At 39.6% G+C, this 288358-nt stretch overlaps 2 protein-coding genes across 7 annotated transcripts; both read left to right on the top strand.

Annotated features, from left to right (window-relative positions):
- The first annotated feature begins 46654 nt into the window (after positions 1-46654).
- Positions 46655-219535, top strand: CDC14A (cell division cycle 14A). Of its 6 annotated transcripts, none has more exons than XM_082614086.1 (16): positions 46655-47107; positions 47973-48063; positions 64777-64852; positions 78340-78432; positions 107495-107574; positions 125352-125418; positions 128414-128476; positions 142007-142094; positions 148852-149082; positions 166188-166326; positions 183043-183202; positions 194476-194591; positions 196398-196445; positions 198474-198596; positions 199301-199634; positions 217618-219535. In XM_082614086.1, exons 1-16 carry the CDS (start codon positions 46771-46773, stop codon positions 217645-217647), a joined length of 2076 nt encoding a protein of 691 aa, XP_082470212.1. In that variant the 5' UTR covers positions 46655-46770; the 3' UTR covers positions 217648-219535. The 6 variants fall into 6 exon arrangements, with proteins under 6 accessions (XP_082470212.1, XP_082470215.1, XP_082470211.1 ...); XM_082614089.1 differs by lacking the exon at positions 217618-219535 and adding an exon at positions 70989-71033 and having other exon boundaries at positions 199301-199779; XM_082614090.1 differs by lacking the exon at positions 217618-219535 and adding an exon at positions 70989-71033 and having other exon boundaries at positions 47016-47174; positions 199301-199779.
- Positions 219536-239792: 20257 nt separating this feature from the next.
- Positions 239793-241403, top strand: GPR88 (G protein-coupled receptor 88; the record flags this gene model as incomplete). Its single annotated transcript, XM_082613877.1, has 2 exons — positions 239793-239831; positions 240181-241403. The coding sequence occupies exon 2, from the start codon at positions 240255-240257 to the stop codon at positions 241401-241403; it is 1149 nt and encodes a 382-aa protein (XP_082470003.1). The 5' UTR covers positions 239793-239831; positions 240181-240254.
- Positions 241404-288358: the final 46955 nt, after the last annotated feature.

Below are 288358 nucleotides of genomic sequence, written 5' to 3' on the forward strand. Positions count from 1 at the left end.
ACCCGTGTCCCCTGCATTGGCAGGTGGATTCTTAACCACTGTGCCACCTGGGAGGCCCTAAATCTATTTCTTTTTAAACTTTGGTAGATTACCGCTTAGTAAGAATTATGAGTTACTTCTCTGCTATCTGTTCACCCCTACCATGTGGAGTGTGTTGTAGCTTCTATAATCTATATTATTAATATTTTGTACATAATACACACAATTATATATTTTTAAGCCCCACACTTGATAACCTTTTTGTTATTGATTTCCATTGAGCTTTATCTCATCCCAATAATTAACATTATCTGTCCATAGATACATTATCTAATTTTTTAAAAAACATCAGTCTCATTAAGAGATATATTTCTTTTTTTTTTTTTTCCCCTAATTTTGGCCACAGTGCGTGGCATTCAGGATCTTAGTTCCCCTACCAGGGATCGAACCCATGCGTCCTGCAATGGAAGTGCGGCATCTTAACCACTGCACCGCCAGGGAAGTCCCAAGAGATGTATTTCCATAAATTATACTTTTATATTTAGTGGTATATCAAAACATATGTTTGTTATGCTCCATTGTATAATAATGCTGATATTAATCAAGGCAGAAGAAATTTTAAAAAAATTTAATAGTCTTTTGTTCACTGAAAATTTTAAAACAATGTAAATTAAAATACATATTTTTATTGCAGAGAAATATAACAAGGTGTACTTTTAAGCATAAAAATATAAAATTGTGTGGGAAGGGAATGTATTTTTTTAATGGAGATGGTAGATATTAAACAGCTATGGTTTTTAGAGTCTAGTGGATAAATTTGAGAGTGATGGAATAGTTTTATTTTAAAATGACAATATTTACAACATTGATTACCTTCTTTCCTAGAACTGTTGAAACTTATGATGAAAAATTTTGAATCCCAGATCTGTTTAAACAGTATTTTTTTGTGTGTCTGTGAAGATGTTTCCGGAAGAGATTAGCAGCTGAATTGGTGAACTGAGTAAAGCAGATTGCCCTCCCAAATGTAGGTGTACTTCATATAATCCTTTGAGGGCCTGAATAGAACAAAAAGGTAGAGGAAGGTTGAATTTGCCCTTTGCCTGATTGCTGGAGCTGGGGCATCAATTTTTCCCTGCCCTTTGTGCTCCCGATTCTCAGGCCTTCAGACTCAGACTAGAACCTACACCATTGGCTCTCTGGCTCTCAGGCCTTTGAACAACACTTCTGGCCTTCCTGGGTCCCCAGTTTGCAGATGTGGGACTTCTCAGCCTCCATAATCACATGAGCCAATACCTTGTAAGTCTCTCTCTGTCTGTCTATATGTCTTTCTGTATATCTTTCTCCTACTGGTTCGATTTCTTTCGAGACCCCCTGACTAATACAAGTGATTTTATCAGAGCCTATAGCTTTGAAGGAGGGGCTCTCTGGGACTGATCATATCTCTCAAGGAGGGGTACTCTAGCTGGTTATCAGACCTCAGGAGCATTGTGGTTGGTACTCAGACTTTTAAAGGAGAGGGATGCAACCTGGCAGGTGCTTAGGTGGTTCAGGTGGTCTGGCCCAGCAGGTGAGGGAGCACAGTGGAACTAATAGCCTTACTGCCAAGGGAGCATAGCAGGGTATGTGGCAGGGCCAGCTGAAGAAAGCTTGGTTGGAGCCATAGCTGGCAGCTACTGTTGTTGCTGCTGCTGGAGCATCCCTCACAGGAGCTGAAAGAAGAGTCCTTTCTTCTCTCCTCTTTCCAAGTTCCACCTCGGGCTTCACTTTTGCAGAATCTAACGAGAAACCAATTGGCATGGGAGTCTGGAACTTTTAGTTTATACACCCAAACATCATGAACAGAATCTTTTTTTTTTTTTTAAGATGTTGGGGATAGGAGTTTATTAATTTTTTTTTTTTTTTTTTTTTTTTTTGCTGTGTTGGGTCTTCGTTTCTGTGCAAGGGCTTTCTCTAGTTGTGGCAAGTTGGGACCACTCTTCATCGCAGTGCGCGGGCCTCTATCGCGGCCTCTCTTGTTGCGGAGCACAGGCTCCAGACACGCAGGCTCAGTAGTTGTGGCTCACGGGCCTAGTTGCTCCGCGGCATGTGGGATCCTCCCAGCCCAGGCTCAAACCTGTGTCCCCTGCATTAGCAGGCAGATTCTCAACCACTGCGCCACCAGGGAAGCCCATGAACAGAATCTTGAAAGGTGTGCTTGGAGCTGAGAGACAGTGAATAGCTATAGCAGAATCTATTTTTTTTGGTCGTTCAATATCCATTTACATGTTTCTATCTTACAACAATAACATTCTTTGCTTTTGCTTCACAAGATGCAACTGTCCTTTTCACAAACAAAGGTATTAGCTCGGTGGTTCCGGCTCATGGCATCTCCTGAGGTTGCAATCTAGTCAAGCCACTGGGCAGAGTTACAGTCACCTGAAGGCTTGAGTAGGGTTGAAGGATCCACTTCTAACCTCACTCATAGTTGTTGGCAGGCTTCATTCAGTTCCTTCCAGGCTGATAAACTGTGGGCCTTTCCATAGGGCTTCTCACAGCAAGGCAGCTTGCTTGTTTCCCTAGTGTGAGTGGAGAGAGGGAGAGAGAGACAGACAGGCAGAGACAGATACCTGAAAATGGAAGCCACAGTCTTTTTATAACCTAATCTCAAGTTACATCCCATCATTTTGCATATTCTATTAAGTAGCAAGCTGCTAGTGCAGCTCATACCTAAGAATGGGATTAAGGGCATGAGTAACAGGAGGTGGGGATCATTGGGAACCATTTTAAAGGCTGGCTACAACAGTCATGCTAGCAAAAGCACAGGCCACTGGGGTTTTGGAATAGATAGCTATCCTTTTCAGAAACAGCTCTTGGTTTGCTACTGGATCCTGGTACCAACTGAACTTCTGATCTGGGACATCTAAGAGACCATATGACCTGAGCTTCCTATGATGTACTGGATGTTTTCGCATCCACCAAGATACAAGGTTGGTTGAAGGCATCAGCAATCCAACATCAAGTGGAAATGATATAAATAAGATTAAGTGCAAGCAGCTGCTGAAGACATAAGCATCTGACCGAGGAAGAAAAAAGCTAAAGCCTAGTTTATAGCTGGTTTTCACAGTGTGTTGGCATCAACTGGAAGCAGATGGCTGCAACATTACAACTCCATTCAGGGGTGTCCCTGCAAGACAGTTGTGGTGGAAAATCCTCTCAGTGAGTAGAACTTCGAGCAATACATTTGTCCACTTTGTCTGCATTGAGAGATGGTCAAAAATGCAAATATACTGATTCATGGATAGTGACTGGCAGTTTGTCTAAAAGTTGAGGACTCAGAAAAAAGTTTTGGCAGGTTGGTGACAAAGAAGATGGGGAAAGAGGTATGTGGATGAAACTTTCAGAATGAATATAGAGTGTGAAAAAAATTGGGTCCCATAATACTCAGCAAAGGGCATCCATGTAGAGGAGACTTTCAGTAAACAGGTGGACAAAACGACCTGGTCTGTGAATGACAGGCAGCCTCCTTCTGCAGTTACCTCAGTGCTTGCTCACCAGCCACAGTGGTGGGGGTAAAGGTTATGTGTGGGCCCAACAACATGTACCCACCCCGCTCCCCCAGGGCTGGTGTGGCTGTCCTCATTGCTGAGTGCCTAACCTGCCAACAGCAGAGACTGATGCCCTTTACACAGCCCTTTCCCCAAGAAAGACCAGAAGGATACCTCGTGGCAGGTCGATCACAATGGAGGGGGCCGCAGTTTGTCCTCACTGGAAAGAACTTACTCAGGATATGGGTTTGCCACTCCTGACCACAATGGTTCTGCCAATATGACTATCCTTGTACTAATGGAGATTTGACACAATATTGCTTTTGACTAAGGAGTTCATTTTTAAGTCATCCTTATGTTACAAAAAGGCAGCTTTCTTGGAAGAAAAAAGAGAAGGTAGGAAGGTAATATGTCAAAATGTTATAAGTAACTGTCTAGTGGGAATTGCTGTTTCTTTCCATTTTTCCCTTTTTTCCAAATTAGCATGTATCTAGAGTAATATAGTAAAATAAATTATGAAGGCAATTGAAGATAGTGTTTAAACTGCACTCCTAAAAAAGTTCAGTTTCCTGACTCAGGACTTCCTGGAGGCTACTCTGTTTTTTTTTTTTAATTAATTTTTATTGGAGTACAGTTGCTTTACAATGTTGTGTTAGTTCCTACTGTACAGCAAAACGAATCAGCTCTACATATAAATATATCCCCTCTTTTTTGGATTTCCTTCTCATTTAGGTCACCCCATTGCATTAAGTAGAGCTCCCCTTGCTGTACAGTATGTTCTCATTAGTTATCTATTTTATACATAGTATCAATAGTGTATATGTGTCAATCCCAATCTCCCAATTCCTCCCACCCCCCTTCCCCCTTGGTGTCCATACATTTGTTCTCTATGTCTGTGTCTCTATTTCTGCTTTGCAAATAAGATCATCTGCACCATTTTTCTAGATTCCACATATATGCGTTAATATACGATGTTTGTTTTTCTGACTTCACTCTGTATGACACTCTCTAGGTCCATCCATGTCTCTACAAATGACCCAGTTTTGTTCCTTTTTATGGCTGAGTAATATTCCAAGGCTACTCTGTTTTAATCATGATTTCAGTTCGGTTAATTTTAGGAAAAGACTGTTACAGTCTCAGTCAGTGACATTTCTGTATAATCTCAGAACTTCAGTGTACATAAGCCTCCAGGGAGACATAAATATGAAAACTCCCAGTCCACCTCTCTGTCCTGAAAATACTGACTGGGTGACTCTGGGTGGGATGCAGGAATCTGTATATTTTAAAAAGGAGTCCACCCTTGTTGAGGTGGTCCACATAACATCCTTAAAGGAACACTACTCCAGGAGGCTCCAGGGCTGGGGAAAAGCTAGGAAGAGCTAGAATTCAAATAAGACTCTGGGGAAAAAAACAGGTGTAAGTTGTTATTCTGTTTACAGTAGGATCAGATTCCAGAAATACAAGTAGAAAGACAACCCCAAATCCTTTTTCCTTTGCTTAGCATTGATTCAAAATGTAGCACGTCATTGCACTCACATTACCAATCTAGGTATGCAGAACAGTTCTCTATCTGCATGAGAAAGGCTACACAGCATAATGGGTGCTGGTATCCGATTGCTTTTTCACCACCATATCACAGCTGCCTCCAAAGCCAGTGGAGACATCTGAATTTGAATACGAGCTTCATCATTTATTAGTTGTTGATTTTGGGTGAATTAACTAAGCCCTTGGAACCTTGGATGTTTCATGGGAATAATATTTTTGAGCTCTTACAGAGTATGAGTGCTGTTGAAAGACTTAATCATTGTAGACCTCAGTTCTTTTATAAAACAAAGTGGACTAGAATCTGATATTCTTTCCAGCTCTAAAATTCTTTGTATATTTTACTAGGATCCTATTTTTATTATAAACTAAGTGAAAACATTCAGATACTTGCAGAAAACAAAAAATCACAATGTAGAGATGAAAGCCGTTAAAATAATACTGCTTCCTTGGGCAGATTTTTTTATATTTTTAATAAGCAGTATACTCCTAAATAGAATAATGAAGGATAAGGCAGTGATTGCTTCAGGTGAAATGAGACTACATGGTGAAACCATAGGGTCTCCTGAATTACAGGCAGTCTTTGGACCTGCCCCCTAAGTGCTGCATTATCAGACAAATCCTGTGAATGTCCTCAGTGGACTCTCTATCATGAAAAAGAGTGTCCACTGATGAGAACCTGGAGTTCCATCACACTGATCCTGACGTTACCAGCTCCAAAGTGGAGTATATGGAGAGTAGATGATGCTAAATTCCTAAGGAGCCTTTGAGCTAAAATGGGGCATGGCATCTCATCTCACCTCTGATGTGTCTCAGATTTCCCCCCTCTCTGTCACCACCAGAGAATACAAAGGGGAAAGGTTTTCCTATCAAAGACCAGGATCCTGGAATCCTGCCTTTTCCCCACTTTCTCTCATTTTCCTGGCACCCACCTGTCTACTCCAACACACATTGTCTAGGTTTGTGTAGACAACTGACCTCTGCTGCACAGTGGGGATTCTGAGCACGAGCACTCCCTAGTTGAGAGTTTTTTCTCAAGTGCACTTCATATCATTCAGTTGGTTTACACTGTTACTAAATATCCTAGGTAGGCATACTTGCCAAACAGTCTTGCAGGTTTAAAGTACTAAGCAGATATTCTTGGCATTCCACCTAGCTCTTAGGTCTCTACAGGGACCTCACCACTGGGAGTATAGTTACTCTGATGGCTCTTTCTCCCTTTTCCATACTCTGGGTCCTTCTGTTCCCTGGAGGACTTTCCCTCACCCTGAGAGGGAGCAGGTAGCATCACTGAATCAAGGAGAAACAGAGTAAGTAAATAAACCAGGTTCAAGAAAGCCAGTGAAAAGGCCAAGAGTGAAGCACAATAGAAAACAGAAGGGCTACTCTCAAGTCGCCCTGCGGGAAAAATTTCATGAGAGTCAGGGGTCATGTAGAAGTTATAGGTCAAACCAGGGGAGCACTCAGGAAACCAGAAGCAGATATAGAGCACCGCAAATAAGACCTTGAAACTGAGCTGAGAAAGGAAGCACTATGTAGGGTTCTCTTTTTGCTGTCTTGCTGAATTCTTGTTGCATGACGGATGCAGGTGACTTACTTTCCCAGACAGGCTGGTCCAATGCAGGGTTGAAAAACTCACCTCGCCTTTGATGAAAGAACTTTATTCCATTCGGGGTGTAATCCAGATCTATACTCTGGCTTTTGGTAAAAGTGGCAATGATTTTTCTTTGTCAATTTGGCTGGTGTAGCTTCTCTTCTGCCCCAGAGGTGCTGTTTTTTCTGTCACTCCTGTCTTATCCATAAAGATTCTAGATAATCTATTTTTCCCTGTCTCATTTTTTTGGTTTGTTTTTTTCTATCAGACAGTGATATTCTTTGGATTCTTCCTCTTGAGTTTCTCTCTCTTCTTATTTTCCTCCTTTGTAGATGATCTGCTGTCATATTCACTTTTATACCCTGTGCTTTTTTCTGGCACATATTTTGGTTATTCTCAGAGTTTCCCCACCTTTCTCTTGCAGATATTTTTTAGCTCATCATAACTTCAGTCCCTGTTTCTCCTCATTGTCAATCATCTTAGATAATGTAGAGATTATGTTGTAGGAATTCTCTTGGCTGAAATACATCTTTAGCTTTTTCAGTGTGGCTACCAACTTGATAGAAGTTTTATTGTCTTGCATTGAAACAATGTATATCAAATAGGATGTTTTATACAAGAATTTTAAAAATTTTGTTTTTTCAATTCAGTGATTATTTAAAAATTAATATAAGCATATTCAGGATCATCATAGCAGCCAAATAATGCTATGAAAGTTGAGTATTCACAGTTGCACATATAGACACCAAAGAAAACAGGAGTAGACTTAACATATAAGTGACATGTTTGAACAAAGTGAAGGCTGAATGAGATGAATATTTTTCAGTGATTGAAATACAGAGAACTAGTGGGAGAAGGGAGTCACCACAGCCAAACTAAAGCAAACCTATGCTTTAGCAATTAATACTGTGCCTTGTTTAAACCAAATCACATCATTAATCACCTTAAATTAATGTTATTAATTCACTTTTGGATTAGATTATAATTAATTTGTAAAATTTTAAGACATTTTAGTTGTATAAGAGTTATATGTATAAGGGGCTTACAACTTTTTAATTTGAGGATATTTACATAACAATAAAAACCCCAATTTATCGGGCTTCTGCCAAGATGGAGTAAATTTACCCTTCTGCCTGAGACAATTTAAAAAGTGAAAAAAAATATATGGAACAATAATTTTCAAGATATTAAACATCAGGCAATGAAGGATAGTGTTCTTTGAGAGAGAGAAAACAGAGCCCTGTAATTGCCCCAGCTGACTGCCAAGAGAAAGTTTTCAGGCCATGGCACAGGGAGGGAAAACCCAGGTGGAGCCTGGTGAACTCCCTGATTTGAAGATACTGACTGAGATCTTGAGGTAACCTGGATGGCTAGAGTTTGCAGGACAGAGTACTGGGGAGGAGAGGGAGTGAGCACCACAGAGAAGTCCAAAGACCTGCAGAGGGTTCCCCTCAAATATTCAGCAGGGTACTGAAGAGTGTGTGCACACGAGGAAACTAACTGAGGCCGTGAAAGAGTCACCCAAGAGGATTAGAGGGACTAGCACTTGGTGTTCTCACAGGGCTAAGAAAAGTACCTGTCCACTGCCCATTCCTGCCCTCTCCGCACCTCCTGCCAAATTAGAAAACCTCATAATTCATAGGACATTGTATAGAGAACTCAGAACAGTCATGGCTCAGAAGTGAGGAATCATTAGCCCTAGAATAAATGCTGAATTGGGCGCACCTAACAATCTTGAAAGATCTAAAAGGGCCAACTGTCTCTTACTAACAACTATGGCCCAGAACCAATCTGCAGGCTATTTGCAGGAATACAAAAATATCTAGCTTCTAACAAGGGAAAAAACAATGTTTGGCATCCAATCAAAAATTACCAGGCAATCAATGCTGCAGGAAAATATGAACCATAACTATAGGAAAAATACATCAATAGAAACTCACCCAAAACCGACAAAGATGTAATTATACATGACAACATTAAAATATTATGACTGTATTCCATATGTTCAAAAATCTAGAGGAAAGATTAAATATTGCTAATTAGAGACAAAGAAGATATTTTAAAAGATACAATAGAACTTTGAGAGATGAAAACAATGATATCTGACATGTCACAGACATGCATCCAGTGTAATTCCCCTTATGAAAACTTCAAAAACATGCAAAACTATACATTTATTTTATTGGGGTGCAATAAATACCAAGATAATGCGAAAACTCAATATTTAGAAAAGTAATTGCTCTAGGGGAGGGGGAGGGAGAGACAAACAGACAACAAAAGGCACAAAGCAAGTTTCCAAAGTGCTGGTGATAGTCTATGACTCAAGCTGGTGGTAGGCATGTGGGATGTTATATTGTTCTAAAAAGCACACACATATATGCCATTTTGTATGTATATTTATATTGTACATATGTGTAATATACACATTTCATAACATATTTAATAGAAAAGATTACTCTGGTAGCCATGTGGAAGAAGGGAGATTAACAGAGTCAGGGAGAAAATTAAAGCCACTCATGCAGTAGTGATAAAATGGGAAAGGACAACAAAGCTCACAAGTCTTTTGAAATATAATTTAGGACTTGTTAATTAACTGGATGCTGTAAGTTAAAGGGAAAAAATGAGGTTTTTTTTTCAGTTTCCTAGCTTGTGAGACTTGATTGATTGATTGATTGATTGGCGGCTCCGCGGCAGGTGGGATCTTAGTTCCCCAACCAGGGATTGAACCTGCGCCCCCTGCAGTGGAAGCAAGGAGTCTTACACTGGACCGCTAGGGAAGTCCTGAGACTATAAATTTTTATGAATTAATAGAAAATTTCTGAAAGACTAACTATAAACTGGCAACATTGTTGCTTTCATTGGAGAACAGAATAGTTCCAGTCCCAGGAGGCAGGGTGTCTCTTGAAATCTGAACCTTGTTTGTATATTAATTACACAAAAAATGGAAAGCAAAATTAAAGAGTAGAGACTTTTGTTTAGCTCAGATCTGGCTGCTCTAATTTACTGACGGGAAAATTTTGGTAGTAACAATATGATTATGGAAATGACTTCACCTGTGTTTTGTGATCTGCTGCTAAATTAGGCTAAATAGCAAATCTTTTGTGTTTATCATAGGCTAGGATGGGAGTCAGGGTTGACTGTGCTCTGGTCAAGCGCTGACTCTTGCTGAAGTAAAATGCGGGTCCCAGGGTTGCCCCTTCAGTAGGGCAATGGGCGGGGCTGTCACCATGATTGGCACATTTAGCATAACAGCACAAAGAAACTATAAAATATTCCCAGGTGGATCCTTGTGGCTAGCAGCACCATTTAAAAACTATGAGCTGAGGTTGATCCTTGACACTATCTTTCTGTATCTTTTTCCTGGTCGTGATCCTCTCCTGCATATAATCCTGCACACATGTTAGCTAGTCCTCAATAAGCTGCTAACTTACTGATAAAGTCTTAAGGTATTAACCCCTTGAGGGTTCTGCATTTTTATCAGAAATCCTAAAAATAAAAAACCCCTCAAAACTAAAAAAAAAAGAATGTTGTTGTACACTTTCTAATATTTATGCCTTTTCCTTTATACCATTTGACTAATTACTAAGGCTAATCTTGCCTCTCATTTTATAATGCCATTTACATAATATAAAAATTTTGATCATTGTTCAATTTTTATTCATACTTTACCTCATTTCACAAAATATTTTCAGAGACTTGTAATAAGCACATACCATAAAGTGGTGAGCTACAAATAAATTAAAAATCAGGCTCAGAAAAATAAAAACTAGAGTAGAAAGTCGTGCCCTGGTATATAAGTAGAACACAAATGAACCACTAGAATTGAGTTTCAAGTATGGTCTAGGATTCCTGGCGAAAGTGAAAAAGGAGACGTGATATGTTACTAGTTATTCCCTCCCCCTCCCACTGCCATCCCCCCCAAAGCCCACTATTTCCTTAAGGGAAGTATATAGCTTTTCCTACACATGACCCTAGAAGAAATTTCTCACCTGGGCTATAAGCTTTTATTATCACATTCAAATCCACATACCTTTGCAAAATAAAGACACAAAACCAAAGAGAAAATAAATTTTAGCTGAGCACTGGACAATGAAGGGAAAGTAGGTATAGCTGACATGACTTCAGAGAGCTGTGTATTTGTTTACCAGTTTATACCTCAGTATCAAATAACCAGGGATTTAAGAATCCTCGATCGTGGGCTTCAGAAATATCATGCAATCACCTGGTGCAGTTGGATCATTTTGGGGGTTCATATGAAAATAGTTGAAGTGATGTTCACTTGAAAATTTTGTTTGCTGAACTTTGTGATACATGTCATTATTTTACAGCATATTTAAGTTGTTCTCTACAGAATTAAATACCTTTATTTAACGGGCCACTGGGGAAATAATCGTAGTTTCTAAGGAAAAGTTTTGTTTAGCATGTTTATCACTGACCTGGATGAAGAGAGAATGTATTGATTAAAACTGTTATGAGAAACAGACTCACAGACTTAGAGAACAAACTTATGGTTGCCAGGGGGGAAGGGTGGGAGGGAAAGGATAGGGAGTTGGGATTGACATGTACACACAGCTATATTTAAAATGGATAACCAACAAGGACCTACTGTACAGCACAGGAAACTCTGCTCAATATTCTGTAACAACCTAATTGGGAAAAGAATTTGAAAAAGAATAGATTAAAAAATGAAACAAAACTGTAGTTGACATGAAGCTGGCAGGGTGAATTGGAACCATAGATGACAGAATCTGGGTCTCATTTCATCTTGGGTCCGTAAGTGACCATATCACAAGTTGTCTGAAACATGTTTACATCCAGCCAGAAACAGTTCTGCCTGTCTGTGGGATTTTTCAGACCACTTCTTCTTCTGAGCTGTTCCTTGCTCTGCTCTGTGGCTCTGCTGGCTCAGCCTCTCTCATCCTAGGATTTTCTGCAGGTCTTTTACTCATTGACCTATTTGGACCCACTTCTCCAGCTAAGCCCTTGGTGCTGTCTGCTGGAGATGGGCTGGTGTTCAGCCTTTGGCTCTGTGCCCTGAAGCTCTGTGGCAAGGCTGCCCTTGCCCTCCCCTGCTCCTGCAACCGTGACCTGGCTTGGCCCAGCTTACCATGCTTCCTCATGGTATGGGAGTGTGTCGGGGCATGGTCAGTGTTTATCTCCTTTGTGTGTTGACTGGAGTCAAAAGTGAGGAAACCTAAGTGCTGCTCTGAGTTGTTTAAAAAACAAAAAAGCTCAAGGGTATATTCATTCATTCATTCATCATTCATTCATTCATTGTCCATTGTGTGCTGGGTACTGAGAACACTGAGGTAAAAATGACACGCTGTTCATCTTCACAGAGTTGAATTAATAGCAAAGGAGGAAGTAATTTTAAGGCAGCCTTCTATGTATATGATTTATTTATCATTTAGTTACCTAGTAGACGTAGATGATGGGACATTTAGGCAAGAGTGATAAGACAAAGATGGTAATGTCCTTAACAGCAGCTATTACTTGTTCTACCACAGTGGTTCTCAAACTGAGGTGATTTTCCTTTCCTTTCCTCCCCCAGAGACATTCAGCAATGTCTAGAGACATTATCGGATGTCACAACTGAGGCAGTGTCCCATAGTGGTTAGATGTCAAGAATGCTGCTAAACATCCTACAGTGCTTAGGACAGTCCCCCATAACAGAATTATCGAGTCTAAAATGCCAACAGTACTGAGATTGAGAATCCTTGACTAGTGTATGTGTCGATTGTGTGTTTCTGAGAGAGCAACTATCAGGAAAGCGTTCTTTAGCCTGATATTTATTATCATTAGTTGTAGCTGACATTCGTTGAGGGCTTACCATATGCCAGGCATTTATGGTAAACACTTTAAATGGATTATCCCATTTAATCATCAAAAACGCTATTGAGTAGGTATTATTATGAGCTCTGTTTTACAAATGGAGAAACAGGTTTAGTGGGGTTAAGAAACTTGGCCAAGATCTCATTGCTAACAAGTGGTGGAGGGGGGAGTTGAATCCAGGATGCCTGGCTCTTCACACTTCACCACCACCAACAGTTAGCATCTCTAACTCAGAGGCCAGACCCTCCTTTCAGCTGGGACTTAGCTCCTGAGAAGTTGCTTTAATGACAGGCTGAGCTAGCTCAGTCCTGTATTGGCTATAGGCTTCTATTGGAGGCCTGAGGGGAAAGAGAGGTTAATTTAACAGTATAATTCAAACCAATTTGGGAGAAGGGAATCTAATATTACATTAAACATCAACATCTAGTTTATGATGAATGGTTCTCCCACATGGATGTGCAGCTGGCTCATTAATCTGACCCAATTAAACAGGATCAACCAAAACTGTTAGTCATATCTAATTCAGCAATGATTGTGTTGATACAGAATGAGCCACAGCACTATAAATGGCAGAATGGAAGTAATAGGCTCTGATGCAGTCAGCTTTCATTATCTTACACTTTAGCTTTACTTTTCATTATTTTACACTTCTGCTTTACTAAGAGCTTCTGGGCAGTTTTTGGTAAAATTTTAGGCTCAGACTGCACTTTTTGTCAGTTTGGTGTTTTCCGAGGGCAAAGCAGCAGTCCACTGTCATCCATACCTTTACTTGCATTACAATGCCTGAACACTCCTGGACTGTAATTTGATCTAGTTCCTTAACCTCATAATCTAACTGATAGAAGGTAATCGAACACCACGTCTGCCCATGTGATAGGGCAGAATTCTTCTGTCTTCTCACCTGAGTACAACAGGCTTGTGCCACCCAGAAGAATGAAAAGGTAACTCAGAATATGTGGGGTCCTTATAGCCCAAGCGGATATCCTTGTGAAGAAGAGGAAGTATGGGCCCTACAGATCTCAGGTTAGTGTGAACCGAGTGTGGTTTCGGTCCCAGTAAGTTTCTGAAATGACGCTCTGAGAACAGTATACGTGTGTTTCATTTTGAGGTCCTAGGAATTTTTAGAGAGAGTAACTTCCCTAGAATTCCTATCTGTGAAATCACCTTTGTACTCAGGGCTAGTAGCAGCTTCCAGTGGGCTGAATGTTAAGGATGTTTTCTTCTTTATTATATCTGTAGTATGAACTGTTATCATATAGAGGGGAGGTTGGCAGGTGAAGATTTTTGGTGGGTGAGCACCTTTTTTCTTGCTTGTTATCAAGACTGTTGTATTACCTTTCCCCCATATCATTCAATAGGTCTCATAGACGCTATATCATTAATCACCTCTCAGAATTCCTGGGGCTACTGCCTGGTGGGTTTTTTTTCTCTTGTCCTTTAAATGTTATAGAAAGGTTAAATATCTTAAACTGAATGATAATATAGTAGTGATAATAGCAGCTATCATTTATTGACGGCAATGTGCTAAGCACAGTACTGACTGGCTTGAATGTGCTGTCTCTCTTCATCTGCATTACAGCCCTTTTACTTATTCATCCCCATTTTATAGAGGAGAAAAGTGAAGTTTATATTAAGCAATACAGGTTGGATTAAGTCTGGTAAGAAGGCAGATGGTAAGAAGGCAGCTGGTAAGAAGGCAACTAGGCTGGGATTTGAATGCAGGTCTGCTGGTACCAAGGTTCCTGTGATTAACCACTCTCCTGCACTGGGCACCCTTCTTGGGCTCAGGGTTTAGCTGAAGGATTATAGAGCATAGAGACAATAGAATAAGAAGTGAAAGAATAGAGTGGGGGTAAAGGAGTGGAACTCTCTTCCCGGAGACTGGATATCGGTTTGTTTCTATTTTTCTCAGCCAGGTCCTGCTTCTGTGTTCCACAACAGTTCTAAAAAGTGGCAAAGTGCTCTAGGAAAACTGATGTCACCTTCCAGATGGGTAATACAATACTTCATGAACATTATTTTTAAGGGCACACACTTAATACATTTTCCTAGTGTTACAGATCTCAGGCTTATTTCAGAATTCCCCACCCTACTCTTTTCCCTTTAAGAGGCAAATAGAGGCTTAAATAAGTCTCTTAGTTAAGAAGCTACTACAAGTGTAGTAGTCATTTGCTCAGAGATGTAATATGTTTAGTTATAATTTCTATCCAAAAGTCTGTATGTCTTTAGAAGGACGTTTCCCAATACTTAAGCTTTGCAGTCTTTGCGCAGACCGTAAAACTCTAGGGGAAAATAGGAAATGTAGGCTGTTTTTGAATGTTTTCCAATACTTCTTGATTCTTACCTGCTTTTGACTCAACTGTCATACCTGCAAAATTTTCACCCGATTCATCTGCAAAAGAAGGTTATAGAGTGGGCTTCCCTGGTGGCGCAGTGGTTGAGAGTCCGCCTGCCGATGCAGGGGACACGGGTTCGTGCCCCGGTCCGGGAAGATCCCACATGCCACGGAGCGGCTGGGCCCGTGAGCCGTGGCCGCTGAGCCTGCGCGTCCAGAGCCTGTGCTCCGCAATGGGAGAGGCCACAGCAGTGAGAGGCCCACATACCGCAAAAAAAAAAAAAGAGAAGGTTATAGAGTGGTAGTTAAATAAGCTGGTACTTCACTGTAATGTCTAATGATAGCTAATGTTTATTGAGCACTCAACTATCTGGCCCTGTGCTAAGGCTAGGTACTTTACATCACACTACGTCATTCATCCTCACAACCCAATATATAGGTACCAGTGTCATCCCTTTTACAGATGATAAAACTGAAGTTCAGAGAGGTTTGGAAACTAGCACAGTTAGTGACAGAGCCTAGGCTCAATCATAGGTCTGACTCCAAAGTCAATATTTTCAATTTTGCCTCAGTGGTGTCTGAGTTTCAGACTAATGAGGGTAATATGTGTGAGAGCATTTTTTTCTTTCATTGTCTGCTAAAAATCTGAGTGCTCTATTTTGGAATGCTGACACAGACTTATAGCTTTAAAAACCACTATTAGCCTTATTTACTATAAATGGAAGAACAAGGTGTCAGGAGGCACAGGTTTGTGCTGTAACACTCCCTATGCCTCAGCTGGTGTTAGAAAGTCTCCATTATTTTTCTAGTTTTATATCCCAGAACTTCCTTTCATGTGCCCTTTGCTCCAGTCACATCGGATTACTCATCTTAACCCAGGTATACTTCACCTTTTAATTTTTATTTTATTTTATTTTTTTACAGTTTAATTAATTAATTGATTTTTGGCTGCATTGGGTCTTTGTTGCTTCATGCCGGCTTTCTTTAGCTGCGGCGAGCGGGGGCTACCCTTCGTTGCAGTGTGCGGGCTTCTCACTGTGGTGTCTCCTCTTGTTGCGGAGCACGGGCTCTAGGTGCGTGAGCTTCAGTAGTTCTGGCACGCGAGCTCAGTAGTTGTGGCTCACGGGCTCTAGAGCACAGGCTCAGTAGTTGTGATGCACAGCTTAGTTGCTCCACGGCATGTGGGATCTTCCTGGACCAGGGATTGAACCTGTGTCCCCTGCATTGGCAGGTGGATTCTTATCCACTGCACCACCAGGGAAGTCCCACTTCACCTTTTTAATGTAACAAATTTGTCAAGGATTTAATAGATGCAAGGCACCCCTTAAATATGGGGAAATTTAAAGAAGAATAGACAGTTCATAGTCAAGTGAAATCCAAGGATAAAGCCAGCTCATTTCTTCCATCATGATTGATCCAGTGATGTCCCAAGTCCTCTTCTATTCCTCTCTCCATTCTGCCTTCCACAGGCTGGCTTTATCCTTGGATTTCACTTGGGGGTAAAAAGGGTAGTTACAGCTCTAGACATTATCTTTTCTAGCTATACCATCCACCTGTGGGGAAGGAACAGATTTTTTGAATTTGCTCTGGCAAGGAGTTGGGGACTCATTCCCTTTCTTTGATGCACATTGTGTCCCCTTTTCATCCCCGACTCTGTCACTGTGACCACTATGGGGGACAGAATATGCTGACTGGCTAAGCTGGCTAGAGCCCACCTCTAGAGCTGAGTGGGGAGGCCGAGGTTAATGCTACCACAACCGTGTGTTCGAGTGTGGTTGAGGGATGAATATTTCAAAGGAAAATTAGGGTTTTATTGGAGGAATAAAGTAAAAGTAGATGCTAGGGAGCTGGCCAAGACAAGACTAGCTTTAGCCTGTCTCTTTCAGGTAATTAACCTTCTCTGTTCCCAAGACTGGTCCTGATGGACCACAACTGTAATGGACTGGTTTCTAATATCAGTTGGGCAGTATCCTCCCCCACCCCCATGCTGTTTCATTTCTATATTTCAAGTATTTCAAATATTCACCCCTCTCCAAAAAGTCTCTACCTAGTCCCACTCTTCTGTTAGGTGATCCCAACTTCTAATTCATAAAGAAAAATAGCAGTAATTAGACAAGTATACCATTTTTACCACTTGCCAATCCAATTAATAAATGTAAGTACATTTGCTCTTATTCTTACCTTCTCCCCTCTAATCTTAGAGTTGAGGTTGGCAAACTACAGTGTCTGGGTCTGCCATATGCTTTTGTAAATAGAATTTTACTGGAAGACAACTGTGCCCATTTGTTTATGTATTGTCTATGGCTTTTTTTGCAATCTGAAGGTCAAGTTGAGTAGTTGCACCAGAGACCCTGTGACGCAAAAAGCCTAAAATATTTACTATTTGGCCCTTTAAGATAAAGTTTGCTGATCTCTGTCTTAGAAGATGGGGTGATCCTCACATGATCAAGGCTAATCTTTCTCATTCTTAATCTTGTTCCCTTCAGATCATTTAGGCTTTCCCTCTGCCTCTGCCTCTCCAACTCCATTGGCCCCTTTCCCTCAGTCTATCAGTGTGCTCAAACATACCAGCCTTAAGACAAAACAAAACAAAACAAAATGCAACTTTCCTTTGGTCTTTCAACAATCTCATGACCTTGTCTTATTTCTCATCTTCCCTACTGACTCAAGCTTCTTAAAAGTGTTGCTTTCATGATTGATCTCATATTTCTCAATTTCTAGTCACTCCTCGAACCACTTCTCTCTCTCTATTTCTGCCCTGTAAACCGGTTCATCTGTACCATTTTTCAGACTTGCTTTTGTCCTCACCATTTGCTGTTAGTTAATTACTTAATTAAACCAATCAGTTTAATTAGTTAATTACCCATTTAGTTAATCAATTAGAATATTTGTTGGGTTACCACCATGTGTCAGGTTCTGTACTAGGCTCTGAGGACACCATTCGGTGAACCAAGCTGGCAGAAATTCTTGCCATGAGGAATTTATAATCTGGTTGGGGAGACAGAAAATGAACAAAATAAGTAAGTAAAATATCGAATATTTTAGAAAGTGATAAGTACTATGGAGGAAAATCAATCAGGGAAGGGAGATAGGGAGTGTTGGTTGGGGGTGGGAAGTTCAGATTTTAAAAGAGTAGTCATAGAAGGATTCAATGAGAAGATGACATTTGAGCAAAGACCTAAAGGAGGTGAGTGAGTGAGTGCCTGGCAGAGAGAACAGCAAGGGCAAGAACCCTGAAGTGGGAGTGTGTCTAGAATGTTCAAGGAACTACAAGGACCAATGTGGCTGGCGTGAATAGGAGTAAAGTGCAGAGTGATAGGAGGAGGGGCTGGAGGAATAATGGGAGGCTCTGTCACTTAGAGCCTTACATGCCATTTAAAGGATTCTGGCTTTTACTCTGAATGATTTGGGACATTTTGAGCCAAGAAGTGATATGATCTGACTTAGCATTTTAAAGAAACTTTTGGTTGCTCTGTTAAGACAAGACCATAGTTGACAAGGGCAGAATGAGGGAAGCCAGTTAGGAGACGGTTGAAGTTATTCCCAGATGATGGTGGTTTGGGTGTGTATGGTAGTGAAGAACTGTTCCAGTTCTCAATATAATTTGAGGTAGAGGTGACAAGATTTGCTACAGATTAGATGCAGTATATGACATAGAGAGGTGGGTCAAGGATAAATCCAAGGTTTTAGACTGAGGCACTGGAAAGGTAGAATTGCCATTAATTGAGATGAAGAAACTTGTATGAGGAGCAAGTTTTGGGAGAAAGATCAGGAGTTTGGGACACACTAAGTTTGAGGTGCCTTTTAAATATTCAAGTGAAAATGTCTAGTTGGATGTATAAGTCAGGAGATCAGTGGAGACATCAGGGTTGGAGGTAAACTTGTGAAGGTCAGCACATCAATCAGAGTTAAAGCCAAAAAATGAGCTGAGATTGTAACAGGAGTGGCTGAGATAGAGAAGAGAAGTGTATAGGCTCTGAGCCCTGGGGTACTCCAATTTTAAGAGGTTGAGAAAACGGGGAGGAACAGAGTGCAAAAAAGCAGTAGCCTGTGAGACTGAAGGAGAAGGAGAATCAGGAGTTGTGGTGTCAGGGAAGCCAAGTGAGGAAAGTGATTCGAGGAGGAGGAGGCCGGAAACAATGGGGTTCAGTGTTGCTAGTAGGTCAAGTAAGATGAGGACAGAGAATCGACTGTTTAATTTAGCACTGTGTGTGGGTCATTGGTGACCTTGACAAGAGCAGTTTTGATGGAATAGTGGGGATAGACGCCTGATTGGAGTGTGTTCAAGAGAGAATGAGAGGCAGAATTGACAACAGGGAGGAAAGAAACATTTTGAGGAGATTTGTCATGAAAGGCAGCAGTGAAACAGCCTCTAATGGACAAGTCCAAAGACACTTGTCGTTTCTGAGTTTGTTTACCTGTTGTCTTTGGCTCTATGGACTGTCACCTCCACTGGCTTCTAAGACTTCCATCTGCCAACTTCTGCTTTGTGCTTAAGGAGTCTCTCTGAAACATGTATGCACCAAAGTGTCAGAGAATTAGCGCCCCCAGGAGTAGCCCTCAATCAATGGATGGTGAGAGGTGGTAGACAAATATCAGAGGTCCTTTGCCCTTTGGGTGAGTTGGGGGTACTCTGGGACAGGTGGTTTTACACCCTTATCCAGTACACCGAGTGGTAGATGGCCTTAAAAACATACCCTCTATTGGTTGACTTCCCTTCCCTGCCCACTTCCTCACTCCCCAGATGCAGTTCCTTGCACCTCCCAAATAAATTACTTGTGTTTGAACCCTTGTTTCAGAATCTACTTCTTGGGAAAAATAAACTAAGACACCGCATATATAGATATAATCTAAATAAAGGTCAAATGGTCTCATGTTAATAAATACTGATTTTTGGCTTATAGTTCACATATTTGCAATTAAAAGCCCCTTCTTAACAAGTAGTTTTGGGCAGTGCACCCAGGCATTAGAAAATGGAAAGACTGGGAAAGCCTCCTTTCCCAAATAATCCCTAGGTTTTTCTTTTTCTACCTGTGATAAGAAATATATATTTGGTCTTTTTCTGTTCCTGACACAGAGCCTCTAAAACCCTTGGAATTTCCTGAGTGGAAGGGGTGAAAGGAGCATCTTTTGTTATTTGCAACAAATCTTACCTGAGTTTATGCTAATGAGGTGACTCCTGGTGGGCCCACAGATACCTTCTGGAGGGCATAGGTGTTGGTTACCAGAGGAACGAACCTTGTAATTAGAAGGTTGGAACTTTCAGCCTCACCCCCAGACAGCTGAGAAGGGGAGAGAGACTTGAGACTGAGTTCCCTAATGGCCAATGATTAAAAGAAAGGATTTGGAGAGCTTCAGAGTTGGTGAACACATCAAGGTGCTGGGAGGGTGACATGCCCAGAGAGGAAGGACATGGATGCTCTGAGCCCCTCTCTCCCCCAGATGTTGCCTTATGCATCTCTTCCATTTGGCTTTTCCTGATTTGTATCCTTTGTAATAAACTTGCATTAGTAAATAAAATATTTTCCTTAGTCTTGTGAGCTATTCTAGCAAATTATTGAACCTGAGGAGGGAGTCATGGGAATCCCTGATTTATAGCTGGTTGGTCAGAAATACAGGTGGCAACCTGGGACTTGTGACTGGCATCTGATGTAGGAGCAGTCTTGTGGGACAAAGCTATGGGGTTTGTGCTATCTCTAGGTAGACAGTGTCAGAAGTGAATTGAATTGTAGAACACCTAGTTAACATCCACAGAGAATTGGAGAATTGCTTGGTGTGAAAAAACCCCACATATTTGGTGTCAGAAGTACTGTGAGTAGCAATAGTACAGAACTATCAAAAACTATTTTTAAAAGGTACATTTCCTGCATTTTAAAGGCATTACCACACTATGAGCATTGCCGGATATGGGGATGAGAGTAAAAGTCTGATTTCATGCCAGGTGAATTAATTTTGTATCTGTGGTATCTAATCATGTAAAGTCTAGGAAACTATTAATTAGACAATAATACTCAGTGCTCTTAAGTGATTTTCCTTTTGGAACACTTAATGAATGTTAATTATTCAACCTAGAATCTGTGAAAGACATTATTTTATGGTCAGAGTAGCTTGATTCCTCTTGAGAGCCTGTGATTTTTCCTAATACAGCACACTCAAAAGCTTTTAAAATGTGAGGCTTCTTTATAACTGGAAAAAGGATACTAGACACTTCCCGTTCAACGTAGCTAAAGACTTTCCTTCTCTCTTGTGGAACCTGTAAACGTTATACTTCTAAAACCATCTGAGAGCTTGCCTGTTAAAGTTGTAGAGAATCAGGCAGGAGGAGTTAAGCCCCAATTCTCTTATTACCTCTATCTCTCAATGTCTCAGTTTTGATGTCTTTGGAGGAAAAAAAAAACTATTGAAGTTTTTTCTCATTTTCTTTCAAGAGTACCTATTTCTTTACCCACACCTTAAAGTGTTAATATCCCTCATGGCTAATTCTGGTTTTCTTCAACTATTGTTCCATACACTCTTTCTTTCTTGTTAAATTTAATTTTTATTTTATATTGGGGTATAGTTGATTTCATATACTCTTTCTTGGAGACCATTTTTATTTGAAAAATATGTGTATGAATGTTTACTGTGTGCTGTGCACTATTCTAAGGAAACAAACTGGTTTCATCTTTTAAAAAAATTTAATTAACTTACTTTTTATATATCAGGTTCTTATTAGTTATCTATTTTATACATATTAGTGTATACATGTCAATGCCAATCTCCCAGTTCATCCCACCGCCACCACCCCTGCCATTGCTTTCCCCCCTTGGTGTCCATACGTTTGTTCTCCAAATCTGTGTCTCTATTTCTGCCTTGTAAACCGGTTCATCTGTACCATTTTTCTAGATTCCACATGTATGCATTAATATACAATACTTGTTTTTCTCTTTCTGACTTACTTCACTCTGTATGACAGTCTCTAGGTCCATCCACGTCTCTACAAATGACCCAATTTTGTTCCTTTTTATGGCTGAGTGATATTCCATTGTATATGTATACCACATCTTCTTTATCCATTCGTCTGTTGATGGGCATTTAGGTTGCTTCCATGACCTGGCTATTGTAAATAGTGCTGCAATGAACATTGGGGTGCATGGGTCTTTTTGAATTATGGTTTTCTCTGGGGATATGCCCAGTAGTGGGATTGCTGGGTCATATGGTAATGCTATTTTTAGTTTTTTAAGGAAGTTCTATACTGTTCTCCATAGTGGCTGTATTAATTTACATTCCCACCAACAGTGCAAGAGGGTTCCCTTTTCTCCACACCCTCTCCAGTATTTGTTGTTTGTAGATTTTCTGATGATGCCCATTCTGACTGGTGTGAGGTGATATCTCATTGTAGTTTGATTTGCATTTCTCTAATGATTAAAGATGTTGAGCATCCTTTCATGTGTTTGTTGTCAATCTGTATATCTTCTTTGGAGAAATGTCTATTTAGGTCTTCTGCCCATTTTTGGATTGGGTTGTTTTTTGTTGTTGTTGTTATTGAGCTGCATGAGCTGCTTGTATATTTTGGAGATTAATCCTTTGTCAGTTGCTTCATTTGCAAATATTTTCTCCCATTCTGAGGGTTGTCTTTTCATTTTGTTTATGTTCCCCTTTGCTGTGCAAAGGCTTTTAAGTTTCATTAGGTCCCATTTGTTTATTTTTGTTTTTATTTCCATTCCTCTAAGAGGTGGGTCAAAAAGAATCTTACTGTGATTTATGTCATGGAGTATTCTGCCTATGTTTCGCTATAAGAGTTTTATAGTGTCCACTCTTACATTAAGGTCTCTAATCCATTTGGAGTTTATTTTTGTGTATGGTGTTAGGGAGTGTTCTAATTTCATTCTTTTACATGTAGCTGTCCAGTTTTCTCAGCATCACTTATTGAAGAGGCTGTCTTTTCTCCATTGTATATTCTTGCCTCCTTTATCAAAAATAAGTTGACCATAGGTGTGCAGGTTTATCTCTGGGGTTTCTATCCTGTTCCATTGATCTATATGTCTCTTTTTGTGCCAGTACCATACTGTCTTGATTACTGTAGCTTTCTAGTATTGTCTGAAGTATGGGAGCCTGATTCCTCCAGCTCCGTTTTTCTTTCTCAAGATTGCTTTGGTTATTCGGGGTCTTTTGTGTTTCCATACAAACTGTGAAATTTTTTGTTCTAGTTCTGTGAAAAATGCCATTGATTGTGTGATGGGGATTGCAATGAATCTGTAGATTGCTTTCGGTAGTATAGTCATTTTCACAATGTTGATTCTTCCAATTTAAGCACATGGTATATCTCTCCACCAGTCTGTATCATCCTTCATTTCTTTCATCAGTGTCTTAAAGTTTTCTGTATACAGGTCTTTTGTCTCCTTAGGTAGGTTTATTCCTAGGTATTTTATTTTTTTTGTTGCAATGGTAAATGGGAGTGTTTCCTTAATTTCTCTTTCCGATTTTTCATCATTAGTGTATAGGAATGCAAGAGATTTCTTTGCATTAATTTTGTATCCTGCTACATTACCAGATTCATTGATTAGCTCTAGTAGTTTTCTGGTAGCATCTTTAGGATTCTCTATGTATAGTATCATGTCGTCTGCAAACAGTAACGGCTTTACTTCTTCTTTTCCGATTTGGATTCCTTTTATTTCTTTTTCTTCTCTGATTGCTGTGCCTAAAACTTCCAAAACTATGTTGAATAATAGCGGTGAGAGTGGACAACCTTGTCTTATTCCTGATCTTAGAGGAAATGTTTTGTTTTTCACCATTGAGAACAATGTTGGCTGTGTGTTTGTCATATATGGCCTTTATTATGTTGAGGTAATTTCCCTCTATGCCTACTTTCTGGAGGGTTTTTATCAAAAATGGGTGTTGAATTTTGTCGAAAGCTTTTTCTACATCTATTGAGATGATCATATGGTTTTTCTCCTTCAGTGTGTTAATATGGTTTATCACATTGATTTGTGTATATTGAAGAATCCTTGCATTCTGGGATATACCCCACTTGATCATGGTGTATGATCCTTATAATCCAATCCTGTTGGATTCTGCTTGCTAGTATATTGTTGAGGATTTTTGCACGTATGTTTATCAGTGATATTGGCCTGTAGTTTTCATTTTTTTGTGACATCTTTGTCTGGTTTTGGTATCAGGGTGATGGCGGCCTTGTAGAATGAGTTTGGAAGTGTTCCTCCCTCTGATATATTTTGGAAGAATTTGAGAAGGATAGGTTTTAGCTCTTCCCTACATGTTTGATAGAATTTACCTGTGAAGCTATCTGGTCCTGGGCTTTTGTTTGTTGGAAGATTTTTAATCACAGTCTCAATTTCAGTGCTTTTGTTTGGTCTGTTTATATTTTCTATTTCTTCCTGGTTCAGTCTTGGAAGGTTGTGCTTTTCTAAGAATTTGTCCATTTCTTCCAAGTTGTCCATTCTATTGGCATATATTTGCTTGTAGTAATCTCTCATGATCCTTTGTATTTCTGCAGTGTCAGTTGTTACTTCTCCTTTTTTCATTTCTAATTCTATTGATTTGAGTCTTCTCCCTATTTTTCTTGGCGAGTATGGCTAATGGTTTTTTCAATTTTGTTTATCTTCTCAAAGAACCAGCTTTTAGTTTTATTGATCTTTGCTGTTGTTTCTTTCATTTCTTTTTCATCTATTTCTGATCTGAGCTTTATGATTTCTTTCCTTCTGCTAACTTTGGGTTTTTTTTTTCTTTCTCTAATTGCTTTAGGTGTAAGGTTAGGTTGTTTATTTGAGATGTTTCTTGTTTCTTAAGGTAGGGTTGTATTGCTATAAACTTCCCTCTTAGAACTGCTTTTGCTGCATCCCATAGGTTTTGGGTCCTCGTGTTTTCATTGTCATTTGTTTCTAGGTATTTTTTGATTTCCTGTTTGATTTCCTCAGTGACCTCTTGGCTATTAAGTAGTGTATTGTTTAGCCTCCATGTGTTTGTATTTTTTATGGATTTTTTCCTGTAGTTGATATGTAGTTTCCTAGCGTCATGGTTGGAAAAGATACTTGATATGATTTCAATTTTCTTAAATTTACCAAGGCTTGATTTGTGACCCAAGATATGATCTATCCTGGAGAATATTCCATGAGCACTTGAGAAGAAAGTGTATTCTGTTGTTTTTGGGTGGAATGTCCTATAAATATCAATTAAATCTATCTGGTCTACCATGTCATTTTAAGCTTCTGTTTCCTTATTTATCTTCATTTTGGATGATCTGTCCATTGGTGAAAGTGGGGTGTTAAAATTCCCTACTATGATTGTCTTACTGTCGATTTCCCCTTTTATGGCTGTTAGCATTTGCCTTATGTATTGAGGTGCTCCTATGTTGGGTGCGTAAATATTTACAATTGTTATATCTTCTTGGATTGATTCCTTGATCAGTATATAGCGTCCTTTGTCTCTTGTAATAGTCTTTATTTTAACATCTATTTTCCCTGATATGAGAATTGCTACTCCAACTTTCTTTTGATTTCCGTTTGCCGCATGGAATATCTTTTTCCATCTCCTCACTTTCAGTTTGTATGTGTCCCTAGGTCTGAAGTGGGTCTCTTGTAGACAGCATATATACAGGTCTTGTTTTTGTATCCATTCAGCCAGTCTGTGTCTTTTGGTTGGAGCATTTAATCCATTTACATTTAAGGTAATTATTGATATGTATGTTCCTATTACCATTTTCTTATTTGTTTGGGGTTTGTTTTTGTAGGTCCCTTTCTTCTCTTTTGTTTCCCACTTAGAGAAGTTCCTTTAGCAATTGTTGTAGAGCTGGTTTGGTGGTGCTGAATTCTCTTAACTTTTGTTTGTCTGTAGCTTTTGATTTCTCCCATCGAATCTCAGTGAGATCCTTGCCGGGTAGAGTAATCTTAGTTGTAGCTTCTTCCCTTTTATCACTTTAAATATATTGTGCCACTCCCTTTTGGCTTGTCGAGGTTCTGCTGAGAAATCAGCTGTTAACCTTATGGGAGTTCCCTTGATGTTATTTGTCATTTTTCCCTTGTTGCTTTAAAAAAATTTTTCCTTGTCTTTAATTTCTTTTGATTTGATTACTATGTGTCTTGGCATGTTTCTCCTTGGGTTTATCCTGCCTGGGACTCTCTGTGCTTCCTGGACTTGGGTGGCTATTTCCTTTCCTATGGTAGGGAAGTTTTCGACTATTATCTCCTGAAATATTTTCGCTGGTCCTTTCTCTCTCTTGTCTCCTTCTGGGACCCCTATAATGTGAATGTTCATGCGTTTAATGTTGTCCCAGAGGTCTCTTAGGCTGTCTTCATTTCTTTTCATTCTTTTTTCTTTATTGTGTTCAGCAGCAGTGAATTCCACCATTCTGTCTTTGAGGTCACTTATCCGTTCTTCTGCCTCAGTTATTCTGCTACTGATTCCTTCTAGTGTATTTTTCATTTCAGTTATTGCATTGTTCATCTCTGTTTGTTTGTTCTTCAATTCTTCTAGGTGTTTGTTCTTTAATACTTCTAGGTCTTTGTTGAACATTTCTTGCATCTTCTTGATCTTTGCCTCCATTCTTTTTACAAGGTCCTGGATCATCTTCACTATCATTATTCTGAATTCCTTTTCTGGAAGTTTGCCTATCTCCACTTCATTTAGTTGTTTTTCTGGGGTTTTGGCTTGTTCCTTCATCTGGTACCTAGTTCTCTGTCTTTTCATTTTGTCTATCTTTCTGTGAATGTGGGTTTTGTTCCACAGGCTGCAGGATTGTTGTTCTTCTTGCTTCTGCTGTCTGCCCTCTGGTGGATGAGGCTATCAAAGAGACTTGTGCAAGTTTTCTGATGGGAGGGACTGGTTGTGGGTAGAGTTGGCTGTTACTCTGGTGGGCAGAGCTCAGTAAAACTTTAATCCACTTGTCTGCTGATGAGTGGGGCTGAGTTCCCTCCCTTTGGGTTGCTTGGCCTGAGGTGACCCAGCACCAGAGCCTACAGGCTCTTTGGTGGGGCTAATGGTGGACTCCAGGTGGGCTCATGACAAGGATTACTTCCCAGAACTTCTGCTGCCAGTGTCTTTGTCCCCGTTGTGAGCCACAACCACACCCTCGCCTCTGCAGGAGACCTTCCAACAGTAGCAGGTAGGTCTGGTTCTGTCTCCTGTGGGGTCACTGCTCCTTCCCCCTGGGTCCTGATGTGCACACTACTTTGTGTGTGCCCTCCAATAGTGGAGTCTCTGTTTCCCCCAGTCCTGTTGAAGTCCTGCAATCAAATCCCTCTAACCTTCAACGTCTGATTCTCTGGGAATTCCTCCTCCCATTGCTGGACCCCCATGTGGGGAAGCCTGACGTGGGGCTCAGAACCTTCACTCCAGTGGATGGACTACTGTGGTATGATTGTCCCCAAGTTTGTGAGTCACCCACCCAGCAGTTATGGGATTTGATTTTATTGTGATTGTGCCCCTCCTACCATCTCATTGTGGCTTCTCCTTTGTCTTTGGATGTGGAGTATCTTTTTTGGTGAGTTCCAGTGCCTTCCTGTTGATGATTTTTCAGCAGTTAGTTGTGATTCCAGTGCTCTCACAAGAGGGAGTGAGCATATGTCCTTCTACTCTGCCCTCTTGAACCAATCTCAAACTGGTTTCATCTTAATGGTGTTATGAAATAGGTACTCTGATTATTCCCATTTTATGGAGTAGGACACAGAGGCACAGAGAGGTTAATAATTTGCCTAAGGTCCCACCTCTGGTAAGAGGAGAGCCAGGATTTGGACTCAGAGAATCTGTCTCCAGAGGCCATACTCTTTCACATCACTATGCTTATCCTGCACTTTAGACTATGCTGATTCTGTGGAGACTCTTACACCTGTCTGTCAAGCCCATCTACCTGTCCTGAGCTTCAGATCTATATGTCCAAGTACTTAATATGTGTTTGCATCTCATTTCCCAGCAAATACTTCAAATTCTAGATAACACAAACTGAGCTCATTTTATTCCCCATGAACATCCTATAGAAGATGGCATCACCATCGAGCCAGTGAAAGAATCACAGTTCTTGGAGTTATTCCTGGCTCCCCTTTCCCCCCTTGACTTCTATATACATCTTTTTTACATATCCTGTCAATTACACTTCCTAAAGATGTCTTGAATTTGGCCCTCTCTTTATGTCCACTGCCATTTACCCTCATTGTTTCTTTCCTGAATTCCTGAGTAGCAGGGGTTCCAGTGTATGCATCAACTATGTCTATCCACTATTGGGATTCATATCTGCTTGGGTATATCTGATGAACTAGTAAGGAAGGCCCTATAAAAGTCTATTTGTAAAAAGAAAAGAGAAGTCTATAAAGGGGACAGGAAAATTCAACATAAAAGAAAGAGGAAACAATGATGAGTTTGTCCAATTAAAGCCAGTTTTCATGTTTTTGAAGGGAAGAGAACTGCTTGGTGATGTGTGATGTTTTTCACTTGCAACTGGAAGTAATAGCATCTGGTACAATATACTGTTGCTGAAATTTTAAACAACAGCATACAACAAAGTTTATGAACCTTCGTTCTTGGCTACATATTAAAATTTTTTTTCTTTGTACATTAGTTTAAATTCTTTTTATTTATTCTTAAAATAATCTTATAAACAACACTAAAAGAAATGTGAAACAAATATGTCCCATAACTCACTTACCTAACAGAACAACTATTTCCATAGGTTGGTCAAGATGAATTATTCTTCAGATAAAATGCATGGTTTTATTTTTACAATTATATTTAAAATCACAAGTAAGTTCACAAATGAAATGGGCACGTAGGTTTTTTTATTGTGTTATTTTTGTCAAGTTTTAGGGTAGGACCTGATATAAGCTGGGTAATGTATTATATTTTTCTAAAACCAAGGCAGTGTTCTTTATAAAATCTTTTTAAAGTCATAAAAAAATAATGAAACAGACTTCCGGGTAAGATGGCGGAAGAGTAAGACGCGGAGATCACCTTCCTCCCCACGGATACACCAGAAATACAGCTACACATGGAACAACTCCTACAGAACACCTACTGAACGCTGACATAAGACCCCAGACCTCCCAAAAGGCAAGAAACTCCCCACATACCTGGGTAGGGCAAAGCGGAGAGATCCCCACACAGAGGATCGGTGCCGAGCGGCACTCACCAGCCCGAGAGGCTTGTCTGCTCGCCCGCCGGGGCGCGCAGCGCTGGAAGCTGAGGCTCGGGCTTCGGTCAGAGCGCAGAGAGAGGACTGGGGCTGGCGGCGAGAACTCAGCGTGAAGGGGGCTAATGTGCCACAGCTAGCCGGCAGGGAGTCCGGGAAAACTCTGGAGCTGCCGAAGAGGCAAGAGACTTTTTCTTCCCTCTTGGTTTCCTGGTGCGCGAGGAGAGGGGATTAAGAGCGCTGCTTAAAGGGGCTCCACAGACGGGCGCGAGTCGCGACTGAAAGCGCGGAGCCCAGTGACGGGCGTGGGACGCTGGGGCTGCTGCTGCTGCCGCCAAGAAGCCTGTGTGCGAGCGCAAGTCACTGCCCACACCGCCCTTCCGGGAGCCTGTGCAGCCCGCCACTGCCGGGGTCCCGGGATCCAGGGGCGGCTTCCCTGGGAGAACGCACGGTGCGCCTCGGGCTGGTGCAACGTCACGCCGACCTCTGCCGCTGCAGGCTCGCCCCGCACTCCATGCCCCGCCCTCCCGCCCGGCCTGAGTGAGCAAGAGTCCCCGAAGCGGCTGCTCCTTTAATCCTGTCCTGTCTGAGCGAAGAACAGACGGCCTCCGGCGACCTACACGCAGAGGCGGGGCCAAATCCAAAGCTGAGACCCAGGAGCTGTGAGAACAAAGAAGAGAAAGGGAAACCTCTCCCAGCAGCCTCAGAAGCAGCGGATTAAAGCTCCACAATCAACTTGATGTACCCTGCATCTGTGGAATACATGAATAGACAACACATCATCCCAAATTGAGGAGCCCGGAGTCAGTGCTGTGCCTCTGAGGTGGGAGAGCCAACTTCAGGACACTGGTCCACAAGAGACCTCCCAGCTCCACATAATATCAAACGGCAAAAATCTTCCAGAGATCTCCATCTCAACACCAGCACCCAGCTTCACTCAACGACCAGCAAGCTACAGTACTGGACACCCTATGCCAAACAACTAGCAAGACAGGAACACAACGCCACCCATTAGCAGAGAGGTGGCCTAAAATCATAAAAAGTCCGCAGACACCCCAAAACACACCACCAGACGTGGACCTGCCCACCAGAAAGACAAGATCCAGCCTCATCCACCAGAACACAGGCACTAGTCCCCTCCACCAGGAAGCCTACACAACCCACTAAACCAACCTTAGCCACTGGGGACAGACACCAAAAACAACGGGAACTACGAACCGGCAGCCTGCAAAAAGGAGACCCCAAACACAGTAACATAAGCAAAATGAGAAGACAGAAAAACACACAGCAGGAGAAGGAGCAAGATAAAAACCCACCAGACCTAACAAATGAAGAGGTAATAGGCAGTCTACCTGAAAAAGAATTCAGAATAATGATGGTAAAGATGATCCAAGATTCTATTTCCCAGATCCAAAATCTTGGAAATAGAATAGACAAAATGCAAGAAACAGTTAACAAGGACCTAGAAGAACTAAAGATGAATCAAGCATCGATTAAAAACACAATACATGAAATAAAAAATACTCTAGACGGGATCAATAGCAGAATAACTGAGGCAGAAGAACGGATAAGTGAGGTGGAAGATAAAATAGTGGAAATAACTGCTGCAGAGCAAAATAAAGAAAAAAGAATGAAAAGAACAGAGGACAGTCTCAGAGACCTCTGGGACAACATTAAACGCACCAACATTCGAATTATAGGGGTTCCAGAAGAAGAAGAGAAAAAGAAAGGGACTGAGAAAATATTTGAAGAGATTATAGTTGAAAACTTCCCTAATATGGGAAAGGAAATAGTTAATCAAGTCCAGGAGGCACAGAGAGTCCCATACAGAATAAATCCAAGGAGAAATACGCCAAGACACATATTAATCAAACTGTCAAAAATTAAACACAAAGAAATCATATTAAAAGCAGCAAGGCAAAAACAACAAATAACACACAAGGGAATCCCCATCAGGATAACAGCTGATCTCTCAGCAGAAACTCTACAAGCCAGAAGGGAGTGGCAGGACATAATTAAAGTGATGAAAGAGAAAAACCTGCAACCAAGATTACTCTACCCAGCAAGGATCTCATTCAGATTTGATGGAGAAATTAAAACGTTTACAGACAAGCAAAAGCTGAGAGAGTTCAGCACCACCAAACCAGCTTTACAACAAATGCTAAAGGAACTTCTCTAGGCAAGAAACACAACAGAAGGAAAAGACCTACAATAACGAACCCAAAACAATTAAGAAAATGGGAATAAGAACATACATATCGATAATTACCTTAAATGTAAATGGACTAAATGCTCCCACCAAAAGACACAGATTGGCTGAATGGATACAAAAACAAGACCCAGATATATGCTGTATACAAGAGACCCACTTCAGACCTAGAGACACATACAGACTGAAAGTAAGGGGATGGAAAAAGATATTCCATGCAAACGGAAACCAAAAGAAAGCTGGAGTAGCAATTCTCATATCAGACAATATAGACTTTAAAATAAAGACTACTAGAAGAGACAAAGAAGGACACTACATAATGATCAAGGGATCGATCCAAGAAGAAGATATAACAATTGTAAATATTTATGCACCAAACATAGGAGCACCTCAATACATAAGGCAAATACTAACAGCCATAAAAGGAGAAATCGACAGTAACACAATCATAGTAGGGGACTTTAACACCCCACTTTCACCAATGGACAGATCATCCAAAATGAAAATAAATAAGGAAACACAAGCTTTAAATGATACATTAAACAAGATGGACTTAATTGATATTTATAGGACATTCCATCCAAAAACAACAGAATACACATTTTTCTCAAGTGCTCATGGAACATTCTCCAGGATAGATCATATCTTGGGTCACAAATCAAGCCTTGGTAAATTTAAGAAAATTGAAATTGTATCAAGTATCTTTTCTGACCACAATGCTATGAGACTAGATATCAATTACAGGAAAAGAGCTGTAAAAAATACAAACACATGGAGGCTAAACAATACACTACTTAATAACGAAGTGATAACTGAAGAAATCAAAGGGGAAATTAAAAAATACCTAGAAACAAATGACAATGGAGACACGACGACCCAAAACCTATGGGATGCAGCAAAAGCAGTTCTAAGAGGGAAGTTTATAGCAATACAATCCCACCTTAAGAAACAGGAAACATCTCGAATAAACAACCTAACCTTGCACCTAAAGCAATTAGAGGAAGAAGAACAAAAACATCCCAAAGTTAGCAGAAGGAAAGAAATCATAAAAATCAGATCAGAAATAAATGAAAAAGAAATGAAGGAAACGATAGCAAAGATCAATAAAACTAAAAGCTGGTTCTTTGAGAAGATAAACAAAATTGATAAACCATTAGCCAGACTCATCAAGAAAAGAAGGGAGAAGACTCAAATCAATAGAATTAGAAATGAAAAAGGAGAAGTAACAACTGACACTGCAGAAATACAAAAGATCATGAGAGATTACTATAAGCAACTCTATGCCCATAAAATGGACAACCTGGAAGAGATGGACAAATTCTTAGAAATGCACAACCTGCCAAGACTGACTCAGGAAGAAATAGAAAATATGAATAGACCAATCACAAGCACTGAAATTGAAACTGTGATTAAAAATCTTCCATCAAACAAAAGCCCAGGACCAGATGGCTTCACAGGCGAATTCTATCAAACATTTAGAGAAGAGCTAACACCCATCCTTCTCAAACTCTTCCAAACAATATCAGAGGAAGGAACACTCCCAAACTCATTCTACGAGGCCACCATCACCTTGATACCAAAACCAGGCAAGGATGTCACAAAGAAAGAAAACTACAGGCCAATATCACTGATGAACATAGATGCAAAAATCCTCAACAAAATACTAGCAAACAGAATCCAACAGCACATTAAGAGGATCATACACCATGATCAAGTGGGGTTTATTCCAGGAATGCAAGGATTCTTCAATATACGCAAATCAATCAACGTGATACACCATATTAACAAGTTGAAGGAGAAAAACCATATGATCATCTCAATAGATGCAGAGAAAGCTTTCGACAAAATTCAACACCCATTTATGATAAAAACCCTGCAGAAAGTAGGCATAGAGGGAACTTTCCTCAACATAATAAAGGCCATATATGACAAACCCACAGCCAACATTGTCCTCAATGGTGAAAAACTGAAACCATTTCCTCTAAGATCAGGAACAAGACAAGGCTGCCCACTCTCACCACTCTTATTCAACATAGTTTTGGAAGTTTTAGCCACAGCAATCAGAGAAGAAAAGGAAATAAAAGGAATCCAAATTGGAAAAGAAGAAGTAAAGCTGTCACTGTTTGCAGATGACATGATACTATACATAGAGAATCCTAAAGATGCTACCAAAAAACTACTAGAGCTAATCAATGAATTTGGTAAAGTAGCAGGATACAAAATTAATGCACAGAAATCTCTGGCATTCCTGTACACTAATGATGAAAAATCTGAAAATGAAATCAAGAAAACACTCCCATTTACCATTGCAACAAAAAGAATAAAATATCTAGGAATAAACCTACCTAAGGAGACAAAAGACCTGTATGCAGAAAATTATAAGACACTGATGAAAGAAATTAAAGATGATACAAATAGATGGAGAGATATACCATGCTCCTGGATTGGAAGAATCAATATTGTGAAAATGACTGTACTACCCAAAGCAATCTACAGATTCAATGCAATCCCTATCAAACTACCACTGGCATTTTTCACAGAACTAGAACAAAAAATTTCAAAATTTGTTTGGAAAAACAAAAGACCCCGAATAGCCAAAGCAATCTTGAGAACAAAAAACGGAGCTGGAGGAATCAGGCTCCCTGACTTCAGACTATACTACAAAGCTACAGTAATCAAGACAGTGTGGTACTGGCATAAAAACAGAAAGATAGATCAGTGGATCAGGATAGAAAGCCCAGAGATAACCCCACGCACATATGGCCAACTTATCTTTGATAAAGGTGGCAGGAATGTACAGTGGAGAAAGGACAGCCTCTTCAATAAGTGGTGCTGGGAAAACTGGACAGGGACATGTAAAAGTTTGAGATTAGATCATTCCCTAACACCATACACAAAAATAAGCTCAAAATGGATTAAAGACTTAAATGTAAGGCCAGAAACTATCAAACTCTTAGAGGAAAACATAGGCAGAACACTCTATGACATAAATCACAGCAAGATCCTTTTGGACCCACCTCCTAGAGAAATGGAAATAAAAACAAAGATAAACAAATGGGACCTAATGAAACTTCAAAGCTTTTGCACAGCAAAGGAAACCATAAACAAGACCAAAAGACAACCCTCAGAATGGGAGAAAATATTTGCAAATGAAGCAACTGACAAAGGATTAATCTCCAAAATTTATAAACAGCTCATGCAGCTCAATAGCAAAAAAACAAACAACCCAATCCAAAAATGGGCAGAAGACTTAAATAGGCATTTCTCCAAAGAAGATATACAGACTGCCAACAAACACATGAAAGAATGCTCAACATCATTAATCATTAGAGAAATGCAAATCAAAACTACAATGAGATATCATCTCACACCAGTCAGAATGGCCATCATCAAGAAATCTAGAAACAATAAATGCTGGAGAGGGTGTGGAGAAAAGGGAACACTCTTGCACTGCTGGTGGGAATGTGAATTGGTACAGCCACTATGGAGAACGGTATGGAGGTTCCTTAAAAAACTACAAATAGAACTACCATATGACCCAGCAATCCCACTACTGGGCATATACCCTGAGAAAACCATAATTCAAAAAGAGACATGTACCAAAATGTTCATCGCAGCTCTATTCACAATAGCCCGGAGCTGGAAACAACCTAAGTGTCCATCATCGGATGAATGGATAAAGAAGATGTGGCACATATATACAATGGAATATTACTCAGCCATAAAAACAAATGAAACTGAGCTATTTGTAATGAGGTGGATAGACCTAGAGTCTGTCATACAGAGTGAAGTAAGTCAGAAAGAGAAAGACAAATACCGTATGCTAACACATATATACGGAATTTAAAAAAAAAAAATGTCATGAAGAACCTAGGGGTAAAACGGGAATAAAGACACAGACCTACTTGAGAATGGACTTGAGGATATGGGGAGGGGGAAGGGTAAGCTGTGACAAAGCGAAAGAGAGGCATGGACATATGTACACTACCAAACATAGGGTAGATAGATAGTGGGAAGCAGCCGCAGAGCACAGGGAGATCAGCTCGGTGCTTTGTGACCGCCTGGAGGGATGGGATGGGGAGGGTGGGAGGGAGGGAGATGCATGAGGGAAGGGATGTGGGAACAGATGTATATGTATGACTGATTCACTTTGTTATAAAGCAGAAACTAATAAAAAGAAAAAAATAATAATGAAACAGTATATAATATATAAATAACCTGTAATCTGTCAATTCCAGTGCAATCATTGTGATATATACTCTTTCAGTCATCTTTCTAAATGTTTTAAATTGTTGTTTCTTAGGTAATAGTATTAAAATATAACAATTTTAATAACACCTTAAAAATGTAGAACTTGATACAGAAGGCCACAGTATAATGGTTATAGGGTTGCTCTTTGGGGACAGTCATACTTGGATTCCAGTTCAATGTTGGACACATTTAAACACGTCTGAGCCTCGGTAGCACCATCTGAAAATAATTATGTATGATTAATATTGTGGTTAAATGATAATGTAAGTGAAAGGCTTGCCATATAGTCTGGAACATAATAGGTGTTCAAAAAAAAATAACCAGTATAACCAGTGTAATAACCAGTTATCTTCTATATATATGTATGTACATAACCTTCCTAATTATCACTTTGACTTTTTCATAATAGTTAATTCATTAGATCATTTATAATATTATACATTTAACCCTTCTGTCTTTTCTAATTTATTATATTAAAGACTGAGAATGTCCATTGCTTCAGCTGTGATTGTTGTGATTTCTTATAGATTTGTACATATTTTCTACATAAACATAACTCATTATTGTCATATTTCCTGAAAATATTTTCTCTGATTTGATGCTTATCTTTTCATTGTGATTAAGTTTTTATAGTCAAACCTGTTGATCTTTTCCTCTGCAGTTTCTTCTATTAGGTCTATGCTTTTACCTCCTGAAGTGACTGGATAAATAATTAGTCTTATTTTCAATTATTTGATTTTTAAAATATGTAATTCTTTCATATGTATGAAATTCATTCTAGTATGGGTGAGGCATTTAAATATTTCCTCACATATTTCTAACCAATTATCCTAATGTCATTTATTGAACATTCCTCTATTGTATACAGAAATTGCTTTCCATATTTTGAATTTTTTCTATGGTCATTTCAGAATCAATATTATTATCCAAAAATATCCTGTGTTCCAATCTCATCACTGTATATCTCAGAGTTCCAAAATACTATCTTAACCTCTACTCTGTGTAAACTCTTTCTCATTACATAAACAACTTTTCACCCAAAGAAAATATCAGTGCCCCAAAAGCTGAAGTATAGGCTTTTAATATGCCTTCTCATCACCTAACTTCTAAGTCCATTTATCACTGAAGGTCTGTGTTTAGTAACAAAAAGTAAGGGGCTTTTCCGAAATTTTTACATGGAGCTTGGAGCCCACAGTAGAACTTCTCTACCCCAGAGTTCTTAGGTCACCCACAAGCACTCACAGAAAAGGTGTTATGTTGAACTCTGGCTAATAAACATAGGTTTGGGCCTTATAATATCAGCCCTTAGGCACTAATATCCATGTCCTTTCCCATCATTCTCACTTTTACTCAATACATTTTCATCATTTTCTATGTACTGCATCAGAAAGTATCAAACTAGTTATGTGATTTTCCCCTTTTAGAAATGTTCCGTGACTCCCATCGTTTAAAGGATAAAGGTCCACGTTTTTCTGAGTGTTCTCAAAATGAGACCATTCACAATCTGGCTCTTGTCTTATTTCCAGCCTCAACCTTGCCTTCCCAACCCCAGACAGGAAGGTATGTTCTGACCAGGCACAGGAACCTATGCTCTGACCAAACATCCTAGGTTGGGTTCACAGGGCCCCATCATTCAAAGTTGAAGTATGAGGCAGGGCAAGAGGCTCAGGTAGACTTGACAGTGACCCCATCCCACACCAGCCAAAGGCAGTGGATGCTTAGATACCTCTTCCCCAGGATGCTTTCTTGGGATTGTGACAGGAAAAACTAACAAAATAACTGCATCCCACCCCCACCCTTAAAGGACACAATAGGCAAGGAATTCCTTGGACCATAATCCTTGGGTCTTACCTACAGATCAAAACAAAAGTCTTGCCAGTTGCAGAGGTCCAGGGGGAAGGGATGAGGAGACAAAAGTAGAAGGATTCAGGATACATTATAAGGCAGAGCAAGCAATTCACGTGGAATGACTCCGTGAGGGGGATCAGTTAAGATGATCCTTAGCTAGGAGTGTACTTGAGCAACTGGTAACTGGTGTCAGTATGTACTGAGCTGGAGAAGTCTGGAGGAGGAAGAGGTTTAGGGATAGAAATAAAAAAATCTGGCCTGGAACAAAGTGTTAGGAAAGGGATGAGTCAGCGTGGTAAGTGAATATTCCTCTTGTCAGTTTTTTTTTCCCCCCATTCCAGCAGGTAAGTGGCTAATACTTAGGTTAATGATGTTCCAAGAACTAAAATCACTTTTAGAGGAATGCTGTAAAGGTCAGTGATGAGGTAAAGTCCATCAGGAAAACCTGGCTAGACAAACGACCGAAGAGCACCAAGAAAGGCACCACACACAACACACAGACAGATAGAGCATGTTAGATAAGAATTATGTCTGCACGCTGGTGCATACTTTTCTGTCTTAAGAGGAGATGGCAAGATTGGGATTGGCTGTCCAGCTGGGAGCTCCAGGGCACAAATCATGCCCTGTAGCCTCTCTGCTTTTTTTTTTTTTTTAAATCGTTAGGCACTATCAACTTGTCCTCTAAGAAGTCAGGTAATCAAATCATTCATGTTAACTTACTATTTCTAAAAATTTTTTTTAAGTTTTTTAGAAATCAACTTTTTACACATCCCACCTTACTTTTTTCAGTTAATTAGTATATTTTAATAAAGTGTAATTCTTGTATATTTTACTTTTTACATTTGCTTAGGGTCCTTTACTAAAAATACCCACAATTTAGAGGAAATATGCATTGCCTTATCCACATTTATCCTCAGTATATGCAAATTAAATTTCCAGAATCTCAGACAACTCTTTCCTTTATGTACTTAATTATGTTCTGCAAAAAATGGGCAAGTTCGATTTTGTCTTTTTAATAGTGAGAGGAAAAGGAGAGAATGAAAGAGCCTATTAAGTGGAGCTTAGTCTATATTCTTGTTATAATTCTGCTCCTTTGGGGATTAATGGGGTAAGCTCCAATCTATTTACAATTAGCATAACTACTTTGTAGACTATTTCCAGCAATTTTTAAATCCCCACCTGACTAGGCTTTTCCTATTTAATATATTTCATTTTGGTGATCTATTGTCCTCTGGCTAACGTCCACATTTTTAACCTTTCTTACCAAGATCCTTTCCCCTCTCCTCCCACTTCACAGTCTGGGCTGGAGCCAAATGGAACTATTTCAGATCCCTGAATTAGCCTTTCTCATGATTGTTTCCCAGCCAGTGTACATCGTGTTTTCTCAGCCTGGGACTCTCTCCTTGTGTCTTCCTCCTTCCCACCTCCCCTGCTACTTTGCTCCCTTCTCAATCTGGCTACCTCCACCTGGCTAACGCCTGTTCAAGCTCAAGTCTAGGATTCTGCAGGGAACGCTTTCCTCACTTCTCAGCGCTAATGTTTTTCACAAAAGCTTCCTAATGCTCTGTACTTACTCCAGCCTATCATATGTCTCTTGCTTATGGAGACTGCTTGCTTATCTATATCACTTTATAGAATGTAAATTCCTTAAGAAAACAATCTGCCTTGTTCTTGATTGTTATCCTAGCACCTAGTACAGTGCCAGGCAAATAGTAAACAGCAGATATTTGCTGAATGAATGAATGCATAAATATAAAAAGAAAATATATGTTTGATGTTATGGGAAATAAAACATGGTTTTGAAAAGAAATAATATATTTTAGGATAAGCAGAAATTATTTTTGTTTGTGTGCACATTATTCATATCGTTATTATCCTACACTAATAAGTCCAAATTATACTTTAGATAGAACCTGAAGAATAACATAGAATCTTCATGCAGGAAGGCTTGGTACACAGAAGATATTGTGTGTCTTTTCCCACTGGAATCAATACAATTATAGGTGTTAACAGCAGCAGCAAGAACAACCATCAGGAATCTGTTCAGTAATTGTATAGCATTTTGTGATTGGAAAAATGCAAACCAAGGATCTCCCATTAGTTTGTTGAAATTATTTTCTCCTGGAGTTTCTGCACAGGGGTAGGCACCGGAAAACCTGGGATTCCAAAGGGGCACCAAGGGGCACCATGGGAACCGGAGGGAACAACATTTGTGTTCCAGGCTTCTGGAACAGAACGATTGAAAGAGCGTGAGCCAGAGCAGGGGAATTTAGGAACCCATGGAGGATGCCTGAATGGGGTCGTTGGCCCCAATCACATTCTAGGGACAGTACCATGCTTCAGGCAATCAGAAATGAAAGACAACATTAACTTGTATCCTGTGGAACTGTCTTCAGTTGATAAAAAGAGCTTCTCTGTGAGTGTATATTTTGCTTGTGTTTTTTTTTTGTTTGTTTTTAACATCTTTATTAGAGTATAATTGCTTTACGATGGTGTGTTAGTTTCTGCTTTATAACAAAGTGAATCGGCTATACATATACATATTTCCCCATATCTCCTCCCTCTTGCGTCTCCCTCCCACCCTCCCTATCCCACCCCTCTATGTGGTCACAAAGCACTGAGCTGATCTCCCTGTGCTATGCGGCTGCTTCCCACTGGCTATCTATTTTACATTTGGTAGTGTATATAAGTCCATGCCACTCTCTCACTTCATTCCAGGTTAACCTTCCCCCTCTCCGTGTCCTCAAGTCCATTCTCTATGTCTGCGTCTTTATTCCTGTCCTGCCCCTAGGTTCTTCAGAACCTTTTTTTTTTTTTTTTTTTTAGATTCCATATATATGTGTTAGCATATGGTATTTATTTTTCTCTTTCTGACTTACTTCACTCTGTATGACAGTCTCTAGGTCTATCCACCTCACTACAAATAACTCAATTTCGTTTCTTTTTATGGCTGAGTAATATTCCATTGTATATATATGCCACATCTTCTTTATCCGTTCATCTGCCAATGGACACTTAGGTTGCTTCCATGTCCTGGCTATTGTAAATAATTTGCTTGTGTTTTTAATCTAGGAGTAAATTAAGTAACGATACTTAGATCCAAATAGATATAATTTGAGGCTTCTGATCATCACATTTTGGAAATAATTTAGTATTTAATATCGGCTTTAACACTAATAACAAATATTTGTATACAATGGCATCACAGCATGGTAGTCTTATTTAATTCTACTCTTATTCCTGTGAGTTAGAAATTATTATAATTCCCATTTAACACCAGAGGAAATAGTCTAAGATAATGCATACAGTTGGTGATAGAGCGGTGCCTGAAACCCAGGCTTCTGATTATAAATCCAGTATTTTTTCCACTACTCTAGGTTACAGATATAACTAATTTACATATCCAAGTGATTCACATAAGTTCACCTCCCAACTTTTTTTTTTTTACTATGAAATTCATTTTTATTTTCACAATTATGGACAAAAATATAATTATAAGATTAACTGCAGGAAAGATAGGTAAGAAATGACAATGTGAATAGAGCCTGGTAGTAGAGATCAACTCCCAACATTTTAATTACTCATTTATTTATTTATTCTCCAAATATTCCGTGAGCATCTGTTTTGTGGCAGTTTCCTCAACTGTAAAATGGGAGTAATCATAGTACCTACCTCATAGGCAACTGATGTGAGACCTGAGGTATAAATTGCTCTGCTTGATTTTCGATAAAACTCAACTATTATTTTCCTGATAGAAACATATACAGAGTATAGTAGGGGCATGTATTAAATGTGCATGTGGGAGTGAACATGGAAACAAGATTAAAACGTGAGCTCACTAATGATATTTCTTAACAGGGCAATGGTAAAGGGGTGGTGGTAAGTTGAGGCAGTGGTGAGGAGGGCAAGGAGTGGTGTGAGGAATATTATTTTCTATATTCTTGGAGAAAAAAAGGTTCACTTCTTCATTTCTTCTCCAAAAAGCGTAGAAATGACAGATAAATGTAGATGGATAAACTATGTAAATTTAAAAACCACATTTTAGCCTCTTTGAAAAATGTAGCAAAGTGGTTAATAAATTGAGCAATCGTATGTATACTGACCTGCCCATGGAACTTTCTTTTACTTTCTAAAACTACATCATTCTTTCCTGGCTGCGCTAGTCAAGGATGAGATGATTATCGAATTATTTAACGTTCACTAAAACAGTATTTCTTAAGCTATGTTCTGTAGAATGCTGGTATACTATTAATAAACCACAGAAGTGGAAAAATAATTCAGATTTTTATAGAAGCCACATGACAATAATAGCAGTGGCAGATAATGAAGCATCTTTTATTTTTTCATTCTGAGTTTAAATCATTTTCTCTAAAATTTTGAAGAAAAAAGTTATTAATATACATTATATTGCTTGATACTTTATCATCTAAAAAGTTTCAGAACCTATGAACTAAACTATGTTAGATAAGCTAAGTTAGGGGAAAACTGAGAAAAGATTGCTGGTATTAGAGCAAATAATGAATACTGGTCTTGAGTCTACCACTAATAAGCTACATAACTTTGGAAAATTGATTACCAACTGTGGACCTCAGTTTCTTCTCTTTTCTTTCCTCTATTTTGACACATACTCTTTTACAAATGAAATATTTTGTAAAAGCCCTGCCTGCTCATCTTTCCTTCTCCACCCCCAACCCCATGTGGGGTCTCTTGCTACCTTAGACTCCATGGAGTCTGTTTGAAAACTGGACCTAGCTGATCTTCCAGGTCCCTTCTGGTTTTTATTGTCTTTGATTCTGGCTTGAAATCCTTAAACAGAATTAGTGTGATGCAGAATATGGCTAGGTCAGGCCAAGATCTTAGCATCTGTGGGCAGTCATGTTGTCTACAAATTTTTGGTATTCTTTTTGTACTGTAATGGCTTTTTTTGTTTTTTTGTTTTTGGTTACTATTCCTTTTATTGCACTCAGATTTTCAACAATCCATGTGTAACATATTTGGCAGTGACGATAATAAAGTAGAAAACTCCATTCTTCCCCATTTTTCAAGGAAGCTTCATGAATCAGATACTGACAGGAACAGGGGAGAACAATAATGGCTTGGGGTTCCTTTGGGAAGGTTGTTTTTACAAACAGGATGAGTGCAGAGTAGATGAGCTGAAAAACAAGGGCAGAATTCTCATTCTGGATTTGAATCTTTAATTGTAAAAGAAAACTAAATGATCATTTAAAAAATACTATTATAATACTCCATAATAATAATAATACTCTATAATAATATAATAATAATATACAATATAATATATATTAATATATAATTAATATATAATATAATAATATAAAATATATAATAATATAATAATACTCTATAATAATAAACCTCAATTGTTTTCTGCCATTATTCACTTTTGTATACATTCTCATCAGATTGGGACAGGCTTGTAATGACTTTTTTTGCATATATATTTTACTAAAAGCTGCTTTAAATTATTTTTGGCATTATATAAGCAATTTATCAAAATATTTAAACAATTCAAATTACTTTGAATTTCAAATTACTCAGCAGTGTAGTTTTCTACTGCCCCTTGGTTCATAGTTAAACTGAAAATTGATTTTTAGAAAGAATTCAAAGTATGTATTCTATATTCCCTTTTATTTGCTAAGATAACATCATCATGACTGAACAAACAACTAAAAGAGCATGTTAAAATCAGATATTCTGAGAAATGAAGATAATTTTAAAAGAATAGAATATGTAAATATCACAGCTGTCAGGCCTTTGACTATCCTGAGCAACATTTTTCCCCCCTCTTCCAACGAGAGAACTAAATAATAAAACTGAAACTAAATAATAAAACTTAGTTCTTTTATGTTTTTCAGTGCTTTTGTTCCCATCTGAATTTTCATCAGTGCTTTTTTTTTTCTGATCTCAGAACTAGTCACACCAGGTCACCACAGGCCTGCATTCAGTTCTGGGACACACTTTATGAGGGATGCAGACAAATTGGAAAAGAGGGTGACTGGACAGCAGGGCTTGAAGCTATGTAATTTAAGAAAAGGTTGAAGAAAATGGAGATTTTAATCTGGGAAATACCAAGGGGGAAGAAGTGGTCCAAGGGAGCTGCCTTTGTATTTTTGAAGAGTTGTCATATGCAAGAGTAACTAAGGGAGTTCAGCACAGCCTTAAGGGGCAGAATTAGAACCAGAGGGTGACAACATATTTTAGAGCTGCCTCTAGCAGTGAGTTTTCTAGCTTTCCAGGTGCATGAGCTTAGGCTGCAGACTGCCCTCAGGGCACTGGAGGCAGGATTCAAGCTACGTATGTTTGCAGAGTTAGAATATATGTTGTCATTCTCAAACTTGAGACACTTCTATACTTACTAAATTTCTTTTTTTTTAATTAATTTATTTAATTTAGGCTCCATTGGGTCTTCGTTGCTGCGCACGGGCTTTCTCTAGTTGTGGTGAGCGGGGGCTACTCTTCGTTGCGGTGTGCAGGATTCTCATTGCAGTGTTGTCTTCTCTTGTTGCGGAGCACGGGCTCTAGGCGAGGGGGCTCTAGAGCGAAGGCTCAGTAGTTGTGGCGCACGGGCTTAGTTGCTCCACTCCACGTGGCATCTTCCCAGACCAGGGCTCCAACCCGTGTCTCCTGCGTTGGCAGGTGGATTCTTAACCCCTGCGCCACCAGGGAAGCCCTATATTTAACTAAATTTCTCTGTATAACATTACCTTCCCTTTCTGCAGTTGAGTGAAATCTTTATTCTCCTAGTATTTTCTTTATGTGTGCAACACCATTCTTTATTGTTAAGATAAAAGTCAGTTCCTAACATTTATTCTGAGTGATTGGAAAGTTTTTTTCCGTATCTTCCTCCATAGACTGTGAAGTCATGCACAACTACATGACTTCATGTAGAAACTACAACCAATAGGAACTCTGACCTCATGATTTGAGAGAATATAGTATTTTATGATCTCATTAGAACCTTGACATGTATGTGTGCTGTATGCGCACTATCTTGTTCATAATTTTTCTTGTAGGATTTTTTTTATACCATTTAGGTTGTGCAGATTTTGGTTTAGAGAGATTTGATTATACTGACAATCACTTATTTTCCTTTCATTGAGCTTCAAAAAAAAACATTATAAAGTCTTAACAACTTCAAAAATTTCATTGTAATACTCATACTGTAAATATGCTAAGGAAAAATAAACTTTATCATTTTGAGTTCTTAATTTTAAGGACTTCTATTTGTTCAGGTCATAATTCACTCCTCATGACCAAAATTTCTAAGCAGGAGAATTATATGAAAGAAAATGTTTTTGTAAATTCATTTCAGAAAATAACAAGAGGTGTTTAATTAAATCTGACTTCTCTGAACGTATAGATTTAGAGTTCTTTTCATTAGTCTATTTACTTAGTAAAATTAAAAGTTTATGTGTTGAATGACAACCTGGGCTTCTTTTTCTAAAGCAGTTTTTCTAATCCAACACTTGGATGAAAACTTGTTAGGAAATTTGTTAAGAGAATTTAGGTTCTACACGAATTTTACATCATAAAATTTGGAAATAGATTGCCATCATTGAATTAGGTTTTTTAAACAAAGTGGGTAAGTTTATCGAGACATTCATACACTTTGCTTTTCCATAACTGTTACATATAAAGTCTCAGTTGGGACTTTTCAACAAAATAATATGAATTGGCTAACATGATTGTTTTCACACGATTTGTGGGAGTAAATATCAGGCAAAATTCGAAGAATTGTTGAGTGTGGACAATACATTTAGAGATACTTCATTCTTTAGAATTCCATAGCCATGGCCAGGGGCCTGGAAAACATGGACTGCATCTCAGCAGAGTGGAACACTCATGACAACTCATATTTTCAGGACTTTTACGGTTTTAAAAACTCTTTTGAGATAGTCTTTCCTTGTGGGAAGATTAGGGGATGGTAGGAGGTCGTCTTTGGTGATTCTTCCAGCTTTAAATTTATATGGTTCTTACCTTGGAGTTTAAAGATTTGGATGTCAGGATAGGTTTTCTTTTAACTGTCTTGCAAGGGCATGTTCGATTAGAATTACTGATATGTTCAGAATATTTTTTCTGAATATCTAAGTAATATTTGTTTATCATTTTTCTGTGGGCTCTTTAGCTTTTTGGAGAGCCAGCAAAGCTAACGGGTTGAGACCAATAGATTGAGCTTTACTCGCTGACCTCAGAGCGCTCCTTCAAAGTCAGTGGACTCTTTCTCTTGCGCGCCCCCTTTCTCCAAGAGGTAAACAAACGACTGCGAAACCGAAGGCTGGCACAAATCCCTGTCTGTTTCTGGAGAAACCACTCAGAGCGCATGCTCTTCCGGTGATGGGTCTGTAGCGCCATTTTCATATGGAAGGGACTGCTCTCTAATTAGGCACACCGGTAGGACACCCTGCTTTAAAGTTGTTCGAGCTGTACGAGAAGCCTCACAGAAACAAGTCAAGGGCTTCTTTGAGATGAACCACTCCCTGCAGCGCTTCAGCTAAGGCTGTGTAAAGATATTCTTTTGTGATAATTTTCCCCGTGGACAAGTGGCCCTCTTCCCTCTCCCCTGTTCCCTCCCCTCCCCCCCTGGCTGGCCTCGCTCCTCCGCCCCGCCCCCCTCCAACACCAGAGCCACAGAAAGGTTAGGTATTTGTGATGATTTTGCGGCCACAGCAGCGACCCAAATGAGAGGACGTGGGGAACCGGATGGGAACGTTTTACCCAGTGAGAACAAAGCACAAGTTAACTCAGAGTCCAATAAGTGTAGAGGAAACCAGTAGGTGTTCTTCTGAGCTAGGAGGTAGGGCTTTTTTAAAAATAAAGATAGAGATCTGTCAGTGGTGAGGATGGCGGTTGGTTGAAAGATTAGCTATAGGTAAGGTGGGGCACGGAGTTCTGAGATCTTTAAGAGTGTGTGTGTGTGTGTGTGTGTGTGCACGCGCGCATGCAAGAGTTTAGAAGAACAAGGGTGAGTGGGGCGAGAGAGGTAGAGAATGAGAGAGACAGAGACGAAAAATCTGGAATAGGAAGAAGACTAAGGGGGTGCAGAAAACGGAGGGGCGCGGGCTTATTCTTGCCTGCGAAGCCGCTGCAGTGCCCTCCGGGATCACTCCCAACTCCACCGTTTCATTCATAACTTTCTGGTCTGAAGGCCCCGCCTGGCTGCTCAAGGCCCAGGGCCGCGTTTCCCGTACAGCAATTGGTGGACGGCAACAAAGCCTTAGCAACCGGCTCTTAGTGATCCGCGGGGCGGTTGGTAACTAGGGCGCGGGGCGGGCGCGGAGAAAGGAGCGGCGCTGTCCCTTTAAGGGATGGCCGCGGAGCCGTGAAAGTGGAGGGGGCAGAGGGAGGGCGGGGAGGAAGGTCTGGGGGCGGTCCCAGGGGCAGGAGGAGGAGGAAGAGTTGCTGCTGAAAGAAGGTGGCAAAGGAGGAGCCGGAGCAGCTGCTGCCAGCCGGCGGGCACCAGAGTCCTGCCCGCTGCCGCACGAGTAGCCACGGGCGCGATCGGGGCCAGAAGTCTCCTCCTCCATGATCCCTTTGGGAGCCGGGGGAAGACTTTGCCCGGCCGTGAGAGCTGGTGTGCGTTTCCCAGGCGCGGCGGCGGCGGAGCAGCGGCAGCAGCCGGGTCCGAAGCGGAGTGGCCACAGACCGGGGCGTGTGCGCCCCGCTCGGAGGGTGCTCGGGTTCCCCACGGAATGTCCCCGGGGCGCCCTGCGCGCTGACCCCCCAGCCGCCTCCGCCTTCGGCTCCTGCTGCCTCTCTCGGGCGGGCTCGGTGTTCGGGACTGCAAGCTTCCCGGCTCCTGGGCAGTGGGGAAGCCCCCGGGGGCGGCTGACCTCAGCTGGCCAGGACCCAGCCCTCCCCCGTGCGTATCTCGCTTAAGATGGCAGCGGAGTCAGGGGAACTAATCGGGGCTTGCGAGTTCATGAAAGGTGAGGAGCAGCCGCCCCGCATCCTCCAACCCTCCGTCGCCCCCAACTCTTTTCACTTCTCGTCCCAACGTCCCAACCACTGTCTCCGGCTTCTTCCTGGGCCCCCAGCGTATTGCGGTCGCTGCGCGGGCTCTCGTCCCCTCGGTACTATCCTCTCCCCGAGGACCCCCTGCTTCCGGCTTCTCTCTCTTTCTTGCGTCCCTCGTTCCCTCTGCAGCACTCTCGGAAGGCCTCCCCGCCCGATAATGGGACGGCGCCGGCCTCTGCCGGGCTCCTGCATGCAGCGGCTCGTGCGGATCCGGAGGATCCTTTCGGTTGCCTTTATCCTGCTACTGCTGGACTCGGTTTTCGGGACATCTCCAGACACACACCCCGTCTCTCCTCCCTTCCTCTTCTTGAAGTCTCCGGAGCTGCAGGGGAGAGGCTCGCCTCTGGCCTCTCCCTTTCCCTTCCGCAGCTGCTGAGGTGTGGAGATTTCTGAACCAAACTTGTATCTCCAGTGCTACGGGTACCCTCAGCTTCTAGCTGCTCCCGCTGGCCTGAACAAGGGGGATATGGGAGCACTGCCCGCTGCTGAGTTCCTCAGTCGGGCCCTTTTCTCTCTCTAACTGGTATGCTCTTGGATCTCTGTCGCTTTGTGGGAGAGATCGGGGCTCTGCAAGAATTCCATGTGTTAATGGGGTCTTTAAATAATGGGTGGCGATTGTTATTTTAATCTTGTTGCATTAGCAACCCCCCTTGCCCCCAGCTTCCCTACTTCTCATATGTTTTCTCCTGTCTTTTAAACTTGTCTTTCAGATCGGTTATATTTTGCTACTTTAAGGAATAGACCAAAAAGCACAGTAAATACCCACTATTTCTCCATCGATGAGGAGCTGGTCTATGAAAAGTAAGTTTCTTTCTTTCTTTCTTTTTTTCTTTTTTTTCTCAACCATTTAGTTTGTTGGCTCTTTGGTGAGGAAATGCTATGCACCTTTATGGCAGTTTTATTCACCTTCCCCCAGTGGTGCAAGCAACAAATCCAATTTCTTTAGGCTCAGATGCTTGGGGAGAGGTGCAGGGAAAGTTAACATAATTTGAACCTACCGTCACCTCATTCCTTTTAGACCTCTATCTATATTAGTTCTTCCTACCACCACAATAAACTGCAACCGTAGATTCCTAACACTCCCCAGAGCAGGACCAGGGAGACGCACCCTCTGTCCTTGCCAGATTCTGTAGTAGGCCTGTGAATCAGTCATGGAGTATTTATTGGAGCACCTACAGAGTACAGGGCAGTGTGTGTATTATAGGTGCTTCAGCTTTACAGTTCACAAGGCTTCTGTTGTATCTCAGGATGTTTTTGTTTGTGCAGCTCATATTTGAAAAGTGGGACACACTTAGCTGGAGATAGCTGTATCCAAGCCATATCTATGAGTAAGAGTTTATCTGTGTGGTAAATTATTGAGTTATTTTATTTGGGTGCCCCAAACTTCACAGTATTATTATTTTTGCCTTTGAGGAAGTGGTATAGGAGTGCTAATTTACATTCTTTGTTTACTGTGCCTCTGTGGGATTAGGATTTGAGAGTGTAAGATACAAGTAGGGAACTGTTTTCTGTGAAAGACCATTGATCTACAGGAAAAAGATATCGTATAGTATAGTAAAAACTTAATTAAAGAGAGATAAATCTCTACTTAATAAAAGCAACATATAATAAGGAATAAGAAGGCTGAGTTGACTTAATTATGTCTTTTTATTAAAAGAGCTAGTATTTCAGAGTTGTCCAACATATTCTAACAAACATTTAATTTTACCTTCTTGTTTTCTTAACCAAACGTGCAATTAAATGAACATAGTTAAATGAACCATAGTTACTTAGTAAGCTTCCTAGGACTTGTCCTGTTAAGAGGGATTTTGGCAGTTCTGCCAAAGGATTTGTGGGTACCACCAGGTATTGGAAGAGTGAGAGTATCCTCAAACTTCAAGAGTATATCTTTTATTTGAGGGAAAACATTCTTTAATTTCACTTCATCATAGGGATTTTTTTTTTTTTTTTTTTTTTTTTTTTGTTTGCGGTACGCGGGCCTCTCACTGTTGTGGCCTCTCCCATTGCGGAGCACAGGCTCCGGACACACAGGCTCAGCAGCCATGGCTCATGGGCCCAGCCGCTCCGCGGCATGTGGGATCTTCCCGGACCGGGGCACGAACCTGTGTCCCCTGCATTGGCAGGCGGACTCTCAACCACTGCGCCACCAGGGAAGCCCCATCATAGGGATTCTTGAAACTGATGTCTTCAGGACATTTCTCTTAGCGGTGCTGGGAGCAGGATGCTCCTTGAATGGCTGAAGTGAAAGTGGGAATGAAAGAGCCCTTTGCTGCTGCTCATGAATGCCCAGAGTTGCTGGGCAAAGAGGTCTAAATCCCTGGTGTCAGATTACAGCTCTGCTCCTAGATAGCATGGAGTACTGCACTGCCTGCTCTCTGACCTCTGGTACCTGGATGATGTCACTGCCAGCAGTGTTTATGGAGTGTTCGTTCTATTGTTGGGAATGTCCATTGTTATCGCCCTCTTTTTCTGGGTGTAGGGTTTGGGGACCTCTCATGAGTCCGAGGGTAGGGACTGTGTATATGCCATTATGTTTAATTCTTCAGTGATGTGCCAGAAGTTAATGTGTCACTGAACAAGCTCCAGGCATTGAGATCTAAGTTGCTTCTCTTGGGATTGCTAGATGATAGATCTAGCAGAAAATTACGTTTAGTCAACTAAACACAGTACTCAGTGGTTTTTTGATCCTAATATTGATATATGAGGAAAATTTTTTGTGTGATTTTAATGTTAGTATTTAGGATAGGGCTACAAATCACATTCTTCTTATATTGATTCTACTGTATTTCTGGTGTCCTGTAAAGAAAGACTTGCTGGAGAGACCATCCAATTTATATTGTGAGTTTTGATGTCATTCAAAACTATGATGAGGACTCCAGTCTGGGCAGAGTGTGTATTTCTTTTTATTTGAGGTGCCTAACTACTATGCCACAGTAGTGGCTATGGTTCTGATCACCCACAACGCCATTTTTTTGTCACCTCAACATATTTCACAGGGCTAGAGGATGTAGTGAATACACGGATGATGGATGCATATGTTACCTTCATGGAGCTCCAAACCTGCAGGGAGAAAGACAGGACTGCAGTGAGACGGAGAGAAAACATAACTGCCATAGAGTAACATAACCCCTGTGCTGGGAGGAATTCATGGGCATTGGGGAGCACTTCTGGTTGAGGGGTTCAGAAAAGGCTTCATGAAGGAGTTAAGACTGGCTTGAAGGATGGACAGAGATATGAGAGGAGAGATCCCAGAAGTGGGAACAGCGAGGATGAGGAGGGAGGCTCTGGCGCGTGTTCAGGGAATAGTAAGACCTCCGATTTGCCTGGTGTGTGTACAGGTTCAAGTGGGGCTGTGTGATATGAAGCTGAAAGGTCAGCTGGGCAGATTGAATGCAGCATGGTATGCCATGGGACTCTCTTGAGGATCTGGGGGCAGTCCAGGGTATGACTGCAATAATGGCAAACATTTATTGAGCATTTAAATGCATGCCAGATGCTGTTCTAGGTGCCCCACAACTATTAATTTATTTTATGTTCACAACAGTTTTGAGGCAGCTACTATTACCATCCTTAGTGTGCAAATGACGAGAGTAAGGTACAGAGAGTTTAGGTAGCTTGCCCAAGGTCACAGAAGTAAGAAGTAGCAGACCTGGAATTTAAAACCAAGGCCTCCGGTTCCAGAGTACATATATCCTCTCTCAAAAAATTAATATGATGCTATCATCACTTAAGATGGATTAGAGAGGAGGTAGAGCCCACTTAGAAAAATTCCGAAATGTTTGGTGGGGAGAAATAAGTGCCTAGATTAGGACTAGTGGCCATGGTCATGGAAAGAAGGGCTCTGAATCCATGTGACTTGGGAACAGATCAGGTGGGTGGGTTGGTGGGGTGCTGAGGAAAAAGAGGGGTCAAAGAAGTCTTTAAGACAGCCTGGGTCACGGTGAACCTGCTGGGGCCATTGACTGAAATAAGAAGTAGGGCAGAAGAATTGGCTTTAGTGGAGAGATCAGGCATTCCATGTTGGTCAGGTTGGAATTAAGGAATTTAAGGGATGTGTATGTCAGTGTTGGATATCACATAAATTTGAAGTCCTTAAATGTGGGAATTTTCCCCAAAGAGATGATAAAGCCATGAGAATGATGTGATTTCTGGGGAGAAAGAGAAAATATCAAGGCCTGTATTTCATAAGCATGACCAGGATGAGAGGAGCAAGGGAAAGAGGTGGAAATAAGCAGCCAAAGAGGTGGACAAATACTGAAGGAGAGAGAAGAAAGGGGAGAGTGACAGAAGTGGTGCAATCTATCTCTTCAGCTCCACTTCAGGGAGGTATTGAATGAGAGAGACTATAAAGCCCCTGAAGGATGAGTAATATCTGGGTTCTTCTATGGAGGATGGCTTACGGTGAGGAAAACCTTGACTATCATATCAGATTGTACATGTCTCTAAGGAAAGGGGAATATTAGTATACATAATCACACAGGCCTTGTACAGCCCTGTATCTGTGTACTTATTTGCTGAATGTATAAGTGAAATACTGCCTTTCTGGCTAAATTATCACCCTGGAAATGCAACTATTATTTTTGAATCAGGAAGTAGACTCTTTAAATATTAGGCTGTGGGCATTCTGGACACAGCTGTGTTTTGTGCAGAGGTTTATTTAGTTATGGAGAGACATTAGTGCATTATGATTGAAATGGCAACCTTCTGAGAAGCTGGTGGAGAAAATTTAACAAAGTGGCCTTATGAGGTCAGGCTGTCTATTAGAAATGAAAGTCTGAATTTTCTCCTTGATTTTTAAACAGAATTTATCACATTAATATAAAGGCCTGAGCAGTTTTAGTAAAATGTGGTTGATAATAAGCATACATTTGTCCTTGGTTTATGACTTCACAGATCAGAATTAACATTAGCGTATAGACTAACACACTTGTGGGAAAAAAATAGCCCCATAAAAAGGGAGCCTTTCAAAGATTTGTCTGTATGTGATTAAGCTACAAATAATGTACAACCCTCCAGAAAGGTTAGTTCTTTGGTTTTGGAATTGGGCCGTGTAATCTAAATAGAGGCTTACTTTTTATAACTTGGCTCAAATTTTTTTTGGCTCAAAAGTTAGCAAAATCAAATATGTTAATTGTTATAACCTTTGTGTGCCCCCCTTAACGGTGATGGGTGTAGGGTTGGATGTTTATGCATAGAAAGCCAGTTTGCTATAAAGCAGAGTGTAGAGGGCTTGTCCATTTTCATTTCTTCTCTCCTTGCGTTTGCAAAGGAAAGGTATTGAAAATGCAGGAGAGAACCCTGCATGGTCATACTCTGGGGACTGAATATTAAGCAGTTTCTGAAACGATTCAAAGGATTTCACCAAATGTTTTATCATGGAAGAATGAGCAGCCTCTAATGAGGACTAATTAGCTAACTTGAAAATTTAAATAATTTAAAATGTTTAATTTTCATTTAAACTTTATTAAAGCAGGCTGATATTAATACAGCCGGGAATTTTTGGATAAGTAATTTATAGAAGAATGATTTCTTTTATGTAGCCTGTAGCATAGGTTTGAGTTGAAATGTGAGCCTAGGACATCTTTGAGAGAAATACAGAAAAACTTCTCTTGCCCGAAAATACTTGTGGAAATGGATATTTAGGTTAGATAGAGGTAGGAAGAAACACTTTTGGTTTTTCAATTTTTATTTTAAATTTAATGTGTAACAAGTAGGTTTATTTAACGGACAGCTGAATGCCATCTAAGCACATATATACATACACAGATATGTGATCTTATAAGAGCCTTAGGGCCATCATTTGGTACCTTAGCTTTCATTATAAATTGCTATGATATAAACAGATATTTATAGTCCTGTGACAGGCAATGTTCTATATCCTTTATACACATTGACTCAATCTTCAGAGCAACCCTAGGAGTTAGGTGCTATTATTATCACCACTTTATAGGTAAGGAAACTGAGGCCCAGAGAGGGTTATGCAGAGCCTAAGGTCATTGAGCTAGTAAATTTGCCCTGAAGTCTTGCTCTTATGCTTCCAGCAAGTTCCCAGTTGTCCTGAGCCTGAGGCTGGGGAGAGGGTGAAGAACAGCTTTGCCCCTCCCTGGCTCACGTGGCCCTTCTAACTTGGGTGGTGATGGCTTTGGCAGTAAATGTGCTGCTGACGTTGTGTTCACAAATTTGTGTGCAGGCTGTATCTGGGAATGTGTGATAGTAATTAAAATGTTTTTCCACGGCTCCACTTTTGTGGGTGTAATTTTGCTTTTTCTCCTTTCAGTGGACTGCCCCGCCTAAAAAGGAGAGAGAAAGTAAATTGAGTTAATTATCGTTATATATTAATAGGAGAGATGAGAACAAAAGAAGCCCAGTTTTTATAAGGCTGTGAAAACTTTTTGCAGGCTGTCTGGTGAAATGTTCTTGCTGCTTAACTGGTGTAACGTAAGATGTAATGATTTCTACATAGAATTCTCCTAAAGACTTGGAAAACTCTTTAGCTTTTAAAAGATGGTATAGGTTTCTACTTTCTTCCCCTTTTCTCCTTCCTCCCATCCTAACCTTGCAGAAGTAACCCAGTATTGTTCAGGGCCACTTTTTCCACTCTCTGTTTTGAACACATGAGTTTTAGGTGTGTGCTTGTGTATGTGTACACCTGTGTACATAACCAGGAGTACTATGCTGTGTACGTGATGAGGAAATAGACATATCTGTATACATTCACTGGTCAGTTCTTAATTCTGTGACCCACTGGAGTCAACTGTTACTTTCAGGATATTGATATTTAAATAGTTGCTGTTTTGACCTCCTAGGCATTCACAGTGGGCAGTCAGTCTCTGCTCTTCATAAGGACAAATTGTTACTCAGTTCTTTCAGTTTGCTTGAGATAAGCCTGGTGAAAATGCAAAATTTAACGGAGGTGCTGAGGACTCAGTTAAAAACTGACAGGGCTAGTCTTAAAAGGGCAGCCTGAGAGAGGGATCCGAATGGACTGTACGAGAGTCCAATAAGGAGCTGTCTGCCGTCCAAGTTCTTTGTCGGCCAAGTCACCACAGGGCAGCTTCATTATTGTGTTTGAAGTAGATCCCTAAGACATCAGATGTTCTCATTTGTAAGTTCATAAACACATTCCAAAGCTGAAAGTAAATGATCTTTACTTAGCCACTGTTTAATATACCTTTGTGCTTAAAAAACAAAGAAAAAGAAAAAAAGACTTGACACATTTTTATGGGAAGTGAAGAAAGCAAAATTTAAAAGAAAGTTGTAAGCGGTTGGAAATAGAGAAAACTTAACATTTAGATGGGATAGATTTTGGTGCAGAGCACTGTGCTAATGCTTTGGGGAGACACAGATACATACAGAAGGAAGTGGAAACAATACACTGCAAGGCAACATATGACAAAAGCTGTAAACGTACATATTAGAAATCTAAGAACGGAAGACATATAAAGGCTATGATATTTGAACTAGCTTTTGAAGGGTGTGTAAGAGCAAAAGAGTAAATTTTATGATCTCCGTGAGGACATGTACTGCCTATTTTTGCTCACCACTGTATCCCTATACCCAGCACAGTGCCTGGCATAGAGATGGTGTACAAGAAATTTTAGCTGAATGAATGAGTGAGTGAAGAAGGAGGAAAGAAAGATTTCAGTGTTGGGGAAATAGCAAGATTCTGCCAGGTGAGGCAAAATACTTGCAGTGCAGAGAGATCACAGGTGAGGCTGAAAACATGGTTGGGGACTGGCCTATGGAAAGCTGTTTGGATCTCAGTTCTGCTGGTTTATGAATGACAGGGAGACGGAGCAGAGCTCTGCTTAGGACGAGTACTCCCATGGCTAGGAGGTGGGGTGTCTGTTGTCTGTGGCCAGGCTGGTTTATGGTTGTAGCAATGGGAACAGAAAGGCCCGGTGGGAGAGAGGCTAGAGAGGATGGAGTGACTATATTTGTGACTGACCAGATGAGGGGGTGGGGGAGTTGAAGGTTAAGCTCAAGGTTTCTGACTTGGGTGATTGGGAGAAAGGGACACCTTAAAGTAGGCCATGTCTGTAAATCAGATGGAGGAGCTGCCTTTTTTGTTGCCTTGTTTTATTTTGGGGATGGCGAAGAGAAGTAAAAAAGGGGGGTCTATAATGAAAGTGGACGAGGAGTCTTTGTGTTTTGTGATCTTTCAGCAGAAAATAGACAATGTCTGCCCTGGATATTTAGATATTTACTTGTTTAAAATCTGGGGAGGTGGGTGGGACAGCTGATCTCAAGTTCCTTTCTGGCTCACTGATTTGAGTTGGGCTTAAGTGTGGAATGCAGGGGACACGGGTTCATGCCCTGGTCCGGGAAGATCCCACATGCCGCGGAGCGGCTGGGCCCCTGAGCCATGGCCGCTGAGCCTGCGCGTCCGGACCCTGTGCTCCGCAACGGGAGAGGCCACAACAGTGAGAGGCCCGCGTAACGCAAAAAAAAAAAAAAAAAAAAAAAAAAAGTTGGTTTTGTTAATCGCCTAAATACTTCCAGGACCACCAAAGAATCAGATGTTGAATGAGAACCATCAAAAATATTGCCGTATTTATTAAAGGATATAACAGTCCCGGTCCTCGACAACTTGGAAACATCTAGTAAAGGATCACTATTACTTGTGATTGATAGAAATTCCTTTATGGAAAATAGTTTGTGTGAACTAGAGTTTTTGAATTAAATGTTTCATTTATTAATTTATTAGTTTAATATTTTGGTCTTAAAGACAATCACGTCCTATTGACAAATTAAAGAATTTTCTAGTTTGGACTTCTTTTCTTATAAAATTTAATTTTCTTTTGAGAACCAGAAAAGATGGTTTATTTCAGATTTGCTCTCCTTGATGGATATACTCTTGTAATGCATTTATCTTGTCGGGGAATGTGGCATTTCACTGGGGCAGCTTCTACAAAGAGTTAGAAAATCACATCTTAAAATATCAAAGCAGTTTTGTAATTTATGGAAACCTTCCTAAAATGAATGTACATTTTTGCCTTGTTAAAGAATTTACTGATTATGATTTGCTTTTTTTCTGTAATACTCAGACTCTATTATTATGAATACATTGGTTGTACAGTTTCACTGTAATTCAGGGATAGTTTTAGGAGCTCCTAAGGAATAAAAGGATCTCTGCTTATGTAGCAGATGGTGCCTGCTTGTTAAATGTCTTTTGTCTTTTAGTGGTTTTAACTTATTCAGTCAGTTTTTGTTGATGACTACCATGAATACTTTCTAGGTGGTACATACTGTTGGATTAGCTTTTGACATTACTATCAAGGTACCAGCTGCCAATAGCTGCCTCCTGCCTATGATCTGTCTGATGAGTCTAATATACTATGGGCATAGGAACTAGATATCACATTTTATACAAAATAAGGCTAAATAGACTCCAGCCGAGTCTGAGAGTGTCTTATAAACATCGCTAAAGGGCATGGGTTTGTGACAGGCTTTAGAAAAAGCAATGTGACTTTGTTTTTTGGCTTACTTGTGATTCTCACTTATATTCCAGATTGAGATTTCTGAATTGGGGATCCTTGTATAACTGATTCTTATTCTATACATTTATCTTCCTTTTAAGACAGTGTGAAATATATACAGCATTTATATTAGTCCTGGTAATCAAATTATTGATCATCTGCAGCTGAATTAATCTGAAATGCTAAAAACATTTTATTTTTTTCTAAGTGTGTGATAAAGAAAAGGGTTAAAAGGTCTTTTCTAGGGAGCTGTGAAGAGTGGGCTTTAAAATAGTGCATTTCCTGTTCTGCCAGATGCTTTAACTAGTGTCAAATGTGTTTTATTTTATATGGCCTTTAGCAGATTGCCTACAGCTCTAGAAAACCCAAAAGTAAAGGTTTAGAATGATTTTAACTTGGCAAAACTCTCAGATAGAATTGAAGGGGCTGCTAAGCAAAAAAGGAGTTGGGATGGTGCTTAGTTGGGGTGAGTCTTTTTAGATTGGGGGTTACTTCTGGAGCAGTTCACATTGGGAGCAAGCCAGTAATAAAGATGCAGGCGGTGGGGTGGGGGAGACTGTGGAGATGGGTGCTCCCAACCTTTCCTTGCTCTAGAGAGGCAGATGACCTCGCCATTCTCCATCCCCCTCACTGTCCTTTCCTTCTTAGATTATCTTTGTCAATTTTGTCTACTTAGTTCAATTTTGTACCCAAAGCTAGTAAAATGTGATGTCGGATATCTTTCCCCAGATTTGACCTGGTGTATAGCTTAGAAGGATTAAATGGAAGAAGGCGGTACTTTTGCAGATGAACCAACCACGTCAATCTTTTATTCATTTACTCAGTCATCTCTGTGCCAGGTCCTAGGGAGACATTAATGAGCAAATTTTAACCCAACCCTGTTCTCATAGAGTTTATAGTCCAGTGAGGCTTAGGGAGGCTATTAATCAAATATTGAGACATAGGACTGTTTTTTAAGTTCTCTGAAGGAAAGACCTATGGTTTTGGAAGCACACAACAACGAAAACTGGCCTGCAGGGTGAAGGGGTGCTTGTGTGTGTGCGCGTGCATGTGTGTACGTGTGTGAAGTGGGGTGACAGCGGAGGTGGAGCTTACTAGTACTAAAATGGGGGAAATGGTGCAAAATGAGGCCCCAAAGAGAGATAGGTAGGGGCTGCATCACCCTGGGCCTCACAGACAAGTTTGAGGATTTTGGTTTTACTTCCAAGAGCTTAGAGAGGTAATGTGATCATTGCTAGGTTTTAGAGTAATTATTTTCCTTTTCAGGACCTCACTTGCTTTATGACATATGAGGAAGGTTAGTCTTTTGTGTAAAGGGGATCAGTCCCCATTCTGTTTTTTACCAAAGTCACATGCATACTGTCTGCATGGCCCTCTTGCTTTCAATACCTGCCATTAAACAAAGGGGTAAATTTCCACTGCTTGAGAATGTTTCTGTGGGAGTGAATTTTAATCTTGCCAGTGCATTCCTGAAAAAGTCTTCTTTTGTTTACATTAGTTTGAGAGTCAAAGGGGTTTTTAATTAATTGACCTGATCCAAAGAGGGAAGTTACAGAATTACAGAGCCTGGTGCTGAAGGTTCCTTGATATCATTTAGTCTGTCTTTTGGCTTTAAGGCAAAGCAGCAACCCATTTTACAGAAGCAGCAGCTGAAGGCTTAGGTGGCCCTGCTACTTGCCCCAGGTTAATAAGGTGGTGAGTGGAGAAGGGTTCCTCATATTCCCAGTTGTGTATCTGGACTTTCCTGAAAACCTAGATAATGTACCAAAGGACAGGCATGAGAGTTGATATTGGGATTCTCTTCTTCCTTTGTGATCTCAACAAATTTACTTACCTACATAAGGTAAGGTATTTACTTACCTTACGTAGGTAAGTAAATAGTACTGATGTGAAGGTTCCTACCTTATGAAGCCGCTCTCTGGACTGTGGGTTTGTTTTCTGGCTATGTAGAAAGCATAGTGAATATCAGGAAGAAAGCTGTGAGGTTCTTTCTATTCTCTGAGGAGACACTCCGAGGAAAATGCCTTCTGTACCTAGACCCAACACATTGAGAGGGCAGAGTGCATCAGATAGGGCGAGCAGCCCTTGAGAAACATTTGAGCTGTTGAATGGTTTGTCTAGTATGGATAACTAGAGTCATAGACAATCTAGACTATTTTTAATATATATATATATATATATATGTATACACACACACATTACGATATATATAATATATATACAATATTATATATTATATATACTATGTTATATATACTACAATATATTATATATATTATATATATATTATATATAATATATATATAATATATTGTAATATATATACACACTATAATATATATAATAGTCATATATGATGGCTAGGAATGTGATATGATAGGGTAATATAATATAATATAATATAATAGCTGGAAGGAACTTTAGAAGCCATCTAATTCAGCATTTTTATTGATAGATGAGGATGTGGAGTCCCAGAGAGGCTAAGACATCAGCCCAGGGACTTAGAGGGATCAAGTTGAGATGTGAACCCCTTGCTTCCCAATGGTCTTTAGTTTTCCATCAGTCTCTAGGTGACTGATGTGGAGCGGGAAGCTTCTTAGATGTCCAGCCTCTCTTCCCTAGGAGGTAGACATCAATGTGACTGTGGTTTGTTATACTTGAGCAAAAACTCAGACTTGTACTTTGATCTTAGATTAATGTTTGCTGAGCATTTGAGGCCTTTTTGAAATGTGATCATTGTGAGTTTCAGCCATGTACAGGATCTTTATCATCAGGCTGGAGGGGTACTGATAATATTTTAGTGATAGGGAAAATATTAGGTGAAGTGTATAGCCCAGAAATCAGTGCTGATTAATTTCACCAAAATTTTGCACATATGTACATACACACACATACACACACATCTCACTGTGCTTTGGAGGATACTGTTATCTTAGCATTTATTAATAGTAATTGTGTTTACTTGTCTAACATTGGGTGGTGAGCTCCTTAAGGGTAGGGACTGGTAGTCAGCAGGTTTTCAGTAATATTTGAGTGAGTGAGTGAATGAATGAATAGACAAAACATGTCAGCAGTGCTGGTAAAAAGTTTGAAGAGTTGGTATGCGTTATAATGATCTTACAGAATTTTTTCGTATTTTTTTGTATTGTCAGCACTCTTTGATTATTATGTTAACTTGTGCCTTGCTCAGAGTAGGTGGTCATAAATTTTTTTTCAGTGAGTATTGCTTGGAATATAGTTTATCTTTTTGCCGAGGAGTTGACAGTTTTCAGAGGAAACTTCTGATATGTAGAATAAGGTACAACTGTGCTTTAAATAATGATTCCTCTAGGAATGGACCCACTTAAATTAGAGTTTGTTAGAAAAACCAAACACAAAAGAATGATACATCATAAACTTCATAAATCTCGTGAGAAGAGCTAGATATGTAGGGTATAATAGAAAGGCTTCTAGGCCCAAGTTCTATTTCCCTTAAATTCTGTGGGTAGTGGGTGACCCTGGTAAACATTTGCTCTGGTCTCATTTCTTCATTCTCCCCAGAAGATGACCCTATCTTTCCTTCCCTCCCCACTTGCAGGACTCCAATTCTTTTCATTTCTTTCCTATCAAAACAGGGAAGAATTTGATTTTAGCTATTTACACTTACTGAATAAAAAGACAGATTGACTGTTTTTCACTTAATAATTCATGAGTTTCATTCTAGGTATTGACCCATAGTTTACCAACCTTACAAGGGGAAATTTATATATATATATATATAAGGGATACTTATTCATTTGTTCATTCGTGCATTCATTTGGAGGGGAAGCTCAGGGTACTCTGCAATAATAAAATAATATATCCATGGTTTTCCTTGTCCAAATGAGATGAGTTTTCCCCAACCCTAGAAAAAGTGGGGACCCTTGCTTGGCTGTGGCTCTGGAGGCCTCTTCCTGGGAATTGCCAGAATGGAGAAGACACTATCATGTATCATTAACCTCAGGTTTAGGAGCCCACTCAGCCCTCGGGTTTCTTTATTGTGTCTCTACACGGCTTATCTCTGCCATTTCTTCTCCCCATTTTCACTGTCCCCAGGTTGATGACTTTCCAGTTCTCCTCTTCTGCCCTGAGCCCAATTCTTTTATTCTCCTGCCTTGATTCTAAGTTGCTCAAGTACATATTTTATACCTTCTAGCATACTTGAGTTATTTCAAATGTTATCAATTGATTTTTGTATTTTAACATTTCCCTCTAGCTAATGGTCTGGCCTGTAAATGTGTTTCCATTTTCCCCACCTCTGGTGAGGAAGTTTCTTACAAAGAGGCATGTTGTTGGAAGGTGTCTTCTCTGTTCATGGCATTTTATTATACCTAAGTCAGTGATAACCTAGCATGGTGTGAGCAGCTGTGACCATTTTTTCTTCAATGCTCTTGACATTTTCAGAAATGTATTTAGCTTGTTAGAAAATTATATGTATATAAAACTGTATTATAAATACATATATATTTTTAGAACTGTAAGCACTGTAAGGAAAGGATATATAAAATGACCTTAAGATAGAGTTTGTTGGCTTTATATTTGTCTGTGAAAATTCTGACTTTTGAAGACATGTTCTAAATTGCTCTTGGCTGTGCAAAATTTTTGACTGAATTTCTTAGTGTGACTTGAAAGCCATCCCTCTTTTTGTAGGATATAAATGCTGGCCCATTGAGCTTCAAGGTATTGTGAGGTTAGAAACCTTCTAGGTTAAAATTGCTTGTTTTTCTTCTACCCTTAACCTGGGGCTGTGGTCAAGATGGAGGTCTACATCTTTCACTGTAGCTATCTGATGCTCTGAGCTAACTGTCTCTTTGAGGGACTGTGAAGGGGAATGGGGACTAGGTCCTCTTCTATTTTTCCACCCTCTCCTGTCCTAGGTCCCAAACTGGCTTTCTGGAACTATGACCCCCTTGAACAGGAAGGGACAAGAATTACCAGAGCCTAATCTCACTGTTGGGAAAAATGTGGGCCCCTGAAAGGGAAGGACATTGTCCTTAAACATTTCATCTATACCTCACTCATGGTACTTGATTATTTCTCTAGTTATTTTAAATAAGTTATTTATTTATATTTCTCTAGTTGTTTGTTATTTTTGTTTCTTTTTTTTTTAAACCTTGATCAGTGTTGTCTATCAGCACAGAACATTTTCTGCAGTGATGGAAATGTTATATATCTGTATTGTACATCTTGGTAGCCATTAGCCACATGTGGCTTTTGAACTCTTGAAATGGGCTGATATGATGGGAGAACTAAATTTTTAATTTATTTAACTTCAATTAATTTAAATTTACATAGCCACACGTGGCTAGTGGCTGCCATATTGGAGAGTGCAGATCAACTTAAGGACGAGGTCTGTATTTGATTTACTTTTTCCTGTGCTGTTGGAGTATACCAATTTATTTTCATGGTGTTTGGTGAAATAGGTGTGTTCATTAACCACGTTGCTTCCAAAAGTATATGTGGCTGAGCTGGCTCTATTGTTAGGAATAGCTTTGAGTCTGGAATTGAAGTTGGCTTATAATGGTTAGTATGAAACTGGAATTAGATGACCTGAATTCTTTATGCTTTCCTAAAATTTGTTCACAGTGGGTTAAAAAAGCTGAAATAATCTTAACTAAAAATTCCAGATTTACCTTAAAGTTCTATGTCTCAATATTCATGTTCAAGTAGCAAAAATAAGATATATTAGTTGAGTTTTGCTTACAATAACCCAAGGATAAGGAAATCTCTGTGATAGGAACAAGGCTGCCTTAATCAGTGCTGGTACATACTTACTTGTACAGTCTTTTCATTTTGGTTCTTTTGAGTGGATTCTTGTTGACAGGGCTTGAACTGGTCGGTAATTGTTGTAGGCATAGTTCATTTTGGATTCATGGGTATTTTTTTTTTATACTTAGAGCACAGCATCACACTGGGGACTAGAAATAGAAGAACTTTTAATTTCAAATTGTTGCAGGTTTCCTTTTTTGGCAACTCTACTCTTACTCTCATGAAACCTGTGTGCAGGAGCGGCTAATTTTCATGTTACCTTGAATATAAGAGCCAAAATATTGTCAACTTGTTTAAGATGGATAAAATATACAAGTATAGTATTCTTTTTTTTTTTTTTTTTTTTTTTGCGATATGCGGGCCTGTCACTGTTGTGGCCTCTCCCGTTGTGGAGCACAGCCTCCGGACGCGCAGGCTCAGCGGCCATGGCTCACAGGCCAAGCCGCTCCGTGGCGTGTGGGATCCTCCCCGGACCGGGGCACGAACCCGTGTCCCCTGCATCGGCAGGCGGACTCTCAACCACTGCGCCACCAGGGAAGCCCAAGTAGAGTATTCTTAAGTAAGGCAAGAGGATTTTGGCAGATTTGTAACGACATATCTATGGTAGTGTAATTTGGGTAGCAGAAAAAATTAAATAAATCCTAATTTTTATTTAAAAAATTAAATGTCTTTTGGGGATGCTTTTTTTGGAAATATGTTGATATTTAGTAAATTTATAGTCTAAGCTAAATTGAATTTGGGCATTAATGAGCAAAATAGTCATAATGAAGACTTATTTGTTGAAGTTTATTTTGAGCAGGACATTCTCAAGATGTCCAGTCCCTGAGTGAGAAGCTTACACTGTAGTTGGCCAGGTAGGATCTACACTTAAAAAGATAATTCATAGTATGTGATAGTATGTGTCATGGGCCAAAACAGTGGCTCAGATGATAAGTTTTGGGAACTTTGAGAGAAGGGTGGTTAGTTTTCTCTTAGGGTGAGTGCAGGAGGTAGGACTTGAACTGGATTTTGAGGAAACTAGAGGGTAGTAGAAAGAGAAAAGGAGAGCATTCCAGGCAAGGAGACCAATCTGAGCAGCGGCTTGGATTAAGAATATGCATGGAGTATTTGAGAATGAGGAATGGACATATTTGTTGGAATGAAGATTCCATATGGGAACTATTAGGAGAGATCAGCCTGGAAGCTAAGGGTGTGATGGTTAGGGCTTTGATTTCTGAGCCAAGGAATGATTCTGAAGGGAGTAAAGAGCCATTAAACATTTTTGAACAGTGAGAGGACATGTGAGAAGTGAGATTTTATAAAGATTAATTTCTAGTGTGGAATATAGGTTGACTGGGCAGGAGAGAGAGAATTATAACACTAAAGATGTGAGATGAAGAAAGATCTGGACTTCTGTTGCTAAAGTAGGAATAGAAAAGGAAGGGATGACTTAGAGTAGTAGCTTATTTGATATATAATAACTAAATTAATATTTATTTGAACTAAATTAATAGGAAGTTTCATGTCTGAGCAACTGGAAGAAGTAAAATGTTTTCAGCCTGGAGGGCTGATTTGAAGAAAAGATGGGTTGAGTTCCAGGTGATGGAAGGACCCATAGATGGGAAGTCCAGCAGGTAGTTGAAGATGGGAAAAACTGATGTTGGGTCTTGGGTTAGGAGCCGTCTGTTTTCCATAGTGTTATCGTTTAATTCATGACAGCAGATGATCTGCAGACTGATGCGTGTATCCTGGATATGTAAAGGGGTGGAGAGAAGGAGATGAGCCAGGGTGTTATATAATACAGAGAGTCCAAGGAGAATGAAACTGAATAAAAGACCACTGGATTTAAGATACTTGAAACTTGAGAGCAAGGTTTGAGTGGAATAGTTGGAATTAGAACTTAGGGTACATGAGCTTTATGACTAAGTAGGTGATAAATAAAACCAGGAAGTGTAGGCCACATATATGTTTTGTTCACGTTGGTTCTTTCAGTGCTTGCTTTTTAATTCTTTTACTTAATGTCCTGGCAGGGAGATAAAAGGAGGTGGAACTCAAAACTGTCCAAATAGTTACCTGTTATGAGACTGGTTATAGTAACTGGAGGGCATTGGCAGGGTGAAATCACTAGTTATTTGGATTACTATGATTCAGTCGTATACTAACCTTTATTCCCAAAGATAATTGAAACTTGATTGTAACTTTAATGAAAATAAAAATGAGCATTGATGTTAAAATATCTTTACTAAATACTACTTAAAAAAAATCTCAGTTTCTATGCAGATTTTGGACCTCTGAACTTGGCAATGGTGTACAGATACTGCTGTAAACTAAACAAGAAACTAAAAGTGAGTATTGTGGTGATGTTTATATTTTGGTATTAAAAATTTGAACTGTGAAATCTAACCAGTGGGGTTGCTGTGCATATACCATTTAGTTAGGTAATCTTGATCTTTGGAAATTTAAGTGAGTAGTTCACCTAGAAGTTGAAATTGATCTACCTGATTACCCCACAAAGGACATGTTAACCTCTTTCATTTTTCAGGATCACGTTAACCTCTTTCATTTTTCAGGATCAATGGAAACATGAGCTGAATGAAGTCATTGAAATAGTGATCTAAGAAAGAAAACACAAATCCTTTCAGGGTGTTGTTAATGAGTTGATCAAATTCCCTCCTAGGATGATTTTTCTGAAACCTTCAGGTCCACTTCTGGACACTGTTACCAGGTGATGAAGGGGGCTGGCTCATCATTGCACGGCAGGAGCTCTGGAGCATAAGCTTTTTCTATCTGATCAAGACTGAAATTTTTGTGTATTTCTTGAATGTCATCTCTGTAGAGGTAACAGCCAAGTGAGATTGATCAACTAGCAGCAGTAGAGCATGGATTTTACCTGTTATGACAAAATTTGGGTCATACATTTACTATTCATCTCTGTTTTTTAAATTTTACCTGTGGCTTTTTTTCCCTCTTAAATTCTAAGCATATATGAGGAAGAGTGACATCTATATTCCTAGTTTTGGTAGACTTACTTCATCACATAGAAAGAAATATTTATCTTTTTCTCTCAATTTTCTAAATGAGGATCTTAAATGTTTCAGTTTGCAAGGTGAAATCTACACAGCATGCTCTTGAGGATAACCACTAAATTATAATGCTTGGATAGTTTAATCTTTCTGCTGGGTAAAATGTTACTGGCATGACATAGTGCAGTGCCTTGTATATATTATCTGCTTGATGATAATTTTTTGATTTGATTGATTTTTATTGTACTTAGGTATAAAAGAGTCTATCGTGGAGAATTTCCTGTAAAATATGAATTCACAGATTTTTGCCATTGATCTCAAAATGCTAAATGGACATGGAATGATACCAAAGAAAGATTTTTAAAGTCAAAAATCACATAACATAAGATCTGTTGTAATCAACTTTTTAGGGGATTAATTTCTAAAGTAGTATCTGACTCAGAAATACATAGTATGTACATTCCTTTAACTAAACCTACTTACATTTTTAAAAAATTTTATTTTTATTTTTTATTCATACTAAAGTTTTAAAGTTGGTTTTCTATTTTTTTAACATCTTTATTGGAGTATAATTGCTTTACAATGGTGTGTTAGTTTCTGCTTTATAACAAAGTGAATCAGCTATACATATATCCCCATATCTCCTCCCTCTTGCATCTCCCTCCCACCCTCCCTATCTCACCCCTCTAGGTGGTCACAAAGCACCGAGCTGATATCCCTGTAATATGTGGCTGCTTCCCACTAGTTATCTATTTTACATTTGGTAGCGTATATATGTCCATGCCACTCTCTCACTTCGTCCCAGCTTACCCTTCCCCCTCCCTGTGTCCTCAAGTCCATTTTCTACGTCTGCGTCTTTCTTCCTATCCTGCCCCTAGGTTCTTCAGAACCTTTTTTTTTTTTTTTTTTAGATTCCATATATATGTTAGCATACGGTATTTGTTTTTCTGTTTCTGACTTACTTCACTCTGTATGACAGACTCTAGGTCTATCCACCTCACTACAAATAACTCAGTTTCTAAACCTACTTACATTTTTCAGAAAAGAAGCTACTGCCTATCGTTTAAAAGATAAAGTTAAAATTTTTGTAATCACCAAGGAAGCAAATAATATCCCCAAAAGGATTTAATAAGAAATATTAAATGGACTTTTTATGGATGAATTAACAAGGAAAGGATAATTCATAAATAATTAAAATCCATTTCTTCCTTTTGAGGACCTAGGAATTTCTTCACTTTCTTGATTAGTCCTGGTAGTATGTAGTTGGTATGAACTGGATATTATAATCAACAGTGTGGAACCTGTCTACTATCTGGAATGATTGAAGAGAAAGGAATCATTATCAGGAAAACAAATTTTCTGGTCTGACTCAGTGCTCTATATAACAAGTACATAAGAGTAGATGGATTGAATTAAGACTATTTTACTATCATGGTCTATACTAAACAGTATGGGTAAGCGTATACAAGGGCTTGTTTTGATTTTTTTCATTTACAAAGCTTTCTTTCAACATTATACAAATTTAATAAAGTTCAGACAGTCCCCTCGGTTCATTTCAGTGATCAGGTAATCTGATGGATGCCTGGAATGAATGACCTTTTTAGCTTTAGTACAATTAGTGGGCCCCTTGTTACTTGCTGAGGGAATGAATTTTAAATGTTAGTAAGTCATGGGTTATCTCAATAAAGCATACCAAGTAGAATCTCTTTATCAGGAGAAAAAGACTTACGTTACCAGTTCAAAGCTGCAGTCGCTTCAGCCTTGTAGAATCTGTTTCTTCAGGTCTAAAATAGGGCTTATAGAGCGCTCACAGAAAGGTGGTTAGGATTATATATGTACAGAGGTTAGAAAATATGTGTAAGAGAGCTTTGTAAATTTTGAAGTCCTATACAAAAGAAAGTTACTAAGGTAACATTTGTGAATTCTGATAGGAAATACAATAAAGACAGGTTTTTTGTTTTGTTTTGTTTTGTGGTACGCAGGCCTCCCACTGCTGTGGCCTCTCCCGTTGCGGAGCACAGGCTCTGGACGTGCAGGCTCAGTGGCCATGGTTCACGAGCCCAGCCGCTCTGTGGCATGTGGGATCCTCCTGGACCAGGGCACGAACCCGTGTCCCCTGCATCGGCAGGCGGACTCTCAACCACTGCGCTGCCAGGGAAGCCCTGCAGGCAGATCCTTAACCACTGCGCCACCAGGGAAGCCCTAAGACAGTTCTTCAACGAAGTTTACGAACACCTTCTCAGACTCATAGCTATCATGTCCATATGCGAAAGCTATCCGATATCATTTTAGGAATCCAAATAACCATTTAGTCCAGCCTCCTGATTTCATAGGTGCAGAAAGGGAAGCCCAGGAGAGGCATGTGACTTGCCCAAGGCTGCAAGGTAAGGTCGGGGCCAGGTTCTCAGGCCCTTGACTGCATCATTCATATACTTCTCTCCACCTTCACTGGTAGCTGCAGCCTCTGGTTTATCATCTTCCTGCACTCACCCACAGCACTGCCCTGACTAACTTCCCCTTGTTGTCCCATGGTGGCCTCATAGCTCCTCTGCTTCTTTTTTGCTCCAGTGACCGTTCCTGCCACTCCGGCTGCTTTGCCTCCTGGAACCCAGACTCTAGGCTTTCCGATTTTGAATGTACCCTCCTTGTTACACGCCTCCCACATCGTCTCTCTCACCCTTGTATAATCTCCAGACCTTCAGTCTCCCTATTCTTTTAGGCTCTCAGCTCCCTTCTGATGTCTCTCGTCTGCAGCCCATGGTCACTCATTTTGGTAAGACCTTTGGCAGCATACTTCCATGCCTTTTGTCTTGCTCACTTTGACAATTCCCACCCTTGGCATCTTCCCAGCGGGTGATTTCATGCACTAACTTACTGAGTTACTGAAGATTGCAGTACCCCTGCCACTCCTAGCCTTGAACTTTACCCTGAACCACAGCGCTGCTCCACACAATTGCGTGTGACATCCAGTATGGCTGGAGTGCCCTTGCCCTCTGGTTTGATAACTCCTCATTCTTTAAGACCTTGTGCAAAAGCACCACCACATCTAGTAAACATCTCCTTGTGCTGCTGGACAAAGTGGGAAGTGCCTCCTTTGTTTTTCCATAATTCTTTGTGCAGATCTCTATTACTGATGAGTTGTAATTTTAATTTTAATTGAAACTATAATTTCAGTTATAATTTGCAATTTTCAATTGCATCTATCTTTCTCACTAGACTTTGAGCTCCTAGAGGATGGAGGCATGCCTTATCAAAAGATGGAGACTTTTGTCTCCAAGTGTCCAGCACGGGGTCAGTAAACACACAGAAACTGCTTTGGCCTTACCATGATCCCCATGACCTACAGATTCTCTTCCAACCTTTTGCCTCTAGAGGTTTCAATATCCTGCCCTCAGCATGTTTACATCCTTACTTGGCACTGATTTCTTATCATTTGCTCTCCCACCTTTGTCTTCCCAACTGTGCTGAAACTGCTCTAGTGACATCTTAAATACCCAATCTGATGCCACTGACTTGGTCCTCAAACTCCTTTGCTTCTCTGAATAATTGGCACTATTTTAACAAATAACTTTTGTTAAAATAACTTAAATAACTTCTGTTCTTTTAACAAAGAACTTCTTAGAATTCTTTTTTCTATGTGGTTTCCTAAATCTTTGAGGTGCATTTTATTTTCTACTTTGGAAATTTTTATTTCTTCCAATAAAGCTCTTATTATTTTTTCCCCTTTATTTGATACCTTAGGTCGATAGGTAATATTTTATAGTATATTCTATTCCAAACCCAAATTTCTTATTTTTTTATGTTAAAAGGTTTCTCTAAAAGTTGATGATTTGAGGTGATGATTTACTGATTTTTTTTTGTGTGTATTCATATGCATTCTTTTCCCAATGGCCTTCATTTTAATTATATGAATTAAAATGGAAAATTATCCATTACACATTTACTTAGATTAAAAAACCAAAATCAGAAACCACTACCACCAGCAAAAACCCTGTTTCTAATTTTAAACTATACTTTAAAAAATGTAAGTATTAAGAGTTATACAGTAATAGGTAGTAGTTTGCTATTTCTGGTCAAGAGTTACCATAATAAGGGAATCAGTCAAAGAAAGAAGATTTAATGAAGTGAGGACAATTTGCAAAACTGTGTATGTTGTTTAATTTAAAATGTCATCAGTGATTGATAGGCTAGACCAAGAATTGTAATCTTGTACTTCGAAGAATCCATAAACTCCTGAAATTATATATAAAATTTTGTATGTATTTACATTTTTCTTCTGAGAGTATTCATAACTTTTTAATAGGTTCTCAAAGGGATTTTTGGCACAGACAATGCTAAGAACACTGGGCTGGAATATACGAGCTTCTAAAAGAGAAGACTATAGTAATTAAAGACAAGGTAGTGGTATTTTGAAAAGCAGAGTACCTTTTTCAAAGTTAATCAGTTAAGAAAATCTTTCAATTACTGATTCAGTAATTTGACAGTTTTATAAACATAATATGATTGAACTGACTTTTTCTAAAATAATCAACACAGTTTTAACTGTTGATTTCACTTTTCCTCAGAGAAAAATAAAACCCTAGCCTGCGGGAAAAAAGAGTGTCTCTGAAAAAAGGGGATGTTTTCTAGGGCAGTGATTTTTTTTTTTTTAATACCTGCTCTTATGAATCAACAGGACAATCACAGTAATCTTGGGGACAATTTAGAGAGATTTAAAAGAATATTGACAGAAATGTAATTTTAAATGTACAAAACATCCCACATGGTCCTTTCAGGGTAAAAGAAAAAAGGAGAGGGGGGCATGGTGAAATGGATGATTATATTAAAGCACTGAAAGTACCTGGCAGATGGTGGGGCTCAGGGAATGTCCTTGTTGCTGAATGAATCAGTGCAGTAATCCTATCTGGTAACCAGGTACCTGCCACAGTATCAGGTGGTTGTACACAAGCACTCTTTTGATACAGTGATCAGACCACCCTCTTATTATAACTACAAAAACATGTTGAAGATTGCTTCATGAGGTTATCTTCTGTTGCAGGTTCATGGGCTTTTGGGGGAAGAAAAGCAAGCTACATTCTGGAGAGTGTTCATGTAGTTTAAAGAGGTTTCAGGGGTGCTAAAACAGTGTTAATTCCCACAGGAGTGAGTGTATGTAGAGTTTGCAAGGCCTGGAGCCCTTATGCCCATTCAGAAGCCTCAGGCAAGAAAACCCCCTTTCATAGAAAATCCCCAAATGCCTTCAACTATATTATCAGCCTGATCGATTAACCTTTATGAGCAACTTTTCTTGACGTTTTGACTTCTACTTTGAACAAAGGTGCCATTTCATTAGATGAAACATACTGGGTTTGAAAGAAAATGGACCATAAAAAGACACCGTTTTCTTTTTAAATAAACTATTCGATCTGTTTTGTTTTAGCTTTAAATAAAAACATAAACCGTATTTTGTTTTGTACAGCCAAAGAAAATTTTCAAGAATATCCCTTTCCTGGGGAAGTTGGAGGTAAAATATGTAGAGCTCATGGCTGCTCACAGGAAGACCTGTTCATTTTATCGCTTTTGCAATGGAATGACCACTGATTGCTATGGAGACGCTGATTGCTGCAGCCATTACTGGGCTAGCCTAGTCACTGTAAGAGAATGATGCCTTGGTCACCATGGTCCCTGTGCTGTAATCTACTTAATCTGACCATCATCATTGGCAGAGCTTGCTTGTTTAGGGAAGTGCATGGGCTCAGGTTTTTTTTTATTAAAGGGCATATAATCCAGGCTGCACTAATGTCTTCCTTAGCTTAATCAGGCTGATCGACACAGCTTAAACATCACATTCTAACCACACGACTTGAAGATTTTACTTTTAAGCATGGCAAACAACTTTACCGAAAGGCTGCCCCCAAAATCTGTTTCTTTAAATTGGCCATTAACTCTTTTGTTTTTGTTTTTTGGCTTTGAGCTTAATTGCATCACCTTTTGATTTTGAATGGTTAAGTAGTTTGTGGTCTCCTGACCTAAACTAAACAAGTGCATGATTTGTGTCTGTCACCATAATTCAAGGATAGCCTGGGGTATTTGTGATTTGTGTAGCATGTCATCATTTTCTCTCTGTCTGAGTTACCGTGGCTTGTTTTTCACAAGGAGTGATCCCATTAGAATGCAATTTTTCACATAGCTTTCCTTTCTGAGATAGAAAATGTCTGTCTGGGGTCAATATCCTCATCTTAGTTTATATTTTTCTAATATGGCAGTCATTGTACTTGGGTTTACAAGTACCATCAAACATTTATATGCTATATTACACACTTGTCATGATTTACATAAGAGTAGTAGAACTTTAATTCTCGCTCAGGGAAACAGTACAGGTCTGGAAATTTCCATAGGTTTGCTTATGTTAATTGATAGATATTCATTACTAAATCCCATCTTTTAGTTACTATTTTTTTACCTTGTTAAATGAAACAATTATTGTACCTGTAATTAAGATCATTCCATTGGGCCTTGCTGTGCTGTGAATGCATCCCTAGGTAGTTATTCTCTTCCATTTGTAATAAGCCTTGGCTAATATTTTCCCCTTGTTTAGCATCAAATATTCATTAGACTTTGAGCACTTAGGAGGCTGGAGACTGGGGTTCTGCTTCCCTTGTTACCATGTTGCTCAGCACTGTGCTTGACACACAACAGCTGCTCACTTCACGCTGATTGAACCATTAGAACTTTCTTCAGCTGCAGTATCCCAGCACTCAGATTCAGCAAACTGATTGCCTATGGGCTGATTTCAGTCCACAGACATTTTTTTTTTTTTTTGGGGCATGAATACTGTTTAAAAATTTTGAATTCATGGTCAACATCTGTAATTTATGAAAATTTTCATTAAATTATAGATTTCTGGCTTCTTTTAAATATTGCAGTATCTGATTTGGGCCCAGATTCCTTCATGAGAGCTAGGTCTGCACTGGGTAGGGCATGCTTTTCTAGTTTCCCAGCTGACCCACTTTAAATTCTTGGCCCCTGAGAGCATCTGAATTTGGAACCTCTGGAATAACACATTTATTTATTTATTTATGGCTGAGTTGTGTCTTCGTTGCTGTGCGTGGGCTTTCTCTAGTTCTGGCGAGCGGGCTTCTCATTGTCGTGGCTTCTCTTGTTGCGTAGCCTGGTCTCAAGGCGTGTGGGCTTCAGTAGTTGTGGCTTGCAGACTCTAGAGCGCAGGCTCAGTAGCTGTGGTGCACGGGCTTAGTTGCTCCACAGCATGTAGGATCTTCCCAGACCAGGGCTCGAACCCGTGTCTCCTGCGTTGGCAGGCGGATTCTCAATCACTGCACCACCAGGGAAGCCCTGGAATAGCACCATTTAAAGCAGCTTAGTTACTGAAACATTAAAGGAACTTTTCCCTTAGGTGTTATCAGCTGGAATGCAAGAATTTACAAATCGTAATAAAGTTTTCTGAGGAATCTGGGGAAATATGTTTTCTATAACATGCTTTTAAAAGTCACATGGCATGATTTGGAGTTCCTAAAAGAATTTGAATGTCTTTTGGGGCTACTTGACCAGATGGACGGTATTTTAGGATCCATATAGAGTATTTCCAGGAATGGGGCCTTTTCCCACATTTTCATGCAGCTCTTTTCCAAAATTTAGCAATATCTTAGCACAGTGGATTTCAGTGTGTGGTCCTTGGACCAGCAGCATCAGTATTAATTACCAAGGAATTGTTAGAAATGCAAATTCTCTGGCCCTTCCCTGCTAAATCAGAAACTCTAGGGGCAGGGCCCAGCAATCTGTGTTTTAATAAGCTCTCTAGGTGACTCTGAATCAGTCTGTTAAGAGGATGAAATACAATATGGTAATATTATAAAATATAATTTAGATTGAAATTTAGTTTGTTTTTTATTTCTGAAAAGTTTTTAAATTATTGACCAATTCAACCTGAGAATTATTTAAATTTTGAACCGTGAAATGTGTTATGGCCTTATAATTGAGAATTAAGGTTTACACAAGTTATCAAGCTCAGTGAGAGAGTTCTGGATTCCTCCCATCTACCACACTGTGGAGAACACTCAACTCTCATCTGGCCTGGGAGCTATTGGCCAAGTGTGGTAAGCCAGGCCCTCCATGGCTCCAGGCTTATGTTCTCTTGGTAAAAGAGAGACACAGCATGCTCATTATACTTCAGCCTTGCCCAGGACTTCTGGTTTGGGAGTCACTCTGTGTCTGGTCAAACTGGACCCCTTTGGCACTGTCCTACTGCTTTGAGAAATAATGGCATGTAGCAAGTGACTAATAAATATTACTGTTGTTGTTATTATAGAGGGCTGGCTGTGTCCACTTAGGTTAAGAAGATTCAGAAGGCTATATATTCCAGTTTCCAGATTGAAATCTACAATATAGTGTGGATAGTGGCTGCATGTTATAATTTGCAATGAGTCATGTGCAGCCTTGCTGCAGAGCAGACAAATAGTCCAGAGGTCTTAGTATTCCTTCTGTGACATCCTCCTCTTTATATTTAAGACTATATTCATTTGTTTTACCAATTTCTAACTTTACTTTGCTATTGTACACAGTGTTTTTGTAATCTCTAAGCTTTTCATGTAAAGCAGAAAGAATCTGTATTAGAGCAAGGAGCTCACTGAAAGCCAGAAGTGATGGTATGATTTAGCAAGTAATCTCCATGAAGGGCGTGGCCGGTACACTGGACTGTAGAGGTGGCAGCCAGGTAAGGAAGAGGCAACTGTCCAGTTTGGAGGCATGAAATTCTCCTGATATTAGAGCAGAACTTGAAAAAATATCTACAGGGCTCATTTATAAAATAGAGTCCTATTGTCTGCAGGACTTTCTTTTCTTGCATGGTAAAGTTCTTCCATATGAAAGATCTCAAAGGATGAGCCAAATGTTCCTCTAAAGGCACTTTAGTCATCAGTGTGCTTTGATATGTAATAGGTAGTTTTTGTTTTTGTTTTTAAGATAAGGACATGTTTAATATTTGGAAGGAGAAAACATTAAAGAAATTGTGTAGATCAACTCAATCATATAAAGCATCAGCTAAACGATTGGCAAAATGTTTTGTTATCCCTGAAATTTTTCATCCTAGTACCAGAATATCTCCTCTGTTGAACAGCGTTACTGCTGCGAGACTTGGGTATGCTGACCCATAAGAGGAAGGCCTGGCTGTGACAGGGAGGGCAATTAGGACAAGGCTTGTTATATATAAGATTTTTCTCTGTTGTCCTTCACTTTGAATTAGTTTTGATTCCTTGAGTGAGAACTCACCTCTCTGTGATATGACCTAGGAGATATTGGCCAAGCTTCACTAAACAGAAGATCATTTCTTTTTTTTTTTTTTTTTTTTTTTCGGTACGTGGGCCTCTCACTGTTGTGGCCTCTCCCATTGCAGAGCACAGGCTCCGGACGCGCAGGCTCCGGACGCGCAGGCTCCGGACACACAGGCTCAGCGGCCATGGCTCACGGGCCCAGCCGATCCGCGGCATGTGGGATCCTCCTAGACCGGGGCACAAACCCGTGTTCCCTGCATGAGAAGATCATTTCTTGACTTGCAGTGCTGAGAAAAACACTTGAATTCCAAAATATCTAACCCTAAGCAAAGTAAATGCTAGGAGTTTTAAAAGCTTTCCTAAAAGTCAGATAGAGAACTCTCATTTTAAAAAATCAGTTATTGTAACGTACAGCATGGTGACTACAGTTAATAACACTATTGCATGGGTGAAAGCTGTTGAGAAAGTAAGTCCTGAAAGTTCTCATCACAAGAAAAAAAATTTTGTGAGTAGGTAGGGTGACAGATGTTTTAAAAAAAGTCAATTATGTTTGCATCCTGTAGGCAGCTTCCAACAGGAGGTATTTAATTTTATTTTATTTTTTAATTTATTTAATTTATTATTTTTATTTTTGGCTGCGTTGGATCTTTGTTGCTGCGCGTGGGCTTTCTCTAGTTTTGGCGAGCGGGGGCTGCTCTTCGTTGAGGTGCACGGGCTTCTCATTGTCGTGGCTTCTCTTGTTGCGGAGCACAGGCTCTAGGCACGCGGGCTTCAGTAGTTGTGGCTCGTGGGCTCTAGAGCGCAGGCTCCGTAGTTGTGGCGCACGGGCTTAGTTGCTCCGCGGCATGTAGGATCTTCCTGGTCCAGGGCTTAAACCTGTGTCCCCTGCATTGGCAGGCGGATTCTTAACCACTACGCCACCAGGGAAGTCTATGTATTTTAAAATAGTTAAAATTTCTAGGTAGATTTTGTGAAGAATATTCTTTATCTGATATAATTTCTGAAAGCTTGTAAAGGTAAAAAAAATTCTTCCCTTAAAATTTTAATTTGTATTATTTTTACTTTAAAAAATGTATAAGTATACAGTGAAAAGAAAGTTTCCTTCAGAATTCCGTCCTCATGGTTCCCATTGTAGGATGGTTCTCTGCATTCCGTATACTTTAGCATTAGAGAGAAAAGCAAAAAAGAAGCTAACACAAAAAGTTCAAAAACAGTCCAACAGTAAAGACCATTGGCGATGAAAGAATAGCAATAGGAGTTTGTCACTGTTGGCGAGTAAATTTGTAAAATAAATTTAATTCCACATTATTTAATGATAAGAGTAGCTTGTTATGAAACCTAAACTCTTAGTAGAAAAGGGCATTGAAACAGATAATTTAAACTTCCTCAGAAGTGTGTTAGGGATCCAGGAAATGAAAATAGTGAGAGGCTGAGAGCCAGAAGAGCTGAGTCCTTGTGTTCCATCTGACTCATGTTAACGGGGTCCTGGCCTCTGTAAGGCAGTCTTTAGGTAATGTAGGATTTAGAGACCGTAGAAGAAGCTTAGGTCATAAGAGCCTTGATTCTTCTTTCAATAAATCAAACATAGCTTATTGATGGAGATAAATCACTGGCAAAAACAAACAAACAAACAAACGAGAAATGTCCAGCAGGTAACAATTCCAAATTGAGAAAGCAAGTAGACAAGTGTCAACACCACTGATGGTGACCTGGAAGTCTTTAGATAACTTGTGTGCTTTCACTCCACTGACCTGAATTGAATAAAATGTACTCTTTTAAAAAAATTTATTATTACTGTTTTTAAATGTACTCTTTTAAACTTTATATCATAGGGGTATTTTAGTAAGCTTGTCTGGAAATAAGGACTTTGGTAGTAAGAGACCAAACCTCAAAGAGGTTTGAGGCAAACACTTATTTTTCAAAGTTCAATTTAAAAGAGCAGTGCTGGACTTCCCTGGTGGCGCAGTGGTTAAGAATCCACCTGCCAATGCAGGGGACACAGGTTTGAGCCCAGGTCTGGGAAGATCTCACATGCTGCAGAGCACCTAAGCCTGTGTGCCGCAACTACTGAGCCTGTGCTTTAGAGCCCACGAGCCACAACTACGGAGCCTGCATGCCACAGCTACTGAAGCCTGCGCGCCTAGAGCCCGTGCTCCGCAACAAGAGAAGCCACCACAGTGAGAAGCCCGTGCACCTCAACTAGAGAAAGCCCACGTGCAGCAATGAAGACCCACTACAGCCAAAGATAAATAAATAAATTAAAAAATAATAAAAGAGCAGTGCCATTTTCAGAACGTGATTCTTGGTTATCAAAGAAATGCCTGTCTTGGGGCGGTGAGGGTTTCTAGACTTACAGCCATGATGCATAGAACTGCGTTTTCTGTGGTTACACTTTAAAGCCAGAATGTTGCTGTTTCATCTTAGAATGGACTTCAGAGTTTTGGAAGAGTTTCTTTTCCTTGTAGAAAATAGCAGGGTAAAGAAAGTTATATAGTTGAGTTCTTACATTTTTAAGGGGGCTCTAAAAGCAGATATTCTGTGGGTTGTGGTTAGTGTGTAGAGTATAAAAAGCTGCCTTTCTAGTCGGTATGAATTTGTAGATAAATATTAAAATGTGCTTATGTGTCTGTATTTTTGAAAACCATTTATTTTGAAATATGAGGAAAACCATATAACTGTTTTGAAATATGAGGAAATGGAGTGGATTTCATTGAGTTGTATCATGTTCTCATTGTTTTATGTTTGAATTTTTATTAATAATTTGATTTCATTTTAACAGATCTTTTTGTTTTTACCTTCTTTTCATGTTTAGCATGTATACAATATACTATGTTGCTTATTTTGGATTTAGTTGAGCATGCAGCATATTGCCTGGCATATAGCAGCTGGTGCTTAATAACTGTTCATTTGAGTCCATGAATTTAATATATGGCTATTGTATTAAGATGTTTGCTGACATAATCCTTTTGATGGTTCATTTTTTTCCATTAACCATTTATTTTCAGGTAATTAAAAGGGGATTTTTTAATAGAACATTATAAAAAGAAAATATTAATATTGGTGCTCTGGTTAATATAGACATTTAAAAATTTTTAGAGAGGAAAATAGATTGGTTGACACATTTAAAAACAAATGGCATAATATGAAAGGCATAGATAAATTTTCTGGGAGTGGGTGTGGTGTGTTAGGGAATGAAATAGGATGAGTTGACTTTACATATAAGATCAAGAGTAAATCTTCAAAAATGTTTCCTGCTATAATAAAGATGCCAATAATTTATCTCCCATTGTATCAGTCTCCTTTCTTGGAGAGAAATATGTTTGGTATGTGCTAATTCTTACATTATGATTGAGCTGTAAAAAGTATGAGCTAGTAACCCTCTATCCCGTACTACTTTTGTATGAATGCCATAGAAATTGAAGTCGAAAGTTGTTAAATTTCACTGATTGTGACATGTCTTTGAAAGTTAAGAGATGATGTTTTTCTGTACGTTTCAACATTGTCTCTGTGGTTACACGAACTCTTTTTATTCCCTCTTTCTAGTCATACAGTTTATCACGAAAGAAAATTGTGCACTACACCTGTTTTGACCAACGGAAAAGAGCAAATGCAGCATTTTTGATAGGTGCTTATGCTGTAAGTACTTTTTTCATGATTTTTTCTATAATCAGGTCAATGGAATGCTAACACTGTCAAATAAAATCCAGGCCACTTTTTCAGTGGCATTGGGAGATGGTGAAGATTATTAGCAGCTTGGGAATTGATCTGGAATGGAAAGTGTGGGCCAGTATTGATCATCTGTTTACTCTTGGATCTTATTTTCCATTAGCTAATGAGAGAATCTTGGGACTGCAATGTGTAGCTTGTATTCCACAGCTGTATAGGTGTTTTTAAAATTTATTTTATCTTTTTTTTGTGGTGCGCGGGCCTCTCACTGTTGTGGCCTCTCCCGTTGCGGAGCACAGGCTCCGGACGCGCAGGCTCAGCAGCCATGGCTCACGGGCCCAGCTGCTCCGTGTCATGTGGGATCTTCCCGGACTGGGGCACGAACCCGTGTCCCCTGCTTTGGCAGGCGGACTCTCAACACTGCGCCACCAGGGAAGCCCGTATAGGTGTTTTTAATAAAAAGAATACCCAGAAAGGATATTTACAGGAAAAAAATATATAGTGGAAGATTATTAAAGACTTAATGGTTTCCTTTTTTGGGGGATAAGAAGAAATCCTTGATTGCATGGGAGAGGATTATTATTATTATTATTATTATCAGTCCATTTATTTATACAAGTGTTTGCAGTAAGCAAACTGAATATAAATCCTGCTTATATTGCAACTTCCCTAATGACTAGACATGACTTTTCAAAAATAATTTTGATTAGAAATTTTGTTCTCTGTAGGCATTAAAATGTAAATATGAGTTCCACATGAATGTGCTACACAATTTTGTTGTGAATACTTCTAGAATTTTCTATATATACTGGGATTGGGCAGACAGGGGAGAGAGGTGTCCTTTTCCCTCTCATCCTTCAGGAAGGTTGGTGTTTCTCTAAAGCCTGGAAGCTCACTGCTGCATGACCTTTCAACGGCCTCCTTCTGAAGACCTTGATGGAAGGAGGCACCAGCTACTAGACATCAAACTCTGCCACATCAACCCAAAAGCTTTGGGGGAAAAAGCCCAGCTGTGCTGTTGAAAAGACTGTCAGCTGTTGCAGGGTGTAGGCTGAGGATAGTGGCAGGCTGACAGCCAGACTGCAGCCCGGGGCCTGAGATGCCCAGCTCTGTCCACCTTTTCTCATCAGGATGTGGCTACAGTAAAGCCTTGGGCCATCCCTTGTGGTACTTTTCTTTCCTGCTCCATAGGCAGCATGCTATAGTATTTGGAATCATGACTAAGAATCAGAAGCACAGTTTTTCATCCTAGAGTGGCTCTGGGATGAGGGGTAAGCCACTTTATCTTTCTTAGCTTTACTTAGTTTCCTTATCTGTAAAATGAGAGGGTTGGATATAATGACCTCTAAGTTTCCTTCCAATTCTGAGGATACCAGGATTATTTGTAGCGCCAGCCAGGCTCTTGCTTTTATTTTAAGAGCATGCATGAAAAGCTGGCTGTTGGCATGAAGGTTCAGTGAAGTGCTGATAAGCTGAATTAAGCAGGCATGCTTATTTTTCACTTCGATAATTACTATTTATTTGAAACTGATAATTGACACCGTGTTTAAAATATGGAGAGTCTGTAATAACCTCTGGATTCAAGCCATGTAAACAAGAGTGTCTTCCTGAGGGGTTTTATGATGTTTTCGGGCATGTTATTCGTGAGACCTTTGTCACAGGGATTGCCGTCAGGAAGAGGTCATTTACTACTCGCTCCTTCCCCCCTCTTCCCCTCCTTCACCCCTTCTTTCTCTTTTTTTCTTTCTTAATGCCCGTCCTTCCTGTTTTTAGTGTCTTCCTTAATTTCAGCATGGCACCTTTGGAATTTTGAATGGAAGTTTAGTTCTAATAGATGCGTTGAGCTTGGGGATAAAATATATCTTCTAATGCAGATGTTTCCACCACTTTAAAGCAGCCAAATGAAAGAAAAGCAGTCTGAGGAAGTGCTGAGGGCAGCGTGAGCTTGTCTTAAATGCTGGTTACGGTCCTGAGAAGCAGCGTAATGATTATTTTACTAGTCATCTCCCAGTTGATTTTCTTTTCTAATTTTAGAAATGTGTTCCCCAGAAAGGTTTTTGACACAACCCTTAATAAAAATGAGAACCAGGAATTGTAAACTTTCCTTAAAGAAAATTTTGTGCCTTACTTTGTATTATATGTATGCAATTAATTGTTGACTCAAGTATTTTAAGAAGACAGTAATGGCATTATACATACATCTCAGCTAAGATTCATATGTATTACATATTGCTATTTGGGTAAGTCATAATCTCCTGGGGGAATCTTCTTAGACATAAAAGACTTTTACTTTTGGAGTAGCTGTGTAGCCAAATGGGGTGAGCTATGTACATGTGTATTTTTCAGAATCCCCAGCAGTGAAGGTGTTCCTCTTTTTAATATGTGGTATCAGCCCTCTATCAAGGGGCACTGACGACTAATTTGTACTAAGACAAGCCTTTTTCCCTGAGCCTTATTTTTTCTCATTTGTAAAATTTGGTTAATACCAGGGTTTTCTGGTCTACTTCACAGGATTATTATCAAGGTCAAATATCTAACTGCCTGTTTGATAGCACCACATAATATATCTAAATGATATGTCACATTTACTGTGGCAGAATTTTTTATTCCTTCTCTCCACAAACCTATTTATTCCCCTACTCAATGCCTTTTTAGTAAATGAGCTACCATCAGCAACTTACTGAATCAAAGGATAGTCGTCATTTTGATTCCTGTTGTTTCCTCTTCCCACATTATACTCATCAGTAATTTCTAACTCTAAAACACATATTGAGTCAGAATACTTCTTCCCCTCTCTGTTCCTATCACCTAGTCCAAGCCACTGTCACCGTTCACCTGGATGCCCACTACAGCTTCATACATTGTCTCCTTTTCACACCCTTGCTTCCCTTTAATACAGTTGCTACACAATTGTCAGAGTAATGTTTTAAAACTATAAATTAGATCATTGCCCTCTTTCAAATCTGTCTAATGATCGCTCGCTCTTCTTGGCATGAAATTCAGCCCCCTTACCAATGCCATGAAGGTCCTCCCTGATCTGGCCCTTTCTCCCTCTGTGATCACCTTACTCAAGATGCTCCCATCACGCTGGCCTTCTAGCCATGGAATCGCAAGTGTGCTCCTGCCGGAAGGCCTTGATATTTCTGTTCTCTCTCTCACCTCAAGTTTTTACCTCAGACCCTTGCATTGCTTCTTCCTTCTGATCTGATGTCACCTCCTCAGAGAGACTTTCTCTTGAGTTTTACCTTGCTTCCTCCACCTCCAGTCACCCTCTAGCCCTTTGCTGTTTTAGTCATTTTTTTGTAGCACTCTACTACTTGAAATTATCTGGTTCATTTGTGTATTTACTTGTTTATTATTTCTTTCCTAGACTAGAGGGTAGGGACCTTGTCAGTTTTGTTCATTGCTGTGTCTAGGAGGTGATAAACTATTTAATCAGGGGATAGGCCCAGGCATTCACCAGTTGAACTGGAAACTGGCCACAGTGGGGCCTTCCTCCTGTGCTGAATCATGGGAAAGTCCAGGGTTGGGGGCAGGGTCCCAGGGAAGAGATGAGGTGGCCAGCCTGGAGGGGGCTGAAGGATTTACCAATGGAATGGAACTATTTCGGTACTTGAACACTGAGCATCAGTTTAGAACTGTGGCCGGCCTATGGTAGATGCTCCATAAATATCTACTGAATGAATGAATAATGGAATGATAAAATATGAAAAAAGAAGGAAGGTGACTTTCTTTGGGTAACTTCAGAGAGAAACTGAAAATGATCAAATTGGATCAAATTGGACATAAAGTTTAAAGTCATGTCTTCCTCATTACTGGAAATATTTGCAGTAATGATTGAGCCAACCATGTTTTTTTTTAAATTTATTTATTAAAAAAATTTTTGGCTGCATTGGGTCTTCGTTGTTGCACAAGGGCTTCCTCTAGTTGTGGTGAGTGGGGGCTACTCTTTGTGGTGCGCGGGCTTCTCATTGCAGTGGCTTCTCTTTGTTATGGAGCACGGGCTCTAGGCGTGCGGGCTTCAGTAGTTGTGGCACTCGGGCTCTGTAGTTGTGGCTTGCAGGCTGTAGAGTGCAGGCTCAGTAGTTGTGGCGCAGGGGCTTAGTTGCTCCACGACATGTGGGATCTTCCTGGACCAGGGCTCAAACCCGTGTCCCCTGCAATGGCAGGCAGATTCTTAACCACTGCACCACCAGGGAAGTCCCTGAACCATGGTCTTTAAAGATGCAGAATCAAAGCAAAGGTTATAGACCAAGGACAGTACCTGTATACAAAGTCACATCACTATCTTGCTTCTTTTTTTTTTTTTCTTTTTTGATAAACTTTGTTTTCAATTATTTTTATTATGGTAAAATACTATGTGTAAAATTTACTATCTTAATCATTTTTTCTTTGTTTTTTATTATTTTTTATTGAGGTATAACTGACATAACATTATATTAGTTTCAGAGGGACAACAAAATGATTCAATATCTGCAAATAATTGCAAAATGACCACTACAACAAATCCGGTTAACATCTGTCACCATACATAGTTACCAAAAATCTTTTTTTCTTTAATGAGTCTTAAGCATTTTTAAGTGTATAGTTCAGTAGTATTAGGTACGTTCATATTGTTGTGCAACTATCATTCCTTGCTTTTGAGTGTGGCATCTTGTGCAGACATTATGTACCTACAGAGTCAGGGCTTTGCCTGTGGTTTCTCTGTTAGATCATGACTTTAAGTATGTCACAGAAGCCTTTGTGTTTCTATTTCCTTATCTGTAAGTGAGGGAGAGCCTTTTTATGTTTTATCTCCTAGAGGTGTCATGAGTATAAAAAAGGAGATAAAATACAGAACATCATGTTCAGTAGGAAATCCACAAACCCTTCTCTGTGGGTGATCTGAAATCCAGAGTTGCTGGAATGATGTGGCCACTGGAGATCACAGTGACGCTCAGCAGATGACAGGCACCCATTTCAGGGCAGTCCCCACTCATGAAGCATCTCTTTATCCCTAAGCTGTGATGTTGTGCTCCTTGAGATGGAGGGCTCAGATTTTAAGAACAGACCAACTTTGTTGGAAAAATATTTCCCTTCCAGGACAATACTCAGTGCAGTTTCTATTTTAGAGTTAGGATGCTTAGATTATCATAGCATCCAAAATACTCCCATATGAATTTGAAGAAGATGGCTTTAAAAAAATTAAAAGCATGAATTAACTAGGCTCTTGCCACATGCTTAGAGACCAAATCCTCACTTGTTTCTGTATTGTTTTCGGTTCACAGAACTATGGTAAAGAGATCAAGGAGAATTTGGAGCAGGCCATGATGATTGAAGGATTGGAAAATAATTCAGAGTTAAAGAATTAAGAATTTTTTCAGCTATGTGGAGGATTCTGGTTACCACATTGTATGTTCCTTAACACACTTGTTAAGGCCTCATATTGCTAAATAAGGGGTCTAATTATGGATTAACTGGGACTGGCCCGAACCAGATGTCATGTCTGAATCAGGGATGACAAGGCTAAGGTTTGTAGACTTTCTAACCATATCTATGTCTGCTATTTGTTTTGTAGACTATACTTAAGGCCTTAGCAGTTATATTATACCTCTAAGTCTACTACTAATTGCAGAGAAGCCATTCTCCATCTGGTGTAGTGGTTGAGAGCAAAGACTTCAGCAGAGCCACAGGCTTGGCCTTGAATTCACTTGTTTTTTGTGTGTCTTGACCAAGTTATTTAACTCATTCAAACTCCTGTTTTTTCCATCTTTAAAACAGAGATAATAACACCCCGCCTAACATTGTTGCGGTGAGGACTGAAGGAGGTGATGCTCATGAAGGTGTCAGGGAAGTGCCTGGCATTTTAAGCACTTAGGAATGGCTGGTGCTCTAGGCAGGAAAGTTGTGTGGCCTTCCAAATCATTTTCTGAGCCATTGTCTTACTTCCCCTGAAGAACCAAAGGCTGCTCACCTCTTTTTCTCTGCTTGTCTTCCCTCCTTTCCATCCCATTTCACACTTAGATCCTTCCTTGACTCAGTAACACTCAAAAGGTTGTTAATGTGATGATTGCTTAGAATAATTCACTGGAAGGTGTGAAGGTGTGTGTATGAGTCTTTTTTCCCCCTCCTAGGATGTTATCTGCATTCTAAAGGAAGAACCTGTCTAAAGCAAATGAATTTCTCATTTTTGAGATGTGTATTCAGGTATTCGTTAGTTCAGTGAGTATTTATTTAGCTCACATGAGCTTAACTTCAGCATTGCGGTGGGCTCTGGGAAATAAAATAAAAATTTTTTTAAAAAGAAAGAAATAAAAAAAGAAGAAAGAATGAATGCCTAGCTTTAAAATAGGGGAACAGATGAGCAACAAGTAATTTGGGAAAAGTGTGTAGTAATAAGTGCCAAATTTGGATAAAAATTCATTCAACAAGTGTTTTTCCAGGCCTTGTCATACATGAGGTCTTGTTCTAGGAGTTGAGGATACTAAGGTGAATAGCTCCCTGCCTTCTGGTGTTGGTGTTGGGGGACCAGGGTCAAACCTGGAGAGATTTGAGAGGGATGAAGGATGACCAACCCCAGCAGGCCAAGTTGGGAAGGGAATATCAGATGGGGGGCATGGCATGGAGGGGAAGATGCTTTTTGGGGAGGATAGGAGGGGTTGGGAAATGATTAAATTATTTTAAACACCTAGTTTGAAAAGAGGATAATTTACTGAATTTAATCTAACAAATTGGCATAACCACATTATAGAAGAAAAGTAGAAAGTTTCTCTTGTAATTGTATCTCTCTAAGTTTGAACTATTTACTTAGGTATAATTGCAGTGTAGTTTTGTGAACCTTTTTTCACTTGGCCTACATATGTTTTGCCTTTTTGCTACCTATGTGACCAAATAATATTCCCTTTAGAGTACATACCATTGTTTAACATTTTAGATTCTTTTCAAAATTTTTTATAATGTGACAAACAACTTTCTGCATTGTAAATGCTTCTTTTTGTGGATTTTTGTCTTTAGATTGCCAGAAGTGTGATTAATAGATTAAAAAAAATCAGCATAACTTTAGGCTCTTGGAGTATATTACCATATTTAAGCCAATTTCCACTAAATTTGGTATCATGTGGACTCTTCAGTGTTATATACCTTTGTATAATGGGGATAAACACTAAAGATTTAAAAATTCATTTGGTAGGGCTGGGGGAGGGAAGGATTGGGCATTTGGGAATTGCAGATGCAAACTAGTATATATAGGATGGATAAACAACACGGTCCTACTGTATAGCACAGGGAACTCTATTCAATATCCTGTGATAAACCATAATGGAAAAGAATATGAAAAAGAATATATATGTATAACTGAATCACTTTGCTGTACAGCAGAAATTAACACGTTGTAAATCAACTATATACTTCAGTAAAATAAAAAAACATAAAAATTTAATTGGTGAAAATATTTCATTGTTTTACTAATCATTTTTTAATGATTAGTACCTAGGTTGATTATTCCTGTAGTTTTATTTGTAGGTATATTAACTTTTTGAATAGCTTGTGTTTTTAAAATTTGTTTATTACTGTATTTGGACCATTAAAAGCTGAAAAGTGACTATCAGTCTCTTTCCTTTAAAAAAAGAAGTCATTTCCCTGTCTTAATTTGTATCAATAGATGTAGACCCCTAGAAATCACATCCACCAGTCCAAGTTTCTGTAAGAAATTAGGAAGTCTGTATACATTAAGTTCTGTTACTTATCAAAATGCTGTATTAATAAGTACTTTTGTGTGGTTGAATACAAAGATGGTTAATTGGAACTGCTGATAATGAACTTACTGATTATTTAACACTGAGTGGTTTACTGAATTTTACAAAAAATTATATTTGGGACAGTATTATTTAAAAGTGGTTAACGTGTGTGTGTGTGTGTGTGTGTGTGTGTGTGTGTGTTTAAATCATTGGAAAATGGTAGACGAGGCCAACTGATTCTGAATTTGTTTTTGTCTTATTTCTGACTCACAGTTCATCCATAAATTGCAATTTCAGAACTGCTTTAAATTATCATTAAAAAAACTATAGGTTAAACAAATGTTATTTAAAATGTAGGTTAAATTATCAAGAAAATAGTTGGTTCAAAATAATAAAGGTGTTTACCTTAACTATTTATTAAAATAGTAATAAAGTGGATGTCAGTTACCAGTGTTCTGTCAACCTCTGTGGCTTCTTGGTAAACCTACCAGGTAGTGTTTGCTTCTGCTAATAGAAATTGTGGGGAGGAAGGGAGGAGTGGCTTATGGCTGGGGCAGGGTAATTTCCTGTTTGCAGTTCCTTCCTTTTATAGCTTGATAGGCAAGAATGCTAGTGCCTGCAAGTGGGCCAGAGAGGCTTTTATCCTCGCAGGCTTGAATTTTTGGTGTCTTTAAGCAGGTCAGTCTCCCTCAAATCATACAGCATTTTCAATTTCAAACTCTTTGAATTCGGAAATTCTGTTAATCTTCTGCATATGGATAGAGCGATACCTTTTTCAACTTTCCTTGCATGTTTCATTTAGCTGTGGGCTAGAGAAATCAGCTGTTTGCTTTTCACTTGTGGAAGGTTTGTTTCTCAAGTTTAACTGTCTTTTCAGTCTTTTTTTTCCCCCCTTCTTCCTGCTAACAAGTTTCCTCTGTGCTGTAAACACACACACACAGACACACACACACAGACACACACACACTGTATTTAGGAGAATATATTTCAAGGGTGATACTGTGTCTGCTCACACAGTTTTGAATTTCATTAGTAGCCTTGAAAAGGCATATACTTTCTATGTGAAAAGCTTATGTCCGTTTGTTTCATTTCCATACTGAATTCAGGGGATGTACTTTTATTTTTTTAATTTATTTATTTTATTTTTGGCTGCATTGGGTCTTCCTTGCTGCACGCGGTCTTTCTCCAGTTGCGGCGAGCGGGGTCTACTCCTTGTTGCGGCGCGCAGGCTTCTCGTTGTGGTGGCCTCTCCAGTTGTGGAGCACGGGGCTCCAGAGCGCAGGCTCAGTAGTTGTGGCGCATGGGCTTAGTTGCTCCGCGGCACGCGGGATCTTCCCGGACCAGGGCTGGAACCCATGTCCCCCTCATTGGCAGGCGGACTTCCAACCACTGCGCCCCCAGGGAAGCCAGGGATGTACTTACTTAATGCTCGGAATGGGAAATTTCGTTTTGTTCCCCACAGCAGCCCCAGCATCTAGAACAGTGATGCATCCTAAGTGCTCAATGAATACTTGCATGAATGACCGAATGTTTAATTGATAAATAAACATTAGTAACATTGATAAACACATTGATAAATAAGTTATCTTCCACGATTCTTGAAAGTTTGATATGGGGTAATTAAAAAGCTGGACTGCTTAAAAATAAATTAGGAAGTCAGTACTAATTATAGAAATAACAACAAGAATCAGTGTTTTGAGGCATTACTTTTATAAATTTACGGAGTAAAATAAGGTGTTTTAAATAGCTCTCTAAAATTTTAGAACTGAAATGGACTTTGTAAATATATATAAACATTTGAAATCAGTATTATGGATGATAGTCTTCATTTTAGCCCTAGCATTATTTCTGTTTTTCTCAGTAGGGGAAAATCCTTATTTATGCATATAAGTAGTTGCTTAAAAATGTCAATCACTTTTTTAACAGTTGTCCTTGTACTCTCCATATACTTTTCAATAAGAACTAATTCAAATGCTCAGAAAAACAAAAGAATACTGGAAAAATTTTCAATCAGTTGCATTAAAAAAATTTAACTGTATTCATTTTTTATGGAAAAAAATTAGAAAAGAGACACTGAAAGCCCTGAAGATATTATTCATTATCATCATGTGACTTGGTACTAAAAAACCCCAAAAGACTCACTTTTGCAGAACCACTGAAGTATCTCTGTAAGAAACTGACTGGGAAAAAAAAAATCCTGCTCCAGTCCTGCTTTCTCAGATGGAGAATCTGAGACCAGAGAGGTCAAGTGTCTTGCCCAGGGTCAAATCCAGTTAGTGAAAGAGAGAGACTAGAACCCTCCGCCAGGTTCCCAGTTGGAGGTATATCCACCCACAGAACATAGCTGAGCAGTGCTAGTCTTGTAATAATACTGTGTCTAAACCACAGTATTCTGCAGAAGATTCAAAACAGCATGTAGTGTGAAAGGGTGGGATATTCCAGTTGGAAAGCAATGCTTCCAATACACTGGTCATGCAGTTTCTCTTCCAGGCAGCATCTAAGCTTTAATTCTGGCTGATGGAGCTAACACCCCAATAAGTTTGTGTAGCAACCAGGTGAAATGGCAGTTTTCCTCACATTCGCCTCAGTGATGTCTATGGATGTCCTAAAGTGGTTCTAAGTGTCAGGAGTCATAGAAAAACAGGAGAACCAAGGAGTGACATGAAGTAGTTTATCTTAGGACTGGGTTTTCCAAGCTTTTTTCACTATAATCCACAGTAAGAAACATATTTTACATTGCAGCTTAGTTCACATACTCATACACACACACACACACACACATACACACACACAGACATGCACATACCATTCACATGAATAATTGAAACAAAAGGTTCATGAAACAATTTTTACCTTACAATGGGTGAGGTATACTGACGTTTTATATTCTGTCCTATTTTATTAAAGAAAAGTCTTTATCCATTAAATTGATTTTGCTGCTCACAACCATTGGAGATTCTGCTTGCTGTGCTTAGATCTGAAATGTATTTGCATGTTTTTTAGGGCATCGATTTTGACACTGAACATGCAGGTGACTGTTTGGCCCATCTGGGTTAGTCTACAATTAACGCAAACAGCTGAAGTAAATTTTAAAGTGTCCTGAACTCCTCAGAGGTGCCTCTCTCTAAATATCAAGATGTACAGCTGGCTCCCACATGATTTTCATTCATTTGCTACTTGATTATTAGAAAAAGCTGAGTTTGTTTTGATCCCTCGAATAATACAATTTATCTTTGCACATCGCACTTCCATTTAAATCACTATGTTTCCCTCAAACTCCTCTCCTACACATCCCCTTCTTCCTGGCAGCCCAAATGTGCATTTATTCATTTGGGGACAACCTTGAATGAGAAACGTCTGTGCTTGGGTCAGCACTGGGGGCCCTGAGGAGCCAGTGCTGACCCTGCCTCTGGGTCTGTTATGTGAGTGCCTGTCCAGTTTAGTTTCTAAATTTGTGCTCATGATATGTAATGCCCTATTGACCTCATGACATCTAATCTTAAACCTTAGGTTTGTAAGGGTTTTTGAATGCATACTTTTAATCTATGTGAATTTTATTTCAAGTCTCTCTTTTCTATTTGACATAGTGAATAAAATAGTGGCCGTTTCCCCATTATGGACAGTGAACTAATAACTGAAAAGCCCTCTCCATATGTACTTTCTGAAATTTTAAATAAAGCGGGAGCTAACTGCAGCTCCATTGAGGTTGCTGTGTGTTGAGTTATTCCTAAGACTCTTAGTGCCCCAAAAATGGTCACCACAGCAATAAACTCAGACCGTGCCCATGCTGGCTACTAGGCCCCATGTCAGCGCCACTCTGCTCCTGAATCTTTCTTAGTTCTCTTCTTCACTGTGCCTCTGCCTCAGCCTTGCTTCCTGGTGTCCATCCTCTCTCACCTTCCATAATAAATGCTTATAGGGCTTCTGAATTTTCGTTATGGAAAACCAGGCTCTTATGATGAGAACCTAAAGCGAGAGATGTAGTCAGTCAGCAAATTCATGGTTTAAGTAAATAGTCGGGCTAGGTAAGTGTAAGTTCAGCCTGAAAGAGATATTTAGAGTTGCTGTAGTACCTCAGAGAATTATTTAATAGGGGAGTAACATTTGTGGTTCATAGTTTCAAATTAAGGAGCAGACAGACAAGCCTTTCTGTGTGAAGATACATACTGTAGGATGAATCAGACTTTAAAGTTCTTTCGTGAGTGGGTGTGTGAGTCAATTAGTGGGGCCTACTTTGGGAAATTTGTAAATTGATTGAAAAAAAAACCCATAATTCCTTTCTCAGAGAAACTTTCTGATGTTTTTTCCGTAATTGGTCCAGTCTCCTCTCCTCTCCTCCCAACTGTTTATTTTGTCATTTCTTATTATCTGACCCAGAAACTGGCTTAATTATAGCTTTTCTCACCTTGTCTTGTAATTAATTACGTGTGATATAATCCACTAGATGAGCTCTTTGCTATTACTTGCTTTGCCATCTCTCTCCTACTAGAATGAGCTCCTTGAGTAGAGGAATGACTGTTACTCACATTTATAGCCTCAGTACCTAACATAGTGCCTGTCTGTGTTGTTTTAAGGAATAAGGAATGAACAAGATAGGAGACAGCCGTGGAGGGAATTCAGATTCCCAAGGTGACTGATCTTGTGTTAACAGTGTGTGAGAAATAATGCAGACAGACTCCAAGCTCGAGGTCTTCATCACACCACTCCTACCCCCAGGTCCTGCAGTTGACTTCTATAACCCAGGTCTCAGCTGCAGTACTTTCAATTTGAAATCCACTGCTTATTAAAACTTCTGGGAATGGACCCATCCCGTACAAAGAATTTAGGGTTATGCTGTAACTCTCTTAATAGCATTGTAGGGTATTGTCTGTCTTGGAGTTGGGAAAGCCTTAAATCCCATTAGTTTGAATGTGGTATTATGCTCCCTTCAGAAATGTCTAAAATTTGGAGAAAATTCTCGGTGTCTGTAAGGGAGTTGTAGTTTTGGCAGCAAGCTGCATATTTTGCCAGGAGCCAAATTTTAAGTTTTATTGTCTTTCTGGAAACACATCTGTGAAATAATGGAAATAGTGACAAAATGTGCTTAATATTTTAAAACAGATTCTAAAATCATTTTGTTTACTTGTCTCCAAGTCAGATATTTGAATTAAAAAACAACAACAACTTTTAGAATATCCTGACATTGGGCTATGACATTATTAACACAAAGTTTAAAAAATATATTAGATATTAAATTTTATATATGTGTACTGGCTAATGACAGTATTTTACTTCTGAATTCATGGAAGAGGAAGTTAGATTTTAGCTGTTGATTAAGATCATTCTATTACAGTTAAAAATTGGGGGATTTACCCAGAATGTGGGCAAGTGGATTTCCTTAATGAACTTTATCTTACTTTTTTTTTTTTTTTTTTTTAAGGAACAGTAGTTGACCTAGACCTTGAGTTAAACACAAAGACTATAGGGTGAGATGGTGGTGGGAGTGTCTACTCTAGCAATCCAGAGAGTAATTCCTCCTCTGAAGAACTGCTCCAGTGGAGCTGTATACAGTGATTCTCCCCTAAGTTACAAAAATAGACGGACCTTAGATAGGCTCTCCCCTCACCCTGCCTGCCCACCGGTACCCTTCCCTCCTCTTCTGCCTCATTGTACTAGGAGACCTAGAGAAATTAAGTAATTGTCACAAGAGGCAGAACAGGGAGGGACAAGAACCCCCTGTATCATTGGCATTCCATTTCTTCCCCTCTTCGTTAGCAGCGCCCCCTGTTCAGGTAGACACCCATAGCCAAGTTAACACCATGTATGAAGTAACCAGTTACCTCTTTTCTCACACTTTGCTCTTGGCTTTCCTTTATGCCTGTTACTCGTTCACATTCCTTGTTATCTCTGTGTAGCTCTCCATCTTCATCTTTTTTTCCCCTACTATTTCCATCTCTTTCTCCTTCCTGTTTCTGATCACATCTCTCCTGTTGCTCTGTTCCCTTCCTTTCGCCCCTCCTTCTGTCTTAATTGGCTGGTATATAGAATAGCAATATTGTAATAATTGGAGTTTTTTGGTTTCGTGTAACAGAAACTGGCTCTGACTTGCTTAAGCTCAAAACTTTAGAATGAATTTCCTTGTAGTTTAGTCAAAAGAGGGAAGTAGAGGGCTCCTGTAGCCTTCACTGTTTAATAAAAACTCTTTATTCATTTTAATGGGAAATAGCCTTTCCCTCTCCCCTTCTATCTGGTTCATTTGTTCATTCTGTCATTGGGCAAATAATTATTGAGCAGCTGTGCCAGATACTCTTCTAGGCTCTAAGGATATAGCAATGAATGAGAGAGGTAAAAATCCCTGTCCCCATAGAGCTTATATTCTGCTGGGGGAGACAAACAAAGAAATAAAAGGTCAGTGATAATGGCTTTGGGGTGGTGTGCTAGTGTTTGGCTAGTTCAGATTGGAAGTTCAGAGAAGCTGTCTTTGAGGTGATAACAGTTAAGCTGATAAAGAGGAAGAACATTCTAGGCAGAGGTAATAGCAAGTACAAAGGCTTTAAGGTGGGCATGAACTTGTGTATGACTGAGGAACCAAGAGAAAGCTGATGTGGCTGGAGCACAGCGGGTGAAAAGGCTGATGAAGCGATGAGGTGTCTCTGCCAGTGCTTGTGTGTGAGGGGAAGAGTTTGGATTTTATTCTCCGTGACTTGGGAAGCTGTTAGAGAGTTGACATGATCTGATTTGCACTTAAAAGGACTTTTAAAACTCATCTTTTAGAAACCTACTCAAAGGTCTCCATGATACCAGTTATCTCTGGGTTTCAAATTTCTCTTATGCTACTATGCCATGATGGTCTGAGTATTTACATGTCTGCCTTCCCTGTCATCTTCATTTTTATATCCCTAAAATATAGCTCAGTATCTACAAGTAGACAGTGAAAGAAGAGGTGCATTTTTCACATGGTTGTCACGGGCATTGGCAAAGCCTACTGTGCCAATGGAATTTCATTGAGAATGGAGACCTCCTTTCTTATATTAACTATCACTTAAAGCTAAGGGAATAATATTTGTAGTACTGTGATGTAATTCAGGTACTGAGCCTTCTGACTTCTATAACATTTCTAATATTGGTCCTCAACTATAATTATGTATCAGAAATACCTGTGGGCCTGACCTGTCATATCTGGCAAATCAGAATCTCAGGGGGGAGAAGCCAAGATATCTATATCTTAAACAGCTTTAAAGGTTTTTCTGAGGAATATTTGAAGTTGTGATCCCCTGGCTTGGAAGATCTGAAGTAATATACAAAGGATGCTCCACAAGGTCAGGAATATATTTGCCTGTTCTTGCATATTATCCATAGTGCCTGGTACCAGTAACTGCTGTATGAAGAAATTAATTACCTGTGTGTAGAACTTTGGAGAATTCTCTGCTCATCTCCTTTTCCTTTCTTCTCCCTCTTCCTAATTTTCCTTACTATGAGTAAATCTGCAATGCAAGTCTTTTTTTTTTTTTGCAATGCAAGTCTTGATGCTGATGAAAAGATGGTGGTGAGAAATTGCTGGCCAGGGGTGAAGGGGGTGTTTTCTGGAAGTAGTGAGGTCTACCTGCAGTAGTGAGCTGGAATGAGAGGGAAATTTCCAGTAGCTGCAGGGAAGGTGGATGGACTTCTATATATTACATATTGGATATGTATACAATAGATAGATCTGTGGGTTGGATTTAAATTATTTTTATTTAAGTTGAAGTTTCCTTCACTTGTTTCAGTTCTACTGTTTGTGAAATTAGTAAACTAAAGTATTTAGGGAACGTGGTTACTTCTTAAAAAAGTATATACATTTAAGAATGATAAACCATATTACGTTCTTGTAGGATACATCTGTCATGTGGCATCTATTTGAACAGTTTGGGCTAATGCACAGTAAAATTGCCACTGAATCCTTTCTGCAAACACCTGCCTGGTGGGCAAAGCTCTTGCTTCTCTGCTTTCTCTAAGCAACAACTCTTTGTAAATACTGGAAGAGAACAACCAGTTCCTCGTTTGTGTTCATCGTTGGCTTTCTATTCTTGAGTCAATTCAAAGAACAGTAGCTTACAAGTTACTATGAGATTCTAGATCTGAGATTTAGTTCACATGCTGTGTGGCTTCTGTCTTAGAAGTTTTCAAATTGAAAAAGTATAAGGTGACTATATTCAAAAAGGAAAAATCTTTTTTGTTTTTGGTCCCTCAGGTGCATGCTCTAGTTATGAACATAAATACAGTGGATTGTCTGGTCTACCTCCCTCCCTCCTAGGAAATCTTAGGCAGCTGTAAGTTGCCTTAAGTCATGGGAAGCGAGCCACACTTTTGTCTTATGGAGCCTGGGTTCGGTTCCATACCTGGCAAGTTTGGCCATATTCCTCTTGTGTGTGTCCAGAAAGTTTTTGACCTTTCTCATTCATTTTTCTTCCAATTATTTTGCTCTATTTACATTGAGAAAATCTTTTTCCTCTCATATTTGCCCTGCCTCCCATTGCCTCAGATTTGAAATTAGTCCTAATCATAATACCAAATATTGAGGAAAGCTATGCATTTTGAAGTGGAATTAGATGTAATAAAGTACCAGTCAGACATTTGAAATAATTCAAGGTTCACTTTAGAGTCATTGTAAACATGTTCATTGATCTCATGTTTTTCTAACCTAGCCTTTCCTCAAGTACTAGCATTGAGAGAAAATAATTTAAAAAGCAAACATACTTATTTAATTTAATTATTTTGTTTTAGTTTTTAGTTTTTGAAATAATGTTTTCTACTACATTTTATTTCAGATATCTGATTTCAATGATAATATGGAATATATCATCATTTTTGGACTAGGCTACAAGACTAACAGCCATAAGATTTTATCTTTGGGAAACTATTTCCAGAAATCTAAATATTAGTTTTTGGAATAGAATTCAAATAAGCTTTTGGAATAGAATTCATTTGCAAGTTAAGGGCTTTCTGTAATTGGTCATAGGTGTTAAGAGGATTTAAGCACTGATTCTTGGTCTATTACAGTGGATCTGTCATCTGCATCTTCATAATAAATGAAGTTATGGTTCTTGCCTTCTAAGCTTGATCGAATTCAGTCCTTGGTTTAAGGCACTACTCTTCTCACTTTTTTTTTTTTTACTTTTCTTTCTTAATTTGAAAGGTTTTATGAAATAAAGCTCATATTATACCCAGAATTAAACAGTGAATGTCAGTATGAGGAGTTTTTAATATGAAACCATTTCGTTTGAGAGTATGTATTATTAAAGTGGTATTCTGGAGTGAGTCTATTTTTGTGCTTTATGCAGAGACTGCCTTCTGATGATGAATGATAGATGATATACAAGGTTATGTTTATCTGTGTGTTATAACATAACAGCCCTGTACTCAGCTTATGTGAGACTAGGGACTCAGGTTTTCTTGGGACCAAATATTTTCTCCTTTTCCCCTTTAAAGGTGTCCCTTTAGACTTCTGTGTGCTGAGAATATTGGCTTAGTGTTTCCTTGGTTTGCTTAACAAGGGGCTGGACTAGTTCAATGAGATACAACCAGCTCAGCAATATCTGTTTTGGGACATGAACTCTCCTCAGGCAGGAGAAGGCTGTGGTAGTGAGACACTACTAGCAAGAGATGTATATTTGTCGTGGCTATAGCTGTCAGTTCTGGAAGGAAATCTCTTCAGGCTGATTATGAAAGTTCTGTTTCCCGTCAGATTAGATGGAAAGATACACATGGCTGATGTTGTCTGCAATTTTCCTAAATTACCCATCAAAGAGCTCCCAGTGTTTTCACTGTAATTACACCCATGAGAGTGATGGAGAGAGGATTTCTATTTTTAACTAATTCTCACAAAAATAAAGTCCGCTGCCTACTCACTGAATATCAAATCCCAAATTCAAATTCAAATTCAAATGTGAAGCGACAACACATGAGAGTATTACAGAGCAGACATCACCTTAACCAAAAAGCACAGTCATTTCTAGACCTTGTTCTGAAGAGGATGCCAGATGATTTTTAAGTATTTTTGGGGCAGAAATAAGTGATGGAGATAGAGACCTAACCTGAGGTTCTGCCTTTCTTCTATAATTAGTGTTTCCTCCGTATTTTTTAAGCAGATGCATTGTCTAACACTCTGCAGGCCTTGTAATCTGTGGTTTATAATAGACTCAAAACTTGAAGAACAGGAAGAATGACTTTGTTTAACAATGTGTTTAAAGACTCAAGATGCATTCATTCTTGTTCTGTTTTAATTAGACCAGTAGAATAAACTTAAAATAGACTAAATAATGCAAGTTGTTTTAACTATACAGTTGCATTTCTGGTTTGTAATTAGTCTTACCTATCTAATTTGTGATTGTTTAACACTGAATATTTTTATTTCTGTAAGCAGTTAGAACAAAAGTAGAATCAGCTGTGCGTTTGGGAAATGTTTGCCTTTTTCCTATTTTAAAATTTTATTTTAAAGTTGAATGCAGATATTGTTTTCTTAGTCTCTGGTTATAATGGGAGGAAATGATAAAGAAGAAAAATGTTGCTAAAAATAAAAAATTAAGCATTTTATTTGTGCTTGTGTATGACAGTTAAGACTTAATGCTGTCTTCAGGAAAAAGCAGTTTATAAATTAAGTGCCCTGACACTTAAGAAGTCTGAGAACCAAGTCTTGGGAGGCAAGGAAGAGACTTTAAAAGCTTTGTTTTAGCCCTTTGCAGAGTTTCTCACCTCATCATGTGTTTTTATAGATGTTCATTCCATGGACTTCTGTGGTTTATGTTTTGTAGATAACTGGTAATTGCTCTCCTCTCCTAAAAACAAACCCAACCTGGTAATCTTATTCTCTAGTTCGTGAGAAGTTCACATAAGGAAAAATGAGTACAACATCAACTCTCTTCTGGTTACTTTGTTAGAGAGAGATGTGGGCCACATCAGCGATCTTCTGATATTTTGACAATGGGTTGATAAAACAGGAACCAGTGCATTTATTTTGTGGTTGTTGATACTAAGGCACCAGGAGACTCAGGAGACACTTTGAACAGGAAAAACTGAGAGTAGGATTGATATCTGTATGTTAAAATGAGAGGGTTGAACTAAATGATGGTCTGTATGTTGCACCTTTGGTATATAGCAATCATGAGGGATGTTTACATCCTCATGTTTTGATGTTTATATGTATAGGCAGGCTTTAGGGCTGAGGTGTCAGAAGTAATAGCAGTTGTGGATCCTGATTCACATGGATACAGGTGGTGAAAGGAGAAGAAAAAAATATTTTGGGATCAAAGTTTATCTTTTTCCTGTGGTCCCTTGCTTTAGAAGAGCCATGTGTCAGGTACAATTCTGAGCACTTTACATACATTATTAATTCACTTAATCTTCCCAACAAGCAGCCTAATGAGGCAATTACAGTATTATCCCCACTTCATAGGTAAGAAATTGGAAGCACAGTAATACAGCTCATAAGTGAAGAGCATGGCTGTTTGGCTGTGGACTTGGGGTGCCTAATCACTACACAGCGTCACCTACTCTCTAGATAGGTGAACAGTATTCTGTGACCGTGTCATGCTTGTTCTCACATAGAATGCTCTCTTTCTCTCCACTGTTTTTTCCTGCAGTTGTCAAACATTTTTTGAGTGTGTGCTGTGTGCCAGGCACAGTGGTGAGTCTTGTAGATACAGAAGAGATAGAAATCCTGCTCTCGGAGTTACAAGCCTAGCCAGGGAGATAGACTAAAATAACCACAGAAACGTGTGATGACAAACAAGGGTAAGAGTTTGAAGGAGAAGGGCAGGGAGCTTTGAGAACATAAGGCAGGGGCCTGATCTCATCGAGTTGCCAAAGAAGGCTGCCCTGCCAAAGTGACTTAGAGCTATGGTGCCAGTGAAGAGGAGCAGGAGGCCATCTAAATGCTACCATGATGCAAGGAAGACTCAGGTGGAGTCTGGTCCCTTTGTGGACCATTCCCCAGCGCCCTTTAGAGCCCTTGCTCTCAATAGCTTTAAGTACCATAATGACGTTGCAGACTTTCCCTTGTGTCCTTGTATGTGTGCAGGTTCCTATGCAGATTATAAGCATTAAGTAAATACATGCTGGTCTTTGGTGACTGTGTTCTGTTCCACTTCTTGCTTCCTGCCTTTTGTCACGTTTTGGGAGCGGCCGAGTGTTGCTTCAGAACAGACACGGGCAAGTGGGAGAGTGAATGTCTGGGTGGGGTAGCCTGCCTTGGCTCTCGAAATTCTTTCTGTAAGCTTATACAGATCATTTGATCTTGTGCCCCTCTGTTTGAAATCAGTTTCTTTCTTACTTTCTCTTTTAGCACACCACTGAAGTATTGTCTCTAAGTACGTAGTTTGATGCTTTCATATAACTGGGATCAGAAAGTTAATTTCACTAGGTCCTCTGGGCATTACCACTAACATTGTAGTGACACATTTCAAAAATCTCATTCACTAATTATTAACTGAGCTGAATTAACCCTGTAGGGCAGGTGCACTCGTTGTATCTTACCAGGTTAATGTAGTCATTCACTAAACATATACATATTTACTGAGCATCTGCAAACGAGGCTTTGTAAGGCTTATAGAAGTATGGAGCACTTGGTTTCTGCACTTAAGGAGCTTCCTACTTTAGCATAAAGGAAAATAATTGCAACAGAGTTGTGAGGGGCCCAACAGGAAGTGGACTGGAGGGCCTGTGGGAGCTAGACTGCCTGACTCCACTGCACCCTAGCTTTGTGGCCTTGAGACAACGGGGTTCTCTGCATTTCACACGTAAAATGGAAGTTGTGATTATGAGGATTAATGAGCCAAATTATGTAAAGTGCTTAGAATAGTGCCTGGCACATGGTATATACTATGTAACTTTTTGTTTTTATTATTATCATCATTACCATGGTCACTATCACTCTTATGGTCAAGCCTAAAGGTAAGGGGAAGGGTTTCTGAACTAAAGAAGAAAGACATCGTGGAGGTGGTATTTGAGTTAGGTCTCAAATGAAACAGGAAGAATTTTGATAGGCAGAGAGGGTGTGGAGAGGATTCCAAGAAACCTCAGGTGCTAGAAAGTGTCACCTATGATTAGGGAATGGTGAGGAGTCCAGGCTAGTGGATGAAGTTCTTTCAAGAAACAATGACAAATTCACATGGAAAGGTGGATTAGGACCTTATCTTGGTGAAGAGTTGACAATCTGGCTGGGCTTTTTGAGCAGGATTGAGTCTCTCAGAGCCCTGCTCTAGAATTCCTGGAGTGGGCAGGAAATGGAGGCTGAGAGAAATGGTGTGAGTCTTAGCATGTGGTGATAGGGCTTGAAAAAAGGTGATGATGATAGTCATGAAAAAAAAGGTCAAGTGCATATCTGCTGGAGAACTAATGACACTTAAAAATTCAGGGCCCCTCACATGCTCAGAATCCTAGTGGTGGTTTTGTAAAATTTGAAAAGCTATTTGTATCCTTTGCTTCTTTCTCTAAATGGTATGTTTCAGTCCCCCAAACCTGGTTCCACGCCATAACTGAAAGAGACTGTGGAGAAAGAATCAGTCTGTATATCGACTTGATGAGGGTAGATAGAGTGAAGCAGAGAGGCCAGAGTTAAAGATGACTTGCGAGATTTTGTCTGGGTGATGGGGAGGAACCTGATAGGAAAGGGGGATGATGGGAGAAGCCAATTAGGGAACAGTGGTTTCAAACCGAGCGAGTATTCTAGATTGGTTAGCTTCACCAGGGAAAGAACATTTTCTTTTCTTTAAACCTCTGCCCATCCCTATCCTCAATTGCTGTCTGACAAGTGTGATAATTTTAAGTTATATGGGGGCTGGAGAAAGGGGTCCAAAGATGACTGCTAATTAGTGGGCTAGAACCCAGAGCAAATGTCTTAGGGACATCTTTGTAATGTCTACATTTAGTACTCTGTGTATGCTAAGGCTAGTTTTCTGAAACCTTTAAAGAAAGTCTCTCCTTTTTTGATAAATGTTTGGTATAGATTCTTCTATATTCAGCAAATTTTAGTGCTTCTAGACTATTTTCAAGTTATAACAACTGTTTTCTGGAAACTTCTATTTTGAAGAAATTTAATTGACTCAGAAGTGGTTGGTAATGCTGATTTCATAGCTATCATGTCAGTGTTCCTATGGCAGTACCTGACTGGGAAAGGCTGTTCTCAGCATTTGTTACCTCTTTCATAAACAAGTAAAATATTAAATAACAGGAAATCAAAAGCCAAAATTGAAGAATACTCTCTCAGATGGCCAAATAGAATCTTCAAGAGTATTTTTACTTTCCAGATCACAAAATATAAATATAATTGACATAGGGGCTCAGGCTTCATTTTTAAATATATTACGGGTGTGTGATGGCTTTGCCATCAGGCTTTTTGTGGGAAATAATAACACCTAAAAACAAAGCTAAAAACATAGTAAGATCTGAGGCAAATGTCCCCAGGGAAAGACCATTAGCAAATTCATGACTCAGAGTCTGGTTTAGACTTCTATATTAAACCATGTGTTGTTTAAAGAATCATCCCTTGTGTATCAGAGAGATTAAATTATCTGAGTAGAGAAATATAGTTGTAAATTTCAAACTGCTTCTGAAATACACATATATTATTTTTTGACAGGCTTTAAGAATTTAATGACCATAGGATTTAGTTTAAAGAAGTGATTTAGAAATATTTGCAGATTAATTCTAAGAGGATTTTAATTTACCAGGTTGGTCTGCTGTTCTGTAAAATTGGTCCAAACTTTATATTTGTTACATTGTTTCTCAGTGTGTGGTGTGCACAAACATTTTATTTTATTTTATTTTATTTTACTTTTTTCTTCCACATTTATTGAGATACAATTGACATACAGCTTTGTATAAGTTTAACTATTGACATACAGCATTGTATAAGTTTAAGGTGTGTAACATAATGATTTGAGTCACGTACATCATGAAATATTATCACTATAAATTTAGTGAACATTCATCATCTCATATAGATACAAAGTTAAAGAAACAGAATTTTTTTTTTTTTTTTTTTTTTTTTTTTGCGGTTCGTGGGCCTCTCACTGTTGTGGCCTCTCCCTTGCGGAGCACAGGCTCCGGACGCACAGGCTCAGTGGCCATGGCTCACGGGCCTAGCCGCTCCGTGGCATGTGGGATCTTCCTGGACCGGGGCACGAACCCGTGTCCCCTGCATCGGCAGGCGGACTCTCAACCACCGTGCCACCAGGGAAGCCCAAAACAGAATTTTTTTATGATGAGAATTCTTAGGAGTTACACTCTTAACAACTTTCATATATAACATACAACAGTGCTAATTATATTTATCATGTTGTACATTACATCCCTGGTACTTATTTATCTTATAACTGGAAGTTTGTACCTTTTGACCACCTTCATCCAATTCCCCCTCCTGTGAGCCCCTACATCTGGTAACCACAAACTTAATCTCTCTTTCTATGAGTTTGTTTGTTTTTGAGTTATAATACCTACAATACTACGTTAGTTCCTGTTACACAACATAGTGATTTGGTATTTCTGTACATTTCAAAATTATCAACATAGTAATAGTCTAGTTGTGATATGACACCATTCAAAGATACTGTATAGGTATTGACTATATTCCCCACATGGTGCATTTCATACCCATGACTTATTTATTTTGCATCTGGAAGTTTGTACCTCTTCATCTCCCTTACCTATTTCTTTCCTCCCCTCACCTCCCTCACCTCTGGCACCTACTCTGTTTTATGTTTGTTCATTTGTTTTGTTTTTTAGATTTCACATATAAGTAAAATCATACAGTATTTGTCTTTCTCTGTCTATTTCACTTAGCATAATACTCTCTAGGTCCATCCATGTTGTTGCAAATGGCAAGATTTCATTCTTTTTTATGGCTCAGTAATATTCCATTGTGTATTACATCTTCTTTATCTATTCATCTATTGATGGGCACTTGGGTTGCTTGCATATCTTGGCTATTTTTATAAATAATGCTGCAACAAATATAGGGGGGCATATATCTTTTCAAATTAGTGTTTTTGTTTTCTTTGAATAAATACCCAGGGGTGGAATTTCTGGATCCTATGGTAGTTTTATTTTTAATTTTTTGAGGAGTCTCCCTACTGTTTTCCATAGCAGCTGTACCAATTTACATTCCCAGTGCAGTGCAGAAGGGTTTTGTTTTCTTCATTTGCTGTTTGTTGTCTTTTTTGATAATAGCCATTCTGACAGGTGTGAGGTGATATCTCATTGGGGTTTTGATTTGCATTTCCCTGTTGGTTAGTGATGTTGGGCATCTTTTCATGTGGTTGTTGGTCATCTGTATGTCTTCTTTGGAAAAGAGTCTATTCAGATCCTCTGCCCATTTTTTAATTGGATTGTTTATTTTTTTGATGTTGAGTTGTATGAGTTCTTTGTATATTTTGGATATTAACCCCTCATCAGATATATCATTTACAAATATCTTCTCCCGTTCAGTAGGTGTTCTTTTTGTTCTTCTGATAGTTTCCTTCACTGTGCAAAGCTTCTTAGTTTGATATAGTCCCCTTTAGTTTTGCTTTTGTTTCCCTTGCCTGAAGAGACATATCCAGAAAAATATTATTGAGATTGTTGTCAGAGTACTGCCTATGTTTTCTTCCAGAAGTTTTATGGTTTCAAGTCTTATATTTAAGTCTTTAATCCATTTTGAATTTATTTTTGTGCATACTTATGCATGTAGCTGTCCAATTTTTCCAACACCATTTATTGAAGAGGCTGTCTTTCCCACATTGTATAGTCTTACCTCCTTTGTTGTAGATTAATTGCCCAATGGCATTTTTCACAGAACTAGAACAAATAATGCTTAACTGTGTATGGAAACACAAAGACTTCGAATAACCAAAATAATCTTGAGAAAGAAGAGCTAGAGGTATCATGCTCCCTGATTTCAAACTATACTACAAAGCTACAGTCATCAAAGCAGTATGGTACTGGCACAAAAACAGACACATAGATCAACAGAATAGAATAGAGAGCCCAGATATGAACCCACACTTGTATGTGCGATTAATCTTCACAAACAGTTTAGAGTTTTAAGAGTTATGTATTTTAAAATTCATTTATGTGTAGAGTCTGTGGCAAGTGATACTGGTTTTCCATTTATAGCAATGATATAAACCACTTTAGAATACATTGATTTAAGTTAAAAGGGTATGTCTTTAAAGAGAAATGGTAATACATGGTGCTACATGTGGTGGCAGAAGTTGAGAAAGTTGATGCATGATTAATTGAAGTTTGGGAAACATTGACTTATTTTTAAATAATATGTTATACTAGCTTGTAGTACTGTAACTTTAATTAATTGTTAAATAAAAACCTCATAGTCATTTTAATTGGTTGACTCTTACTTAGTTAAAAGTAAGAACATATATGTCAAATGCTGTTCTATTGAGAAGGTTTATAGGACTTCCTGGCAAAGAGTAGGGCAATTTTATAAAAGTCATACATATACCCACGAATTTCAAGGATAAATTGGCATGGCAAACCAAGCTCTATGCAAAGGGCTTTTGTTAAATTTTATCAATCAAAAGTTGGGGAAGAATCTTCTGGTTTGGGTTCATATATGCTAATATTTAGTGAGAAGAGTAGACAGCATATTATTTTCTCCCTGAGAAGCAGAAAAGGAAAATCAGGATATTTAGAAGATGCTTTGAAGTTAATTTTATCCAGAAAGTATTTTTAGAAATATTAGAATATCTGGGAACAAATCTTTGAGTAACAGTTAAATATAGATTTTATTTTTAGAAATAGTACACATTTAAAATTTCATAACTGATTTAGTTACTCCACATTTAAAAAACAAATTAATACACCTTACTACAAAATATAAGAAATGTGGAGATAGTAGAAAATATAAGTAGAAATTCCTTCTTCTTCCACTAATATTCCCCCAGCCCTATTCCTTAGGCACAGCTACTGTTAATAGTTTGAAGTCACCTAATTTTATTTTATTTATTTATATTTTTGACCGTGCCATGTGGTTTGTGGGATCTTAGTTCCCTGACCAGGGATTGAACACAGGCCACAGGGAACCCATGGACTACCAGGGAATTCCCCTGAAGTCACCTATTTTTTTTTTTATAAATTTATTTTTAAAAATTTTTGGCTGTGTTGGTCTTCGTTGCTGTGCACAGGCTTTCTCTAGTTGTGGCGAGCGGGGACTACTCTTCATTGCTCATTGCAATGGCTTCTTTTGTTGCGGAGCATGGGCTCTAGGTGCGTGGGCTTCGGTAGTTGTGGCACGCAGCTCAGTAGTTGTGGCTCTAAAGCGCAGGCTCAGTAGTTGTGGCACACAGGCTTAGTTGCTCTGTGGCACGTGGGATCTTCCCAGACCAGGGATAGAACCCATGTCCCCTGCATTAGCAGGTGGATTCTTAACCACTGTGCCACCAGGGATGCCCTGAAGTCACCTAATTTTAAAAGTCAAGTGTAATGGCATTTAGAAATTGGAAGAGTAGGAATCTTTTTGTTGTTGTTGTTCCAGATTCTGCTTCCATTACCTGCATCTATATTTTTAAGCAGATATGATGTATGGAATTACTGTGGGCTTTGGAGTCAGATCTGTGTTCGAATTCTAACTGCATCACAGAGCAGCAATGCGAGTTTGGGAAGTTCCTTACCTTTCTGAGTGGGAAGTTCCTTACCTCTCTGAGCTTTAGGTTCCTCAACAGCAAAGGCTTAATGTTGTTTTATTTCCAACCTCTGATCTGGCCTAGTCTGTCTCTCTGTCTCTTTTTAATAGGAAACATATCTAAGAAGACCTGGCATAAGAATCCATGACACTTTTTCTCCTGGAGAAATGGAATTTGGTATTTTAATGACCCCAATGTGCATGCATTCAGTAATACACTCCTTTATTAGAACATTTCACCACCCTCCCAAGTACCTATCATCAGGTTGTAAAAGAACATTGTATTTACCTGCCCCTGGGATCCTCCTGGAATTTAGATGGCCTCTGTTGGGTTTCACTTTGCACTTATTAATAATTTAGCATTGGGATAAAAATAAAAACAAAGACTCTCATCTTACAGTGTGAGAACATGGGTCACGTGTGCTAAGTCATGCAGGTAAGATGAGTAGCAAAACTCAGTGGGGTATCCGGTCTAAAGAGGTCTTTCATGTGGCCTATTGTGTCCCTCCTGTAGAATGATTGCCTTAGAATTAAAGAGAATTAATGTAATTGCTCCTGAAGAGGGAAATGTATTTTTGCTTTTCAAAGGTGGTTGTATAAGCTTTAATTATCTAATCCAAACACAGGAGCTTTCTACAAGCAGCTTTCCCTTTTAGCAGGCATAGTCAGCTTGCAAATACTGCTGCATCTTTAGGTTTGGAAAATCACTGCATCATAACCAACTCTGTTGAGTATATTATATAACCTACTTGTTAGGGAACAACAAAGTCCTGTTTTAATATTGGTTACTGAAAATGGTCTTTAAAGCTAGGGTTGGTTTACGTGAATTTTTATAATTATTTGAGCTGCAGCTTGAGATGTGGTTCTCCGTTGGTGGAATCTGTGTCTCATGTCTCGATCATTGTTTTACTGTGGTTTCATTTTCTGTGCTGTTTTTGTTTCATATTCAATTTGCTTTGCTTGGTGTGTGCTTTATCAGACCTTCTTGTTTACTTGTCACAGGAATATGGAGCTTTCTTAATAAAGTTAGAAGTATCTTTTTATGTATTTATTTTAGCTTTCTTTCTTTAGAGAATTGAAGTGTTTTCTAGTCCTGAAATTGTTAATAATTAAGTACATGTAATATATTGCTAGTGGAACAGCTTAAAGCTCAAAGAAACTTTGTAAGTAGAGAAGAAAACCCTACTTTTTAAGAACTGGGACTCTGTCATTCTTGTTGAAATGCATAGGGTTTCTTTTTTTTTTTTTTGATATCTGTATATCCATAGGAATAACTGATATTTATGGAAAACCATTTTAGTCTACAGTGCCTAGTCAACCATTTCAAAAATTATTTCTCTCTTGTCTTTACAAGCTTATAAATATATATATGCATATATGTATAGATACATATACATTATTATATGTATTTATTTATATAAATATATAAAATTATATGTAATATTACTATATGTACTAATGCATAGGGTTTTGATGTTGGAACATATTAAGGAAATAATGTCATTCTTTCTAGGTAGAGAGGATTTTAGGGATGAAAGTTGATTCAAACTACAGAGGAAAATGATCAGTGCTCCTGTCTGAGAATTAAAATATTAAATTTCTCTTAGAATAAAACCAACCTCTCCTCATGGTTTGCAGTGCTCTTCACAATCTGAACACTACCTGGCTTTCCCTTCCCCCACTGCTCTAGCCACACTCACCTCCTCTGTCCAACTCACCAAGCTTTTCCCGCCTCAAGGACCCTGGCCCTTGTTGTTCCTCCTTTCCCTTAGCTGTTCCCATGGCTCTCCTCCTGAATATCTCCAAGAGACCCCTCCCTGACCATGTCAAGGTATTGACATGGTACTTTCTTTCCAATACTCTGCTTATTTCCTTTTCAGCACTTATCTCAGACTGTATTTATTTTTGTTAATTATTTTGTTTTGCCCCACAAATGTAAATTCTATTAAGAGAGGTGCCAGTACCTGATAAAGTGCCTAGCACTTAGTATATAGTCAATAAGTTGATTAAATGGAAGTTGTTTACTGGTTTTAAGAGCTCTTTTTTGTTTGTTTCTTTATTTAAGATCAGTTTATCATGCTGGACTGGAGGGATTTAAGTATCCTTGACATCAAGAGCCAAGCCAATATGTTTTCCAGTGCTCTTACCTGCATGCATTTCCCCCCATTTCATTGTGATTTTATTGATTGTTTAGAGAGCAACATGCGCTTTCCTCAGAGACAGAGAACTCTGTAGATCTCCCAAGGGTATTGTGCCCTGAGATGTCTTTCAGAATTCACCAGGAACTAAATTACCTCGCAGCAGATCTTCTACAAAGGACAGGGAAGTCTGTATTGGTCTTTGTTGAACACACAGTTCAATAATGGAGGTACAATTATTCTGCTCCCAAAAGGGAAAACCTTGCCATTGTATCTGTTCAATGTGCCTTGTAAACAGCCCTGGATGGCCCCTTTATGGATTTGCCCTGTGTCTTTAAGCTCTTACTCATCCTTAAGACAAAGGCTGTTGTTCTGCTTCAAGCTGAAAAGGAAATTTTGGCAGCTTGCTTGCTGTCTAAAGATCAACATTATCACCATGACAGTTGTCACTTTCAAAGTGGAAGAAGGGAAATGCAAATTTGGTGAGTAATTAAGTTAGTTTTGTGTCATTCTTTGGTGGTGTTCTAAATGTTGCTATTTATTTGTCTTAGGTAATCTATTTAAAGAAGACACCAGAAGAAGCCTACAGAGCACTCCTATCTGGCTCAAATCCCCCCTATCTTCCATTCAGGTATAACTGCTTGTGAGACTTGAGCTATGGCAACTTTGCTGGACAGCTCGCTACTTTAGAATTGGAGAATTGTGTTTTTTAATTGTATGAAGAGTGTGACCATGATATTACATGGAATGAAATGAGACAGTAGTTTTTATTATTTTGTTTTTGTAGAGACCCCCTCCCCCGTCTAGTAAGAATAAAATAGCTTTCCCTTTTTAGGAATTATTTTTTTCCTTGAATTCTTTCTATACCTTGACAGTTTAAGCACAAACAGTGCCTGATTTATGACCTAATAACCATGTCAAGATTTGTTAGATTTCAATAATCTACATCACTGATTCATCCATTCATTCTTTCATTTTGTGAGCATTGATTGAGCTCTGACCAAATGTCAGGGGCTGGGAATATAGAATAAGAGCCTCAAAGCACCTGCCCAGAAGTACATATTTAGTGGGGACCCTAATCACCTGTTTAGCAGACAAATCTAGCTTCCATCCTCAGGAAGCCTGTCTCTCGTTACAGTGCTGGAAAAGAATGTTTTGTAAGTGTCACCTGAAGAAGATATTTTAAAAATTTCTTGTAAACTTGAGCTTATTTAAAGAGTAGAAGGAAACGTACTACTTCTACTTCAGAAGAACTTCCACAAGAGTCATCTCTGATAGAATTGTGAATGATTCTAATGTTTTTGCCTTTTTGTTTATTTGTGTGTCCAAATCTACAAGCACATGGATTGCTTATTATTGTTACTAGTTCAAAATTACCAACAATAATGAAAGAAAGGAACAGGAAAGATGGAGGAGGCCTCTTTGTCTTCATTACTCTCCTGTAAACTCAGAGAGGGCAGGTCCCAGTGCCTGACACTTAAAAGTGCTTTTTGTAAATATTTATTTTAATGAATAAATTAAGACTAAATCCCCTAAGATCCAAAGGATTCCCCCGTCTGTTTCTCAGACCACAAGAGGGAGAGTTATTAGGCACAGGGTGGATGTCAGGTGAGGAGGAGGAATAGGGACAACAACAGCTAGTATGCTTGATCTTCTCAGTGAAAGCAAGGGGTAAAGTACTGAAATTGGGACAGTGAGAGGAAAATATCTTCAAGCAACCTAGAGGATGAGCTAATTAGCCATTGAAGGACAGATAAAAGGTTACAGATTATGTAGAAGAGAGTTTTAATGGTGAGGACAAAGCTTTTTTTTCCTCCCACTTCTAATGGCTTCTATAATTTGAAAGCTCTTTGTACAATTCTATTTTTTAGAAAAAGGTAATTGTTTTAGTTAATTTGGGCTGTTGTAACAAAGTACCATAGACTGGGTGGGTTGTAAACAACAGAAATTTGTTTCTCACAGTTCTGCAGGCTGATCAGGTGCCAGCATGGTCAAGTTCTGGTGAGGGCTCTCTTCAGGGCTGTAGACTGCTTACTTCTCACTGTGTCCTCACATAGTGGAAAGAGGGCAGAAAAACTCTCTGGGGTACCTCTTATAAGGGCACTGATCCCATTCATGAGGGCTCTACCCTCATGACCTAACGACTTCCCAAGGTCCCACCTCCTAATACCATCCCATTGGGGATTAGGCTTTCAACATATGACTTTTGGGGGGACACAGACTTTTGGTTCATTGCAGTAAAAATGATAATATTAAGCACTTCCTAAATTCTAAGCAAAGTGGTTAAGAGTGCATGATTTGGAGGCAGAGACACTGCCTGGGTTCGAAGGTTCATTCTGCTCTTTTCTATATGTAATAAGTAAGTATATGTAACTTGGGCAAATTACTTATCCTCTCTGAGCTTCAGCTTCCTTTTCTGTACAATGGCTTCAGAGCTATCCTGAGGATTAAATGAGGTAATGCATATATCACCGTGCCTGGTGCAGTACCTGGTTTTTGTTTTTATTGTTGTTGTTAGTACTATTACTATTATTAATAAGAAATAAGGATTATCCACAAGGATATAAATATGAATAGGAAGTATTTCTAATGATCACACATTCTAGTAGGGGCAGGTAGCTCTATAGGCACGTAATTAATTGTTAAAATGTTGGGTTTTGTAAAAATAGAAGAAAAGATTCTGACAGAAATACGAGAAAGTATCAGACTCATTTAAACTAAACTTTTAAAAGGTTTCGCAGGTAGAGGAGGAAAAGTTAGGCATCTGTGTACCCTACTGGAAAGCCCTGGAAGGGATTGTGTCTGAGGCAACTTCCAACATCCTCTGTGGTAGGAGCCATAGGATCCGTGGTGAGAGAGGGGCCAGCAACTGTGAAGGGATCATAGGCGTAATTTTCCTTGAGACAGTGAGGCCTCATTAAATCTGTTTTTTAAATCAGAAAAATGTTTACAATTTTTTGTTGTTATTTTGAAAACAACACATGCACCTGGGAATTATAACACTGTAACATTTGTAAAATTGTAATTCCAGTCAATAGGCCCAGTGGACATTGTGGCTATTCAGACATTTTAAGTGGAAAATATATATTAATTTTTATGCTTGTGATAGTATCCACTCAGAAGTCATGGGAGATGTATTTGTTTCACAAGCCAGATGAGCCTTGCTAACCTTAATTGTGAATTTAGGTGAAGATACTGGAGAAGGAGAAGGAAAGAATGAATTCTTCCTTTAATCATAATTATATTTTAGCTTATATGTGATAGGTAATTAATTTGTTTCCTGAGAGCTAGAATCTTTGAATAATTGATAAGATTGGAATGGAAGAAAAGATATAAAAAATTATTACTACTTAACATAGAATAAATCATAATTGTTATAACTGTAGCTTATTTTTCAAACTGTTTTTATTTAAATATTTGAAAATATAAATACATTAACATGGTTCAAATATTTTAAAATATATATAGTTTATAGTGAAAACTCTCTCTCCCACCCTTGATTCTTATCTGTCCAGTCCTTTCCAAATAACTTCTGGTATTCGTTTATTCTATATCCTTCTAGAGTTTCTTTATGCATATATAAGCAAATAAAGATGTACAGTCTTATTTTCCCCATTTTATCACAAAATGTAACATACTGTATGTACTATTCTGCATCTTGATTTTTTTTCACTTAACTCATCTTGGATATATCTTTTCACATCAGTAAATAGAGAGCTTCCTTCCTCATTCTGTCCTGCTGTATAATATACAAGAATGCATTTAATTGGTCTCTGACAGGTAGAATTTTAGGTCATTTCCTATCTTTTTAACTGTAGCTTTTTAAGTCACATGGCCTCAAATGTATTTTAGAAGAAAGAAACTGAGACAGTACTCTGGAGAATATTGTAGTGTTGTTAGACATAGAGAGTTTTAGTTATTTGTTTACCTGAAAAAAAGAATACTTAACACAGACATCAGGCGTTTTTTCCCCTTAGTTTAAGCACCTATTTCCAACTAAAAGTTTGACCTTGTATGTAACTAAGCTGTATTTCTCTGATAATGTGACACCAAGAGTTGGTGTACAACTTAATGTATTTACATTAAGTTGCATTTCTAAATCCAGACTCTTCATAAATCATACATTTGAAGCAGGAAATACCACACAGTGTGCACTTATAATTCAGTGGAAAATTTAGTTGATAGAATACTACTAGTTTTCTGGAATTTTCCTACAGAAACAATTTTTTTCTTAATGCTGAGATAAGATGTGAGTTGATTTTAGTCTACTGCCCAGATCAACTAAAGCTAATGCAGTATTATCAAGAATGACCTTCATACTAGTCCTAGTCAGTCATCATTGCCTTTGCCTTCCTTTGATAATCTGGATTCTATCATCCACTAGGTTTTCCACCCCATTTATTGTTAAATTACATCTTTATTTTCATTGTCTAGATTTTTTTTATCACACTTCTGCATTAATACTTTTATTTATAAAACAGGAAGCCTCAAAGGAACTTCTATTTAAATGTGATTGTTTTATTGTCTAAAAATTAAGAAAAATGAGGACAGTGTTGAAGGCTTGTTGACGTGTGGTTGGTATCTTTACATGCCCTCTTTACTGAAATGCCTATGTTACCATTTGTGCTATAGGGTTTTAGTCTTTCTAATAAAAGTGTTTTAAGGTTTTAATTTAAATAACACTGTTCTTCAAGATTTATTGATTTAACAAACATTTATTGGAGCAGTCTCTTCCGTAGCACCTTTGCTCATTTTTCTAGAGAGGGTTGGCATGTTCTGTGCCTATAATTTCCTATTACATTTTGTTCATGCCCCATTACATTTGCTACATACACCATTAAAACAAATGTCTTATATTGTAATTATTTGTTTGCATGGCTGACTCTACCAAATATGGCTGACTCTTCTCTCAGGGGCTGGGACTGGGCTCTTTCCTTATTTGTGTGCCAGGGAATACATAAATTAATTAATTTATTGCTTTTTCTGTGCCAGTCACTATGTTAGACTTATGGATCTAAAGATTATTAGGACAACTAGGTACCTGCTCCAGGAGGAAGGAGATTTAACACTGGAACTGGAGATTGGAGGAACTATTAGGGGTAGGCATCATGAATGCCTTTCACATTATGATGAAAATGGAGAATAACAATCCAGGTACTGGCTTTAGGTGCTGTAAGTTTTCATTTGTATGGCATAGGTTGTTTTTTATAATGGTAGGTTAGGTAGGATACTATATAATATGATGTTTGCAGTATATTACTATAACCACAAGTACTGCCTAATTGAGTTTTTCTATTTGGATTTATCTTAAAAATGTTAAATTAATAGTTTTCTATTAACCTAGTTAAAAATTCACTAAAGATGAAGCAAATTAAAAAAAAAGATTTGGGTAGATTTACTGCTTATTCTTTTTTTTCTTTCAGTTTTATTGAGATATAGTTGATATACAACAATGTATAAATTTAAGGTGTACAGCTCAATGACTTGACATTCATATATTGTGAAATGATTACCACAGTAAGTTTAGTTAACACTTATCACCTCATATAGTTACAATTTTTTTTCTTATGATGAGAACCTTTAGGATCTACTACTCCCTTAGCAACATTCAAATGCCCCATAGAGCAGTGTTAACTATAGTCATCATGTTGCACATCCCCAGTACTTATTTACCTTATAACTGGAGGTTTGTACCTTTTGACCACCTTCCCTCAATTCCTCCCCCCCCACCCTCATTTACTGCCTATTTTTTTTAAAAGATTTTTTCCCATTTTATTCCATTTTCTTTTGTTTTTAATTAATGTATTTTATTTTTGGCTGCGTTGGGTCTTTGTTGCTGGCCGCGGGCTTTCTCTAGTTGAGGTGAGCGGGGGCTAGTCTTCATGGCAGTGAGCTGGCTTCTCATTGAGTGGCTTCTCTTGTTGCGGAGCACAGGCTCTAGGCGCACGGGCTTCAGCAGTTGTGGCTCGTGGGCTCTAGAGCACAGGCTCAGTTGTTGTGGTGCACAGGCTTAGTTGCTCCGTGGCATGTGGGATCTTCCTGGACCAGGGATCGAACTCGTGTCCCCTGCATTGGCACGTGGATTCTTAACCACTGTGCCGCCAGGGAAGTACCTACTGCCTATTCTTGATTACATGAAGTATAGTAGACTTTGGAGGCATTTGAATTTCTGGCTTGGTGTGACACTCAAGGAGTATTTGTTGTGATGTTACTGTCTGCAAGTCAGTTTTAGGGTGTTCCATTTAATGGTAAAGTAGTTCTGTCGAAAAATGTACTTTTCACTTGTACTAAGGATAGCCAATGTGTTTATCAACAGTGACTTTATCTCAAAACTAGGGAAAGAGGGTATTTTTCACCTATTTTAATTCTTTAAGTCCATCCATCTTTACTGTAGGCTTGTTTGGCAGTTGGCCTTCAAGGGAACAAGGGGCTTTTCAGTTCTGGGGCCAGAGTCGGAGTTTGAATTGGCAAGCCCAGTATGAATCCTTTTAGGTTCTCTTCCTGTCAGTCAGTGTACTACCAAATTGATAGTCCATACTGTTGACCAGTCATTCTACAAAGTCATATTAATTGCAGCCTGTCTAAAGTCCCATGAGACCACCAACCCTTATTGGAATTCTTAGATTATTTTCTTGGCAGTCAATGGCAGTGTTTTTTAAATCTGCATTTTTGGGTGTTTATAAAACAGTGTTTGTGAAAACTTTCTAAATCTCACAGAACACTGAAAAGGTGACCCATCTAAATCGCACAACTCTGCTTTTAGATCTTTTTTGTGCTTTTAAATTCACTTTGCGCTTACTTCTTTTTTTATTGGTCCATATGTATTAGCTTGGTAACTTTTTTGGTATTAATGATTCATAAATCTGCTAAAATGCAATTTTTCTAGGACATATAAAATTAAATGGGGAATACAACTATACAGACAATAAATAACATCTAGGGGCCCAGTTTTGAAGACAAATAAAGAAAGCGTGACTTAAAAAATAATGACTAGGTGCAGAGGTGAGGTTGAGGTAGGGTGCTGTGCTGATATCCAGTGAAATAAAGCTGGTTGAATGTTGGATGTCCTATCATCACCAGTTTTTAGTTTAGTGTGTGGTTTTTTTTTTTGGTGGGTCTCTTCCTGGATAGGTCCAGGAACATATTTTTGTGTGGCTATTTTATTTTAGCTTGGAGAAGAGGCTTATAGGTCAGTGTTTCCCAAAGTTACATTGGTTCTCATACTTGGTTTTAAAAAGTCTGGGAAGGGGACTTGCCTGGTGGCGCAGCGGTTAAGAATCCACCTGCCAGTGCAGGGGACACAGGTTCAATCCCTGGTCTGGGAAGATCCCGCTATGCCGTGGAGCAACTAAGCCCCTGCACCACAACTACTGAGCCGGTGTTCTAGAGCCCGCGAGCCACAGCTACTGAAGCCCGCGTGGCTACAGCCCGTGCTCCGCAACAAGAGAAGCCACCGCAATAAGAAGCCCGCACACTGCAACGATGAGTAGCCCCCGCTCTCTGCAACGAGAGAAGGCCCACACACAGCAACAAAGACCCTACGCAGCCAAAAAAAGTCTGGGAAGCTTTAAAAAATATTGATGCCAGGTTCTGCTCCCAGAAATTCTGATATAATTGGCTTGGGGTGAAGGCTTGGTGTTGGGATTTTTAAAAAACTACCTACATGATTCCAATATGATGCCAAGGTTGTGCACTACTGCTCTATAAGGTTTACCCTGGCAAAAAAAAAAAAAAATCAACAGTCAAATAAGTTTAGAACTCTCTATCTTGGAGATTTTACAGAGCACATTCCCATTTTAAAGATTCTGAATGGTTCTGAGTAATAAAATAACCTGTTTAACTCAGAATTTTCCCAAGTACTTCAGCCTGAAATCGCTCCCCCTCCCCCTCCCACGTCTATCAACATCCGGCAGAACTGGCTTTCTGAAACTCTAGGATACATTTCCTGATCCACACCTGTGTGGAACAGAATAGATCTCTTGGGATTAGAATAATAAGCTTCCATTTGGGGAAATGTTTTTGCGTGGTTTCCTGAGTTTTAGAAATAGATGGCTTATCAAATAATGATATTTTATCTAATATGAACAGGAATAACGAATTTTCTCTTAAAACAGACTTGACGCCAGAAAACCTTCCTTAACAGAGAACCCACAAACATCCCCCTAACAATCCTTGAATGACATTTGTCATTAAAATGAACCCATACTGTTTGTGTTCAGGGATGGGTTTGTTGTGTTTTGGGGATGACCCCTAGTGATATCCCGGTTGCTGAGCTAGTGTTAATGCGGCTGAGTCTTAATGGGAAATCTCACCTGGGCATGCCAGAACTTGCAGGTCTCTTAACAAAGGCCCAGAGGGGTCAACTACTTAGAACTTGGCATTAGGCTACCTTCTTTCTTCTAAAGCAAAGTAAACATGTGCTGGTAGATGTTAGATGCAATTATAAAATGTATCTCTTTACATAAAGTGTTGAACCAGATATTTGTTAGTTTAAATATGATACTGTGATTTTTGTTAAAGTTTATTTAGCATTAACTTTGTACTTCACCGGGAAAGTTCTCTTTACCATGTTTTTTCCCTGAGTATCAAAAATGTAGAAACAAAATTTATTTTATGCTCTCTTAAGACTTTCATTCTCAACTTTTCTTTATGATGGCTAACTCTCTGCTTCTCAGTGTTGATCCTTGGGGTCATTTCTACCTCCATGGATATATATATATATTTTTTTTTTTTGTGGTACGCGGGCCTCTCACTCTTGTGGCCTCTCCCGTTGCGGAGCACAGGCTCCGGACGCGCAGGCTCAGCAGCCATGGCTCACGGGCCCAGCCGCTGCGCGGCATGTGGGATCCTCCTGGACCGGGGCATGAACCCGTGTCCCCTGCATCGGCAGGCGGACTCTCAACCACTGTGCCACCAGGGAAGCCCCATGGATCTTTAATAAACCTTTACTTTTCATGCTTGATGTAATGGGAAAGAATCTGCATTAGTTTTGATTAGTGAGGATGGGCCAGTTTCCTGAGTCTTGAAAATAGAACAAAATAGATTATCCAGTCCAAACTGTGGAATCTATTTTCAACAGCTGGGGCATATTGAATAACTGGGACCACTATGAAAAGTAGACTCTTTAACCGGTTTTCTTGTTAAAGTGTTAAATAAGCACCACTATTCAGGATCTGAGGACAGAAACAACTGTCAAGGTTTCTAGGACCTAATAATACGCAGAAGGAAGTGAGTTATATCTATTCTTTTGTGTTTTTTTTTTTTTTTTTTTTTTTTTTTTTTGGAACGTGGCAGTGCTTCAGTGGTTTGAGTTGTGAAAATTGGCTCAGATTACTTTTTTTGTTTTTCCTGTTTTTATGGTTTCAGACCAGTGTACCAAACTTTCTGTAGAAGGGTAAGTGCCAAATTTTCGTACTCTTTATAGTACTTTTCCGATAGCCAGCCTTAGTTGATAAAGGTGGTTTGGAATAAGTTTGCAATCATTTATGTTAATGAACATAGTTATTTTGTTGAATGCCTCATATATGAAGCTCTTATTTTCAATATTGGCATCAAAGATAATTTACTATTATTTTTATCTTTAAGACAAAATTACTGTGGTTAAGTGGGGGATAGTCAGGTGTTGATAAAAGGTGCAGAGCACAGCCCTTGGCCTGTTTTTCTGGTATCTGTTATTGCTAGTTCTAGACAGATTCTATTCTGCTGATTTATATGAGCTTTTAAGCCATGACTTAGAAATGAATTTTCACAAATCTCTGTTTCTTTAGATGAGCAAAATGATTAATATATAGCTTTATGTTAAATCTGAAAAGCAGGAGATTCTGTGTCCTATTTTTTTGTTAGGTACTGGTCATGCTCAATTTTTGGGCATGAAGCCATTTGATTTTTGTTCTTTTGTAAGTGGGAAATAGCTTTGTTCTCCCCATTAATTCTTATCAAATACATTTTTATCTTATAGGTCTAGATAATATAAACCATTGGCTTGCTCTTTTCCCTGGAGCTGGTGCATATATGTTGTGGATGTGTTGAGAGACTGGAAACCAGGTGTACTCTGGACAGTTGTGTAAAGTATTTTTGGACATTGTCTAATTCCCAAATATCCATACAAATTAGGGCTGAATTGTCTAGTACAGTAACTATTACCTACATGGGCTATTCAGCACTTGCAATTTGTTTAGTCCAAACTGAAATAGACTACAAGCCTATAAAATACACATTAGATTCAAAAATTTAGTATAAGAAAAGTAAGATATCTTGTTTATAATTATGTTGATTACATGCTGAAATATTTCAGATATATTGGATTAAACAAAATATATTATTAAAATTAATATTATTTATTTCTTTTTATTTTAATATGGTTATGAAAAAAATTAAAATTACACATGTGGCTCTCTTTTGTGGCTTTCATTATATTTCCATTGGAAAGCAGTGGTCTAGATTACATTTTTGTGATTGTACACAGTTTATGATTACAGATTTTTTATATAATTTTTGATTTGAAATGTCAATAGTTCCCAGCCACTTAGAGTTGTTCAGGCATATGTTGAATGGTCTCCTTGTAATGGTTATTCATTCATTCATTCATTCAACAGCTACAAGAGAGTAATGTGCCCAACACTGTACTAGATTCTGGGCATACAACATAAAGGACACATTCCCTGTCCTTAGGAAGCTCTTGATCTTGTGCTGGTTGTGTAGATGGGATTCAGTTCAGTGATTGGAAGGGTGCTCAGATGACCTTTGAGATCCTTTCTAACCCATTGCTCTGCAGATATTTGCCTACCTTGTAACTACTTGCTATCTGGAGAATTTACAGAGAATCATAGAATCAAGATGTGTAGATCATAGTCATTTCTGTTATTTCTTAGTCCACTTACTATAGCTCTTTTTTATTCTTTAATGTAGTCTCCACATTGTAAACACTGTGACTCTGTTTTTCATTTATTCTTCATTTCAAACAACTTCATTACCAGAAATGCTTTCTTATTGTTTTGTGTAAATATGTTCTTTCATCTCTGGTTTCATCTGCTCATTGTTAACATTTACAGGGTTGCTTCATTCTGAGTGATTTCTTAGATTCGTAGGTTGCAAACAGTGGTGTGTTGGTAAACCGGCTCTGTAATTAAAGAGCATTTGCTGATTTCTGTGGTGTAAATTTTCCCTCCAATGCTGATTTGGGCTCTCAAAATATGTGAATATCTAACAGTTGACTCTTGAGAGCCTGTACAATAGGGAATCAAGCCCTTTCTCTTTGTATCTCTTCGTGGATGGTGATTCTAGTTTTCTTAAATTTAATTTTTCTTCTACTGCTTCTCTGCAAAATAAATGTAAAACTAAAAATAAACAAAGAATCCCAATTGCTTCACCTATTAAAATATTCATAATTCAGTCTTTCATTCAACAAATATTTATTGACTGCCAGTGATTTTTATAACCACTTCATAATGGTTTTATGGTTCAGTTGACTATTATGCCAGAAATCACATTTAGAAAGATAGAATTGCCGGGATGGATGGAATTTGGATGGTCAAGCATGAGGTTGAGCTAAATTTGTATTTGGATGTCTCTAGATAGCTGTTGGTTATAACATAAGTCTTCTGTATTGGGGGTTAGAGACACATGATGTATTCTTCAGCAGGGATGAATGATTAGAATCCTGGGTGTTTGGGGTATTACCTTATCTCCTGAATGAAGAGCAGCCTTGTGGTTACCTGTTTAAGAGAGTAATGCAATATATGGTAAAACTGTCATGGTATATAAGTGTTAGAGCTGTAGTTTTCCCAGGCAGCACAGGATGTGCAAGCGTTTTCCCTCAATTGATGTCTATGGGATTTCAGTGGTCCTTTATGAGGGAAGTGGAAAAATACATGTCCTCTTATTCAACTCAGTAACTATTTGGCTCAATAAATATAAATGAATACATGGATGAATGAGTAAAAAAGCAAACCAGGAGTTAAATAAACAATTGGGAACCAAAACCGCAATAAAAACTGTGGGAGTATAAAACTTTGTAGCACATTGGTATAGTGATTTAAATCCCGAAAGCTCTGTGTAGCCTCTCTAAAGTGTCTGGGTTAAAATAAAAGTGTGTTTAATACCACTTGACAAAGGAAGAGAAAACTGCTTTGAATGTCACTGCTTTTTAGCTTTATTCAGTTAATACTCTTTGGCAAAGAGAACAGAAAGAAGTGATCTTAAATGGACAGAAGGGATTTGGGGTTAATGCAAAGAAAGCTCTTCTTGCTAGTGAGGATGGAGGTGTCAGGCTCTTGAGTTAACAAAACTGGCCATAGGATATCATCGAACATTTTCTTGGGATGATCTCCCAAGCTCCTTTACTTAATTTAAACATTTATTGACAAACATTTATTGACTATTTCATGCCAGGCACTGTATTAGGTACTAAAGAAACAATGGTGAATAAAAAAAAAAACATATAGATCCCATCTTCTTAAGGACTATTGTAGAGAGAGAGTCAGGGAATCAAATAAGCACATCATGATATAATGTCAAACTGTAGTTAAGTCCAGTGGAAAAAAAATGGGGACCTGATCTAGCCGGAGTGGGGTTGGAGGATTTTCCCTGAGACAAGTCATCTTTGAGCTGGCATCTGAAGGGTGAGTAAGGTGACCTAGGCAAGGCAATTGGAGAACATGTGACCAGGGGAGCAAAGGTTCAGAGTGCCCCTCTGAGGAGCTCAGGGAAGGGGGTTGTGATGGGCACAGAGAGTGAGGGAGCATGATGTGAGGAGGAGACTGGAGAGGTGGGCAGGGCCAGATACCACAGACCTTGCATCCATTTTAGGATTTGAACCTTTCCTCGAGAGAGCAGTGGGAATCAGAGAAGGGCTACAGCAGAAGAGTGACTCGATCAGACTTGCCTTTTAAAGAAATCACTCTGGCTGCAGTGAAGAGAACTGATCAGAAAGGCGAGGAGTGGATGCGGGGAGGCTCTTGTAATGTGTGGAGAGGTGCTACGTGAGAGGCAGCAGAACCGAGGAGAAGTAAATGCGTTCACAAGATGTTTAGGGGGAAAACAGTGGGGCACAGTGCAGTAGGGTGCGAGAAATGAGAGAGACAGAAGGACTTCTGGGCTGTAGCTTGAGTGATTGTGGAAGCTGTGTCTTTTACCAAGTTACAGAGGGTTGGAGGATCAGATTATTGTTGTTGTTTTGAGGTAGGGGCAGATTCAAGAGATTCTTCTTCCACAGTGAGTTTGAGATGCCTTAAGACACCCAAATGGAAATGTCATGTATGTGGTTTGGAGTTTTAAGGACTTTGTGCTAGGGAGATAACTTTGAGGGTTATTGGCAGATAGATGGTAACTTACATAGATGAGATTGTGTAGGGCAGGGATTTTCAAAATGTGGTCCCTCCTACCAGCAGCACTGATACCACCTGGAAACTTGTTAGAAATGCAGATTCTCAGGCCCCGTTCCATACCTACTGAATCAGAAACTCGGGTGGGGCCCAGCATTCTGTGTTTTAAGAAGCCATCTTGGTGATGCTGATGCTGATGAATGCTAAAGTTTGAGAGCACCTGGTCTCAGAAGAGAGCATGGAGTGCGGAGAATTTGAGTCTGGAATTGAATCTTGAAGAGACTGGGAGGTGACGGATGACTTTGCAAAGGAGATTGGGAAGGAGTAGTGTTTAGAGAGGTTGAAGCAAAATCCAGGAACACTGAAGAGAATATTCAGAGGGAATTCCTTGTTCTTGACAGAGTAAATAAAATGATGCTTGCAGAATGTTCCCTGAACTTAGAATAAGCAAATCTAGAGACAGAAAGTAAATCAGTGATCTCCAGGGTTGGAGTGGGGACGGGGAATGAATGAGGAGTTATTGCAAATGGGTATAGAGTTTCTTTCTGGTGGTAAAATGGTTTCGAATTAGTGGTGTGCATTGTGACTATACTAAAAATCACAGCATTATGAATACACTAAAAATCACTGAATTGTACACTTTAGAAAGGCTAAAATGGTGAATTTTATCTCAACTAAAAAAAAAAGTCCCCTGGGCTTAGCCATATGGAGATCATTGGTGACCTTAGTGAGAAATGTTCATGGCATGGATGAGGATGGAAGCAGAAAAAAGGAGGTTAAGATGTGAGAGAAGAGAAAGTGGGGGCAGGAAGATGAATAAGTTTTCAGAGAAGCCTTGTTTTAAAGAGGAGGCCAGGGCTTCCCTGGTGGTGCAGTGGTTGAGAGTCCGCCTGCCGATGCAGGGGACACGGGTTCGTGCCCCGGTCCGGGAGGATCCCACGTGCTGCGGAGTGGCTGGGCCCGTGAGCCATGGCCGCTGAGCCTGCGCGTCCAGAGCCTGTGCGTGCTCCACAACGGCAGAGGCCACAGCAGTGAGAGGCCCGCGTACCGCAAAAAAAAAAAAAAAAAAAAGGAGGCCAAAGAGAGGGTGGTGGCTGAAGTCAAGAAAATTTCGTATATTTTTTTTCCTTTAAAGATGGTAGGGACTTGAAAATGTTTAATGCTATTGGGAAGGATCCAGGAGAGAGATACAGAGAGGAAAGAAATCATCCACTGTGTTGAATAATGATGCAGTTTCAGAGTAGGAAAGGACTTTTGAGTTTAATAGAGCCTGGTGTTTTCCTAATCTTCACCTCCATTTCCTATAACAATGTAGGTGAAAAATATTTCTTGCAAGCCATCTGCCAATTCAAACTTGAACGTCGTTTGGGGCAGGTTATCTTGCTGCCTTCCAGGACCAACCATTTAATTTTTAGATGGTTCTAACTACATTGGGTGGTTGAGGAAACTCTACAGGTAAGATTTATTTATAAAATAGGAGATAATATTGCTTTTATAGAGTAAAATTTTTCAGCTTCTTAAAGTACTTTCAAACTTATAGTCATTTCCTTCAGTCTTACTTCCAGAAGAACCCAGTGCTGCCACTTCCTGAGCCTTTTGCAAATTATCTGGTATTAATTGGGTTGATGCTCTGATTTTTCCCCTGTCACCTTAGTATTCAGTTTTCTTGGTCTTCTAATTTATTATCACTCATGTATCTGACTTCCAGCTTTCAGAATTTTATTGCTGTTGTCTGTTCTCATTCTCCCTGACCTTGTTGGATTCCATTTTAAAAAGCCTTTTAAAATTCTCTTTTTAGTGGGGTTTTTGTAGATACATGGATTTACTCTGCCACCTTTATCTTTCTCCCTTTTCTTCCCCCAGAGAATATGTAACATGTTTTTGTGTCCCTTCACTTTTATGGTTACCTTCCTTTGACTATGTATGAGCCAGGTGCCACTAATAAGCCATTTCTCTCTTGCCTAGTTAGGAGGGCAGGTTTTGGGAACCTGTTGCCTTCATGAGGATTAAATGTGTTAATGCATCTAAATTACTCAGCATAGTAAGTGTTGGAAAAAGGTATGTCATCAACTTTCCCCAGTCCTGAGGATGTGACTTAATTTTATCACATCCCTTATTATATTTCAATTTGTAAATGCCAGCCTGTCTTTTCTAGCCTGCTGTGACTGCTTTGTATCCTAATTTTGTCAGATGGCCTGTTAACGCTCCCTCGCTCTCAGGTCTGCACATTTGATCACCAAGTCACCAGAGCTCTCTTTTCAGTTGTTGGTAAAAACTGTGGCTGTGCTAAGACAAGAGATATCATGATAATCTCACCATGCTTTTCAGACAGTATGGGAGACTGGATCAGGAGCTCTTCTGGTAACTTACATTTGTGGATTGGTTTAGCTGCGTCTAGGTAGGAAGATACACTTGAGGGAAGTAAGGAGCACCTTCAATTCGTATTATTTCTTTTACTCTTTTTAAATACAGATAAGTTTTCTCCCTAAGTTTTTCTTTTCTCTACCAGAGCAGTAGTTTTTAAACTAGGGTCTATAGAGAGAATTCAGATGACAAAAATATCTCTTTTTTAAAAAAATTATTTATTTATTTTTGGCTGTGTTGGGTCTTTGTTTCTGTACGAGGGCTTTCTCTAGTTGAGGCGAGCGGAGGCCACCCTTCATCGCGGTGCGCGGGCCTCTCACTATCGTGGCCTCTCTTGTTGCGGAGCACAGGCTCCAGATGCGCAGGTTCAGTGGCTGTGGATCACGGGCCTAGTTGCCCACGGGCCTAGTTGCCCACAGGCCTAGTTGCTCCGCGGCATGTGGGATCTTCCCAGACCAGGGCTTGAACCCGTGTCCCCTGCATTGGCAGGCAGATTCTTTTTTTTTTTTTTTTTTGCGGTACGCGGGCCTCTCACCGCCGCGGCCCCTCCCGCCGCGGAGCACAGGCTCCGGAAGCGCAGGCTCAGCGGCCATGTCTCATGGGCCCAGCCGCTCCGCGGCATGTGGGATCTTCCCAGACCGGGGCACGAACCCGTGTCCCCCACATTGGCAGGCGGACCCTCAACCACTGCGCCACCAGGGAAGCCCGGCAGGCAGATTCTTAACCACTGTGCCACCAGGGAAGCTCACAAAAATATCTTTATTTTCACTAACCATATAACTTATAAGATTGCATTCAATTATAAATGTTGGAAATAAACTAGAGTAGTATTAGCAATATAAGTGACTTTTTCACAATAGAAACTACAAACATTTTTATATCCCATTGCCGTTGTTGCATATATCTTAAGATATTTATGTTCATTCCTTCTTTAAAATTATAGTTGTTATCAGACCTGCTATTAGATCTTGTTATATATCAATATTAATAATAAAGTATGGTATTATAAATTTGTTTTGTTACATTTTGATGACTTTACATTTAATTGCATTAGTGTTCTTTCTATGTATTTTATTTTATGCATTTAAAAACATTCTGAGAATAGGCATTCACAGGCTTCATCAGAATGCTGAAGGGGGGTCCATGACACACAAAAGATTCTGAACCCTTGTCCTAAAAAGACAAGTTCCTACAAAGGAATGTGTTGTTATTTATATAAGCTAGTATTTTGTCTTAGATCCCCAGCTACTCCTTTCTCTGGTTTAATCCCTTAAAATTTGCTTCTTAATATATGGCTTGTATCTTTACAAGATATTTGAAATGGGGTTTTTTGTTTTTCACTGACCCATGAGTTCAGATGGCATTTAAAAAAGAACTCTTGAAATCAGGATTAAATATCTAGAATAACCCTTCCTTAACATAGGTTAACTTTGATGTTTCAGGACTTAAACATTTCTGTTAGGCTGCTTTGCTAACCTACTATTTTTAAATTAGGTTATCAGGATGCTGAAACTCAGTGATGTTGACATTGCATTTAAATTCGTGGCTTAGCAGCCATAGTTTCAAGTTACCTTAGATGGTTGTGATACAAGATTCAGTTTTATGTTAATTATGTGTTAAAGCCTTTAAGGGTCATTTTCTCCCCATGGAGCATCTTCTGTGGCTCCCCCTTCCTCCCCACCTTGGACCAGCTTTGTGTGGTACATTTGACTTTGTGATTGGCAGGTGCCTGACAGCTCTGTTCCTTCAGGTCAGCAGTGGGGGCTGGGAAGAGCGACTGAGAGCCTTGAGGTCAAGTTTCTTGCCTTGGACACCTTGGAACATTGTTAGTGTTAAAGCTCCAGTGCCAGTTCTTGCTAACTGACCTGAACTTGATACTTCAGTTTTATGTTGCCTAAAGCAGGCCTGCTAAGTTGCTCTAAAAATCTAAATAAAGGATGAAGCACTCAGTTTTCGGTGCAGTAGGTCTCCACTCCTTTTGATAGAACACTTCATGGTGCATTAGAAGCTCTCCTGGATCCTGAGAGGAGATTGTTTGGAAGCATTTTCCTTGGCATTTTTTTTGTGGGAGGGGTGGGGGAATGAGGGTGGGGCAGGGGGCAAAATGGAGGTAGTGGCATTTAATCCATGAAAACAACTGCCAGGTTCTGTTGACCTGCATGCATTGTCCCCCTTAAATTTTTACGCTAGTATTTGCCATATTCCTGACAGATGGTTGTTTCTCTGTCTGAATATTTCTCATGATGATGCATGTTTTAGTTAATGAAATATTCACTGTTAATAAGAATAGTCATAATATTTATTGTTTCCTTTGTGCTAGGCACTATAGGAAGGACTTTATATTTTTTAAATGTAATCTGACAACAATCCTGTGAACAGTAGCTGCTATCAGTACCTTCATTTCACAGATGAGGAAACCAAGACTCATAGAGGTAAAATAACTTGCTCGAGGTCCCAGCCAATTCGTGGAAGAGTTGAAATTTGAAGGCAGCCTGATTCCAGAGCTCAGGTTCCTAAATCTGCTTTCTTATTCATTCAGCTAGTTGGATTAAAGCAATTTCAGAAGTTCTGGAGTTAAGCTAGTAGGATCTGATGTGTTACATAAGTTTACCATGTTGACAGCTGTGAATCCAAATAAGCATGTCTCCAACTGACTTTGGTATTTTATTATTTGAGTGTTCGAAATGCATGTTTTTAATGTTAAGTTTTTTTGTGTTTGTAGGGATGCTTCCTTTGGAAACTGCACTTACAATCTCACCATCCTCGACTGTTTGCACGGAATCAGAAAGGTAATAACAATCTCCTAGCTGTGGTCAACACTGCAGTTTAACAATATGAAAAAAGAATTATGTCTATATCCTTGTTTCTTGTTGGAGAGAAGAGAGGGGAGGGAATAAGAAGGCAGCTTTCCACTTCTTAAACAATGATGGATCTGTAATACACAGACCACAGGGCAAATAGGGGCGGTGTTTCAGGGGATAACTCTTCTTATAGAAGCGGAAGGGGTCTCCCTTTCTCACTTAAACTATTTGTGTTATGACTTCTATCTGCTGCCGTGCCTGTGACGTTGCTTTGTCACCTGCTCAGCTTCATTATCCAGCTAGATCTTGGTGTGGGAGGGACAGGAAGTTATCTAAGTCTCCTCTGTTAATGTGGTGAACATTTCCACATTGTTTTTCTAACTGGATAGTATTACATGCCCATGAACATGAAGTAGTAAGCAGGTCAGATATTATTATCTCATTTTTACAGTTGAGGAAACAACCCCAGAGAGGTTAAGTCACTCTCAGGACCACAGGGAGTTATTAGGAGGGTTCATTCTAACTCAGATTTCCATATCAATCTGGAGTTCTTTCTCATATCCTATCCAGGTATGTCATAAATCAATGGTTGTCAAATGGTGGGGACTTGTGGAGAGATGCAAATTCTCAGACCTCATCCGAGACTGATTGAACCATAAATTCTGAGAGTGGTGCCCTGCTGTCGGTGTTTGTATAATCTGTCCATGTGATTTGATGCACTCTAAAGTTTAGAGTCATAATTATTTAGTTATTTATATATATTATGGAGAAGTTAATCTAAAAGATTTTTGAGAACTTTGGAACATGTTTTAGAAACACTGATTTACAAGCTGAGAAGTCATGCATGCTATACTGTGAATTCTAATGAAGGTTCAAGGTACATCATTCCATCTAGAACATATAGTCATGACTTATGAGTCAGGATTGTACGTGTTTCAGAACCCATTGGCAAGGGTCATCGTGGACTGTAAATATAGTATCAGTAGTGAGTCTTGTTCTAGTTTCTTTTCTCTGATGTAGTATAACATTGCTTTTGCCCTGTTTTAATTTGAGAAAATTGCTATGGTAAAATATGCTACTTGTTTTCTGTATGTATATTTTTGACTTTGATATTTCATCTAGAAATGAATTTAGACTCTGTAAAACTTTAGTTCTCTTTTCACTTTAAAACTATATCAAGATAATCTAGCCTATCCCCTGCAAGTAATATCACCAACACACACTTTCAGTAACACCAGTTAAGAACCCTTATGGATATATCACCCAGTATACAACCTAAAATTGTAGCATTTAAAAAAGTAATTTACTTATTGTTACATTATTATTATTTTGCCTATCCTGCCATCTGGTACAGGCTGTTTCTTTTACAAAACTTATGAAATTGAAAAAGAGTTCACACTGGAATATCCTTGCCTGTTATTATGGTAACTGGTAACTTGATATAGACATTTATGACATCCTTCCTGTTACAAAGGAAAGGCATGACTTTGTTCATTAATAAGGTCTTCTGTAAATTTCTTGTTTCATCAAATGCTGGGGTTTATTTTACCCAAATGAAGATGAGATTTTAGAGGATCTGACAGATTGTTCAACATGTCTTTAAGCAACTGGGACACACTGTCCCGCTGTACATTCTTCTATAAAGCATCGTGTGCTGGGCTATTTTTGTGGCAACGAGCACCATACCTCCTAAGAAGGTAGACAGACTGTGGCCACATTTTTCCCTTTTTAAGAAGCATATCTTTCTGATTTTGATGTATTAGCGTCATTATAAGCATCAGTTATATATGTATGAACCACACACAGAGGCATACACAAACACAAACACACTAAAAAAAAGAGGAAGGAAAGTCGTACTTCAGGGCATTATATTCTCACCATTTTCTCTGAAATGGTACATATGGATGAAGTAAGCATCTTTGTTTAAAGGTGGAATAAGTTAAATAGCTTGTTCTGCTTATCCTGTAGAGGTTGTCTAAATCAGTGTTGTCAGAATTTATAAGAATCACCTAGGAAGGCATTTTAAGAATGATGATCCCACCCCCAAAGAACCTGATTTCATAGTTCTGGGATGGGGCCTAACGGTCTGCATTTTAAATATAAATTACCTTAAGTGCAGGTGGTCCATGTTCTACATTTTGGAAAACACTGGTCTCTAAGGTATTTTCAAAGATAGATGTACTAAACTTGGCTTAACAGTTTCTTCTATTTTTAATGACTTGATCATGTAACTTTCAAAAGTAACTGTGGTTTTGTATTCTATTGTAATCTGTATAGCTTCATGACATACAAAAAAAAAAAGACTGTCCTCTTCAAAATATTTTATCTGAGTAAGCCAGATAGTTTTTAGTTCTAAGTCATTGGTTACAAAAAGGAGTATGAAATTTTTCTCGTGTTGTTAAACAGATCAATTCTTCCTTCTAAATTGTAAGAGTAGTCAAGTACATTTTTACTCAGTCAGAAACTATCACCATAAAACAAATTCTCTCAATGTAGAGTTTCAGGAACAAATAAGGGCCTAAAATGTCCTTTTTACTAAGTATCTCACTAATGATAAAAGGAAAATAAAACCTAAGAATAATTTTTTTTTCTTCTAACTGAAAATGTAATCACTATTATATACTCTGTCATAGTTAGGTATAAATTAATTGCATAGTTCCCAATAGGTTTTAACTATACATTTGCTAGTATGTTCCATTTGATATACATAAGTAATTTTACATACAAAACTAATGTATATTAGACCTTAAGAGACATATTTTGTGGGACATATTTTCATGTTTTTCTAAGTGTTTAGCCCCACTGGCAAGAAAATCTCAAAGCAAAATTAGATGTTAGATGATTGCTTGGTATGCATTACAAATAAAGGTTTCAAGCTTTCTCCTTCAGATCAGGCAGGATCATTTGTGAGCAGGAATTCCAGAAATGGCTAGAAGCCATTATCAATTTCACATGCAAAAACTAATTCAAATTCTTATTTTAGGGATTACAACATGGATTTTTTGACTTTGAGACCTTTGATGTGGATGAATATGAACATTATGAGGTTTGTACACTTTATCTTTTTGCAAGATATAATTTCACATTGATTAAATTGTTCTTTTTTTCCTAGCACTTAGGTATTGCAAATTGATTGGCTGCTAAATAAAAGCATTCTGCAGTTTTCTGTAGTTGTCAGTTCCATCCTTTCAGCTTTGGTTATTGCCTTTGAACCAGGACTTATCAAAATTTTCGTTGGGAAAATGCCATATCTCTCTATATTCTTTCATCAAACCTTTATTGACAATTACTTCGAACCTTCAGTTTGTAAGAAAAAATAATTTATAACTACATTTTGGTAGTAAAATTTTGTTACTTTTATTTTTTTAAATTTATGTTTTGATTAAAACAAAATCGGATTTATGCCATATAATAGTTTTGACTGCATATATCTTATTTTGAAATACATCTGAATGTACTCAGATATAAGAGTTGGCTGCATTTTTTTCCCATGGTGCCATTACAAAGCTTTCGAATAGTATCTTGCCTGTTCAGTGAAGCAATTTAGGCAAAGGCTGTCCAAGTTGCATTGTGCTATAAGGAGATGTTGAGGAAGAGTACTTCCGGGTACTAGAGAAGTCTAGAAGTAGTTAACTTTTCCTAAAGATTAGACATCTGTAGACTCTGAGTAGTCTGACCACTCCATGAAACTGAGCTCGTCTGTCATGGCTCTCCTGAGGAGTTATAACATTTATCACTCTACTTAGCAAGACAAGGGTAGCCCTCACATTCTGGGCTCTAGTTCAGGATGTGTCTATTTGGATATCCTGCTTACATGTTAAACTTAACACATCTGAGAAGAAATTAATCATCTTTTACCCAAACATGGGCTTCTGCTTTGTTCCTCTGTATTAATGGCATCACCATTCTACTGTTCACCCAGGCTCAAGACTAGAAACATTTCTTTTTTCTCGCCCGCCCCACCCCCCCACAGTCTAATGAGTATTTGAGTTCCCGTTGCTAGGGACCCAGGGTGTATTTCATCTCTTTCTTCCTTTCTGTTCTCATTTCCTTCCCCTGGCTCAGGTCTTGTGTCCCCTCCGGTAGACTCTTATAACTGCTCTTCAAGGAGCCCAGGCCCTTCTCCTCTTGGTCTTTCACACACTTGATTGAGTGGTCTTAAGACAGAGCTCTCGTCTTGTCTTGGCCCTAAACTGGCTGCTGCTCTCATTACCCGGCTCAAATGAGGATAAACTCCCCTGTCCTCGTATTGTTAGCTTTGGATGAGGTCCAGCCCACCTTGCTAGCCTGTCTCCTGTTTCCCCCTGTATGCACTCTCTGTTCCAGCCGCACCGAGCTGCTTATTTACTCTTTCTTGAATATCTCTGCACTCTGGCTGAGCTTTCTTTCTCCAGATACCTGTCTCCTTTAACATTTTCCTCCTTCACTTGTGTGTGTAAAATCCTCCAGAGGTCAGCTCTCACTCTCTACAGAATTCTCTCCCCCTCAATTTCATGTGTCACAATTTGTGCTTTCCATTTTTCTTACATCATGGCTATTTGCACACAAGCCTTATTTTCCTTATTAGATTGTAAATTCCTTGTGGGTGGGACATGACTAAATGGAAAATATGTATTGCATTCTTGGATAGAAAGATTTAACATCATAAAACTGCCACTTCTCCCCAAATTAATACATGTAGTACAATTTATTTAAAAATGTCTGAAGAATTTCTTCTTTTTAAACTCCAAAAGCATCGTTATTATGGCATTTCTAGTAGTATCAAAAGAAAAAAAAAATCCTACTCCCCCCAGAAAAAAAGAATTAGAAACAAAAGACTATGTACTTATAAAGGGAAAGGTTGAATAAATAACCTGTAGTACAGATACACCATGGAATGTTACGCAGTCATTCGAAAAAGTTGATTTGAGGGCTTCCCTGGTGGCGCAGTGGTTGAGAGTCCGCCTGCTGATGCAGGGGACACAGGTTCGTGCCCCTGTCCGGGAAGATCCCACATGCGGCGGAGCGGCTGGGCCCGTGGGCCATGGCCGCTGAGCCTGCGCGTCCAGAGCCTGTGCTCCACAATGGGAGAGGCCACAACAGTGAGTGAGAGGCCCGTGTACCGCAAAAAAAAAAAAAAAAAAAAAAAAAAAAAAATTGATTTGAGCTATACCACTTGTCTTGGAATGATTTCTATTATATATTGACGACAAAAAGTTGATACAGAGAGTGATTTTAATATAATCCCCCCTTTTTAACAAACAATGACAAGACTCCCTCCACCCTGTATATGTATATGTGTATCTGTGTTATATGAGCAAAGGTAATTTCCTGTGAAGCGAACGAAGCTTAAATTTTAGAGTCCTCCACTTGCATGGGCGCCTTTTTTGTGTTCTTAACATTGTATTCTTTTCTTAAAATGGGCCTCCACATTAGATAAGTTTCATTTGCCACCAAAACCTGAATCTCTGTCCCATGTATATGAACCTGGAGAAAAATATATGGCGAAACTCTAAAGCCATTTCAGTGAAAGGAGAGATTACAGTGGGGGCTAGAGGGGGAGGAGGGGGAGGACATGCCACAGTAAAGAAAGAAAACTTGTCAATGTCTTACTTATTCCTTTATCTTTTTAAAAACTCTAATGGTGATGTTGAGAGTTAGTTGAAAAAGCTATTGAAAAACCTGAAACACAGTATAATTTCATTCTTGCGAACCAACTAACAAACCAAACATCTGGTAAGAATGTGGTCACACCGTAACCTGAATAAATAACCACCACCGTCACCACCACCACGAGCACCACCACTTAGGTAATGGCAGGAGGGAGAGGAGGCAGTTGGTGAGCATTTGAAAAGTTTTCCGTCAGATAACTTCCTCTTTGAGAACGATATGTCCATTCTGCCATAAAGCCAAAAAATAGAAAAGCACAAGTCGAAGCGTGATCGGCAGGTGGTAGGCATTTCATAAACGCTGCTTAAGGAATAAATGGATATAAGTAAAGAAACTCTCTTCCCGACAAACTGTGGACCATTCATTCCTTGTTATAACTTCTCCCACTGTTTGCTCTGCTTCGGTGAGTCTGGACATTTGGTAAACTTGTGGAATAGCTAAATTCATAGGCTTCATTAGCTCCAACAATGTCAGAATTCCAACGTCATTTGTAGTTTTCAAAGTAAAATTTCATCACTGATAGCAAATTATGAGAATGTAAGACTTAGATAATATGGCAATGCTCAAGTTAAAGCGTTTTAAAAAGGCACTTCTGGACTAAACCACATTTAATATATAATATGACTCAAGAAAAAACTGAAAGTAATGATGTGGCAGTTCTATGTGAGATTAAAAGGGAGTCTTATGGAAGAAAAAAGGGAGTCTTTATGATAACAGTGCTGCTTATAAATCCTGTTAATGACAAGGTCAGCAGAGCACAAGAACCACTCTGCTCATTCTGCAAAAGGGTCTAGAGCAGTGCTGTCCAATAGAAATACATGAGAGTATATCTCTCTATATATTTTTTAAAATTCTAGCAGCCATATTTAGAAAAAGTAAAGAGAAATGATGAAATTAATTTTAATGATACATATTTAATGCAATATACCAGAAATATTATTTCAACATGTAATCAAGATAAAAATTATTAATGAGGTATTTTATGTTTCTAACTTTGAAGTGAGCCTTTGAAACCCAGTGTGTAGTTGATACTATGGCACATCTCAGTTTGGACCAGCCACATTTCAAGTGCTTGGTAGTCACACGTAGCTAAAGTGCAGATTCTGCAAGGACAGGCTTGCCAATGAACTATCATAGCCCCTCAGAATGACATGAAGCCTAGGATGAGCAGTACAGGTTGTACCTTCTAGCTTCAGGTGATCTAATTGTTCACATAAGAATTAATTTCAAGGCTCTGTTCTATTTAGAAGGCTTGGGGTAAGATATCTCAGATAGCTTGCTTAATTTTCTTGTGGCTTCCAAATAGTCCACTGTATTAATTATTGATAAACAAATGTATCTTCTAAAATATGGTCTCTCAGGTTCTTTGCCAAGCTGATGTGGAACTGTACATTTTTCATATTTGCACTGATCAAATAGATATAACCCTGGGAGCTATGCTGGGAAGGTCCAGTAAAGTAACTGCAAGATGGTGGCCCAGAAGCTTCTGCTAGGAATCAGTGTCACCTTTTCCAACGGGCTTCTTAAGGTATTTTCCAAGAACTTGAGAACTAAGAGCAGTCACTCCTTTGAAATCTAACCATTGATCAGTACATTTGAAAAATAGAAATAGACCTTTTGCCCTCAGGAAAAACAATGAAGGTGAAAGAGTTTGAGTATTCAATCAAGTTATGTACCTGTAGGTATGTGAGGAACTGTATCCTCTCTAGTAGTAAAGCTTAGTGGTTTATTGCTAATATAGGACAATATTCTGCTTGTAAGACCCTGAAGTAGCACCCATATAGAGGCTGCCTTCAGTCAACTTCTATTCTTTTGGGAAACTATCCTTACCAAGTAAGACTTTGTCTAAACACCACTGATCACTAATGATGCTACTCTTTTTTTTTTTTTTTTTTTTGTGGTACGCGGGCCTCTCACTGCTGTGGCCCCTCCCATTGCGGAGCACAGGCTCCGGACGCGCAGGCTCAGCGGCCATGGCTTATGGGCCCAGCTGCTCCGCGGCATGTGGGCATGTGGGATCTTCCCGGACCGGGGCACGAACCCGTGTCCCCTGCATTGGCAAGCGGACTCTCAAGCACTGCGCCACCAGGGAAGCCCGATGCTACTCTTAAGCAGTCATTATTCATCAAAGAGAATTTGAAGTTGTGTCTTCAGTTCCTTATATTGGGTGTCCCCTAAGCAAAGCAAAATGGGACTTTCCACTGTTTACCAGAAGGCTTGCCATATTTGATGACGTCCCTGTGTTGGCCATGCAGAGATGAGCTCACAGAGCAGTACCATGTGCCTAGTTGAGGGGAGGGGAGAGGGAGAGAAATGCAAAGAAATGCAGCTTCAGTGGCAGCATTGGGAGATGCCTCTCATCAGTGTGGCTTACATTAATTACCTCATCCAGAATGTGGTCCATGCAGCTTTGAGGAGCTGCCTTAAATACCCTTTTGGGAATCATCTGGAGCTTAAAGTTCACGTAAAACCTATTTCAAATGCTAAGAAACTACTTTGACTTCTTTCTTTGAGCTATTTGTTATCTGCCATTATTTTTTTCTCCATAAATCGTTCCTTTATTTTGAGAAAAAAATGCTTTCTATGAAATAATTTTGTCAATATGAGGATATTTTCCCAGAATATCAAGTTATTATTGACTTGCCCCTGTGCTTTTACATGCTGGCAAACCTGGGACACTTCTTCACCATGGGTTACTTGATGGAAGTGGTTAGAGCTGGGCTTGGCTTCTGTAGGCCTGGAGACAGACAAATTGGTTCCTGCCTATTTGAGAGTGGAGTCACAGCACAAGGTTTCCTCTTGTTTCTCCCGTCTCGGCACATGTGGAAAATGTGACAGTATTTGATCAGCACTGTGTGACCATAGCTCACAGCTTATGGCAACTGGCTGGGGAATTCTGGCTGCCCCAGCACCTGCCCAGGGAACTCCATTCTGTTACACCAATTGGGAAGCTCTGTTCTACAGAAATAACGGTGTACAGGTCAACGTTTGTTTTTCTTTTTTTTTTTTTTCATTTTTTAATTTATTTTTGGCTGCGTTGGGTCTTTGTTGCTGCAGGCAGGCTTTCTCTAGTTGCGGTGAGCGGGGGCTACTCTTCATTGCGATGGCTTCTCTTGTTGCAGAGCACGGGCTCCAGAGCGCAGGCTCAGTAGTTGTGGCGCACGGGCTTAGTTGCTCCATGGCATGCGGGACCTTCCCGGACCAGGGCTTGAAACTGTGTGCCCTGCACTGGCGGGTGGATTCTTAACCGCTGCGCCACCAGGGAAGCCCTTTTTTTTCATTTTTAAAAGGTTTATTATCTGTCACTTAAGTACAAAAAATGTTTCAAGTGAATGTTGTATTTCTACCCTTTAAAATATATTTTTTTTCAATTTTATTTTATTTATTTTTTTATACAGCAGGTTCTTATTAGTCATCCATTTTATACACATCAGTGTATACGTGTCAATCCCAATCACCCAATTCATCCCGCCACCACCCCCAACCCCCTGCCGCTTACCCCCCTTGGTGTTCATAGGTTTGTTCTCTACATCTGTGTCTTAATTTCTGCCCTGCAAACTGGTTCATCTGTACCATTTTTCTAGGTTCCACATATATGTGTTAATATATGGTATTTGTTTTTCTCTTTCTGACTTACTTCACTCTGTATGACAGTCTCTAGATTCATCCACATCTCTACAAATGACCTAATTTCATTCCTTTTTATGGCTGAGTAATATTTCATTGTATATATATATACCACATCTTCTTTATCCATTCGTCTGTCGATAGGCATTTAGGTTGCTTCCATGACCTGGCTATTGCAAACAGTGCTTCAATGAACATTGGGGTGCATGTGTCTTTTTGAGTTATGGTTTTCTCTGGGTATATGCCCTGTAGTGGGATTGCTGGGTCACATGGTAATTCTATTCTTAGTTTTTTAAGGAACCTCCATATGTTCTCCATAGTGGCTGTAACAATTTACATTCCCACCAACAGTGCAAGAGGGCTCCCTTTTCTCCACACCCTCTCCAGCATTTGTTGTTTGTAGATTTTCTGATGATGCCCATTCTAACTGTTGTGAACCAAGAAGATGTATCACATTCTTTATGGCCTCAATTTGGTAACTTTTCAGTTAATTTATTGAACAGATGTTTTATTAAGTACTTCCTGTTTGCTCAGTATATTTACTAGGCTAATATTTTTTTTTCAGAAGGGCTCCTGTAATTTTGTCTCTTCATGGGTGGGGTTAGAGCCTTTGTTCTTATCACCTGCTGTCGTAGATTCCATATATTCTTTTGCCTCATTCTGCAGACGTTATCATGTTTGACCCTTCTCATATGTTATACTTCCATCTTTATGTTTATCAGATTAATTGTCTACACAGAATTTCTCACTGATCTATGACAGGCTGAATGTGGAAAATTTTGCCCCTGAGACATTCTAGAAATTCAGCAATTCATAATCCATCATTATTGCTATTATCACTAAAGGATGCTCTTTTGGGAAAAGAGCATTGCTGTTCTAGAAGTTGATTTCACATTATCTTGGCCACATTGCAGTGTAGCCCATCTGGAAACTATTTGTGAGAAAGTGTTGGTCAATTCTGGATGCTTGGGACTGGGTCTTTCTTGGCCCTTGGGCCACTTCCATCAAGTCTCCACATAACTCTCAGAGTCTATGTTTTAGAAATTAAGTAAGTCTGATTACATCACTCCCCTACTTTAAGTCTTTCATGGACTCCACCCTGACTGAAAGTGTGGAGGAAATGCAAACTCCTGAATGCAGCGCAAAAAGCCCTTCTGGACATGGGCTTTGCCATCTTCCCCATTTTTGTCCTTTTTCCTTCCCTCCTCATACCCAAGTCCATGCAGCATTGCATCTTCATGCTGTTGTGCCTTCAGACATGCTCGTTTCCTCCTCCTCGTCCCTGTGATCCTTCCTCCTCTGCCCACCAAATTCATGTATTTACATGTCTAAGTCATTTTTAGCTCGATGGGAGCTCTTCTCACACAGTGTGTGTGATGCTCTGTTTACACACCTGTGTCTTCCCTGCACTCTGGGTACTTGAAGTCAAGAATGTGTCTCTCTCATCTTTGTGTCAATAAGTAACCCACTGGCACAGTATACTTGTAGTGGGCAGTCATTAAATATTTGTAGAATGAAAGAACTAATGAATAAATGAGTCAGTAAGTTCTAAAAAAAAGGAATATAGCACATTTCAAGATATTTTATATAATTTGTTAAAAGTAACTACTTTTCAATGGAAAATGACCAAGACATATTAATTAAGGATCCATTCTGATTTTGTAGTAACACTTCAGGGGGAAAATGTATTGACTATGGTAGACAACTTCTTGAAATGCTGTTTCTTTTTTTTTTCATTACCAGCCAATCTATGCAGCAAGAGTGAGTTGTTGTTGTTTTTTTTCCGAGCAGTTATTTGCAGCACAGATTGCTAGATATTGTAATCTTCAACCAGGGCTTGCATGTAAGGCCAGTTTAGTTTAATATTACTAAACCTGGAGAGACTGTCTCCAGGTTGACTATGTCATCCTTCATTGCAGTTAATAAGTAAATTGTCAAGTGATAAGGTGGTGTAGACTCCCAGCATTGCCCTTTTGCATACACATTGAGAACTAATAAGGTTTGTTAGGCCTCTTATCTCTCAGTGTGTCACCTCAGGTCAACAGGAGGAATAATTGAACATCTAGGGTATGATGTTTCAAGGCTTTGCTTTGGACTAGAATTTTTACAGCAATTTAGAATGTAACCTGGATTCTGCTTGATTTGCCCTCTACTTGTTCATGAATTATAGAACTGGAAAAATGTGAATTTCTGCCACTGTAATTGTGAATTCCTGCCATAAGACTGGGATCAGGCAAGCTCCAGAATGCAGGTATATGGGCATGTCCTCACACCTGGAGGAACTGGGGAGCTGTGCATCCCACGGTGCTTTGACTGTTCAAAGAACTATTAGAAGCATTTCCCTGGAGCTATCCTGTAGTGTTGATTATACCCCTCAAAGGCCACAGGTTTAAGGAAGCAAGATTCAATCCTTCCTGGACCCAGTGTTTCCACATCTACTAATACAGTGCACCCATTGCTGGTTCAAAGATTATGTTGGTTAAATCTATAAAATGTTTTGAGGTCTAAGAAATTTCCCATGTTTTTCCCTTCCTCTTTAATTATTGTTTGGTCTTTGTCCCTTCTTTTACCTCTACTTCTTAAGAGAGCAATCTTGACTCTGTTTTCACTCAGTCAGTCAAAGTTATGGTCTGGCCTTTACCCTTGTGACTGAACGGAAACTGTACGTGCTTAATGCAAGACTTAGCCAAACCGAATTGTTGTGCTTGGTCTTCTTCCTACTTGATTTACTCTGTGGCCACTCTCTAATTCTAGAAACTCACTTTCCTTCCCTAACTTCAAAAGTTCTGTCTCGGGCTTCCCTGGTGGCGCAGTGGTTGAGAGTCCGCCTGCTGATGCAGGGGACACAGGTTCGTGCCCTGGTCCGGGAAGATCCCACGTGCCGCGGAGCGGCTGACCCCGTGAGCCATGGCAGTTGAGCCTGCGTGTCCGGAGCCTGTGCTCCGCAGTGGGAGAGGCCACAACAGTGAGAGGCCCGCGTACCGCAAAAAAAAAAAAAAGTTCTGTCTCTTACTTTTCTCCTCCTTCCATCTCTGGCCATGTGTCTCAGGATCCCTTGCAAGTCCTTTCTCTTCCCTTGCCCACCCGAAATGTGCTGGTCTCTAGGGCCATGTGATTTCTGGTTAAATACATTCTCCATGAGTGAGGGGACTGTTTCCAAATTTCAACAACCATGTGTGTGCTGCTGGCTCAGATCTTCATGTCTTGAGCACTGGAAAGGTACCTGCACACGTGCACTAGATTCTTGCTCCCTGCGGTTGCATTAGCAGGGGCGCAGCCCCCGAAATGTTTTCTATGTTTAGAGGTGAAGCAGTCGTCCACCTGGGGCTCCTCTTTCTCTCTACCACACTGTTTCTCTCAAAAGTAATCCTAAGTAATAATCTAGAGTTCAACTATTGTTTAAAGCCAAATGGCAAGGGAACTTAATTTAAACCAAATACCTCAAATATTTACTTTGATTTAAGCTCATAAAGTACCAAATTTGACAGCATATTTGCTGTTTACGTAATACAACTATACTATCAACGCTATTTTATTGTTTCAGAAGTAAGGAAATATAAAGAAGTTGCTTTTTAATGAATAAAAAAGACTTTGTAGTTCTGTCTTTATTTTTAAAATAATCTTTGTGCCACCATTAAACCTCTTATGTACTTGTATTATAACATTTATCAAAGTTTAATGCAACTGTTTCTTTAATGGGTATCTTAGTTCAGGCTAATATAACAAAATATCATAGACTGTGTGGCTTAAACAATAGACATTTATTTCTCACAATTCTGGAGGCTGGGAAGTCCAAGATCAAGGCACCAGCAGAACTGTTGTCTGGAGATGGCCCTCTTCCTGGTTCATAGATGGCCAAAGTCTTCCATGTCCTCCCTGTGTCCTCACAGAGGGAGCTCTCTGGGGGTTTCTTTTATAAGGTCACTTATCCCATTCATAAGGGCTCCATCTTCATGACCTAATCACCTCCCAAAGGGCCCACTTCCTAATACCGTCACGTTGGGGATTTGGTTTCAACATATGAATTTTGTGGGGGACACAAAGTCTATAGCAATGGGTAAAATGGAGATGGTAATAACACCTACCTCACAGGGTTGCCCTAAAGATGAAATGAGTTGCATGTCATAGAGTAGTGCCTAGCAGAGAGTCCCTGTTAGCTGCTATTATTATTAACATTATTTGTTACTTGTTTTCATACTCCTTAAGGTCACAGAGGGAGTGCTTTTTATTATTTTATGTGTGACACCAAGTTATAGTCCTTGATATATAATAAAGGCAAAGCAAATTTTTTAATGAATGTTGAATTGTGCTTCAAAACTGTTTATCCATGTTGTCTTAGAAAACACATCTGTTGATAAAGGGAACCAATCCAATAATTGTCAACCTGAAGGTCTGTCTTTTCTCTCTTACAGTCTGTTTATCATAGTGGTAAAAAGGCCAAATGTTTTTCGGTGTTTTAACTGAAAAATATCTCTGTGACCATTAGAACAGAGGCATGCCTTACTGGCACAGATTTATTTCTTAGAAGTTATAAAAATTAATGTTTTCAAGTCAAATTAGATTTTATTTAATTTTTAATTTTTTTCAGTTTTAATACAGTTTATTTTTACTTTGTAAGACACTTTGATTTCTTTTTTTTTTCAAATTTTATTTTAAATGCACCAGGAGAATTAGCCATCCCAAAGAAATCTGGTGAGTCTTATGTAAGCTGAAGGATCTTATAGTAACATGAATATTAACACCTAAATGTATCAGTTTCAAGAATTCACATTTTCATTTTGGGGTTTTCTTGTAGTGAAGAACATCTGCAGTTTCTCTGCATAGTACTTGGTAGGTTGTAGGCTTTGGATTGGAAGAGGTAAAATTATTCTCTCACCTCATCTTTGCCTAGACATTTGTTTATAAAATGTGGTAATGTTGGAAAGTACCTTAAGTTCCTGTCTGATCTAGGTTTCTTGGAAGTGTGTGTGTGTGGGTATGTGTGCACTCGCACTTGTGCACAAGCACATTTAATTAGAAAAACCAGCTTGTGTTATCATAAATATTTTATTATTGATAAATATTGCCTTATGTATAATCCACTGTGAAAGAAGGCACAGATATTAATTTTGGAAGCTTACCAGTAAGGTTGTGTTATATTATTCAGTTAAAAGCTGTAACTTTCTTATTCATTTTTTTTTCAGATTTGGATCTAAGACATAAATCTTTTTGTTTACTCCATCAACCTTACCCAAGTTACTGAATATAGCCCAATATTATCTAATATTTATCTTTTTGGGTAGGCAGATTTGCAAACATATTCTTTTGGTTCTGGGAGTGAGTTCATTGCTTCTCTCCATATGATTGATTATAAAAGGTTACTATTTAACCAAATGGATGTCTATAATCCAAATAAACAGACATAGCACAATGTATATATTTATCTAGGCCAACTTTGTGGTCAAGGATACAGGAATAGTGAACATAGAAACCTGTTTTCTTCTACTGTTCATAAATAATTGGTTTTAGCCTTTTGATGATTAGAGCGAGCATACCCTTATTTTTGAATTTTTAAATAATGTTTTAAGCTTAAGAATTACTTGAGATGGATATTAGGCCATTAATTTGAGACTGCTTTATTTAAACAAGAAAATGTTTAATTATCATAAAGAGTTGCATGTTAAATTCTTTATTCAAATTGTTCTAAATAGATAGCTATGCTTGAGATTTAATTTGGCATGTGTAACCATAACACTCAGCATCTCTAAGATTTTATTTAGGGCATTGTGGAGATTTTATGTTTATTATGATTAGATTAATGCAATTCAGACATTTACAAGGTGTCATGTAAAGTTTCATTTATAACTTTTTATAACTGGGAAGAAGCATCTGCATTTTAAACATGAAAATTATACAGCCAAGTTATGATTTCTGTGGAAATCAAATCTAATGGGTAGTATAAGTAATTAAAGTAGAGGCTCCAGATTTCCTTGGTGGGATTACTCCAGTTTATTTTAACAAATACTTATGAGCTCTTACAACAGAGTGCAGACTCTGTATTGACACAGATTCCTACCATTGAGGTCTGTGCCATGTAGTGGAGCAGAGAGCCTTTTCTGTGGATAACATTGGCCCAGCAAAGAGAACTGCCTTCCTTCCCAGCCTGGGGAGATATCTATGCAGTGCTATAGAGGGTGGAGACTTGGAGACTAAAAGCTGTGCCTGGTGGTGGAGGATGGGAGTAGGACTGGTGTTGGGGGTGGGTGAAAGAATGCTTAGGGGAAGAAGAGATACATATATTTTGTGATGCATTGCACAGCTGTGTCCCAATAGCCTGCAATGTTTGGGTTCCCTCAGCCCTGCCCCAGTGTTCCCTGGGTTCAGAGGCACAACAGGAAGGGAAGGAAATGAAGGAGGTAATGGAGCAGTGGGAGGATGCTTGGCCCCTTGCCTGGTCTTCAGGCCTTTTCTGAGGATCCTGGAGTGTGTGGGCCAGAGGCTGACAGCTGGTGATCAAAGTCAGCCCACAGATGTGTTTTATTTGCTTTCCTAGTATTAAAAAACTTAATTTAAAACAGTCAACATTTCAAATATAGAGAGATTTTACATGAACATCCAATTGGAAGATCAGCTATATTCAGTCAAGCTTTCCTGTGGTCAATTGGCCAGAGCTGAGGAGCATTTGCCTTTATTTATGTCTCTTGCCTGACCCTTGTAGCTGTTTGGTTTGCAGCTCCTGCAGGAGACTGTGGCAGTCTCCAGTTTGTGGTACACCCTGAGGGTTTGATGAGCCTCTGTCCCTCACTCCTGTCTTCTGTTTCCCCATCTAAAAATCAGCACCGACAACAAATAGAAACCTGTAAAAACAAAAAAATGGAGGTGTGTTCATCATGATCCTGATATGTATAGATTTTTTCATTGTTTAAAGTATGTTTACCATGTTCATGGAAAGTGCTTATATTTTCTGTCTTCTCTTATCTCCCATTATTTCTTGCTGGGGCAAGCAATGTTTGTTTTCATTTCATTTCATTGCAGAGTGGCCAAGAGACAAAATTATTTTCAGCAAAGTACCTCCACTTTAAATAAAGTTTTCTAAACTTTTCTTATAGTCTAGATAAAAATTTTTCAAAGTGGATTGAATTCATAACCATTTTGAGAATCAGATGCATGTTTTTATTTTAAGCTATATTATTTTGTCTTCATGTATGTCCAACTAGTCTAGTACTAATAGAGTGAAAAACAGTTATATTTGTAAGGGTTTCCTAAATTGTATAAGAATTATAAAATATTTTTCTTCTCTTTTCTCACAAAATTCTCCCAGCGAGTTGAAAATGGTGACTTCAACTGGATTGTTCCAGGAAAATTTTTAGCATTTAGTGGACCACATCCAAAAAGCAAAATTGAAAATGGTAGGTTTTTATTTACTTTACCCTCCAAAAATTTATTTCAGTTCATCTTCTTTGAGTTCTTAATTTCCTCAGATAATCCTTTCTATTGGTAATATTCTCCAAAGAATATTTATTAATTAAAAAAATTGAACAGTATTTCAATTGTTAAATTACTAATTGAACAGTAATTAGTGTGTTAAATATTAGAGTTTAGTAAGTGGAACTATAATCACTGTTTTAAAACTATCAAATTTTTAGGTTGCCATAAATAGGGTGTTCACTTTACCTTGACCCAATTATCAAAGAAGAATCTGAGAAACCAACTGGTCAAAACAATAAGCAGATTGCTGAATTCTATCAGTGGTTCTCAGATTTATTTGGTGGTGGTGGCATGCTACACCTCAAGGTATTCTTTGGAAACACCATGTTGAATAATGACGGTGATGGTGACAATAGGTATCATTTATTAAGTGCTAGTTACTAGCTAATCACAGCATTATCTCATTTAGTGCACACACAACTCTATGAGATGTAGGAACTATTATCTCTATTTCACAGAGGAGGAAACCGAGGCATATGAGTAGGAAATTTGCCCAAGTTCACAAAGTAATATGCAGAACTGGTGATACTCCAGCCAAGAGCAGGGCTCCTAAGCATTGCCACTACACTGATCTTTTTAGTTCCATCATGGCAACTAGGAACAATTTTCTAGCTGACAATAATTAAATTACTTACTTGCAGTATATGTAGAGCCAGGGGCATACATATTCAGGAAAAAAAAGCAAGACAAAAAAATAAGCCTCTTGAATGAAACATGATAGGCTATGTGTGTTTTCCCATTAACATATATTTTTTACTAATTATTTTTTTTAACCTGAGGACAAGTAATGATAGGCACCAAAGATTTAAGAATAGTTTATGGGAGAAGTACATAAAATTTAAAAAATATCACCCATGAACACAATAGCTCCTTTTTTGCTGCCTCTCTAGTCTTAGAGCTGGAACACTAGTCCTTGGAGGAACGTAATTTGAAACCCTTAGTCTAGATTTATAGGTTTATTCTTCTTTCATAACCATCATCATCATCATCATAAGTATTTATTCTAAAATCTAGTTTCATTGTATATGGTTATTCATGCATTTAGATTTGATAATTTTTTTTTGAGTTTCCACACATGTGCTTATCATTTTATACCTATGACATATCTCACAGGGAACTCTGCTTAAATCATGGGGATTGAATCATCCTCTATGGGGATGGGTAATCCAGGTCTACAGAGTTACCCTAACAAATAGGATGTCTCTGTACTGAAGCCATAATTAGATCTTCTCATTTACACATTCGCTCATGAATCTGGTTCCAGACATTGATTGATTAACCTGTTATGTTGGCTTGTTAGGAATAACTTGTTAAGTGCCTGAGGAAACTGCTTTCCACCATTGGTCTTTTCAGACAGGATTGATTAAACCTCCCTTTAGCCTTCTGTGCAAAATGATCTGACTCAGACCTAGAAAACCTTAGTAGGTGTATGGTTTCAGTAGTGGCTTTGTTGTTGGGTGTTCATTTGGTGAAACTGAAAGAATTTTCCCATATAAGATTCACTTTTTAAATGAAATTTTCTTAAAGAGAAGATGAGAGGTGTAATTTAAAAAACCCATTTAAAATATTTTATAGAGGTAATGCATGATTTTTTTAAAAAAAGAAGAAAATGCAGATGAACTCATAAAAACAGCATTAAGGTGACCTATAATTCTAACCACATTTTCTAGGTTTACTAGTTGGTGGTGGGATTACTGGGGATTTAAATTTTCTTTCCATCTGCTTCTCTGTATTTTTTATTTGCACATATTTTTTTCTCTCTCTTAAAGAATACACACACACACACACACACACACAGAGACTTATAAAAATATTCCTTTTTTTTAACCAGCATGGAGTCATAACATGATTACTGTCTTATAGCAGCTTTTTTTCACTTAATATATCACATATTCCTTTCCATGGCAATAAATGTAGATCTTCATTATAATTTTCTATGACTGCATTCAGTGACTGTGCCATAATTTTACTAATCAATCAATTTTTGAATGAGATCTAAGTTGTTCAGTTTTTCACTTTTTAAAAACTACAGTGGTTGGTATACATGTCCATACATTTTTTTGAAGCCCTGGTTTCTTTTCTAAATTCTTGGAAGTAGAATCACAAGATAAAAGGATGTATTTTGTATGTCAATTCTTACTTGTCAAAAGTCTTAAAAAATATTTTTGGTCCTATATTACAATATAGGGAAATAATTATCCACCATTTGCTTATATGCTGGGAGTGGTGCTAATAAGCCTTTTGTGCACACCTCATCTATTTAATAATCAGAAACACCCCCTGGAACAGGTGGTAGTTATTTTGTGGAAGAGAAGATGGAGACTTGGTAACCTAACTTGCCCAGGTTGACATAGCCAGAAAGTGGCAGTGTGTGGATTCAAACACAGGTCTCTTTGATTCCAAATTCTGTGTTCTTTTTTATTTTACTACAGAGAAAGAACATGCTCACTACAGAACTTTAAGCAATCTAGATAAAAAGTCACCTGTAATTATATAATCTAGAAATAACCACTGTTGAGATATCGTTCTCTCTATATCTTTTTTTCTATGCATATCCTGTGCCCTCACATTGAGAAAAAAAGGTGTGAAAGTGCTGCTTACCTAATACTTGCCAGTTTTTATGTCTAGAATAATTTCATTTAAGGCTGTTATTGGTAAAATATTGATATTTTACTGGAATCCCCATTTTAAGATCTGATATTCACTAGAAGTGTCATATTTTTTTTGTAAAGGGGTTTAACTTTGTAAATTCTTTTTGAACTTAAGAAATTTTTTTTTTTTTTAGTTGAGAAACCCCTGTATTTTCTGAGGTGGCTGAAAGTCATTTTAGGAGTCTGTTAGTAGAAAAAGGTAGATTTTTAAGGAGTTAGCACTGAAATAGCTGTTGCTAGGATGTAGCAAAAGGAAGCCCTAAAACCTTGGGGTCTTGCCGAATGCATTATAGCAGTCTTAAGTGTGTGTTGTCAACCGAGACCAACTAGGAGTTCCTTTCAGCCATCTTTGTTCACATTGTTTTGACAGGGGAGACAAGAGGAGCCCTAACCCTTTTTTGATTAAACAAGCTTGACTTGATAAATGAATAATATAGCAGTAGAACAAATTGGATTTCAAATTTTCCCAAAAAACCCTCAAACTCTTAGGTGGCAATGTCCTCATCTCTACTTCAGAAAGAAAGAAAGAAAAAGGAAAGAAAGAACAGGGAAAGACAGCTCGAGACAGGGAATCCAAACAGTTTGAAGCATCAGCCTGCTCATTTAGTGAGAGAAGCTAGGTGTGAAGAGCCTGGGCTGCTTGAAGTCTGGCTCTGCCCCTAACTGGCTGTGTGAACTTCGTGAGTTCCTCAACTTCTCTCATCATCAGACGGGGAAATAGGATGCACACTGCAGGCATTTGGTGAAGATTAGGGATATTATAGGAAGTGAGTGCCTTGCACAGTGTCGGGCACATTAGTAGGTGCTTATTAGGTAGCAGATATTCTGATTACATTTTTATCATTAATGAACCTGATAAACATATTTTATTGCTTTCCACATCTATTTTTCAGTTTTTACTTTTAATAATGAATGGGTGGACTAATCATTTGACTCTGTTGTTCTTCAGTTTCCTTTAAATGAGGGTCTGGGAAGAGATGAATTTTACAATCTCTCTTTGCTTTGAAATTGTTTGGTCAGCGCCAGGGCTCTGCCTGTGCTTTACTGATGCCAGGGCACCATCTAGTGGCCAGATGGAGTAAGGGTCAGATGAAAGCTCAGTCAGCTCCGTGCACATTGCTAAAACCAAGTCCTCCATCAGAAGCATCCAAATACATCGAAAACACAGTTGTTCAGAGGTCAGAAGATATTGTCATTGTTGGTTATAACTCATTTGAAACTCTTTTGAGGATTTTTAAGAAGCTTCCTCACAAATCTAGGAACTTCAGCTCCTAATGTTCACGTAATGTCCCTGTTTTGGAGATCTAACAAATAGAATTGAGTTGGATTTTACCTTAAATCATCCCCAGCACCGGCCCTAGAATCTGACTGTCAGGGTTCAAATGCTGCCTCTGTCTCTTCCCAGTAGTGTGTGCATGGGCCAGTTCACTTTCCCAGGCATCAGTGACTGATAATTGTAAGGTTTAATGAGATGATATACATGAAACACTTAGCTTAGTGCCTGGCACATAGTAAGTGCTCAATAAATGTTAGGTGCTATGATTACCATTACTGTTATTATTTCAGTGCCCTATTACCATATTTGGATAACTGTTCAGTGTTCTTTTCTCAAAAGGTATATGCAGTTTCTCTTTGATAGTAGATTTAGGTATATTATCTGTAATGCCATTTACTCATGATGGGAATTCATATATGTAAGAGAAGTTCTTACAGCCTTGTTGGAGGAGGCAAGGGACAGACACCAAAAGAACCATTAGCGTGCTTCATGACAGGTGCCATCACAGAGGTGCCAGTGATCACTAGGAACCCAGGGTTAGAAGTGCCTGTCAGACTGTCACACCATGTCCCAGCCCATGTGTTCCTAAGCCCTCTCCTTCCCATTCCTTACACGATAGAAAAGCTCTTGTTTCCTTATGCCAACCACAGTTCTTTTTCCCTTTAGGCTGGAAAATGATTTGAGCAAACAAACCAACTAGGAAAACAGTTTTGATTTTTTTCCAAGTGGAAAGGATCTGTTTTCTCTAAATGTGTATAAGTCACTGTTTCTACACAGAAGATTGTAAGTAAGCTCTGTCTTACCTGTTTGCTCAAAAGCAGCCTGGCTTGTGAAAATCATGTGTCTGGGCTGCGGATTAGTTAGGCCTGCCTGCCAATGCTGCCTTCATCCCGTGTGCGACCTTGGCTAAGGGTGCCAGTTAGGGCTCTTGGTTGCACACAGCAGATATTGGAATTATGCTGGGGAGCTCACAGTCTCCAAGCGAAGGCTGGAAAATGAGGCTTAGAAAATGAACAGGGTCTAAGGGAGGTCATGTATCAGCAGCATCCAGGCAGGAATGGAAACCACTTTATTTCAAACAGAGGGAATGCAATATAAGGAATTTGTTAGAAAGAAGGCTAAAAAGTAAAAGGGCAACTCTGAAAAAACCAGCATATTAAGGAAGAAATAATTATTGCCTTTAAGGCAACGAGGGACAGAAAGGAAAACATGGGGTTAGCAGGACCTGGGACCTTGGCAGGTGCTGGGAGCTCCGAAGGGCTGGTGCTTGCATTTGGAGCCTGAGGAGTGGGGACCCTGAGGCTGGGCTGCAGGCTGGTGCCGGGAGTGCCAAACTAAGCTGGGAGTTCCTCTCTTCTGCTGCTGAAGCCATGCTGGCAGGAAAACAGAAGACATCCCTTCTCCCTCCTCTGGCCTCCAGTTGCTCCGGCAGTGCTTTCGTGACTCCCACTTTTCAGATGGACAGGAACCCAGTGGGAAAGTTAGCTTGGGAAATGTTATATGTACACCCCAGCCCCGGCATATGAGTTGGCTTGCAACTGAGAGAAAATAGGAAATGACCAGCCGATGCAAGATTCGAGGCAGCGGGAAATACAGCCACAGTGCAGAAACTGCTGGTTCACTTTGCTGGCTGCTGCTGCCTGCCCCACTTGGAGCCCACCATCATGAACGAGTTCGGAGTGAGATCCCCTCACCTGGTATGCCCTGAATGGGTTACAGATGTGGTAATCAACAGGCTGAGAAATTAGTCCTTTTAAACCCTGGGGCCACTAGGCAAGGCTTGCAGTGGCCAAAGCCCCCAGTGATCACCTTGGTTGATTGGCCAAGTCGAGGTCATGTGTCTGTAACCCAGCTGACTGCAGCTCCACGTGATGCTGGACCCACTCACAATAGAATGGGAGTTAGAGCCCGACCACTTGTTCTCCTTAAAAAAGAAAATGTCTACAAAAATGATCACTCAACCTCTTTAGTTTCTTCTTCTTCTTTTTTTTTTTTTTTGTGGTATGTGGGCCTCTCACTGTTGTGGCCTCTCCCGTTGTGGAGCACAGGCTCCGGATGCGCAGGCTCAGCGGCCATGGCTCACGGGCCCAGCCGCTCCGCGGCATGAGGGATCCTCCCGGACCGGGGCACGAACCCGTGTCCCCTGCATCGGCAGGCAGACTTTCAACCACTGCGCCACCAGGGAAGCCCTCTTTAGTTTCTTAACTGTTACATGGGGTTTACTATTTTTATCTTAATGGGTTGTTTTGAGAATTAAAAGAAATTTATGCAATTGTGACTTGTACATGGTAGGTGCTTAATAATCAGTCTCTCTTGTGGGGGACCGCATTGTAGATTAAAACTGTACACCTGGCAAAAAGGCTGCCATTCAAAAGTATTTGTCAAGAGGAGTAAAAAGAACAGAGTTCTTCCAGGCCTACTGTACACATCTCAGGGCCTCAGGAATCCCTTTGTTTTGGCTTGGGAGGAGTGTGCTCCCAGGATTTGAAGCCTAGAGCTTGAGGTTTCGGACGTTCATGAGCTATTTCCAATACTCAGAAGAGGGTTTTTTTTCCCCCCTCCTATGGTGTTTTTCTCAGTTTTTCAGACTGCTGCTTTTAGGAACGTGCTTCGACCTTACTCTCTCCTGAAATGCGCTTTCCTCCTAAGCTCCATTGAGATTGATCATCTTTATTGTGAAGGGTTTTCGTGTTCCTGGGTTACGTAAGACGAAATGCGTGCCTTTTGCTTACAGCCCCTGCTTTCCTTTAGGTTATCCTCTTCACGCCCCCGAAGCCTACTTTCCTTATTTCAAAAAGCATAACGTGACTGCAATCGTGAGGCTGAACAAAAAGATTTACGAGGCGAAGCGCTTCACCGATGCCGGCTTCGAGCACTATGACCTCTTCTTCATCGATGGCAGCACACCCAGCGACAACATCGTGCGAAGGTTCCTGAATATCTGCGAGAACACGGAGGGGGCGATCGCGGTTCACTGCAAAGGTACGAGCGAGGAGGCCTCGGTGGGCACTGGGTTTCTGAGGGGGTGAGCCAAAAGACAGCAAAACATGTGAAACAAAACCAGTTAGCGGCTTAGGAAACAGATGAGTTGTTTTTAGTTTGAGAAAACTGGAACACAAACCCATTTAAATGACCCCTTCCTAAAGAAAGGATTGCTTGGATGTGGACAGTCGGTGGTGTGCGGCTTTCTGGGCAAGGCGGTTGTTCTGGCCTTACCTTCCCCAACTCACAATCGCTGACACCAGGTGCCACGCAGAGGGGAAATCGCAGCAGCACCGTCGGTAGGCTGGCACAGTTGTCAGGAGGCAAGGGTTGTTTGTTCCCCTTTCTCCTTTTCCATAATTGCCCATCCTTTTTCCATCCTCCTCCACCCATCTGATATTTAATGCTCCCATTTCGTGACCCAGCTATCTGGAGCCTCACTTCGCGCCCGCCCTCTTCCTCTCCCCTATTAGCCTTTTGCATCGTGGAACAGAGTGTCTTACCTGCCCATTGCAAGGGGGCGGGAGCATACCTAACCCTAACCCTGACCCTAACCCTAGGGGCGGCAGCATACCCGGCTCATTGCTAGCTTCCTTGCCACAGGTCTGTTACTGCCTCTTTGAAAGACTGAAAGACTTATGTAAATGCATCTGTGGTCTCCAGGAGTGGGTACTTTGGAACAGGAGTCGCCAGATTTAGCAAATAAAAATACAAGATGCCCAGTTAAATTTGAATTTTAGATAAACAGTGAGTACTTTTTTAGCATGTCTCAAATAGTGCACCAAACATACATTCTGTATTTTACCTGGCAACCTTGCGTCAGCTACTCAGAAAATATGAAATACCATTTGCTCTAAGCCTAGTTGTTGTAGACTCTGAGGAGGCTCGCATGGTAGATTTTCCAGCACGGTGGAAGGTATTTTACTGGGGTCTTTCGTTTCAGTGAGGAGAAATCACTTTGGCCACCAGGGATGGAGCCTCTAGTTCCTCACATGCAGCTTTTCATACCGCCACTGGGTGGTGCTGTTCTCCCGTGTTGAGTCTGAGAACCGGTTTCTGTCGCGTTTTATGCTAATTGTCTGGTAGGTGTTGGGGACTGTACTGTTCATGTGCCTAGTGCTGCTGTAACTGACTTACTCAGACGAGATGGCTTTGGTTCTAACAGAAATTAAAATACCATTTTGTAGGCCCTTGTTTCTATGTTTAAGATTTGAGTAGGTGGAGGTACTTTGCTGAACATGTGAGCAGTAACTGGAAGCTGCATTTTGCGGGAGCCCCGGCGAGGGAAACGAGCTGCACGTGGCCCCTGGTTCGGCGGAGGGCTCCTCAGTCAAGCTTCATCCACGTTGACAGAGCCCCCTCCCGCCCCTCCGTGTTTCTCAGCAGGACGGGGCCCCGACTTGCTGGGCTTCCTGTCTCGGGGGTGCGGGGGGCGTGGGTCTGTTAGGAAGGACTGCTGCTTTCGGTTCTGCCCAGGTCACTGTGGGGTGGCGGTGCTCTGCCTTGCCCCCGAGTGATCCATATGCGCCCTGGCTTTGCCTCTCCATCCCATTTTGTTAAAGATTGCCCAGACCCAAGGAAAAGCCTGCATTTCACACGCAGTCGGCCCTCCGTGGTATCCGGGGGTTCCGCGTCCGCCAAAGTGACTACAAGGGACTTGAGCATCCCCAGATTTTGGAATACGCTGGGGTCCCGGAACCAGTCCCTCGCGCATACCGAGAGACCATTGTATTTCAGCTCTCAGTGGAACTTGAAAGCTAATGGGAATATGGCAGCTGCTAACGTTTAGTAGGAGCTATTCATATGCTTTGTTTCAAAGCTTATTTTTGTGTCATAAAAATCAGTATATTTCCTGGGATTAATTTGGCCTTATTTCCGAATCAATTAGTTTTATGGTTACCAAGGCATATAGTTTCTCTGCCTGTCATTGTCTTGGACTGACAAATTCAGGGGAGGAGAAATGCAAAGCTTTCCTTGAAACTCAGCATCTCTCTTGATATTATTCCTCACCTAACAAACATTGGGAAAATGAAACGCTCTGGTGTTAAACATTCTTGTTACAGGTATTCTCTTTATTATATCCTTGACCTATGAATGTTGACCTTGTAAAGAATATTTTAAGAAATACATATATTTTATGTTGCAGAGGTTTTTATATTTTAATCAGAACCTTTAGCATCGAAGTCAGTTCTTTTATAGGAAGGTCACATTTACAGGTGTTGACATCTTTTTGAGAGTGCTATTTCATTTGCTTCCACTTGTACACACATGTAGGATTCTTTCATAAGGATTACACTTTTGATTTAATTACAGCTGTATTGCTTTAAATAGCGTGCTTAGCTACTATAGGCCTGTTAATTATTTTGACATCTGCCCTAATTAAGTCAGCATAGTTTCCTGGGAATTAAAGCAGCATGGAGCATTTTAATTGAACTATAAGGAGGAGGGAGAGAGACCCTTATCCAATGTCAAATGGACTTTGGTAGCTGCTGAAAAAAAAATGACTTTCATGCCTCAATGTAAAGTACTAAAAATAGAGACAAACTGGAAACATCTTCTGGGAATGTGTGAAATCTTACAATGATTCAATATGTGCAGTTTGCCTTCTGGTTGATAAAAGGAATGGCTATGATTTCGTGAAATTTTCTAGCGCAAATAATCATTAAACAACGGCAACATTGTGATGTTCCAGTATGTGCTTTTTGATGTTCTATAGGAGTTGCAGAAAACGCCTGGAACTGTAAGGCAATCAGTGCTTTAACTTGGTATAAACAGAAGACGTTTCAAAGTCTTCTCTTGCTGTGCCAGGGAGCCCTTAAATTATGAATGCTTTAAAAAATTTGTTAAAGTTTTTATAGAAACTTAGTGAACTGTTCCTATTCTGTTGAACTGTGGTAAGAGCTCCTAACTATTGAGTGCTAAGTAGGTTCTTTTTATAGATCTAAATTATAGACTCTTTTTAAAAGGGGGAAGCAACTTTAGTTTTAGAGAAAGTTGAAAAATTTCTGCACCACCTTTTTTTCTTGGTTGTGAGTGTGTGTGATGAGGAGCGCAACCAAGGGAATGGGCAGCCTCCTGCACAGGGAGGGGTTCAGGGAGAGACAGTGTTGTCTCTGTAGGGAAGGCCATTTTCTCCTCAGACAGAGACCCAAACTGGTGACTTGAAGGAGGACACTGGAAACCAACTGGGCTTCCTGCTTCAGGCTGTCCAGCTGTGTTGTATCAGCATGATTACCTGTAGTCCTGTCAGATGTCTGAGGACTTAACAACTCTGCAGAAACAGAAAATATTTGCTCTGGGCACAAACATGAAGGCAAATAACTCATATTAAAGGAAGAGAGCCCTACTGAGACCATGATTAAGCTTCACTCTTTTCTAAAGAATGTTGTTGTTTTATCTGGGGTAAAATGTACTTCAGATGAAAACAGGACACACACACACACACACACACACACCTCATCTAATAAAATAGTGTAAATATAATTTTTAAAAAGGAAGAGTGAATGGGAAGGGAATGCCAGGCATCCATAAACATGAGCTTGATTGTAATTTCATTTACATTTTTGATATGTATTCTCAACCTCAGGGGATACTGCCCTTAAGGGGGAAAAATTGTTTTTGGGTGGTAAAAAGCATTTTCTTTTTCTGTATAAAGTGCAGATTTATACATGACACATAAAGAAATATGTGGTATGTCTGTGACAGTAAAATTTCATGGGGGACAGTTAGGAAAAAAAATGCCTAGAGAGGCTCTTGGTTGGGGGGGAGGACAATAATGAAGAAAAGGTTGAGAAACACTGACTTAGAGACATGCGTTTTAAAAATTTTCACATTTATGAAGCTAGGATGGATCTTAAAATTGATCGCATACCATAGTTTAATTTTTTCTTAGTGGAACTTAAATAATGGTGTGTGTTACACCGTTAGATGACAGATATCTTAGATTTGCTGAAAATTTGTGTATTTCCAAGTACTGAGGAAATTAGAGAAGATTCTCTTTATTATTTGACTAGAAAAAGCTGACAAAAGGCCCCCTCCTTTTGAGGGAGGGAGGAGATTCCGAAACATATAAAAAACGAAGGCACCAACATTTTCCTAAGTCCTTTTCTAACTAAATGTTTTCATGGATGACATTGTACCAATTTTCCAGGCTAGAAATATCCATTGCCTTTAGCTTTCTCTGTGACCCAATCAAAATGTCTTTCTCATTCAGCTCTTCGTTGTTACCACTGTCTCCCCCGTCCACGCCTGTCAGCCAGCCTTGCTCCTGCCCCAGCCTTCCAGCTCCTCTCTCTGGCTCCCGTCTCTGTCCTTTCCAATCCAGAGGTATGCTGCTTCCTCATCCAGCTGCTTTTATCATGTCACATTCTTTGCCCCCAAATACATGACAGCTTTATTTTGCCCTTTACATTGATTAAAGGCAAAATCAGATTTTTGCATGATACCAATTGTATGTTTATTAGTTGTTGATAATATCATGAATTTCATAATACTTTTTTTTTTTTTTTTTTTTTTTTTTTGCGGTACGTGGGCCTCTCACTGCTGTGGCCTCTACTGTTGTGGAGCACAGGCTCCGGATGCGCAGCCTCAGCGGCCATGGCTCACGGGCCCAGCGGCTCCGTGGCATGTGGGATCTTCCCGTACTGGGGCACGAACCCACGTCCCCTGCATCGACAGGCGGACTCTCAACCACTGCGCCACCAGGGAAGCCCCCATAATACTTTTTAAATGAGTTGAATTTCGTTCATCAGAGGCTCATCTACATGTTTGAGGAGTAATAACACATACATGCAGGAGATGTGCCCTAATCAGTGCTCAGAGAACTTTGCATCTGGATTTGGGGATTCCCAAATAACTCAGCATCTTTGGTGTCCTTGGCCCACAATTGATAACCTGCTTCCCCTAAGTACAGGTTCCTCCACTTAAATCAGAGGTGCCCTTTAATCTGTTTCCTCCACACCCATCTGCCCTTATTTTCTACTCAGCACACACTGACACATTCTCCAGACCAGCCAAGCTTTCCATCACTGTACCCTTTGCTGAAAATGTTCCGTGACCTTCCTATTCTTTAGAGTCTGTTGAAGTCCTTGTCATCAATGACACATTCTTTGAAGACACCAACAGCTCACACAGTCCCTTTCTTTGAGAGCCCAGTTTCAGTTTAAACCTAATTTCTTTGCTTCTTGGTTAATATTCTTGTGTCTACAACTTCTTTGATAACGTGTCGTGGTCAAAATTATATCCTCTACTTGCTTATCTCCTTATCCTCTGAGCAAAGCCCTGTCCTGGGTAGCTTGTAGACAGCAAATAAACATTGGACTAGCTGAATCAAAGGATTAAAAGCAAAGAGCCACTTTGTCGTTCTATAAGAAAAACAGTATACGATAGGAAGAGATTAAGTCGTGGAAAAATAACTCAGCACAGTGTCTTGCTCATGGGTGGTACTTAACAAATAAAAGTTTATAGTACTGAATTTAATTCCAAGAAGCCAGATATGGAAAGATTTAGAAAATGCTTGTAAATAAGCATTAGTGGCTCAGTACTGTATATCTCATGAGGGCAGGCATCCTGCTTGTCTTCCTGTTTCTGGCCCCAGCGTCTGTCACAGCGCCGCATGCTCAGCTGGTCTTAGTATTTGTAGAATGGAGTGACTGAATGGATGAGCCAAGAGTGGAAAGAACTCTGGGACAATCACAGGACCCCTGGGGATTTCAGTCCTGAATACCATATTCACTTGTTATGCTATTGTGAGTGAACGGGTTAGTATCTTTGGGCTTCAGTTCTGGTGTGTGAACAACAATCACCATATTTGAAGACCCTACAGCTTGATCAAATTTTTGAATATTTTGGGAAAGGAGGAAACCAGTGTACATTAAAAAAAATTGTCTAAAATGTAAAATCCTATCACTTTCTTAAAATAGATTTTTATCGCAGTATAATTACGTCACAATAATGTGTTAGTTTCTGTTGTACAACAAAGTAAATCAGCCATATGCATACACATGTCCCCATATCCCCTCCCTCTTGAGCCTCCCTCCCACCCTCCCCATCCCACCTCTCTAGGTCATCGCAAAGCACCGAGCTGATCTCCCTGTGCTATGTGGCTGCTTCCCACTAGCTATCTGTTTTACATTTGGTAGTGTATATATGTCCATGCCACTCTCTCACTTCGTCCCAGCTTACCCTTCCCCTTCCCCGTGTCCTCAAGTCCATTCTCTACATCTGTGTCTTTATTCCTGTCATGCCCCTAGGTTATTCATAACCTTTTTTTTTTTTTAGATTCCATATGTATGCGTTAGCATACGGTATTTGTTTTTCTCTTTCTGACTTACTCCACTCTGTATGACAGACTCTAGGTCCATCCACCTCACTGCAAATAACTCAATTTCATTTTTTTTTTCTTTATGGCTGAGAAATAGTCCATTGTATATACGTGCCACATCTTCTTTATCCATTCATCTGTCGATGGACACGTAGGTTGCTTCCATTTCCTGGCTATTGTAAAGAGAGCTGCACTGGACATTTTGGTACATGACTGTTTTTGGATTATGGGTTTCTCAGGGTATATGCCGAGTAGTGGGATCACTGGGTCATATGGTAGTTCTATTTTTAGTTTTTTAAGGAACCTCCATACTGTTTTCCATAGTGGTTGTATCAATTTACATTCCCACCAACAGTGCAGGAGGGTACCCTTTTCACCACACTCTTTCCAGCATTTATTGTTTCTAGATTTTTTGATAATGGCCATTCTGACTGGTGTGAGGTGATACCTCATTGTAGTTTTGATTTGCATTTCTCTAATAATTAGTGATGTTGAGCATTTTTTCATGTGCCTCTTGGCCATCTGTATGTCTTCCTTGGTGAAATGTCTGTTTAGGTCATCTGCCCATTTTTAACTGGATTGTTTGTTTCTTTGATAATGAGTTCCATGAGCTGTTTGTATATTTTGGAGATTAATCCTTTGTTTGTTGTTTCATTTGCAAATATTATTTCCCATTCTGAGGGTTGTCTTTTTTTTTGTTGTTGTTTTTTTTTTTTTTTTTTTTTTTTTTTGCGGTACACGGGCCTCTCACTGCTGTGGCCTCTCCCGTTGCGGAGCACAGGCTCCGGATGCGCAGGCTCAGCGGCCATGGCTCACGGACCCAGCCGCTCCGCGGTATGTGGGATCTTCCCAGACCGGAGAACGAACCCGTGTCCCCTGCATCGGCAGGCGGACTCTCACCCACTGCGCCACCAGGGAAGCCCTGAGGGTTGTCTTTTTGCCTTGTTTATGGTTTCCTTTGCTGTGCAAAAGCTTTTAAGTTTAATTAAGTCCCATTTGTTTATTTTTATTTTTATTTCCGTTACTCTAGGAGGTGGGTCAAAAAAGATCTTCCTGTGGTTTATGTCAAAGAGAGATTTTCCTATGTTTTCCTCTAAGAGTTTTATAGTGTCCAGTCTTACATTTAAGTCTTTAATCCTTTTGGAGTTTATTTTTGTGTATGGTGTTAGGGAGTGTCCTAATTTCATTCTTTTACATGTAGCTGTCCAGTTTTCTCAGCACAACTTATTGAAGAGGATGTCTTTTCTCCATTGTATGTTCTTGCCTCCTTTGTCGTAAATTAGGTGCCCATATGTGCATGGGTTTAACTCTGGGCATTCTATCCTGTACCATTGATCTATATTTCTGTTTTTCTGCCAGTACCATACTGCCTTTATTACTGTAGCTTTGTAGTATAGTCTGAAATCAGTTAGCCTGATTCCTCTAACTCTGTTTTTCTTTCTCAAGATTGCTTTGGCTCTTCAGGGTCTTTTGTGTTTCCATACGAATTGTAAAATTTTTTGTTCTAATTCTGTGAAGAATGCCATTGGTAGTTTGCTAGGGATTGCACTGAATTTATAGATTGCTTTGGGTAGTACAGTCATTTTCACAATATTGATTCTTCCAATCCAAGAACATGGTATATTTCTCCATCTGTTTACATCATCTTTGATTTCTTTCATCAATGTTTTATAGTTTTCTGAGCACAAGTCTTTTGCCTCCTTAGGCAGGTTTGTTCCTAGGTATTTTATTCTTTTTGTTGCAGTGGTAAATGGGAGTGTTTCTTTAATTTCTCTTTCTGATTTTTCATTGTTGGTGTATAGGAATGCCAGAGATTTCTGTGCATTACTTTTTTATCCTGCAACCTTATCAAATTCATTGATTAGTGGTAGTAGTTTCCTGGTGGCATCTTTAGGTTTTTCTGTGTATAGTATCATGTCATCTGCAAACAGTGACAGTTTTACTTCTTCTTTTCCAATCTGTATTCCTTTTATGTCTTTTTTTCCCTCTGATTGCTGTGGCTAGGACTTCCAAAACTATGTTGAACAAGAGTGGCGAGAGTGGACATCCTTGCCTTGTTCCTGATCTTAGTGGAAATGCTTTCTGTTTTTCACCATTAAGTATGATGCTTGCTGTGGGTTTGTCATATATGGCCTATATTATGTTGAGGTAGGTTCCCTCTCTGCCCATTTTCTGGAGAGTTTTTATCATAAATGGGTGTTGAATTTTGTCGAAAGCTTCTTCTGCATCTATTGAGATGATCATGTGGTTTTTATTCCTTAATTTGTTAATATGGTGTGTCACATTGATTGATTTGCGTATATTGAAGAATCCTTGCATCCCTGGGATAAATCCCACTTGATCATGGTGTATGATCTTTTTAATGTGCTGTTGGATTCTGTTTGCTAGTATTTTTTTTTTTACATCTTTATTGGAGTATAATTGCTTTACAATGGTGTGCTAGTTTCTGCTTTATAACAAAATGAATCAGTTATACATATACATATATTCCCATATCTCTTCCCTCTTGTGTTTCCCTCCCTCCCACCCTCCCTATCCCACCCCTCTAGTCGGTCACAAAGCACTGAGCTGATCTCCCTGTGCTATGCGACTGCTTCCCACTAGCTATCTATTTTACATTTGGTAGTGTATATATGTCCATGCCAATCTCTTGCTGTGTCACAGCCTACCCTTCCCCCTCCCCATATCCTAAAGTCCATTCTCTAGTAGGTCTGTGTCTTTATTCCTGTCTTACCCCTACTTTCTTCATGACATTTTTTTTCTTAGATTCCATATATATGTGTTAGCATACGGTATTTGTCTTTCTCTTTCTGACTTACTTCACTCTGTATGACAGACTCTAGGTCCATCCACCTCACTACAAATAGCTCAATTTCGTTTCTTTTTATGGCTGAGTAATATTCCATTGTATATATGTGTCACATCTTCTTTATCCATTCATGTGTTGATGGACACTTAGGTTGCTTCCATGTCCTGGCTATTGTAAAGAGAGCTGCACTGGACATTTTGGTACATGACTGTTTTTGAATTATGGTTTTCTCAGGGTATATGCTCAGTAGTGGGATTGCTGGATTAGTATGGTAGTTCTATTTTTAGTTTTTTAAGGAACCTCCATACTGTTCTCCATAGTGGCTGTATCAATTTACATTCCCACCAACAGTGCAGGAGTGTTCCATTTTCTCCACACTGTCTCCAGCATTTATTGTTTCTAGATTTTTTGATGATGGCCATTCTGACTGGTGTGAGATGATATCTCATTGTAGTTTTGATTTGCATTTCTCTAATGATTAATGATGTTGAGCATCTTTCATGTGTTTGTTGGCAATCTGTATATCTTCTTTAGAGAAATGTCTATTTACAGCTTCTGCCCATTTTTGGATTGGGTTGTTTGTTTTTTTGATATTGAGCTGCATGAGCTGCTTGTAAATTTTGGAGTTTAATCCTTTGTCAGTTGCTTCATTTGCAAATATTTTCTCCCATTCTGAGCATTGTCTTTTGGTCTTGTTTATGGTTTCCTTTGCTGTGCAAAAGCTTTTAAGTTTCAGTATGTCCCAATGTTTATTTTTGTTTTTATTTCCATTTCTCTAGGAGGTGGGTCCAAAAGGATCTTGCTGTGATTTATGTCATAGAGTGTTCTGCCTATGTTTTCCTCTAAGAGTTTGATAGTGTCTGGCCTTACATTTAGGTCTTTAATCCATCTTGAGTTTATTTTTGTGTATGGTGTTAGGGAGTGTTCTAATTTCATACTTTTACATGTCCCTGTCCAGTTTTCCCAGCACCACTTATTGAAGAGGCTGTCTTTTCTCCACTGTATATTCTTGCCTCCTTTATCAAAGAGAAGGTGACCATATGTGCGTGGGTTTATCTCTGGGCTTTCTATCCTGTTCCACTGATCTATATTTCTGTTTTTGCACCAGTACCATACTTTTTTGATTACTGTAGCTTTGTAGTATAGTCTGAATTCAGGGAGCCTGATTCCTCCAGCTCCATTTTTGTTTCTCAAGATTGCTTTGGCTATTCGGGGTCTTTTGTGTTTCCATGCAAATTGTGAAATTTTTTGTCCTAGTTCTGTGCAAAATGCCAGTGGTAGTTTGATAGGGATTGCATTGAATCAGTAGATTGCTTTGGGTAGTAGAGTCATTTTCACAATGTTGATTCTTCCACTCCAAAAACATGGTATATCTGTCCATCTGTTTGTATCAGCTTTAATTTCTTTCATCAGTGTCTTATAATTTTCTGCATAGAGGTCTTTTGTTTCCTTAGGTAGGTTTATTCCTAGGTATTTTATTCTTTTTGTTGCAGTGGTAAATGGGAGTGTTTTCTTAATTTCACTTTCAGATTTTTCATCATTAGTGCATAGGAATGCAAAAGATTTCTGTGCATTAATTTTGTATCCTGCTACTTTACCAAATTCATTGATTAGCTCTAGTAGTTTTCTGGTAGCATCTTTATGATTCTTTATGTATTGTATCATGTCATCTGCAAACAGTGACAGCTTTACTTCTTCTTTTCCGATATGGATTCCTTTTATTTCTTTTTCTTCTCTGATTGCTGTGGCTAAAACTTCCAAAACTATGTTGAATAATCGTGGTGAGAGTGGGCAACCTTGTCTTGTTCCTGATCTTAGAAGAAATGGTTTCAGTTTTTCACCATTGAGGACGATGTTGGCTGTGGGTTTGTCATATATGGCCTTTATTATGTTGAGGAAAGTTTCCTCTATGCCTATTTTCTGGAGAGTTTTTATCATAAATGAGTGTTGAATTTTGTCAAAAGCTTTCTCTGCATGTATTGAGATGATCATATGGTTTTTCTCCTTCAATTTGTTAATATGGTGTATTACATTGATTGATTTGCATATATTGAAGAAACCTTGCATTCCTGGGATAAACCCCACTTGATCATCATGTATGATCCTTTTAATGTGCTGTTGGATATTCTGTTTGCTAGTATTTTGTTGAAGATTTTTACATCTATGTTCATCAGTGATATTGGCCTGTAGTTTTCTTTCTTTGTGACATCTGTGTCTGGTTTTGGTATCAGGGTGTTGGTGGCCTCATAGAATGAGTTTGGGAGTGTTCCTCCCTCTGCTATATTTTGGAAGAGTTTAAGAAGGATACGTGTTAGCTCTTCTCTAAATGTTTCATAGAATTCAGCTGTGAACCCATCTGGTCCTGGGCTTTTGTTTGTTGGAAGAGTTTTAATCACAGTTTCTATTTCAGTGCTTGTGATTGGTCTGTTCCCGTTGTTTTTGGTGTCTGTCCCCAGTGGCTAAAGTTGGTTCAGTGGGTTGTGTAGGCTTCCTGGTGGAGGGGACTAGTGCCTGTGTTCTGGTGGATGAGGCTGGATCTTGTCTTTCTGGTGGGCAGGTCTGTGTCTGGTGGTGTGTTTTGGGGGTGTCTGTGGCCTTATGATGATGTTAGGCAGCCTGTCTGCTAATGGATGGGGTTGTGTTCCTGTCTTGCTAGTTGTTTGGCATAGGGTGTCCAGCACTGTAGCTTGTTGGTCGTTGAGTGGTGCTGGGTGTTGGTGTTGAGATGGAGATCTCTGGGAGATTTTTGCTGTTTTATATTACGTGGAGCTGCGAGGTCTGTTGTGGACCAGTGTCCTGAAATTGGCTCTCTGACCTCAGAGACACAGCCATGATGTCTGGCTGGAGCACCAAGAGCCTGTCATCCACACAGCTCAGAATAAAAGGGGGAAAAAAGAGAAAGAAAGAAAGAAGAAGGTAAAATAAAATAAAGTTATTAAAACAAAAAATAATTATTAAAAAAATTTTAAGAAATAAAAACATAAAAAAAGAAAGTAGAGAGCAACCAAACCAAAAAACAAATCCACCAATGATAACAAGTGCTAAAAACTATACAAAAAAAAAAAAATGGACACACAGAACCGAGGACAAATGGTAAAAACAAAGCTATATAGACAAAATCACAGACAGAAGCATATGCATACACCCTCACAAAAAGAGAAAAAGGGAAAAAATACATATATCATTGCTCCCAAAATCCATCTCCTCAATTTGGGATGATTTGTTGTCTATTCAGGTATTCCACAGATGCAGGGTACATCAAGTTGAACGTGGAGATGTAATCCGCTGCTCCTGAGGCTGCTGGGAGCAATTTCCCTTTCTCTTCTTTGTTCGCACAGCTCCTGGGGTTCAGCTTTGGATTTGGACCCGCCTCTGCGTGTAGGTCGCCTGAGGGCGTGTTCTTCGCTCAGACAGGATGGCATTAAAGGAGCAGCTGATTCAGGAGCTGTGGCTCACTCAGGCCGGGGGGAGGGAGGGGTACGGAGTGTGGGGCGAGCCTGCGATGTTGCACCAGCCTCAGGCGTGCTGTGTATTCTCCCGGGGAAGTTGTTCCTGGATCATGGGACCCTGGCAGTGGCGGGCTACACAGGCTCCTTGGAGGGGAGGTGTGGACAGTGACCTGTGCTTGCACACAGGCCTCTTGGCGGCGGCAGCAGCAGCCCCAGCGTCCCACGCCTGTCTCCGGGGTTCGCGCCATTAGCCGCAGCTCGCGCCCGTCCCTGGAGCTCCTTTAAGCGGCGCTCTTAATCCCCTCTCCTCGCGCACCAGGAAACAAAGAGGGAAGAAAAAGTCTCTTGCCTCTTCGGCAGGTCCAGACGTTTCCCTGGACTCCCTCCCGGCTAGCTGTGGCTCATTAACCCCTTCAGGCTGTGTTCACGTCGCCAACCCCAGTCCTCTCCCTGCGCTCCGACCAAAGCCCGAGCCTCAGCTCCCAACCCCGCCCGCCCCAGCGGTTGAGCAGACAAGCCTCTCGGGCTGGTGAGTGCCAGTCGGTCCGCACCGGTCCTCTGTGTGGGAATCTCTCCGCTTTGCCCTCCGCACCCCTGTTGCTGTGCTCTCCTCCGTGGTTCTGAAGCTTCCCCCCTCCGCCACCCGCAGTCTCCGCCCGTGAAGGGGCTTCCTAGTGTGTGGAAACCTTTCCTCCTTCACGGCTCCCTCCCACTGGTGCAGGTCCCATCCCTATCCTTTTGTCTCTGTTTATTCTTTTTTCTTTTGCCCTACCCATGTATGTGGGGAGTTTCTTGCCTTTTGGGAAGTCTGAGGTCTCCTGCCAGCGTTCAGCAGGTGTTCTGTAGGAGTTGTTCCACATGTAGATGTATTTGTGGGGAGGAAGGTGATCTCCACGTCTTACTCTTCTGCCATCTTGAAGCTCCTCTCATTCTCCTTAAGTATATTCTGCCACTGCCCTCTGGACTGCAGAGTTTCCTCTGAAAAATCGGTTGATAACCTTATGGGGATTCCTTTGTGTGTTATTTTTTGTTTTTCCCTTTCTGCTTTTAATATTTTTTCTTTGAACCTAATTTTTGTTAGTTTGATTAGTATGTGTCTTGGTGTGTTTTTTCTAGGGTTTATCCTGTATGGGACTCTCTGTGCTTCCTGGACTTGGGTGACTATTTCCTTTCCCATGTTAGGGAAGTTTTCAAATAAAATCTCTTCAAGTATTTTCTCAGACCCTTTCTTTTTCTCTTCTTCTTCTGTGACCCCTCTAGTTCAAATGTTGGTGCGTTTAGTGTTGCTCCAGAGGTCTCTGATATTGTCCTCAATTCTTTTCATTCTTTTTTCTTTATTCTGCTCCTTGCAGGTATTTCCATCATTTTGTCTTCCAGCTCACTTATTCGTTCTTCTGCCTCAGTTATTCTGTTATTGATTCCTTCTAGTGTATTTTTTCATTTCAGTCATTGTGTTGTTCATCTCTGTTTGTTTGTTCTTTAGTTCTTCTAGATCTTGTTAAACATTTCTTGTAATTTCTCAATCTGTGCCTCCATTCTATTTCCAAGATTCTGGATCATCTTTACTATCATTGCTCTGAATTCTTTTTCAAGTAGATTGCCTATTTTCTCTTCATTTATTTGGTCTTGTAGGTTTTTCCCTTGCTCCTTCATCTGTGACATCCTTTTTTCTGTCTCTTTTTTTTTGTTATGAGTGGGATTGTGTTCCTGTCTTACTGATTGTTTGGCCTGAGGCTTCCAACACTGGAGTTTGTAGGCTATTGTGTAGAGCTAGGTCTTGGTGCTGAGATGAGGAACTTTGTGAGACCTCATTCTGATGAATATTCCCTGTGGTCTGAGGTTCTCTGTTTGTCCAGTGGTTCAGACTCAGAGCTCCCACAGCAGGAGCTTTGGCCTGACCCCCAGCTCATGAACCAAGATCCTGCAAGTTGCATGGGATGGCAAAAAAAAAAGAGAACAATAACAAAGTAAAAAATAAAATTAGATTAGGAAACTGACAGATATGTTAGAAAGAATATAAAAATAAAAATATAGATGAATCAACAACTGGAAGGTACATCAGTACCACAATAGTGAAAAAGAGGAGGAGGGAAAAGAAAAAAAAATAAATGAAGGGGGAAAAGGCCTTGGCTGTGGAGGGCAGGGCCTAAGCAAGGGCAAGGTTTGGGTGGTGGGTAGGGCCAATGCTCAGGACCCACAGGGCTGGAAAAAGCCCTGGGGGCTGTGGGGGGTGGGGCTTAGGCTCAAGGAACAGAAGGGGCCCAAGTGTGCCCCCCACCCCTGGTCTCAGAGAGCAGGGGGCCTCACCTGGGAGGCCAGCAGGCTTCCTGGGCCTCAGTGGGTGGGGCAGACGCCCTCGTCTCCTCTCCTGCTCCTCCGGTCTGGGAGGGCTCCTCCTGCCTGCCTCTCCTGATCTCCCCGGCCTCCCTCCTATGCCCCCAGTGGGGGGGGCAGCCTTGGAGTGCAGGGAACTGGCCTAGGAGCTCAGCAGCCTCCCCAGGCCCGAGTGGGCAGGGCAATTGTCCTTCGCACTTCTCCCACTCCTCCCAGATGCCTCCTCCCGCCTGCCTCTCCTGATCTCCCCAGCCTCTTTCTTATGGCCCCAGGACCCACGTGGCCTTGATGGGGCTTTGGAGAGGGGGTACAAGCTTGGGAACTCAGCAGGCTCCCTGGAGGGCCAGGCGATCTCCCTCCATTCCTCTCCCGCTCTTCCTGGAGAGTCCCTCCTGCCTGCCTCTCCTGATCTCCCTGGCCTCAGGGGCACCGATCCTGTCTGGCCTCCACTTCTGCTCCCCCCTCAGTCCCCCCACGTCCTACTGGTTCACTTGAGGGTTCCTCCCATCTCCTTGGGCTTCAGAGTCCCCCACTGGCAGCCGGCAGGTGCCCTAATTGTGGGGAGACGCTAACTCCGCATCTTCCCACACCGCCATCTTCATCCTATCACTTTTGTTTCTCTGGAGAGAGAGAAAAAAAATCACAATTTGTAAAAACACTTTGAAGGACATTTTGATCATGATAGTAACCAATACATCCTTGAAAATCATTTCTAATTATATTAATTTCTCCTACATAACAGAAATTGGGTTCAACATAAGAAATATGTTGACACAAAAGTTTCCAAAAAATGTAAGAGCCTCAAGAAAGGAAACTTGAGCACTTCTGTTGGCTTGATTCTTAGTGGATTGTGTTCTCTCATAAGGGCCAGGACCATGTCTGTTTTATTCGTCACCTTATCCCCAGCTTCTAGCACAGTACCTGGCAGGTAGTAGCTGCTCCATCAATACCTATTGGCTGAGGAAATAATGAAATCCTGGTCTCTGAAGGAGTTACATAAAGGTTAGGACCACCTGGTGGAGATAGTATTGAAACAGTCATGAGTTAGGCAGCTAATGGGGCCTGATGATGCTTATGGTGTCTTCTTACTTTGATTCTATAATTCCTTATTCTACGATAAAAAACCTCACCATTTAAATAGGCTTAAAAAAATGACCATGGTAATATAATCAGTTACACTACTGACTCAGAGTCACACACACAAAGTGTTTTTTTAAAAATTAATTAATTAATTATTTTTTTGGTTGCATTGGGTCTGCTGTGTGTGGGCTTTATCTAGTTGCAGCGAGCGGGGGCTACTCTTTGTTGCAGTGCGCAGGCTTCTTGTTGCGGTGGCTTCCCTTGTTGAAGAGCACAGGCTCTAGGTGCATGGGCTTCAGTAGTTGTGGCACGTGGGCTCAGTAGTTGTGGCGCACAGGCTTAGTTGCTCCGTGGCATGTGGGAGCTTCCTGGGCCATGGCTTGAACCCATGTCCCCTGCATTGGCAGGTGGATTCTTAACCACTGCGCCACCAGGGAAGTCCACAAACTGTTAACTGAAGGTTCATCTTAGCCTGGGCTGGAGCTAAGGATGGGGAGCATGGGGACTCCTGACAGCTGATATTTTTTTTAAGTTAGTTTATATATTTTAAAAAAATTATTTATTTACTTTTGGCTGAACTGGCTCTTTGGTGTGGCGCACGGGCTTCTCTAGTTGCGGTACGTGGGCTTAGTTGCGGCGAAATGTGGGATCTTAGTTCCCCAACCAGGGATCGAACCTGGGTCCCCCTGCATTGGGAGCATGGAATCTTAACCACTGGACTGCCAGGGAAGTCCCTGGCAGCTGATATTTTGCAAGTGCTTGTCTGGAACCAGTATTGCCTTAACAATGTTCACAATGACAGTCATTCTCAAAGGCTCTCGGGGGTTGAACTCTCCATAGTTTTCAAGATCCTTGCTCTGATTTTTATATATATTTTTACATACGTTTATTTTGATCATATGATCTATTTTTAAAAAATTTCTTGAGTTAGAATTATCTTTCAACCCCCCCCCACCCCCGATCATGAAAAAGTATTACATTATTGCCTGGGTTTAAAAATCTTGTATTATATTTGAAACCATAGCAACTTCTGGACAGGGTTTAATTTCAGTGTTTTTGTGGGTGCATTTGCTGTATTTTGTATTTCATGTTGTGTTTCCCTCTCTTACAGCTGGTCTTGGAAGAACAGGGACCTTGATAGCCTGTTATGTCATGAAACACTACAGGTTTACACACGCGGAAATAATTGCTTGGATCAGAATATGCCGGCCCGGCTCTATTATAGGACCCCAGCAGCACTTCCTGGAAGAGTGAGTATAGTGTCTTCATTATCACATGATGTTCTTGTTCCTGATTATTTCTGCTGCTTGTTCCCTGGTTGTGGACTATGTCAAGCCCGTGGTTGTGAAATGGCTGCATTGTTAGAGAAGGCTGTACCTCTAATGGAACGTTGTTGATTTGACAGCTAATGCATTCTAACTTTGTACCTTTTATATTTCTTAGATCAGGTGAGAGTGAGAAGAAAATCACAGAGCCATCTCTGCCTACCTTTTTTCTGTCATTTTCTATGTGTGATCTGGCTACAGTGCAATTTTCTTATGTCAGCCCACTTGGCACTTTTCATTCTTTTTTTTTGTTTGCACATCTAAAAGCAGAATGAGAAAAAACACACTACAGAGGTCAGTCCGGGATTTCGATGACATTGCCGCTCCTCTGGCAACTAACTAAGCTGTTCGGGTAGCTGCAACTTATGAGTTACCAAGGAAGAAATAAAGAAGACTGGGTTTTAGTCCTGGCTATACCACTAACTAGCTTTATGACCATTATTTAGAAGAATACTTATAAATTCCTTCTTTCGTCTGTTCACGTACTCATTCATTAACTATTTGTCAAACCCCAGCCTGCAAGGCGGAGAGGTTTAACCTATTAGAGTACAATCCTTTCTGATTTCCCCTTAAAATTTCAGAAATTACCATTAATTTACCCATTAAGAAAATGAAGAGATGAAATTAGCACTAGCTGATTTAGGTCCAGCTCTAAAATCAATTGGTGATGTCTTATACTGAAATTTCATTTTTTTCTTTTTATTCTGGTGTGGATCTATATGGAATAGCATTCTTTTCCAGATAATTCCTTTCCCATTTAAATCATTTTATGTCAGTGAGAAACAAATGATCATGAATTTCATAGAAAGATGCTGTAAGCAAGCTTTAAGCATCTGAAATGGATAAAAGGATTTGAGTCTACTGAGCAGTTACTTTAGCTGCCAATCCCAGAGGGAATAAGTGATAGGGAAAGACATGCTGAAACATGTGCAGTTATACCTTAGCTTAAAAGAATGAGGTGGAAGTGTAATGAATACACAAGGAAAAAGTACCCAAGAACAGGATCATTAAGAAGACAAGTTCCTAGGTTTTTGGCCTGTGTGATACAAATAAAATAATTATATTATTTTAGAGCTTTCTTCTTGTCAGATTCTCTGCCAGTGGTTTCCATTATTTTGCATTATGTGTGCCTACAACATGGGACTTTGTGCTGTGTATCTGCCAGGGGCTTGTTGTACTAATTACTTACTAAAGTTGAATAAATGGCCTTAGTGTTAGAAAACAAAAAAACATTCCTAAACCTGGATCTTTAAGCCATCTCTTAAAATCATTGTTTGGAAGAATGTTCATTCATTAGGTACCTACCGAATACTCACCTTGCCCCTGGCTCTCTGCTAGGTATAGTTCACAAGGTGAGGAGATTTTCCTGAGAACACCACTGGTCAAATTCACCTAGATGTCTCAGGCCACCAGATGCCACAACCCTCCCACTTCATGCCTGCATACTCCTCCTTCCTACTCCCTACCCTGCCTTCTCTCTCTGCCATGTCTCAAAATAATAACAGAAGAAATTAGGGTTATGAGGCAAAGGCATTCTAAGTTGAAGTTTTTCATGTATAGATACTTAAGCGGCAAAACTTAGGTTATTTACTTAGGTGTGAGTCAGTACTGTAGTTTTCTACTATCTGTGAATCTGAGGTGCAGGAATGACTTCCTTATAGAACGAGATATTAAAATCAGTTATTACTAATGTTTAGGTCAGAACTTTCCTGAAGGCAGGTTCTCGATCTGAGGCACTATACCTTCTATATTTTGTAGTATTTCCTATAGGGCCATTTCTATGGAGAAATGTCTGCATTACTCATGAGCTTTCACAGGCTTTTTTGATTTCCTCCTTCTAAGTATCAGTTTATGGCCTAATTTACTTTATGCCTCTAAATGGCACCAGAGGTAGTATTTTGCTTTACTTAACTGTGTGCACTTATTTTGTTTTCTCCTTCTCTCCTATTTTACTTTTTCAAGACTATGTCTTTTGCAAATATTTTCTCCCATTCTGAGGGCTGTCTTTTCATGCTTTGCGATGACCTAGAGGGGTGGGATAAGGAGGGTGGGAGGGAGGCTCAAGAGGGAGGGGATATGGGGACATATGTATGCATATGGCTGATTTGTTGTACAACAGAAACTAACACAGTATTGTGAAGCAATTATACTCCAATAAAGATTAAGAAAAACCCAACTCACTAAAAAAAAAAAAGAGACTATGTCTTGATGTACCTCATGGCAGAAGACATACTTTACCGTGTTAGTGACATTCATTCTATCAACAGATGTATGTTAGGTGCACACTCTCTGCCAGGCAATGCTCCTGATCCTGGGGCTGCAACAGTGAATGCAACAGACGAGGTCCTTTCCTCCCAGAGTGTCAGTATTTCTAGTGGAAGGAGCACACAATAAACAAGTGTATAAGTTTATATACAAGATGATTTCTGACAGGGACATGACAATAGAGACCAGCAGCAGGGGAGGGGGATGACTGGTGGGGGAAAGCTGTTCTGGTTGGTGTGAAATAGTACCTTAATTTGTATTTTCCTGATGACTCATGATCTTGAACACCTTTTATATATGTATCTCCTTTGTGAGGTGTTTGGCCCAAGTCTTTGCCCAGTAAAAATTTTTTTCTGTGGTAGTTCTTTATTTTTTAATTAAAAATATTTGTTGAAGTTAATATAAAACCATTATTTTTCACAGTACTATATACAGAGCTGATGTTGTTATTCTACAAATTATTTAATATTAGGGAAAGCAGCTAAGGTTGTATCTGGCAGCTTTACAAGAGCACTTTTGCTTTTCAGTGAGTTTTTTTTTTAAATTGAGGCATGATTGACATATAACATTATATTAGTTTCAGGTGTACAACATAATGATTCAATATTTGTATATATATTTTAGATATGAGTTCTTTGTCAGATGTATGTGCTGTATGTTTGTTTTTGTTTTTTTTTTTGCGGTACGCAGGCCTCTCACTGTTGTGGCCTCTCCCGTTGCGGAGCACAGGCTCCGGACGCACAGGCTCAGCGGCCATGGCTCACGGGCCCAGCCGCTCCGTGGCATGTGGGATGTTCCTGGACCGGGGCACGAACCCGTGTCCCCTGCATCGGCAGGCGGACTCTCAACCACTGCGCCACCAGGGAAGCCCTGCTGTATGTTTTTTAATGAGCAAAATTAAAAATTTTGCTGAAACTGACTTTTAAAAATTAACTTCTTATCCTGCAACCTTACTATTTTCATTCATTAGTTCTGGTAATTTTTTTTTCCTTTTTTCTCGTTGCTAAGATTTCCATTACAGTGTTAGTTAGAAGTGGTGAAAATGGACATCCTTATCTTGTTCTCAGTCTTAGGGGGAAGGCATTCAGTCTTTCATCATTAAGTATGATGTTAGCTGTGGGGTTTTCATAGATGACCTTTATCTGAATGAGGAAATTACCATCTCTTTTTAGTTTGAGAATTTTTATTAATAATGGGTATTGAATTTTGTCAGTTTTTTTCTACATTTATCAAGATAATCATAATCTTCTAATGTGAATTACATTGATTTTTGAATGTGGAGCTATGATGTGCATTATGTGCTATTAATTTTTCATATGGCTGGATTCGATATGCTAATATTTGTTAAGGATTTCTGTGTCTGTATTCATGAAGGACATTGGCATGTAATTTTCTTTTCTTGTAATACTTTGGTTAAGTTTTGGTATCAGGGTTATGCTGACTTCATAAAACAAGTTGTGAAGCATTTCCTTTTCTATTTTCTACAAAGAATCTATGTATAAGACAATATTGGATTTGAGGGGCTGGGATGGGAAATTAGGGGATGAGAGAGTCATTTGGAAATAATGCCTGGTTGATGCTGGATTACCTGGAAGGGTTGATCGTCTGGTGTGACAAAGGTAGACCAGGATGTGAGCCATGATGGGTTTTGTTCTGAAAAGATTTTAGAGCCAGGTGGGTCATCAGTAGAGGCCAGAGGGTATGAGCCCTCTGATGATTTTCTCCCCAACAACTTCTGGGGTATGGTAACCAAGGGGATGAGGGACCACTTGCTTAGGTGGGTAGCAGAGGAGCATGAGGTACCAAGGTAGTCTCCGCTTCTCTGCAGAGTGGTGCTGTGGTCTGCTGGAGGAGGTGCTGGGTCCCAGGAAGCCTGGGAGGCTCTGGTGGTCAAGCACTTCTGTTCAGTTCCTTCCCTGACTTTTTCTAACCATCCTGCTGGGAAAGATTATTTAACATGCCTTTCTCTAACCATTCCAACATGACCTCAAGCCTTCTTCCAAGCTACATTTTATGCCAATAATGATTTTTCTCTTACCTTTCTCATGTTGCTCCTATTAGCTGATAAAAGTTTACTTCCTCTATTACATATAAACCGTAAGAAGAGAGGGAAAGGGTTCATTTATGGTTCTACTTTCTTTTAACAAGCTCCTAATGATAAAACTTTAAAATACTTTTCCATCTTGAACATTACTGTTAGAATTTTCTGTTGGTTTTAAGTTTTTTTCAGTGGTCTTTAATATACCTGTCCATATCATTCTTGTCCCAGATTGCAGGGATGCCTCATTTTCTCCCTCATTTCCTTCCTTCCTTCCTTCAACAACTATTTGTTGAAAGCCACTGGTAGGCAGTGTTCTTTGCACCTGGGAAGCTGCAATGAAAGAGTAATTTCTGACCTATAGAGATGGAAGAAAAAGAAAGAGGAGGAGGAGAGGGGGAAGGGGGAGGGGAGGAAGAAGAAGGTGGGGGAGGGTTGATTGGTTGTGTGGTTAATAAACAAATGCATAAATTATATAGTTTCTCTACCATGATTGGTGTGATGCAGAAAAATGAAGCACAGAAGAATAGGGGAAGGAAGAGAAGGCAGTTTTAAATAGCGTGGTAGTGGTGGGGCTCGTTGAAGACTTTTGAGCAAAGATCTCGAAGAACTGATAGAATAAATCGTGGGTGTTTTGGAGAAGAGGGTTTTCCTCTGAGGGAACAACTGCTGAGGCTCTGAGTGGGAATGTGCCTGAGGCCACCATGGCTGATGGGGAGAGCAAGGGAGATGAGGCCAAGAGGAAAAAGGTCAGATCAGGCATCCTTCTAGGCCTTTGTAGGAGTTTGGTTTTTCTTTGCATGAGATGAAAAGTCAGCAGAGGGTTTTGAGCAGAGGAGTGAAGTGATCCAACTATAATACACACACACACACACACACACACACACACACACACACTTTTTTTGTGTGTGTGTGTGGCATGCGGGCCTCTCACTGTTGTGGCCTCTCCCGTTGCGGAGCACAGGCTCCGGATGCACAGGCTCAGCGGCCATGGCTCACGGGCCCAGCTGCTCCACGGCATGTGGGATCTTCCCGGACCGGGGCACGAACCTGTGTCCCCTGCATTGGCAGGCGGACTCTCAACCACTGCGCCACCAGGGAAACCCCACACACTTTTTTAATTAAAATTTTTATTTTGGGATAATTGTAGATTAACATGCATTTGTAAGAAATGACAGAAAGAACTCTTGTGTACCATTTACCCACTTTCTCCTAATGCTACCATCTAGCAAAACTATAGTATAATATCACAATCAGGATATTGACATTGATACACTTAAGATATAACATTTCCATCACTGCAAGAATCCCTCACATTGCCTTTTTATAGCTACTCTCACTTCCTCCCTGCCCACATCCCCTCCTTGACTCCTGACAGCTGCCAATCTGTCCTTCCTTTATATATTTTGTCATTTCAAGAGTGTTATATATATGGAATTATAGAGCATGTAACCTTTCGGGCTTGGTGTTTTTCACTCAGTATAATTCTCTGGAGATTCCTCCAGGGTGTTGCATGTAGCAATAATTGTTCCTTTTTGTTGCTGAGTAGCATTCCAATGTATGAATGTACTGCTGTTTGTTAACCATTCACCTGCTGAAGGACAGCTGAACTGTTTCCAGTTTTCAGCTATTATGAATAAAGATGCTATAAATGTGCACGTACAGGTTTGTTCAAACATAAGTTTTCATTTCTCTGGGTTAAGTGCCCAAAAGTGCAATTGCTGGATTGTATGGTACGTGTTTAGTTTTATAAGAAACTGTCAAACTGTTTTCCAGAGTGGCTGTACCATTTTCCATTTTCACCAGCAGTAGAGTTTCTCTTCATATTTGCCAGCATTATTTTTTAGCCATTCTGATAGGTGTGTAATGATATATCTTTGTGGGTTTGGCTTGCATTGAAATTGTAATTGTAAGTAATAATGAACAACTTTTCATGTACTTATTTGCCATCCCTATAACTTTTTGGTGAAGCATCTGTTCAAATCTTTTGTTTATTCTTTGAGTGATTTGTTTTCTTATTATTGAGTTTTGAGAGTTCTTTAATGTTCTAGGTACTAGTCCTTTGTCTGATAAATGGTTTGCAGATATTTTTTCTCTGTCTGTAACCTGTCTTTCATCCTCTTTATAGAATCTTTCACAGAGCAAAAGTTTTAAATTTTGATGAAGTCCAATTTATCAGTTTTTTCCTTTTATAGATCATGCTTTTAGTATCAGATCTAAGATCTCTTTGCTTAGCCATAGATTCCCATAAGTTTGTGACTCCTTGTGAGTTACTTTTGTGTAAGATGTGAGACTTAGGTCAAGGTTCTTTTTTTTTTTTTTTTTGCCTATAGATGTACAGTTACTCTGGCACCATTTGTTGAAAAGTTTATTTTTTCTCCATTGAGTTCTCCATTGAATTACTCCATTGAATTACTTTTACATCTCTGTCAACAATTAGATGGGCATATTTCTTTGTTCTTTATTCTGTTCCATTGATGTATGTGTCTATTCTTCCTCCAATACTGTACTCTCTTGACACTGTACTTATATAGAGAGCCTTAACAGAAGAATAACTCCTCCCATTTTTCATTCTTTAACAAAATTGTCTTAGCAATGCCAGTTTCTTTTCTTTTCCATATAAATTTTAGAATAATCTTGTCCACATCTACCAAAATATCGTGCTGCAATTTTGATGCAAATGTGTTAAATCGCTATATCAGTTTTGTGAGAATTGACATCTTTACTGTTGTTGAGTCTTCTAATCCATAAACACAATATGTCTTTTCAGTTATTTATATCTTCTTTGATTTCTTTCATCATCATTGTTTAGCTTTCATCATATAAGTCCTGTTTTGTTAGATTTACACCTAAGCATTTCAATTTTTTTGAGTGATTATAAATGATACTGTTTTTTTTTATTTCAGTGTCCATGTATTAATTGCTCATACGTAAAATAAAATTGACTTTCTATCTATACTTATTTTGTATCCTGAAATTTAAGAGAGAGAGAGAAAGAAATGTGTGTGAATTCCTGGGGATTGCTGCATAGACAATCATGTCATCTACAAATAGGGAGAATTTTGTTACCTTTCCAATCTCTATGTCTTTTACTTCCCTTTTTTCCCTTGGGGCACCAGCTAGAACTTGAATAATTGTGGTGAAAATAGACACCCTTCCCTTGTTCCCAGTCTTGGTGGGGGAAAATATCCAGGCATTCACCATGAAATATTAATTGGAGGTTTATCAAGTTGAGGAAGTTCCCCTCTATTTCTGTATTTCTGAGAGTTCTTATTATGAGTAGGTGTTGAATTTTGTCAAATGCTTTTCCTGCATTGATTGATATGATCATGTGATTTTCTTCTTTAGCCTGTTAATATGGTGGATTACACTGATATTTTAAAAATATTGAATGAGGGCTTCCCTGGTGGCGCAGTGGTTGAGAGTCCGCCTGCCGATGCAGGGGACATGGGTTTGTGCCCCGGTCTGGGAAGATCCCACATGCCGTGGAGTGGTTGGACCCGTGAGCCATGGCCGCTGAGCCTGCGCGTCCAGAGCCTGTGCTCCGCAACGGGAGAGGCCACAGCAGTGAGAGGCCCGCGTACTGAAGGAAAAGAAAAATTGAATGAGGCTTACATCTCTGGAATAAACCCCACTCTATTTTATAAATGGGGAGTTTGCAAATATGATCAAGTAAAGGATCTCAGAGTGAAGAGATTATTCTGGATTATTCTGGTGGGTTCAGTGTAATCACAGGGACACAGGAGGAGTCAACTAGACAAGAAGGTGATGTGATGATAGAAACAGAGATTGGATTGAAGCTGGAGGACGGGACCATACACCATGGAGTATGGGCAGCCACTGGTGGCTGAAAAAGGCAAGGAAACAGATTCTCCCTTTATAGTCTCCAGAATGAACCAACCCTGCCAACAATTTGACTTTAGCTCAGTGAAGCTGATGATGGACTCCTGACCTCCACAACTGTATAAAGTAAATATGTGTTCTTCTAAGCCACTAAGCTTGTGGTAATTTGTGATAGCAGCTTTGTTCAGAGAAGAAACTAATACATCTGTGTACATTGTATACATTTGTGTAGATAGTCAGTAAATATGTACAGTAAGATACACAGATCCTAATTTCAACATGTATATTCCAGACTTCTCTTATTCATCATATTTCTACTTTGGAGTATTTGATATAGTAGAGTTGCACGATTGACATGTTATTTAAGGAAGATTGGGCTGCAACAATGTATAAGGTGAATAGAATGGAGGGAGACTGTAGTCAGAGAGGCTAAAAAGGAGACTACTACTAAAATCTAGGGGACAGGGACTTGTCAAAGGGGCTGGAAGTTAGACCGAAGAATTAGAGATGGGCACCAGGGCATTTCAAGGAAATAAATCTCAGGCTTTGAAGACTGACTAATGATATGAGAAATGAAGAGCGTGATGTCAGTGATGACGTAGAAGCATGAATAAGTAACAGGTTCATTAGGAAAGAAAGAGGATTAAAAAGTTTTCTAATAGGTTTTCATCTGTCGAAAATGACTGAACAAGTTAGAGGGATTGTATTCTTTCAGAAGTGAAAAATCCAGTCAGTGCTTTTTAGATAATGTTAATTCTAAATCTGTGACTTTAGGAAAGCTGGTTCGTCACATCGTGCTAGTCCTTGAACACCAAAGTGTACCCAAGTGTTGATTTCTATGCCTTGAAGAAATCTTCCTCTTAATGTCACCAGCAGTAAGAGAGATGTTTATTAACATCCTTGTGAGCTGATGAATTTATGTATTGGCGGATCAAGACATCCCTTTTGTTATGGACTGAAATTTTATATTTAAATTTTTTTCTAGGATATAAATAAAGCTATTTGCAAAACAACCATCAGGTGTTTTTCTTCTACTTAAAGTTCATATTCTTAAGCTAAAAATACCATTCTGCACCCAAAATATGTCTTCTACCAAATATCCTCAAAGTTCTTAAAATGCTGCACAAACATGCCTCTTTTATTACTGAGCAAGTCTAAACTCATCCTTCTCAGAGAGAGCCTGTAGACTATATATAGTATATAGACGGGATCAGGCTGCTTTTATGATTTGTTTTATTGAATATTCACTGTGTGATACTACGCTGACCTCTGGATCATGATCCATTGAAGCTTTCATTCATTAGAAAGGGATCCTTGAGGGACAGGTATGCAGTTCCCCTGGGGACTTTCAGCTCACAGAGATCCTTTACTTATGGGAACTGATGTGATGTTGTTATTGTTTTTATTTTTTAAAATCCTCCTGAGGCAGTAAGAACTCAGAGCTTAAATCTGGATTCTTCAGGGAGTTCTGTATTTGCAAAGTAGAGCTTCCACTTTGAATGAAGTTATCTTTAAGAAAGCAATGTTGTGGCTGAACTCTTTTGTTCCTAAACCCATAAATCAGAAATTGCCCCATTCTGCTTTATTATCATAGATATTTTCATCAACTTCCTGTAAGTTGGATATTTTTTAGCATTGTAATTTAGTAATAAGCCTTCGGTTATCTGCAGTACTTCTCAGATATTAAAGTGTGTAGCATTCATTTGGGGATTTTGTGAAATGCACTTTCCAACAAGCTCCCAGGTGATAACTATGCTGCTGGTCCACCAACCACATTGTGTAACAAGAGTCCGTGGCTCATTTTTACTTATAGATATCAGCTTATACAACATTTAGTTTGGTGCTTATGGCATTTGGTTAGTTTCACAATTGGATTGAACAATAGAAATTAATAGTTCAACCATTGGTTTTTATTTCAGGAAATTACTAAAAATAAGATGAAGAAAACCTATTCAAGAAAATGGAAAAGTACTTAAAAATGTCTAACAATAACTGCTTGAGTTTTAAATTATAATTTATTTATAGTATTTTTTTAAGATACACGGGCTAGGTCAAGAAATATGGATTAAATTTTTTTAATAATCTTTTTTGAAGATGTAAGAACTTGTCTTTCCTAAAATACAGTACTTAAAATTTGAAATATTGTGAACAAAAGAATTTAAAATAATAATAGACAATATCGTGATTTGTTTATCAAACAAGCACATTTCATAGGTTTGAGTTTGCACTGTTTATTTGACAGTCATATTTTTGCAGTAACACTCAGTTATATTGCTTTTCAGTATTTACTGTTGCATCATTTGATCCATTTATTGACTCTCAGTTGGCATTGAATCTTTTGGCTAAGCAAAAATAAAATTCTAATATGGATCTAAGTAAAAAGGATAAGGTATATGTAAGAATTTTTGGCAATGATGGCATCAGAAATTTATCTTGAAATACTCATATCAGTTACTGAAGATAAACGATTGAATGGTTTTTGTTTTGTTTCCTTTTTTTTTCTTATTAAAATATGTTTTATTTGTTGACTGAATAGTGCTAGTTCTATGTTTCCTTTGTAAAAGGGTTAGAGTTGGAAAAACAAAATGTAAGCCATAAAACATTAGGTTTACTTATAAAGTTTGTACTTTGGTATGATACCAGTGATCTAGGTCCTTATTGTGAGGTTCTATCCCTAAATGAGAATTAGCTAGTTGAATCTTTTTGGGAATTCCCTAAGTCATTTTTTTCTCTCTTTGTGTATTTCAGAATCAAGAACTTTTCCCTACACCCTCATAAATTCTTCCTAAGCATCTTCCTACTAAATCTTCCATTCTTACTTTCCAAAGTAAGAGTAGAACTCCTTGAATACCTGTCTCCTTCCCACTCCCTGAATCTTGGGTACGGCTGTCTAGTCTGTCTTCCTTTGATATCAGGTTAGACCATTTTATTAGCCCAATTCTTTAAACCGGGAACTACTCTGTTTCCATAAGAGCCCTGGGGCAGTGGAAGGAGGCACACAGGGCAGATTGGGGCTCATGTCACAGCTAGAGGAGGCCTAGGTCGAGCTAGAAAGTTGGTTGGGTTTCTATATGAAATGACCAAATGGTGGCTTTGGATGGACACTGGGGTCAGGGTTAGGTCGTACTAGAAAAATATGTGTCAAGGATGGAAGAAGTGATGAAGAGGAAGAGTTAGGATGGTGTGGAGATGGGATTCGGTTACAGTCAGGAAAGTGAGAGAGAAGAGATCAGCCACAAACAGAAGAAGCTGCACTGTGGCTGCCACTGTGTTCTGAATTCAAAACCAGGAATATTTGTAACAATGCAACTGACCTGACTTTCTTTAGAGGAATTTTAAAAGCAGTTTTTTTTTGTTTTTTTTTTTTTGCTGTACGTGAGCCTCTCACTGTTGTGGCCTCTCCTGTTGTGGAGCACAGGCTCCGGACACGCAGGCTCAGCGGCCATGGCTCACGGGCCCAGCCGCTCCGCGGCATGTGGGATCTTCCCAGACCGGGGCACGAACCCGTGTCCCCTGCATCGGCAGGCGGACTCTCAACCACTGCGCCACCAGGGAAGCCCAGTTGTTTTTTTTTAAAGACTCATGAAGGTTTTATATCAGAATTAGCTATGACTTGGCTCATAATGAGGCCAAGTTAATTAGTTTGTTTTCTGATGTCCCAGGCTTGGCTAGCCCAAACCTGACTAACCTAGGGCCAAGACATGGCCAAAAATAATGACCCTAGCACTGGCTACTTTTCTCAACAAGACTCTCTTCAAAGTTACTTCAAAGCACTTGTTCTTTTTTGGTAGAGGGTCAGTTATGTCACGCTCTCTTAGAAAATGCACTACTTTACTGGGGGATTTACTTTGAGTTGGTGTATTAGTGTCACAGGATTTGATTTTTAAATGCTGAATACTTAAAAATACATGTTTTACTTCTTCTGTTTGAGATGAGGCTTTTAAGGAGTAATAGACATCACAAAGCTAGTGTGGTTTCCACTGTCATTAAAAAGGTATTTGCGTGAAGTGCTGCTTTTTCTTAAGGAGCACTTGAGTACAGCATCGCTCAGCAACACATAAATCAACTTTGACACCTTATCATCTGTATATTCAGGTTTAAATCAAGTCTTTCCAGTGATGGGACAGATTGAATCTTTTAAACTGAGCAAGTGAAAGGTGTCATGTTGTCATCTTCATCTTTAGGTTGGCAGCAAGTTTATAACATTTTGGAATTAGAATTTTTTTCAATTTATCTTCTTGGGCCTCCAGCTTCTCTGCTTCTGTTCCCTCTTCATGTTTTTTATAGCTAAATATCCTTACAGGGTCTTCCCTTCAGTTCTGAGACCTAAGGTAAGCCCCTTAGCATGGTGCGCAGAGCTTGCCAGGAGCTGCTTCCCGTCTCCTCTCCTATGAAGCAGAAGGGCTTCAGCCAAGCCAAACAACAGTTTTCCATACATGCTGTGTTCTTTGATATCACTGTTTCTTCAAGCCCACATTGTTTTTCTGTTGGGGAATACTCTTGCTGGCTAAGCCCTGCTCATCTTTCTAGATAATGTCTGGATTCTCAGACAACTTCAGTCTGATTCTTTCAGTTTGAGTTAAGGGCCCATTCTCCTAGGCTCCTAAGCAAATCTTGGTCATAGGGCTTTAATATTGGATTTCAGTTGTTTACTTTTCTCATACTAACCTGGGAATTGCTTTTTTAAAATTTATTTAATTAATTTATTTTTTATTAATTTATTTATTTTTGGCTGCATTGGGTCTTTGTTGCTGCTCGTGGGCTTTCTCTAGTTGCAGCGAGCAGGGGCTGCTCTTCATTGCAGTGCATGGGCTTCTCATTGCGGTGGCTTCTCTTGTTGCAGAGCACAGGCCCTAGGCACACGGGCTTCAGTAGTTGTGGCTCGTGGGCTCTAGAGCCTTGTGGTGCACAAGCTTAGTTGCTCCACGGCATGTGGAATCTTCCTGGACCAGGGATCGAACCCGTGTCCCCTGCATTGGCAGGAAGATTCTTAACCATTGCGCCACCAGGGAAGTCCTGGGAATTTCTTGAGGGACAGGAATTCTGTCTTATCTGTTTATCCCTGTCCTTTCTGTGTGTTTCATGTAGCTGATTTTTTTTTTTTTTTTTTTTTTTTTGCGGTACGTGGGCCTCTCGCTGTTGTGGCCTCTCCCGTTGCAGAGCACAGGCTCCGGACACACAGGCTCAGCGGCCATGGCTCACGGGCCTAGCCGCTCCGCGGCATGTGGGATCTTCCCAGACCGGGACACGAACTCGTGTCCCCTGCATCGGCAGGCGGACTCTCAACCACTGCACCACCAGGGAAGCCCCCCATGTAGCTGATTTTTTGATTATCTGTGACAGGGCTGAGTTTTCTTTCCTTGTGAAGAAGTAGTTCGTTATTACTGAGGGGTTTTGACCAGAGGCCCAAGACCTCTATTATTTATAAATTTAAGTTATTTTTTGAAGTATCCATACTGTGCCAAGGGCTGTGCTTTTGTTTACTACTACTGTAAGGATATAGATTCAAGCATCATATAAAAGGTTATGCTAGATGTAACAGTAAGTGAAAAAAGTTTGGAGGAGCAAAAAATTAAAGCAAGAATTTTTGAAGATACAAAGTATCAGGAAGGCTATTCCATGTTTTTTTTTTTTTTTTGAGGTACGCGGGCCTCTCACTGTTGTGGCCCCTCCCGTTGCTGAGCACAGGCTCTGGACGCACAGGCTCAGCGGCCATGGCTCATGGGCCCAGCCGCTCCGTGGCATGTGGGATCTTCCCAGACCGGAGCATGAACCCGTGTCCCCTGCATCGGCAGGCGGACTCTCAACCACTGCGCCACCAGGGACCTATTCCATGGTTTTATGAAGATTTCCACAAGGGGAGAAAAAGTTAAGAAGAGTTCATTTTCAATACATATTTTTACAACTGGTATAGAAAAATTACCTCATCAATTTATGTATCCTAAGCTCCGGAAACACTCCTCAGTAGTTTGCTTCCAAGAAGCAAAAAAATTCTGCCACGATAGAAGGTAGATACTGCCATTACTCCTTAGTGAATTGGTGTGTGTGGATTTCTGGAATTTTAATTTTATTCATATATTTAAAAATTCACCAAATTTTTATTTTAAAATTTAATGTATTTAGAAACATTCTTTAATCTAGTTTCAATTTTAGAACAATGTTAGGAATGAAAAGTCAGTCTTGTATGTGGACAGCGTTTTATATCTATAGTGGCTATCTATATCTGCATCATATCTATCTCTACATCTATATCTATGTATCTGTACCCATACAGGGTGTCTCAGAAATTATATCTAAAGGTATTTCTTTTTCTCTTTTGCTTTATTTGGAAAATATTGAAAAATGAGCAAAAAGTAAAAGAAAAACAAAATTTCTTATTTGAAAGTAGGGTAGGATATTATATTTAAAATAAAGAAAGTCCCTCAACCATTCAGTTCTACCCTATGCTGTTAACATTTGGGCACTTCTTCTCCTGACTTCTAAAGGTGCTCTTGTTAACACAGTGTAGTCATGTGCTGCCTGCTATCTTTTATGATAGCAACTTTAAAGGTTCCTTTTCAAAATTACTCTATCTTTGTTCTGCTCTGAGCTATATATGTATTTATTTATTTTCAGATCATTTATTTTTTACAAAAGCAAACAAAGCACATTGTTTTTAAAAAGAGTAAAAAAGTGTAGACATTATGTAGTAGAAAGCAAAATTTTCCTTTGTCTCTGTTCTTCAGGGTAACTCATTAATATTTTGGCATATAATCTTCTAAATAACTGTGAACTGTGAATTGTAACCTTTTTCCCTTTTGTTTTTGTTTTTTAAAAACAGGGTCACACTTTCCACACTCTGTCACTTATATTATTTATTCACTAATGCTTTATTTCATGTCTACTCTTCCCTGTCACCACATGTGAGTCCATCCCAGGCTTTTTACTGACTACATATTTCACAGAATAGATCTACTGTAATTTAATAAGCTGTTGTCCATTAGGGTGTCTCCATTATTTTGCTATTACAAATAATATTGCAACAAGCATGTTTGTATCTTATACACAAGCATGTATTTCTGTAGTGTGATACCTACATATGGATTTGCTTGGTTGGAGGGATTGCATATGTAAAGTTTTGCTGTAATTTAAAGGATAAACTTTTCTTCAAGACTTTCAACAATTTTTAACTGTAAACAATAAAGTTCTGATTTGAGAATAAACATGGTTTTAAAGGAAAGACGGATTCCTGTTTAAAAGGAAAGATGGATTCCTTTCCTGAGGGCTCATTGAGACAGTACATTTCAGGGAGGGTTATTTGTTTTTCTCCTCATGTTTTAACCTGGATTTTCTGTGATATGTCGAACCTCTGAGAGAAAGTATTACTCGGTCTTCCTGCTGCTTTACAAAAGAAATCTATGTTCTTATTGGTGGCATCTCCCTGATAATGCTATTATTTCATTGCATGTTGGTATTCCTTGTGACGAACAATAATGTTTTTGGTTGAATTCTAATCTGTACAGTATGGTATAGTACAGAACAAAAACTGTTCTGTGGGGTAATTTACCTTAAAAGAAATACATGAAGGTGACTTGATCAATAAAAATAGTAGCCCCAGATTGTCATTTTACTTACACATTTAAGTTCTTTTCTTATAACCTTGAAAACAGTTGTAAATATGTCTTGTTTGAATAAAGGAAAGCTTATAGATGAACGTCAAATACATTTTCTTTTTCCCAGAGGATCATCTAATTGAGGCTATAAACCTTATTTTTAGGTTATAAGAGTGGGTTTGTAAAGTTATATGTTCATAGCTTTTCATGATACCACATACAATTAGGTGTTTGGTACTTTTTTAAGGTACTATCTCCATCTAACTTAAGTTTATTCACCTACATCTTTGAGTCCATTTCACTCCAGCTATTTTTACAGATGTATCAAATTGCTATTTGAGAACTATATTACAGATTTCAAATTCATGTTTAAAAGACAAATTGGCTCACTATCTTTATGGCTGTGGAATTTGTTTTAAACACTGAGAACCTTAATAGTCAACCCATGTAGGGCTATATAGGCATATATTGGAAGAAGGGTTTTGTATTTAATATATAACTTTATTTATTTTTTTTGAATTTTATTTTATTTATTTTCTTATACAGCAGGTTCTTATTAATTATCCATTTAATACACATCAGTGTATATATGTCAATCCCAATTGCCCAATTCAGCACACCACCATCCCCACCCCGCCGTGGCTTTCCCCCCTTGGTGTCCACACGGTTCTTCTCTACATCTGTGTCTCAATTTCTGCCCTGCAAACTGGTTCATCTGTACAACTTTAAATAATTTATTTTGGCATTCAGAAAATGACTTTATTTTTCTTTAAGACTTCATAATCTTTCTAGTCTGATCTGCAAATGTCTATCTGCTAATCTTTTTGTCTATAAGATATACTTTTGAGGAGGTGATACTCATTTATTTCAAAGATTATTTTGTTTTTTTTCTCCTTTTTACAGGAAACAGGCATCGTTATGGGTCCAAGGAGACATTTTCCGATCCAAACTGAAAAATAGACCATCCAGTGAAGGAAGTATTAATAAAATTCTTTCTAGCTTGGATGATATATCTATTGGTGGAAACTTATCTAAAATACAAAACGTGGAGAGATTTGGAGAGGTGAGTTTTTTCCAGGAAGATTTTCGTGTCTCCTTAAGACTAACGTTCTGCATTTCTTTGTTTTCCAATTGAACACATATAACATAGCCACATCTCTTCTCTGAATGCTGCAGTACTAAATTTTTAGGCATGGAGTCAACGCCTATAAAGCAATAATAAAAGCAAAGAAAGCAATTATCCTTAAAAGGAAAAAAAGCTGTTATTTAAGGAGTACAATTATAAAGGAGTCTACTCTGGTTTGGAAAGTACTTACAAAAAAGAAATAGAAAAGCAAACTTTCTCTTTGAAAATGGAAATAGATATCAACAAGAGAAATCTTAATGGGACAGTTGGATATTACATACCACAAGTGGTACATTGAAGCCTCAAATTCATGATTTCTAAAGTAAGTCCAGAGTTGAAAACATAATCAGGGGCAACTTTTTTTTTTTAAATTGAGACTCCATTATAAACAAACCACTTTAAACAATTGATATACATCATCTGATTTATCTCCATAACTACCTGGTGAGTTAAGCAATATTATCTCTATTTTATAATAAGGAAATTGAATATTAGAGAAGTTCTAATCTCAGTTTCAGAAACATGATTCAGTCCAGGTCTATCTGATTTCAAATCTGTATTTTTTTCTATTACACCTGCTACCTCAATAAAAATAGTAGTGATTCACTAAGAATTAAGATCATGGGCATTTTTGGAGCTAGAAGCAACCTTGAAATAATTTGTTCTAGTTTCCTCTCTTGTGTGGATCAGAAACCCGGGTCACACAAATTTTTTTACTTGCTCAAGGTTACAGAGTTTTCAAGTAGTGGGGCCACCTTAAGAGCTGGTAGTCTAACTCCTAGTTTAGCTCTTTCTACCACAATATGCCTGAGGTGAAGCTAAGCACCTAGTTTATATTTATATTTTTATGTCACTAAAGGGGCAAAAAAAGCTATTCAAATATTTAAGCAGCAAGTGTAGATTTACATTCAATTAGGCAGTGACCGATTAGACATGGACAAGGACCTTGAACAAGCTTAGCTCTCAAGGATGGAAAGAATGCATCATAGCTCTGTTAGGTCAACAATTGGCATCCCAAACAGATTTTTTTTCACCAGGAAAGATAACAAGAGTGCCTGGAGATAGGGAGTGTTTTCTTCAAGAGGAAGGATGGGGACTGCTGGGGGAACTGAGTTTTCAACCCTGTGGTATGTTCTCCAGGACAGCCACTGATGAAGTGGCTAAGTTTACTGGTTTGAGTCATCTGTCCTGACCAAGCGTAAATCTTATTAGCCAAGGTCGTGTTGATGTTCAGAGCCTTTGTAGACCTTTTCTTGTCTCTGTGTTATGGTTTGGCCTTTTCAAAGCAAACAAAAAGGATCTGGACTGACATTTTAATGAGATAATGTAGCTAAACAAGAACACTTTGTTGCTCTGGTCAGCATTTCCTCCCCAGGTTTGAGTTCAAGTAAATAAGGCTTTTGAGTTATGACCTCTGAAGAGGCACATGTGAAACCCATCCATCTATCTGAGAAATATATTTATCTTGCAGGAACATAATGCTTCTTATATAATAATCTGTATTAAATTAATATCTGGTAGTTAGAACATTCCATTCTTATACTTTTTTAGATCCCAATTTGTTGAACTTGAGACTGATTAACATTTATTTATCACTGGAAGGGTGATGAATGCAATATGATTGAAATTTAAAATAAGTCAGTTTTAAATATGAGCATATATTCAGATGTTGGCTGTTTTACTTCCTTCCTATTTCCCACCCCCAAATTAATTACTTAGCTCTCATTCAGAAGTGCTATTATTTTTGAAATTAGAAGACAGAAATGAAAGAGTTCAGAAATACTAGAGAATGATGGTGTGGTTAAGATTGTAGACAGTGACATATCTATGGGTTTTGGACGACTTTATAGTTAGGTGTTGCTTTGTGCAAGTACCTCTTCTGATTCTGAGCTGTTTTATTGCTATGCTTATCTGGTGCTGTCTCCATGAATATGGGGAGTTAGTTTACTCAAGTGAGTGTAACAGAGTTAGTGATTTCTTTATCATTCTTGTGAATTCCAATTGGGAAAATACGTCAAGAATGCTGCAAGGGTTTTAATGTTTCAAGTTCTATACCAATGTTCAAGATAGAAGCCCATGGAAATTCTGGATTTATTTAGTTTATATACAGAGAAAGTGCAAAAAGCCAGTGTTCTCTTAGAGGTTGTTTTTTTTAAAAGTCAAATTAAAAGCAAAGATAGCAAATTATTTTTGGATTTCTATGCCTACAGGAATTTTCCTGTGATTGGTTATTAGGAAGCTTGGGAAGCTCCGTAGTTACCTGATTTGGGGAGCTTGAATGTATAGTTTTTCAGTGCTTATGGGGTGGGTAAAAGGAAAATAATCAAAAGTATGAACCAGAATGATTCCGGCCATAGTAATGGAGTAGGTTGTGGCTTTAATGAATTATCTTTGCCTGCTTAGAATTATGAGAAATCTTTTAAAAATAGAGGCTTTTCCTTTATTGAACCTGGTCTTCAGTGCTGGGCTAAGAACTATGAAATGTACACAGCCCATCCTGTGAGTCTGGAGTGGGCTCCCTGCTTCATGCCCCTGCCTTGCACTGTCCTTTTCCTCCATGATCCTTACCTCGCCTTCCTTGCTGGGCAATACGCTTTGTAAGGATGGAGGCTTCTATCTGCCCTCATCATAAGTCTATTCCTAGCCCACAGGGCCTTTGTAAATATTACCTGAATGAATGAAGACTGACAGTTTCACAGAAAACAAACAAGAATACAGACATGAAACTGGTAATAATCCAAGCTATCCAAGGGTAGCATATGCTCAAATATAAAATAGTACCAGCAATAAGTGCTCATTTTGACACTGAGTGGCCTTAGGATCCATTCTGTATTGGGGTTATTAAAAAAATGGCTTTAAATGGAATCTAATGCACTTTATTTAAAGTGCCAGATGTATAAGGAGTTAAATGAGGAGCTTACAGGGCAACAACAACCACCTAAATAGCACCTACTATGTGCCCGGCACTGTCCTAAGCACTTTATTACATGGATTAATTTTAGGCCCTAGAAGAGCTATATGAAATAGGCACCTTTACTAGGTCCATTCCACAGATGACATAGCTGAGGTAGAGGAAGTTAAGCTGCCTGCCCAAGATCACAAAGTACAGAGTGGAGTTGTCATTTGAACTTAGGCACTCTGGCTCCAGAGTTGGCCTCTGACCCTGAGGCCTCTCACTGTACTATGCTGCCTCTCCACTGGGTCCTCTTTGTGGCTCTAGTACATTGCATACAGTCATTTTGGACATAACCTTAGCCAACGTGTCCTAATAAATTTCTCCTGGAATTGCAATTGTTTTTATCCTTTTCCTACTCTAGGGTGATAGTTCAGTATTAGCACATCAGTCAGTATGTACTCTTGAGTTAGAGATATTAATTAGATACAAGTGCTGCTGATGTTTAGCCATGTTCACATTAATTGACAATCAGGTAAATAAGAGTGTGGTGTTTTAATTACATCATTGAGTTACCATGATTTATAAAATCCTTTGCCCATGAGCAGGGTACATCTTAAAAAAAAGTCTATGAAGTACAAATTAAATCTCTAAGGCCCTACTTTTAAGCACCTTTCTTTCCACTCTTGGGCCCACTAAGGCATTCCAGGCCCAATCTGAAAGCCACTGGGATCCACCAGAGGCTATCAGTAAGGGGAGTGACAGTACACAGATTCACCCTTTGAGGAGCTCACCCTGGCTGTGCTGTGGAAGGGGTGCTGGTGTCTGTGTGTGGCCCGGGGTGGAAGGCCAAGGAGTTGGTTATGAGGCGGTGGTCCGGGTGACAGAGGTCTGAACCAGTGAAAGGGAAAAGGAAGAGGAGACGAATTTGGGGAGCTCTGATAAATCCAAACTTTTTATTGATCAGAAACAACTTATGAAGATGACCTCTTTGCCTTTTTCCAACTTTTACATCTCATAGGTTTAACATCTGAGAGATGAAAAGAATTTTAGAGATGACCCAGTCATTTTTCCTTGCCAAATCATTTAAATCTGCTAAAAATTCCATTTTTGTCTTTTTCTTTCAGTCCTTAGACTTCTATTTTTACTTGTTTCTATTTCAAACTCTCCTTTTATGTCATTTTTCTATTATAACTCTTCCATCTTTATTCCGTAGTGTGCTATATTTCATCTTTTCTTAATGGCATACACAATGGCCTCCCTAGTAGTTTTCTCTGTTACCATTTTATTAATGGTAACATTAATAAATTATTAATGTGTTGGTCAGTAATTTATCCAACTCAAATCTATGGGCACAATTTAATTTATTTGATTTTGGTTTTCATCTTGTCTGCATATAGAGAACAACTGGTGGAATAAAATACATATTCATATTTTATGCTATTCTTTAGCTAGACTGTCACCTATAAATAACAATATCTGTAAAAATGCTCCTTCTTTATGTGTTTTAGTTGGCTCTTATTTTCCTATCTTTATGTAGGGCAGGCTTGTATCCAAAAGAAAACGCACTGATGCTCAGACCCTCCAGAGGGCAACAGGGGGTCTGAGAACAGACCCCTGTCCTTGGGGGAGCTAAGATATCAGGTTCTTCCCTGAACTAGGCTTCTTCACCATTGCCAGCGATCGTGTAGCTTTGTTTCAGGGGATCTGCTGCTTCCAGAGTAGCTGAGAGCAAGAGGGGGGCTGCACTGGGACTCTGGGGAAAGGGGCTGGAGCCCAAGAGCACATGGAGGCCTAGGTTAGATTCTCGGCATTTATCGTTGTGACTTTGTTCATCGTTAGTCATCATGAGGAATGAATTTGATATAAAGAATGTGGTATAACAGTACCTGATGAGAAACATCTTCAAACTGCCCTCGGTTCACCAGTTCTTGGGATTGATTTATGCCTCATGACAAATGGAACTCTATTTTCTAATATACTTTTCCCCACACAGGCGCTTGTGACCTAGTATATGTTATAAGTGCCCTAATAAATACAGGGGTTGGTTATATTCCTGTCTGCATGTCTTATTCAGGATTCCAGGAGACCAAAGTCCTCTTCTCTATAGTTTTTTTTCTTTTTTTTAAATACTTTTTATTGAAGTATAGTTGATTTACAATGTTGTGTTAATTTCTGCTGTACAGCAAAGTGATTCAGTTATATATATATATATATATATATTCTTTTTTTAATATTCTTTTCTATTATGGTTTATCATAGGATATTGAATATATACAGTGCTATACAGTAGGACCTCATTGTTTATCCATTCTATATATAAAAGCTTGCATCTGCTAACCCCAACTTCCCATTCCATCCCTCCCCCAACCCCCTCCCACTTGGCAACCACCAGTCTGTTCTCTATGTCTGTGAGTGTGTTTCTGTTTCACAGATAGGTTCATTTGTGTCACATTTTAGATTCCACACATAAGTGATATCATATGGTATTTGTCTCTTTCTGACTTACTTCATTTAGTGTGATAATCTCTAGTTGCATCCATGTTGCTGCAAATGACATTATTTTGTTCTTTTTTATGACTGAGTAGTATTCCATGTATATATGTACCACATTTTCTTTATTCATTCATCTGTTGATGGACATCTAGGTTGTTTCCATGTCTTGGCTATTGTGAATAGTGCTACTATGAACATAGGGGTGCATGTATCTTTTTGAATTATAGTTTTGTTGATATATGCCCAGGAGTGGGATCGCTGGATCATATGGTAATTCTATTTTTAGTTTTCTGAGGAACCTCCATACTGTTTTCCACAGTGGCTGCACCAACTTACATTCTCACCAACAGTGTAGGAGGGTTCCCTGTTCCACATCCTCTCTAGCATTTGTTATTTGTAGACTTTTTAATGATGGTCATTCTGACCATTCTGACCAGTGTGAGGTGGAACCTCATTGTAGTTTTGATTTGCATTTCTCTAATAATTAGTGATGTTGAGCACCTTTTCCTGTGCCTATTGGCCATCTGTATTTCTTCTTTGGAGAAATGTGTATTTAGGTCTTCTGTCCATTTTTCGATTGGGTTGTTTGTTTTTTTGTTGTTGAGTTGTATGAGCTGTGTATTTTGGAAATTAAGCCCATGTTGGTTGCATCATTTGCAAATGTTTTCTCCCATTCTGTAGGTTGACTTTTCTTTTTATGGTTTCCTTTGCTGTGCAAAAGCTTGTAAGTTTGATTAGGTCCCACTTGTTTATTTTTGTTTTTGTTTCTGTTGCCTCGGGAGACTGATCTAAGAAAACATTGGTATGATTTCTGTCAGAGAATGTTTTGCCTATGATCTCTTCTAGGAGTTTTATGGTGTCCTGTCTTATGTTTAAGTCTTTAAGCCATTTTGAGTTTATTTTTGTGTGTGGTGAGAGGGTGTGTTCATTGATTTACACACGGCTATCCAACTTTTCCAATACCACTTGCTGAAGAGACTGTCTCTTTCCCATTGTATATTCTTGCCTCCTTTGTCAAAGATTAATTGACCGTAGGTGTGTGGGGCTTTTTGTTTCTTAATTTTGTAATTTAAATGTGTTTTGAATAACATTGTATATAACTATTTTTGTCAAGAGTTTGAAGGCTGTTAATCATTTGCTAAGAATTTTATAACTCATATAGTTTATATTCTTAGTCCTAAAAATGGCTAAAACTTCTTACAATAGCTACAGAAATAAAATAAGGGGAGATAGGTTGAGGCAAAACAACCCATGATTTATATTTTACCAGATTTTTTTCAGACCTATACTGTGTGTCCAGATCTTTTCCCCTCCCTCCTCCTTCCCCAGGTCCTGAGTTCCAGGCAGTTTCTCCTACCTTAATCCAATCTGTCATCTCTCACCAGACCACTGCTGTGCCCCCGGCCCCCAGTCTTGATCTCTCTGAGTTATTCTCCTCACATTAATCAACTGGGAGGAAATATTTACGACACATTCAAATGAAAGTTTTTTTTAATTTTAATGTAAAGAACTCTTAAGAAATCAATATGCGGCTTCCCTGGTGGCTCAGTGGTTAAGAATCCACCTGCCAATGCAGGGGACACGGGTTCGAGCCCTGGTCCGGGAAGATCCCACATGCCGTGGAGCAAGTAAGCCCGTGTGCCACAGCTACTGAGCCTGTGCTCTAGAGCCTGCGAGCCACAACTACTGAGCCTGCGTGCCACAACTACTGAGCCCACACGCCTAGAGCCTGTGCTCCACAAGAGAAGCTACCGCAATGAGAAGACCGCACACCACAACGGAGAGTAGCCCCTGCTTGCCTCAACTAGAGAAAGCCCGTGCACAGCAACGAAGACCCAATGCACCCAAAAATAAATAAAGAAAATAAATAAATTTATTAAAAAAATCAATGTGAAAACTCCATGTACACAAATAAAACAAAATGGGGGCCCTTATGGTTGGTAAATATAAAAAAATGTGCTACTTCTCTAGGAATGAAAGAAACACAGATGCTATTTATGCCTATCAACTTGTATGAGATTAAAGAAATGTATGCAGTATTAGTAAGGGTTTGGGGATTAAAAAGCTCTTAAACATCGCTAGTTGGAGTTTAAAATGGTGTAGCCTTTCTGGAGGGCGGTTTGATAACATGTAGCAGGAGACTTTAATCTAGCAATTCCAGTTCTACGCATTTATCTTAAGGCAATAATAATAGGACAGCGTTCAGAAACCATGTGTTTATAGAAGGATGTTTGTTGGAACTGTTTATAGTGATGAAAGGCAGCAAACAGCCTGACTTAGGGCAAAATATATAAAATTTGATACATCTCGACAATGGAATTTTATGGAGCCATAAAACATGATAATGCAGAAGATTTTTAAAATTTACCCTGAAACACTTCTGTAGTATATTTAAGTGAACAAGTAGGTTACAAAGCAGCATGTATAATTCAACCTCCTTTTGAGAGGAAGAAATGTGTCGGTGGGGTATGTATAGCACAGGGGAAAGTCTGGAAGACTATATGACAGAATGCTAATGTGTTTTATTTTTGATGGTAAGTATGTAGGTGGCTTTAATTTTTTTTAATCTCTTTTCTGTAGTTTGTTGTTACCTATGACAAACAAGTATTATATGGTAAAATATATATATTTTTTCTTTGGAAAAGACATGGTTTCCTTCTCCAGAGGTTGAGAGCTGGGACTTAATATATAATGTTTTCTTTTTCTTTGAGAGCCAGTGTACCTAAGTAAACTCCTTAAGGAGCTTAAGAAAAAATATATTAATTCTGGGTAGTTAGGTACATGGCTGGCTGTTACATCATTTTGTTGTTTTCTACATGTTTGAAATGTATTATAATTTAAAAAATTTTCACCTTTACGGTTTACAATAAAGTGGGAGAAATAAACACATGTAAAATAACTATAATATAAACATACTGTTACCTTAACTGTATATTTTAAAATTAATTTTTATTTTAGAAAATAATATATGACCACAGTTTTAGAAATATCAGAAGTATTGAATTCTGATAAAAAATCAGTTCCCTATCCCACCTTTCTGTATCCCCAGACCCATTCTCAAACGGGAGAAACTTGTAAGCAAATTATACTAATATTTTCACTGCCAAATTTCTAAATATCTTGCTATAATGCTACTTTTAAAAGCTTATCAATTTCGGACATTTTTCTATTGTCTGCTGATTATGGTAGATAGGATTAGTTCTCCTACCTTGCTATCACCTCTACTTCCCCTGGCTTCCCAATATAGCTATATTATAATTTTTGATTAAACCCAAATAATGTATACATTATTACTATGTGAATATTGCTCACTGTTGAGCTTAGTAGCCCACTATGACTGATTTCTTTGTTGAAGCTCCTTTTTTTCCCCTAGAGTTATTTGCTCTTTTTATTTGTATACTTTTCTATATATCTGGGAAAAGAGAATGCTACTCTCCCCCCCTCCCCAAATTGTGCCAAGCAATTTAAAAATTTTTCAAAATCTCAACACAGCAAAAAAATCTTACCAAGTCCGTTGTTTTCCTGAAGACACTTCTGCCTTCCAACCTGGACTAATTGTTCTACAGCCCACATATAGAGTTCTGACCCAAGGCTTTCTCTTCACACTTCTCAGTTGGATCCCTAATTTTCCTGGATCTCATGTTGTCTTCTTTCCTTCTCCTGAAGCATATCCTATAATAGTTTTCGCAGAAAGATTGTCAGGGAGGTAAATTTTTGTACTTTTGTTCTACTTTTACACTTGACAGATAGGTTGAATATTGCAATTTCAAGTTGAGAATTACTTTTCCTTAGAATTTTGAAGGCATTTTAGAGCTGGGAACACAAAGATCCTCCTAGTTGAATAGACAAACATGCTTTCCTGGCTTTCTCACTAAGGCACTCATTAGACAGTGAAACTGATTGTGGTGTGGATCCAGTCAGACCTTCAAGAAGCTCTCCTTGCCAATCTTATGAAGGCTTATATACTTCTTGATACCCCCTCATATTTTGGAGCCTCTTGGCTATGTGCTTGTCCTTCTATCAGGCACAAGTAACTGCTACCAACCCAGTATGTTGGGTGCTAGATGAAGCTAAGCTCAACTTCTCAGGTGTACTATCTTGCTTGCAAGCCTAGCCTTCAGGACTGCCTGATTTCTGTTCCTGCAGGCTTCCTTGGGTGGTAGTAGATTTCCCCCCACTGGGATTGTATGGACAAAGATGAATAATATAATTGATTCCTCGGGACTTTATAGGTGGACATCTCTTAATGACTCTAAGAGAACCCCCTGCCTTTGAGGTTCCATGATCCTGTGACTGTTAAATTGGTGTTCTTTGCCAGCATGGCCCTTCCTGTGATCTTGGTTTGGCTTGCTTCACTTGTACTCATTCTTTAAGACTCAGCTAAGGGATTGTCTCCTCTGGGAAGCTTTCATCTTCATTTCTTTTTCTTTTCTATTAGCTGTGTATTTTGTATGTCTTTTTTTTTTTTTTTAAATCAGAGCTGTAGTAGTGAGGTGTGGTCTTCTTGCCCAGGACATGCCTACTGAGCCCCAGATGAATCCATGGACCCCAAAATAGATGGCAAGGAACAAAAAAGTGTTTTGATTCAGGAATGGTTGTCAAAAATGACTAAAATGTCACTGAGGGAAGTGCGTTTTTGTACATTCTTCATCAAATAAGACTTCTAGCTTTAAAGAAGAGAGGAGACTCTTTTTTTTTTTTTTTTTTTTTTTTTTTGCGGTATGTGGGCCTCTCACTGCTGTGGCCTCTCCCGTTGCGGAGCACAGGCTCCGGACGCGCAGGCTCAGCGGCCATGGCTCAGGCTCAGTGGCGAAGCCGCTCCGCGGCATGTGGGATCTTCCCGGACCGGGGCGCGAACCTGTGTCCTCTGCATCGGCAGGCAGACGCTCAACCACTGCGCCACCAGGGAAGCCCGAGAGGAGACTCTTATGGCTAGAAATGATCTTAGCAAATTCAAACCTTTTGATTTTTTTCAGGTGAGGAAAAATACAAAATACAATCTTTATGGTGGAATGTTAGTGTGCTGTGGCATATATTTTAGAAAGAACATTGTATCTGAGGACAAGAAATCTGATTTTAAAATCATAGCTCTGTCATGAAGAGTTTAGGGGAGCTTGGGCAATAGTCTTATCTTCCACAAGAACCTCCTTTTTTCATCTTTAAATTAAGGGTAATGGTGCCCTCCCCACCACCGCTCCCTGGGTTGTGAGAATTAAATGTGAGCTGATATGCAAAAAAGACCTGGTGTGGTTCTTATATATATTTTTCCAACTACAAGACTTGTTTTATCAGGAAACACACTTTCCCAGTCTAGTAAGCTTGGAAAAATCTTGAGTGCTTTTAATAGTGTTAAATGATGTTAATAAGTTACTGTATAGATATCCTAAGTTGTTTTATCTTTCACTTATGTAAACAAGTTATGGAATTTTCAGTGATGGGTGCTGGTAGCTTCTGGAAAAATATTTGTACTGTACCTATTGAGCCAACCTATGTCTAAGCTATATTCAAAAGCATGATTTTGTCTGCAAGAAAGTCTCCATGGTTGTGGTCCATTGTAACAGAGCTCCTTTTAATAAATTCTACCACATCCATACCCGTGCTTCTTTGTTTTGGAATTTGACCAGTATATTTAATTGGTGATTAGTCCAGTGTTCTTTAGTATATATGTGGCCAATGCTGAATTCATAGTGTGTTAAAGCTATTTAAGATAATCTGTATAAAACATATCCATATACCGAGATAATCCATAAACTGTTAAGAAATCTATATAAAGTAGAATTATTCATAATGACCTTTCTGTGGAACATGAATTTTTTTCCAGAATAATTTAGAAGAGGATGAAGATGTGGAAATGAAAAATAATATAACCCAGGGAGACAAACTACGCGCCTTAAAAAGTCAGAGACAGCCACGCTCCTCACCATCTTGTGCATTTAGGTAGATCTGTTTGAAACTTTTAAATTTATATTGTGCCTCCATTTGTGGATAGAATATTTAATCTTCTCTTTTGAATAGCATTCTACAAGTACTATGTTTACCTCTCATTTTTTGGTTTATTACTATTTTGTGTCATTTTTTAATTATTTTATCACTGCGGGGAGTAGCTAAATTTTAGAAGCTTATTGAAAGCGACTGCTGCATCTTAATCTCTGGAATTCCACCTTAAACTGCTAAGCAGTTGGTTGTCTCTGGCACTCTTCAAAATTCCACTTGGAATGGACTCTTCTCCTGTGAATGGCTTTCCTGTCCTATGGTGAATTCTCGCAGATGTGCCAAGCATTTGTATTTAAACTAGAGTGTGCAGATAAGTATAGTATGCCAAGCTTTTGTTATATCCTAACTCCTTAGCCTTACTTTCTATTTTTGAGAATTGAATAAACAATTCTTGCCTGTAAAGTTATAAACCGTCTTGGTTTGGAGGTCTGATATTACTCATCAGAATCAATTGATGGGACTTAACTTCTGACCACAACCTTTGCAATCTTCTGGTAATTCAGATTAAGTGAAAAAAAAAAAGACTTCAGAATCAATGTAGGTACAAAAATCTGTAAATATCAAGATTCTTTATTGTAATGTAAGGAATGGCAAGTCCACAAATGAATATAACCAGAAGTGGCTACTTTCCTCTGATTTTCAAGTGAGAGAAATGCATAGCAAGAGAGATGTTTTGCTAGTATGATAAATGTCAAACAGACTCCTCACAGGGAATTTAGTTTCATGTATTATCTGGGAGGATTATAACACTTAAGTCAGGTTGGGTCTGGTCATACCATTATCTGTGCTTTGGGTACTGGTTTCCTGCCCTGAAAAATGAAGGTTCATATAGCTCAAAGTTGAGGTGATTGTTTTCTATAGTAAAATGGAAAGGTGGGATAGCAAGTTTGGTACTTAGTAATAATCACCAACTACCACTAGGAAATTAAGGAAAAGTACCATTTACTGAGCAGCTGCTATGGGCCAGGAATCTTGTTAGGTGCCTAGTTTGGACATGAGGATTAACTGAGTTAACACAAAAGGTGGGCACCATTACCCACATTTGTGTTGGTTGCTTGAGGTCAGAGAGGTTAAATCACTCCCTAGCTGTTATTCAAACCCAGCACTGTTCAAAGTTCATGCTCTTTTCACTATATATATTGTCTAAGTCAGTGGAAGTTTCTTCAAGATCAGTTTACCAATCTTTTTTATTCACCATTTTTTGTTTGAAACACTAAGAAATTACATTATATTGATTAAAATTAACTTCAAACAGATTTATATTTGATTTTTAAGAAATCATAAGGGGGAGGAAAGGGTAAGTTGGGGTGTAATTTGGCAAATAAAAAGGTGAAAGAAGCAAGAGAATCTTCACTACACAAACTTTAGAAGGCTCGTTCCAACATGGTGTTTTTCTTTTTCTTTTTATCCTCAGAAATTTTCTCATTTTTTGGAATTTAGTTTTTCTTAACAGCATCATGACACCATGATCAAACATTTTTAATCTGAGTAGATGCAATACCACCTTCTGCTGAAAAAGCATTTTGCTGTAAATAAAATTGAAGAGGAAACAAAATGACTAAAATAGATTTCCTGCTGGTTCTAGGATTTATTTTATACAGTGAATAAATATTAATATCCATTTGCAAGGTTTATCCCTCTTGCCCATTTAATAATTTTGCTGGTCTGACTCCAGATGATGTGACTTTTGGTCTTGGCTTAAATGTGTGACCCTGGTGTTGTGTGAACATTTGTCTTTGGTTTCTGTAGGTTGGAGGATATGAAAGGGCATCCAAGAGCAGTGTCCCAGCCTTCCAGGTACTGTCAACCAGGTTGAATTTCCAGTAGCTTATAAACAAATGCTACCCTTTAGATACATTTCCCAACCCTTAAGCCCATAGAAATAAACTGCCCACAGCTTTTCACTTTTAAAATTCCTTCCTTTCTGTTCTAGATTGTTACAATATGCTTTATATTTAATGCTCACCATGAAAAAAAGTTATTTTCCTGAGGTGTCTACAGGGCCGTATGGCTGTGGGAATGATGCCGGTGTACTCGGTGTGCCCAGTGCATGGTGGGATCTCCAATAAACTACAGTGGCTCTGCAACATGCCTTTCAAGCCAGTGATAGATTTTGCCTTGCATTTTTAAAATTTCTGTTACTCTTCTTTCCTCCTATTTTTGCATGTATTTGTTCCCTTCCTTTGTTTTCTAGTTTTATTTCCTTCCCTATTCTCCATTTGAGGAGGAAACAGTAGTGTTTTTCTCTGGAAAAATGTTCCCCGAACACCCCCTGGTGGTCTAAGTGGTACCAGGATCCAGGGTAGGTCTTGGTGAGGGCCACAGAAATGTTTGCCCAAAGCTGTCATCAACAGATGGGGAAAAGAAGCTGATTCACTCCTCAGCTTTGTTCTTATTCAGCTCTAGGTTTTAAGGTTGTTTAGTGAGGGCAGCTTTGAGATGGCCCAGACTTCTCCAGAAGCTTGAGCTGCTTCCTTGTACAACTTTTCCTGTTCTTGATTTAGAGGCAAACCATGTTGTAAGCTGCTGTTTGGAGGGAAGATGATGAAGAAAAGAGTCTACAAGTAAATCAGCTTTTCTATAGCAGATAGGAAAACAGGGTCCAGCTACATTAAAAGATTTGTCCAGGACAAAACACATTTGGTATTAAAACCATGACTGGGCCCTGGTAGTCCAGATTTGAGTCACTTTTCCCTTTTTGTTCACTCAGCAAATATTTCCTGAACACCTACTCTGAGTCTGGCACTGTGCTAGTCTGGGAATCGAAATGAGAGACAGTTCTTTGCTCGTAATGGAGCTAATTTCGAGGGAAGTAGACGATATTAGACAATGAAATGTGGTACAAGAGCTGTGATTTACTATGAGAATATATGATGAAACTGGATGCTTAACCCGCCTGGGAATTCAGTGAAGGCTTGCTGTAAGAGGTAGCAGCTGATTGGACCATTAAAGGATAAGCAATGGGAGTGAGTCAGATGGAGGTGGAAGAAAAAGGTGTGTGTAGAGGTGAGGTAAGGACAGGAGAAGACGCCTTGGCAGGAAAAATAGCGCATGCAGACTGGACAGAGGTGTGGATGCCGTCCATCCGGGTATCTCAGGGCATTTTCTGTAGCTGGAGAAGAGGTGTCTGGTGGGAAAATGTGGAGAATTGGCAAATGCCAGATTTTGGAGGGTTTTAGAAGCCAAGCCAAGAAGTTTAGGCTTTCTGGGCACTGAAGAAAGATTAGATGGTTTAAACAGTGAAGCGACATGATTAGATATTTTAGATTTTGTTGGAGGCTATTCAGAATGTGAGTTTTAAGGAACCAGATTAAAAGGTGCTGCTAGGCGTCAAGGATAAGAAATAATGACGGCCTCTCCTAGGGCAGTTGCAGAGTGGAAAGGTGAGGATAGATTTGAAATATAGAGAGGTAGAATCTAAGGACTTGGAAGGAATGAATGCCAGTGTCAAGGAAGGGAAGTGACCAAGGATGGCAGGATGGTGGTTACCCCCAGGACTTTGGATCCTGGATTTGAATCCCAGCTTTGCCTCTCGCTCGCTGAGTGACTTTGGACGAGGAGCTTTTCCTTTGCGCCTCCATTTGCTCACTTGCAAAGTGGTCTTCTCTACCTCGTGGGGTTGCTGTGAGGAGGAGCTGAGTTAATGTCCGTCAGGTTCTTAGATGAGCGCTCAGCACAGAGTGAGGGCTGCGTCCGTGTTGGCTACTGTTATTAGGACCTGCCATGATCTCTTTAACATTTATTAGTTTATCATGTCTTAGTCGATTGCTGAATGTTAAGATAACACAGCTTTTTGTGACGCTTTGCCCATTTTTCTCCACAAAGATTGAGTTCTTCCCCACAAGGATCTGCATCTGCTTTGAAGACCTCAAAAGTGGCTTTGTCCCCTTTGGTGATGGCCAAGAGGATAAACAGAGGCTCTTTGTCCTCAGGCACCAGTGTAAGAAGGTAATTTTTCTCTCCTCCTTCTGAGGCACTGGCAGGAGGTAAAGGAAGGCAGCAGCAGACAATGAGTTTGGCTGAAGTTTGTGAGAGGAGGGGGCCGGGGGAAGGGGAGAAACCACAAAAAGCACTGAGACCCTCTAGGCTTCTGTTCCTGTCTTGAATTGTGGGGACATGGCCATGGAGGGAATGCTGTACGGCATCCCTTTCCAGAGCTCGCCTAACATGATCCAGGGAACAGACTCAGTGGTGCAGACTAATAATGTATGACATGGTCATTTCTCCCCTGATGTGTATGGGCCGAACTAAAATGGGTAGGGATGTTTGATGTAGTCATATGATTGAATATATAGAAGTTAAATCTTGTACTTAGGTCTGCTTTGTACTCCCCCCTTATATAGTCCTTTTCATTTACTTCCTGCCACAGGGCAAGTAGAAACCCGCACATATTCTATTTCAGGATCTCTGGTCAAACCGTTTTAGCCAGCTTCTTGAGTCTTAACTACTTTTGAGAGAGGAACTTACCATGTATAACTAAAGGCCACATATTATAATATCACCAAGAGCAATTCTGTCATCATTTGCGTTGATCAGAACTGTCTTCATCCCATTCCCCTAATGTCGTAATCATGTGTTTTAGAAACGTGAACCCTGCGTGAGTATACATGGCTGTCTGTGTTCCCCCCGCCCCATCTGTGTTTTTCGTTCAGCTTTTCCATGAACTCCCGGCTAGCCAGTTCTCTAGGGAACTTGAACGCTGCAGCAGATGATCCAGAGAACAAAAAGACTGCCTCACCCTCCAAGGTGGGTTTCGTAGGCAACCCGTTCACCAGCCTCTTGAATGGCAGCTCCCAGCCGCCTGCCAGAAATTACCCTGAGCTCAACAACAACCAGTACAGCAGAAGCAACAGCAGCAGTGGGAGTGCCCTGAACAGTCAGCCGGGCCCTCACAGCGCCAAGACCGAGGATCACGCCACCACCCTGCGGCCCTCCTACACCGGCCTTTCTTCTTCCTCAGCGAGATTCCTGAGCCGATCAATCCCCGTAAGTTCGCAGACACCACCTCTTGGCCCTCAGAACCCTGAACACAACTTTTGTGCCTTGCCTTCCCAGCCGAGGCCGCCACCAAAGAAATTTAATTGCGCCAAGGAAGCCTTCTGACCGATGCCTTTCCTCTGTGCTGTGAAACTGTCTCTGCACGTACATTCTGCTGGCTCCTCTTCAAGTAAATGCCAAGTGTAGACCCAGTTTTCTTCCTTCCTTCTTTTTCTTCTCCTTTTCCCCCTCCTTTTTAAGTGATTTCTCTAGGAAGAGAAACAGCTTTCATGCCCGTCATCATGGACACTGTCGTCTTCAGTTACTTTTCACTGAAGTTTCGAATCACTCAGCAAAGTCAGGGGTCGAGTCATACGACAGACAGCATCTGCTTTGGTTGTAGTGGTATCCTGGCTTTTTCTACATGATTTGTCAGTGGATGAATTTGGAGTATTTAAATGTGGAAGGTGCTGAATGAACAGTGTCTTCTCAGAACTAACCATCAAGCCCTTGACTAGGTCACCTGCAGGGAACTGACCCAGAATTAATTAAATGGCAAATGGAGGGTGCTTATATGGCAGGTTTATGGGTAGGTACTTGAGATGTAGGGGAGGGGAAGGCAGGGTAACAGGAAGACGTTTAAAATTAGCTGTCACTCTTCTAGAGACAAGATGGAAGATCTCCAAACACATTTTACCCATGAGCTCTTCATTTTGGTTACCAAGCCCCCTTTGTGACCAGTAATCCCTATGAGGGTAAAATCTTGTTGGTTCACCACCCCTTGCCGTGAATCACTTTAATCACATATTTTGATTGCCTCAAAGGGAATTGAGATCTATGGGAATGTGAGTTTTGATTTGAGACAACAAGGACAAGATAGGAAGGAGAAATAGAAATAGATGCCACAGATCAAGGCAACGTCAGTCACTGTTAAAATGCGACATTGACTCCACTCAGGCACAAGCAAGCCCCAGGTGTTCTGGGAAGGCTGTGGTCTGGCACCCCTTCATGTCCACTGTTCTTCAAACACTTCCTCAGCCATTATCCTGGGAGTAGTGGGTCTCTGCAGGGGAGAGGAGGGGAGGAGAAGTGCGGGTGGCAGTGTGCCTCTCACCGCCTCTCAGCAAATCCATACCCCACGGTAAAAGCTAATGGGACCCACTTTCCCTAGAAGGAAGTTTAGAAACCACTTTGTGAATGTGAAGATGCAGCGTGTGTGTGTGTGTGCGCGTGTGTGTGTGTGTGTGTGTGTTGGTTGGACTCATTATTACTCCCATCCCTACCTCAGGCCTCTTTCAAAGTTTTTTTTTCCACTCTATCCACACACAGTCCTTCTGGCACATATGATTTCCCCCAATCTGATTTTATTCCCAGTGATGTTTTTCAACATTATTTTAGATTCCTGTAGAGATTATAGCCTAGGCCCACTCTATCCCTTAATTTGACTCTAATCCCACTAAGTTGTGGGTACATATGTATCAGTAAAACTTAAATCCTAGTAACTGGGATCAGATGGAAAATGAAGTGTATTTATTATACATTTTTATAACTAGTTTTACAAGTCATTATACTTCACAGCAGGAATTGAGTTCAGTCAATATTTTCATATACTGATTGTGGGTCAGCCTCTTTTTTAGACCAGAGCACAGATCTCTCCATTTTCAGAAAAAGTGTTATATAGATAGATAGATAATTATATGAATACCTGTAGATTTCATGGCTAAAGGTTTTGTCTAATCCACATTTATAGCTCAATACCAGAAGGACTGGTAGCTTGATAAGAATGACACTCTACTTGTTCTGGATCTCAGTTTTCCTCTTTGCTAGTGGCAGCATGGGAGCTTCCTTTAGATGATTGTTAGTCCGCTAGCCACCATGTTTATATAACTTAATTTTGGTTTCCTTCCATATTTTCCCTCTCCTGGCCTGAATACAGTGATTTTCCAATAATTAAATTTAAAGTAATAGTCTGTGTGGACAGCTGCTGCTTCTTCCCCTTCTCCTTCTTAAATTTGTCATCTTATTGTAAAGAAAAGCATTTATAAATAGAATTGCCATCAAGACAACATTTTCCTCCCTCTCACCCTCCCAGGAAGTAAGAATAGCCAGGTGTCTTGTAGCCGATTTTCCCTCCTTCATCTTTGCCTAGACCAAGTCTGTGAGAGGGAGGGTTCCAAGTCCTACCTCTGCTGGCTCGCTGGCAGAAAGTCTAAATTAAGATGGAAATTCCCATTTTATGCGGAATAAAGTAGGAGGTTGGGAGTTTTTTCCTTTATCAGTTCAGTGAAGCTTTTCTAATTGTTACAGGTTTCTTGTCTAAATAAGATGGTCCTTTTTTCCAATGCTTCTGAAGATGTGAGACATATGATCCTTGAAGAACTAGGAATAAATCACTCAACAAAAATGTTTTTAAATCCTTAGGTAGGAAATGAAGTCTAGATGGCAGTATCCTCCTCACACCTTTAAGAGAGACCCAGAAACTCCTAGGGGACGGGGGTTGCTGGGTGTTTAGAGGGCGTCTAATATTTTAAAAGCTGCAATTATCATCTCTCTTGAAAGCTGCAATTGCTTCTCACTTTGTGCAGCAGTTCAGCCCCCAGAAAAATGTGGAAATGATTTCCTTGTTCTGTCATTAAATGCTTTAACACAGATAACAAGAACAAATGTTAAGGGATCCTTATGGTTGTGATAGAATTCTGAGAAGCAGATTTTATTTTATTTGGACTGTTCTGTTAGTCTTGAGGTTTCTACTGACCAGTGCAATGCACCAGGTTTCATTTTGACTGACCCACCTACTGTAAAAAATCAGTTTTCCCTCCCTGACATTCAGAGGCGTTTTCAAATCTTAAGAGATGAGGGACGTGTGATTACGGCGTGGGTGGGGTGGAAGTATTTTATTAAATTGAAATTACTTGCGGTATCTGTCTTGAATATTTGCTCTGTGTTATTTTTTAAGAGACTTACCACGGAATTGCTATTCATCTGCATTGTCCTTACCTGACCCTGGAAGTCTGGGTTAGGTCCCAATGCTTCCCCCATAAGCTCTTCTACACCCTGCCTTGGTCTTAATTGCAATACTCAGATTCTCGCTCTGCATTTTAATCGTCTGTTCACTAATCTGTATCCTCCGCTAGACTGTAAGCTCTGTGGCGGCAGGGCCAGTGTCTGTTTTTCACGGTTGTATGCTCTGTGCCTTGCATGTAGTAGGCATTCATTAAGTATTTCTTGAATGGTATATTATGGATGGTTGGATATTTAAATGAATGAATGTGGTAAGAATTATTGCTTCCATTTTAAAGGTAAATAACTTGAGGGTTTGAGAGTTTAAATATTTTGCCTTAGATTGTACCACAAATATGTAGCAGAGCCATAATTTGTACCTGGGTCAGTTTGACTCCAAAAAAGCATATTCTTTTGATTACATCATGTCATAGATATGCTGTGATGTGTGTTTAAAATAGAGGGATATCTAAAGGATATGCCTTTTTTTTCAAGAAGGGTTAGGGAAAGCTGTGAAGAAGGCATAACATTTTAGTTGGGCTTTGGAGGATGAATAGGAGCCTTCTAGAAATCTAGTGATGAAAATAGGAAGACGAGGAATGGTCATTTCAGACAATGGGAGCTACAAGAACAGAGGTACAGCCTTAGTACTATAGGTAAGTTCTTAGTTTCTAAAGACGAGTAGACCTGGGTTCAAATCCTGTCTCTACCATTTCCTTGTGGTGAGTACTTCGGCAAGTTATTTAACCTCTCTGAGCCTCAGTAAATGGGAATAATAATTATCAGGAGCATATTTAGGTTTTGTGCACCTGAAACTTATACAGTTTGGTGGGATCTGTTTAAGATAAAGAGTACAAACTATTTTTGTAAATTTTATACAAACATATGACTGTGTGCTTTGAAAGGGGTTTGTGTGACTGTGAGGCCTTAAAGCTTATGTGGTAATGATAATAATCTTTGTAATAGGGTGGTTGTGATGATTAATTAAGATAAATCATATGAAATAGTTTACACAGTGCCTATAGATAATGCTCAATAATTTTAGCTATTATTGTTTTAAGAGCAGTGAGTGTTCCAGTGTAGCTAAAGCCAGGGGTGGTTACCTAAAGATAAGGCTGGAAAATTAAGCTGAAGCCAAACTGGGAGGTGCAGTGTGAGCTACTGCAATCTTGTCAGCAGGAGTGACTTGATCAGATCTGACTTGCTGAAGATAATCCTGGCATTCATGGGGATGGGAGCTCTTGCTAGAAACCCTGAAGGCAGGAGACCAGTTTGAGCCCTGTCTGCTGTCTCCCAACCCTACCTCAGCAGTTTTCTTTCAGTAAATTCTATGCTTTTCAACAATTACGCTGTGTTTCAATGCACATACGTAGTAGTATAGATACTATTAAATAATCATATATGACCAATAGCTCTAACATACTTTTACTATGAAATTTTAAATGATATGTTTATTTTTATAAATGGAAACTTAGCTATTGAAAAAAAATTATGGTCCTTAGAAAACATATTTTTTACAACATTTGACATGAGGAGTTGTAAAATAATATGCTTTGTTATAAAAATACATATATATAGTCAGGTTGGCTGCAAAGAATTTTTTGTGACTTCTGTGTCAGAAGTTAATCTTTGCTTTATGGGAACAGCCTTTTATAACAAGCTTTTATTGTACTGACCTGTAGGGAATATAAGCATAAATAAGATAAGCAGTCCTATAATAAGGTTCTTCTGAAAGCTTCTTCGGGTATTACCTATTAAAATCTTTTTTGTGACTTTTAAAATTATTAAGTAGTAGCTTATACTAAGCTTTGTTATTCACTCATATATTGATCTTCAAACATTTTCAAGAATATTCTCTTAGTGATGTTGCAGGTTATGTCAGTGATGCCATTCATTGTCTCTTGGAATTTTCCCATTCTTCTCTATTCTCCTTCTTTCTCATCTTCTTTGTTGTGTTAGCCTTGTTGATAATCTTCTTAACTCAGTCTTAATTCATACATTAAACTGGGGTCACAAACTCTTTCTGTAAAGGACCAGAGAGTAAATTTTTGGCTCTGTGTCCCAACTCTTTTATATATGTGTATGGAGGGTGTGGCTGTGTTCCAATGGAGCTTTATTTACAGAAACAGGTGGTGAGCTGGATTTGTCCCCTGGGTTGTAGTTTGCCATCCCTGCTTGAGAGCATAGCCAGGTAATAGATAATGATCTCATCATCATTTGAAAGTGACCAGTGATCCCCTAATGCTAGAACATTGATCCTGAATTCCTTTGCTGAGCTTTCAGGCTCTCTGTCCTTTGTTCTCCTTATTGTATCTTTGTACCAGCTTTATCCTGCTTGACCCTGAGTGTGGTTTCCTTCCCTACCTTCTGGCCTTTGGGAAGCTCTTTCTTGGAAGACCTCTTCCTTCTTCACTAATTTCTCATTATGAGAAGACATATTATCTTCCATATATGCTCTGAAGCTCTGAAACTCTTCTCAAGAAATCGAATCCACCAAATGTTTTACTTTTTAACCTCTGTTTCTATTCATGATGACTATTTACTACTTTATCAATATGTGATGTTGCTTTGCATACACAAGCATCTGTATTTGTTTACATATTGTCTATACATGCAAAGACTTTATACATGCAATTTTTATTTGCAAGTCTCCAAATTTTAAACTTTCTCTGTGTAGACATTTTATAAAATTCTTTTCTATTTTATGGTTTCTAATGCAGTTCTAAACACAGAAAAGTATTAAAAATACTCATTTGGTTTAAAGTTGAAAGGAAGATTGAAATGAAATACTGTGTACTACTTTAACGTTCTCCTTATGCCACTGCTGAAATTGCCTTAAATGCATTTCCCTGTCCCAGTGGTCGTTACCATTTTTATACTCAGCTGGTTAGTCTGTTCTTTGATTGTGAAGATTCTGTGGATGAGTTTCCATCTCAGATTTGACTAGTGTCAGAACAACCTGGGTAACCTATGAATAGGTTAAGTTCTGTGTTCTAGCATTAGGGGGAAAATATATATTTTAAGGTATTATTTGTTCTTAAAGTAGGACTTTAAGTTGGAATAAGATCAAATTATTAGATCCAGCTTCCTGAAATAACCAGTTTGATGAAAATCTGAGCAATTGGTGTGTGCATTAAAGCATGCTTCATTTTTACTTTTGAGTAATGTTAGTGTGACAGTGATGAACTACTTATTGATTGTTTGAACGTCCATTCCCAATAAAATGCGCCTACTTTCCAATGGTATGTAATAGCTTTTCCTGATTTAACTTGATGTCTTTTCACTCTGCCTGATCTTCATTTAAAAAACTATCGTCTCGTCCTGATAAAGGATTAAATATTATTTAATATATAGGGTGAGTACTAGCTTTCTAATGTTGCTGTATGTTCAAATTACTGTGGTTTTTCCATCTCTCCTCTTTGTTGTGGCATTGCCTTAAATTTGATGCAATTTTTCAGCTAAGGGATACTAATACTGTCAAGAACATGAGCTCGGTCTCAGTATTGAACTATATCTTTGTCATTCTTTCAGAATTGGTATTCTTCTGTTCCCTTCCCAGGGGGACTTGGGAATGTTACTTGACAAAGCATCGAATTGTTCTGAGGTCGGCACGGTTCAGGTGATGCCTAAATTTACATATAAGTTATTTAGGTACACACGGTATTTGCAGATGTGCTGAAGGTTGTTCAAGTTTCTAATGTTAAATAGTGGTTTACATTAATTTGCTGTATAAATCCTGACAGCTGTTTTTGACTCTCCATTTGAAAGGATTCTTTAAAACACAGAACTTGCTTTAATCTCAAATACATTGGAGTTATTAATTGCCTTGGTTGTTCAACTTAATTTGATACCTTTTTTCTTATATAATGTCAACAATATGCTAAATCAATAGAAAAGGATCTTATTTTAATCTTCCTCTTGTTCTTTATTTATTTTTGGCCAGCAGTAAAAGAGAGTAAGTGCTTTTTGTATATGTATAGAGGCTTATCCAATTAAAAAATTATCCAATATTTATATGAGTGTCTACCATAAGCTCAGTATTGTTTTAGTGGAGGAAGGTAAGACAAAGATGTGTAAGCCATTGTCTTCCACTAGATTGAAAGCTCCATGAGGGCATCTTCTGGCTTAGTTAATCTTCAGCCATCATTTTTCTGGTCCTTCAATCTGACTTTGTACTGCTGCCAGAGTATGCTTAAAATCCTAGTTTCTTAATGTTATCCTTTGCTCCCAAAGCTTCTCAGTTGAAGAGTAAAACTAATTATTATCAGACTTTTCTCTTTTTCCTTGAAGTTCTACAGTTTCACCATAATATATCTAGATATTGATTTATTATAATTTGTCCTTTTTTGGCCTCAGTGTGCTTTCAGTCAAAGGGCTGATGACTTTTTCAATTATGGAAAATTGTCAACCATTATCTTTCTGGATAGTGCTTTTTTGCCTTTCCTCCTACTCTCTTCTTTTGCAATACCCCTAGACTTAATGTTAGAGCATTTCAATCTGTCCTCAGTATTCTTGCCTTCTATTTTATGTTTTGAAATTCCTATTGCTCTGGCTGTGTTCCTTTAAAAATTTTTTTAAAAATTTATTTATTTTTGATTGCATTGGGTCTTCGTTGCTGTGCGTGGGCTTTCTCTAGGTGAAGAGAGTGGAGGCTACTCTTCATTGCGGTGCACGGGCTTCTCATTGCAGTGGCTTCTCCTATTGCCGAGCACGGGCTCTAGGCGTGCAGGCTTCAGTAGTTGTGGCGCACAGGCTTAGTTGCTCCGTGGCATGTGGGATCTTCCCGGACCAGGGTTCAAACCTGTGTCCCCAGCATTGGCAGGCGGATTCTTAACCACTGCCCCACCAGGGAAGCCCTCTGGCTGTGTTCTGATTGACTCCCTCCTATTATTTTCCAGTTCACTAATTCTCTTTTAACTGTGTCCATTCTGCAATGTATCCCTAACCTATCTACCTTTTGATTTCCATAGCCATAGCTTTCATTTCCAGCATTTATAATTCATTCTTTATGATAGTCATCTGTTCTCACTGGACCTGACTATTTCATTTAATAAATTCTTATTCTTTTTATGGCTATTCTTCATTTTCTCACCTTGAGGATCTCAGATGATAAGCTGTTTTGAGATTGCTTTGTGATTTGCCTGTTGCTTCAGCCTGTGAGAATTTGTCTCCTGATTGCAGACTTTGTCAGTTCTCTTGGTGTTCACGTTCCTTGTGTGTTTTAGAATTTTCATTTGTAGATTCACTCTGGAAGGGAGTTTTTTGTTTCTCTCCCCTCTCTCTTTGTTTTCCCCACCTCATCTATTGGCTTTCTTCTTGGCTCCACTTGATGCCCTAGGTGTTCCAGTCTAGAAACAGATTCTTCATGTCCCAGCTTCTCTTCCCTTGGTGAGCTCGGGAGGCTGACTTCTCAGGCAAGGATTTAGCTGTGCACAAACCTGGCCCAAGGCATTGTTTGTGGCTTCCCTTGGCCCCTGTCACAGGTGGGAGAGCCTAACCCTAGCCTCAGATTCAGGCCAGCAGCTTTTAGCCTGTGTACCCCCAGGAATGGGACACCTGGCCACCTCTACCATCTTCCAGCTCTGTAGCCAGTGCCCTGACACTGTGTCTTAGTTCATTTCTGGGCCATGAACATGTTGATCTTACTTTTGTGTCCTGTTGTGCCTTTTCTTCCTCACATTTTAAAAATATTTGATTTATAATACCCAGAGTGGTCATTTGGAGCATAACTGTCAGCTCCATCTTGACATGAAGTAGGTTCGGTCTCTGGGGTTAACCATTCAGGGTCTTATTGAGTCTTCCCCCAACCCTCATTTCAAACTCATTTCCCTTCACTCCTGAGCATGATCCTTTTACTTATTCCATGTGGAACTTGAATATTCCTTGCTCCAAGGGCCTTCATCCTTTTCTTACATGCTATGCTCCCAACCTGGTTCACCTTTGCTTTCAGACTCCTTCACTTCAGAAGTTAGCCTAAATCCTACTTCCTCCTCTGTGAAGCCTTCCTTGGCCTCACCCAACTATAGCAGTCTTGACTTTTTCTTAATTTGTCCCCTCTGTATTGGTCATTTGGCCTTTATCATTTCTGTTTTGTATTGAGAGTCACCTTTCTCATGGGTGTACGCCTTGGATCCCCACTGAGTTGGTTGGTAAACTTGAGGTTAGAAACCATGGCATCTTACTTTTATTAACTTCATAGTATCTAGCATTGGACTCTGCTTACTTATTTGATTATTGGTTTATTTATTCCATATTGTCATCTTTTCTAATATTGAGTAGGTCATTTATTTCTTCCAAAAATTTGAAATTTACTGTATGTGTGTAAGGCGTTTAACCCAGAAAGGCATGTTTTTATTGTAACCCCCATTACACACAGACACACATACATGCAGGTGTGCATGCGTGTGCAAACAAGCACAGATACCCCATGCATGTTACTTGTAAAGTCATTGGATCTGCCCCTAATGGAAGAAATCTTTGGTAAATGACACAGGCTCTGTTTGCTGTTGAATATCTGAACTCACATGGCTGATATGTGTGAGAGAGAACTGTTTTATCCATAGAAGCAGATATTTCTATCTCTTGGTCAGACTATTTTGAGACCCTCAGTTCTGTAATATTAATGAGTTCATCATCTGTGTGGGCTTTGGCATCCTCAGGTTCAGTCTCTGATTGAAAGTTATTAGAGTGAAAAGAAAGGACATAAAAAACCAGTATGTTAGTGAGCTCAGCTGCTATAGCAGAACACCCTAGACTAGCAGCTTATAAACAACAAATTTATTTCTCACCATTCTGGGGGCTGGAAGCCAGAGATCAGGTGTCAGCATGGTCAGGTTCAGGTGAGGGCTCTCTTCTGGGTTGCAGGCTGCCATCTTCTCATTGTATCCTCACATGGCTGTAAGAGGGCAAGAGAGCTCTCTGGGTCCCTTTTATAAGAATACCAATCCTGGGGCTTCCCTGGTGGTGCAGTGCTTAAGAATCCACCTGCCAATGCAGGGGACATGGGTTCGAGCCCTGGTCTGGGAAGATCCCACATGCCGTGGAGCAACTAAGCCTGTGCGCCACAACCACTGAGCCTGTGCTCTAGAGCCTGCATGCCACAACTACTGAAGCCCATGTGCCTAGAGCCCATGCTCCTCAACAAGAGAAGTAACTGCAGTGAGAAGCCCGCGCGCCGCAACAAGGAGTAGCCCCCGCTCGCCGCAACTAGAGAAAGCCCACAAGCAGCAATGAAGACCCACCGCAGCCAAAAATAAATAAATAAAATAAATTTTTTAAAAAAGGGAACACCAATCTCATTCATGAAGTCTCTACTCTCATGAGCTAATTACCTCCCAAAGCATCTGCCGCCTAATACCATTATACTGAGGACTTTGGCTTTACTTTTTAGCTACCAAGCTACTGCCACCATGTGTGACAACTGTAACATTTTTCTAATCCTTATCATCATCCTCATCAATGATTTACTGAATACCTCCTATGTGCCTCCCATTGTATCAGGTGCAATATTTATACATCATCTTATTTATTTAACCCATAATTTACAGATGAGGAAATTAAGACTCAGAGAGGCAGTGACTTGCTCAGTCTCACAGCTACTGTATTTTAAACTTCCTTAACTTCAGTGATCTTTGCTTTTATTCACTTGGAAATCCATTTCATGGATCTTCTTATTGCTTAGAGCATTGCTTCTGATGTCTTGAATTCTATAAGGCCCATATCAAACATACCGCCCCCCCCCACACCCTACTGACTCTTCCCCATGACCTCTTTATGACCCCTGCCTGTTCCCCTTCACAGTTTACTCCCTTTTGTAGCCCCCATAGTCATTTCTGCTTCCTTTTTCCAACATTCTCTGTTCCACTTGGACCTTTCTTCTGTAGCCACTTTATCACTAGCCTCCCAAATTAGATCAGTTCAGCCATCTCATGTCTGTTTCTAGTCTCTCTCTTCTGAGCTCTGCTGGAGAAAATCCGGACTTGGCCAACTGACTCCATTTCAAATGAATTTCTAATTTACCCTGACCCTTCAGTGCTCATAAGTAGTTTACTTATCGCATTTTGGCTCCCTTTCTCTTCCCCACATTGGCTGTTCCGAAGCTTTTTCACGCTCTTCATCAACACAGCTCCTCCAACCTTAGTTAACCTGGTCCTGAGTTCTGCTGAGAACATAGAATTTTTCAGGAATAATTCCTCTTAACTGTCCTCTTCTCTACCTCAGAGTGTATCTGCATGTGACTTGTCCTTTTATTCCTTTTTTAAAAAAGCCCTAGTGTTTTCCAGTGGTAACCCTACCTGCCTGAACTATTCTTTCCAAACTGTTCCTGGGAGTTGCCCCATCCACGTCCTTTCTCTGCTAGATCTTCAGTCTCTTACCGTCCATTTGCCAGTCTCCTCACCTGTGAACAGGTACAGAGTGGTCTTACCAATTTCTCCCCTCAGTTCTGTCACCTATCATAGTGTCTCCTTTATGGACAAACTTGGACAAGGGAGGTGGCACCACAGTATGGTGAAAGTCTGTCCCACAGGCTGCCACTGACTTCTTTCAGCCAGATCTGATGATCTCTTGTTAGTCCTCATTCTTCTCAGTCTTCCTACAGCATTTGACTCTGTTGACCACCCTTTTCTCCTGTTATTTTTGGTCTCTTGAGTTTTGGAATATTATTTTCCCATTTTTCCTTCCCCCCCCCCCATTACATAGTTACCTGTTTGTCTTCCTCCACCTGCCCCTTAATGATTTTTCCTAAGGCTCTGGTCTTGGTCTACTTCTCTCTCTGGGTAATCATCTCCTGGGCATTGCACTTGCATTTCTAACTTCCTGTGGGCAGTCCTGGGAAAGAATACGTGCTCTTTCAGTTGTCTACTCCTCCTTTTGTTTCCTGGCTTACTGATTGCGATCTTTATACATCCAGTCATCCAAGCTAGAAATTTGGAATCATCTTTGACGTTTCTTCTGCCTTCCCTCTGCCACATCCAGCCACTAAGTCCTAGCAGTTTTCCCTTTGAAATGTCCGTATTTTGTTTCTCCATTCTTATCACTGCTGCCTTCATTGAGGTCTTCGTGGACTATTGGGTTAGCATTTTAAATTTCCTCCCTGCCTTCAGTATCTCTTGCCTTGAAACTTTCCTCTGTACTGCTGCCAGTGCTAGATGTCTAAGACCCAGCTGATTAAATCATTCCTGTGGTAAGAGTCATTCATCGTCTCCACTTTGCACACAGGGTCTGGTCTGGATCCCTTGCCTGCCCCTCGGCACCCTTCCCCATCAGACCACGTGCCTCCCACCCTGTCTTCTCCAGCAGCTCCACCCGGCATCCTGACTGGCGTTCTGCCTCATGCCGAGCCCCTAGCACAAGCGGTTTACTCTGCTTTTCCTCCTGTCTCTGCTTGGTTTTTTATTTCCTGGCCTGGCTCACTAGTTATCTTTTTGATGAGACATTTGTGACCCATCCAGGCAGAATGCCTTGTCCTTCTCATCTCTCGTGGGACTTTGTTCTCACCCTCTGGTTTCTCTCATAGTATAGTCAGCTGTATGTGATTCTGTCTCTCTCTCCTCTGCTGGCTTTTAAGCTCCTCAGAGGCACCTTTGTTTTCTCAGGTTCCAAAGTGTGGAAAGCACCTAATAAATATTTATTGAACTAAACGTTGGATAATCTATCTAGATTCATGAAAGGTAAGCAAAGGGCTAATTAGGGGCCTGTAATCATTGCAAGAGCAGGAAGCACTAACAAAAAGCAAACAACTTCTCAGCTCTAGCTTTAATATACAGCAATCTGAGAGTTTTGTTTTTTTCTAGAAATGTGGCTTTACTAAAATAAAAAAATACATTTCAACCAAGCTTGCATCAATATAATTTTGGTGTTCAGATGAACTGAAAACACGCATGTAATGGTTGGCTGAGTCAAGTTGAGTGTCAACAATCTGTCATCTAACAATTGAGCTCTTTGTGATTGTTGAAGAGCACATATTAAGTTCCCCTAGAAAGAGAATCTATTAAAAGTTATGCAGGAAGGTGAAAGAATATTTGTATAGCATTTTAGTTAACCAAAATTGCATTGTTAAATCTTGGGGTCCCTGAAATGCTTAGAGAGCACTGTAGAAAAAGGCTTACACCTCTTTTGAAGCTGATTTTATCACAAACCTGATTTTATCACAAACCTTAACCTAATATGATGCCAATAAAACCTTATGCAGCTATGCTTCTACTAGTGTCATTGCAGAAGTATTATCATGTTAGCAGAGGCAAATACTTTCAATAGTATTGTGAAACCACATTTGTGGAAATATGTATCAGTGCACGCATTTTGTGTGTTTTTAACTTACAAACATTACAACTGGAGACTCCATTGCAAAGCCATAAAAGACCCAGGAGTATAGAGGCAGTTATAGATAAATTTATTTTTCCCCAGTGTTTACTTTTTCCTCATTTGTTTATTAAAACTTAAAAACACTGGAGTTATATATAAGATACCATATTACCAAACATGTGTTTCTTTCCTTTAACTATCAGTGATGCCATTAAAACAAATCACTTTTTAAAAATTGAAGTATAGTTAATTTACAATATTGTGTTAGTTTCAGATGTACAGCAAAGTGTAAAACAAATCACTTTTTGCCTCTGTAGGTGCTTTTTGCTTCTGTAGTTAGAACTCAAACCAAGGTAACTAGTAGACTATTTTCTTCTTCCTAAGGGACTTGGGAAAATGGGGAAATGCAGGAAAGAAAAAGTCAGTGTGACAAAAGCACACGGTGATTTTGACCTACTAGGAAACCAACACTCCAGATCGTAGGGTCCTTTGGTCCAAGTTGTTTGAACACTAAGACATTATTGCATTCATTTGCTTGCAAAGACCTTAACTTTCATTATTCTTTACAATTTGTTGTTTTTGATAGTCAGTTTATAGTTTTATTTATTAACTATTTGTACAGTATTTATATCAATCATTATGAGACATTTTTCTACCATGATTAGGTAACTGGGCTGTTTAAAAAAGAAACACCCCCAGAATAGCTAAATTTTTAATGTCACTACCTACATCTGCCAAAACAGATTAGTAGCACATTTCCAGAACAGAACAAATTGTCTTGATCTCCTTACCTAACACTGTGTTTTGTGTCAAATCCAGTTGCTTTCAGAGCAAGAATTCTTGCTGGAAGCTTATATTTTGACATAAAAATTTTGGGGGCTGCAATGTAAGGTAATTTTATCCTTCATTTGCAGGCTGAATATTGCTATATTGCTAATTTAGGGTATTCATTCTGTAAAAATACCATATGATCATGATAAACTTGATCTGGTCTTAACTCACTGTGACCCAGTTGAACCTAATGGCCACATGAACTTGAATTTTCTATTAAAGAAATTAAAATCTCTTGGTTATATAAATAAGTGCTATTTTGTCAAATAATATTTACACCTCAGGTCTCACTTCCTTCATAACCATATCATTGTCATTGTTGAGGGGTTTTTTTTTTTTCAGATACATTAGGTATCAATTCTATGGTAATGATAAAAAAAATGGCCAAGCAGAATTAAAACTTTAATCAGAATATTTAAACATGTGTGTTCTTATAAAGAAAATTTCCTTATAGAATATTCCTGAAAATTCTTTTGGATTCAGTTCTATTGAAAATCATTTAAAAATCATATCTCCTTTACAGTAATAAATAGTACATTCTCTTTTGTATGTTAGTATTTCTTTGCTCCCTCAGGATCATACCCTGCTCATTATTTGTCTGTGTCATGTGATAGAGAATGTTCATTTGAATATGGAGTGAATCACAGGACAAATGCTGGAAGTGTCTTGAGGCATTATATTGTGGTGGCTAAGAGTTTGGGCTTTACAGCCAGACTGCTGGAGTCCAAATTCCTCCTAGTTGCATGATCTTGGGCAAGTACTTTACTGCTTTGTGCCTCAATTTCCCCATCTGTAAAATGAGTTGTTCAGAGCGTTTAATGAGTTAATACATATAAGATGTTTACAACTATGCCCGGTATGTAGAAAGTACTCAATAAGCATCTTTTACAGAATAATTTACCTGTTAAGTAGTATATCTAATGTATCAAAAATTCCAGTTAGTTGTACTTCAGTTAATCTATTTTTTGAATAATAAAATCAATAGCAATAATGATATTGTTTATGGAGTACACAGTGCATTTTCATTTTTACTATAAAAATTACAAGTGCCAATAACTGGGATATTAATAACTTTAGGATACGTGTACATTTGGAAAACAAATGAACCAGATACCCTGAGTACAACCCCATTATATAAATATGTGGTGCCTGAAATCTGAATTTCTGTCACTATTGTTTCCCCAGTGAAAAGGCCTTGAAATATTAGTTATACTTTTCAAAAGTGAATAGGTCTTGTAGATTTTAACAATTCTCTTTCTTCCCTAAGTCCAGTTACATTAAGATTTTTGTTTTAGACTGAAAATGAAAAGGGGTTAATTTGTTACAAAACACTGATGTCAGAATAATTTGCTAAACCCATTTTACTGATCTCTTATTTTTTTTAACCTTCTTTATATCATATAAAGAAACCATGGGATATGTTTGTTTTTGAGAACTTTCGTATCATATATTTATCCCACAGTACCTAATATATACATACTATTGATGTTCAATAATTGTTTGTTGAATGAATTAATCAGCATGACAGAAGTTTCATTCTTTGGCCAAATTATGTCTTCATTCATTTTACGGAGGCCTGCAGAGGGAATTAGGCAACGTAAGTGAGCAAACTGGGTGAGTGGCAAAGGAAGCAGTAAAGACTGTGGTCATCTGAATCTGAAGGCTGGATTAAACACCAGCCAGAGCTTCTGACCTCTGCTGTGTGCAAGGAAAGGCTGTCTGCCAGAGACTAATGAATATATACTTCACATGAATGATTGAAATCCTTAGTCTAATATTCTAAACTATTTCCATTTTCTAGTTCAGTGGGTATCATGATTTCATAAAATAAATAAATATATGTACACACATATTTACCCCCTATATATTGATGCATAATGTAAAACACTTTAACCTGGAAGAAAGTTAGTTTAACAAAGGTCGCTTGTCTAGTGTCTGTTCATTTGCTGTATTTCTATTTATTGAGAGTTGATGGAACTTTAGAGGTGCTTGCAAAAACAACTTTGTTGTAAATTTTCAAGCAATCAGAGGAGGTTTATAATTTATGTTAGTGATAATATGAATAACTTTTCTAATTTGAACAAAAGCGAAAGTTAAAATATTCCCAAGAAAGCATTGGTCAGTGTATAGCATGCATGTGTGGCATTTTTGCTGCTGGGGAGACCTCGTGGCTCTGCCTCTCTGCAGAGATTTCAGAAGAAACTGGGGAAAAGCACCTAGAAAAATGACAGTCCACTTTTAAGCTCTAACTGCTAGGATGGTAGCTGATGTCCCACAAGTTAAATGGACTTCAAGGCATTGGACCAGTTTCACTGGACTTTCTCAGAGTTTTACCTCTTATTCTCTCTGTGAGTTCAGGTATATTTACATTATAGTACCCTAAGTCTTGATCATCTCTCCTGTTTTGAAGCCTTGACATAAACTACATCCTGTAGTGAGAAAGCCAGTTTGCCAAGCCTTTTCCTTTTTTTTCTTGCTACTCTTAACATTTAACCTCTTCCTTGAAACTTGCAGCCTCGAGAACGCACCTCCCTGCCACGACCTTCCTTTTCCACCCCTTGCCTAATCTTTTGCTTGTGCACAATGTTACTCTCACCCTATGTATATTATTATTTAATGTTGGCACCTTTGTCTTTTCACTTTATGTCTGTGTGACAGTGTGGTCTTTTGCCCTTTGAGGGCAAGGACCATAACTTTTGACTCACTGTGTTGATAGATACTTATGTAGTAAATGGCTGTTGATAGGGTATAAAGTTCACTGGGATTTTGAAGCTGTTCAAAGATAGTTTGAATCCTTTTGTAAATTATATGCAAAATGGACAGATTCTTTTTTACTGATACCCATACTATCAATAAAATGGACCATTCTCAGAATTGATGACCTATTAATAAAATGCTGCAGATAAATTTGAAAAATAATTATTGGAGGAAGAGAAAAGGGCATTTGGTAGCAAATCAAGTAAACTTTATTTTTCTAAGATATTTGACTAGAAGAATTATGGAAAGAAATTGTTAATGTTTAGACTGATTTATGTTTCTTCTTTCTAACTGCTGTTTGCTGCTCAAAAATAACTGTTTGGCAGATTTTCTCTACCTGTCTTTATCTTTTCCTGGTTTATGTCTATTGTCAATGCATTCTGATTACATATCCGAAGCATGCTCCTTTTATATGTTCTTATTTAATGTGATGTGGGAGGAACTTGCATTATTTATTTTTCTTGAAAGTTGCCCACTGTTTATTATGTTATGACTGCAAGACTCTTCTACACAAAAGCTTTTTGGGTCTTAAGATCAGATTTCAAAGCTAAAAGTGCTTTGTGTCCCCACTAAGTGGAAAGGATTTATAAGGTATTTATTATATCCATACATCCTTAAGGAATCTATTTAAATGACGGCTAATTCTATTGCATTAGAAGCATTAACATTCATTTGCTATGCATTGCATTAAATAAAATGTATATATATTCCTTAAAGTATACTCTAATAATCTTCTATTTAGTTACAAATGTCATTTAGTACTTTTGAGTAAAACTCAATAGTATTGTACAAAAGCTTAAAAGCAAGTTTAGTGCTACCTACCAATTTCCAAATAATACTTAATTTTTAATCACCAGTATTAAATTAGTAAGCCTTTTAAAATATAAAGTTTTCTTGCAATTACTTTACCTAATTGAATATCTCATTCTTAGCAAATACTTTGTTTCCCTCATTTTTTTCTAGTCTTTTCTAGTTTATTCATTTATCTTTTACATAATAGACCCAAATTGCCTTGTGTTGAAGGAAGAAGCTGCATAATGTACAAGAAATTTTGTGTGTGATGGAATTTAACCTCAGTTTATGTCTCTCCCCTGCACAGTCCCTTCAGTCTGAATATGTTCATTACTAAGGCCTTGCCACTCCGGTGAAAGCTGTTCTACTCTTAGACACAATTGCTTCATCTGGACGAGCAATGTAGAGAGAAAGCAGCTGCTTTTGCCAGAAGAATATCTCTGCCTTCTTACCTTAAATTAAAGAGAGCACTAAGACAAGACCTTCATGAGACTTGAAACCAGAAAACTCTGGTTAATGACTACTATAAATGCACTGAAACTATGTTTATGAAGATGTCAACCCTTTATAAGACAGTTTTCATGTTGAATTTGGTATTTTGAAAGGTTATTTTTTAATGTATTTCATAATACATTTGTTATTACATTTACATGTACAGTGTTACGTTACGTATGTATTGTGAACTTTAAAAGACTATTTTGATAAATTTATAAATATATAAAATTATGTAAAAACTAGACTATATTTTGACTTAGGTTTTCTTCCTGTTTGCTACCAAAAATTTGTATTTTGAATTTGTTTAGTATGGTTTTATCTACAATGAATAAATAATTCCTCTTTATTAAGAAAAAGTAAGGGAGAAAGTTTTTAGAAAGTGATTTTTCTGTTCCCACTATGAATATGGCAGATCAGTTCATTCTTTTGGGAAGTCAGTCTAACTTAAGTTTATCCGAATTTATCTCTAGCAAGAGTATAGTCATTTGATATGGCTTATTTAGAGCATTTCATTTCCCTTTGTTTTTGTTGCTGAGCCATTTAGTTTTGCATCTTTGGGCGTTTTAACAAAATTTAACATCCAGCTGAAGATCAGAATTCATCGAATATTTCTTCTGAAAGAATGGTTTTTCTCTATGAAATGACTACAGTCCAAATGCTTTTCTTTCCTCCTCTCAAAAGTGTTCATAACCCAATTAGAGTATTCTGGTTTTTGGTACGAGGTTTTTGCCTGTATTCACACATGGTCTGGCACCAGTTCTAAATCAATGAAGAGAAAAAAAACTGAAAAAGATGCTGCTAAGTAGTTCAATGTATTAATAAAGGAGATAAGTTTAAAACAGATCACAAACCCCTGACACACAAGCTAGCATATCTGAAACCTAACGTGAAAATGAAGGGACTCCTAGGTACTTCACAGCCCTTTCATGTAAATGTAATCTTATATTTAGGCTCCAGAAGCCTGTAAGCTTCTTTTCCGTGGGGAGTTGGGGAGTCTTTGATCCTGATTGTTTTCCATGCTGCTTAAGAATGGACTACTCAGAGACAGTTCAGTGGATTCATATGAAGCGCTTTACTCTCAACCATTGATTTATTTATCATATATTTATTAGACGGGGGTACATTGAGACTATTATACATGCTTCATCAAAACATCTTGTTTATGTTTTACATTTTAAAAAAGGCATTTGAATGAATGTTTGACTCAGGTTCGTTAATTTAACCTTCAAAAACTGCAGTACCAAACAATTGCACTAAACTGATGAAAAAAGGAATTGTATGTTTTAGGAATCAAAAATTAAACTAAGTGGAATTAAACTGTATACCTTTTCTAAAACTAAAATAGTAAAATATTTTATTATGAGTTATTATAAAAAATGACTGGTTAATTGTATAGGAAAATGATAGTATTTTTTCAAAATTATCAGTGAAGAGTAATTCAGATGATATTTGAGAAGTGGGGGAAAGGGAACCATATTGACAGTTTTAGTTCTGTGAATACTAATTTATGTGCAGCTACTAAATGATTGTAAAATTGACTACTGTAAATTTTTCATAATTATGTGTGTATTTAGTCATATGTATCTACATGGGTATGTCTTAAAATTATTTATACACATGTGCATACATAGACAAACCAAGAAGTTATATGTGTATAATATAGAAAGTATATAGCAAAGTGATTCTACTCCAATAATAAAAATTGTTTGACATGTATTTTGTTATGAATAGTTTACCTTCAAAAAGATATTTTGTTCTATTTTAAAGTGTAGAATAATACACTGCTAATAAATAATAAAAGTTTTATGCAATTTACATTCTCCCTGGCTTTTATAATTTGGATTTGGAGTTATCAATGTACTGAAGTATTTTTATAATTTTATATTTAATCCACTCTGGTTGGTGCCTTTCGAGCTTCTGAAATTCTCTGTTGCAGATTTTTAGTTTATCTTTTATAGACTTTCCAGGTTGTGGTCATTTCCTGAAATATGTGACAGTGAGCACAAAGAAATCTTATACTTTAAATTTCACAAGAGTCAGATAATGTCAGGCTCTTACTGTCTTCCTCTATATATAATTTTCCTTTTTGTTAATAAAATACTGTTCATATCAGTGTTTTGGACCTGCTTGATCATTTATGACTATTGTATGATACACTGGTCATCAGTTCCTTTTGAGAAAGAATAGCTGCTTTTTTAAAAAAGGGAAATTATAGAAATAAATCAGATGGCACAAACCTCGCCACTGTTGGATCTATGCCCTGAAGAGCTGGTGTGGGAGGGAGAAGCTGCATTATTTATTGGAGATATTTTATGTATTCAACTGGATCTCTTTGGGTTGTGATGTTTCTGAGGTTTTCCCCTTCCCTTTTGTCTTCTGAAAAATTTCGGAACACATAGGAAAGATTGTGAGTGGGAAGATAGTTTCACTTCTTGAGTTGGGAATCTGCCAATTAGCTGTTCTCACAACACTGCATGAGACAGTTGGAGTACCGAGGTTGTCATGGGACCACATCTTAGAGAAGGAGATTTCTTAAGAATCCATGAACCTGTCTAGAAGGGCAGAAAATCAGATTTAGTTCTTACCAAAAAAATAGTAGAAAAATCAGTTAACTAGTTCCAATAAATTTCTCACCTGCCTGTCATTGAGTTCACATGGTTTTGTTACCCTTAGATGTCAAATGATTTATTTATTTCTTTTTTTTTTTTTTTTTTTTGGCTGCACTGGGTCTTTGTTGCTGTGCGCGGGCTTTCTCTCTAGTTGCGGTGAGTGGGGGCTACTCTTCGTTGCAGTGCGCGGGCTTCTCCTTGTGGTGGCTTCTCGTTGTGGAGCACGGGCCCTAGGCTCGTGGGGTTCAGTAGTTGCAGCACGCCGGCTCTGTAGTTGTGGCTTGTGGGCTCTAGAGCACAGGCTCAGTAGTTGTGGCGCACAGGCTCAGTTGCTCTGCAGCATGTGGGATCTTCCCGGACGAGGGCTCGAACCCGTGTCCCCTGCATTGGCAGGCGATTCTTAACGACTGCACCACCAGGGAAGTCCCTGTCAAATGATTTCTAAATCTTCAAACACACCTGGAGAGGCTACCCTATATATGTATTCAGCTGTGATTCAAGTAACAGCAGGAACATGAGTTGACCAACGGTAAGCTCTATAAATGTATTTTCAAAATTGTTCTCACTTGTATGCTTTCCTTGGTGACATGTGTTAAACCATCACTATGTTAAAAAGTTTCTACTTAAACCAGTTGTCAGTGTGTAAGCTGAACAGTACTCTGTGGTGTTTCATATCATATAAGAAGACTGCTCTTTCCCAAAGTGCCCTCCTAAGGCAGAGTTGCCTTCGAAAGCCTTGCAGTCCTCTTGGCAACACTCAGCAAAGCAAGAATTTGCTCGCTGTGTATCTGCTCAGAATATTAATTAGGGAGGTTTCCAATTACAGCGAGACACAATCTACAGCATAACAGAAAACTTTTTTATTTACACATAGGTTGTGTAGAGGTGGCACCTATGGCAGAGAAAGGAAAGCAGAAAATAACTGCATTAAGTTATTTTGAGCTGGATTGCTATGTTAATATATTCCCACCCAGTTCCTTCTCTATGGATTGAATTATGATAATCATCTCAAGAAGGAGAAAAATAGCTTTTCTAGAGAATTTAAAACTTTTTTTTGGTGAGTACAAGTAGAAACTTATATTGGAAGACTGCTTTTAATACAAAATTCAAATTATTTGGAATTGGTTTTAAATGGACGAACATTAATTGACTTTTCACTCACCATACCTTGCTTTAACCTGCATACCACCAAAATGGAGATGACTCACAATGCCACTTGCTATTTCTATTTTGGTTTGAATCAAGTTGATCAAAGCTTTTACGAGAAGCTGGACTGCAAATGTTTACATTAAACTTCAGAATCAGGGGTAACGATCTATCAAATGTGTTTTGTTTATTTACATTATGGTTCTCTCCCAAAAGGATTTAAGGTGGCTTCAAAGATTGGAGAAGGCATATCATAGAGGAATGAGAAGGAAGAGGCTTTGGACACCAAATTTTGAGGCAACTGATGCTGAGACTTAAAGCTGAGATGAACAGCCTCTCAGATGTCATAGGATATGGTCTACTCTTAGGATGGGCACATTTATACTAAATGCACACCTTTGGTCGGTTCCAGGGCTCCTTATTGGTATTTATTTTACTCAAATCTTTAAGAATAATATAATACATGATTGTTAATTATAAGCTCTGTGCTGTACAGTGGATCTCTAGAACTCATTCATCTTGTGGAACTGAAACTTTGTTATTTGTTTGACTAATGTGCTAAGAGGGTAGATCTTAAGTTATCACAAAATAATAATGATAATAATAAAGAAGATGGGAGGAAACTTTTAGAGGTGATGGACATGTTTATGGCATAGATTTTGGTGAGGTTTTCATGGAAGTATACTTACCTCCAAACTCATCAAGTCGTATACATTAAATATGTACAGCTTTTTGTATGTCAATCATACCTCAATAAAGTAGTTTAAAATTTTTTTTAAAGAAGAGGTTATCTCCAAGTGAAATTGTCAGTCTTGATATCCAGATCCCCCAAAATGATTACATCAGATACATGGCATAGGAAGTTCAAAGGAAAAATTGAAACCAGAGATCAGAATAGGATAATAATAGTCTATGTAAGTATCTATCATTGATCTATCTATCTATCTATCATCCATCTAGAATTTACCTGACCTTTACTGAGAGCTAGTGTTCACTAAGCTGTAAAGTGTAACGTGTACCTTTTTGTCTTGAGAAGTAAAATTTGGAAGATACAGGGGTCCCAGAGACTTGAGATTAAAGAAGCCAGTCCATTTTGTCTTAATTTATTTATTTTTGGATCTGTTGGGTCTTCGTTGCTGCGCGTGGGCTTTCTCTAGTTGCTGCAAGCTGGGGGCTACTCTTCGTTGCAGTGTGCGGGCTTCTTATTGCGGTGGCTTCTCTTGTTGCGGGTGCTCTAGGTGTGTGCTTCAGTAGTTGCAGCATGCAGGCTCAGTAGTTGTGGTGCACAGGCTTAGTTGCTCCGTGGCATGTGGGATCTTCCCGGACCAGGGCTTGAACCCGTGTCCTCTGTGCTGGCAGGCGGATTCTTAACCACTGAGCCACCAGGGAAACCCCGTTCATTTTGTCTTTGTTTTAAAAAAAAAAAAAAAAGTAAAACTCTGGAGGAAATGGAACGATTTTTAAAAATCTAGGTTTCTTGCAGGCAGAGAGAATTTTAGCACCATACTGCACATTTTAAGAGAGATCCCATACTCCAAGAGGCAAGTTCCATGCAGTTTTTTTTTTTTTTTTCAATTCTAGAAGGGTGTAACCAATTCACCTCTCATGTAGCTTGGGTTGTAAAGTAATATGGCATCCGCTGACAGTGACCAGCAGGGTTGGATAGACCTAGTTTTTCCTGATTTGAGGAAATATATAAAATTCACTTCCTCTTTCTCCCTTGGCCACTTTTCATACCAATTTCCTTCACAAGCATAGCAGCCGATTCCAGACTTTTCCTGCTGCTTGAGGCCTAGCCAGGAGCTTACATTACCACTTAGATCACAGGCCTCCAGTGACCAAAGAATAAATGCCCGGGGCCATGTTGAAGGGGAACACTGCAGAAACTGTAAGACAGAGCAGTGACACAGGTGGCAGAATCACTGTGCTCAGAGATTCTCGTGTCCCCTCACCAGAGAGCACCTCCATGGAGTTCTCTTTCTCAGATACTGCACCAGTGGCCGAATGAGGGACTCTGGTCCTGAGATGACTGTACTGTCATGACAAGAAGTGGAACTGCTGAGATAGACCTTGATAATCCACCAAGCTGACAAACTGAGACTTTAGAATAGTTTGATCTCCTTTTTAAAGTCAAGTCATGGGGAAAATTTTCCTTAATTAAGGATTCCAGTTTAAGTGACAGGTGGTTAGGATTGTTAATTTTTAGAGTAAACCAAAAGAGGGAAGTTCATCCATCTGGTCTGGAGGAGAGCTATCAAGATAGGAACTAAACCAGGAACTAATTATTTATCAGCCAGTCTGGAGATAGGAGAAGCCCTGTTTGTCGGTGTCCCCAGGACCACCCCCAGGTTTGACAATTTGGTAGAAGGACTCACAAGACTCAGCACATGTTTGCACTGACAGCTAAGACTTATTACAGTTTGATGCAAAGCAAAATCAGCAAAGTTGCATGGAATGAGGTCTGGAGGAAACCAGGTGCAAGCTTCCAAGAGTCCTCTCCCAGAAAGTCACACAGGATATGCTTAATTCTCCAGCAACCAGTAGTGGCAACACATGTGAAGTGTTGTCTACCGATGAAACTCATTAGACCCTAAGCACCTACGGTTTTTTTTATTGGGGCTGGTCATGTAAGCACCCACCACCCAGCAGGAACCAAAATTCCAGACTTGCAGAAGGAAAGCAGGCATTCTGCATAAACTTTATTGTTTGCATGGTCTAAGGACAGTGAACCACCCTTATCATTAGGGGAAGTCTGATAACAGCCCAGGGATCTGTTTACCAGTCAAGTTCCCAGGTGCAAGCCAAGGCCAACCTTGAAAGCAGGCTTTTCTAAGGACACCTGTCTCAGGCCTGCTATGTAAACCCTTTTTTGCACACTCTGTATCTTAGCCAACTGATTTGTAGTAACTAAAGCACATTTAAATTAATGTGCAGTTAGTTTTATCTTAACAGGACTGACCCAAAGTCCCTGTTTTCACAAGACTTCTTTGTGGAGGGGAGGAGTTGTGATCCAGGAGACAGGGGATCTATCCTTTGAGTCTCCAGTGCTCCAGATGGGCCAGAGTTCCTGTTTCTGCTTTGTTTTTAAATGGATAAATTTGGAAGTGCTACAGCTTCCCCTTCCTAAACACTACTGGATATAGTAGACATGCCACAACCCAATGTCTCCAATATTCTAATCCCTTTCAGGGCAAACTAGAGTAGGAAAAACTCTCTGAGTCTTCTTTGCTTTAAGAGATGAACTAGTCTAAATTTTTCTCCTAATATTTACCCATTATTTAATATGTAAAAAGAAATAAAAATATGGGTTAATATTTTTTGTTTCCTTTTAAAAAAAATTTTATTGGAGTATACTTGATTTACAATGTTGTGTTAGTTTCTGCTGTACAGAAAGTTATATCTATAACTGATTAGTTATAGATATACATATATCCACTCTTTTTTAGATTCTTTTCCCATATAGGTCATTACAGAGTATTGAGTAGAGTTCCCTGTGCTATACAGTAGGTCCTTATTAGTTATCTATTTTATATATAGTAGTGTGTATATGTCATTCCCAATCTCCCAAAATATCCCTCTCCCTGCCCTCCCCCACCCCGTAACTATAAGTTTATTATCTACATCTGTGACTCTATTTCTGTTTTGTAAATAAGTTTATTTGTATCATTTTATTAGATTCCACATATAAGCGAAATCATATGATATTTGTCTTTCTCTGTCTGACTTACTTCACCTAGTATGAAAAAAAAACCCAGAAATATAATTTTTAAATATTGCAATTTTTACAATATTAAGATAAAAAGTATTGAAAAATTAAATATAAAATATAATTAAATAAAAATAAAAATGATAAAAGATTTATATAAGTTGATAAACTGCTTAAAATAAAAGGCAAATCTAAATAATAAAATATACAGTGGAATAATACCATTAAGGAACTGAAGATTTAAAAGAATGAGGTAAAATAATCTAAAATAAATTAAGAATAAATCAAACAAAAATGGCCTGGATTGAAAAAAATTAAAACATAAAAAATAAAGATAGGTTTAAAACACTCTTAACAAAGCAACAGGGCTGCTTGAGCAGAGAGATTTATAGATGCCCACAGGCCTCCCATTAAGCCTCATCCCAAGGTTGTGCTACCCTGGACAGGTGTGAGAGTCAAAATTCCCAGGCAGAATATTCCAAGGAAAAGACCTACGAACAAGATGTTTTGTCGGCTCAGATTCTTTCAGTTAGATCTCCAGACTGGCGTGTGCAGACCTGCAAAAGCTGTTAAGCCTTGGGGGAATATTAAGAATACATTATTTTTATTGAGTCATTGCTTTAAGCCAGACATTGTGCTAAGTGCCATAAATCTATAAGTAAATCTGTGAGCTATCTTACTATGTAGACCTGAGAGGTTTTAGGTGGACAACACAGAGGTGGAGAAGTTAAGTGTCTTGTCCAAGGTCATACGGCTAGCAAGAGGGACAGCCCAGATTTAAACACAGACTTAATCAATGCCGAAGCCCATCACCTAAGCTTTTTTGCTATATTACACGTAGCCAAAGAGCCTCTCTTAAATATGGCCTGATTGCTGTGAAAGAACACATCAAAATAAAATACCAGACACACCAGGTATTATTACTTTGAAAATAGAGCATGTTTCGAGGCAGGGAGTCAGAGACACATATATAAATTAATCATCTCTTGCTGAGTCTCAACTGGCATGAAAAATCTAAAAAGGCTAAGAATTCATGCACTGGAATCTAATGGAAGAAAATTAAATTCTTGAAATTTTAAAAAATTGTTTTAATACAGTGTTGAAAAAATTAGCTGGCCAAAAAGCAGAGGGTTCAGGTTTGAAGTTTCCACAGCCACCTGGCCGTGCATGTTTTTGACATGCCTGAGTGAAACCTCACACAACAATGAGTGATGTCTAATAAACAGGCCAATTAAGGAATTTTCAGTATATTTTTACATTGTCCTAATAATAAACCCTGGGCAATTCTTTTCCAAAACATATTGTTCTCTTGGTTTTAATGGGCTCAAACACTGTGCATTAATATACCTGACATATCAGAATTAGAGTCCTATTTAATAAAATATTTCATTGAAAGCATACATTGTGGTTTTAAGTTAATATGTTATTCTTATTTTTAAAAGTAGGGCTTCCCTGAAAAATAAAAAATAAATAAAAAGTAGGGCTTCCCTGGTGGCACAGTGGTTAAGAATTCGCCTGCCAGTGCAGGGGAGACAGTTTCGAGCCCTGGTCCGGGGAGATCCCACATGCCACAGAGCAACTAAGCCCGTGCGCCACAACTGCAGAGCCTGCGCTCTAGAGCCCGCGAGCCACAACTACTGGAGGCCACGCGCCTAGAGTCTGTGCTCCGCAACAAGAGAAGCCATCGCAATGAGAAGCCCACGCATCGCAACAAAGAGTAGCCCCCTCTCGCCGCAACTAGAGAAAGCCCTTGAGCAGCAACAATGACCCAATGCAGCCAAAAATAAAATAAGTAAATAAATTTTTTTTAAAAGTAATATGATTCTTGTAAAAAAAATCAGAACTGTACAGAGTAAAAGATTCAAATCCTCCTTTCCCTCAAATCTGCTAACCTGAAGTAATTGTGATAACAGATTAGACTTCCAGAATTTTTGTCTAAAGCATGTTCTGTACTTAAATAATGACTCTATCCGAACACCCAAAATGTTATGTGTTTTCTTGTTCCTGCAAAAATATACTCAGTGTTCCAAACAATGTGCTGGATAAAAGTAGGCCCTGTCCCCTCTTGTGAGTTACACTTTAAGGCTTCTTACATATTTTTACGTTCCACATACAGTCAGCCCTTTTAGTGGTCAGCATAATTTTTACCTTCTTCAAAACACCTTTTCCTACTTTGGATTCGGTGAACTGTCATTTTTTGCCCCTCACTGCACTGTGACATCTTTGATTAAGATTGTAGGCCCTTTGTTGCTTATCCCAGGTACCCGACTCATAATAGGATAGTTTGGACCCTTTTATTTCACTTTGCTTTTTTTCGTATTTTCTCTGAGTGCTTCAGAAATGAAGTGCTACATAGGTTTTATTTTCTAGGGGAGACTCTTAGTCATTAGATCCAGAAGTTTGAGTGAAATCTGGTTCAGGACATCTTCCTGCTGGGAGCAGAACTTTGAAGAGGCTTTATCAGAAAGGATTTAGGAAAGTTTAATGTGCTGCTGGCTCTGGTGTCTTTGCTGGTCTAGAAAGAATGGAGATGATGAGAAAGGCATCAAAAAAAATAACTCATACTGACCCACAGAGATTGGAAAGTTGACTGTAGATTAATATTTCATTCATTCATTCAACAAAGTTTATGAGAGGCTGCCAAGGAGCTACAGATATAAAGTAAAAGCCCCTGTGCTCAAGTTCACAGTCTTGGGAAGAACACAGACACCTAAATAATACCTATGCAGTCTGATGACACCTTTTTCCTGGGAAATGCTGGCAGTCCCGAGGCGAGCGTGTGGGTAAAAGAGGAGGCTTCCCAGAGCAGCAAGCATTTGTTGAGATGGTTTTGAGGACAGCAGGAGGTGTAGAATTAATGTTGGTATTTTTTTCCTAATTAAAAACCTGAATGTGTTCACCCAGCAAGGAACTCGAAGAAACAATAATCTTGAGACCGGTGGAGTCACCTGCTGTGGTGATTCCCACCAGCTCGCTGCCCTAGCAGGATCCATACTTCTGAGACTTTAAGGTGGGCCCCAGAGGAGATGAAGTGGTTTGCGGGACGAATGAACTGCCTGCTCCATCCTTCCTGCTTTTCCACAAATGTACAAAATCGACTAAGGGAGGGGCGCAGGGTTGTGTGTTGGAGGGGGTCATAGAGGGACTGCAGGAATAGAGGCATGAAAACACTTTAACTTTATTGGAATGTGACTTTCCTGACACTCAATTTCCTCAACTGGCTGCTTTAAAGGATGTATATAAATGTAACATTAAAATGATTATAAAGTGAGATTCATATGGAACTATGATTCTAAATTCTGGCTGCATGAGAATCACTTGGGGAGTGTTTTAAAAATAGTGACACCAAGGTCTTACCTCAGAGTAATTATACCAGAAAGTGGTGCATGGGGCCTGAAATTGCTTTTTTAGGCTTTAAAATTAAACAAAAACTTCTTCATTAATTACTGGTACACTGTAGGATTAAGGAATTCAGGGGAGAAAGCCAAGGTTTCCAAATATTTAACGCTGTCTTTTTAAAATAAGATATTTAATTGTTCAGAGTGGCTTTCAAAATCAAGATTTAGATTGAGAAATAATAAGCTAAATAGGGCCCCTCCCCCATCTATCAGTTAACAAATATATTGCTCAAGGGCTTGTGCTCAGAACCCAAGGGAATAACGGAATAAAAGGAAGGGGGCAAAGGGTAAGAAGGTATCTTCTCCCCGCCTTCATCTAAGTCTTCAAGGAGTTCACGATACAGTTGGGGAAATTATCTAATCATGTATTGGTTGGGTTTTTTGTTTGTTTTTTGGATTGTGAGAGATACCCAACTTTAACCAGCGTAGGACACAAGGAGCTTATAGAGCCCAAGGACTAGGAAGTGGCTGGACTTAAGGTAAAGCTGGACCCAGGATCTGGAAACCAGCAGGTGTGCCCTATCTCTTTCTCTGCACGGCAGACAACTGGGCTGCTGGGAGTCGCTGCTTTATCGCAACTTCAGCTTCAGTCACCCGGAGAGGTACTGGCTGCCTCTCAGATTCAAGCCCACACCTCTGGGAAGGGACTCACATTCACCTCTAGACTTACAAACCATATCTAGTGGGTTGGGATTGGGCTTACAGAATAACAGGTCACTTCCCTTTGAAATCAAGTGAAGGATAGTTTTCTGAACAACGGGTGTTCTAGTCCCAGAAGAGCAAGTGGAGGGAGGGGTTTGCTGGGCCATCAAAACAAGCGTCCACTACACTGTTACAGGACAAGAAGGTTACAGGACAACCCTGGAGAACAGTGTGGTGCAGATGTAATGAGCAAAGGAATAGTACAGAGTATTGCTAGCCCCACCTGAAGAAAAGCCAGACCTTTGGAGCAGCCTCTTGGCAGGGTTGGGTCTATGTACACACTTAGGTTTCCCACTGCGTGTGGGGTATGGAAGTGTTTGGGAAGAAACGAGGAGGTGCAATAGGGTGTTTGCTCACAGAGAATCACCACCTACTCCACACCCAATGGGCAGCAAAACAGGAGGGGTTAATTTTATCTACAGTGTTTGAGGGACACCTAAGTGGAGATGTGTATGTTACAGTCAGAAATGGGGCAAAGTCCCCGACACTTAAATTCCAGGACAGGGAGGCTTCTCACACATATTTAGCAGCTGCTTTCCCCAGGGCTCACAGGGCTGGCCCAGTATCCAAGAAAGTCTTCAAGGATTAGAAAATAATGGAATATATTGAGAAAAGGGCTTCTGGAAATTGATGAGGATTGGGCACCTTATTTCTGAGATGAGGAAAATAGAAAATATTAGTTTTTCTAACCACCACTGATTGCCTAGATGAGGCAGAAATAGGGTACCAGCTTCTGGTTGTCTTGTTCCCTAATCTAATTTAGACTTTAAAATTATAAGGAAATTTCTTAGATTTTTCTTGTTATTTCTTTCCTGATCTTGTCAATCTTGCTTACCATCATCAAGGATGGTGATAATTGTGATCAGACACCCAAAAGTGTTTGATTTTTTTCCTTTTCAGTGATATGTGAAAACACACAGTGCTCTCTTAAAGTAATTTGATCTCATCACTAAAACTACCTAAAATAATTCCTAAACACTTGACAACATGAAACTCTCTCCATCCAGTTCCTATCTCTTTCAGACAGAAATATTTTTTAAGCAGATTTAAAAAATAAACTATATTAAACCGCTTACTGGAAAAAAGTCACTTCTGGACAGAGACCAAGCCAAAGCAATTTTAGTTCAAATTGGTTTTCCTGGAAAAGCTGAAAATGTAGCTCAGAAAAGCAATGCCTTGGCAGCTTTACAAATCAACACTCAGAAACTAAGATCAGTCCACATATCCTCCACTGCAGTGATTCTCAAATACTAGTGTAGGAAAGAATCTCCTGGGGAGCTTGTTAAAATGCAGATTTCCGGGCCCAGAGGGTAACTCTGACTCAGACCCGGGTGGTTTTGGTACAGGAGATTTGAAGATCACAGTTCAATTAACTGAAAAAACAAACAGAGATTTGTAAGTTGATAGGACTAGAAGGAGGAATTGTGTTTATTATGTTGTTTTGCTATGAAGTTATTTTGTTATGAGGTAAACACAATTTATCTCTTAGCCCACCTCAGTGGAGCCACCTGTCTTAGTGTCATGGGACAACTTGGTTCAAGGCGCAGATCCCTCACTATGTGTGTAAGTAAGTCATTCACTCTCTTTGGGTTTCAATTTTCTTTTTTGTAAAGTGAGGAGACTGGATGACATCAATGGTCCTTAACCATTCTGAGATTACAGTCTCCTTTGAGCTGCTAATAAAATTCTTTTATCTTTTCTCCAGAAAAATACACATACATTTTTGCACACAACTTTAGGGAGGGTGACAGTTCCCTTAACAAGCTTACAGGGACTTCCTATGGCAGTGATGCTCAGAGCTAGAGAACTGGCTCATCTAAACTATGTTTCATACCCCCTCCCATTCAGATTTGTTCCATTAGGGGCATCCTCCACTCCCCGCCCCGTGCAGGGAATCACCTTTGTCACCAATAGGTGTGGCACACTTATAAGATGACCACTTCACAAAACTGTTTGCATAAATTTAATCATTATGTGACTCCTCAGAGGTAGTTGACACGATCTTCAATTTACAAATGAGAAAACTGAGGTTTGTAAAGGTGCAATCACTTGCCTGAGGTCACATGCTAATAACAAACAGGTTTTGGATTTGACGCTGAGCTCTTTTTTTTTTTTTTTTACATCTTTATTGGAGTATAATTGCTTTACAATGGTGTGTTAGTTTCTGCTTTATAACAAAGTGAATCAGTCATACATATACATCTGTTCCCATATCTCTGCCCTCTTGCGTCTCACTCCCTCCCACCCTCCCTATCCCACCCCTCTAGGTGGTCACAAAGCACTGAGCTGATCTCCCTGTGCTATGCAGCTGCTTCCCACTAGCTATCTATTTTACATTTGGTAGTGTATATATGTCCATGCCACTCTCTCACTTTGTCACAGCTTACCCTTCCGCCTCCCCATATCCTCAAGTCCATTCTCTAGTAGGTCTGTGAACCTAGGGGTAAGACAGGAATAATGACCCTGAGTTCTTAACCTCTCTGGCTGGATAACTCTTTGTCGCGGGGGTCTGTCCTGTGCCTTAGGAGATGTTTAGCAGCATCCCTGGCTCTACCCATTAGATGCCAATAACATTGCCCCACCCAAGTTGTGACAACCAAAAATGTCTCTAGACGTTGCCAAATGTACCCTGGGGGGCAAACTAGCCCCCAGCTGAGAACTATGCTCCACGGTACACCCCCCTGATCACTTTACTATAGTGAGCTGACGTCGCTGAGGAGGAAATAGAGAATCTCTCTGAGGGCAGGAGAAAAGTTGAGGACCATCATGACAAGGTCTCACGTACCCCAGGTAAAGGGCTTCAGGACAGAACAAACTATAGGTCATTTTCAGCCTCATAATTCTCTAAATTCTTAATTTCTAAAAACTCGACCATTGAGCTTTGTGGTAATGGTAGAATGCTCGCATGCAGTTGAATTATTCCTAAGTTTGGCTGTGAAACATCAAAAGCTGTTGCTCTTTAAAAAATCTCTTCTACAGTCCAAACTGGCCCATACCACACGATTCCCAGTTGTGTTACTTCTGAGAGACCAAGATCTGAGGAAGTACAGCTGGGATTTGAAATGGGATTTTAGAGTGCCTCAGTGTTGTGCTTAGTGAGGCTGCTCTGTGGCTTGGCTGACAGCAGATAGGAAAGGCACAGGAAATGAGCACTTTGTCCGTGCTGCCACTTACCCCTTGATTTCGCAAAGCACTTAAGACCGTTGCTAGATCTTGTTTTGGTGGATTATGAAATTGAGTACTAGAAAAGTCCACACTGGGTCCCATCCATGGATGGGGTTATATGAGGAGGGGTTGTTAGGAACAAGAGTTCTACTTAAAGAAAATCTGGGGCTTCCCTGGTGGCGCAGTGTTTGGGAGTCTGCCTGCCGATGCAGGGGACGCGGGTTCATGCCCCCGTCCGGGAGAATCCCACATGCTGCGAAGTGGCTGGGCCCGTGAGCCATGACCGCTGAACCTGCCTGTCCGGAGCCTGTGCTCCACAATGGGAGAGGCCACAGCAGTGAGAGGCCCGCGTACCGCAAAAAAAAAAAAAAGAAAAGAAAATCTGGTGGCATAAAGCATGAAGATATGGTTACATGAAGCTTTTAAATTGAGAAAAATCACAATGCTTTGCAGCATGACTGAGGCTGGTTGTATCTCTTGAGAAGCAAATTGAGATAGAAATTTTGATCCCACATATCAAAGGTTCCCAAGGGACCTATTCAATCAACAAATGTTTAACTATTTCCAATGTGTCAGGCACTCTGATCAAAAACAGAGTCTGGCCCTGGACTAGCTTACGGTTTGGAGAGGGAATAAACATATCCGGGAAGCCTGGCTGCAGCTGGGATATACTCGGGTGCTTTGGGGGCACCCAGGCTGGACACTCGCTAGTGGAGATCAAGAAGGACTCCTTGCACGAGGTGAAGCCTGAGCTCATACCTGGAAGCTGAGTAGGACTTAGCTGGGCAAGAGTGGGGCAGACTGTGGAGAGACAGCCATGGGAAAAGCATGTGCTGAACAAATAGAGATGCCCGGATGGGAAGGAGAGGAGAGGCTGGGCCACACTCAGGAAGGGCACGCCCGCAGCATGGCTGGAGCACAGGTGAGGAGTGAGGATGCGGTGGAGAGGTGAGGATGTAATAGGTCACGTGGGGATTTATGCGGGACCGTTTTAAGACTTTTGCAGACCTCAGCACTTTTGGAGGCCCCATCACAGGTCATATCAAACATGAAAATGTATCCTGATTCCTCCTTAAACTAATTTATGAATAACAATGAGTTGAATTGCAGTTGACTATTTAATAGCATGTCCCTTTCTATTTCAAAGTTTTCTTTTTGTTTTTCAGAGCCAGTAATTCTTTCTTTCAGATACCAAACCTTTTCAAAGGGTATTAAAAAGCTGGCATGGGGCCTCCCTGGTGGCGCAGTGGTTGAGAGTCCGCCTGCCGATGCAGGGGATACGGGTTCGTGCCCTGGTCTGGGAGGATCCCATATGCCGCGGAGCGGCTGGGCCCGTGGGCCATGGCCGCTGGGCCTGCGCATCCGGAGCCTGTGCTCCGCAACGGGAGAGGCCACAGCAGTGAGAGGCCCGCATACCGCAAAAAGAAAAAAAAAAAATTAAAAAAAAAAAAAAAAAAAGCTGGCATGAAACTATAATTCAAAAAGATATGTGCACCCCTATGTTCATAGCAGCACTATTCACAATAGCCAAGACACAGAAACAACCTAAATGTCCATCGACAGATGAATGGATAAAGAAGATGTGGTACATATACACAATGGAATACTATTCAGCCACAAAGAAGAATGAAATAATGCCATATACAGCAACATGGATGGACCCAGAGATTATCATACTAAGTGAAGTAAGTTAGAAAGAGAAAGACAAATACCATACGATATCACCAATATGTGGAATATAAAATACGACACAAATGAACCTAACTATGAAATAGAAACAGACTCACAGACGTAGAGAACAGACTTGTGGTTGCCGGGGGGTGGTGGTGGGGGGGAGGGATGGAATGGGAGGTTGGGGTCAGCAGATGCAAATTACTACATATAGAATGGATAAACAACAAGGTCCTACTGTATAGCACAGGCAGCAGTATTCAATATCCTGAGATAAACCATAATGGAAAAGAACATAAAAAAGAATGTATGTATAGCCAAATAAACTTTGCTGCACAGCAGAAATTAATACAACATTGTAAATCAACTGTACTTCAATAACAAATAAAATAAAAATGAAAAAACTAAAAAGCTGGTATGCTCTAGGCACTGTGTTTATAGGGCCCTAATCATAATGTCTTGTTCTAAACTTGCAGGTTTAAACCTGCGTGAACCTGAGAACTGCCCCCCTCCACTGCCCAGCGTCCATTCTCTCCGTTCTCCTGCCCCTCCCAAGTTTTAGTAGGGCATGTAAGCTAGAGTGGTCCCAGCTTCTCTTGCAGCAAGGAGCAGCCATGTGACTGCTGGGGTTTTGGCCGCTGGGGTGTGTGCCAAAGTGATAAGTGGAATTTTCAGTTCACATCATTAAGTAGAAAGCTGGCTACCCCACTTTCTTTTTATCCAATCCCTGCCAGCTGGAATGTGGACATGGTAGCAGGGAAACAATGTCAGCCATGTAGACAAGGATAACATCCCAGGGCACTGGCTCTTGAACTGTAGCATGCATCAGAGTTACCTGGAGGGCTCGTTAAAACACAGTTCACTGGGCCCCATCACCAGGAATTATGATTCAGGAGGTCTGAATCATTTCTAACAAGTTTCCAAGTGATGCTGATGCTGCTGGCCAGGGAGCACCTCATCACCCTAAGGGGTGGTGGAGCACTAAGAAGATACCTGGGTTTCTCAGTGGCCCTGGGGAGTTGATCTGTCTTCCATCTGGACCGCTCATTATTTTTTTAAACCTCTATAGTTTTGGGTCTCCTTGTTACATTAGCTTAATCTACATCAGCTAATCCACGTTAAGAACATTAAACTTCACCAAAGGAGGTGGTATAGTGTAGTGGTTGAGTATGGGGTAGTGGGTTTGAATCTTAGTTATGTCACTTCCTAGCTGAACTTGAGCAAGTTATTTAACCCCTTTGTGACTCTGTTTTCTCATCTATTAAATGGATTTAAGGGGACAAGTTTCCCTAAACCTTACATCCCCCTTCTAGACCATGTTCATTACCAAGAACCCAGAATTCTGTGCCTGGTGGCCATGAGTGCACTTCCATGACCTATGTGGACCTCCTCTCTGGCTTTGCCCTTCTGATGACCGACTATGCCTTCCAGGTACCACCCTAGGTCTGAGATATTGCCAAGGAGTGGCTGTGTGACAAGGATGAGAATGAAACTTGGATGGGCAGGCTGGCGTGTCCTATGTTAAAATAAGGCCCCTCTGGCATGTGATGGTTGAATAGAGAGTGGGGAAAAACTGGGGTGAACTGTGGGCCAGAGGCAAACTCTCTGAGTTGTCACATTCCAGTGGCATGAAACAATTTATAAATCTGAGAATTCTTAATTTGAGCCTGGCTTTCTAGCATATTTGTCAAGGTAGGAGAATAGAACATGTTTTATTTAACAGTTTGATAGCTTGATTTATGATTTTAAAATATTTAGACATGTGGCCTATGGACTTCTATCTGGACTCCTGCCCTGGCCTGCAAATTTAGGCCCTAGCCTGGCTACCTTGTAGGTCTGGCACGAGGACTAAATAAAACAAGAGATGAAAAATACTCAAAACAGGGGCTTCCCTGGTGGCACAGTGGTTGAGAGTCCGCCTGCCGATGCAGGGGACGCGGGTTTGTGCCCCGGTCCGGGAAGATCCCACATGCCGTGGAGCAGCTGGGCCCGTGAGCCATGGCCGCTGAGCCTGTGCGTCCGGAGCCTGTGCTCCGCAATGGGAGAGGCCACGACAGTGAGAGGCCCGCGTACCGCAAAAAAAAAAAAAAAAGAAAATACTCAAAACAATGCTTGGTACATATGGTATGTGTACATCATTAGCAATGATGATATTTATGATTCTCCTGAGGTCAACAGGTGACCCAGTGAAAGGTTTTAAGCAGGATGTGACATTTGCTTACTAGTTTTCCTACAAATATTGATTAAGGGTCTACTATGTGCCTGGTACTGTTCTGGGAGCTGCCAATAATAGTAGTGAACGAAGTAAACCTCCTTTTTCCAAAGAATGTATATTAGAGTGGAGGGTAGGAAACAGATAAAAATAAATATATTTAATATGTCAAGTGATGTCTTTTGGTTTTAGAAAGATCATATTGTCTGGAGGAAGGTAAAATTGCACATAGACTTAGAGCTTGTTGGGATAATTTTTTTTTTTTTTTTTTTTTTTGGTACGTGGGCCTCTCAGTGTTGTGGCCTCTCCCGCTGCAGAGCACAGGCTACGGACGCGCAGGCTCAGTGGCCATGGCTCACGGGCCCAGCCACTCCGCGGCATGTGGGATCTTCCCGGACCGGGGCACGAACCCATGTCCCATGCATCAGCAGGCAGACTCTCAACCACTGTGCCACCAGGGAAGCCCTTGTTGGGATAATTTAAGGAAGAGATGATGGTTGTCTGATGCCAGATAGTGGCAAAGTGAATAGAGATCAGTGAAAAGATAAAAAAAATTAATATGGTAGAATGATGACACTTGGTGATTGATGGATATCAGGAGTAAGAGAGAAAATAAGGAATCAAGGGTGATAGCTAGGATTCTGACTTAGGCACCAGGATACTGGTGATACTGGTCACTGAGAACACAGGAGAAGGAGGAACTGATTTGGAAAGAAGAGGAAGGGATCAGTTTTGGACATCTGGGGCTCGAGATACCCATAGAATAGCCATGTGGAGATATCCAGTAGGCAGTTTTATATATGGGCAGACCTTTGGTCAGTTGGAAAGTGTCTCAGTGGTAAGAGCCAAAAGCAGTGTGGGGTGGGCATTCAATGCGAGCAAAGGAAGTAGAAACAGAAAGCGAGCACTTTTGCCAGGAAAGAGAGTGAGCTGTGTAGGCACCTTGAGAAGGAGGTGAAGTGCAGGGAAACTATCGGATTGCAGTGAAATCAGCATTTTTTTTTTTTCGGTATGCGGGCCTCTCACGTTGCAGAGCACAGGCTCCGGACGCGCAGGCTCAGCAGCCATGGCTCGGCAGCCATGGCTCACGGGTCCAGCCGCTCCGCAGCATGTGGGATCTTCCCAGACCGGGGCATGAACCCGTGTCCCCTGCATCGGCAGGCGGACTCTCAACCACTGTGCCACCAGGGAAGCCCGAAATCAGCATTTTTGTAAGGCCAATGGAAAGCAAGCAGTGGAGAGTAGAGAGATTGGGCCAGCATCAGAGGGCATAGTTCACAGGGCAAGTTCCTGTGGGGGTAGGAGGAAAGAGATGCTAATGAAAACTCTTTACTGTCTCATCATGGAAAGAAATGAAACCATTTATATACATATCCATTCATTGATTCACTAACAAGTATATTAATTATAATTGAGTACTGTTTTGATGCTGGGAATAAGACAGAAAAAAATTCCCACCCTATATTATGTAAATGCAGTAGCTTAAAACAAAAACAAACCCCCAAACAAACAAAAATTTGTCCCTTTCCAGGCCAGGGCTAAAGAAGGGAGGGTCTTGGCGGAAGTGCGTGACTGCAAGGCATCGGAGTCCCCCAGCAGGGGCTTCGCTCATTCCACGCAAGGCAGCAGCTGGGACCAAGGACCTGGAACTTGAATCCTCCCCCACCACGTGAGAGGAAATTTTTATTTCAACAAGTTTTAACTATAAATGATTAGAGGGATCTCTTGCAGGCTTGCTGTGCTTGATGTACTCAAAGCCTTAAGACAAATAACAACAGATAAAAGACACTGGCAAAAAATCCCCCGACTCAACTATTAGATTCCACTTAAATGGACCAGATCCATCAAGTCCTGCTTTAGCCCTACCTCCTCAGAGTTGTCATTAACTAACCCTGTTTTTGAAACAGAGAGAGGGAAGCAGAGAGCAGAGGAGGTGCACTTTGTGCTTCATCCTGAATAGGCACCCTTAGGGACAGACTGGAAAAAAACTGCTGCCATGTGACCTGAGACTGACTACATTACATGTTAGGCAGAGTAGGTATATTTCAGGTGTCAGACTAGGGTGGAGAAATGTCAAATTTATGCATGAGGATTCATAGAAAGTTCGAACAGAAAGGGCCTTGGAAGTCACTGAGTGAAACTTCTTATTTGACAAGAATGAAAACAATCCATCACAAGGCCATTTATTTGGTGGACACCCAGCTTAGAACCCAGGTGTCCTGAAACCCCACCTAGCATTTTTTTCTATTATGCCATATTACCATATTCTATATTGAGTTAAATTTTCAAATAAGTGATTTTCCCGGTGAAAAATGATTTGTGGGAGGTGATGACTTTTATGAAAAATTTCCCATGTGGAAGATTCCAACATCAGACTGCAAATCTATATCTAAGACAGACCACAAGATTAAAAGTTCTGCAGTAAAGAGACAACTTTGCCCCTTAAACTGTGGATCATTCAGAGCCCTTGCTTTCCCCCAGATACCCACTTGTATTTGAACTTCTGACCATTTCATTTTTACCCTCTATTTCATTACTGAAACAGAAGCCACACGCTAGAAAGTAGTTTGGTGATGAGAAAAAAACTGAAATTATGATTGAAATTAAGACTTGGGGATTTTGTGTGGATAATGACCCATGTCCCACCTTACCAAAGAAAAAGTGAATTTCAATTAGAATATAAATTCTCCCTGAAAATGTGGGATGGAAGAGATCAGTCGTAGGTATTAGGAGTATATTTATCTCTCAGAAAAACTCACCCCCAGGATGCATCAGACTGGGATGAAATACATTGGGGGTATATTAAATTTTATTCTAGCATTGATGGAAGGAAAAAAAAAGAAGAAAAGAAAAATGAAGCAAAGTGAAAAATAGGGCAATTGAGAGACTGAGAAAAAACAGAGAAACTTGTTTAATGACAGCACTTTCTGAGCAAGATATTTTTCTTCCCTTTCACAAGTTAGAAGCTATTGAATAATTCATGCAAGTGTGGAAAGGCTGCCTTTTCCCTGCGTGATGTATAACTGAGCAGAAGAGCGCTTCGAGTGGGTTCCCCTCATCAGCCACCACTCTTGCTTCTGAGCACGGGGTGCTTGCTCTCCTCTTGAGCTGAGCTTCTGCTTTTGCAGCCAAGCATCCTTGCTGCCGCCGCCTGACTACCTGCCCACCTGCCTGGGTTTGCAGCCTGCCACTTCACTTTCTCCAGCCCTGCTGCCAGCTGAGAAGTCTCCCTGCAGCTGCTGGTTTCTGCCTAGGGCCATGTGTGTGGAGGCTGCATTGGAGAAGGAGGCACTTGGCTCCTGGCACTGATCCCAGATGAGCTTCTCCTATTGATTTCGGGAACACAGATGCTGCTGCTGAGGAGGTATTTCCTGGCATCCCTCCCTCTGCTACTGCCAGCTAAGGACCAGCCCAAAAGTAAGATGCCCCCAACCCCTTTCCCCTGGTATTTTTCCCAGGTGGGATATCTCTGCTTTCTCCTGGAAAATGGGGGCTCCATCTGCCATTCCCGTGTGTGTGTCTATGTGTGTGTTTAGGGGGAGAAGAGGAAACTGTTCTCTGTATTGCTCTGTCCTAGGGCTTCCCTGGTGCTTGCTGAATGTAAAGAGGCCCTTCACCTGGCACTAGAGACATTTCCCAGGCAGGCACCTGTCGTTTGCCACCCCCGTTCTCCTAGAGCTCCCTCTCTCCCCCTCCCCCAGCCCATTATTCTGCTTCAGCCTTTTGTGTCGGTGGCAGAGGGCTGAAGGGATGTCTCTACCCTCTCTGCAGGCGGGTGTCAGGATGCGCCGCGCTGCGAGAAGCCGACGCTAACCAGAGAGGTGTGAAGAGTTGGCCAGAATGACCAACTCTTCCACGTCCACTTCCTCCGCCACCGGGGGATCGCTGTTGCTGCTCTGCGAGGAAGAGGAGTCGTGGGCGGGCCGGCGCATCCCCGTGTCCCTCCTGTACTCAGGCCTGGCCATCGGGGGCACGCTGGCCAACGGCATGGTCATCTATCTCGTGTCGTCCTTCCGAAAGCTGCAGACTACCAGCAACGCCTTCATCGTGAACGGCTGTGCCGCCGACCTCAGCGTCTGCGCCCTCTGGATGCCGCAGGAGGCGGTGCTCGGGCTCCTGCCCGCTGGCTCCGCGGAGCCCCCGGGGGACTGGGACGGCGCCGGGGGGAGCTACCGCCTGCTGCGGGGCGGGCTGCTGGGCCTCGGGCTCACCGTGTCCCTCTTGTCTCACTGCCTGGTGGCCCTGAACCGCTATCTGCTCATCACCCGGGCGCCCGCCACCTACCAGGCGCTGTACCAGCGGCGCCACACGGCGGGCATGCTGGCACTGTCCTGGGCACTCGCCCTGGGCCTCGTGCTGCTGCTCCCGCCCTGGACGCCGCGTCCCGGCGCCGCGCCCCCGCGAGTCCACTACCCGGCGCTGCTGGCCGCCGCGGCGCTGCTGGCGCAGACGGCGCTGCTGCTGCACTGCTACCTGGGCATCGTGCGCCGCGTGCGCGTCAGCGTCAAGCGGGTCAGCGTCCTCAACTTCCACCTGCTGCACCAGCTGCCCGGCTGCGCCGCCGCCGCCGCCTTCCCGGGCGCCCCTCACGCGCCAGGCCCGGGTGGTGCCGCGCACCCGGCTCAGGCCCAGCCCCTGCCCCCAGCGCTGCACCCGCGGCGGGCGCAGCGGCGTCTCAGCGGCCTGTCGGTGCTGCTGCTCTGCTGCGTCTTCTTGCTGGCCACGCAGCCGCTGGTGTGGGTGAGCCTGGCCAGCGGCTTCTCGCTGCCCGTGCCCTGGGGTGTACAGGCGGCCAGCTGGCTCCTGTGCTGCGCTCTGTCCGCGCTCAACCCTCTGCTCTACACGTGGAGGAACGAGGAGTTCCGCCGCTCCGTGCGCTCCGTCCTGCCCGGCGTCGGCGACGCGGCGGCCGCTGCCGCCGCCGCCACGGCTATGCCTGCGGTGTCCCAGGCACAGCTGGGCACTCGCGCCGCAGGCCAGCACTGGTGACCCGGGCAGGGCAGGCGGGAAGCGGAGATTCGCAGCTTCCATTGCTCTTGGGCACCACCGCCTCCTGATCTTGGAAAGCATCCCCTGCCTGAACGAAGACTCCTGCGGGTGAAGCTCAATAATATATCGGTGCGAAGATTTCGTCTTCGACCCCAGTGGGATACCTGAACCGAGGTTTCCATATACATGGGGTCCGCGAAGTCATTTTCGACGGCCACCTGATTTTTACCCTTTGTTTGCGTGTTTTGGAGAAATCCTAAAGTCAGAACACCGGGAAACTTCAGGAACTTGCACACTGACATTTTGAAAGAACCGGTTAATTTCTTTCAACACTGTTTTGGAAAAACAGCTTTGATAACATAACTACCATTCCCACCTTCATCATCTTATAATATATATGAAGTGCGTTGAGTGTGCATGAGCCAAAGGAAATAATATTGAAGGAAATAATATTTATGAAGCATTTTAGAAAGTAACCTACCTTCGATGATGCTTCTGCTATAATTTAGCCTTTGTATATTAACCTGAAGAATGAAGCCACAGATGTGCACACCAGTATGAGTTGCCATTAAGACCTTAAGCCCTTTATTTTTAAAAGGGTTTTTATAAAGTAAAATCATTCCCGAATGAGATAGCATCTTAGCCAGTGAGGGGGAAAACCCCAGATTTATTATTTTACACCCCCACCCCCTTTGCACTTCTAAGACTGAAAATCGGCATTGAGTGTTAAAGTGACAGATTTCCATTGTGCTGATTGATGGTCTGAGCCAGCTAAGGAATTTTGGAAAACATAAGGGGGCTATCTATTTTAGGTACCACTTTCAGGTTTTCTATAGCATGCACATTAGTTGCTACCCTCATTTTGTCATCAATTTACCTGCCTTATGAGTGTGATTGCAGCTGTGAACATTCTGTACTCTAATGGTTGCTAAGGAGAATAAGTCCTTCTGTTTTCTCGTTAACATTTAAAATATCTCAATGCACATGATATAATTAAACACTAATAATACCATGACTGCATAGCTAATATTAACCTCTATTGCATGCTCTCCTAGATGCTAGAACTTATTGGGCATGTGGTACTAAAACAACACCCATTTGACAAGGACATTTTACTTCTTCCACACACCAGAAGAAGTGGCCATCAATTATTTGAAAAGAGACACAGAGACACCTCTGGCTACCTAGAGTTCTTCTTGTCTTGACCCAATTTATGAGAAGACTCCTAGGTGGGACTTTATCTTACAAATGAACCACAGTCAAGATGGATCAATAATATGCTTTGGCTCTGCAAAGCCAACTGTGCTCTTTTTAGAGTTTAGACAAGTCACACATTAGAAAGTAACAGTGTTTTTTATGTATTACCATGACACTTACCATTAATATCATATCTGTTAAAGAAGGTGTAATAAACTCGGTTATATAAAATGAACAGTTCAAATGGGAATCTGTTCTAAAACATATGATTTGAGGCTTGCCATTTTCATCTCTGGTTTACTAAATTTATTTAGAAATATTTGAAATGCAAAATTGTGTGAAATCACTTTAGAAAATAAAAATGAGAGTAAAGTAATAAGATACTCAGCTATCAGCAATTCTGACTGTTCACTACATCAAATCTGGGGCTGAACAGCCTCAATTAACTGTGTAATTCAGGAACCATAACAGCTTGCTTTGTTGGCCTCCTGGACATTTGTAAGCCAGGATAGTGGGAACACTTGTGCGTTTGAATAATTATGGGAGTTGCAGGAAACTTTGACATGTTTGTAGAAAAACAAAACAAAACAAATGTGTTTATTACCAATAATAGATCAGCAGTCATTTTATTAATCTATCCCCTTTGTGCATGCACCATTTCTCTCTTACTAAGGTTTCATCTGTTCCCATTTTTCTTGATTCAAATATTTAATTAAAGTTCAGACAACTATTCCTCCGAGTTTTTTTCTTCGGTCTCTGATCTTCTTGCATACCTCATCGAGAACGCTGAAGCAGATGACACTGTATCCCAAAGCATTGGTGATGAAAGTAATTTCTTTGTTCTGGCTTTATTTAATTTTACTTTTAGTTTCTAAAATTATTTCTACCTTTTATAACTAAATAGGATCCATATGACAGCATTGAAAAGAAATAGGTGTAATTTCCTTTTTGTAAGTATAACTGATTCGGGAAATAGGCTGCAACAACAGAGAGCTGAATTTTTTTGGGGGGCATGCTGGGGGACGCTTGTCTAAACCTCTATCAAAAAGGTCTTCTTTTAATTAGGCCTTTATCCATGTTTCTCACTGTGGATGCTACTAATGATTTTTCCCACTGTTCCTATAAACGGTTGCCAAGCCTATAAACTTAGCTTTTCATGTATCTGATACATTGCAGTGTTTCTGGCTAACACTGAGAACACCTTATGTTGGTTCAGTGCCATGTGGGAGACCTACTTCAGGTTGTATTTACTGGTAATTAACTCCACAGGACTGATTCACTTTTAATTTCGAAGTAGCAATGATGTGTCTAAAAATGCCTTACTCGGGCAATAGCTGGGAGTTGGAGTTACCGCTTTTACAGATTAAGTTAATGAAGATTGTGTTCCTATTTAAATGAAACTACACATTATCCACTCAAGAATGAAAAATCCTAATTGCTGTTTTGGGCTGCCCTACTTTGCCTTTTCTACTTTTTGTCTTTAGGTATATGCCTGTTAAGACATATAGCACACTCTTCCCCTGCACCATCCTTGTACTTTAATGGCTAAATTCTAGGATGTGATAGTTAGTACTTGTAGCACTTTCCTTCTTCCAAAACGAAATATGTGCTTAAACAGTAATTCTGTTTTGTACACAGGTACAGAAGCATCCACAGGTTTGTTTGTTTTGTTTTGTTTTTTTAAACACTATAGGGTTTTGACTCTCTAATAGAGAAAGCCCTTGAAAAGATCTGCTTACCAAGGAAATGTTGGTCCGCCCTGGCCTCCTGGTTTAACGCAACTCTGTTCTTCTGATGACAACTGTATTGGCCAACTTCCTTGTTTCACGTGTGACCTTTTATTCCATTCTTCCAGGTAGTCAGACACTGCTCATCTGGGTCTTTGGCAGTCCTAGGGGCTGACCTGACAAAGGGCATCAGTAGCATAAATTTAAACTCAAGAACGTTGAGGAAAATTATAGACGTTCCTCACTTTTAAAGCGCCGCCCTTATTGTCTGGGGGCATGGGGGCAAGAATGGATCTCCGGACGAGAGCTCTTGGTCTGCAGAAACAAGGCCTTTCTTTCTGCCTCTCCTCTCGCAGTCAGCGTGCTGAGGGGCCTCCACATGTGTGCGTGGACTCAGCCCACAGGTCCAAGCCCTGCCCACATCCACCTCTCAACCAGTCACCTTGCCAGTGCCTAGTGGTGCACATACAGGGTAGAGCATGTCCTGGTAGTGACCTCAAGCCATTTAGGCAGGGAATTCCGGGGGTCCAGGAACCAGGCCTGTTGAAGGAGGCACAGACTTTGGATTTGCACATTTCCTTGGGACCCCTTTCTGTGTGGGCAGGGGAGACGCCAGAGGCAGGTGGGAGCAGGCCCTTTGAAGCATGAGACACAGCTTGGGACCCCAGTATCTCCAACCTAAGGGAAATGCTGCTTTCACATGGGTCCTCCTTGGGTATCCTTTCCTAACTCTTCCCACCTGCAGGGACTCCTTAAACAGGCGCCACACATAGAGTTTCCCCAGATGCTTAATCACATCAGGCCTAGTGCTGTAGGTAAGGAGGATAGTGGGGAGGAAGTGGGAAGGGTGTAGATGAAAGAAGGGAGGTCAGATATCGAAGGTTATTGAAGAGGAACAATGGGTACATGGGATGTATTGCACAGTTCACTTGTACATATCTTTGAAATTTTTCGTAATGAAAAGTTAAAAAAAGTGAAGTCAAACTTGAAAAAAAAAAAGAAGGAAGGGAGGAGAGAAGGAAGGAAGGAAAGAAGGAAGAGAAAAAGTAAAGGAAAAAAACGTAATTAATGTGCCTAAGGCCACGTGGCAACTTAAATGGTGGCGCTGGGATTCAAACCTTTGTCTGACTCCAGAGCATGAGATGGTAACTACTGTACTGTAGGACAAAATCGGAGTTTTTAGTTAAGTGTGGAATTCCCTCCATGACGGGACCGTTCCCTAATTTCCCCAATCTCTCTCTCCCCTACTTGCATCCTTCGCTATAGCCTAGTTGGTCTCTACACTGCCTTCTAAACATGGCCCATGTTCTGTGTCTGTAACTTGTTCATTCAAGGACCTTCCTGGAGTCCCCTCGTGTCTCATCGCTTACCCAACCCTCATCCTTCCTTCCAGGGAGGCTCACTTTGTTTCTCCCCCGCTCATCAGAGCTCCCCCAGCCATAAGCTCTGCCCCAACAGAACTGCCCCTCTTTTAAAAAAATTTTTATTATTAGTTTCTGCTTTATAACAAAGTGAATCAGTCATACATATACATCTGTTCCCACATCCCTTCCCTCTTGCGGATCCCTCCCTCCCTCCCACCCTCCCTATCCCACCCCTCCAGGCGGTCACAAAGCACCCAGCTGATCTCCCTGTGCTATGCAGCTGCTTCCCACTATCTATCTACCTTACGTTTGGTACTGTATATATGTCCATGCCTCTCTCTCGCTTTGTCACAGCTTACCCTTCCCCCTCCCCATATCCTCAAGTCCATTCTCAAGTAGGTCTGAGAACTGCACCTCTTTGATCGTACCACATATTCCCTTGTATTGCCTCTGTTTTACTGTGTGTGTCATCTTCAAAACTATACAGGAAAGATTTTTTTGATTTATTTTTCATTTCTTTATTTTTGTAGAGCAAATACGGCCTTTTATCTTTTAGTAACCAGTTACCTGAAATATACTAAGTAATTAATATATGTTTATAGTTGAAGACAGTAATTTTGAGAGAAAAAAGATTTGATCCTTTCCTTGCACATATATTTTCCTCTTAATGAAACAGACTGAGAATAAATCCTATCTCCCAACTCATATCTTGACAAAGGATATCCCAGAGTAATAATGCATGGGATTATGAGCCATGTGTATAAATCACATGCTGACATTTGGGGGAGATTTATATTATCCAAGCTCTGTTCACACTGACAAAAGCAACAATAAGTTTCAGTCCTAAATACTACTTTAAATTCAAGGTCAAATTACTGAACATATATTCAGTAATTACACATATACTTTTCTGCTCAGGGTCTTGCATAGTAAAGCTGTGTGTTTTTGATTTCTAAAAGCCTTAAATATTGCTAATCAATGGTCATGCAATTTTGCTAAAATCCTGGGAGGAACCACTGTGGGAATGTCTTTACTTTGTGTCAGTTCACTGGATGGTAGCCCTGAAGATCAGCTAGCCAGCCCAGCCCCCTGCTATTTTTATTCAACAGAAAGTGCTTTAGTTTTTAATCTTTCCTGGTATAAATTAGGCCCACTTCCCATTTTTCATTTCTCATGTAGTAGATAAGTACGTAACCTCCTTTGTGTAGTAATGCTATAGTGGATACTCTGCTTTTAGCCAAATGAAAGTTCTATGAAATGTTGGCATCGTTGAATTCTGATATTACTACAAAAAAATCTGACCTTATAAAAGTTTTATTTCTTGAAAATAAAGTGTGTTTTTCTATGTGCAGATTAATGTCTGTTTTCATAGCAAATTTGTAAAATATAGAAGCGTAGAAGAAATTATATCATTCATTACCACTCTTAGCATTTTATTGTACTCATCTACTTTTAAAATTTTCTTTTCCTATGTATATTTGATTGTACATAATTATAGCCAGAAAGTATATATTGACATGCATTTATATGTATGTGTATTTATACATCACCTATGTTTTTTATTTTTTAATTTTTTAAACATCTTTATTGGAGTATAATTGCTTAACATTGTTGTGTTAGTTGCTTGTATAACAAAGTGAATCAGCTATACGTATACATATATCCTCATATCCCCTCCCTCTTGTATCTCCTCCCACCCTCCCTATCCCACCCCTCTAGGTGGTCACAAAGCACTGAGCTGATCTCCCTGTGCTATGCAGCTGCTTCCCACTAGCTATCTATTTGACATTTGGTAGTGTATATATGTCAATGCCAATCTCTGACTTCGTCTCAGTTTACCCTTCCCCCTCCCCGTGTCCTCAAGTCCATTCTCTATGTCTATGTATTTATTCCTATCCTGCCCCTAGCTTCTTCAGAACCATTTTTTTTTTTTAGATTCCATATATGTGTGTTAGCATACAGTATTTGTTTTTCTCTTTCTGACTTACTTCACTCTGTATGACGGACTCTAGGTCCATCCACCTCACTACAAATAACTCAATTTCATTTCTTTTTATGGCTGAGTAATATTCCATTGTATATATGTGCCACATCTTCTTTATCCATTCATCTGTCGATGGACACTTCGGTTGCTTCCATGTCCTGGCTATTGTAAATAGTACACTCACTTATATTTAAAAAGTGTAAGCAAAAGAAAGATGTTATAAAGAGGGGCCTAGGCCTTGTAATAATTAGGATATGTTCAACTACAAGTAATAGACTACCTAAATAAAAATGCTTAAACAATGATGACGTTCCATCACCACACAATTGAGAAGTCTGTAGGTAGTTTCCAGAATTTGTTCAGTAGCATCTTTTCTTTTTTCTTTCTTTTTTTTTTTTTTTTTGCTGTACGCAGGCCTCTCACTGCTGTGGCCTCTCCCGTTGAGGAGCACAGGCTCCGGACGCGCAGGCTCAGCAGCCATGGCTCATGGGTCTAGCCGCTCCGTGGCATGTGGTATCCTCCCAGACCGGGGCACAAACCCATGTCCCCTGCATCGACAGGAGGACTCTCAGCCACTGCACCACCAAGGAAGCCCTGTTCAGTAGCATCTTGATGTCATCAAGTGTCATCAAGCTTCATCAGCTTCAATGTTGTTGGGCGATGTTTCCAAGATGGCTGCTATAATCACACGACAGCACCCATAGCAGAAGAGGGGGAAAAAGCTTCTGCTTGCCTCTCTTTTTCATGAGAGAGGAAAGTCTAAGAACTCCCCTAAAGATGTCTCCCATCTCATAGGTCAGAAATAGGTCACATAGCTACCCTTAAAGGAAGCTGAGCTGTGAACATCTGGCATTAAAAAAATATTAGCATGAGAAATCTATCCAGTGCTTGTCAATGTACAGGATTCATTGTTTGCCATTTGTGCTGCTCTCTACTTACTCGGTGGATTTTATCTCTTTTTCAGAACTTACAGCTGGACTGCAGGTTAAAATGAGTAGGTCCTTGTGCAATTTCTAGTGTCTAGAAGTCACTTATTGTTAAGTCTGTTGCACTGAAATAGGATCTTCTCTGACCCCTATTACTTAGCTTCTTGACAGTGAAGAGATGGAGCATGTAAAAATCTACAACCTACCAGGTCTCCTTCTGTTTCTGTCCCTCTCAAGGTTGCTCTCTGGCTGGTTGTAGAAAGAGAACTCCTGCTGGGGGCGGAGCAGGCAGAGTTGAGAGCAGCCCTCAGTCTTCCTTGAACATCAGCACTCAGGCGGTAGGACTATTTCCAGATCATGGTCAGAACATACTGAGGTCTGGAGGTGGCCAGGAAATAGCGCCCCTCTTCAGTCACTGAGTTTTGGACCATGTGATACATAAGAACATAAAGTGTGCAAATGGTGAACCACAATACCACTTCTATATTGATAAAGGCTAAGTTAGAGGATGTAACTTAATGTGAGGGCCAAGATGGGCTTACTAATGCCCTCCCTACCAGTTTAGTCCTTGGAATAAGCAGGTCAACTGGCTCTCGCTAGTCCAAGTGGAGAGGAAGGAGAAAAATACCACATCTCTTGGGCTAAAGACCTTGCTGGATTAGTTCCACTCTGATGAGAAACTTGGCTAGTGGATGTTGCCTAACCCACTTCACTTCCAAGAGGTAGACTAAAAGATGGGGCAATGCTAGCAAAAGTGACTTCTCTGGAGACCAGACGAATGAGGAAAAGGCATTCTCCTCTAAAAGTGTAGACCTGTGATATCGAACCAGGGTGCAGTCAGGAGGAACAGGCAGGCTTCCGGTAGAGTTGCTCAGATGAGCTGCTTTTCTATCCAGTTTTATTTATTAGAGGAAATGCCTCCCAGTTTCTGGGAATAGGTAAACTGTCAGTTGTATCAGGAAGTGTTAGCCAGGTATAATTTAAACTATCTCCTAAATGCAAACTTAAGCTGTAAACCAGTATAGTATCCAGATCTGGGAAAGAATAATTTTTGCCATATTCTGAAGTACAATTGAAGGAGATGATCAGCTTGGAGAAGACTATATGGAAAAATAAGATGCTTGCAAATGTCTGAAAGGCTGTTAAGCAAAATAATAAAGCCAGATCCCATTTATTGGTAACATACTATGTGTCAGACGCTGTGCCATGCACTTTATGTATATTACCTTCTCTGATTTTCACAACCCTATAAGGCAGGTATGATGACTCCAGTATTATAGTTGAAAATTTTGATTCTTCGAGAGTTAGGCTTGCCTAAGTTTATGCAGCTGGTAAGGGAAACAACTGACAGATGAACTCAAGTCCAGCTGATTCTAAAGCCTGGCCTTGTAAACAAACACAGCACCCAACTGTAGAGGAAGGAGAAAACAGGTGAGGGGTGTGGTTCTAGAGGGAAAATCTGGCTCAGTGGGTGGGAGATAGATTTCAGCTTATTATGAGAAAGAACTTTGTCTTAATAGGTGCTTAAAATAGAATGGGCTGTCTCAGGAAACTGTGACTTTCCTAACACTTGAGGAATTCAAGTAGGGTGTGGAGGACTAGCTCTGGAAAGAATGTCTGTACTGTGTGGGAAGTTTTATCAGAGCAACTCTGAGATGCCTTGAAATCAAATTTCTAAGATTATATAATATCTCTTCTTCTACTTGGAGGTGACAAAATCTTTCTTGCTCTGGGCTTATAACATTTTAAATAATTAGTGAGAAGGACTGCCTTTGCCAAAAACCTTACCCACACCAGCTAACAGAGAAGCAAGCCTAGGTGACTAGGGATGTCCCTCCTTGGGCACAGGGACATGAATATGCAACATTCTTTGCCTCTATGCAACAATATGCAACAAAGACATTCTTTGTGTCTCTGCCTTGTTTCTGATGCTTTTTTTTTTTAAACAGGAGAAGATCAAAGTTTAATAACATGTATACATACATGGGAGAGACCTAGGAAAACTGAGTAACCTGTCAAAATGGCTGAAGCCCTTACCTTAAATACCATCCTCAGCTAAAGATAAAAGGAAGTCAAGCATGAGGAGAGTCGGTTAAGAGAGGTTGCAGGAAAATCACAGTAAGCAAGGATGATTTTGTTACAGATTTAAGTCTTTGTCTATTCCATTGATAAGTTTCTAGAGATTTGGTCATCCACCTATTCCAGAGTCAGAGAGGGAGATGCCCTTACAAAGGGAGATTTCCCTTACAAATATAATGTTTCTTAAAAAAGTGCAAGTCCTACTTGGATTTTTTTTTTAGTCTCATTTTATTTAATTATTTCTTGAATTTTTTTAATTTATTTTTTTATACAGCAGGTTCTTATTAGTCATCCATTTTATACACATCAGTGTTTACATGTCAATCCCAATCTCCCAATTCATCACACCCCCACCCCCACCCGCATGCTGCTTTCCCCCCTTGGTGTCCATACGTCTGTTCTCTACATCTGTGTCCTCAATTTCTGCCCTGCAAACTGGTTCATTTGTACGATTTTTCTAGGTTCCACATATATGCTTTAATATGCGATATTCATTTTTCTCTTTCTGACTTCACTCTGTATGACAGTCTCTAGATCCATCCACGTCTCTACAAATGACCCAATTTCATTCCTTTTTATGGCGGAGTAATATTCCATTGTATATATGTACCACAACTTCTTTATCCAGTTGTCCGTCGATGGGTATTTAGGTTGCTTCCATGACCTGGCTATTGTAAATAGTGCTGAAATGAACATTGGGGTGCATGTGTCTTTTTGAATTATGGTTTTCTCTGGGTATATGCCCAGTGGTGGGATTGCTGAGTTGTGTGGCAGTTCTATTTTTAGTTATTTAAGGAACCTCCATACTGTTCTCCATAGTGGCTGTATCAATTTACATTCCCACCAACAGTGCAAGAGGGTTCCCTTTTCTCCAAACCCTCTCCAGCATTTGTTTTTTGTAGATTTTCTGATGATGCCCATTCTAACTGGTGTGAGGTGATACCTCACTGTAGTTTTGATTTGCATTTCTCTAATAATTAGTGATGTTGAGCAGATATTCATGTGCTTCTTGGCCATCTATATGTCTTCTTTGGAGAAATGTCTACTTAGGTCTTCTGCCCATTTTTGAATTGGGTTGTTTGTTTCTTTAATATTGAGCTACATGAGCTATTTATATATTTTAGAGATTAATCCTTTGTCCGTTGATTCGTTTGCAAATATTTTCTCCCATTCTGAGGGTTGTCTTTTCATCTTGTTTATGGTTTCCTTTGCTGTGCAAAAGCTTTTAAGTTTCATTAGGTCCCATTTGTTTATTTTTGTTTTTATTTCCATTACTCTAGGAGGTAGATCAAAAAAGATCTTGCTGTGATTTATGTCAAAGAGTGTTCTTCCTATGTTTTCCTCTAAGAGTTTTATAGTGTCCAGTTTTACATTAAGGTCTCTAATCCATTTTGAGTTTAGTTCTGTGTATGGGGTTAGGAAGTGCTCTAATTTCATTCTTTTACATGTTACTGTCCAGTTTTCCCAGCACCACTTATTGAAGAGACTGTCTTTTCTCCATTGTGTATCCTTACCTCCTTTGTCATAGACTAGTTGACCATAGGTGTGTGGTTTATCTCTGGGTTTTCCATCTTGTTCTATTGATCTATATTTCTGTTTTTATGCCAGTACCATATTGTCTTGATGCCTGTAGCTTTGTAGTATAGTCTGAAGTCAGGGAGTCTGATTCCTCCAGCTCCATTTTTTCCCTCAAGACTGCTTTAGCTATTCGGGGTCTTTTGTGTTTCCATACAAATTTTAAGATTCTTTGTTCTAGTTCTGTAAAAAATGCCACTGGTAATTTGATAGGGATTGCATTGGATCTGTAGATTGCTTTGGGTAGTATAGTCATTTTCACAATATTGATTCTTCCAATCCAAGAATGTGGTATATCTCTCCATCTGTTGGTCTCATCTTTAATTTCTTTCATCATTGTCTTATAATTCTCTGCATACAGGTCTTTTGTCTCCCTAGGTAGGTTTATTCTTAGGTATTTTATATTTTTGTTGCAATGGTAAATGGAAGTGTTTCCTTAATTTCTCTTTTAGAGCTTTCATCATTAGTATTAGGAATGCAAGAGATTTTGGTGCATTAATTTTGTATCCTGCAACTTTACCAAATTCATTGATTACCTCTAGTAGTTTTCTGGTGGCATCTTTAGGATTCTCTGTGTATAGTATCATGTCATCTACAAACAGTGAGTGTTTTACTTCTTTCCAATTTGTATTCCTTTTATTTCTTTTTCTTCTCTGGTTGCCACGGCTAGGACTTCCAAAACTATGTTGAATAATAGTGGTGAGAGTGGAAAACCTTGTCTTGCTCCTGATCTTAGAGGAAATGCTTTCAGGTTTTCACCACTGAGAATTATGTTTGCTGTGGGTTTGTCATATATGGCCTTCATTATGTTGAGGTAGGTTCCCTCTATGCCCACTTTCTGGAGAGTTTTTATCGTAAATGGGTGTTGAATTTTGTCAAAAGCTTTTTCTGCATCTATTGAGATGATCATATGGTTTTTCTTCTTCAATTTGTTAATATGGTTTATCACGTTGATTGATTTGTATATATTGCAGAATCCTTGCATCCCTGGGATAAATCCCACTTGATCATGGTGTATGATCCTTTTAATGTGTTGTTGGATTCTGTTTGCTAGTATTTTGTTGAGGATTTTTGCACCTATATTCTTCAGTGATATTGGTCTGTAATTTTCTTTTTTTGTAGTATCTTTGTCTGGCTTTGGTATCAGGGTAATGGTGGCCTCATAGAATGAGTTTGGGAGTGTTCCTTCCTCTGCAATTTTTTGGAAGAGTTTGAGAAGGATGGGTGTTAGCTCTTCTCTAAATGTTTGATAGAATTCATCTGTGAAGCCATCTGGACCTGGACTTTTGTTTGTTGGAAGATTTTTATCACAGTTTCAATTTCATTACTTGTGATTGGTTAGTTCATATTTTCTATTTTTTCCTGGTTCAGTCTTGGAACTGAACCAGGAAAAAATAGATGGTTCTATTGATGAACCAAAATGAACCAAAATCTTGGTTCAGTTATACCTTTCAAAGAATTTGTCCATTTCTTCCAGGTTGTCCATTTTATTGGCATAGAGTTGCTGGTAGTAATTCTCATGATCCTTTGTATTTCTGCAGTGTCAGTTGTTATCTCTCCTTTTTCATTTCTAATTCTATTGATTTGAGTCTTCTCCCTTTTTTTCTTGATGAGTCTGTCCAATGGTTTATCAGTTTTGTTTATTTTCTCAAAGAGCCAGCTTTTAGTTTTATTGATCATTGCTATTGTTTTCTTTGTTTCTATTTCATTTATTTCTGCTCTGATCTTTATGATTTCTTTCCTTCTGCTAACTTTGAGTTTTGTTTGTTCTTCTTTCTCTAGTTCATTTAGGTGTAAGGTTAGATTGTTTATTTGAGATTTTTCTTGTTTCTTGAGGTAGGCTTGTATAGCTATAAACTTCCCTCTTAAAACTGCTTTTGCTGCATCCTATAGGTTTTGGATTTTCGTGTTTTCATTGTCATTTGTCTCTAGGTTTTTTTTTTTTGATTTCTTCTTTGATTTCTTCAGTGATCTCTTGGTTATTTAGTAACGTATTGTTTAGCATCCATATGTTTGTGTTTTTTATGTTTTTTTCCCTGTAATTGACTTCTAATCTCATAGCATTGTGGTCTGAAAAGATGCTTGTTATGATTTCAACTTTCTTAAATTTACTGAGGCTTGATTTGTGGCCCAAGAGGTGATCTATCCCGGACAATGTTCTGTGTGCACTTGAGAAGAAAGTATAATCTGCTGTTTTTGGATGGAATGCCCTATAAATATCAATTAAGTCTCTGTGGTCTATTGTATCATTTAAAGCTTGTGTTTCCTTATTAATTTTCTGTTTGGATGATCTGTCAATTAGTGTAAGTGAGGTGTTAAAGTCCCTCACTATTACTGTGTTACTGTCGATTCCCTCTTTTATAGCTGTTAACAGTTGCCTTATGTATTGAGGTGTTCCTGTGTTGGGTGCATATACATTTATAATTGTTATATCTTCTTCTTGGATTGATCCCTTGGTCATTATGTAGTGTCCTTCTTTGTCTCTTGTAACATTCTTTATTTTAATGTCTATTTTACCTGATATGAGTATTGCTACTCCAGCTTTATTTTGATTTCCATTTGCATGGAATATCTTTTTCCATCCCCTCACTTTCAGTCTGTATGTGTCCCTAGGTCTGAAATGGGTCTCTTTTACACAGCATATATATAGGTCTTGTTTTTGTATCCATTCAGCAAGTCTGTGTCTTTTGGTTGGAGCATTTAATCCATTCACGTTTAAGGTAATCATCAATATGTATGTTCCTATTACCATTTTCTTAATTGTTTTGGGTTTGTTTTTGTAGGTCCTTTTCTTCTCCTGTGTTTCTTACTTAGAGAAGTTCCTTTAGCCTTTGTTGTAAAGCTGGTTTGGTGGTGCTGAATTCTCTTAGCTTTTACTTGTCTGTAAAGCTTTTGATTTCTCCATCGAATCTGAATGAGATCCTCGCTGGGTAGAGTAATCTTGGTTGTAGGTTCTTCCCTTTCATCACTTTAAGTATATCATGCCACTCCCTTCTGGCTTGTAGTTTCTGCTGAGAAATCAGCTGTTAACCTTACGGGAGTTCCCTTGTATGTTATTTGTCGTTTTTCCCTTGCTGTTTTCAATAATTTTTCTTTGTCTTTAATTTTTGCCAATTTGATTTCTATGTGTCTCGGCATGTTTCTCCCTGGATTTATCCTATATGGGACTCTCTGCACTTCCTGGACTTGGGTGGCTATTTCCTTTCCCATGTTAGGGAAGTTTTTGACTATAATCTCTTCAAATATTTTCCCTGGTCCTTTCTCTCTCTGTTCTCCTTCTGGGACCCCTATAATGCGAATGTTGTTGCGTTTAATGTTGTCCCAGAGGTCTCTTAGGCTGTCTTCATTTCTTTTCATTCTTTTTTCTTTATTCTCTTCCGCAGCAGTGAATTCCACCATTCTGTCTTCCAGGTCACTTATCCATTCTTCTGCCTCTGTTATTCTGCTATTGATTCCTTCCATTGTAGTTTTCATTTCAGTTATTGTATTGTTCATCTCTGTTTGTTTGTTCTTTAATTCTGCTAGGTCTTTGTTAAACATTTCTTGCATCTTGTCGATCTTTGCCTCCATTCTTTTTCAGAGGTCCTGGATCATCTTCACTATCATTATTCTGAATTCTTTTTCTGGAAGGTTGCCTATATCCACTTCATTTAGTTATTTTTCTGGGGTTTTGGCTTGTTCCTTCATCTGGTACCTAGTTCTCTGTCTTTTCATTTTGTCTATCTTTCTGTGAATGTGGGTTTTGTTCCACAGGCTGCAGGATTGTTGTTCTTCTTGCTTCTGCTGTCTGCCCTCTGGTGGATGAGGCTATCAAAGAGACTTGTGCAAGTTTTCTGATGGGAGGGACTGGTGGTGGGTAGAGTTGGCTGTTACTCTGGTGGGCAGAGCTCAGTAAAACTTTAATCTACTTGATTGTTAATGGGTGGGGCTGGGTTCCCTTCCTGCTGCTTGTTCGGTCTGAGGTGACCCAACACTGAAGCCTAACTGTAGTCTTTGGCATTGCTTATGGTGGACTCTGGGAGGGCTCAAACCACAGAGTACTTCCCAGAACTTCTGCTGCCAGTGTCCTTGTCCTCACTGTGAGACAGAGCCACCCCCCACCTCTGCAGGAGACCCTCTAACACTAGCAGGTTGGTCTGGTTCAGTCTCGTATGTGGTCACTGCTCATTCCCCTGCGTCCTGAATTGCACACTACTTTGTGTGTGCCCTCCAAGAGTGGAGTCACTGTTTCCCCCAGTCCTGTCAAAGTTCTGCAATCAAATCCCCCCAGCCTTCAAAGTCTGATTCTCTAGGAATTCCTCCTCCCATTGTCAGACCCCCAGGTTCGGAAGCCTCACGTGGGGCTCAGAACCTTCACTCAAGTGAGTGGACTTCTGTGGTATAAGTATTCTCCAGTTTGTGAGTCACCCACCCAGCAGTTATGGGATTTGATTTTATTGTGATTGTGCCCCTCTTACCGTCTCATTGTGGCCTCTCCTTTGTCTTTGGATGTGGGGTATCTTTTTTAGTGAGTTGCAGTGTCTTCCTGTTGATGATTGTTCAGCAGTTAGTTGTGGTTCTTGTGTTCTCGCAGGAGGGAGTGAGAGTACGTCCTTCTAGTCCACCATCTTGAACCAATCTCCTTTCTGATGCTTTTTTTCTTTGTTTCTTTTTTGTTCCCACTTCATTCCCAAACATTTTTTAATGGATTATAGGCTGAAAGAAGTGCATCATACTTAAGATTTCTTAGGCTAAAATTAGAGTTTTATGTACTACCTAATTCACTTAAGAACTTTTATGAACACAGTACTTTGGAAGACTTTGTTGGGAGTTGAACAGATTTTAGAGAAGACTATTTGGATGAGAAATAAGCTATTTATTGGCTACTGGGTAAAAGCTACCTTTGATGAAAATTCCTGGTTGAGTTTTTCTCATGTGACAAAGTCCCCTGAAGATTTTAACCAAAGTCTGCTTGTACGTTCAGAACTGGGGCAGCATAGTGACTCCCTGGCTCCTCCCAATGTTCTGACACAATGGGAAATAGATTGAAACACTAAAAGTTACCAATACAAAAGCTAGGTTAAGAGCTATTTTGGGTTTGTTGGAGACCAGTAACAGACCAATAAACCTAAAATCTATAGACATTGTGTTTTCCAATTTACTTGAACAAAAATTTTGAAACTCTTCAATTTATAAGCTGAAATTTCCTTGTATTGAGATATGGAAATGATACCACTTACCTTCTTGTTTTACTAGGATTGAATGTGGCTTTCTTTAATCTTTGTCATTGTTGTTATTGTCATTTTCATCATCATAATTGTGAGTACCACCAAAAATTATTCACAAATAGGTCAATGCAGAGCACTGAGTTATATGTGTTAGTTTTGCTGTTTAATAAACTACCCCCAACCATTGACTTTAAACAACAATCATTAATTAGCTCAGGAATCAGTGGGTCAGAAATTTAGATGGGGTCATCTGGGTGGTTCTTCTGCTGATTTCAGCTGAACCCACCCTTGAGTCTGCAGTGAGTGGTGGTCCATGGTTCATACACACCTGTCTGACATTTGATTGGCTCTTGGCTGGGCTAGCAGTTAGGCTAGTTGACTGGGCTAGTCCAGGCTCATTCATTTGATGGTGGTCTCAGAGTCAACTTTCTGCTTCTACATTTGCTAATCTACATTGATCAAAGCAGGTTACAGGACCAGCCCAGATTCAAGGTGTGGAGGAATGTAATCCATCTTTTGATGGGAATATCTTCAAAGTCACATTGCAAGACTGTGGAAGGAAAGGATTTGTGGCCATTTTTGCAATGGACTGCAATTATTAATACATCATCCATGTTCCTAAGGTTCTTACAATCTCATTATAGGGTTAGAGCATAAGTATGAAGAAATAACGAGTTGTCCTACATAAATATATGTGCCAACACATAGAACAGAGTAGGGAGTGAAGTCAGGATTGCTTCACTGAGGATGCAGGATTTGGAAGAATGTAGGCGAGGAAAGGGCATTGTAAACACAGAGAAAGTTAGGAGCAAAGACATGGTATTAGGTTTTTATTGTTGTATCATAAATAGCAAGAAAATTTATGGTTTAAAGTAACAAAAATTTATTATTTTACAGTTCTGTAGGTCAGAAGTTCATTATGGTCTTACACCATTTATCAGTTAAGTTCCCTCTCTCTCCCCTGTTTCTTCAAACTGGATCCTCCAAAATGTTGGCAGGCTGTGTTTCTTTCTGGAGGTTTTAAGGGAGAATCTATTTCCCGCTTATTTGGGTTGTTGGCAGGATTCAGCTCCATTTGATTGTAGGAATGAGGTCCATGTTTTCTTGCTGGTTATAAACTGAGGATGATTCCCAGCTCCTAGAAGCTGCTGCTTTCCCAGGCTCATGGTCTCCTCCCTCCACCTTCAAAACCATCAATGGTGGGGTGAATACTTTCTGTGTCTTCTGACCTTTCAGCCTTCTTGCACTTTTCAAGGATTTATGAGACTAGATTGGATCCATCCAGATAATCCAGGATAATCGCCCATCTCAAGGTCCTTAATTTTAACCATAATGCGAAGTCCTTTTTATCACATAAAGTAACATGATCATAGGTTCTGGGGATTAGGACATGACTTATTTGGAGGGGCCATTATTCTGCCTACCACAGACATGGAAGCAGGACTGTGTATGGTGTGTTTGACTACAAAGAAAAAGTTAACATAGGGAAAGGAGACAAGGTAAGGTAAAGTGAGGTAAAAAAGGAAGGGAAGATGGTACTGAACCAAACATATTTCTTTTCTTACTTGGGGCCAATCTTATGACTGGCCCTCCTTGACCAAAGATAAAAATCTTTGGCCTCTTAGTGATTCCAAAACCTTTTCTCCATATCCTTATTAATCAAGAAATATATACCAAGTTTTAATTTTTAGTGTTGTATTACAAAACAATATTTTTAAAAATATAAAATTATACCTCAAAAATACTTAAAAAGCTACATGTCCTCTCCCCACCTCAGCCTACCTGATATCCAGGTCCCCTGTTGTCTTCTACTCCCTGCCCCCAACAAGAAACAGGATTCTTACAGTGAGATCCGTCCTCTGTGCTGACACCACTTTTCAGCTGACAACTTTGCCAACAACACTACAACATCTGTTCACCCAGAAAGCTACCTGACCTTGAAGACATCTTCAAGACATTATATAAACTGCATTTGTTTGTGGGAGCTTGTAGCTCATTTTTATATGACACAACCTTTTTACAAATATAGTAAAAAAAATCTGTAATTATACAATGTCAGTTTCTTATTAACCAATTGGATAGAATTGCATGGAACATTATGTCTCTGACTAGACTCACAGTTGAATCTTCATTTTGTTTTCTTTGGACTGAGTTTCCCCCACCCCAGTTTGAGTCTGCAGTGTCATTACAAAAAGTATGGAAGGACCATCCCTACTCTCAGGAATAGCAACAAGCAGCCCTCCAAAATCTCTTTGAACCTCCAAGTTGGGGTGGAGATGAAAGGAGAAATGCTCTTTGTCTTAAAGACTATCTTCTTTCTTCATGAAAGAAGTCAGTCTTGATGCTGAAAAATGTAAGAACAAGAGAACTCATTCGCAGAGATGAAAATCTAAAAGCATAAAGGAATGGTAATTTGCTGTAGCTAAAAATAGACCCCACCTTGATGCATTTGCATCATGTGGGTTGTTGGCAGCGGGTCCAGCCTTCATCTGCAAAGAGACCATGTCAGAGCCTGCAGTCAAGAATCAGATACAATTGGTTTTAACATGCTTTGCTTCCAAGTGGAACACATTCCAATGATTTCTTCTTCTGACTCTCCCCACAGAGATAAGGGGAGACATAATTATTACATTTTTGGTTCCAATTGTTTATCCCAAGACTACTATATACCTGTGCAAACAATACAGTTGTGGTCTCTGCCTTTTGGGGACTTAGGTCCAGTAGGGGAGAGAAACATAAAACAAATAATTACACGCATTGTTCATTCATTACAGTTGGGATAAGTGACAAGAAGCAAAAGTGGTAAGTGCAATGAACATTTATGAAAGGAAGCACTAAATTTGTTTTCTAGAATGATCAGTGCTCTCTGTAGCCTCTTGAACATCATAAACTGTATCCTTTGTTTAGAAATCAGGTGATTCCTTCCTACTACCTTACATTTTTCTGGCTTTTAGAAATTGTCTTTGACCTCCTAAAACTGAATTAGGTAGCCTCCCTACATGCTCTTATAGCCCCCTATGATTAACCCGTAGCTCGTATCTTGTGATATAGCAATTGTTTTGTTTATTTTTTGGTCTGTATGCCTATGTAGGCCATAAATTCCTTGAAGGCAAGGACAGTGTCTTATTCAATGACATATTTCCTACTACATAATATACACCAGATAAATGCTGAGAGCGTGAAAAGGAGCCAGTTGACACTGATCTCTTCAGTGAAGCCATTTATCAGTTAAGTGCCCTCTCTTTCCCCTGTTTCTTCAAACTGGATCCTTCACATCAGCACTTCAATATGTTCAGGCTGATTCCTCTGCAAAGAAATCCTCCCTATGGAGGATGAGCTATCTCCATCCAGGTACCACCTTATTTCTCTCCTTACCTTTATAGCCCAGCTTCTTGAAAGAGGTATTTTCTCTTGCTGTCTCTACTTCCATTTGTTCACCCAACTCACATTCTATCTCTCATTTTACCACACTCTCTAGCTTATCAGTGACATCGTTGTTGCCAGATAGAGTGTTCTCTCATCTTACTGACTTCTCTGCAGCATTTTACACTGTGAACATCCTTTGTTGCTGTTCTTCCTGCTCGTTCTTGGTTTCCTTGGTGGACTGCTCTTCCTCTGCCCACTCCTCAAAGGCTGGTTTTCCCAGTGTTTTCAGTCTTGACTCTCTTCTATTCTCAATGCACACAATCTCTTTGAGAGAGATTATCCATTCCAATGATTCAAAAACCAATCTGTATCCTGCTGATCCAGCCCAGATGTCTCTCATGAACTCTACATCTCTGTTTACCCTTGATTGAATATACACACTTGGATGATCCACCAATTCCTCAAACTCAAATTGTCCAAATCTGAAGTAATGAACATTCCTCCCCAAACTAGAATTTCTATGTTTTCTACCTTAGTAAATAGTATCACAGTCATCTGACTTCTTGTTCTTCCTCACCTTTTACTTTTGTCCCTATAAACAATCCCCAGGATTTATCCCCCCCTACACCCCAGAATTCTCTCTTTTATTTTTTATGGTTTCTACCTCTCCAGTGAAGTCCCCATCTGATCTTGCATGTTTACCATCTTTTCTAGTAGAGGTTTTAACATCTTAATCATTAAATTTCCAGTTTCAGTATTGCTTTGTCTCTTGGCAGTGTGTTGTTTCTTTCTTGCCTTTTCTATAATTTTTTGTTGAAAGCTATAAGACAGAAGATGCTGAGGCAGAGAGTTTTATACCTGGAAATGGGCCTTCTGCTGGGCCTTTAGTGTGGAGATTTGAATTAATCTAGTTAAGAATTAAGATTTGAGGTTTGCTTTTGCTATAGTTACCCTCTGCACCAGGTTTCAAATGCCTCTAGGGATCCCTTGTGTTTCTGGTGGGACTGGTTTCAGGTCAGAAACTGGTCAGAGGGTTTTCACAATGTCTGCTCCAACCTCTGCCTTAGGTTTTCCCTTTGCACTGTACTCACAGAGGGCCTGTTTCCATGCTCTTGCAACTTTCCCAATGGTGTCTCACTGTTCTTTGTTATTCAGTATTTGCCAGCCTTGTAGGGAATGTGAGGGGACTTTTCTGTTCCTCTGATTCAGCTTCAGTCTCAGCATGTACTATATCTCTGGGTCTCCGGATGTCTCCTTCCCAGGGCTCCTCCCCCTCCCCCTCCCCCAGTTGTAGTTCTAGCTCCATCATGTATCCCTTCCCTTCCCCTTGGAGTAGAGAGTTTTCCTATAACCTTCTCCAGCTGCGATGGGTTTTCAGCAGCGCCCTAAGAGCAACATTCCCTCCCACCTCCTTGGACCCCAGGAACTGTAGCTATTTTTTTCTTACTCCTTTACCTTTGCTTGCTTTCTCTTACTGGCTTCTGTTCTACAGACTTTTTACTGGCTGAAAGACTTACTGGCTGTTGTTTGCTGGCTTCTATTCTACAGACTTTTACTGGCTTTTGTTTACTGGCTTCTGTTCTACAGAATTTTAACATGCTCAGGTCCTTCACAGCCAAACTTATTCATTAAACAGTCTGTTCTCCATGAACCTATTTTCTCAGTCCTTTACCTCTCCTAACCCTTTCCAGTCTGGACTCCACTATTTCTCTAACACCGCTCTTGTCAAAGTTTCCATGGTGAGTGTTGGGCCCTGTAAATTGTGATCCTCAGAGACCAGACTTGACTGGCTGCACCATTTGCAGATCACCTCTGCAAAATAATGACTGAGAAGTAGGAAAACAAATGCCAAAAGAGTAACCAAGCCAGCCACATGCAAACATTACAGTCAATGATTTATAGTACAGCAGAAATTTGCTCTCAAAAATTAAAGATGAAGTTGATTGGAGGCATCTGGCTGTACAAGCAAGTGGTATGCAGTGGAGGGCTTTCTTTATTTACAGTTACTTACTCTCCCTTATTTACTATTCATATCTACTATTGAACTGGAAATTCTCATTTAATGTGCTTTATTTGTAGTTTATATTAATGTGGAGTTAAAGTCTTATATGCTTTCTACCCCCCCCCTCCCGAAAGTGGGTTAAATTTCACACATAATCTTTTCTGAAGGTTTACAACTTATGTACATTTATTTGGTTGTTGATCTCAAGGGTTCTTTCTGAGCACTGGTGACCAGAAAACAATACTTCATTGAGCAAAGTTGCTATCATTTATTCCTTTTGACACAGATTAGCACAAACTGCCTCAGCACATAAAGATACCATGTCTGACAGTGAAGATAATTAACACAGAATGGTTTCATATTAAATGCAAGTTAAAATCTAATTTGAGAAAACCATTTTCCTTTCTTCTGCGAGTGATGCCTAAAGAAAAAGGACAGGTGGGACAGTAGTTAAAAGCACTAACTTTTGAGTCCAATAGTCACTGACTTCACCCCTTACTAGTTATGTTACCTTGTTATCAGTGTTTGTCAGGGGCTTTGTGGGGAAGGAAGGGAGGGATGGATAGATGGAGCACAAGGTATTTTTAGGACAATGAAATGTAGGACAGTGTGATACAGTATTGATGGACACATGCCATTGTACATTTGTGAAAACTCATAGAATGTATAAAACAAAGTAAATCCTAATGTAAACTATAGACTTCAGTTAATAATAATGTATCAATATTGGTTCATCAATTGTAACATGTTTCCCATACTAATGCAAGACGTTAAGAACAAGAAAGTGTGGGTGTGTGAAGGGGAGAGGGTGGAGGGGTGTGTGAAAACTCTCTGTGTACTCTGATTAACTTTTCTATAAACTTAAAACTGCTCAAAGTACATACTCATTAAAAAAATCCTTAAATTGTCAGGTCTGTCTTAGGTGCTTGGGGAATAATAACATGTATTAGTGGGAAAATAAATCTTTATACTACTTCCTTCAATTTACAGAGACTGCTGGAGGGGGCAGTGCAGAGAAGGAAAGAATAAAATCTCACAGCCTCTGCTAGTGGCACTGGGGCGCCAAGTGGATGGCTCTCTGCCTAACAGAGCCCATCAGGGTGTCTCTGGATGAGCCAAAGAAGGACCAGCACCAAGTAGGGTGTAGAGAGATAAATCTCTCTGCAAATCGGGTGAGGGGACTCTTGATGCAGGAGGGTATGGACAGGGAGAGTAAGCTGGGCTGTAGGAAGGAGGCTGGGCAAGGGGCAAGATGCCTTTCAGCACAGGATGCATTGTAGTGTACATTCAGTTGCTTTATTTTTTTTTCTTTGTGGTACGCGGGCCTCTCACTGTTGTGGCTTCTCCCGTTGCGGAGCACAGGCTCCAGACACGCAGGCTCAGCGGCCATAGCTCACGGGCCCAGCCGCTCCGCGGCATGTGCGATCCTCCCGGACCGGGGCACGAACCCCTGTCCCCTGCATCGGCAGGTGGACTCTCAACTACTGCACCACCAGGGAAGGGAAGCCCCCATTTGCTTTTGTTATTGTAAACTTTTCTGCATCTTCAAACCTTCATGAACGTTTGCCATCTACTCAATTGTTTACGTGAGTGGTTTTGTTTAAGAACTCTGAATGGGGGAGTGTGTGGGGGGTAGTTTCATTGGGGATGGGTGAGGAGGAGGGGAGGTGAGCCTCAAGTGAGTTTCGATGTGTGGCGAAAGCAGGGTCTTGGAGCCAGAAATAACCACAAAAACACAAGCCCCTGAGATTCTGTAGAAATCTGAAGTAGAGCAATAAACTTCCCACTGAATGAGGGGCAGGGCTCGACATACTTTTATATCAATTTCAGAGGACAGTGTGTGATTTCAGTTTACATCTGGATTAGTGTCTCAAAGATATTTGGTTTCCAAATTAAACATTTTCTTCCCTTTCAATGTCTTAGCTTCGTGTGTTGTGGGTCAGTGGGAAGCAGCTATGGTTCAGCTACATTGTAACTCTGACCATAGAGAGGACTTACACATGATTCAGTAATGTAACAGTGGAAAGAAAGCGATTTTGAATTTTTCCTATTCCACGCAGTATAGTGGCCTATGCATAATCCACTTTAAAGGTTAAGAAATTGAAGCTCAGTGAGGTTGTCAAGAAGCTAATAAGTTCAAATTTATATTCACTGACTCCAAACTCAGTGCTCTTAAACCTCAGTAAAATGGCAAGGAGAGATTTGTCAAGTTTCTTTCACTTCTGGCTTCATTTTGTGGTGTAAGAACATGTTGGTTAGTTTGCAAGGACAGATTGTTTTCTCAGTAAAACAGCTAAAGGTTTCATGGCAGTTTTGATAGGCCTAAGCTGGGAAATAAAAATAATTCTGAGATTTGAACTCTGGATGAACTTCACATATTTTTAGCAGGCCTTTGTGGGTATTTAGGGGAGCCTGTTACTGTTTTTCATTAACACTGGAATTTCAACTGCACTTTGGATTTTCAAAATGTATTTCCATAATTTTCTCCTCCTCCCCCCCTTCTCCCCTCACTGCTCTCCACCTCTGCACAATAACTCCTTCAGGTAGACACTACGGGTTACTTGACCAGGGTCCCATACCAGGCTGTGGCATCAGCTGACTTGGCAGCAATGTATCAGTTGGCTGGCCATCCCTCTGAAACCTTCCCACACAGATCAGTTTCAGATGTAGCAGTGTAAGTACCAGCTCTGGTTGGGGGGAAGTTGTAAATCAAAGAGACAGCCTGTAATTTCCTTGTGTCTTTTGTTTTGAAATTTGCAAGTAGATTATTTGAGATAGTTGCAGGACTCTCCAGATCTGTCCCTTTGAGGAAGAAACACAGTTTACTTCCTTTTTCTGATTTCAGGAGTAGCTGTACTCTCCTTAACAACTACATGCATTTTTTTCAGCTGTGCTGTTTATCACAAGTCCTGTCTTGCATACAGCCTTAGCAGTAAAATGCCTCTATTAATTATCACACTTTAGGAAGAGAAAATTTGTTCATTTTACAGGTGTATAAAAATAAGCATTAGCTTGTAGCTTTGAAGGATGCAGAAGGTTAGTCAGATTCTCTGTGTAGAGGAAGAGCCTTATAGAGAAGGTTATTAAGATGGCTACACACACACAAACACACACACACAAACACACACAGAGGCAGTCCTAGGTTAAAGCAGATTAAGCAGTTGCCTATACCAGATCTTGCTGGACCTTAAGAACACTCACTTCCTCTAATATGGAAAAGTTGACTTTTGATTGTTGCCTATAGACATGTGGTATTTCATTCACATGAATACAATTTTGTTGAATTTTATCATATAAGTAAAAGTAAAATTTACAATTGTTTTTATTTTATTTTATTTTATTTTATTTTTTTGCGGTACACGGGCCTCTCACTGTTGTGGCCTCTCCCGTTGCGAAGCACAGGCTCCGGACGCGCAGGCTCAGCGGCCATGGCTCACGGGCACAGCCGCTCCGTGGCATGTGGGATCTTCCCAGAACTGGGGTACGAACCTGCATCCCCTGCATCGGCAGGCAGACTGTCAACCACTGCGCCACCTGGGAAGCCCTTGCAATTTTTTTAAAGGGGAGACATTGTGTTCTGGGATTTTCACCTGCAGAAAGTGATCATCAGATATCATTAATTATCTGATTATCTACTGGGTTGGCCAAAAGTTCTGTAACATCTTATGGAAAAGCTGGAATGAACTTTTTGGCCAACCCAATATTTAGAATAAATAAACAATAAATTATTTATCTCAATAAAGAATAAAATGTTTCTCATAGAACTGAATCTCTTTTACAAATTTGCCTCTCCAGCTATCTTTTGGACCAATCTTACAGGAATGTGAGAATTTCAGTTTGTAATTTTCCTGACACATCACTCACCCTCAGAGATGGTGGTTTACTACAGTTATTCAAACTCAGTTACTAAAGTGTAAGAGTAGCTTTATAAACACATTAAGTCAAATTAAACACATTAAATCAAGTCAAATTGAATTAAATCAAATTGTTCATAGACAGTAACCAATAATCAACAATACAGACATGGCTATTAAAAATATTCAGAAAGAAGTAAACAATACATGAACATGATGTGCAATAACACAAGAAAAGGAAATAAAATATATACAGATTGGGCAAGAAGAAATAAAACTGTTTTTGTTTGCAGATGACATGACTGTTTATGCAGAAAACCTCATAGATTGACAACCCCTCCCCACAAACAAATAAAAACCTCCTGAAACTAAAAAGGGTTATAGCAAGGTTGTAGGATACAAGGTTAATATATACAAAAGTCAATTGCTTGCCTATGTACCAAAAATGAGCAATTGTAATTTGAAATTAAAGACAGAACACCACTTATATTAATACAAAAAAAGAGAAATTCTTAGGTATAAATGGAGCAAAATATACACAAGATCTATATGAAGAAAACTACAAAACTCTGATGAAAGAAATTTGAAAAGATCTAAGTAAATGGAAAGATAGTCCATGTTCATGGATGTGAAAACTCAAGATGTCAGTTCTTCCCAGCTTGGTCTATAGATTCAATGTAATCCCAATCAAAATCCCAGCACATTATTTTGTGAATACTGACAAAAACTATCAAGTTTACATGGAAATGCAAAAGACCCAGAATAACCAACACAATATTGATACAGAAGAACAAAGCTGGAGGACTGATACTATGCAACTTCAAGACTTTCTATAAAGCTACAGTAATCAAGACAAAATTGGTATTAGTAAAAGAATAGACAAATAGATCAATAGAACAGAATAGAGAGTTTGGGATTAGACTCCCAGAAATATAGTCAACTGATCTTTGACAAATGAGCAAAGACAATTCAATGGAGAAATGATGGTCTTTTCAACAAATGATGCTGAAATAACAACATCCACATGCAAAAAAAATAATATAGACACAAGCCTTATGACTTTCACAAACATTAACTCAAAATGGATCATAGACCCAAAAGTAAAACATAAAACTATACAATTTCTAGAAGATGATATAGGAGAAAGTTTAGGTGCCCTTGGGTATGGTGATGAGTTTTTAGATACAACACCAAAAAGGACAATCCATGAAAAAAAATTGATATACAGGACTTCATTAAAATTAAAAATATCTGCTCTTTGAAAGATACTATTAGAAGAATGAAAAGACAACCCACAACTGAGAGAAAATATTTGTCAATTATGTATCTGATAAAAGACTATTATCCAAAATATACAAAGAGCTCTTAAAACTCAACAATAAGAAACTAAACAGCTTGGTTAAAAAATAAGTCAAAGACCCTGACAGAAACCTCACCAGAGAAGATATACACATGACAAATGAACATGTGAAAAGATACTCAGCATCATATGTCATTAGGAAATTACAAATTAAACAGTGAGATACCCTGAACACTTATTAAAATGGCCCAAATCCAATCACTGACAATACCAAATGCTGACAAAGTTGTGGAACAACAGGAACTCTGATTCATTGATGGTGGGAATACAAAATAGCACAGCCACTTTGGAAGACAGTTTGGTGGTTTCTTACAAAACTAAACATACTCTTACCATATGATCCAGCAATCATGCTCCTTGGTATTTACCCAAATGAGTTGGAAAATTATGTCCACTCAGAAACCTGCACATGAATGTTTATAGCAGCTTTATTCATAATAGCCAAAAATTGGAAGCAACTAAGATGTCCTTCAGTAGGTGGATGGATAAATAAACTGTGGTACATCCATACAATGGAATATTATTCAGCATCAAACAGAAATGAACTACCAAGCCATGAAAAGATATGGAGGAAACTTAAATGCGTATTGCTAAGCAAAAGAAGCCAATCTGAATAGGTCAAGTCCAACCATATGACATTCTGGGAAAGGCAAATTGATGGGCACAGTAAAAAGCTCAGTGCTTGCCAGGGGTTCACAGGAAAAGAGGAGGGATGACTAGGTGGAGCACAGAGCATTTTTAGGAGAGTGAAATTATTTTGTATGATATTATAATGGTGGATACAAGTCATGATACATTTGTCAAAACCCATTGAACTAAGGGAGGGGATATGGAAACATATGTATATGTATAACTGATTAAATTTGTTATAAGGCAAAAAAAAAAAAAAAAAACCCATTGAACTGTACAGCCCCAAAATGAACCCTGATGTAAACTATGGACTTTAGTTAATAACAATGTATTAATATTGGTCTATCAATTGTAACAAATTTACCACACTAATTTAAGAGGATAATAATAGGGGGAACTGTGAGAGAGAGAGAGAAAAAGTGAGAGAGAGAGAGAGAGAGTGTGTGTGTGTGGGCATAGAGGCAATATGAGAACTCTGTGTTCATTTTGATCAATTTTTCTGCAAACCTGAAATTTCTCTAAAGAATAAAGTGAATTAATTAAAAATATTGAATCAGGGTTTGAGAGAGGACAAAAGCAGATGATTTGGAGATAAATGCAATTTGTGTCTCCTAGAGGCTAACTAGCTCTGGAACTTTCTTAGAAACCAAAACACACTGCATTTGGGTATGATTTTCAAAACCTCATTGCAGATGGGAACTTTGGACAGCTGGAGAAAGTATGACTAGAAGATGCTTACTGAAGGAAGATAGAGTATTTGTAGAAGTGATCATGATCTTAATTGACTGATGCGGCTCTTGCTTGTGCCCAGGAGGCTGACCTGGCTGCCACCCAGAGCCACCATAAGTAACCTCCTCACCCTAGTGATTGGTGAATTTTCTCTCAGGAAGTCTGGAGAGAATCCTTCCCCCACAGGTATCACAATGCTATTGGGCTCCTTTGAAGCTGACCTCTGTGCCGCCTTTTGTTTTTAACCCACTACAAGTTTCCCCAGGGCTGGGTCAGGATGTTGAGATAACTCTAACCAAGTTTGTTCCCAAGAGCCCCTGTCTTTTCTGAGAATCAAGCATACTCCAGAAAACTCTTGTTATTGCAATCCTTTCCTCCCATCAGCCATCCTCTAAAGTCTGGGTTTGTGTCTCCCATCCAGCTCTCCTTCAAGTCTGTTCTACAGTTTTAGTTCCTGGAACAAATCAACAGTCAAAAATATTCATCTTTTACAAGGAGAAAAAGAAAAGTATTTTAAAATGGGCCCTCTTCACTGTTTCTTGTAAGAAGCCCTAATATTTCCGAATGACTCTGGTTACTCCTGAGAAGACAGGTTGATTTGTCTTTCCCTCAGACCCACTCATCTCATGTAAAAGATACCACACTTATTCCTTCTATCCTTTTATAAAAAGAGGTCTTTTCTAGTAGTATCAAGGGATATTTCATGTGTGTTCACAGAAATTGCCCTTGGCCATTGAACTTAATGATTCTGGATGCTTCTGAGTCTCTTTCAATATCCTGTTATAGATTTATTATCCATTAATTAACTTACACTCTTTCTGAATCAATGGCTCCCATTGTGCAATTATAAAACCCATCTTAACAATACAAATGGAAGTGTGGTGGCCTGGCCTTGATAAACTTGGTTTACCTCTATGAGTGTACCAAGCTAGGACCATCTTTCTATTTTAAAGGACTTTCTTGTGGGAGAATTTCTGATCCCTAAAACCTGCCTATTGGTTCAGGGGTAAATTCAGAGGTGATTTATAGAAATATGACCAATCTCCCTGAAAATATAATTGATATTATGGACATATTTCCCCTGGACTGGGAACCAGTATGTAAAATACTGTGTTTGTAAAATCACATATTTGTTTGAAATTCAAATATGCCTATAGAACCGTGAACACATAAGGATGTAGGGTGACTTTTACGTGGCTGACAGATAGAATCAAACAATGAAGTAAAAGCAGAAACACCCTCCACCCCCCAGGCATGCAATAGAAACATAAGGATGGTGTTGAATAGTCACCAAAATGAAAAGGGGAGGAGAGAGAGGTCTGGTGACCAAGGCAGGCCAAGATTGCAGGGCCATGAAGAGCTGAGGATCAGGCCACATGTCAGGTCCCAGGAGAGAATGGAAGAGAATGAAAAGGAAGTGCTCTAAAACCTGGGTAGCTTCTATATTAACCACGAGGCTTTAACTCTATGTAAACTATCCAGATAACATGACTATGGAACCTGAGGGAATCTCAGTTCCTAGATTTATGGATTCTATATTTGTGTTTCAAAATAATCTCAGATGCTCCTTTCTAGATACTGTGCTCTCCTCTTACCTCACCCCTGCATTCTCACCCCCACCCCTTCCTGGGCCTCAGCTACCACTGCTGTCTCATGTTATAGTAAACCTGTGTTTGCCTCGGTTTAGGAGGAAGAAAAAAATACTAAGGACACTTAGAACCTAAATAAAGTTTTCTCTCTTACATAAATCAGAGATTTGAAGTACAGACACTTTGGAGAGAAAATCCTGTGTTGAGGAAAAACAGCAGGGCTGTTTTAGTTCTGTGGTTCTCTGGACCCTCTCCCCAGAGATGGGGGAGGTGTTCCTGAGCCCCATGTTTGTTTGGATGGTGAAGTTCCAGGGATTTCTGTTGAACAAACTGTTTCTGATTCAAGGGTAAGACTGCTGAGCGTGCAAAGTTCAGCCTTTAAAATAACATCTCTCTGGACAAGTATCTCTCAACTAGGTGAAGGGCCTTGCATATTGGAATGAGACAAAAGGTAACAATGGGATTTGGAACTTTAGTAAATAAAAAGGGCTTGCGGGCTCCAGGAAGTTGCTTTTTTGTTATTTAAATTTTTTTTTTTTTTTAAGAAGATGTTGGGGGTAGGAGTTTATTAATTAATTAATTTATTTTTGCTGTGTTGGGTCTTCGTTTCTGTGCGAGGGCTTTCTCTAGTTGTGGCAAGTGGGGTCCACTCTTCATCGCAGTGCGCGGGCCTCTCACTATCGCGGCCTCTCTTGTTGTGGAGCACAGGCTCCAGACACGCAGGCTCAGTAGTTGTGGCTCACGGGCCTAGTTGCTCCGTGGCATGTGGGATCCTCCCAGCCCAGGGCTCGAACCCGTGTCCCCTGCATTAGCAGGCAGATTCTCAACCACTGCACCACCAGGGAAGCCCTAAATTTTTTTAAAGAAAACAATGGACAGTTTTTATAAATTGACCAAGTTGTTACCAGACTCTCAGTTATTATTGTCACTTATGGGTAGTGTCTGGCATAATTGAAAACTGATTAAAACTAATGATTGCCAGGGACTCTGGACCCAAACCGTTGTCTCTTTCTCAATCACTTTTAATTTTGCATAGAAATATTTCAATTAGGGTAACTAAAATGCTATTATAGTTTGTGAAATCCTGGGCAAACTATTTATATTTCTGAGTCTATTTCCTTTTTGTAAGTTGGGGCTAAAGGAGGTTTGATGTGAGAAATAAATAAGATCATAAAGTGAAAACTTTAGAATGAAGGAGACACTCACCTCCCCCATCTCAAATATTTTACTGAACTTCTTGAATCCTTTCTCTTTGTAAAGACTTGTAAATAAGGACGACTTGGAGGAATGTTTACCTTCTGATCTGTTCTGATAAGAGAGAAAGATTTCTTCATTTAACTAATGTTCACGGAGTACTATTCATGTGAAGGTGGATGCCAAGCAGTAGGGAAATGAGGAAACAACACACTGCACATCCCATGTCCTGAAAAAGCTTCCAGTGCAGTAGAGAGCATAAAGCAGGACATGACAGGCATTCTGTAAATGGGCAAATAATAAACACTCTGGGAGTGTGTGTGGGAAAAGTAGAGTCATTTCAGGTTGGAGCGAGCATCCTGTTGGGACAGAACAGAACCAGCGTTTATTGAGTGCTCACCAAGTGCCAACAGCGTACTATGAGCTTGTATATGTTATCGTGTAATCCTCACAATAATCCTGTATAGTACAGACTCACAGACCCATTTTATGATTTGGAAAACGGAGGCTCTGAGAAGTTGAGGAACTTATCTGCGATCACACAATTAGTGAATGGTGGAGTTGGGATGCTAAGCCAGTTTTATTTGATGTGTTTGCTCTTTACTCCGTACTGCTTCAAGGTACTGATACTAGGCACAGATAATAATTACAGACAATTGCCCATTTTTGAAAGTGGAGATGATAGAGACGTTAGAGGGTTCTCACTCTTGCAGGTGAGAAAAGAACATGGTGAAAGTCATGGACAGGACAATGTAGTGTCACTTCTGGTCACGGAATCTTATCAAGGCACCATTGCCATGAGGGAGGCCCATCAAACAACTGGATCTATAACACCTCTAAGTGGAGCAATCTAGGGCTTAATTAGGAAATGCCACTGATTAATGAAAAACAAAAAAGAAAAATGAGGGCACTTCTGCCTGGCATCGTCACTTGAGAGCCAACTCACAGTTCTGGCTTTGCCATCCACTTACTGCAGCCCTGAGGCCCCAGGAGCCATGATTGTCCTCACGTGTCTTGGCCACCCCCCACTTTGTAATCCTCTAGGCTCCAAGCGAAAGGGTTTTTTTGGTTTGTTTGTGTGTGTTGTTTTATAAGGAATCTTGCTGACTTTTCTCCTTGTTTAGACTACAGGGACAGAGTCTCTCTGGGCAGTTTGGAGCCTCTCCAGGAAAGCTAACCTTCTCTGAAGGGGGTTGCCCTGAACAGGGGAAATGCTTGCTCTTCAAAAATGCCTCCTTATGGAGGCCATCAGCTGCTTCATTTTTGCACAGTCAGGGAAGTTTCATACTCAGATAAGGGATTTGAGAAGAGTTGGCTGTGATTGTCTAAAAGACTCCACAAGGACAAATGTCCAGAAGATAGTCACCCCCACTACCCAGGGGCCAAGGTCTCTTTGTTTATCCCCCTTGTAGCTTTTTCCTGTATTCCTGTCCTATCTGTCCCCATCTCATGCCCTGTTTGGAGTCTGGAAGGAATCCCAGCCCTTGGAACGGTATCTGGAATAATCTATAGGGAATCAATTTATAATGTGCCTTTTTCTTTCATTCATTAATTTGTTAGTTCATTCATTATTTATTCATTCATCTGAGTAGAATTTTCTATTGTTAAGAAACATTTGTTACATGACATCATTGTTTTCCTAACCACAAGTGGTGGAGAGGATGCTGACTTCCTTTGTTTTGTTCCTCTAAAGACCTGTGAAATCAAGGTTTCTAAAGAATTAAGTACTTGATGAATGGCATTTCTACTTCCCATCAGGTGATTGGAAACGTTTGACACTGAAGGTGAACCAGTTTTCCAGCTTAGTCTCCCCTCAGGATCTGTGAAAGATCAAAGATTTGAGTGTAGGGCTTCCCTGGTGGCTCAGTGGTTGAGAGTCCGCCTGCCGATGCAGGGGACACGGGTTCTTGCCCCGGTACGGGAGGATCCCACATGCCGCGGAGCGGCTGGGCCCGTGAGCCATGGCCGCTGAACCTGCGTGTCCGGAGCCTGTGCTCCGCAACCAGAGAGGCCACAACAGTGAGAGGCCCACGTACCGCAAAAAAAAAAAAAAAGATTTAAGAGTGTAAAGCAGTGGACAACCAGTGGGTTCAGGCTCACGTGTGCCAGCTAGAATTCAAGTCCATCCAGCCCCCAACTAGGAAGGGAGCCCTCCCTCTGGCACATGCACACCCCTGAGGGTTGTGGGTAAAGATACAAGTCACCAGATGTGTCTTTCTCATTCCCCACGTCTCTGTTAGTCCAATGGTAGCATCATGTGGTGTTTACACGTTGATAAGAGTTTTGTTCTTAATTATGTCCCTAATACATCCTCAAGGAGGATGGTGATATAAAGACTGTAAAGAGAGTGTGTTAAGAACCTCATTATCAATGGTGTATCATATATAAAGGGAATGTTTGCTTATACCCTGAGGAAATGTAAGGGATATTTTATACTCATTTATCAAATCAAATGTCAGCCAGAATACCATTTTAAAACAGAAGTGACTCAGTGCAGTGAGCAGGCCCTAGGGTATTTTCTTGTCCCATTTGATGTCTCCCATCACTTCTGCTTTTCCCTCTCCCCCACTTTGACAGTACCCTCTCTTCCCCCCTTACACTCTCTCTCCCTCTTCTTCCTTATCAAATCTCCTGTATCCAGAAATCATCTGGAACTTATTACCTCTCGGGGGTAGAAATGATTCAATTTGATATTTCACTGATGGGACTGTGAATGTAATAAAATAAAGAAAAAAGGAATGAAGACTTAAATGCAGACTTTCTTACATGTGGGAACTGACTGGGCAGGTCTTTAACTGATGAGAGCTTCCTGGAGTCACTGGTATGAAATGGCTTGGGTGATATAACTCACCCCTGTTATTTGACTTCTCAGCAACATCTGACATATTAATAACTCCCGTTTTTATAAAACCATCTCCTGTCTTGGATTTTCTGTTACCATACTTTATGGCTTCCCCCATTTCATTGTCCAAAGCATCTCAGAATTCCTTTGATGGACCCATCTCTAATCAAGGTCTCAGATCCTTTCTTTCTTTCTTTTCTTTCTCTCTTTTCCTTCTTTCTTTCTTTCCTTTCTCTTTCTTTCTTTCTTTCTCTCTCTCTTTCCTTTTCTTTCTTTCTTTCTTTCTCCCTTTCTCTCTTTCTTTCTCTCTCTCTTTCCTTTTCTTTCTTTCTTTCTTCCTTTCTTTCTTTCTTTCTTTCTCCCTTTCTCTCTTTCTTCCTTTCTTTCTTTCTCTATGCTCTCCCCTACATTGGCTTGTTCATTCTCATGGCTTTTAAAAACCATCTTTGTGCAGATGACTTACACATTTTTATATCCAGCCCCCTGAGCTCTAGACTCATTCAAACATTTACTTGATCTGTCCAATTTAAGATAGCTAAATCAAAAACCTGGACTTTTTACCTCTAAAACCTGTTTCACTTCTCCACCAGTCTTTCTTATCTAAATAAATGGTACCCCCAGAAGGCTGATTTATGACTTTTGATAGAAATTTAAGAACTATCTTTGATTCCTCTATTTTCCTCACCTCCTATAGCCACTGCATCATCCAATCCTGTCAATTTTACTACCAAAATCTATCTGAACTCCATCAGCTTCTCTCCATCTCTAGTACCTCCTCCATCCATCCTGATTTATGCACCATTATTTCTCCCCTAGATTCCTGGAATAGATCCCTAACTGATATCTCTGCCTCCACTGTGGCCCTCTGCCCCACCTCACCAAATTCTTATTCAGCAAAAACCAAAAGTGTAGTGGTTAACACATATATATGGAATCTAAAAAAAAAAAATTGCTTCTGAAGAACCTAGGGGCAGGACAGGAATAAAGACACAGATGTAGAGAATGGACTTGAGGACATGGGGAGGGGGAAGGGTAAGCTGGGATGAAGTGAGAGAGTGGCATGGACATATATACACTACCAAATGTAAAATAGATAGCTAGTGGGAAGCAGCCACATAGCACAGGGAGATCAGCTCAGTGCTTTGTGTCCACCTAGAGAGGTGGGATAGGGAAGGTGGGAGGGAAATGCAAGAGGGAGGAGACATGGAGATATATGTATACATATAGCTGATTCACTTTATTATACAGCAGAAACTAACACACCGTTTTAAAGCAATTATACTCCAATAAAGATGTTAAAAAAAATAAAGTGTAGTGGTTAAGAGTGAATACTCAGGAATCATATGGCCTGGATTTGAATCTTGGTCTGCCGCTTCCTAGCTCCATGAACTTAAGCAATTTATTTAAGTTTTCGTGCTGCAATTGCTTCAGCTATAAAATGATGATCATAATAGTACCTACCTTGTAGAGTTATGATGAGTGAGTTTTCCCTTTTGACGTGAGTGGAACTTATTAATATGTCAATAAAACCATGTACTTAAGATCCTTCAGTGCCTTCCCATGTACTTGATATAAAACTCAAGCTCCAAACCAGGGCATCCATGTCCTGTGTGCCCTGGCCCTGCCTCCACTCTCTCCCTCCCTCACTGTGATCCAGACACACAGGTCTTCTCTTGGCTTCTCAGGCATGCCAAGCTCTTTGCTGCCTCAAGGGATTTTCATTTGCTGTTCCCTCTGTCTAGAAACTCTTCCAGTGCCTGGCTCCTTCCCCTATTTCATACTCAGCCTGGGTGACACTTCTTCTTAGCAACCTCCTCTGGTCACCCCACTTAAGGTAGGTCCCCTTTCTATTCTCTACCACAGCCACCTTGCTTGTTTCCTCCATATCACCTATCTCAGTATTTGGTAATTTTATTTGCTCTTGTTTTCTGTCACCTCTACCAACATGTAAGCAGCTCTTGTGAAGACAGGACCATGATTGTCATGTTCATTGTTGGATCAGTAGTGCCTGGCACAGAGTAAGGGCTCCATAAATATTTACTGAATGAATGAAATTAACAACTGTTAAGCCAACCTTGACCTTCAGTAGGAACTCAAGTGTAAGCCAGAATCCAAGTTCTGCAGGATATGTCAGATAATACACCAACAAGTACTGGCCACCTGACTTGCTTTCTTGTTCAATAAAGCAAACAATACAGTGGAACAGTGTCATCTGGTGAAGGAGAAGGAGTCCTGGACATGGAGCCAGAAGCCCTGGACTCAGTGCAGGATCTGATACTAACCAGCTCTGTGACCTTGAACAGGCTCTACACATCTCAGAAACCCACCATCTTATTGGAGAATGAGAGTGATTGGAATAAGCAACTCTGAAGGTTCTTTCTAGCATAAATATTCTGTTTTGGATGCCATGTTTTCTGCAGAGAAGATAAGATTGGTGCACCATTTAGTTTTCCTGGGGGAGATAAATCATGACCTGAGTTTTAGGAGAATCAAAAAATCATCAGTGAGTGCTTAGGAAGATTCTTCTTGGGGCTATTTTAAATTGGTGGGACTTCATCCATTTGACAACTATTTATTCATTACTGTGTATTCTCTGAGTCATGCTCACTGTATCCTGTCTGGAAGCAGCTCCTCTCCCTTTTCTTTGTTTCCATAGCTCTCACACACATATGCACACACACACACACACACACACACACACACACTCACTTACTGACATTCACACACACCTTCTTTAATGCTAAGCTTTTTACTCTTATCGTCTAACAAAATCTCTCTTCCATCAATTTATGAAGAACAAATATCCCTAATCTCATCAGAAAAGGATCATTGGCTACACCTTGACCCAGAAAAGGAAGGCAGTGACTCCACATCTTCATCTCTCTCAACTTGAAAGCCTTTGTGTGCACCCTGGGTCCTGTCCAGAGCCTACAAAGGTCTTCATTCACTGCCTGCTCCACTCTATCACTTTTTCACAAGAAAAATTTAAAACTATTTTTGACTCTACTAATAATTAGTATTAATGTAATAATATTATTAATATTAACATTGAAAGGCTATAATTTTAATATATTTTATACCATAATAGTACAATGTTCTAGCTACATTTGGGGATAATGGACTCTCCTAGGTTTGGTAAAAAGATAAATCTCCATAAGTAAGTATCCGTAAAGGGTTAAGTAGATCTGTTTAAGATTTACTCTCAGCAAATTTCAAGTATACAATATTGTATTATTCAATATAGTCCCCATGCTGTACATTAGATCCTCAGAACTTATTCATGAAAAAAAAAGATAAGCCTCCATGAACCATCTATTATTGTTTAAACTCTACCAATTTTTGGAGGACCAACTCACATGCTACCTCCACCCTAACCTTTATTCATTTGATCGGAGGTACTCTGCCCTTTCTTTGGACTGCTGTAACACTTCATTGATTCATTTGCTCATCTAGTCAACAAATATATACTCTGTGTAGACAACAGTCTCTGCTCTCATGGAGGTTATAATCTAGTGGGGGGGGATACAAAAATGTATATATATTTTATATTAGATGGTGATAAATGTCCTGGGGAAAATAAGACAGGAAAAGGGTATAGAGAGTTCCAGGGTGGGGGAGAATGGTTGCAATTTCGAGTAGAATGGCCTCATGGAGAAACGATCTTCAACCAGAGACCTGTTGGAAGTGAGGAAGTGAGCTGGGAGGTGCTTGAGGGGGAGGAAATGACAAGTGCAAGGCCAGGGAGCCCAGAGAAGAGTGTGTGAGAGAGTCTAACAGGTGAGGTGGGCAGATGTGTGATGGTGGGAAGGGGACAGGGTGCAGATCCCGTAGCTATTTAAGGATTTGGCTTTTAATCACAGAGCGATGGGAAACCATTACAGGGTCTGAGCAGAGCAGTAACACCATCTGACTTATATTTCAAAAGGATTGTTTCAGTTGCTGGGTTGCAAATAGGCTGGCATGAAAGCAAGAGCATTGTCCAAAGGCTAAGACCTTGGTGGTAATGGTGGAAGTGATGAGATACGATTAGCTTCTGCAACTGTTTTGAAAGTAGAGCTGGCAGGAAATCATACTCAGATATGAAGTGTGAAAGAAAGATGGGGAAGATGGGGAAGGAGTCGGTTGGAGGAAGGTTATAATTTCAGTTGTGAACATGCTATGATTGCAGTGTCTTTGTGGCATTCAGGTCTAGATATGGAGTGCAGAGTTGTATTTATGATATTGGAACCATTGGAGAGGTCCAGGCTGAAGATGTAAATTTGGAAGTCAAATACATATGAGTGCTATTTAAAGACCAAGACATTACCAAGAAATGATGCTTTTATATGTGCCCCCTTTAAGCATGCTTTCTATATTTTATTATTACTTGTAAGTTTCCTCTCATCCATTACTAGATTATTTCCTTGGAGATAGGTTCTGTGTCTGAACTGTCACAGAGTCTAGCCCAGAGTCTGGCTCCAGGTAGAAACTTAGTAAATGATTTTAGTTTGAATCAATAAAACAACTAAGTAACAGTGCAAGACAGAGTGTGATTAGAGTTTAAATTGTAGTAGAGTTAATCCTAAAGATGTCAGCAAATGACGTGCTCACTGTGGTCTGGGAAGGCCTGGCCCAGAACATAGGCACTGAGGGGGGAAATAAGGAAAGGGAAGGGACTGGATAAGGGAAGGAGAGAGAGGAGAAAGGATCCAAGAATTGGGAGAACAGAAAAATGAGAATTGTTCTGGTTCTATAAAGATTATGCTAATTGAAGAAGAGACCCCAAATCCTGAATTTGGTGAGATGAAAGACTGAACATTCGCCCCCACCCCCACTGCCAATGTCCACCACCACCCAAATTCATATGCTGAGACCTAATCCCCAGTGTGATGGTATTTGGAGGTGGGGCTTTTGGGAGGTGATTGGGTCATGAGAGTGGAGTCTGCATGATTGGGATTAGTGCCCTTGTAAAAGAGACCCCAGAGCTCCCTTGCCCCTTTCCCCCATGTGAGGACACAGTGAAAAGATGGCCATCTATAAACAAGGAAGTGGGTCCTCACCAGACACCAAATCTGCTGGCTCCTTGATCTTGGACTTCCCAGCCTCCAGAATTGTGAAAAATAAATGTTTGCTGTTGAAGCCACCCAGTCTATGGTATTTTTGTTATAGCAGCTTGAATGGACTAAGGTGATAAGAATAAGAAGATGATTGAGGAAGGGGATGGTTTAAAATGGTGACTCTCAAACTTGATCCTACTTAGAGGGCTGGTTAACACCACAGATTGCTGGCCCCGTTCCCAGAATTTCTGACTCGGTCTGGAGCAGGGAGGAGAATCTGTATTTCTAACCAATTTCTAGGTGCTATTGCTGCTCCTTCGAGGTCTGCACTTTGAGAATCACTGGCTTAGAAAAAAGGCAGCCTTTCTTTCCCTTTTTTTTTTTGTCAGTAATATGATTATTAGTCACCTCTACAAGAGTAATAACTTAGAAATTATATTTTCACAATTCATTAAGCATTTAAACCTAATTTTTATGCGCAATGGGGTTATAACAGGGCAAAGTTAGTTGGTTCATTGTATATTCAGCTTCCAAAGATGTTAACCGATATTTACTAATTTGATAATTGATCTATGTCATCTTAAATTGTTGGTATAATCTTCGATGGAGAAAAGGAAAGTATTTCTGGAACCTCAGGGCACCTTCAGTTTTTTTCCCCAGTTTTATTGGGATATAATTGACATACAGCAGTGACTATGTTTAGGGTGTACAACATAATGATTTGACTTACATATATTGTGAAATAATTATTACAGTAAGTTTTGTAGATATTCATCATCTTATATAGATAAAACAATTTTTTTTCTTGTGATGAGAACTCTTAGGATCTACTCTCTTAACAATTTTCACATATATCATACAGCAGTGTTAACTATATTCATGTTGTACATTATATCCCTGGTGTTTAGTTGTCTTATAACTGGAAATTTGTATCTTTTGACCACTTTTATCTAATTCCCCCTCCCCTCACCATCTTCAATGTTTAATTTCTGTCATTTGTGGATAAAAATTAGGTCATTGTAAATTTTTCAAGAGATAATATCAAAAGTCTCCAGGGAGTAGCTCACTTCACTAGAAAAGAGGCTTTCTAAAATAAATTGGCAAACTGTACTTTGCATAAATATATGTAACAAAAATCATACTTGGATTTGTTGAGTACCTTTCTAGGACTTTTGGCCTTTCAGGTTTTTATTTCAGTCTTATAGATTGAAACATTTTTTTCAGCAGGTCAGTATTTTTGCCGGCTTTACTTGGCATCACCTCCAACTCTCACCAGACTTCCCTTCAAGCACTGGGCCAATGCTTGCTGTCAACACGCATCCTGAGACGGGAGGGTTATAGAATTGCAGAGCTTGAAGAGAGCACAGATATTGTGGAGTCCAAGCCCCTTCCTTTACATATTAATTTATTTAATAACCATTTATTGAGGTCATGATATGTTCCCAATGCTAAGCTAGATACTGAAGATATGATAACAATTATAGTAGTAACCATGCCATTTAATAGTTTTGAGAGCTTCCTATGTACTACGCAGTGTTCCAATGCTTTACATGCTTTACTCTTTCAATAGACACAACAAGCCTATGCAGTAGTACTCTTATTATCTCTGAAGATCAAGGATAGACAAACTATGGTCTGTGGCCTATTTTTGTAGGACCCATGAACTAAGAATGGTTTTTACATTTTTAGAACATTGTAAAAAAAGAGAGAGAGAGAAGCAGAAAATGCTACAGAAACTGTATTAGGTTTTGCAAAACCTAAAGCATTTACCATCTGGCCCTTTATAGAGAACTTTTCCTGAGTCCTGTTACACATGAGACTACTGAGCCAAAAGGAAGTCCACTGTACCCAGGCAGTCTGTCTCTGGGAAAGAAAAACTATTTCTGAGTTGCTCACAATTAAGTCCCAGAGAGGTTAAAGAGACTTTCCCGAGTTGTACAGTCAGTTACTGGCAGTGCTGGGACTCTATGCCAAGATTTCCAGTTCAGTGTTATTTCTGATACACCCCAGGATGTTCTTCTTGGTACCTCCCTAGACTAGACCTTAGAAATCATCAGTTTTAAACATGTTGAATACTTTAATTTCTTCTCCTATTTACCCAATGCAAAGTTATCTAATGAGGAGAACTCCAAGACAGCTCAACTCATTTTGGGATAGATTTAGGGATGAGAAATTTGTTATCAGATATATGGATAGTTGATGTCCCTCATCTGTACTGTATCTTGCCTTCTTGCAAGGTTTGGGCTGTTATGAAGAAGACATAGCTCTAACTGCCTGGGTAAGTCTGAAAGCTTTTCTGTGATGATATATTGTATTTTCTTCTCTTTTTTTCTTTCTATTGACTCCACTACCACATGGTTCTGTAACAAGTTTTAGTTTCCATTTCTTAGGTTAAAATTATTTCTTGCAATTAGCTGAAAACTTTAAATAGAATGGATGATATACCTTGAGGAGCTCCAAAGTAAATCTTGGGGCCAGAGAGATAATTAGGGCAGTGGCTCAGGTATTATCAAAAGGAGTCTCTGTACCAAAAAGGCAAGTTCTTCATGTGCCCTAAAGAGAAGCCAGCCAGGCCACATGTCTCTGCCCACTCCTCACATTTAGGATTACATTGATCAATATCCTTATTCTTTGCTAAGGGAAATGCCATTTCACTTGGGCTCAGGAAATAGAATGCAGCAACCAATAACTGATCAGTACAGATACTCATTTTAGATATGAGTAGCCAAGAATCAAATCCACTGGAGGAGAAACCAGCAGCATGAAAGAGAGGCTTCAAAATGCAAGCAAAAATAGAGAAACTAAATCCTGAGGAAATAGGGATTTAGGAATTTAATATAGGGATATAGGAATTTAATAAAATCCTGTTTATCTCCAGAAAGATTTGAGAAGCTTTTAAACTCACAAAATAAGAGTAGTAGCTACAAAAAAGAAGCAACTAGAGAACACAAAAGGGCTTTAGGAAATTAAAAACTTGATTTAAAAAATACCCCACACCCCTCAGTAAAAAGGTTGAATGTAGCAGCTGACAACTGAATTAGCAATGGAGAAGAGGTCTAACCAAAATAAGTACAATGCAAACCACATATATAATCTAAATTTTTCTAGTAGCCACCTTATGAAAGTGAAAAACAGGTGAAATTAATTTTAGTGATATATTTTATTTAACCCAAAATATTATCATTTTCAAATGTAATCGATATGAACAATTATTAATGAGATATTTGCATTCTTTTATTTTTCATTCAAAATATTTGAGTACCTGGTGTGTATTTTGTATTTACAGCACATCTCATTCTGGACCAACCGTGTTTCAAGTGCTCAGTGGCCACCTGTGGCTGGTGGTTACCATATTGGACAACATAGATCTAGGAGGTTGAATTGAAGGAATTATCCTAGAATAGAGTAAAAATGCAAGAGAAAACTGGGGAGACATTCAGTCAGGGATGAAAGAAGAGAGGAAGAGTTAGAGGCTGTTGTAGAAGTTCAGGGGAGACGCATAACAGTGGGGCAACAATAGAAATGGAGATCAGCGAGAGGTGACAGGATGTCTTTGGGATAGAAACGTGGGGTTTGTTGACAGAAGAGGAGGGCCAAGGCATAGTTCTTAGTTTCTGGCTTAGCAGTTTCATGACCAAAAGGTTCTGTTTTTTGAGGGGATGCAATGTAGAACGTATCTCTCTTTGAACCAGAGAGATACAGTGTGGCATTCTGCTAAGTCAATCTTTTCAGCACCGTGTGGTAAGGCTTTTTCTGGACACAGGCAACCTTTCTTCTTACCTTTATTTATTGCAGTCTGAAAAATAATTTGCATATTTTATAAACTAAACTAGCAAAGGGAGAGAAGCGTGTCTCACTGTGAATACACAGTCGTTTTAGTCAGTCTGTGAAGAGCACGAAAGCAAAGCATCAGAAACAGCAGTGATTGTTGAACGGAGAGCTCAGAACCTGATTCCATTGTTCTGTTATCAAGGACTGGGAATTTCCCCCGTTCTCTCGTTCTCCTCCCTAGCACTTTTCTGGCAATAAGTGCTTTCACCATCTTTCGAACTGCGGAAAATACTAAGCTCTAAAACCAAAATAACAATTTTCACTTCAGTTCAACACATGTATCTACTTCTCAGAAACTAGTTAAGGTTAAAAGAGGCCAATTTCTTAAAGTTCAGTCGTAGGACAAAACTACCATTGGTCTTTTTAAAAGCAAAGCATTGGTGAATTTATATTTATTATCTGAATGTTCTTTATAATCAGAATGTACAAAGATTCAAACCAACACATGCATAATATCATACAGTTTGCCATATGCTTTTCATATATAATCTCATCTAATCTTCATAATTGCTATTTAAGGAGTTATTACCAACTTTTTAATAGGTGAAGAAGTATATTTTGAAAGATTCACTAACATGAGATAATGTACATGAAGTGCTTAACATAATGGCACAAAATACATGCTGAATGCTATCTATTGCATTAATAATACTACTGGTAATGATAATAATAATAATGATACTAACTTGTTCAGTGTCACATAAGTGGTGGGGATTTGAACTCAGGAATCCATGATAAATTTATGAGCAAATTAACTTGTCAAAGTGAGTCTATCTTTATTCATTTTTATTATAGAAGTAATGTACTTACACAGAGAGTTTGATGGAGAAAAATAAGTCACTCACCCATAATTCTACCATTTCAGTGTAATAGGTATTATCATAAAAAGTGACTTTAGATTTGTAAAGGTTTCTTTTAAAAAGTATTACTGATGCTTTAATTTGCTTTCTTTTCTAGAATCTTTCTAATTATTTTTTCATAGTAGAAATAAAAACCACACTGGTTTTCTTCCTCTTTTTCTTTCAATGGTATTAAAATATCTAGATTGCACATTCTAATCGTTCTAATTAAGAATTGTTTCGGATATTAACCCTCTTTTAGACATTTGGTTTGCAAATATTTTTTCCCATTTCTTAGGTTGCCTTTTCATTTTGTTGAATGTTTCCTTTGCCATGCAGAAGGTTTAGATTGATGTAGTTCTACTTGTTTATTTTTCTTTTCATTTCCTGAGCTTTTGTTGTCAAGTACAAAGTAATTGCCAAGATTAATATCAGGAGATTTTCTTTTTTAAAATTAATTTTTATTGGAGTATATTTGTTTTACAATGTTGTGTTAGTTTCTGCTGTACAGCAAAGTGAATCATCTATACATATACATATAACCCCCCTTTCTGGGAGTTCCTTCCCATTTAGGTCACCGCAGAGCACTGAGTAGAGTTCCCTGTGCTATACAGCAGGGGTCCCCAACCCTCAGGCCACGGACTGTGGCCTGTTAGGAACCAGGCCGCACAGCAGGAGGTGAGAGGCTGGTGAGTGAGACAAGCATCATCTGTATTTGCAGCCACTCCCCATTGCTTGCATTACCACCTGAGTTCCACCTCCTGTCAGATCAGTGGCGGCATTAGACTCTCATAGGAATGCAAACCCTACTGTGAACTGCGCATCGAGGGGTCAAGGTTGCACATGCCTTATGAGAACCTAGTGCCTGATGACTGGAGGTGGAGCTGAGGCGGTGATGCTAGCACTGGGGAGCAGCTGCAAATACAGATTATCATTAGCAGAGAGGTTTGACTGCACAGAGACCATAATAAATCAGTTGCTTGCAGACTCATATCAAAACCCTATCAGTGAGTGGCCAGTGAAAACAAGCTCAGGGTTTCCACTGATTCTGCATTTTGGTGAGTTGTATAATTATTTCTTTTTTTTTTTTTCGGTACGTGGGCCTCTCACTCTTGTGGCCTCTCCCGTTGCAGAGCACAGGCTCCGGACATGCAGGCTCAGCAGCCATGGCTCACAGGCCCAGCCACTCCGCAGCATGTGGGATCTTCCCGGACCGGGGCACAAACCTGTGTCCCCTGCATCGGCAGGTGGACTCTCAACCAGTGCACCACCAGGGAAGCCCTAATTATTTCTTTATATATTACAATGTAACAATAATAGAAATAAAGTGCACAATAACTTTAATGTGCTTGAATTATCCTGAAACTGTACCCCTGCCCCCCGTCCATGGAAAAATTGTCTTCCATGAAACCGGTCCGTGGTCCCAAAAAGGTTGTGGACTGCTGCTATACAGTATGTTCTCATTAGTTGTCTATTTTATACATAGTATCAATAGTGTATATATGTCAATCTCAATCTCCCAATTCATCCCTTCCCCCGCTTCCCCCTTGGTATCCATACATTTGTTCTCTACATCTATGTCTCTATTTCTGCTTTTCAAATAAGATCATCTATACCATTTTTCTAGATTCCACATACATGCATTCATATACAATATTTGTTTTCTCTTTCTGACTTAGTTCACTCTGTATGACAGTCTCTAGGTCCATCCACCTCTCTACAAATGACCTAATTTCGTTCCATTTTATGGCTGAGTAATATTCCATTGTATACATGTACCACATCTTCTTTATCCATTCCTCTACTGATGGACATTTAGGTCACTTCCATGTCCTGGCTATTGTAAGTAGTGCTGCAATGAACATTGGGGTGCATGTGTCTTTTTGAATTATGGTTTTCTCTGGGTATATGCTCAGTAGTGGGATTGCTGGGTCATATGGTAGTTCTACATTTAGTTTTTTAAGGAACCTCCATACCATTCTCTACAGTGGCTGTATCAATTTACATTCCCACCAATGGTATAAGAGGGTTCCCTTTTCTCCACACCCTCTCTGGCATTTGTTGTTTGTAGATTTTTTGATGATGGCCATTCTGACTGTTGTGAAGTGATATCTCATTGTAGTTTTGATTTACATTTCTCTAATAATTAGTGATATTGAGCATCTTTTCATGTGTTTGTTGGCCATTTGTATGTCTTCTTTGGAGAAATGTCTATTTAGGTGTTCTGCCCATTTTTTGATTGGGTGGTTTGTTGTTTTGATATTGAGCTGCATGAGCTCTTTGTATAATTTGGAGGTTAATCGTTTGTCAGTTACTTCATTTGCAAATATTTTCTCCCATTCTGAGTGTTGCCTTTTTGTCTTGTTTATGGTAGGAGATTTTCCTCTATGTTTTCTTCTACGAGTTTTATGGTTTCAGGTCTTATATTTACATCTTGAATCCATTTTGAATTGAGTTTTGGGGTATGTTATAACAATGCAATTTCATTCTTTTGCATGTGGATATCCAGTTTTTCTAACACAATTTATTAAAGAGACTATCCTTTCCCCATTGTGTATTCTTAGTGCTTTTGTCATATATTAGTTGACTGTATATGTGTGGGTTTATTTCTGGGCTCTCTTCTGTTCCATTGATCTATGACTCTGTTTTTATTCCAGTACCATATTGTTTTGCTTACTATAGCTTTGTAATATAGTTTGAAATCAAGAGGAGTGATTGATGCCTCTTCTTTCTCAAGTTTGTTTTGGCTATTCAGGTTTTTTTGTTCCATATGAGTTTTAGGATTTTTTTTTTCTATTTTTGTGAAAAATGCCATTGGAATTTTGATAGGGATCACATAAATCTCTAGATCACTTTGGGTAGTATGGATATTTTAACAATATTAATCCTTCCAATCCATGAATATGGTATTAATCCTTCCAAACCATGAATATGGAATGTCTTTCCATTTCTTTGTGTCTTTAATTTGTTTCATCAATGTCTTATAGTTTTCAGTGTACAGGTCTTTTTCAATAGCAAAAACCAAATAAACTGATTTAAAAATGGGCAAATGATATGAATAGACATTTTTACAAGGATTTTCCAAACAGATATATGGAAAGGTAAGCAACATCACTAATTATCAGAGAAATGCAAATCAAACCCACAATGAGATATCACCTCACACTTGTTAGGATGGCTATCCTCAAAAAGACAAGAGGGCCTTCCCTGGTGGCACAGTGGTTAAGCAACCATTTGCCAATGCAGGGGACATGGGTTCAAGCTCTGGTCTGGGAAGATCTCATATGCCGCAGAGCAACTAAGCCTGTGCACCACAACTACTGAGCCTGCATGCCACAACTACTGAAGCATGTGTCTAGAGCCCATGCTCCACAACAAGAGAAGCCACTGACGTGAGAAGTCCATGCACTGCAATGAAGAGTAGCCCCCACTTGCCCCAACTAGAGAAAGCCTGCATGCAACAACGAAGACCCAATGCAGCCAAAAAAAAAAAAAAGAAAAAAAGAAAAAGGACAAGAGAGAGGAGTCAAGATGGTAGAATAGGAGGATGTGGAATTCATTGCTCCTCACAAGTATGTCAAGAATTCATCCACAAATGGAACAATTCCCACACAGCACCTGTTG

This window comes from Mesoplodon mirus (genome assembly GCF_964341445.2).
Source record: "Mesoplodon mirus genome assembly, chromosome: 3".
Taxonomy (NCBI): Eukaryota; Metazoa; Chordata; class Mammalia; order Artiodactyla; family Ziphiidae; genus Mesoplodon; species Mesoplodon mirus.

Excerpts from the sequence above, each read along its gene's own strand:
- CDC14A (XM_082614089.1), top strand. The coding sequence starts at position 46,771 with ATGATCCCTTTGGGAGCCGGGGGAAGACTTTGCCCGGCCGTGAGAGCT. Across the intron at positions 107,575-125,351 it reads CCCCCCTATCTTCCATTCAG|GGATGCTTCCTTTGGAAACT; the intron begins GTATAACTGCTT and ends TTGTGTTTGTAG. Across the intron at positions 125,419-128,413 it reads GTTTGCACGGAATCAGAAAG|GGATTACAACATGGATTTTT; the intron begins GTAATAACAATC and ends TTCTTATTTTAG.